This window comes from Plectropomus leopardus, chromosome 2 (genome assembly GCF_008729295.1).
Source record: "Plectropomus leopardus isolate mb chromosome 2, YSFRI_Pleo_2.0, whole genome shotgun sequence".
Taxonomy (NCBI): domain Eukaryota; kingdom Metazoa; phylum Chordata; class Actinopteri; order Perciformes; family Serranidae; genus Plectropomus; species Plectropomus leopardus.
The window spans coordinates 24,428,001-24,671,793 of NC_056464.1; the positions used below are offsets into that span (position 1 = coordinate 24,428,001).

At 39.0% G+C, this 243,793-nt stretch overlaps 12 protein-coding genes and 2 long non-coding RNA genes across 22 annotated transcripts; 9 read left to right on the top strand and 5 right to left on the bottom strand.

Annotated features, from left to right (window-relative positions):
• Positions 1 to 2,712: 2,712 nt before the first annotated feature.
• sp7 (Sp7 transcription factor) lies at positions 2,713 to 7,053 on the top strand. Its single transcript, XM_042505903.1, has 2 exons — positions 2,713 to 2,803; positions 4,362 to 7,053. The coding sequence occupies exons 1-2, from the start codon at positions 2,768 to 2,770 to the stop codon at positions 5,712 to 5,714; spliced, it is 1,389 nt and encodes a 462-aa protein (XP_042361837.1). The 5' UTR covers positions 2,713 to 2,767; the 3' UTR covers positions 5,715 to 7,053.
• Positions 7,054 to 17,072: 10,019 nt separating this feature from the next.
• On the top strand, positions 17,073 to 21,248 carry tarbp2 (TAR (HIV) RNA binding protein 2). The gene is made up of 7 exons (XM_042505907.1): positions 17,073 to 17,269; positions 18,313 to 18,627; positions 18,831 to 18,900; positions 19,043 to 19,160; positions 19,598 to 19,725; positions 19,999 to 20,194; positions 20,564 to 21,248. The coding sequence occupies exons 1-7, from the start codon at positions 17,217 to 17,219 to the stop codon at positions 20,719 to 20,721; spliced, it is 1,038 nt and encodes a 345-aa protein (XP_042361841.1). The 5' UTR covers positions 17,073 to 17,216; the 3' UTR covers positions 20,722 to 21,248.
• On the bottom strand, positions 18,584 to 20,073 carry LOC121957367. Its single transcript, XR_006106765.1, has 3 exons — positions 19,987 to 20,073; positions 18,794 to 19,131; positions 18,584 to 18,614 (listed from the first exon to the last, which is right to left on the bottom strand). It is a non-coding gene; the product is annotated as an uncharacterized LOC121957367 (long non-coding RNA).
• A 444-nt stretch (positions 21,249 to 21,692) lies between the features above and the next one.
• tespa1 (thymocyte expressed, positive selection associated 1) lies at positions 21,693 to 34,408 on the bottom strand. Its single transcript, XM_042505891.1, has 12 exons — positions 34,171 to 34,408; positions 32,623 to 32,810; positions 31,055 to 31,097; positions 30,097 to 30,137; positions 28,960 to 29,013; positions 27,895 to 27,934; positions 27,339 to 27,386; positions 27,032 to 27,127; positions 26,087 to 26,295; positions 24,836 to 25,959; positions 24,050 to 24,119; positions 21,693 to 23,265 (listed from the first exon to the last, which is right to left on the bottom strand). The coding sequence occupies exons 2-12, from the start codon at positions 32,765 to 32,767 to the stop codon at positions 23,174 to 23,176; spliced, it is 1,962 nt and encodes a 653-aa protein (XP_042361825.1). The 5' UTR covers positions 32,768 to 32,810; positions 34,171 to 34,408; the 3' UTR covers positions 21,693 to 23,173.
• Positions 34,409 to 38,024: 3,616 nt separating this feature from the next.
• sp1 (sp1 transcription factor) lies at positions 38,025 to 49,636 on the top strand. 3 transcript variants are annotated; one of them, XM_042505862.1, is made up of 6 exons: positions 38,025 to 38,105; positions 38,697 to 38,770; positions 41,742 to 43,152; positions 45,489 to 45,630; positions 46,582 to 46,775; positions 47,661 to 49,636. In XM_042505862.1, exons 1-6 carry the CDS (start codon positions 38,099 to 38,101, stop codon positions 47,963 to 47,965), a joined length of 2,133 nt encoding a protein of 710 aa, XP_042361796.1. In that variant the 5' UTR covers positions 38,025 to 38,098; the 3' UTR covers positions 47,966 to 49,636. The 3 variants fall into 3 exon arrangements, with proteins under 3 accessions (XP_042361796.1, XP_042361806.1, XP_042361814.1); XM_042505872.1 differs by having other exon boundaries at positions 46,585 to 46,775; XM_042505880.1 differs by lacking the exon at positions 38,025 to 38,105 and adding an exon at positions 38,381 to 38,454.
• Positions 49,637 to 49,682: 46 nt separating this feature from the next.
• On the bottom strand, positions 49,683 to 53,927 carry LOC121957335 (cell division cycle-associated protein 7-like). The gene is made up of 9 exons (XM_042505906.1): positions 53,871 to 53,927; positions 53,651 to 53,779; positions 52,972 to 53,343; positions 52,268 to 52,363; positions 51,787 to 51,936; positions 51,377 to 51,520; positions 50,766 to 50,915; positions 50,037 to 50,173; positions 49,683 to 49,838 (listed from the first exon to the last, which is right to left on the bottom strand). The coding sequence occupies exons 1-9, from the start codon at positions 53,871 to 53,873 to the stop codon at positions 49,793 to 49,795; spliced, it is 1,227 nt and encodes a 408-aa protein (XP_042361840.1). The 5' UTR covers positions 53,874 to 53,927; the 3' UTR covers positions 49,683 to 49,792.
• A 1,653-nt stretch (positions 53,928 to 55,580) lies between these two features.
• LOC121959441 (anti-Muellerian hormone type-2 receptor-like) lies at positions 55,581 to 62,292 on the top strand. The gene is made up of 11 exons (XM_042508715.1): positions 55,581 to 55,619; positions 56,387 to 56,578; positions 56,747 to 56,908; positions 57,891 to 57,986; positions 58,732 to 58,835; positions 58,953 to 59,174; positions 60,046 to 60,160; positions 60,523 to 60,680; positions 60,817 to 60,973; positions 61,895 to 62,031; positions 62,176 to 62,292. Exons 1-11 carry the CDS (start codon positions 55,583 to 55,585, stop codon positions 62,290 to 62,292), a joined length of 1,497 nt encoding a protein of 498 aa, XP_042364649.1. The 5' UTR covers positions 55,581 to 55,582.
• Positions 62,293 to 63,367: 1,075 nt separating this feature from the next.
• prr13 (proline rich 13) lies at positions 63,368 to 67,622 on the top strand. The gene is made up of 4 exons (XM_042505956.1): positions 63,368 to 63,526; positions 65,488 to 65,540; positions 65,643 to 66,136; positions 66,856 to 67,622. Exons 2-4 carry the CDS (start codon positions 65,525 to 65,527, stop codon positions 66,907 to 66,909), a joined length of 564 nt encoding a protein of 187 aa, XP_042361890.1. The 5' UTR covers positions 63,368 to 63,526; positions 65,488 to 65,524; the 3' UTR covers positions 66,910 to 67,622.
• A 674-nt stretch (positions 67,623 to 68,296) lies between these two features.
• Positions 68,297 to 84,392, top strand: LOC121957373 (poly(rC)-binding protein 2). 4 transcript variants are annotated; one of them, XM_042505917.1, is made up of 13 exons: positions 68,297 to 68,471; positions 70,599 to 70,721; positions 71,763 to 71,786; positions 71,889 to 71,921; positions 72,063 to 72,179; positions 72,281 to 72,412; positions 73,092 to 73,220; positions 74,333 to 74,407; positions 75,807 to 75,848; positions 78,104 to 78,203; positions 79,592 to 79,644; positions 80,555 to 80,724; positions 83,112 to 84,392. In XM_042505917.1, the coding sequence occupies exons 2-13, from the start codon at positions 70,653 to 70,655 to the stop codon at positions 83,146 to 83,148; spliced, it is 981 nt and encodes a 326-aa protein (XP_042361851.1). In that variant the 5' UTR covers positions 68,297 to 68,471; positions 70,599 to 70,652; the 3' UTR covers positions 83,149 to 84,392. The 4 variants fall into 4 exon arrangements, with proteins under 4 accessions (XP_042361851.1, XP_042361860.1, XP_042361867.1 ...); XM_042505926.1 differs by having other exon boundaries at positions 78,131 to 78,203; XM_042505933.1 differs by lacking the exon at positions 75,807 to 75,848.
• A 2,990-nt stretch (positions 84,393 to 87,382) lies between these two features.
• LOC121951036 (mitogen-activated protein kinase kinase kinase 12-like) lies at positions 87,383 to 119,951 on the bottom strand. 2 transcript variants are annotated; one of them, XM_042497224.1, is made up of 14 exons: positions 107,504 to 107,763; positions 104,261 to 104,796; positions 101,029 to 101,212; positions 100,709 to 100,900; positions 99,355 to 99,513; positions 97,275 to 97,433; positions 96,297 to 96,405; positions 94,125 to 94,234; positions 93,404 to 93,520; positions 92,741 to 92,878; positions 89,721 to 90,432; positions 89,228 to 89,295; positions 88,595 to 88,895; positions 87,383 to 87,622 (listed from the first exon to the last, which is right to left on the bottom strand). In XM_042497224.1, the coding sequence occupies exons 2-14, from the start codon at positions 104,754 to 104,756 to the stop codon at positions 87,536 to 87,538; spliced, it is 2,832 nt and encodes a 943-aa protein (XP_042353158.1). In that variant the 5' UTR covers positions 104,757 to 104,796; positions 107,504 to 107,763; the 3' UTR covers positions 87,383 to 87,535. The 2 variants fall into 2 exon arrangements, with proteins under 2 accessions (XP_042353158.1, XP_042353148.1); XM_042497214.1 differs by lacking the exons at positions 87,383 to 87,622; positions 88,595 to 88,895; positions 107,504 to 107,763 and adding an exon at positions 119,922 to 119,951 and having other exon boundaries at positions 89,200 to 89,295.
• Positions 119,952 to 121,406: 1,455 nt separating this feature from the next.
• myg1 (myg1 exonuclease) lies at positions 121,407 to 158,014 on the top strand. Its single transcript, XM_042505977.1, has 7 exons — positions 121,407 to 121,722; positions 125,015 to 125,119; positions 141,397 to 141,556; positions 143,252 to 143,401; positions 146,801 to 146,923; positions 147,588 to 147,769; positions 157,450 to 158,014. Exons 1-7 carry the CDS (start codon positions 121,439 to 121,441, stop codon positions 157,634 to 157,636), a joined length of 1,191 nt encoding a protein of 396 aa, XP_042361911.1. The 5' UTR covers positions 121,407 to 121,438; the 3' UTR covers positions 157,637 to 158,014.
• Positions 158,015 to 162,126: 4,112 nt separating this feature from the next.
• Positions 162,127 to 166,566, top strand: LOC121957401 (leucine-rich repeat-containing protein 3-like). The gene is given in 3 exon segments (XM_042505966.1): positions 162,127 to 162,310; positions 164,646 to 164,748; positions 164,751 to 166,566. Coding segments are annotated over 2 exon segments (858 nt in total). The 5' UTR covers positions 162,127 to 162,310; positions 164,646 to 164,718; the 3' UTR covers positions 165,579 to 166,566.
• A 3,489-nt stretch (positions 166,567 to 170,055) lies between these two features.
• On the bottom strand, positions 170,056 to 235,099 carry col2a1b (collagen, type II, alpha 1b). Of its 2 annotated transcripts, XM_042506001.1 has the most exons (54): positions 234,806 to 235,099; positions 230,860 to 231,069; positions 229,106 to 229,122; positions 228,666 to 228,698; positions 226,649 to 226,681; positions 226,356 to 226,409; positions 223,968 to 224,069; positions 222,088 to 222,165; positions 219,900 to 219,944; positions 217,900 to 217,953; positions 216,421 to 216,474; positions 214,510 to 214,563; positions 213,432 to 213,485; positions 213,295 to 213,348; positions 213,035 to 213,079; positions 212,866 to 212,919; positions 211,680 to 211,724; positions 211,445 to 211,498; positions 205,601 to 205,699; positions 205,225 to 205,269; positions 204,170 to 204,268; positions 203,922 to 203,975; positions 203,120 to 203,227; positions 202,609 to 202,662; positions 200,426 to 200,524; positions 198,274 to 198,327; positions 196,917 to 197,015; positions 196,530 to 196,583; positions 195,457 to 195,510; positions 194,957 to 195,010; positions 194,673 to 194,726; positions 193,978 to 194,022; positions 193,791 to 193,889; positions 191,248 to 191,355; positions 191,094 to 191,147; positions 190,840 to 190,893; positions 189,824 to 189,877; positions 189,494 to 189,547; positions 184,595 to 184,702; positions 184,188 to 184,241; positions 184,014 to 184,067; positions 182,661 to 182,822; positions 180,679 to 180,786; positions 177,860 to 177,967; positions 177,526 to 177,579; positions 176,875 to 176,982; positions 176,165 to 176,218; positions 175,517 to 175,624; positions 175,041 to 175,094; positions 174,821 to 174,928; positions 173,365 to 173,653; positions 172,880 to 173,067; positions 171,682 to 171,924; positions 170,056 to 171,462 (listed from the first exon to the last, which is right to left on the bottom strand). In XM_042506001.1, exons 1-54 carry the CDS (start codon positions 234,894 to 234,896, stop codon positions 171,316 to 171,318), a joined length of 4,473 nt encoding a protein of 1,490 aa, XP_042361935.1. In that variant the 5' UTR covers positions 234,897 to 235,099; the 3' UTR covers positions 170,056 to 171,315. The 2 variants fall into 2 exon arrangements, with proteins under 2 accessions (XP_042361935.1, XP_042361944.1); XM_042506010.1 differs by lacking the exon at positions 230,860 to 231,069.
• LOC121957440 lies at positions 186,019 to 193,841 on the top strand. 2 transcript variants are annotated; one of them, XR_006106776.1, is made up of 4 exons: positions 186,019 to 186,352; positions 189,496 to 189,590; positions 189,826 to 189,879; positions 193,778 to 193,841. It is a non-coding gene; the product is annotated as an uncharacterized LOC121957440 (long non-coding RNA). The 2 variants fall into 2 exon arrangements; XR_006106777.1 differs by lacking the exon at positions 193,778 to 193,841 and adding an exon at positions 192,355 to 192,402.
• Positions 235,100 to 243,793: the final 8,694 nt, after the last annotated feature.

Below are 243,793 nucleotides of genomic sequence, written 5' to 3' on the forward strand. Positions count from 1 at the left end.
AAAATGATATTTTTAATTCAGCAATCATGTGCCATTTGCTGCATTCAAAGGGTCTTGGGCTAATGAGCTAGCAACACTACAAAAACCTGCAGCTACTAATACAACTGATAGCTGTCATATGGACAATAACTATCCATACGAAACGTATAATCAGCCCTGGGGGAACATAATCGTTCCCACCCAACGCCCCGAGGTTCATCAAGCCTGCAGTGCCTACTGTACCTACCAAAAAATCCAAACCGCACAAGCAGAAAATAGTAAATAGAGCAGAGAAAGCTTTTTGAAGAGGCAGTTAAAAGCTTAACGCATTTCTTTAATTATAGATCTCACTTGCTCTCTTTTGAAGAGAACTGTAAATGGGAACACGCCAAAGTTTTAGATTACTACAAGTCTTATAAAATGAGGAAAAGCGGTCCGTTGCGACCACTTTTGCTGCAGTTTAGGAGCTTTATACCTCCCCTCTCATTTCACTTAAATGTAAAACATAAAGCATTAATGAACGCTAAGAAGAAAAGGAACACTTCACTTAAAGGTTTACACCAGTAACGCACCATGTGTCAAATGAGAGGGGAGGGAAATGCTAACAAAGTGTGAAAAGATGCCACGGATAGCACATGTAGATAGATAGATAGATAGATATCTAGATAGATAGATATCTAGATAGATAGATAGATAGATATGTTGTAATCTCTTTGTGACACTTAGCCCTCAGTTTCACATGAAGTTAATAGGTTTATATGAGTGCGAGCACAGTTGTGTAGGAGTGTGACACAGTGTAAACGGCTGCATGTAGCGGCCTTTGTTCTTATACTCACACCCCTTCTGGAATAAGAAAATAAAGGGATGAAGGTCAGTTGGAGAGCAGACTGCCAAATATAGCCGCTGTGTTCATGTGAGGGCCAGACTCTCCAGAACGACAAGCCCAGCTCTGACCATGCCCTGTAATTGAGGAGAAAATAAGGACAGAAATTATATGTTTATTTTTGACAACAATTTTAATCTTCTGTGCTCTCCTTCAGAAAACGAGACGCCCACAAAAAGGCGTTGAGAATCCGTCTCACCCGGGACTGAAAGTTGAGTTTCAATACATGAAATTCTAAAATGCTTTTTACCGAATGAGCCTGACATACACAACATGTTACATCTATTGAAATGTATCAAAACAGTTAAATAAATGAGACTACCTCAAAAATGTGAAATAAAAGATGATTTTTTTCACTAAATACAATTTTATTTTCATATTTGTCTTTTTAAAATACTACTTTTCTGTCAAAAGATGATGCTTTTTGTGGGTTCACTGTGACACTGGTGTTACAGCATGTGGTAATAAAGTTGTTTTAAATGAATGCATTTTATGGCCAGATTTTTAAATGTAGCTTATATAAACTTGTTTGTTTTTACTATGATGTGTATTAACATTTGATATATCTAAATTTATGCAATACAAAAATGTGTCAGACAGTAAAAAAGAACAACTTTGGGGATATAATTATATAGATATATACGTTCTTTTTTACATAATAAAAAATAATACATGAATAAATCTCTGAATATTCTGTTATTTGAGTAACTTAAAGTACTGCAAATATTCAGTAACAGTTATGATTCTTATCATGATGTTAAAATGTTTTATATTAAGTTTTACAGGCAAAGAGACCTCTGCCATTAGCTTATATGGGGTCTGGGGACATGATACATCTTAAATTGGGGAGTCAGCAAAATAAGGCCAATGCCTATTTTCATATTTTCCTCTGAAAGATTTTTATCCCATACACGAAAATCAATAATGACAGAAAGTTATTTGGACGATTTTGAAATACCACTTTGCAACCACCTCTGGCAAGACTTTAAAATTTTTACAGTTACAAACTTTTTGTGAGCTTTCCTCTCTCATTTCTCCCTCTTTTCATCAAACGTCTTACTATAGGAAACAATCTTTGCGAGTCTTTTCCCCCATCCTGAATTCACCATTTGAATTCATTTTATTTGATGTGATAATCTCTTCTTTATTTTATGTAATGACTTGATCCTTTCCTGCTCCGCTTGTCTCTGTAGTTCAGTCTCTTTAACCATCACAGTTAATGTCTAAAAAGGCAGTTAACTGCATTTAAGAATATTGGAAACAGAGAGAGGGTTGAAACCAAAATAATAAAATCTGGGCTGGAAACCACAGACTCAGTCAGCTTAATTTTTTTTATTTATGTGGTGCAGGCCGAGGCTACATGTTCTTTTGTTATTCTTCTTCTCTCAGGAGGACAGAGCTTTGCTTGGTGTTTCACTTCTTATTTTCAATGCTCCTATAGTAATGTGTCTAACAGCATGAACACATTTCACAGCATGTCTAAATCTGTTATCCGGCAAGATAATTCTCTGTGAGATGATGTTAAACCGTAGTCTTTCCCCTCAGACTCCACTGGACTAATCCCAGTGGAAAAAATAATGCCAGTGAAACTGAAATAATGTCCACATGGTGATTGATGAGTAACCCATTCATGCATTTATCTTGAAAAATGATTCGACACTCTCTGTTTGGGGAGGTGGGATGTCCTCTTTCTGTCCACCAATCTCCATCCAGTTCCTTCCATCTCTGGGTTTTTATTGCCTCTTAGCGAGTCTTCAAAGAGCCCATAGCCTATAATTAGGGGGCGGGCTCCCCATGCCTCAAAACACTTCCCCGCGAGTGCCCAACTTCTTCCAAACTGTCCCGGGACTCCGAGCTGCGCTTCTCCCGCTCCCCTCAGCTTCCTTAGGATTTTGTTTCTCAGGGATGGCCGCATCTATTCTGGAGGTAGGGAATGTAATTGTAAGTAGATTTTTTTCTTCTTCTTTTTTTCTTTGATACAGACTCAACTTTCATGATGTGAATGCTGTTGAAATCCCAGCTAGAATTTATATTAAAGTCACGCAGTTATAAGTTGAACCTAACCTAGTTTGGTTTGAAGGCAATTAACTTCTGAAAAATTACATATGATTGATTTTAAATCTTGGACATGACAAGGTAATAAGAATTATAATGTGAGTTTTAATGGTAGGTGATTTAAAGCAACTTAAGGGTGAGCTGCTGAAAGAGTATGGCTCACATTTTAATCTCTGTTCATTTTGTGTCAGCCTAGGATATACATTTCCTCTACGTTCCAGGCACAATCTCTGTCCATGAGAAACTTATAAAGATAATTTAATAACAAGTTCTCTCACACGGCCATGAAAAGCTGTGCAGTTGTCAGTGGATGGTGCAAGAAGCTAAGAGCACATTCAGGATTGGAGGAGCAGTAAAAGTCTATGAAACATTATTAACCTGAAAACTAGGCTGACTTCAGGGTTTGTTGGAAGAGAAGGAGATAACAACTGATCACCTCTGAACGGAGTGTCCATCTGAATGGAAAGATCACATTTCTTATCATGTATTAAATATATGATAATATTCTTTAAACATGTATTCAAAGTTATAGGTGAAGATTAAAAAGAGATGCAATGCACCTAGACTGAAAAAGATAAGTTTGGAACATATTTAATCCCCATAGGGCCATCACAAAAGTCTCGTTTAAGTCACAGCAGGTATCATGCAATTCAAAGTGCAATACCATTAGCAAAAAAAACCCCAAAACTCTGAAGGGCTGTAGAAATATAGAATTTTTTCTATTAGTTATATCCATGTGTAGCATGTGTGGTAGCTGTTTCGTTACCTGCCACATGGAAAAGAGACATGCTAGGAAAAGGAGTATTACATCTACTATTTTTTCATGTAAAGTAAATACTTGGACGGTGAGTTTCAGTCAGATATAATCGACATGTTTATGCTTACTAGAAGGGTGAATTAAGACTGTAAATGTTATTAAATCTGTAAAAACAAAATTAAACAGAAGAATGGTGAGACTGTGTAACACAATGTACCATTAACTTGTCTTCAGTGCCATGGTGACCACTTGAGAAGAAAATCATGTTTGACAAACTCTGTGTCTGCTATGAATGAGACACAGTTTCAGTTAATAATACAGCGCTTACACATATTTACACTATGTATGTTTATGTATGTTGGAGACCGTGAAGACAGGTGGAAAAAGTTAAAAGCAAACATGAATGCAAAATTAAGAATAGCATGTAGAGAGTGGTTTAAGTGAAACAAAAGACTAAGGGAATTCCTCCTTTGCTGAGCAGAGCAGAACCTTCACAAGCATAAACATTCACTGCTTCAAATTGCCCTGACCACTTTGAAAACGGAGAGAGCAGGAAAAGCCAGCGGTGGCAGTCTGACATAAGTTTTTTATTAGAGTTGACACTGACAGCAGCAGCAGCAGCAGCAGCAAGAAGCCATTTCCTGCAGACAGACAGTCTCATTTTCTCCCTTGTCTCCTCCTCCCCAGGAAGACACACGCTATGGCTCCAGTCCTCTGGCTATGTTAACTGCTACCTGTAACAAGTTTGGCAGCACAAGCCCCGTCAGGGATTCAGCTACACCCGGTAAGACCGGCAACGCTACTCCAGTAAAGAAGCCCTACATCATGACCTCTGACCTTCAGACAGCTAAGAACGGGCGAACCGCAGACGGCAGTGGCCTGGCGGACTCCTACACTGGCTCCTTCACCACAGCTGGAGGAGGAGGTGGTGGTGGCGGGCTCCTTACCCCTACTGGAAGCCCCCCTCCTTCAGCCGGAGGCTACACTACAGAATATAACCCCTTCTCCCACTCCTTCCAGACCTCCATCTCCCAGGACCCGTCTCTTTTAGTGTCTAAGGCCCACGCTACGGCCGACTGCCTCACCAGCGTCTATACCTCGCTGGATATGACACATCCCTACGGCTCCTGGTATAAAGCCGGTATCCACCCTGGCATTACTGCTGCTCCGGCGAATGCCACGTCCTCCTGGTGGGATGTCCACCCCAACTCCAACTGGCTTTCATCAACCCAGCCTCAAGCAGACGGAGGTCTCCAGGCCTCCCTGCAGCCCGTGGCTCCCCAGGCCTCTCTTAGCCCACAGCTACCCAGTTACAGCACCGACTTTACACCACTCAACCCAGCTCCTTACCCTTCTGTGGGACTGGGCTCCTCCTCACACCTCCTCCAGCCCTCGCAGCACATGCTGCCCCAGGACATGTACAAGCCCAAGCCTGTGCAGAGTGCAGGGCTGATTGAGAGCCCCATGGGCCTGAAGCCTGCCAGGGGATCAGGGGGCTACAGCGGAGGGGGTGCACCCACCAGGTCCTCATGTGACTGCCCTAACTGCCAGGAGCTTGAGCGGCTGGGCGCCTCGGCTGCATCCTTGAGGAAGAAGCCCGTCCACAGCTGCCACATCCCGGGCTGTGGGAAAGTTTACGGCAAGGCCTCCCACCTCAAAGCCCACCTGCGCTGGCACACTGGTGAGCGGCCCTTTGTTTGCAACTGGCTGTTCTGCGGGAAGCGTTTCACCCGCTCGGACGAACTGGAGAGGCACGTGCGCACCCACACGCGGGAGAAGAAGTTCACCTGTCTACTGTGCAACAAGCGTTTCACACGCAGCGATCACCTCTCCAAGCACCAGAAGACCCATGCGGATTCTGCAATGCAGGGGAAAGCGGTAGCTGTGGAGGGAGAGACAGATCCTCGGAGCGAGGAGACCACAGAGCTCAACACCAGCGCTGTACCCACCAATGCTGTCACTGACCAAATCACCAACGGAGATGAGAAGACAGGCACGCCTAATGGAGTGGAGAACAGCAGTGGACTGTTGGAGATCTGACTTCATTAAGTCTTCTATCCAGTAGTAAACCAAAACATGGTGGGTTTGATCTTTATGGTGGAAAAATTCACCTTTTAAATAAGAAAAGACAGCATTTTGTTTCAAGATACACAAAGGATATCAGACCATGTCTGAAAAGACTTGATATGATAAATGACTGAGCATGTTGCAGGTAGCAATCACTTCATTATCTGTGGACCACACACAAGCCAACACAAGAAACTTAAGCCTGCAAACACACACCAATGCACAAATGTACGCAGGCAGCGACTAATGCACACATAAATATGAGCAACCGAGCCATGATGTACATGGAAACAAATACAGCATGCGCATGTGCACATACACAAGCACAGAAAAAACTGTGAGCAAATGTGCAAGCATATAGAATTCATACACGCACACACACACAAGCAAGTAAACACACTCAAGCACACATTTTCTGCCTTTCAAATGAGACAAACCACTGGGGAAATTTAATCTGCGAAAGCAGAAGGAAAAGAGCTCTGAAGCCGCAAAAGGAAAGTAGTTTTAGATGGAGACTTATGGTTAGGATGGTGGAGTTGATGGAGCATTGCATGCCTAAAGAAAAATCTGATTTACAGCTGTACTTTGATACTTATTCATTATTCTTGAAACAATCAATGGACAGTCTTACTTACTGCTTCTTGTTGCCAAAGACGTCTTGATGTAAAAGGTTTTGCATTTTACTTTTGTTTGCTTCTTGTATGTCTAATTTAATTTCATATTTACATAAATAATCTAATTTATGTCTTAAATTATACACATGGAAGATTATCTTGCACCCTGCAGGAAATATAATGCCTACATAAACGCAAGATGGTTCAAGCTGGCCAAAATGAAAAGAAAATGCATTAAATTAAGTTTTTTTTCCTATTTATTAGTTATAAGGAGGAGTTTGGGGTTTATGTTTTAAAGATTTATTTATAGATCCTGAAGTTAGATGTGCGTGTAAACTATTTCAGTATACTCTTTGAATTGTGAAGTCTTCCACACCTGGCAAAGTAATGATTAATAAGGGCTCCTACTTGTTTGTACATACTATATATGTACAACAATATATAGATATTGTTAGGTGTGTTATTTTTGTACTTTTTATGTATTTTCTATATTTCGTGTAACTTTCCACAATGAAAAAGGTCTTTATGTTGCATCACTATACACATAAGAGCTTAATTTGTTCATAATTTTGCTCATTGTAGAACTGAACTACCACTGTTTTCGGCATTGTGAAATGACTATAAGATACTGTAAATAGTGATAAAGTAAAAACTTTGTAAAGGTACACAAGTTGTAAAAGTTGTGGTGTGAAATCATGACAATTTTGGTGCTTTCAAAAGTAAAGAAAATTTCGAAATTATGTTTTTTTGCTGGATTTATTTGTATTAAAATGTGCTTTAAAATGTTTTAAAAAATTTTTTTTAAAAAAAGGAAAAAAAGGGGGGGGGGGGGTCATTCCTCCACACCTCATCCCCTCCTCTCCTCACTTACTGTCATTCTTTTCATATCTTACTATATTTCCATCTCACTATGGCCAACCAAATACTTTCATTATCTTTTGCAGCACAAACAAAGCCGTCCACTGAAGTGAAGTCTTAACTCCGCACAATGACCCCCTTTCAGAGAGCCACTGTAGTTACACTCAAGACAATTACTCCACTCTCCAGCTTGAGAGGGGTAATTACTGAGAGCGATGCTCCAGCAGAGTCAGGAGAGAGGAGAAGAGGGGATTAGGACAGGGGAGCTGTGGTTGTATTGTTTATGGAGGGAGGCGGTCAAACAAAGGACCCCAATTAAGGAAGGATGCGGGACGAAAGACGTGATGTGGAGATACCTGAGGTTAAGCTGGGCCTCAAGAATATTTCACAGTGTGTCAAAAATCCTCCAATCTGAGACTGTGCTGCCACTGTAGATTTCTCGCATTTGTGGGAGAGTTTTAGTCACAACACTTGCGTGTCTTTCTGTCCAGGCAGGTCAGTCGGGTTATATTGCAGACTAATAAAAATACTTGAGGTGGGTGGACTTTCTGCTCTGTATTAAAAGAGCCTCAGGAAAGGCTAAATGAAGACTACAACAGATGTATTTTGTGCTAGAATGGCGTCACACAAATAATTACTCAAAGAGTTCACCTTTATAATGTGTTAGGTGGTGAACAGGTGAGACAGGCTAAAACAGGTGACAAGCACATAAAACAATTTCAGAAATATGTTAAAATAATTGCTCCCAAGTAAACTATGCAATATTGCTTTTCCTAAAAGAAAAAAAAATGCAATGGTTAACAAAACTTTTTATATAAAGTAAAGAGTTTCATCGCAGACAAAATTGAAGACCTGAGCAACTAGAACCCCCCTGAAGCTACCAACTCTCCTGTTGTTACATTTACACTTCCCAGGCTGCATGGTTCCAATTTAGGGCTTCTAATGAGCTGTAGTTGAGGTCAATTTATATAAAATGTCCCGGGGCCGACTCTGTCATCAGGGACCGACATGTTTATGGTGGTCTGAAGTGGGCGCACGGTCGAGTCCACAACATAAAAGGCAAACAGGGGGAATGGGGTATGGGTAGGGTGTGTCAGGCCAGTGAGTGAGGATGGGGAGGTTAAGAAGACGGTCAGTGGCTTTTAAAAACCTCTGCAGCTACTGGTATTTTCTGCCTTTTTTTTAAAAAAAAACCACAGCAGTGGCAGTGGTGGCATACTGTAGCCTTAACTTTATTTTTACTTCTTTTATTTAGAAAGCCAGGAAACATTAAGTGTTGCTTCAAATACGGTCATAAAAAGGAAAATATACATGCATTGACACGTAGGGGCAAAAGAGGAAACTGGACAATCAGTTCCATATGGTTTGCCCACCCATGCCCCTGTACTCCATTTACAGAGACAAATCACTGCAATACACGCAGACTTGTTAGGACCAAAAAGGTTATTCCAGAGGATCCCAGACACACCAGTTAAAGCCATCACACAGCCCATTTCCGACCTAACTAACACGCAGACACAGTTTTAAAACATCCACTCAAGCAATGTTTGGTTTAGCCATAAGACTTACATAAACTTAATGAGCTACTCCTGGGAATTTAAGTCTCTGAGCTGTTTAAAATGAGAGAACGGGTCATCATGATGTGTTGATGAAAATGCTAATGAATCCCCTTTTCCTGTTATTATCTGGTCCTAACTGATTAGTCAAGTAAAACAATGGGACTATGCTGTGACATAGCCACAGGCACTGGGAGTGCAGGGTGGCGGGGGGATTTGTGGGAGGCAGGACAAAAGCACAGGTGTCTGGAGGGTGGGGGGGGCGAGGGGGGGCAGCACGCCCAGAAGCTCAGCAGTCAGGCCATAAGTAAAAACAAGATAAGGATTTTCAGTAAAGGGGAAAGGTAAAGTGACCTGAGTGAATCAAAACATGACCTAAAGAGAAGGAGAGGTCAGGCTGAATAAGACAGGAGTTGAAGAGGAAAACATAACAGATAAGAGAGGGCAAGAGGTAAAAAGGTCAGGTTATCATGCAGATGTACTTTATGTCTACTTTGCTTATCATTTTTAGCCACCATTTACAGGGAAGGAAAGGAACCACATTACACAAAAGTTCTTCTCTAAACAGACTCTGCACATGTATTCAGAAAATGTAGGCGATGGGACAAGATTTTGATGTTGGAAGAGTTCTGGTTTACGTTTGTAGTCCACATAGCACTGACTAATCATGTTTGAACAGCAGATAAACAGTCCGTGTGAAGAGGCTGAACACAACGGCTGAAATGCAATCATGAAACCAGGGTCCAAGGGAAGCTGCTCAGCCTTGCAACCAATTTTCCCAGTGGCCTCTTGCGATATTATAGAAAAAAAAAAAAACTCCTCCCGTGCGGTCCAAAAAGCATTTTTTTACTTAGGCCACCATTAGAAAAAGATAGGTCTGTAAAACTGTTGAGAGGGCACCTCGAACTGCAAAAAAGTTAATTATGAACCTTTCTATTCTAAATTTCTGAGCCATGGTGGCTTTATATTTCCAAAACTTCAGCACAAGCTGGGATAAGTGTTTTAAAAAAAAATATTTGATGTCATCAGTAAGTGTACTTTTTGGTCTTTAAATTTTCCTTTCAGAAACAGAAATGGAAAAAAAATATTTTGATTTTCATTTCAAAATCCAAAAATGGGAAATAAAAAGCAAGCCATTTTTGGTTGTTGGGGTCAGAAGTGGAAAATACAGAATAGAAATGCCACTTAATTTTCTTTTTCTCTTGTCAAAAATATAAAATAAAATATAATACCTAAAAAACAAAGATGAAAAGAACAGTTGTTATTGTTGTTATAATTAGCACCGTAATGGCTTTGGAACCATATTCTGACATTATGTTAGACTTGACAAAACAAGGTTTATCATCTACAGAAATCTCTGTGTGTTGGTCACGAGTATGGGGAAGTAAGAGGTTTGTCAGGTTGTGTCAGGAAATTCTACACTGAAAATAGATTTCCTTTTATTTTTTGAATAGTACAAAAAGAAAATTTGCACCCTCAAAGCTGCAAATTTCACCATTTTTGGATTGGAGAAAAAGACAGCTATGTGGAATTTATATGTATATATTCTATTAAATTATATCTATATTTAGGTATATTCCATTTCTGACCCCCAAAACTAAAAGTGTCTTGTTTTTAGTATTTGTTTTGGTTTTTTTTTTTTCATTTCTGTGTCTGAAAGGAAAGGAAAAAAAGTCCTAAAAGTATACTGACCATCATCACAAAGTAAAGTCTTTGAGGCGAGTGGGAACTCGCAGGCGAAGCCAGAGACACTACTGCGCATATTCAGTGGGCTACATACCTTGGAACTAACCTCGGGAGCTAGAGAACTTTTTTTGGCATATATTCCATTGGAACAGATAGGGGCCATTTCTGGTCCGGTAGCTCGGTATTATTAAAATCTATGCTTGGAACCCATCGACTATTGTGTGACGAAAAGTGAGCTTTATATTAGTTTTTTAAAATTTTATCTTCATTTATATGTAGATATCTGCTGACAGAGAATATGGTGCTCCATTTGCGCTGGTAAGTCAGAATTTCTGAGTTTCCAGATGAAATTTTTACAGGAGTACCCCCCTGAAGTCGTAGGAACCTCACCAACCCTGACCTCAAAATCTAACCAGGCGCCTTCGTGCATCAACAGTAATTAAAGCTGTAGTAATATACTGTTTCTTAACACTTCTATGTTATTTGTGTCTCATTTAATCAGTCATACACACAGTTCTTTCCAACTTCTACCTGTGGACATGTTGCTAATACAGCTTAATGCATTGTTATAATATTGCTAAACCTGGCAAATCTGACCTGAACTAGTATTGTTAAAAAAAAAAATCTTGTTCCTACTTGTTGTACTAGAACGCAATCAACTCAAGTGTGATGTCATTTCACCCTCTGACCTCTGACTTCCAAGGTAAGTGGAACACAACATGCAAAGAGGAGGAAGACTTGGCAAAAAGTAAAATAAATGTGCTTAAGTGCTTTTCTTCATGTATGCAGTAAACACAGGACACATGAGTTTGAATCCAGCTGATGCAACAGTCTTATTTCTTGCAGCACTGCTTCCTATCTTTCCTAACTTAGTCATCATTACGCTGGTGATGGAGGTTAGACCACCCTCTCACTTTTGACAGAACAAACAGCGGCATGTGTGGCTTGCATCATCAAACTCAGAGTGCTTTTCATACTTCCAACTCTAATCACACAATGCTGCAGCTCTCTCTAGCCCAGAAGTGCCTTTAAAGTTTAAAGGGAGTCCTCCCTTGCTGCCCGATGCTCCAAATGCGGCACTAAATGAGGCCATTTTGTTTATAGGAACTGTGGGAGGGTTGTGGGTGACTCTGTGCCCCTTTAAAAAGATAATATGCTTCCCATTTAATGGCCTCCGGATGACAAATTGCTTCCAGGGGAAAATTAAGTTAAGAAAATTGCATGTGTGACACGTAAAGACATATCCACTCTACTTAAGATGGTTGACATCTATAATTCAATTATACGCAGTAGTAGGTGCAGTTAGGACTTTTTGGATGACCACATTTGCCCATAAGGCATGAATAAAGTACACTTTGGCTCTTCTTCTGTGATTACATGAATTTCTTGTAATGTTATGTACTTTTACTAATTGTTACAAATTATTAATTGTATATACAGATTTCAGAATTATGGTCATATGCAAGGATCTATAGTGAGAATATAGTAAGGCTGGCTGGCTTCATTTTGACAACAATGGAAGTTTTTTGTTTAATTGACAAGATGAATATTTTTTGGAGATGTTTGGAAAAACACTTGATGCTAATTATATCCTAATACCCTTTCAAACATCTCGAGGGCCCATAAACTGTACTTTCCTTTTGAAAATGCTTACTATCTTGATGGCATGATGGTATTCTGACTGACATACAGCCCAAACCATTCTTGTTTGCTTTTTTCAAGCCACTAAATACTTCCTTGGAACATTTTAAATGATGGGATTTGGGAGAGACAGTGCAGAAATGAGATGCAAAAACACAAAACGCCCTGGAGAAAAGGTAGAAAAAACACAACCAGATAGATCTGCCGCTAAAAGTACAGCAGTAAGTGAGAAAAGAGAAGGCGGCCAAGTAGCAAATGAATCTGGATTTGGATCAACTGAATGAGGAAACTGAAGAAGGAAAAAGAGGAAGGAGGGAGAGGAGAGAGAGACAGTAGGGAGAGGGAGAGAGAGTCAAAATGCAGAAAGAGAACTGAGTGATTTGGGTTGGAAGCAGGAGCAGGGAGCCAGGGTTGGCAGGGTTTTGGTGGAGGAGTGTGGTGGTTCAGAAGTCCTCCAGCGCGAGGCGCCAGTGTGTCCGGCGGGGGCCCTGACCATGAGCTGCCTCACCCCCCCAGAGCCACGGCCACAAACCCCCTCTCCCCCTTCACCACCAGCACCGCCACCCATCCAACCCAAAACCCACTGGCAGGCAGCGCTTCACTGAAGCTGCTGCTGCTGCTGCATGTTTATTTAATATTCTGAAGAAATTGAAATATCTTTGTGGCTTTAACACACATACATACACAATTACATATCACTCACACACACACTCTCTCTCTCACACACACACACACGCATGTACACGTTCACACACATTACCACCACAAAATATAAATAAATAAAGTAGAGTAATAACGTTCTCTTGATCTGTGGCCAAGAATAGAGTTGGAGAAAATCTTTTTCAAATGGTGTTTTCAGAAGCGTAGAGGGAGGAGCGTGAATGTCTGACACTGTGTGTTGCCTGAGCGGGCGGCATGTCTCAGACTGACTCCCACAGAGGAGAGAGAGCTTTACCAAAAGTGGCTGACAAACAAGAAATAGTTCCCATGTGACAGGAACGGAGGAACTTTGAAAACAGTCAAATGTTTAAATGCGCTGGTAGATTAAAACATCGTCTCCATCATACATGGACGGTGTTGATTCTATAAAAACCCCTTCATATGTAAAGCGATTTAGCAACTCCGAGTGTGTGGTCTGTGAATGAGAACATGTATATGAAGTGTTTGTGAAGTGCTAAATGAATGAATGTGCATGCCAGTCTTTTTCTGGGTGCGTTTATCCATGCATGGTTGCTCACACACACACACACACACACGCACACATCCATAATGAGTCTCTGATCATTACAAAGCAATTCCTTCAGACAGAAATCCCTTAAACAGCCTTGGTTTTTGGGCTTCATGCTATCCCCCTTCTGTCTCCTCTCTCCTCAACAGCCACCAACCACTGCTGCTGCCAAAAATAACACAGGAGCGCCACTCGAACCCGCGCCTCACCACAGCACAGCTTGGCCGCAAGAGAAGGGATCAAAACACACACAAAAAAGGAAACACATCATATTGTGGAAGGAGGGAAAAAGAGCATTCATACCACTCCATGCTTGAAGATATCTACTGATGATTTTGGCAACCAAAGAACCACACATAATGCACCAGGCCAAGACTGGGAGAAGGAAAGTGTGTTGTGTGTGTCAGTGTGTGCATACATTTTGGATGTACTGCGATTGCTAAGGCGATATTCATTTCTGATCTCATTCAGTCAGTGATTCAACCACAAGCTCAATAAAAACACTTATATTATCACGTTAAAGGTCAATAAATTTGGGATTTCAACTGACAAATGAAGGCACGGTGAACAAGGCAAATTAACTCTGAAAGTATGAATAATGAGCAGAAGGGGTATATCTTCAGGTCACAGATCAATCTTGGTGCTTTGATTGTAGGTTTGGGAGTTCAAATGGGAGACAACTTTACTCATTGTCATGGCCGGTTCACTCTGTGTTGCACTTGGCAAAACGTGCCTGTCCACACTGACACGCTGATGCCAGTGAATGAAGCCATCAGAATCCTAGCTCTATTTCAACAGTGGCCAGCAGGGGTTTTACGGGCAAACCATCATGAGATTAATTGTCGCGCCACAGAAATAAAGGAAGTGATGGAAAGGTGGAAAATGTACTGAAATATGTTATGGAAGTGCTGCTTTATTGGTTGGGTAGGAGGTTCTGAACTTGTGGGTCCAAAGGATTTTAAGGGTCTGACTCTGCACGACTCCTCTGGGTATATCACCCACCAATGCAAAGGGCTCCAAACTAAGCAAAGAAAATCCAACAAAATTAGAGTTGTCTGACTGTAATCTTATCCTATAATTAATTTCATTACCATAAGTTTTTGCTTGACTACATTACGAATAAATGCAATAATACTGCCCCTTCACACACAACACACAATAAAGGGTTAAATTTGGCTATGTGGTGAGGGTTAGATAGGGTTTTTAATCATTTCAATAGATTCTTATTTGTCTATTCTTATTTCATTGTGTTGCATTTTGTTTTTAGACTTGCAATGCACTGCTTTAATTTGTAAATGAGTGTTGATTTTCTTTTTTGTACCTTTAATTGTCTTATTTATTTTTATTGTATTATCATCTGTACTCTATTTATCAGAGTAGGGGTGGGTGACTTATTTTATTTAATATTATTCAAATAATACAAAACACAACAATTTAAAGTTGAATGCCCCCCCTCAAACTCTAAGCCAAATAAAAAAAAATAACCTCTCCTCAGAGCTCAAAACAACTTGTGAAGTGTTTGGCACCATTCCTTTCCCTCTAATTAGCAACGAATAGTCCCTTAATATTAATTTTCCCCCTGTGAAACACCTTGTATTTTTGTTTTGAAGGTTGCTGTATACATACAATTTGTTGTTAATAGTTATTTTAGGGATAATTATCTTTGAGATTAGTCTAGGTATAAACCTTTTCTTGTTGCTGCACGATGATCAGTCTCCTAAACTTATGAAATGTCCTATGTGTTTGTGTTAGTCCACAGCGGAGACGGCAGGTGCCAGGCAGTCCAAGGGCCCAAAGTACTATCAAAACCCCGACAAAGAGGCTTGTCAGATGAACAGATCAGTGACTGACTGTCGCCCTCTTCTGATTCATTTTAGTACTAACAAATTATTCCACAGAAAGCTAGACTGCAATGAAAGTTGTCGGGCCAAACAAATCGCTGTGCATTTGTTAGCCTGTAATTAAGAGAACCGTCCAGTTCAAGCAGCTACTTCACGCAGAAAACATTATAAACTGTAGGATATTTACTGTCTCGCATGCAGGACAAAATGAGGCAGAAACAGCTAACATTTACTCAGGTACAGTTGGTACTGGCACTTACTTGATACTTCCATTTTGTGGTACTTTTGCATGCAGTGTAGTTGTCTTGACAGCTAAACGGCTGGCTGACATAGGCAAGCTGCAAAAATACAAACACACACACACACACACACACACACACACACACACACACACACAGAGAGAGAGAGAGAGAGGGAGAGAGATTTCATTTTTCAGATTTCCTTTTTCCACCATGGAAAAACGTTTGTTTAATTTTAACCGACAATTCAGCAGCTTCTGCATTGAAATTAATAATTTTAAAACCGTGAACGGGGATCATTTACCAAAATTAAGTTTCATGTTGGCGCTGTGTTTAAGATAAATGCCTTGATGTTCATTTCAAAAGGTAGGAAATGTCAACGGTACGTGTATTACGACTTTACTTAGGGACTGTTGGTTATTTATGAGATAGGATGGAGTAGTGCAAACAGGAGGAGGCATATCGAATTTTTTTAAGCACTTGGGAGGGTATTATATTTTAGTTTGTTGTTTTGACTTAGGGTGGTGGGTGGTATACAACTTTAAATGCTTGTATTCATTTTACTGCCGAGGTTTTGGAATGCCTGTTTTGTTTTTTAAAAAATCGCCAAAATTACATAACTTTTTTTTAAAAAAAAATATTGGCTGGAAACTGTAAAAACAGAAATAATTGTTAGATTTTCACATTTTCCGACGGTCCTGAACACATCATGTGGGGCAAATGGTTCCATCAGAAAAAACATAACCAAATCTAAGCTTAAAATAGTGATATTTTACAACAATCACTTTGGTCTCATTTAACATTTTTGGCATGAATAAATCTTTTGCACTACATAACCAGCATGCACAACATGAGTGAGTTTTTTTCAACCCCAGGATTTCATTCAACTTTTAACTTTAAAACATCAAAGGGGATGTTCTTGAAAACCTTACAACAAAATCATGACAAGAAGAAAGAAATATCTGTAGTTTCAGGAAGAGTTTTAAAAAAACAAGCTATATCCCATCGACCCCCTACCGACTTCCATATGATACATCCATGTCCTCTCCTCTGTTAAATAAAGAACAGTAAAGCTAGCTTGCTAGCTACCGTTAGCTAGCTGCAAAACGAAACTTTGTTTGTTTTGTTTTTGTTTTTGCTTATTTAGTTTTTTCCTGTTAATGTCTCAGCTCCTGTGCTGACAATAATAATTTTGAAGAATGTATCTTTTCCCAATAACAAGTTTCCTGTTGGTAGTTTTTACGTAAAATAACGCTGATGTCATGGTAACTTTAACGGAAAGGTACCGCAGCCAGTTAATGTTAGCTAGGTATGTGCAATATACATTGACTTAGTTCTACTTTTTGCTCAATTGTAAACGGACAGCTTTTACTCTTGACGACATATTTGTATTATATTCTGTCACAACAAACTACAGCTTCCAGTCTGCTGAGTGTGAACGACTTTTCACCTGTTTCTGTTGTAAAGTACCTGTAGCATGGACCTGTACCCCTATGGATGTACTGTAGTGAAATCGCCCCGTCCATGAAACACTCGGCACTACTCGGTGTTTTCCGGTGTCCAAGCCGAACAACCGAAGCGCCCACGGACCAATCACAATTCAAGTTTCGCGGGATTCTATCCTACGTCATCTCTGTGCTGCAAACAGTACCCCGCTGCAGTCTGTCGGAGCGGAGGGGGTTTCATCTGCTCTTCACAAGTCCTTGCTTCTTCATCTGTCAGAGAAAATACCGTCTAATGAAAACAAGTGTCTGTTCTGGTGGGGGGATTAACCATCCGATACCGATCAGCTCTGTCTGCGTGAAATAGGGAATGAACGACGAGACAGGATCGGACAGCTGGAAGAGAAACTCCGGGTGCTCCAGGTGTGAAGCTGCGCAGAAGCTAAGCTAACATAGCATAGCGGCTAACCAGGGGCCATTCAGATATATAGATCCATTTGATTCATCGATTTTAATAGCGTCTGCCTACACAAAGCTGCTGGTTTTAACTCAAACACCCCAACATTTTGTTGACATAAACTGAGCTAGCTTCAAAGTAAGCTGCCAGATGTATGACTGAAAGAGATCCACATGGCAATATGAGTTTATGCCATTGATTCACCTCCCATATAGACATGCATGATACATTTATATCATTAATTAATCACAATTGATAACTGATAGTGATTCTATCGAGAGACAATGCTATTTATTGCATACAACCCGGGTTACATCAACAATAACTTTATTTATATGGCACTGTTAAACACTGCAATTACTGTAAACAGTCCCCTATCATGAAGAAGCACAACCTGTAAGCTATTGATTATATGAGCCTAGCTTTAACTTGAAAAAAAATATGCTAGTAAAGTACAGTAGTGCACATTTTGTGTGTGTGTTTTTTTTAAGTAGAAATATCCCAAGAGCATGAATTGGCACCTCTATAGTTACTTTCATCTAAAATTAGTCCTTATGATTCATAGTCATGCAGATGTGACTATTTATTTTTTTGCAGAAATTTTAAAGTTGACTGCCAAAATTTCCTTTGCCACAATATAAAGGAGATAAGGAGAATTTTAGTTTATGGTTACTTGTACATTAAGTTTTGAACACAAGTAAGCTGGGCATTGTTTCTGGATAGACTGCAATGTTAATGCATTTTGGGAAGGAACTGTGTTACAATGAGTGGTGACTTGGATGTCTCGAATCTTTTGTACTCTGGTTGAAGGAATCTTTAATTAGGCTAGCCTCAGGTTAGTGCACTAAGGATAGCATTCGATAGAAAGAATGAAAAAAAGTTTTTAGCTTGAGAACACATTTCTGAATTGTGTTTCATGAAAGGTATAAATGACACCATTTTCTAGAGCCCTCTGTGAAAGGCAATCAGTAGTTGCTTCTTTCTCATGCTGAATCTTTCTTTTATTTAGTATTGAGCAAATGCTGGCTGTGAATCCCGGAAAGACGCCCATCAGTCTGCTGCAGGAGTATGGAACGCGGATAGGCAAAACCCCAGTGTATGACCTGCTGAAGGCCGAGGGACAGGCCCACCAGCCCAACTTCACGTTCCGCGTCTCCGTTGGAGAGATCAGCTGCACCGGCCAAGGGCCAAGCAAGAAGGCAGCCAAGCACAAAGCAGCCGAGGCTGCTCTGAAGATGCTCAAGGGAGGTCTCGGAGGTCCCGCCGGAGTTGGTGTTGGAGTAGACGGGTTTATTGGGGTTGATGTGTCTACTGATGGAGACAGGTCAGCTCATTATTTTGTTTTTTCATTTATTTAAAGCTAAATTGATTCATAGACAGCCACATTGTGGCGCCAACATCAACTGATGTTAGGCAATATAACATCTCAGTGTGCTCTGTACTAAGCACAGAACAAATGTGATATAGAGGTCTTAGTGTGGTTTCATTACTTCCTCTTCTGCTTGTTTTATCTCATCTTCTGTGCAGCTCCCAGTCAGAGATGAAGACCTCAGGCAGTTCTCAGCAGTCTGAATGTAACCCTGTAGGAGCTCTGCAGGTGAATAAACAAACTCCTAAAGTTTCAAGTTTTATTTTGCTGTTGGACTGTTTTGTCAGTCCTTTGCACTGTGAACAATATCTGCATAGCTCATAGTTGCATGCTGTTTATTTTTGTAAGTATTTGTGCACATCTCTGCCAGGAATTGGTGGTACAGAAAGGATGGCGTTTGCCAGAGTACACAGTCACCCAGGAGTCTGGTCCAGCACATCGCAAAGAGTTCACCATGACCTGCAGAGTCGAGAGATTTGTGGAAATTGGTAAAATGCACAATATTTCTTGTTGGATATTGTTTTGTGTGTATTGACAGATTTTGTCTTATAGATCAAATCCATGTTTTGACGATATTTAGATTTTTGTTAACATACTACACGTACCATGAAGTTGTTCGCCAGTGATAAAAACATTTAAGCCCCAATGCTACTAATGATAGAAAACAGCTCATTGAAATTGAGGAAAATCAAACATTCTGTCTTTTACATGTCTGCTGAGTAATTTCTCGCCTTCACTGACTTATTTTCACAACACACTATTAGCAGGTCTCAGGCACAGTGTAGAGATACAAGATATAGTTTAGGCTAGCTAAATTAGAGGGCGCTTGTGCTTATCATAGTCTCACTCATGAATATCAGTAACCCAGTCTCATTATCTATCAGAGGTCTTGTGCAAAATTACTCAATCTCCTGTTCCTCTCTAGGAAGTGGGACATCCAAGAAACTAGCAAAGAGAAACGCAGCAGCTAAGATGTTATCACGTATACACGACGTCCCAGTCGACCTCAGGACCAGCAACGATGCTGACGCCGAAGAAGACACATTCAACATGGTGAGAAACGGACAGAAATAAACTTTCTGTGTGCACCAGTTCACAAAGCTCATGACTGCCCTTCGTGCTATATTATTTGGCACATTGCGGGAAAGGATGCACACCACTGCATCACATGCAAATATTGTATTTGCATTGCATAGAGCTTCATGAAATCATATGCGGAATAACATAAGCTATGCATGCCATCACCCCTTTTCTTACTGATTAATCTTGCTGACAGATAATATTGTTTATTGATTGATAATAACATCTTCTTACCTGCACACACAGCACATGGGGAGCAGAGCTGAGACGGGCAAAAGTAAAGGCTTCAGCTGCACGTGGGACTCTCTACGTAACTCCGCTGGAGAGAAGATCCTCCAGCTCCGCAGCCACCCTCTGGGCATGCCCACTGACTCCAACTTCTGCTCTTTGCTGAGTGACCTGTCTGTGGAGCAGCGCTTTGATGTCAGTTACCTGGATCTAGGTGATTAAATGACAATTACATTCACTTCTGCTGAGCACCACAGTGTAACTACAGTGGCCTTAAGAGGAGCTGAAAGATTGAAAGGAAATATGTCAATTGACATGACTGACTACATTTCAGCATGCATAAACCGCTGCATTAAGCACATGTTAAATTGATCATGGCAGAGTATTTTACATAATTCAAAATGTGTCTGTAGGGGGCGTCGGGTGGCTCAGTAGATAAAGCAGGCACCACATAAATGAAGGCAATGTCCTTGCCGCAGCAGCCACGGGTTCGATTCCAGGTCTTCCCCTCTCTCTCCCCCTTTCATGCTATCAATCTGTTTCTGTAGGGGTACTGAAACATTTTTGTTCTTTCTCATTTCAGAGGAGCGCAGTCTGAGCGGCCTGTGCCAGTGTCTAGTGGAGCTGTCCACACAGCCAATCACAGTGTGCCACGGCTTTGCTCCGAGCATCGACGCCGCTCGAGCCAATGCAGCCCACAATGCACTTCAGTACCTCAAAATCATGGCCGGGGGGAAGTGATGCCATCCTCCTCCTCATAGACTCGAACTCGCCACAACAAAATGCCAGGATCAATTTTCTCTTTGGACAACGGAGGCACTTTTGTGATGAGTTCAAATAACGTGAATTACCTCAAATTTGGAAATGGAGACTCTTTCTGTCCCCAAATTAATCCCGGAGCCTTTTATTATTTTTGTCACATCGATCTCTTATTTTGCCAATGAAGATTTTGTTGCCCAAAAACTCCTTTATCACCCTCATGGACATTTTTTAAAATCCATTTTTTTTTTAGAAAATTCCATTTGCTCAGCACCCATATGCAGCACTGTATATCCTTAAAATCTACAGTTTAAAATGTTGTATCTCAAATAGTGTATGGTGCTCTTCTTGCAGCGAGTTCCCAAATAATTGCAGACAAATTGTGATGCAACAAAAAGCCAAAGGGGTTTGTTGAAATTGGGCTATGGAAGTGCCAGATATTGGTGCTTCATTGAATCCCCATCGCATGGATGGACGGAAGAAAAGATTACCAGCCATGTGCCGAAAGGTGGAGAGAAAAGGACTCTGCTGAAAAGATATCAGATGATAATTATTTTAAAGACTTCCCTGTTTTCAGATGAGCTTGTATAAGAATGTTTTTGTTGTTTATTAATTTGAACCCTAAAAACTCAAACTGTTTGTTTCTTTAATGCTGTTATGTTGAATTGTGGACATTTTCCCCTTATTTTAAAACTGAGTTTATGATTACTGTCAGTTGAAATTCACCTTGTTGGATTTGTTTACCATTATGAACTAAAATAAGGTTCATTTTGGAAATTGAACTTTTTCAATAATGTTACTCTATGGCATCTCAAAGTAAAAATGGTGACAGAGATCAGACTGAAATTATCATATGATGAATTATCCTTGTAATTTGTGCAGTTTTGCGCCTTTATAGACTTCGTTACAAGGCACATGTTGATGACTTTCAGAGCAGTAAGCAAGAAATGAACTCATACCATGTGTATTTTTATTGTAATTTAAAAAATATTATCCAACATTACTATAGAATTTAAATCCGACTCATTGGTCTGATAACTCCTTAAAGTGCAAACAACACTGTGAAGTGTAATTATCACAGCATTAAAATGTACAAGACTTCCTTTAGCACAGTCTTTGCATTAGGAGCAAATCCCATTTCAGTGTAAGACAAATATCAGTTAATGATAAGGGTTAAAGAGGAAACAGTACTCTGAGTATTCTTAAAAACCACTATTTTCATGTCTTTCGACTTTCAATATCATAGACCAGAAAAACGAACCCACCACATATTCTTATTTGGAGTTTCTATGTATTGTTTATGCTTATTTTCCCCAGTATTCGTTCATTTAAAATTTGATCCCCTGTGAATTATTTTGCTAATCAATGTGACTATGATTTCTGTAATGATGTTTAAAAATGGATGATTTTCCAGATTATATTCTCCAACTACTTGCTGTGTCTTGGTGTAAGGATTCATTACCTCCCACCTTACTGCATTTACATAAAAACTGCCTTGCGCTCAGCTGCAGTAAGTGAACAGTTTGCACAACTTAAAAAGACAATTCCCTTTGCACAATGCAGGCTGACCAAGTTTCTGTTGTGTTTGATGTTAACCTCATTCTCTGAAAAAGCAGATCTGCATCTTGTTTTCTGCTCGTTTAAATAGGGAACTTCTAAACACCATTAACATCAGTGTCAGCATCAGTACATTTGAGAGGGACCTTTTTGTTGTGGTAGTCAAAAAAGTTCCCCAGTGTTAGAGAAAACACAATGTGAGCTCTGTGTGAAATTGACTTTGTTTCCAATAAAACATTTTTGTACATTTTACTGCCATATGTTGTAATAACTTGAACATGCTTGGATTACCATTTAAATAAAATATGGTCCACACAGTATTTATTAAGGTCTTTGAACCTCATCAGTTTTCCTGTTAAATCACTTATTTACAATCTTCTGTATTACGTATGAGCACTGGGGAGACACCTAATGCTTTGCATAGCAGGAACTTTTTTTATTGGGGGAAAAAAGCTTCCAAAGTTTCTGAAAGTTTCACATGTGACCAAATCTCTTGCAATACCATGATATCTTAAAGGAGCTATTCACCACTAAATCAAAAATACATGTTTTAACTCTTGCTTTTTATCAGTCTAGATTTTTGGGAATTTGATTTCTGGAAAGAGACATTGCTGTTGAGTTTTTCAAAAGCAAACATCTCTACAGCTGATATGTCCAGCACTCTGCAACCAACACCAAAACAAGCTAGATTGATAAACAGCACTACAGGTAAGAGGTTAAAACATGTCATTTTGATTTTGGGGTGAACTGTCCTTTCAATCTTAAAGGCCTGTTTGACTAGAGGACTCTTGCTTGGTCACTAAATTCTTTTGTGTAGTAAAAACTCTGGGCAAGAAAACGCTACAATTTAATGTTTACATAGAGTTATGGTTTTCTGTCATCTGCTATGTATGTGTGATGAGTGACTGACTTCTTCATCCGCGTAGCCACTGCTGTCTGACTGCACACTGTCACCCCGCACCACCTCACCTGCACAAGGACACAAACACAGTCAAGCAACAACTCCACGCACAGTAGACCACTTCAGAAATACAGCTGCAGTCTGGCCTGAATACACACACAAAGACACACGCAGTATGTTCTTGGTGACTAACACATCTGCATGGTGACGTGTTTATGCACGGTCACACATACAAGCTTTTCTATATAAACCTGTATAAACTATTCACTGGTGATGTCTGACCCCATTATGAGACCTTACCTACAGTGAGCCCAAATTTAAATATTTGAGTTTTACCAGAAATTTTGTGCACACCCAAATCTGTTGGTCCATTTTGACAAACACACTTGTGTAAACTGGTACAGTGTAAACTGGAAACAGCCTTTCCTTTACACCTCACAGCCATCTGTGAAAGCTGTTTTTTTCTTGTGAATGGGGTAAACATCTGCCAATATGTACATAAGAAACATTAACTGAAAATACGACAGGTTATGTTCCTGTAAGGTAAAACTGCCAAACAGTATGACAGTGTCATACATGCACTACCATTGCTGCCCTCTATTCATTCATTTATTTCTTACTTTTTACTTTTGATGTAAGTTTTTTAATGTCTTTTTATTCGTATTGAGAGAGGCCAAACAGAGTTTCATTGTACATTTGTATAATGAGAATAAAAATTCAACATAACAAAGATTCATCATCATCATCATCATCATCATCAAATTGTGCCAAAGCAGCAGCTGTAACTACGACTACTGATCTGTGTTCATGTTAAAAAAAAAGGCCACTCACACAAAGAAAATGTAATTATACCTTTGTATTGAAGATTTCTGGACAACGGGGAGGTTGTTGTTCCAAAATCTTCCTCTCCTGCACTATGCACCTACAGAGACAACAGAATGCAGTATATATTATTATTATATTGATTTATTTTATTGACGCCACACCAAAGAGCCATGCACGATGTGCCAGAACCAAACACCATGCACTGAGAATGATAGTTTAAACTGGACAATATTCACATAAAATCTCCTGCTTTTTTTGCTTAATCTTTTCATGATGTAAAAGGGCTCTTTTGTTAGACTTTGTTATTAATATCATAATATTTATGGGGGCAGCTGTGGCTCAGGGGGTTACAGCGGGTCATCTTTTCATCAAAGGCTGGCAGTTTGATCCCCAGCTCCTCAACTCTGCATATCAAAGTATCTTTGGGCAAGAACCTGAAAACCAAATTGTGTGTGTGTGGATGTTTACCTAATGAGCAGGGGGCCCCGTGTATGATAGTCTCAGCCAATAGTGTATGAATGGGCAGTGTTAAAGTGGTCAGAAAATTAGAAACAAGCGAGTCTATTTTCCATTTATCATGAACATGGATTAATTATTCGTGATTATCAAGTATGTAATTACCATGCTATGTAGAGTCAACTTAGAAAATGTTTGTTCTACGTTCGCAAAATCAGTCTAATCCTTGCTTATGTGATCTATTATTTACAAATGGAGCTGCATAAGTAAAATGCTACATATAATTTATCTGGACAAATTTGTAACTTTTCATGTTAATGCAGCAATTGATAGTTAAAAAAACTGTATTTACTGTACCTCCTCCAGCTCAAAGGAGTTAACCTGTTGCAGGTTATTGGAGTCATGGCTCTGATGCGTCAGTGGATTCAGGTACCGGCTTTTCCCCCCGTTTAATGACTCCTCACAGGTCTGGATGGCTGTGACAGTTGAAGTATGACAGGAGGAGCCGTCATCCCCATCCCAGCCGGTCACAGTGATGCAGCACTGGGTGTAGCTACGACTGGGGGACAGGACAGGAAGTGATCTGGATGCTTCCAGCTGTGTAGCATCAGGCTCAAAGACAGCAGTTTGTATATCAGGGTCATGTGATCCAGCAGGACTGGATCTATGTATGCTTTCTGCCTCAGAGGAGAGAGAAGGTAAAGTGTTTTGTGTTTTTGGGCTATGAGTGTGTAGACAGCAGAAAGGCGCCTGGTGCACACTCTCCACTATCTGCGGGCAGATTAGATCATACGTAACCTTGGTAACTGGTTTCAGATCAGCAGTCCTTGTGTCACTTTGCATTAAAAGAAACTCATGATGAGTTTCTATCACAGTTTCTCCTGATAATGATGATGCTAGCGATGTTCTTACACAGTGAGTACTGTTGTCAACGTCTCCATGTTTGACACCGTTTTCATCAGCGTTATCAGTTTGTTTGCTGCCCTGCATCTCCTCATGACAGATCTTATCTCCACTTTGGAGAATTTCTGTGCCAGCCACTGTCTGCTGCGTTTGCTCTTCTTTCTCATTCTTACACAGTTCATCACCATCTGCAAGCAGCCCAAGATCCACAGCTGAACTATTCCCATCACAATCCCCCAAATCCAGTTTCTTGGTCTTGACTTTCTCCAGGACGACATCTACAAACTCAGGGAGGCTCGGCCTTTTACTGGGCGAGGGCTGTGGAGAGGTGGAGTCTGAGCCACGAGGAGAGCCTGTGTAGAGACACATCTTGGAGACGGTGTCCTTCAGCCTCTCCACTGGGGAGCGAGGCTCGCTGCGGATGCTGCTCCTGAAGCGTTCCATCCTCTCCACGGGAGATGAGGAAAAGGTAAACTCTGGCGTGGCAAGTTTCTGTAGAGGAGTGCGGGACACATGAGAGTAGAGGGAGTAGAATGCGTTGGCCATAGCTGTGAGCACTTGAACTTGTCTGAAACGACCTGCAGAATGAATAAAATGTGAATTAAGACAAGTAATATAGATCTAATTCGCTACATCCCAGATTTATTTCCCCCTTATTACACATCGAACAATGTTACCCACGGAAGAAAGATAACGTGGTCTTACTAGCAAGAGAGAGGCTGGGGTCTTCCTCTCGTATCCGCCGTAGCTGTGAGTCCAGGAAGAGGCGGAAGTTGATGCCCTGACTCATGGAGGGGAAGGTGAAGAAGCGGGGAGGGATGCGGACTGTGACCTGGGGCTCATCGCAGCCAAAACCCAGCTCATACAGCGTCTCCTCAGCATCCTCCGAACACATCTGCAGGACCTCGGATATACTGATATGTATGTGAAAAAAAGGGGAAATAAAATGAGTTTTTTTTTCATGTTAAAGGAATATTTCACCCAAAAAAGACCATTTTTATACCAGTCATGCCATGTTACCTTGATTTCATGAGTGAATATGATTTATTGTTTGATTGAGGACCATGTTTAACAATGGCAAAACATCCATTTACAAACTCTCACACGACTTGTGCTGTACAATCCAAGTGTCATTTATCCAGTTGTATCCTCATTGCTTCCCAAACACATGCCTTCGGCCAAAACTTAATATTTGTTATTAACTTAATGACTCAATTTGCTGCCATTTTGTGTGGAGCTAATGCAAGAAAAGCAATGTTTCTTCCTGAATTCAAGATGACTGATATACAAATGGACATTTTTTGGGGTGAAGTTTTCCTTTAAAGGATTTTCCGTAACGCTCTTTGTAGCAATTTTGTGTTTTTTGGTTTAATAAATACAACTGATGCATGTGTAATGAGATTAGTTACAAATTCTTTCACAAAATAATGGAACAACCAATAAATACAAATTAAAACAATAAATAAAAAATGGGAGGAAAATAGGATTAAATACTCTCAAATAGCATTAATATATAAAGGCCTTTTTTTCAGGTAAAAACAGACCAGAAAAATAGGCTTTGGGAGGAAGGCCAATCTGAAAAGCTGCAAATTGTTAATCAGCTTTTTCAGGAGCGTTATCTTCCTTTGGAAAGCATCATAAAGCTTTTACCTTGATCTACTATTACAGGTGGAGGAGGAGAGGCAGCTGGAGGCCATGCTGTGGCCCAAGCTCATTGTCGGCAGGCATAGTCCCTGACGAGGGGTACTGTGGACAAGACGTGACGAGTTATTCTGACTTACATATTAATGTAGAAGATACATACAGTAATCTTTAGTATTGATCTTCGGAATAAAGCAAAACCTATAGTTCAGTTATTATAGCTCATTCTTTTAAATTAGATCAAACTTTTCTCATTTGTACAATTTTTCATTTCTGATCAGTTCATTTTAAGCAAAGAATGAAGTTGTCCACTGACCTGGTGAGTCTGCTGCGACCTTGTTGGGAGAGAGGATGGTGTGCGAGGCTTCATGGTCAGTGAGGAATAGAAGAAAAATAACAACAGAACATTTCTTGATTTAGTAAATTCAAGAAAACCTCACTTATTCAAATATTCTTCCAAAACTAAAAAAGCCTTGAGCTAGCTTAGTGATAAATTAGTTCTAACTTATTAACACCTCTGAATCATTTCAATAGAAACAGCCTCAGTATGCACAGGTGTAACCATGAGCTAAGAATACCAGTGAAAAGACTGGGCTGGATTCAGGTGTGATGGGGAGTCAAATTAAATATATTTTTTGGCTGGAAGTGCAGCTCAATATGCCTCGGACTAAAACTCAACAAAGACATTTAATGTCTCTCCTAAGGAATCTGTGTTCTTCTGTGAAGACAGGAAATTGAGTTGAAAATACAGTCAGTATAATGCTTAAAGCTACATGATTTCATTTTAACTAATATTATAAGTTTAACAGCACCGCATTCCTCATTTCTTGTTTCATTGTTACTGCAACTGTAACAGATCAGTTGTGACTCACCCGGCTCCAGATGAAATCTCTCCACCATTGAACAAAGAAGCTGGAAAAGAAAAGGATTTCAGAATGAAAGAGGAATATATGATATGTTGATAACATTAGCACCATGCAGGCTTTTCTTTGACTAAGAAAACCTATATGAAAACAAATGCTGCACAAATATTCTCTTATTTCATCTACACTGAGTTCATACTCAGAGATAGTAAAACAACAGTGTTGATGCTGAAAACCTGTGTAGGCTTACTTTTTTTTTTCACACAGAAAACTGATGAGGAATCAATAAGGGAATCAAAGAACTGGACTGATAAACAGAAGCAATAATGGCATTGGTCTCAATAAAATCGTATAAATTTCTACCCTAATCTGTTTGTTAATGTCGAAACATTTCGATTACACTTTAAGTCAAACACTCGTTATCATTAGGCAGAATGTGGACAGATGCTGTCATACAGCTGCTGGAGTAATGAATAAGTTATACTGTACCAGGATGTCACTTAAGGATGAATTTGATGTTCCAATTGATGTTACAAATGGTATCATGTTACAGATATTTTATTTACCAAAAGACATATCTTACACTTAAATGTTGAAATTTTTGTCATTATGCAGTTCTTTCACCCTGCTGTTACATCTAAAGACATTAGTCTTACCACTTGATTGGTAAACTATGTTTGATGTTTCGACCTAAAACAACTGTAATTTCTTCTTTTTATCCAATTTAAATACTGTATGTGTCAGTGTGGTTACATTTCATATAGAAACAAGCAATCTTTTATGCATGATTAACTGTTGAGAAGGAAGTTTTTTCCCCATCACTTCCCCTTCTCAGAAAATATCCTCCTCCTTGGCAGAGGGACAGTCATACTGCGTAACACTGGACATTTCTCTGACTTGTTACAACTAACATGCAGAAGTGGGTCAGTCTTTGTCATCTGGCTGTGTCAGCACTATTACACACAGAACAAAGCTTCAGCATAGAATTAAAAACATATTCGTGTACACGTCAATTTCCTATTTCCTGCTCTGTTAGTCTCCATTGTGTGTGTGTGTGTGTGTGTGTGCACTTACCATCAGCACCGAGACTCAGCTCATCATCGAAGTTGCTGCCTCTCAGCACAGACTCTGAAGAAAATACATGCAGTCCATAAATTAAGTCATTTCACATGAAGTTGCATGTTTATCTTAATTTTGTGAAATGATTAACCAAAGAACGGACAAATTCCTGTTTTTAAATCTTACTGGTATGTGTCATTAGTGTGCAGTAATGGAAAGAAAGTAAATTTGCTGAAGTACTTGCATTTCCATTTAATGTTACTTTTTACTTCTACTCCACAACAATTCCAAGGGAATTATTGTACTTGTCACTCCACTTTATTAATTGGAAAGCTTTAGTTTCTTTTCTTCATTTTTTATTTCTAAGGGACAATGCACAGTGAGCAACATCAATGTAAATGAGCCAAAAGGCTATTTTTTGTCCTGCGGCTTGCTGTGCGATTGGCCATATAGAGCAACAAACATAACATGTACGTTTACAGTACAAGTCAAACTACTCAACAGTATAGAAAACAAAAAAATTAGCTCCACCTATATTCGCTACAACGGTCCTCCTAATATTCCGAAATATAACGTTCAATAGTATAACACTGACATTCTTTATATAGTACTTTACGTCTGATACTTTAAGTACACTTTGCTGATAAAACTTTATACTTTTTCAACATGTTATTGGAGCATGTTCCAGGACAACACCATCAACGTCACTGAGGACGTCAGTGAACTCACAGGGTCTACAGTTTTAATTCATAAAAACACACCTGTACCCAAAACTCCAGTTAAATCATACCACAACCAGTAACCATCAAATAACCAGGAGTTATACGACTTCATGTGACCACTATAGGCTCAACTGATCAATTAATTGATTTTCTACTTAGGTGATGTTTTTTTAATGCAGAACTTTTATTTTTTACTGTAATAGATATAATATTTATATATTGCAGCAATTCTACTTTTCCCGAAGTAAGGGACCTGGATCTTTGTCCCCCCACTGCTGGTGTGCATGGAGACAGAGTTTGACATAACAGAAAACTGTTAACACATTTGAGCTGATTTGCATTTACAACTTGCAACTGTAAATACATCAAGCGAGTCACAGGTTTAGTAAATGGCTTATTGCTATTCATGACTGTTGCAGCTCATACTCACCAAAACTCAGCTGACCAGTCTTCTGTGAGCTGGACTCCGACCTGTAAGATATATACCGATATTTAATGTACACACACAGTGTCATTTGCATGCTTCTTTTACCAAATAAGTCATTGTGTTTGCATAGATGGCAGATAGCAGCCTAGCTCCAGCGCACGCTTGTGCTAATCAGCTCTCAGCAGGCTGCTGATGACGTTTGTCAACTTCCTTCTGTAGAAATGCTCACATGCTGAGCAGCATTAAGGTCAACACCTCCAAACTGGTGTGGTCATTTTCATGTCGAGTTCTCAGAATGTATTACCAGTTACGCCACTCCTTTCTACTGTTAGGACCCATTTAGATGCAAACTGTATGGAGTACATCACTGACAGTGCAACTTCCTCCTTAGTGACTGATATAAGAGACATTAAATAATTGCTCTGTGTGCTGACCTCTTTCCTTCAATCAGTTTCATAGCAGGAAGAAGGAATTGTTATTTCCTTCTTGTTATGTAATAATCTTACTCAAAACCACAGGGACATTTTGAAAAAGTCAAAGGGCTCAAAGTTTTGTGCTTTAGTTGGTGAAACAGCCTCAAGACAGATGACCTGCTGGAGTGTTTGTAACCAAAAAATGTTGTCTGCATCATGTCGTGGCAGAGAAAAACATCTGATGTGTCATTCAGCACTGGCAGATCTCCGTTCAGAACACTCTAACATTATGGTTTTAAAGAGCTAAAATAGGTTCTTTATTTTCCAATTGAGCTCTAGAAATACATCATCTAAGGCTATTGTGGTGAAAACAATGCCGTGGCGACCGCACCACGCCGTCTTCCTGGAACATCTGACCTCAGAGAGTTTCCACTTTCAACTTCACTGTTTGTCAGAGCAGTTTCCAACGACTGACACCTTGTCCTTCAGAGCCTGCACTCAAAAAATGTCATCTTTCAAAAAAGAAGTAGTATAGTGAGCTGACTCACCCACAACTCAGGAGCCAGTTCTCAATCGTTCCTGTGAAGCATCCTGTGGAAATCACACATGCACAACCCTTCACTTTATGAGTACTCCTCGTTGATTAACAACTCTTTTACTCTACTTCACTGTTTTTAACAAACATGCATATTGTAGATATTAACTTTGGACATATTCTGTTATCAAAAAAAGTGGAACCTCTGATTACACTGAAGTTATTATGTTGATTTGCTATTTCAAATAGAAGTCGTCCAAGTTTTTATATGAATCCCTTTTTGGTTCAGGCCATTTTCTTTGTATTTTATGTAACCGTAATAACAGAAATTATGCTGACTGCAAACTTAGAACACAAAATCTCCCACTGCTTTCCCTGTGACAAATGCATATTCATCGAAACTGCACAGGATAACCCAGTCAAGTAATTGGATTATTTTTATTCCAAGAGGTGGGACCAAGTCATTATTTTGCCACAAGTCAATCACAAGTCCTAAATGAGTCATAATGTACTCTTCACCAAATGTAGTGCCATTTCAAAGGTCCAGTGTGCAGGATTTAGGAGCATCTGTTGGCAGAAATTACATTTAACATTCATAACTATGTTGTCATTAGTTTATAACCACCTGAATATGAGAATTGTTGTGTTTTCGTTACGTTAGAATGAGCTGATAGAAAACGGTTCCAAACACTGGCTCTAGATGTGGCCATACATGTTTTCGGATTAGCCACTGTGGTTCTTCTATGCACTTGAAACATTGGTGAAGTTTCAGATGTGCGGCCTTCAACACTTGAATCCACTAAAGTATACATACTGGATCTTTAACAACAAAGTAATAATATATTACATTTACAAAAAATATGAATGCTTTTAAAAACAAAATTAGTTAGTTAAAACAAGTATGAATGAACTTTATCACAGGGAGAAAAATTATTGCTGACATTGCACTTTTATAACATATAGCACCATTAATCAGTAAAAATGGAAAAATGTCTTCAACTTTCTCTTCCCAAAGTTGCAAGACGTTTTCTGTTAGAATATAATTTCTTTAAAGTTATACTGTATTTTGTTGCATGTTTTGTGTGTAAATGAAACAAAAAGAGAATAAACAAAATAGAGACTGATTGATTCTTGAAACGTTTTTAAACAATGTACTTCTTAATCTTTCAGCTTGTGTGAAGGTATTAAGTATTTTCAAGTCAGAAGGCTCAAGCCCAAGTTATGCCATTAAAGTTAAGTTGCAAGTCTTTTTTGTTTTTGTCAAGTTGAGTCTAAAGTCATAACATTTGTTACTTGAGTCTGACCCCAGTCCAAGTCATGTGATTCGGGTCCACACCTCTGCTTATTTCATTGTGATCCTCTTTCCAGAAAGACAACAATAGCAATACGGGTCAGAGATTACTACAGTACCCTGTACCATCACATACATACAGAGCAGGACAAAAGAAAATAAACATAGATATCGCTTCATCTTTAGGTCTATTTATGCAAAACATCAAACTTGCACAGGCTGTGGGCATCTGCAAACTCACTTCAACTACTGGACAGATCCCTTTTACGCTCGCCTAAGTTTGGACTCACCTTCAGGAAAGACATCATCATCTGCGATAGAAGCAGAGGGGAGGCTGCACAGCGGTCCCTCCAGGTCCTGCTCCTCCAGAGTGGGCCATTGCCGGCTGCTGTTGATCCAGGCTCGCCGCCTCACCGTGGACGACGGGCTCTCCATCGCCTCAGTTCACAGACAGTCGGGGGACATGGTGGAAATGAAGCTACAGAGACATAGATACAGGACAATATGTTTTAGATTTTCCACTGATGTTTGGTTTAAAAGGCTCAGACTGATCATTTTTCACACTGAAGTCCAGAATATTCAGTTTTGTGCCAGTTTTCTTTATCAGTAAAGCAACACGATACTTCCTCACAGGATGTATTTCTTCGTATTCTTTGGCATGTTGCCTTTGAAACAGTAGACTGTGTGACACTGAAACTCTCAACAAAATAAAAACATTATTTCACATTAGAAGCCATCATCACTACTGTAGAGGAATTACTCCATTTCTGCTTTGAAATGAATAATCCTCCTTCTAAAAACACTACTAAGCAGTTAGTGAATCACAAACACCTTTTCAAACAAATTTATTTCTGTCTGGGCTCCAACTAACAATTATGATTTATTTTTGCTGAGTTGTAGTTTGATCTTGGTTAATCAGTTTGCTTATTGATGTATGAAATGTCAAAAAATGTTGAAAAATGTTGAACAGTGTTTCCCTAAGCCCAAAATGACTTCTTGTCCATAATCTAAAAATATTCGGTTTACTGTCGCAGAGGAGTAAAGAAAAAATGAAAATTTTCCTGAAAAAATGATTCAAACTGAATAATCGATTACCATGTGATTTAATAATTGACAGCTCATATAATAATCGTTGCAACTTGGATTACTGTGGATGACACCAGAAAAGTGAAACAAGAGCTACTATCCGCCAAATATAATTCTAATCATAATATAATCCAAACTATATCAGATAATATAAAAATTAGGGTAAAATTGAATATTATTTCTTCAGGACACAAACAACAAATATCTGTATGTTCTATAAGTGCATGAAAACCCAAGTGCCATAAAATGTCTGAGTTTGTGTAAATAAAGTTTATATAAAAGAAGATATGTAGGTACAGTAAATTATGTAAGGAACATAACGTAAAGGAAGGCCAATATAGAAACACAGGGAGACACATCACCCCTTCAAATCCATTTAAAGTTAAACTTGCTGAGGATTATTGTAATATAACTTTGTTTAAAATTGAGCCTGTGTGAATGTCACACCAGCCACCAGGTTAGTCCAGAAAAATCTGATTATGCAAATAAAAAAACATGCATTAAATACAGAATATAATATTTTACAATGGTTTTGACTTTAAAGGTAATACTGATTTTTGAAAATATGGAAGTGTCACAGTTTGTGGTAGGCTATTTTGATTAATGCCACCCAAAAAGAGGGTCTTCTCCACAACCAGCGTTGAAAATGTGTCTTTAATAAATAAATTATTTAATAAATAGTTAAATTAATCAGTCTTACTTAAAGTTTAAAATTAGCGCACAAAGTTTTAAGAGCAGAGAGGCAGCTTTACCTTGTTGGACGCAGGTTTCAGTTCTGTCGGTGGCGCTCTTTCTCGCGCTTCCTGTTGTCGCAGCAGTTTGAGGAGATATCTGTCACTGATCTGCAGCCTTCAGCAAACTCGCAAAAATGCATCCAGCCCGCTCTGCTTTTCACTCATCACCAACGATGACGAGGATGTGGTAGTTTCTCCTGCTCTGGGTCAGCTGGGCTGCATGATCCTCGCAGGGGATGGAGTCTGAGCAGACTGGAGGAAGTGACTTTGCATCTCGTCTCAAATGCAACAGTTGAATCAGCGTGGGGCGCAGCTGTGACACATCCTGCACAAACAGACAGTCGGAACAGTGTTTTGAAGAAATGTCAAAGGTAACAGCTGACTGTGCAGCAGAAGTGATTGCAATCGATACAACAGCCCAAACCTGGGCCAGTTCATAACAACATGGACTTCAGTCTAGCCTTTTCATTAACAACGCAATAACATTTACAGCTGCACTTTTGAATACTGTAAGATCCCGTTATCAGTGAATTATTAACATGTACAGATGACTTTCTACGTGTCATTAATTATCTATTAGAAAGTGAGAAATCCTCCAGTATCCTAATTGTTTTTTAATATTTATATATGTCTGCTTGATGGATTATTAATATAACAAACTCTATTGACACCTCATGGCCATCAATGGTTTTATTTATGACTCAAACTGGAAATTCCCTCAAACAAAGGAAAGACAGGCATTAACTTTTCTTGCGAAAGAGAAGCCATTACATATTTTTTAATAAAAGCTGTTGTGTATTTAGATCAGCTTCTTTAGTAGAGGTAAAACACGAACATTTACTAAAAAAAAAAAGTACAGAAACTTAAGGAAGGTGGTGGGAAGTAAGTGCATTTACTCAAGTACTGTGCTCAAGTGCATTTTTAAGATATTTTTTATTTTTTATTTATTTATAATTAAATTATTTTTTGCTATTTTATAATTCTACATCATTATTAGACCTTTTACTCTGCTATAGGGCTTAACACATTTTGACATGTCACAGTAAGAAGTGCATAGGTGTGAATAATAAAATGAACAATCACTTAATTCAGTTTAGCCGCTTCAGTTTCAGTGTCTTGTGCATGCTGCTGCCATGGCTTACTGGGGCACTTATATACAGAGTGCTATAATATATGGCAACAACACAGCAGGCATTCTTGCTCTCTTGCTGTTATGAACCACACCATTTTCAATATACCTTGTAACTTTGTCTTTATTTGCTCTTGCATGGTTTGTATTCTTTTTTTATTTATCTATACTTATAATGCTATTCCAGTTGTGAGCCTATATAGGATTGCATCTTTTTGGGCCTATTAGTTTATGCCTGCTTATGTATTTCTGTCATTGTTTTGCAGCACCTGAATTCTCTCTCTGGGGATCAGTGATTGAGGGAATATGAGCTGGTCAAACAGAGAGAGAAACAGGCACAGTATATGCTTATGATGCAAAATAGGTAAGTTGCTTTGACAGTGTGACTTAGTTTTCTGTATTTTCCAGTATTTTTATATATATATCATTCTGAAAGGGGGTAGGATTTGATAAGTACAATGAGTTTTTTTCTTGCTTACAGTATATTTAAATTTTATCCTCTTAATTTATTTGCTAACTAACTAAGGCTTATCTTATTATGTTGCATGATGACCTACATTATGCTCATAGCACTGTACTTTTACTTTAGTAAAGTCTGAAATGTAGGCCTACTTTACCTTGTTAAAAACTATTTAGATTGTGATATTGCTACCTATACTTAAGTGAAGGATGTATGTACGTCTTGCACTGCTAAAAGGAGTTAGTGCATGATACCCTGCAGCCAGATGCTGCACTGACTGATAAACCTGATCGGGTGTGTGTCAGTGTGAAGACGGGGCTGGACCAGTTTGAGTGCAGTTGGGTGGATGCAGGTTTGTCCAGAGGACGGACTCCACCCTCTGTCCTGTTTACATGGGCACATGTGCTGCTTCACTGACAGCCCCCTCGCACATCCCAATAATAAAAGCCCTCCCACAAGCGAGCCATTTTCTCCTCCCAGCGCGGTTACAGCCAGTGTTTGAGTGTGATGGGGTCTCTGCTCCTCCACCCTGACCGACTCCTCCCGCCTCCTTGCTGTTTCCCAGCCCACAGGGCGCCACCAGGGAGTGGCCAGCGGCCACGGAGGCAAGACTTAAATACCCAGTGCGCCTTCCTCCTTCCCCACCTCCGTGTTCAAAACTGAAGAAGAGCCGTGGGATCTTTACACTGCTGAATGATGAGACCGCAACACAGCGGGAGTGAGGGGAGATATCACTTTTTATTTAAACATAGTTACTCATGGCGCCATTTAAGCGGAAAACAGATAACCCAACGTCAATCATACTCAGAAGTACAACCTACCTTGCTTAGTCCCACCCAATTCTCCGCCTTTGGGCCAATGACATTGGCTGGCCGATTCTCGTTGGCACAGACGACGTTTGCCATTGGAGGAAAGCAGCAATCCTTCAGAAGTAGCTCCAACAGGGGTGCGCTTCTTTTACTTATTTGCCACAGTGCGGTAGTACAGTAAACATGTCCCAAGAGACACATTTAGACAGGGTGCCATGCCTTTTCTCAGTTACTGAGTGCAATACGGTTAATGTATGCGGTTTGATATTTTAACTGCGCGAGGTTTGCATTAATTGGTAGTGGAATGTGGAATTAAAAAAAAAAAGCTCCATTAAAGGAGCTAATTAAAAGTAAGTCTTTTGGGAAAGGGTCCTTTTAACAACAAAAATCTATTAATTTATTTAACTATATTGGCTGATTTCTACACCTATATTTACATTTATTAAGGGCCTAATTTATTAATTTTATAGGCACATTAATGTTGCTTGAATGGCATTCTCATATTTGTGTGAGGGTCTCACGAATATATATAGTAAAAAAAAGATAGTCCACTTATTTTTTAACTACGTTGGAAAATTCTCCTTGGAACAAAACCCTATTAATTCAGACTAAATTAAGTTTAATATACATATTTATTGCCTTATTTCTTCATTTCAGGACTTATTTCATAGGCACATTTATTTAGTTACTTAGTTACAAGTTATTCATTGATTAAAAGGCATTCTTCCTTTCTATAAACAGTTTTATAAACATCCCATAAATATGTGAAATAAAATACTCTAATAAAGAATTTAATAAAAGACCATATAGTTTTCAACTGTGTGTTCGGTATGTCATTTAAACAGTTTTTGATAAATTATGTGATCGATTTCTTTGTTTTGTTTTATTTTGGGTTTTTTATTTATTTATTTATTTTTTAATAAAACTGAGGTTGGGATCTTTCCTTAAAAAAATAAAACACCATTTCACCTTCATACGCACGTACGTTTTTTTTTAAATATCACAAAACGAACTTTATAAATAGAACAGTCATGTGATTCAATGAACAATCGTTTATATGGTAGACCAAGCATAATTGCAAAACATGTGCTTTATTGATTTAATTTAAATATATAGGCCAGAATACAGCTTTACATGTGGAATTTCATTTATTTATTATTTTTAAAATACATGTATTATAGCAACAGAATGAAACTCGCATTCTATTTCCATGGTAACCATCTTCCATTTCGAAACTTTGTTTAAAAAAATAAATCAATACAAAGCCCTGAGACTGACCATTATACGATTTGAATAGTTGAACGTGTATGTTTTTATATAAAGTGCTGGGGGGAAAAAAAAGACTTTTAATTACAAAATTTACAACATGAACCTAATGTCTCATTTTTGTCAATGTCCGTGCTCGGCGAAGGCACCAGGCTACACAGGTCCCTAAATCGAGCGCACCCGTCTTTCTCCTTCATAGGGGGAGCTCGTCAAGTTTGTGTGAAGTTGTGAAAAGTTGTCAACCCGAAAAAAGAGCAGAGAAACTCCTCCCGTCTTCAAATTATGAGCAGTAAGTGAACTTTTTAAACTCAGTGGCATGTTGCGAGCGAAGCATAACGCAAACAGTCAGACATAGAATCAAAGAACAACGTTTTAAATGTTTAAATGTCGTCAGTGTGATACATCGTACTGTTTTCCAGCAGTTAAAAAGTGAGCAACTACTTAACTGCTAATTGTCGGTACTTAGCTAACTGTGTAACAGTAACTTCTGTACTTAATTGGCAACAACGTCACATGCTTACACAACAATTTAACTTGATCAAATCCACGTGAGCTAGCTGAGGTATATTTAGTGGTAAAGTTGAAACTAAGTCGTCGCTTTCGCTAACTCTTGGTGGTTTTTCTCAACATTACTGGTGGTGAGTTGATGTTAGCTTGTTAGCTAACAGGCTAGCTGGCCCTTTGGAGCACTTGTGGCATGGATTTCTTTGCACTTCTTCCTTGAATTGGTTCACATTTCCTAAAGTTAAGTTATGTTTGTGAGGTCGACCATGCGTGTGCTGTGTAGGTGTTCCCCATTGTTTAATGTAACTCAGTTTCATGGTGTTGTGTTGCTGATGTAGCTACTTTTAAAGTGATCTTACTAACTCTTCTTCCGCAGATCAGCAGCAGGGTGAAATGGCCGCTGCGGAGAGCGGTGGGAGCTACAGTCAAAAGCGAAACACAAACTCACAAGTAGGTGTACTTTCGCTGTTTGCGTAAATCAGATGACTCTCAGAATAGAAATAGTGCTCCCCACTTTATCCTAAGTGCCAGTGTTTGTTCACTCCGGGTTAGTTTGTTTGACTCTGCCGCACATCTCTGTCGGGACTCCGGGTTGTTGATTTTTGTCTCCGGAGCACATGTCACCGGGGTGGGGAATGGGCAGGTAAATTTCGCCCACACGGGGTGTTCCCGTCAAACCCCGGCACTTCATGTGCATTTCGCTCGGCCCATTTGGCTGGCCTTGGAGGGGGTGGCTAGAAGAGTGTGTCAGTTTATAGGGCAAAATAAAAGTGTGGGAGGGAGATGGGTGGGTTTGGGGGGAGGGGAAGTCGAGCCCGCCGCTGCTTTGGAAAAAAATGCGGTCCCTCCCATCCTCTCCCACCCTGTTTCCCCTCGGGCTTCTTACTGCAGCCCCACTCTCTGAGAGGTGCAGGGCACAGGACCTGCATGACAAACAAACAAACAAACAAACAAAAAAAAAAAACAGGTTTAATGTATAGGAATACATTACTAGTTTGGCATGCACAAAGCCAGCAAACTGACAATCTCTGTTTTTTCATATTTTATTTTTACAACATCATTCAGCCTTTTAGACTTAGACTTAGACTTAGACGACTTTATTGATCCCCGGAGGGAAATTTAGTTGTCACAGCAGCTTGGCACGTAAGACATGCAGAGACATACATAAAAAAATAAGAAGAATAATAGAAGATAGAAATAGACATAAATATATAAAAATAGAATAAATAGAATGCTGAGGTAGTGCAAAAGAGTACTGAGGTAGTGCAAATGCAGTGGTAAGGTGCAATCTGATGATGGTAAGGATACACATGAGCATAGTAATGATGACAGCAGAATAAGGGGAATATGTAGAGGTGTACATATAATACTAATAATGGTAATAACATCAGTTTGAAGACATCGCACACATAATAGTAGTGATAGTATTAATAATAGTAGTAATAATAGTAGTAATAATATCCATAATATTAATATTAATAATAGTATCAGCATCATGACATTAGCACTTGACATTTTTTATGTCTGATGGCTAATGTTATGTATAATATAATATAATTATAATGATAGAATAATAATAATGATATATATATATAGTGATGTATAATATAATAGATTTATAATACAATGCAGGCGACGATCCGATGTTATATATTGTACATATATATATACATGATATGCATACACACATACTGCAGTCTGTACTGTTTGGATGTGGAGTGGACAGAGTTTAGTCCAGTTCAGTGACAGTGACCACAGGTCTGACAGAGGTGGATGTGTTGAACAGTCTGATGGCAACAGTCCGACCTTTTGGCTCTTAATGTTTTAAATCACTTCTTAAAGCACTCTTTTTAGCACTCTTTTTTTTTTCTTTTTCTTGTCTTGTCAGGTCCGTTTGTAATTATTTTATGGTAACATGTAGCTTGTTTTTATTACTTCTGCAATTATCCTGCTTTATTTGTTCTATTTATTTTTCATCCTGATGTTTTATTGTAAATCAGGATTAAGTTTGCTTGTAAAAGTACTCTTATAATTAATATTATTAAACTTCATATTTATTGTTTTTCCAGTTAAAAGTCAGTCCTTAGATGAAAGGTCGGTTTTTCCAAAGAGGTTCATAGAGTGTCCTTAACAATGTCCATCCACTGTCCTGGACTTGGAGGGTCATATTTCAGGCAGCTCCTAGTTCTAAAAGTTATTATTAGTGTCACTATATTGGTGTTATTTCCCTTAGTATATTAATTAATAGTGCCTCAGTTAATTTCATATGAGAGGACATTTTTACAGCTTTATATATTTCTTCTTGCAGCAGCATTAAAGGTTCAGTGTGTAGGATTTTGTGGCATCTAGAGGTGATGTTGCATTACTGAAACCCCTCCTGTGTGCCAATCATGTTAGGGCCCTGACACACCAAGCCCACAGTCGGCCGTCGGTCAATATAAGAGCGTAGGTGAGCGTCTGTCTCTGTAGTTTTTGCAGTGTGTCCTGCATCTGTTGGCATTAGTTGGCCCATATTGGCCTTTTCCTTGGCCAATTCAGCACATTGAATCTTTGTCGGAGATTGCGGAGCCCGTCTGTGAATTAAAACACTTTGACCGGCAGTTCATCTTAGCGCACGAGAAGAGAGACTGAAGTGAATAAAGAAGGAAGCAAACAACTTAGGTCTAGAGTGAACAGTATTGAAACAAACATGTTATATTTAGATGGGGACTTTCATGAGATTGAAACAAATTGTTATATTTAGATGGGGATTTTTTTTTTTAGCCATTGAAGCAGAAAAGCTTAATTTTTTTGTGTTATTATTCGCTAGCGCACAGTAAATGTAATTTGTTCTTTCATCATCAGGTTGTGTTGTTGATGTGCTGACTGGATAACTAGAACCTTGTATCTGTCCTCTTTCTATTATTTCCTGTGGCACAGGTGTAGAAGGAACGTCATGGTTAGGTGTTGGCTGTTGTTTTTGCAGTGTTTTTATGAGTAACTTTTTGGCGGAGACAGAGGCAGCATGAGGCCACAAAAATCTGCCCTTGTCGCAACTAGTTTTTTTGATGTCAGTTTGGTGTGTCTCGGCCTCAAGAGAATAACACTGGCCGACACGAAAACGTGAATGGCCCTATGAAGAGCCAGTGTTTTGTTTGCCCATTCTGGGCTATTGTAGAACAATATGGGGGACTTCAAGGAAGGGGACCTTCGCTGTATGTAGATGTAAAAGTCTCATTTTAAGGTCGCGAAAACACAACAATTTTCCTATTTTCAGGTCATTATAAACTAATGAAAACATAGTTATGAATATTATGTACCATTCTGTCAGTAGCTGCCCCTAAAACCTACGTCCTGGACCCTTTATATGTATGTTAGATAGTAGCAATTATTTTAACTATGTAAATTAATTCTCATTTACTTTCATGTATTCTCCTTCCAGGACTCACAGCAGCCATCTCCCCTCGCCTTGTTGGCAGCCACATGCAGTCGAATTGACACCCCAGGAGAAAACGATTCACCTGCAGACCAACAACAACAAAACCAGCAGCAACAGTTGGACCTAAACCAGGGTGTTTTCACCTCCAGTGCCAACGGCTGGCAGGTCGTCCCTCTTAGCATCCAAGCAACCTCAGGCACCAACACCATCACCACCGACTCCTCGGGGGTGATGGCAGGGGGAGACATAGGCAAGAGCAGACAGGTGCTGTCACCATCAGCAGCTGTGGTTAGTACTCAGGGACAGCAGCAGCAGCAGCAGCAGCCACAGCAGTATGTGATAGCTCAGGCACCATCGATGCAGGGTCAGCAGGTGCTTACCACCATATCAGGCATGATGCCAAACATCCAGTACCAGGTTATTCCCCAGTTTCAGACAGTAGACGGCCAGCCGCTGCAGCTGGCACACACTCAGCAGGATTCGGCTGTACCTGCCGCTGCAGGAGCAGGGCAGCAGTTCCAGATCGTGTCATCTTCTAACGGCCAGCAGATCATAGCTACGACCAACAGAGCCGGTGCTGCAGGAAACATCATAACAATGCCCAGTCTCCTTCAGGGTGCCATCCCCATACAAAATATAAGCCTAGGCAATGGCATGTTGCAAAACCAGCCACAATTCCTGGCAAATATGCCCGTGTCCCTCAATGGAAACATCACTTTGTTGCCTGTCAGCACTGGAGCGAGCGGCGGGGGAGATGCAAACAGTGGTGGGGACACAGGGGCAAACCAGCTCATACAGCAGCAGCAACAACCAGTGTCCAGCGGCGCAGGTTTTATGACAACTGCGTCCACTGTCACCACGCAGGCCACCTCTACTTATGGAATGGCACAAACACAGAACAGCAATGGAGTCACATTCCAGCAGAACGCAGCGTCTTCTCTGGGTGTCCCAATACAGCCAGACAACAGAGACGGTCAGCAGCCACAGCAGATCCTCATCCAGCCTCAGCAGGTTATCCAAGGTGGAACACCCCTCCAGACCATCCAGGCCGGAACCGTTACGGCCGCTGGGGGTCAGGTGTTTGCAACTCCTACGCTCAGCCAGGAAGGGCTTCAAAATCTCCAGATTATGCCAAACACAGGCCCCATCCTCCTGCGCACTGTGGGCCCCAATGGCCAGGTGAGCTGGCAGACCATTCAGATCCAGAGTCCAGCAGGACCACAGATCACGCTGGCCCCAATGCAGTCTCTGCCCCAACTTGGTCAGGCTCCGGGCGCCGCTGCAGCTGGAGGAGTGTCTGTCAACACAGTGCAGATCCCAGGAATCCAGACCATAAATCTCAACACGCTCGGAAGCTCTGGGCTCCAGATGCACCAGCTGCAGACTGTTCCCATCACCATCGCCAGTTCAGCAGGTCAGTCACTAGTGTGCTCTCCAAAGATAATTGAAATTCAGCATACACAAATGTTTTCCTAATAATTCAAAAAGTAAGCTTCATGAACACAGAGAGTATTGAATTAATAGTAGTTGTGTTTCAGTTTGAGCTGTTAGTGACTCAGGAGAACCCAGTGGCCCCTCAGTGAAGGAGAACTTTATTGGTATTAAATTATGCAATCCTCATGCAGTACTGTATTCATATTTCTGAGCTGAATTAGTTTATAATAATAATGATAAACTTTATTTATATAAAACTTGTCACAATAAATGCACCACAATTTCTTTATAGTAAGGTCATTGTTAGCACTGAGTACTTCACACAGAAATAGACAGAATTAACATAAAACAGTCCAACAAGGCGATTCAAGATAAAGGACATTTAAATACAATTAGAAATACATGACAAGCATAGAAAATAGAATACGTCATCATAAAACAGTCAAATCACAAATAAGGTTGCAGTGGTTTGAATTTGATTGTGTACATTTACTCATTTAGAGGGGAAAAAAACACTGCTAGAAGGAGGATCTCACCTTTATCTTAGCCATTTTCCAAAGGGAGACTTTTTACATATACTTTTTTAAAAATGGTTTCAAATATAGTAGTAAAATGTTTGTTCAACCACAAAAAAATCCTTCTGTTTTCATTTCATGATAATAATTCTTATACTGTGATAATTATTATTTTCTGTGAAGGTTATCATACCAAGAACATCTCATACTGTTGCAGCTTTAATCATAAATAATAAAATCAAGTAAAATAAAACTTTTTAAAATAATTGCAGGAAAGTGAGCTAGTTAAAAGCTAAAGTGAAATATGATTTTAGCTTTCTTTTAGAAATATATAGCAAACTGGCTTCCATAATTTCTGTAGGTAGAGTGTTCCATAGCTTTGGTACCTTGACTATATAAATCCAAGTTGTTGTTGCGGTTGTTATTATTTTTATTATCATTATTATTATCAGTGTAGCTTGGTCCAAGCCCATTTAGGGGCTTTGACTTTGCCATTCCTTTTAGACATCTTCAAATCAAAGTAACAGTGGCTGAAATGGACTTTTTGATTGTGTTTACCTGTTGTTATTTTAGGCAGAACAAGTAACCACCAACTATCATAGTACACAGCCGGTTTTCAATAGTAAACTAACCTGGCAGTTGAGCTGAGTAAATATGTTGAATAAGGTTTACTTGCTGTATTGACCTTTTTACCCAGACTAAAATGCATAGTATCTCGTGTCTCTGGATTTGATCTCTTTTGCTCTTTGTGTGTGAAGTGCACTACACCAGTTTAACCAGTTCTGCTGGTCCAGTGTTCTCCTGAGCTCTTTACTGCACTCTATGTGTTGTTTTCTTGCTGCAGTTTCTTTCTTTTCTTGGTGACGCTGCATCGACTCAGACGATGATCACATTATAGTTCTTCATTTGAAGGTCAGCCACAACTTCTGTGTCACTGAAAGGGTGTAACTCGACCTCTCCCACCTTATTAGCAGCCGCTATCATGTCGAAACCCTTCTCATGAACTGTTATTGGCAACCCTTCACATTATGTTCATATTTAAATGCTTGCAGGCAACATATGTGAGGAATCAGTGGGTTTTGATTAAAGTAAGCAATTTGCTCAGTTATCCTTATTATGAAATCATGCACTTCCCATCAGCTATTTACTGTATGTATTAGGCTGTTAGTTTCCAGCAGCACTGAATGGTGGATTTTACTACACATTAGTGTCTGTGCTGACTCTACAAATGTTTACTTAAGTATGGTAGTTAAAGCCTGCAGGGCTCAGACTCATCTGGTGTTTAAGTGTTTGTACATGTCCATGTGTTACCCATGTATTAGTCATTTTCAAATATTTTGTCTAACTGGTATTTACACTGCTAGAAAAACTTTTCTGAACACTCTGGGTTTAATATTGTTGTTTGAATCTTAAGTGTTGTATAAAACTATTGTAAATCTCCTAAACAAGGACATATCAGAAATCAAAAAGTGAAAATCTGTCATGGGAAATGAATAGCTGCAGATCTTATCAGGAATAGGAAATGAAGTAGGGGCTTGCACAAATTTTTAACAAACATACTGATAACTTTATAAATCTGTCAATGCACCTTACCTTTTTTTAATTACAGTAATCAAGGCGGGGAGAATTGGGGTGAATGGGGTGGATTTTCTAATAGGAAAGGTTGCAGAAAGACTCATTGTGTATTTGACGTAGTTTTAGTTTCTTCTAAACTTAATCGATAAAATGTGTTTATCTTGAGGAGCTCTTAAACCATTGTTATAAATAATCTAACGTGAGTATTTCTATTCCATCTCTACAGGAGATCAGGGGTTACAGACAGCAGGAGACAGTTTGGATGACAGTACAGCTTTGGATGATGAGGATATCAGCCCACAACCTCAAGGACGACGTAACCGCAGGGAAGCGTGTACCTGCCCCTTCTGCAAGGATGGAGAAGGACGGTATGTCATTGTGCCACTGTTAGTTGCACAGTCTAATATAATCCATACAACGACTGTGATGTAAGTTATACAGTCGTAAATCATCATTGGTCGTCATTAGTTGTGTAAAGATGGATATTGTGGAACTTTAAGTGTGTGTGAGTGTTTATTGTGCTTATTTAAAATGGGACATAATATAATATAATATAATAATGTTTTTCAGGAAGTCACGTCTTTTGTCATGTCATTATTATTACGTCCGCCCAAGGAGGTTATGTTTCGTTTTAGTTTGTCTGTTAGCCAAAAAAAAAACCAGAAAAACAACTGGCCTAATTTTAATGAAACTTGAAAAGCCAATTCCAATGACGGTGCACAGGAATACAAGGATACAAAGTTGAAAGTATGTATGGTATAGTATAAAGTATCACTTTCATTAACATTGCAAGATAGGGCTTTCTCCGAGTACTCTCTGAGTCTTTTGTTATGATATACCTTTATTTGTACTGTTAGTTGTTAGTGTGGAAGATAAACCATAAGGTTGCCTTCTCATTAAAGAGTTGTAATGTTAACACTTAAAGGAAAAGCACACTTCAGCAGAACCATTTGTCAGAGCTACAAAAATAAAAGTTGTGATAAACTGTGTTTTTTCTGAAGAGCATCTCCAGTCCTTTTTAAAAAGTGATTCTGCAATACTGCTGCAAAGAAGATCCACCAATATGCCAGCTGTAGTTTTTCACACTGTGCTGGCATAATGCTGCCCCAGTGTGTAATTTTAAGATAGCAATTTGGTGTTCCAGAAACAGGAGGCGCCAAGTATCACACACACACACCTGTCCTGCTAGCTCTCCCATGAAACAGGAGCTTCAGAGAAACACAGCATTTCTGTTTTAGCTGATTGTATTTATCCTCTGAAAATCGTATGGAAAAATCAGTAACCCTCCAACTCTGATTTCTTTGGTTTTTAACATCAAGCAGTGATCCAACTAAAAAGAAGCAGCACATTTGTCACATCTCTGGCTGTGGGAAGATCTACGGCAAGACGTCCCACCTGAGAGCTCACCTGCGTTGGCACACAGGAGAACGGCCCTTCGTCTGCAGCTGGTCTTTCTGTGGCAAACGATTCACACGTTCAGATGAACTCCAGCGTCACAAGAGGACGCACACAGGTGAGGATTTAATTTGGTGTATTTGACATTATGAGAAGGACATTAGATCAAATGTCAAAGATGACCGTAAAGTCCAAAGACTTTGATGTAAAGATAGTAAAGGATAAGTCTGCGCACATGTCAACATTTGTTTCTTGACAACATAGCTTTCCAGGGAATCCATTTTTCTGTAGCAGGATAAATAATGGATTGGTAGATCAAAAGATAATTAATTTACAACTATAATGACAATTAGTTTCTTTTAGGTTGATTATTTGATGCTGTTTTTGTCTTCGATCATATTGAATTGAATTGAATATTACTGGTTTTGGACAAACCAAGCAACTTGAATATGTGCAGTTTATGTAATATGGGGCTTTAGAAAAAAAAATCTGACATTTTATGGGCCAAAAGAATAATCAAAATGATTATCAACACATTAATTAATAGTGAAAACAGTTGATAGCTGCTGCTTTAGGGTTACTTATCCTATTGAATCTTGCATATCATCATCATATCTTCATACTTTGCATATGTTTATTTTCTCCTGATAAAGAGAGTATTCTGCATTGTGCCCAACTACTGATTTTAGAGGGGAAAGATTCTCTGATAACTGTAAGGTCAGCCAATAAAGTGAATTTTTGAGCTGGACTGAAACTAGACATTTTCTGTGTGGATCGTGCACCAATATGACTTTGCAAAGGTACTCAGAGGGCTGCTTTCTTAAAAAAAATAAATAAATAACTAAGAGTATTTAACATTATTATTCACTTTTCTTCACTGCAGTACAGTGCATTTATCCTTCATAAATTGACATTTTCGAACACATAGCCATCAGTCTGTTGATTCTGCTCATACCAGCTGCTGCTATTTTTATAGCGATTTTAATATCTCCCTCCTTTTCAGGTGAGAAAAGGTTTGCCTGCCCCGAGTGTCCCAAACGCTTCATGCGCAGCGATCACCTCTCCAAGCACATCAAGACCCACTTGAACAAGAAGGCAGTCAACACCAGCAGCAGCACCACAGTCTCTACCGACGCCGCTTCCCCTACAGCAGGATCGAAAGTCAGCACAGGAGCAGTGTCAGCCAGCGACCAGCACACCATCGTCTCCATGGAAACCTTATCTGCAGAGAGCTTAGCTCGATTAGCCAGCAGCGGGATCAACATGATGCAGGTGGACCTTCACCAACTTAACGGCAACAGCTACTGAGGACGGCGGGGGAGCAGGAAGACGAGCCTTGGTGGATGATGCATTCAGACATTTAAAGGTTAAAAAGGGCATGTCTAACTGCAGACGCAGAACCTCACAAGGGCGTCAGACGGGAGAGGTGGTCACAGATGCTACACAACAGACACTATTATCTCCATCATGTATTTAGACACCTGTGTCATAGAGGGGTCAGAGTTGGACTGAAGCGTTAGATTAGAGAAATCATCATGAACTTTTATTCCCCCTGAATGGCTCGACGCTAACGTTTGTCCCACATGAAGACTCAATCTTACACGCTGGTGGGATTGCAATAACACACACAGACCGGCACTCTCGGTGTTGCATTGGTAGCTAGTAATATCCTCTCTACATGCTTCTTTAGTAAAGAGATGACACTACTAAGTTAGTTTCTCACCCTTGTTTCAGGGCTGGGAGCTTCGCTACATGTCCTTCACCTCAGGTGTTTCCCGCCCTCTCGGACTGGGCTGCCCCTCTAACTATTAGCCCCTTAATAGTAAACTCAACCCTTAAACTGAAATTATAACAATCTTGGGCAGCAAATATTTGGTTCTCACACGTCTGGTTGCAGTTTTAGGGGAACCTGTTCACATACTAACAATCCCAGTATGATAGGAATAATATGAAAAGTATATTAGGGTGAGGCGGGCTGGAAAACGCAAGGTCACGACCAGATCAGAGCCAGAAGCACTAATCAGTGTGAGGACGTCTGTGTGTCAGGGCACTGACATCCTGAGAATTAACTCTTTAACCTTTTATGTAGGTACACACATTCAAGCCATCATGCTTTGATATGTTTATCATAGCAAAAACATTTTGATTTTTTTTTATGTACATATATATTTTTGGTAATGTAAGGGCTACAGGAATTCTTAGCGTAGGCAGGATCATCTTACATTATTGCAAGAGATTGCCTTTCAGTTGTATGAACCTCTCATGCACAATCAATCTTAATCTTATGTTATTACTTTTATATATATATATGTAGATTAAATGTTTAAATTTAAGAGCCTTTCTGTCATAGAATAATGTATTCTATACAGTCCAGATCTTCTCAGTACTTTTTTTCCTCTGCTATCTTTGCCTTGCAGTCACTTCAGTTTTTGTTTTCTTTCGGTGGAAAAGCGTTTCTTGTTTAGTCATATCTGGTCAGAGTAAAATATTGTGTAAGGATGTCCAGACAGCATAAATATGTAAGCTCAAAACCAAAGGTTCATACTCATTTTATAAGCAAAACTAGGAAATCTTTCTTTGGTCTGGGAACTTTCTAATAATTTTTACTCTTGTAATGCATATGTTAAAGTTCTAACTGGAAAAAATCCAGCTCGAGGCAGGCACCGGACACATATCCCTTTGTTGTCCAAATAAATAAGTTGCAAAATGTACTAAGGGTCAACGTTTTTTCTGAAAAGTCGCTTCTAGCCACTATTGAAATCTTTTTCTTTGCTTCGGAATTCTGCTTTATTTGCAAAAGATAACTTGTATAATGTCAGTAAATGTGTTTAAAAGCTCTCCGTTGAAACTGTATAGACAAAGTTCATCGGACAACAAGTGCTCTTATTTTTTCACCCCGTTTTAAATAAGGGATTTTACATTGTGTGTATACAACTACTGCAAATGCCAACAGCTGGATTAAAATTAAGATTCAATGTACTTTGTCTCTTTTCCTTGCAAACATTTCTCAAACAACAACCATTTGTTTAAAAAATACTTTATTCATATAAAATCACAGATTGATTAAAACAGACTAAAATCTGGAACAAGCAGGAACTAAAACATTTGGAGCAAATACGCCATCTAGCGTTGAGCTCACATCTCCACATCATGATCCTCATTCTTCAGTTTGTTACGGAGGCTGTGAGGAGAGAAAAAACACAGATGTTGTATCAGTTCTAACACACACTGTCACTCATTAAAGGTGAATAACGAGCATTATACTACAGTTATGGAGGTTTTTTTTAACTTTGTTGGACCTACACAACCTCCATGCTCAAATTGGTGTTTTTCATTTAAAAAAGGGACAACATTAATTTGTTGTGGGATAGTTTCCCACCTGCTGAGGTAGGAGTGGACGTCAGAGAAGCCGTGGTACTGGGCGAGGGGGAACAGGATGCCAGTCGGACAGCGGCCCTCACGCTGGCGACAAAAGCTGCAGTTGCAAATGCCACGACAGCGAGGGCACTTCCACTCCTGAGGAGATAACCAACGTGATTACACAGTAAAGTGAATCTGAGAAAGACGAGTAAAATACACAATCCAAAATATTAAACAAAACAGTCTTTAACTTTACAGTACAAGTACTACTACTATGAGCTTTGCTTGTCAATACACATGTTGAGCTACCACAGGGTACAAAAGTTGACGGCAACCTACATTAACTTAAATATATATATAGATCATTGCATGCCAGAAAACAAAGTCAGAAGAAGTTATGAGGCTCACATTGTGCCCCAGTAATGTAAGTGTGATCGAAAGGATGGAAAAGTTATATTTCGACTGATGTAAATACAATAAGTCACGTCATGCGTATTAAGGCCTGAGTGTGAAAATGCAAAATTGTCACCCATAAGATCCAATCTTCAGGCAAATGTCAATGTGTTAATAACAGCAACATCTGTATTATATTCTGCCCTTTAATCTCTCTGTATATGCATTTGTTACATAAAATCCGCCTCAAATGCAGGCCTGAACACTTACTAACATTAAATAGTGAAACAATGCTAAATTAATCTTTTGTGCATCTCCACAGGTGAAGAGAGTGTCAGTGTGTCAGCAGTCTGACCGGATCAAGCAGCGCCTTCTTGACATCCTCTCCGTATCTGTTCCTCAGACACGGCCCGCAGAACTGACCCTGAATCCCTCGACAGTCCTCACTGCGGCAGCATGTCTTGGTGTCAACAGTTTTCTGACGGCACTGATGACACGTGGAGCCCTGAAAATACACAAAGAAACCTCAATGAGAGACAGTGGACAGGTGCGTTGACATTATATAACAGTTTTTGCATATTCTGTTAATTTTAGGATTCAGTAATGGAGAGATTGTCCCCTGGTGGTGACCCAGTGGCCCTGCCAGTTTTTCCTAGAATATCAGGACTCTGAACCAAAGCTGCAAAGTGATTTTGTGGTTTCTGATCACCTTTTAATATATAATTTCTATATATCTCACTACATAAAGAGCTGCAGATTAGGGTGGTGCTAGTGAGGGGAGGGGCCGTGTGCCTGCCTGTCTGCAGCGGTGCTCTTTGTGCAGTTGTGCGTCAATGATGAGGACAAGACGGCACAATACTGTTGCAAATGATTATCTTATCCAGTACTAATTTTTAGAATCGATTTCTATCTGAGTATCAGTTTTTTGACAACACTACTGCAGATAGAGTGCAGCTGAGAACTCACTGTGACTCTGTTGTAGACTTTATCGGTCATGTTATCTGCGACCAGCTGAATCTCGTCCTCTGTGATATCCTCCACAGGACGGATATGATGAGGTTTGGACTGATTAGGTCGTGGGGTGCCACGACGCTGTGGGGCTCGGCGTACCTGGAGCACAAAGACAAAGATAATGATTATTTAATTGGAGGTTTTGCACAGAAACTGACACGTTACAGAATAGGTTAGCTGAACAGACCTACAAAAGGACGAATACACGGTTACCTTTGACCATCATACAGGACATATTACAAATATAAAATGGATAATGAAATTAGAAAGTTACAACACACTGATAGACATGTAAAGAATCGTGTTTTAACTCTCATTAACATGAACCATTTTTCAACTGGGCCTTGATAAATGATAGAGCTGACCTCCAGCAGCTCCTCCTCCAAGCTGAGCTCCAGCTCTTCCTCCTTTGGGGCTGAAAGATCCTCAACTCCCCCCATAGAGCGGGTCTGTCTGCGAGACGCTCGCTCTGGGTTCCTCCTGGACTCTCCAGCTGCACCAGATCGAGGTGGACGCTGCAGGTGATTGTAGTTAAAATGGCCTCAGTACATACTTAAAGTCTATTTAAAAATAATTGGTGGACGCCCTTTTTCATTTGATTTCTACTGTCACTTAGCTTAAACTAAACAAGACTACTTCTAAAATGTTGTTTCTCTTGTAATACGTGCTTGTACTTTGCACCTTTTAAATTGTAAATCTTTTATCGATGTATTTTTATAGCCCTGTAAAGCACATTGAATTGCCCTGGATTACAAAGAAAATCGCCTCATCTTGCCTTCATATAAAAGCTTAACACTTACATAAACTCACTGGTGATTGAGATATTTTTTAGATTATTTTACTCACAGAGCTCCTCTCTTTTGCCTTTTGATTGCCTGCTTGTTTTTTCAACATCCCCGCGCCTCCAGGCATCTTCTGCAGGTCTGCCATCAGCTGAGCCAGCTATTAGAAAACAGGGAGGATATAAAGGATTAGAGACATGACAGATAAACATTCATTATATTCAACTCAGTTTAGCAGGCATCATTTTTTTAGCACTTGAGACTAAAGTTTTTTGTTTTTTTCTTTTGTCATGTAAAATCTAAAATTGACATTCACGGCTCAAGTCAAAGTCATGTGCCCTGCAACTCTTACTTTTATCACCTAGATACATAGATAGATAAATAACTTGTTCTCAAAGAGCGGACAAGACGACAAAACACAAGGTGCATACAAAGCACAGACAAGTAAGAAAAAATGCATGTCACAAATACGTAAGACATACAGAGTGAATACACAAGAGACAAAAAAATGGATTGGTATACGACACCAAAGACTAAAATTCAATAATATGAATAAATATAATAATAATAATAATAAAAATAGATCTATGAAAACAATAGCTCTCTTTGCAGTAATATTTACAGATAGTCTGGAGCTTTATTTTGTGTTGGAAATTCAATATTCTTGGGCACTTGTTCAGGAACCACAGCTTTGTTTACACTCTGTTACATCTGCCTGTCAGTTTCCAAACATTTCTACACTATGACGGCCCTGTGCTGCTGCTTTACCATTGCTTTGTTGGCCTTGATGTTCTGTTCTCTCTTGGCCAGGAAAGAAAGTGATACATTTTCTTCTGAATCAGATCCAGGCTCTTTTGAAGGAGATGACTGAGCCACCGCTGTGTCTTCATCATCAAATCTCACATGTCTCCTCTTCCTTCCCTGACTGGTCTTCCCTGCCCTCTTCACATCTCTCTTTGTCTCCTCTTCTTCCTCCTCCTCTTCATCATCAGTGGACTGCTGGGTGGAGGTTGTGGAGCGGAGGGCCACTCTCAGCCTGAAGGTTTGGGCTCGAGAAGACGGTTTAGACGTGGCTTCCTGCTTCTTGGAGGAAAGGTCAGGCTGAGCTTCATCTTCATCTTCATCTTCCAAATCTGATTTCTGATGGACGTACATGGATGTGATTTTTCATTAAGTTATTATACATCTTTGCCACCTCAGTTTGCACAGTAATATTAATCTCTTATAGTCAAAATTTGATGTTTTAGCTGGTGATCTCGTTTGTTTCTAAGATTCAACCGTTTCTGTCACAACGTATGTTACAGCAGGATCTAAAAAGCTAAATCCGTCAGCTGCATTTATGCACACATTAACAAATCCATGCAGGATAATATTATTTGTTTCAAAAGCGTTGTAATAACAAAACATCTGGCAACATGAAGGTCCTAAATTAACCCAAATGACTGACCTTGTTGCAGTGGTCGCTGATTTCACTGTCGGAAAAGCCGTAAAATGTTCGCTCATTTTCAGAGTCCTCTGCAAAAACATCGGCTAAGGCTAGCTGTTTGGTGATGGCGTTCATTCCTAAAACCCCCACCTGAATAAAAAAAGATACAACAAACGTAACCCGAGAATATTTGAAAACAATATATTAAGCCTGATAATCACGAAATAATAACTTGCTTTACCATTTTGTTCTCTGTATTTGCTGCCCACTAAGGTTAGCTTCTGAAGTTTAGCTACCCGCCCCAGCACAGGTACGTCCATTTAATCTGATTGAAGGGGTGTGTGTTTTGAAGCTCAGGGCAGCACGGAGTCACAGAATGAGCTTCGGATGGTGATGCTTTTTAAACTCCGCCCCTACGGGGTGAACTGAAAATTAAAACATGCAGTCTGGCGAGATACAAACAGTGCCAGAGTTGCCCGGTAATTTTTTAAATGTAGGCTAACATTATGGTATTGTTTGTGGTCTCACGCTTTAAAGAGTGAGTATAAGTAAGTAAGTAAGTAAATAAATACATAAGTGTTTTGTTTGAGTCTTAGCAGAGATAAATTTGTGTTTGCATCAGTTTAAAAGGGAAGCAGTACCACGACGTCCATCTCCGTCAAAAAGTGGGTGAAAAGTACTAGTGCTTAATGTAAGTATGACATTTTAAGTCACAATTTATCTTTTTTTCATTTGTAGTGACAAGACAAACAGCTGTAGTAATACTAACATGCCCACAATGCAAGTATTATATTTACCATGTTCACAATCTTAGTTTAGCATATTAGCATACTAACAAAACACAAAAGATCAGTTTGTTTGTTGACTTTTTTAACCAAATTTACAGTTAACTGGAAATAATTATTGAGCCAAAAAGTTATATGGGGTTTAATATATGTTACAGGACATAAGGACAGAAAGTCCAAGGAAAACGTAGCTGTTTTCAGCCATGCTTTCATAAACTACACGCTGGTGGTGTCACACAGATGGATTACTGAATGAGCCTACTGGGCACAGGCCCAAGGGCCCAATATGTCAGGGCCTCACTTTGGACTTGCAAAACGCCATTCAAATTAACACATATTGGTCAGAAAGACACTCAAAATGACTACAAAGAGATCCAAACAGACCACAAGCGATGCAAGGGAACCCCAAAGAGACATAAACAAAGACACAATAATTTTAAAGTCACACAATACTACCTCAAGGAGATACATAATGACCACAAAGGGACACAACATCACAAAAAGATGCATGACAAATACAAAAAGATGTAAATCCACTACATCTTTTTTATACAAACTGATTCAGTGGGTTTTCCAACTTATAAGTTGCACTTTAATGCTGATGGAGATGTAATCTGTTTTGTGGGTATTTGATCATGAACAAAAATGTTGTAGGTTACATTTGATAAAAAATGATCCTGATGATCCAAATATATAGTTTATTGTGATTTAAAAGTCATAACTTTAGTATCTCTTGATTTTGATTTTGTAAATGCTGGTTATAGTCTAGAATCTTGCAATTTTGACTGAGTATTTTTTTATTTTCTTTTTAATACATAAGATATTCTGTTCTTTTCATGGCGATACTGGGCTTCAATTTATTTTTTAGAGGCTAGAATAAAATGAGGTCGAAAATGTTACTTGATGTTATGACTGAACTCCCAGTGAGGTTGTTTGAATCCGCTTCTTTAGGTTCATTTGGAGCCCTAAAGCACTGAGTCAGAACAGCGCACTTGAGTGCAGATGATATTCCTCAACAGTGGGAGAAGAGTATGTTGATAAACGTCCTGTATATGTTGCACATGCAGGTGTGTGTCAGTGGGAGTGATGCTGGGAAACGTGGGAAACTTCTCTCACATTCCCAGGACTGATAAACCCTCCCTGCTTGGCCGGTCCTGGCTCAGTGACCATGACCCTGCAACAGTGGTGGCTGATTTTGACTGTAGGTGAGTGAACTTTTTTTTTCTCCATCTTTTGGTTAGTTTGAGTTTAGCTGAAAACATAATTGTAAATGTAAGATTGTAAATCTCAACAAAAATCATAAATTGTGTGAATGTGCGACATAACAACATAACATAACAACCTGTCAAAATAGTATTGTGTGTGGGTGGGTGGGTGACACAAGTAACAGCAGGAAGCGTAATATCAAAAGCAAAAGTACTCATTATGCAGAATGGTCTATTTCAGAATAATATTTATTAAATTATTGGATTATGATCATTGATGCATTACTGTGTTTATCACTTTAATGTTGCAGCTTCTAAAGATGGAGATAATTTTAATTACTTTATATACACTAAACTTGTGAATTACTCCATTTATCTTATTTTAAACTCTGATAGTACATCAAATTGTTTTTGTTGATTAATAAATATGTCACTAGTGTGCATCAAAAAGCATCAAGATAACGTCCTCAAATCCTAGAAACGCCCCTGGTGCCAACCCCTGTACAAACCAGATTTAAATCATGAAGGAGAGATGTGGTTATGAACATGTCTTCCCCCTTTGAATATTATTTTTTCCTATAATTAATGCTGATTGCGACCAGTGTGAGCCCTATAACCACAGCACCAATGAAATGTTTCTGGAGAGAGTGTGTCTTTAGTGGATCATATCACCTGCTTCAACAAGTAGCAGGGAAACACTTGAGGCAAGTCATTTTTGTCCAATTAAACTACATTTACAGCAGTTTTTTTGTCTTTCTTCTTCCCAGAATGCATCTTTACTTGCATCTCAAGTCAGACTTTTCCTCAGAAGAGACAATGTGCATTTCAGGTGACTCCTCAGAACAAAAAATACACAACAGCTGGCAATGTGAGCGGGTCAGTGCAGCTCTGTGAACATGCCAAATGCTGCGTGGGTTATTTTCTGATTGTCAATGGTCAGCCAGAGGTTGACCTTCTTGGTAAGAAACCGTAGTAAAACCAGTATCTCTGGACTTGTCTGTATGGTCTTAATTCTGTTCTTGTACCATTATATGAGTCACACACGTTTGTAGTTCAGATTTTGATCTACTCAAGTGTAATTGATTTTTTGTAAACTGTCCATTGTGTTACCTATTTTTCTGTTGTAGCCTGTGATATGGCTGAGAAGTCTTGCCCAGATGCAACCTGCGAGGCGAGAACACACAACAGTCGACTCATTAAATGTGTGTGCCACACGGACCTCTGCAACAGCAACATCACATGGACCCCAGAGTCAGAAGAGCCTCGACCCACCTGCTCTCATTCTGTAGGTATGATGATACTAAGATTGCTACCTACTTACTGAGTGTCAATTGCAACCAACATAGTGATAAAATAAGATGTGGATATTAGGGATGATGACAGCTCAAACAATGCACATGTCAATATCAGTTATCGGCCAAATTTGTTGTTTTTATATTGGTGTGCTGGATATGGCAAAAAAATCCAATATTGTGCATCCCCGGTAAATAATATACATATTTTATGAGTCTGGACAGACATTGATGTAAACCACAACTTGACTGGTTGATGGAAGCATGCTATGACAAGGTGATTCTAGTTTTTTCATATGCTAAGTTCAAGTAATTAGGAAGTATATGAAGTAATAAATACACCTGAATGATTTACAAGGAGAGTTATTTATTATTTACAAATAAAATTAACGTACACTATTTGTTTCCCTCTTAGGTAAGATCATTATGTATGTATGTATGTGTATATATATATATATATATATATATATATATATATATATATATATATATATAATATATGTATATAAAATTAATGAATATGATATACATTGAAAACCATTGTATTTTGTGTCTCCATCTGCTGGTGGGTCATCAAAACAAGAGTATGCATAATATAATGTTAACTCTACTACAGAAGAGACTTAACAATCAGTAAAATTTAGATGGGGGGGGGGGGGGGGGTGCACATGTCAATATCAGTTATCGGCCAAATTTGTTGTTTTTATATTGGTGTGCTGGATATGGCAAAAAAATCCAATATTGTGCATCCCCGGTAAAAATAATATACATATTTTATGAGTCTGGACAGACATTGATGTAAACCACAACTTGACTGGTTGATGGAAGCACGCTATGACAAGGTGATTCTAGTTTTTCATATGCTAAGTTCAAGTAATTAGGAAGTATATGAAGTAATAAATACACCTGAATGATTTACAAGGAGAGTTATTTATTATTTACAAATAAAATTAATGTACACTATTTGTTTCCCTCTTAGGTAAGATCATGAAAGCGGCTATAATAACTCTGACTGGAGTTTTGCTGTGCCTCACCATTGTTGCTGTCAAAAGGAGAAACCTATTTAAAAACACAAGTAAGATCCTTCTTGTTTTTTTTTAACATCAAGATAGAAATACTAAAATTACAGTAATTGTTTTCGCGTGAATATGAGTTTAACTTTTTAATTAAATTAATTTGACTGTCCTGATTGGAGTATGCATTACTGCAGCACTTCCTGTCATAGTGACCAATGACACAATATAAGGGAAGTATTTTAGCAGAAAGTGGGAGTTAAACAAAAATAAATCAAATGCCTTCACAGTGAGTTAACTGATTGTTGCAGGTGTTGACTAAGCATGCACACAGAGGTTTATTGTTCTGATTCCTCAGATGTAGATAACAAACTTCATCCAAGAGTGCTCCCACATTTTCGTTCATCCTGGGAAAAATGGAGTTCATATTTCACTTTCACTGGTTTAGAAGTGGACTCAGATCAGACAGGCTGTATAGCTGTTGCCCTAATAACCTCTCTGTTTCACAAAGGATTAGAGAAAACTTTTCGTCACCTGTATTTCCGCATTTTCTAAACTCAGATTCAGGTCTCATGATGTCTTGGTTTGACCTTGTATCTTTTTCATTCTCTCTGCCAGACTGACCTTGTGTTTATCTCTGCTGCAACACTCCCTTTTGCCTCTGTCCTTTGTTATTCTTCAATCAGATTTCTGTCTTTTCTGTGGCTTTTCAGTCGAGCTAGTTTAAAATCGATAGTGACTTTGTTGCCAGATTACCTTCAACGAGTGTGTATTCATTATCAGACCCGTCTACTTTCATTATTTTAGAGGAGAATCCACCTCTCCTTGATGATTACAGCGTCTCACCACTCTGCTCCTGCCAAACAATGAAAACCTCTGAGATTGACGTTTCTGACATTGAGCTGCAGCAGGTGAGCTCAGCTATCACATGGATTTTCACTGTACAATCAGCTGTGTGCAAAATATTGATCAATAATACAGTTATGTTGTTCTACCCATATTTTACCTGTATAAACCTTTTTTTTCAGATTGTGGGCCATGGTCATTTTGCAACTGTTTGGCAGGGGAAATATCAGGGATCCATGGTAGCTGTGAAAGTTTTCCCTGAAGGTTGGAAACATCCATTTACTGTAGAGAAGGAGGTCTATGAGCTCCCACTAATGAAGCATGCTGGGATTGTCCACTTCCTGGGCACTGGCAGGACACCGGTTGGAGGCAGTTGGCTCATTGTGCTGCACTTTGCAGAACATGTGAGTGGCTACCAGCCGTTAAAATATCTGATGCTTAAAAGCAACTGAATTGTGATAAATGTTACATTTAACCACCAATGAATACTTAAAGCAGCTATGATCAATAGTTCTATAATAACAAACACTTGACGATGTGAAAACAGAGTGAAAGTCGCACATTTTGCTGTTGCATTCACATTTGTCCCAACAGCTTTGCTGACCTGCTGTCCGGAAATATACTAAAAGAAAGCATTTCTGCAAGAAGCTTTTCACCAAAAAGAATATCTTTGGATATTTGGATTTAATTCCCTCGAATCACCAACATTTTGATCAGAAACTCTATGTAATTTCATTACAGATTTTTTTTCTCAGTGACTCTAACAGGGGAGATTTACTTTTTTTTTTGTAATTAAATCATGTAATGCTGTTACATGTGACTACTTATTCCCTAACGCAGTTAGAGACTCTACTCTGTGAACATAGAGGAGCATTTCACAGCTATAAAGCCACGTATTTGACTAAGAATTTGGTACGCATTAAAAAAGGGGAATATTAGACATTTATCCAACAGGTGGACAAAATGAAGACTCCAAATGAATAATAATAATGTTGCTCTATTTCGGCTCAATGTGGAAATAAGCAACTGCTTGCAGCACTTGGTTGCTACCTTTTTTATAAAACTATGATCTCACCTGAATGCAGTGGGTCCTCCACATAAACGTCCCAAATACATAAAAGAAAAATACACCACCACACACTGAGAGTGGGCCATAAGCGATGAATGTGAGGAATTATTTCTGTAGGAGTCTACATTTTTTTAGGAAAATCCTGCATGATATATTTTTAATGTTTACAATCTTGGACAATAACAGCTGGCGTCCTTTTATTTCAGGGTTCTCTCCACTCCTATCTGTGTAAACACACCACCAACTGGACGATGTCACTGAAGCTGTGCCAGTCTTTATCGCAGGGACTTTCCTATCTCCACTCTGACGTTCAGAGACACGGTAGCAGCCAGAGTATCACTGTGAATAAATGTGTGTGTGCATGTCCTCGTTGTACTTTACCAATGTTGAAATTCATGCATGTACTATCATGTGGGTCTGTGTGCAAATTGCGGATAAGATATCAGACATAATTATTTAGAGTTTGATTAAACTGCATTTATCTATCAGAATTAAATACAGTAAGATGAGTATTATTCAAGTGATATCTGATGTTCAAAAAGCATACAGCTGCATAAAAACAGTTCATATATTATAGGGATTCATTTCCAGCCACTGGGAAGCTGATATGCTTAATGAATGAAGTGTGAGTATTTCTTGTTTTTAACAAGTCAGAATCTTCTCATTATTGTCGTTTCTTGTAGATGTGCATAAACCCCCTGTGGCCCACAGAGACTTGAGCAGCTCCAACGTGCTCGTGAGAGCAGATGGTACCTGCGTCCTGTGTGATTTTGGATGCTCAACCATCCTGCGTTCCTGTTCAGGACATCGCTGCTGGCGGAGCCACGCAATAAACATGGAGGTGAGATTCAGGTGGAGCCATAACTTACTGTTTAATTCATATTACAGCGTAATCATGAAGTGAATGGCTAAAATAATTCAGAGAGACAACATCAGATGCATAGAAACAACCAGTTCACGCTACTCTCCATCTGCAGGGTCATGCTCAGTTGGGCACGCTGCGTTACATGTCCCCTGAGATCCTGGAAGGCTCAGTAAACCTGAGCAGCAGCTGGTGTCTCATGCAGGCGGACATCTATGCTTTGGGGCTGCTGCTGTGGGAAATCTGGATGTGCTGCTCTGATTTATTTGAAGGTAAAGTCAGACAATCATGAAAAGCCATTAGTAAAACAGATGGGTGTTCAATTTCCTCCTTCTTTAAAACTGCTGCTGTAATCCACAGAAATTCTTCATTTAGATTGAACCATTCTGAAATTTGTTCGTCATTTATTTGGCGTCATTCACCAATTGTTCTTAAGAAGAAATTTCCTCTTAAAACCCAGTTATGCAGTTTTCATAAAGATTCTGACATTTTTCAATGTTTTCCTATTTGGGATTTGTTCAGTACCTGCAGAAGTACCTTCACTTCAGAACGATTAAAGTTTTTAACGTTTGGAGTCTAGGGCTTAGAGTTGCTTTTTTGGCAATCTGACTTTTCTGAGTTTGTTTCTCATTACCCTGTTATGAGGAATGACAGTGTTTACCTATGCTGATTTAGGATCAACTGGCACATGTTTTCATGTCATGAGGACAAGGGTATGCATCATCGTTAGATTACATGTTTCCTTTTGATGAAGACACAGTGGTATTGAAACTTTAGTCTGTTTGCACAATAAAGGCTGTAAAGTGATCAGTGTGCTCCAGCCCTTTTCTTCTCCTTTGGAAAGTCTCTGTCCTCAAGCTGAGAAGCACCTGATTTGACCTCATGCTGCTGGATGATGTGCAGGGAACCTTGTTTCCTACACCTTTACTTTTTTCAAGACCATTCTCACAAAAAAATCTCAAGGATATTTTTTGGTGAATGAGGCGCATAGTACTTTAGAAAAAGAGATATTTAATATGATGGATTTTTCATCTTAAAAACGCCACATGTCATATTTATAAATACAACCTACTAAACATCATCAGTCACTGCTGTGAGATTGTCATAATCTGGATATGCTTTACCTACATACTGTACAGAGTGCTGAGGTGCTGCATGGATGTCAAAATGAATGCATTTGTCTCCATCTGCAGGCGGTATTGCTCCACAGCATCTGCTGCCTTATGAATCTGAGTTGGGAGGCGATGTCACACTGGACAGCCTGATCCAGCACGTGTGTCACATGGAAAAGAGACCCTCCATACCTAAACACTGGAAACTGCTACCACAGGTACACAGGTGCTTCTTCCCAGAACATATTGTTTTTTGTATTGGCTCGGTAGAAATAAGGATAAATGTACTGGATAACTCATGAAAATATTGTTTTTTGTGAATTAAATGTGTCCCTGTATTGATACATTTTCTCAACTTTCAGGGCTCTGTGCTGCAGGAGCTCCTGACAGACTGTTGGGACTGTGACCCAGATGCCCGACTGACTGCTCGGTGTGTTTTGGACAGATTAGTTTCTCTGCAGTCTTGTGTCTCTCCATGACTTTTTGACCCTTTTGGTTGATTTGTTGTAATCTACATACAAAGCATTTCCACATTTATTTTTCTGTCAATACTGTGACACACTCTTGTCAAAAATACTGATTTATGGATACATATTGATGTGGAATATCGGAAACGGTTTAGATACAAATTTTCTGCAGTATTGATACACTGTTACCAGCTGTGCTTCCTCACTCTCTTTTATTGTTAATGTTTTCTACAGTCATTCTGCTGTTTTCTGATACTAACCAAGAAAAGAAAAGTCATCACTGTCATGTTACAGTCTTGTAATATATGTATGTATATGTGATGTGTGTGTGTGCACATGTGTATATATATATATATATATATATATATATATATATATTTTTAACCCTCAATGTCAGTTTTTTCCTCGTATTGAAAATTATATCGAATATTGATATTTTTTAGGGTATTGAATAGAAGTTTGGAAATTCCAAGCTAAACACTACTACTGTTTAGCTTTTCAGTATAATATATCTTGTATGTATGTATATGTACATTATATATTATATCATCATTTTTAACCTTTTGAATTGTACACTTAGCCCCTTGTTATAGTATGTTTTCTTCTTCATCTTGACTGGACAGTTTCCATTCCTCTCTTTCTTTCTGTGCTTTTAATAGCATGGACATGTTAGAATGTCTTCTGTAAAAAAAAAAATCTTTTGATATTTATAAACAAAAATAATAAATGTCCTATATAAATAAAGATTAATGTACATTGATTGGTTTGATCATACAGGTGGATTTTTAAAAAAAAAAAAATTTGTTAGTGTCGTTTTCAGAAAGATTCAATTTATTAAAGATGCAGAAAGCACTGTATGTCTGGCCATTTGTATAACTGTTGACGCATGACAAAATGGAATTGTGTCACAATGAACTGTGAGTCACTGATTTCATGTCAGGTGTGTGTGTGTGTGTGTGTCATGGGTGAACTCTCACCTGGCTACTCCCTTTTCCATACTACTCAAAATAGTTTGGAGGGAACATCATCATTTTCATTATCATCATCTTTTGTACTGTAGAAACACGTAGATCATCTTTTTATCCAAAGCTTGCTGGACTTTTGCCATTACGTAAATAACGTGCGTAGTCAACAACGGGCGTGGCTTCCTGATGCTTTTTTTTTTTTTTTGCAGCTCAATGCGGAAGAAAAACAGGAAGCTCAAAATTCCTGATAAACTTAATCGGACTAGAGGCAAGTTTCTACGGTAAGACTGTGACATTGGCAAACAGCGAGTACAAGTGGTGTGTGGGGGACAAAATAGCTAGAAACTACAACAATTAGATGATTTGGACCTATTGTTTGTGGTTTCTGTCATATCATACCTGTAATGTGGAGTTAAATGGAGAAAGTGTTGGGAAAGTACTGCTCCTTGTTGAGGCACCAGGCTACGATTTATGGCACGTCATGTACTAACTGCGATAGGTGCATTTATGTAATGAAAGGTGTCTGAAAGTTACGAAATAGGTGTTTTTGTTATGGAATTATTTTGTTTAATCAATAATAATGCTAATAATAATAACTTTATTTATATAACACCTTTAAAACGGAGTTGACCGAGTGCTTTGACAAAAAAAGGCAAAGCAGAGGCTAGAAGGATTAATTGCAGTGGCAACATACGAGCCAAATGATAATGCAGAGCTAAGGGAAGGCAAAATTTAAAGTAGAATTAAAAAGGAGAAACAATTGCAAAACAAAAATAACAACAACCCATACCATTAAGAGTAAATACAGTTCATAGAATATTAGCAGTAAACACAGAAATAATAGTACTCATTAATAATAGTATTAAACACGATTGAGAAAAAGAATAAATTAAAAGACAAACAAAAAATAGATGAATTAAAGTAGATAAAGTAGACGACATCACATAAAAGCAAGTCTATTAAATGGGTTTTAAGAAGTGTTTTAAGAGAAGTCACTGTCACTGAGGTAGTTGTAATAAAGCTTAAAACAAATAAGTAAGCAAAATTTTCGCAAGAGTAGCTTCATTGCATGACTGTTGTATAGGGCTGTATTAGTTTTAAGTATAGCCAATCAACTGACAACTGACTGCATATGTTTATAATTTCAAGCAATGAAATCCCAATTTAGAGCAAATGTAAAACTCAACACAGTACAGAAGTTATGACCAATGTTTGGGAGTAGTGATCTACATGTAATTAAACTCCCAATTTAACTGCATTTTGCAGTAGCTTTCTGGTAGTTCAACTATATTAATATTTTCATAGGGATTCATGTCTTTAAATAACATTTGCCTTTTTTTGCGTAGTTAACCACTGAAACTACAAGCACATTTTGGTCACAAAAAGAAATGGAATTATTTATTATTTTTATTTCACAATTGCTACTCTACTGTAACCCCTTGGAACTGCCCTTGATCTCAGTTAGTCATAAGTATTGATTATTGCAATTTATTAACCACTGTTAAGAGTAGCATGCTATTTTAGCAGTTAGCTGCTTGGTGCAAACCCCCAACTGGACTCTTGTTTATGAAAGGCAGGTGTCTCATTGATGGACATTGTGTACAAAACTAAAGCTGAACAACTTGGTATTTTAATTTTTAATTTAAGTGTAACCTGTGAACAAGCAGGCATTTTTGACTTTTTGTGTGTAATATTTTAATATGATTTCGTATCATATGTAAGCTACATCATCAATTTTATGATTTTTTTTTTTTTTTTACAATGTAGTTTGAACAACTTTAGTAGCTTAAAGTAGCATTAGTAAAACAATCTTGATTTCTCTCTATGGTAGCTTTGCTCTTGTTAAACTTCTTCCAGTTTTAAGTAATTGTTAGCTTGCAAAGTTATGTTTTCAAAGTAGCAGTAGTTTCATAAAATTCATGTTGGATATATACAGGATGATTGTAATCACATTTTCTGTACAGAATTGTTTGTTGTTTAATTGATTAAAGTGAGCATTGGCTGCTTTTCTACGGTTTAGATGTTGTAAATCTTGTTGTACAAAATAATTAATTCTTTATTTTGTCTATATGATAAAATAAGACAAAAGAGAAAGAAAATATAAGAACCTTTAGTCAAATAGGTTTACATACTAAATTAAATGATACGATATAGTGCAGTTATAGTCCTAATAACAGTTGCTTTTTAGATTTAATGTAGTTTTACTTGAATATTCACATTTGCTTTCTCTTTGTTTCTTCAGGATTTCCTGTGAGTCCTGAAGTGTCAGATCAAAAAACATGTGGCCAAATCAAGGTGGGAATCATACAAAACCAGCAATTATTTTGTCATAGACCTGTTTTATAATAAATATGTTCTAAGGACTAAAGTGCGTAAACGTGCCTTTATATCTATCAGGTCCTCCCCCTCCAGTGGGTCCACCAAACCCTGCCTTCCCACCTGGCTACAACCCTGCATATCCTGCTGTGCCTCCATCAGGGATCTTCCCCCAACCTCCACATCCAGCGTACCCGGCTGGGGGGTACCCAGCTGGGGGTTACCCGGCTGGCATGAACCCAGCCATGGTACCAAATGCTCCTCCAGGGGCGATGCCTTACAGACCTCCAGGACCTCATGCTTATCCTATGGCTCCAGGTGGATATCCAGCAGTCCCTCCTGCAGGTGTTTTCCCAGGTCCATACCCGCACTCCCCAAAGGGCCATAAAGGCCACAAAGGTCACAAAAAAGATCACCACAAAGGTCATTATCCAGGAGGGTTAAATCCCATGGCTGGAGCATGTGCTGGAGGATTGGCTGGAATGGGAGTGGGGTTGGTCGGACATAAAGCCCACAAAAAGATGAAGAAGATGAAGAAGTTGAAGAAAGCACATAAGGTGCACAAACACGGGAAGGTGAGATTAAGTTTAAAGATGCATTACGAAAGAGTTTTTCAAATGGCTTTTCCTGTAGGTGAGGGATTAATGCCAATACCGATTAACAAGATGAAACTTGAAACTGCCTACGCCCCTCAGCCCCAGGCCTTCAACTTCATAATAATTCAGTGCTGCAAACACACACACTATCACCAAACATTGTAAATGCAGTCATGACTCTACTAGTGCAAAGTGCAGCTGAGGAGACACAATCAACATGGTTTATGTTCTACTTGGTGAGGAATATTGATTATTATCATTAAGATGGATTATATTACCGTGGAACATCAAAACAAACAATAGCAAGTTACAAGACTGCATTATGAAACATGATGATGGTTATGAGCACAGACAAAACACTTGATTATAAATAGTACTAATGGAAGGTAATTTGTTCTCAACACCATTTGTGGTAATTAATGTTATAAGCACAGACTGTTTTCAGCGTTGATTATTCTGTGGACTCTCACTCAGTTGAATAGTCACGTAATGTTTGGTTTATAAAATGTTAGAATATATGAAAAACATGCCCATCACAGGGTCCTGTGGCCCAATTTGACATCTACAAAATGCTCATTTTTTCTCTATTTTGCCTTTGTGAAATGCATCTTAAATAAAACAGTCGCTGTTTTTGTTTTAAACTATAATTCAAAATGTATTAATATGAATACATATATTCTTTCTGTGTTTCTTCTCAGTCCTCCAGCAGCAGCAGCAGTAGCAGCAGCAGCAGTAGCAGTGACGAAGAATGAGGTGACCAGTTCAAGACGAGGCTTTCACTGAAATGTTGCTTTGCAAAAGGGCAACCTGACTTAAAAAATAAACACACTAAGGTCATACTTATCACTTTTAACAGGATGTAAAAATGAAAAATACAGAGTATTATTGTATCTTGCATGTGCAATTGATACTAAAAAATGCATTTTAACTGTACATGTGAACATATTCACAGCATTTGTCTGTATTTGCATTCCGTTATGTGTTGAATTTCTTTTTTTTAATTTTGGTTTGTTTGTTTTTGTTGTTTATGACAAACGTTCCATAGTTACAGTTTCTGTTCAACAGTGTAATACAGTACAAACTAATATACTAGTGTACAAACATGGACATAATTTGAAGAGGGACTGCAATGATTTAAAAAAAAGTAGATTAAACACTGCAATTTGGTGAATGAACATATGTAAATTATATGTTATTTTCTTTTCTGGGAAGGTGGAGAATGATGGCTTATGAATGTCTTTATTTAAGACTATTCATTTTTTTCTTGTAATTTTATATTTACTACTACAAAAGACAGAAAGGGGCAGAAAATGTTTTTTCTGCATAGCTATACTAATCATAATTATATTTAAAGACTCTTCAATTAATCCTGCTCAATAAATATATTTAAATGAAAACTCTTTTTTTGTTAACAAAATGACCTTGTACAAAACATTAAGTAAACAATAAAAGCACATGTGAAAGATATGAGTGACATAATTATATATGAAGAGTATAAATTACTGTATTCAATGACGATTACATAAAAACAAACCAAAAAATACAGACAAAAAAAGTATATTTATTCAGAGGATTTGTGCAAAAGAATTACACGTACTTGGTATAAGCTGTGATTTTAGAGGAGCCTTCAGTCCTACGAGTAAATCGAAAAAAATAGTAATTTCCTGCTTTTGAATATGAAAATTGAGCATTTATAAATGAAAAGTAAGATGCGTGTGTCGTCCCCAATATAACTGAAGTAATAAACCGAGTTGCAATACACTTTACGCCCACTAGTGTCCCTATAAACAAGTATTTTATTGAAGTTGTAAATATGAACATATTAGAAACACTGATAAAGCAAACATCTATCTGATAAGTAATGTTTAAAAACACGTACAAAAAAACATGGATCATCCGTTATTTTCAGCAAGACACTCCTCATTGCGACGTTTTACACCAATGCATCATTTTTTTTAATTTATTTTATTTTGCGCAATAACTTATTTTTTAATGAAATCCTTTCATTCCCCTGCCATATTTTAGCATAATGTCCCACCAATGCGCTACTACATCTTTTTTTTCATACTCGTGATTTGGGGGCATTCTGTGGTCAAACTCAGGTTGGGGGTTTGGGTTGGGTGAAAGGGGAAAGTTCAGAGGTTATAATTTTGTTGTCTTTGTGTAAAGGAGTGGAGCTCGATCTCACATCACTCTTCCCTCTTCCCCGAGTCCTTTCTGAACTCTCCCCCGGGTTTCTACCCTCCCGAACCTCTCCCCTTCTACCCTTACAACCCCAACCCTCCCCCCGGCCACGTATCAGCACACGAATCAGGTGAGTTTTATTGAGATGTTTGGTGTTTTTATAATTTTTTGTTATGATCAGAAGTATAGCGGAAAGAAATCGCGCCCAACAGCTAGCGGCTGCTTGTCCAGCATGCTAACAGGCCGCGCGACGATGAGCACGCACACTCTCCGTACGGAATGATTCGGCTAGCTTAGCTTAGCTTAGCGAGCCATCGATAAGTTTGACTTTAAATGTTGCTTTACGAAATTTTGCCTGCCGTTTAGCGCCTGCATTTAACCAAAAGACGACACAACTACCACGCCGCGAAGGCTGCCGATATTTGGTCAGCTATTAAGAACGTTGATTTATTAAGCTAACTAGCTAGCTTTGCTAAGTAGCGCACGCATGCTCCATTCATTTTCCCAGTACGGAGAGCTACCAACGTGCTAAATGGCTAACAGACTTACAAGAAGCGTTAATAGTTAATGGACTTACTTTAAACTGAACAACACACCCAAAGTAAGCATTTAAATACATGCTTATCACACGGAACACACTTGTGGGTGTATTTTGCGATATCACGGTCTAACTGTTGTAGCGAGTGAGTAATTATACGCACATTTGTTGATAAACTTGATTCATCGCTAATGATGAAGACGTCGTTAGCATGCGAGCCATATGTTTTTCAGTTAGCATGGACATGGATTCAGTGCTAATTTACTAGTTTGGAGTCGGATAACTTGGGTTAAAGCAGCAGCGAGATCTTTGGAAATAAATGCACCCAACGAGCAGCGTGTAGTTGGCTCAGTGAAAGTGAGTCCTGAGCCATTTTTTTTAATGATTCATCGTAGTACGCATCTGTTTTCATGAGCATTAATGTTAGCATGAGCTGTGATACAGATTACTCATATTGCTTTTTAAGGGGTTAATTAAGTAGAAATATGTCTATTGGACACTAATTATGACCTTAACATACTTGCATATTTGTCGGTTATTTTTACACCTTTATCTGAAGTATGTTACAAGGTCCATTGGGATTTAACAGAATCACTTATTTTGACAAAATTGAGTTAGGCAGTTGCTTGGCGAACTAGGTAAATGGGCCTTTAAATACTGTGTGTGACCATATAGTAACGTTATATCCATTTGTAGCAGGAGTATGGTGAGGACGGAAGTTTTTCTAGTGCAAATGGGCAGAATGTGCACATTTTAAGAAATATGAAACCCCAATAGGTAAGAACACTGCATTAGCCAATACTAGGATGTGGTTGAAGTGTAGTATTAACTCACTGTGGGTGTGAGTGTTACTATACATTTATACTGATGAGAAATACTCTGTAATTGTCATATTGTTGATGTGTAAGTCAGTGTTAGGAGGCCACTTTTACACATGGTACTAGAGGCACATGCCTCACTTTTGTTGTCCCTGATGTACATAAATGTTAAGTGTTTTTTTTCCTAGGGTCGTAAAGTATAGTTGACTTAATTGATTTGTAGGTAAAATTAACAACAATCAGTTAATTTCTAAATTATTTTTAAACATAAAAACTTATTTCAAACAGTATCAAATGTGCTTTTTTTCGCAATCAAAGCTCACAGCAACATTTTGCATATACTTTGACAACATAAAATTTTATGGCCTAACAATTGAACAGTTAAAATCCACACGTTCAATTATATTCTTAATGAGCGATGAATTGGTTGTTGATAAAGTGTTGTCATCCCTAGTTTTTTCTTTTATCTCTCTCTCTCTTTTTTTTTTTTTTTTTTTTTACTGAGGTTGCAGTTTACTGGTTTCAAAGTATATTTGTTTGGAAATTGGCAGTTATTATACTGTGTACATCTGCTTTTTAAAGAAACATTTGAATCTCACCTTTTTTATTCTCAGAAGGGGGACATGCTTCATGTATATCAATTTAAAAGAAGTTTCAAGTTCCAGTTGTAATAGAAAGTTAGTTAAATCTTCAAAAAATCTTCTGTTTTCATTCTTTTATGGGTCATTGTAACTGATAATAAAAGTTTTCAAATACTATGATATCGTGACACAGTGGTATTTTCTGAGAATGTAATCATACTGTTAAAATGTCATGCCGTCGTAGCCCTACCGTGTTACAATTCAGTTTTGTAACATGATCATTCTTGTTACATAATGCCTTCTCTGCTATGTCCCTTTAGATCCATCTCGGTGACCAAAGACCCCAGTTCTGTACGGACTCCCAGATTGCAGTTATGGACTCCGGTGTGATTGAAGGAGGCCTCAATGTCACCCTTACCATTAGGCTGCTCATGCATGGCAAGGTGAGGTCACCCATCAGCTGCTTGTGTCGGAACTGTAATAGTCTATGACATTATATTTATGGAAATGAAGCTCCCTGGGGATATATAAAGGGCATGGACTATGTGATGAGTAAGGGTATTGACTCGGTGACGGGATCCTGTATCACAAAGAAAAGTGGATTGGTGCTCTGGCGAGCTTTTATATTGGAGACCATGTTTGCCTCATGCATAAATGTGCGTTCGCTTTGGTAAAATATTAGTATGTTCCTTTGCTACTGTTAAGTTATTGCAGAAATAAGGGCTGTTTTACTCAGAGCAGAGTTAAACTCATTGCCCTCGCCTGCATTCCTCTCTGAATAATCACAAAGCAGCTTGAAAGATCAAATTATAATACAAGCTGCCATGTCTGCCTTGTTCACTTTGTAAAAATCTACAACCAGGAGGCGTGACACTGCAATTGCCGTTGTCACTAATCCATCTGGCTTTCACGATGGCAGCATAGCTACACACTTGTTGCATCTTTGAGTCCCAATGTGTCTGGTTGTTGTTTTGTGGCTTAAAAAGCTGAGATGCCACATAGCAAGAAGCGGCTGCTCAAAATCTGACCCCGATATATTATCTTACACTGCAGACATACCAAAATGTGATATATCCAAAAAATGTTCCTTCAAAAGCTTTGCTAGCTCATAGCATCCTAAAAGAGGCCCCAGCACTAGCTAGGCATCAGCAGTCTTCAGATTTTGTGTGCTTGACTGCATCCTGGATCTGACTCTGGTCGACAGCACCATCTTGAGTCTGTGTGGGATTAGACAAAAATAAAAACTGCCTGTGGTAGAGAGCTGGGGAATTCATTGTGGATCAAGCTGTTTGAGTGTTTCCAGTGCATACAATGACAACAGCTCTTCTTATCCAAGTGTGGGAGAGACATATAGCCTTATTTATTGGAGTTTTTTCATTGCCTGGTGAACTAGGTCAGCTGTTACTGGAGAGTTGGTAAACAATGACAGGTGTAAAAGGGTAATTAATCAGCCTAATGAAATGGTTTCTCTTTTTCTATTTTAGGAAGTTGGAAGTATTATTGGAAAGGTGAGCTGCTGTTTGGTCAATTTGATATTTTTGATTGTCTATCATTATTTGAAGATGTGTTGTTTGCGTCAAATGAGTCTGACATTGATTCTCTGCTAATAGAAAGGTGAATCTGTGAAGAAGATGAGAGAAGAGGTGAGGTCCTTTCTTATTTCTTTTTTCTGGTTACGGTTAAGTACAGCAGGACATAATGTTATACGGTCGCTAAGAGGCCATGGTTGTTTGTCTGAAGTCTTCGAAATATTCTTTTAAATTTGTGCTTTCCTCTGTCTATAGAGCGGGGCTCGCATCAACATCTCTGAGGGCAATTGTCCTGAGAGGATCATTACTTTGGCAGGTCCAACCACCGCCATCTTTAAAGCATTCTCCATGATCATTGAAAAGCTGGAAGAGGTAGGTCACTATTTTTCTGCTGACTAATGGATTCACAGGTCAGCAGCAACCACTCCCAAAACACAAACTAGATTAACCTTCGTCTCTGTGTCTTTTTCAAGGACATAAGCAGCTCAATGACAAACAGCACAGCTACCAGCAAGCCTCCAGTGACCCTACGCATTGTGGTCCCTGCCAGCCAGTGTGGCTCCCTCATCGGGAAAGGTGGCTGCAAGATCAAGGAAATTCGAGAGGTATGCATAGAAAAGAGCATGTAATGCAAAACCTATGAAGCAAAATAATGCAAGCTCAAATCTCCTCAACATTAGCTGACTATCGCCTCTTTCAGCGTTTCTGCAGATCCTTAAAGAGTCTGAAAAGGCATTGAATTCATTAATCTAAATATTAGGGCTTTATTGGTATAAAACTGACTCTTTCAAAAGTCTTAATAATGCTCAGACATGGGAAGTATGATTAAATGAATCATTTTTTCTGACGTTGCATTGTAAAATCTCACAATAATTGGTGACATCTTTTTGTTTTGTGAAATAATTCACGAATTCCTTTTCTTAAACTCTTCATTATGGAAATCCAAATAGTGGAATCTCACATGCAGATTAAAAAAGAAAGAATTGCCCAGAAATGTCTACCTATGTTGGTAAATTAATATAATATAATATAATATGTTTATCGTCTTCCATATGTTCCAGTCTAAAAAGGGTTCTTTTTTTTCAACATTTTTTCACTGGACAAAAAAGTAATGTTTCATGTTACAATAAACATTTTGGCAAAATAAAATTGCCCTTGAATTTTACTTTAATGGAAAATTGGTCTTATGAAGCCTGTCTTAACCTGTGGAATTTAGCACATCATCCTCTGATACACAGCCGGTCTTGAATTCCCATCTCATTTCACTCTGTTTGTGTTTTCCAGTCAACTGGTGCTCAGGTACAAGTGGCAGGAGACATGCTCCCCAACTCCACAGAGCGAGCCATCACCATCGCTGGTACTCCCCAGTCGATAATTGAGTGTGTGAAGCAGATCTGTGTGGTCATGCTTGAGGTAAGTGGACTCGTGAAAGTGATGAAGCAAATGAAGTGGCAGCTGTTGACCTGTAAATTAATGATGTGGAATGGTGTGATCACTGGGTTTTTGGCTGCTGTGTGTTGGATTTGGATCAGAGATGTGTGGCGCTGATACACTGGATTGCAACAGTAATGTTTTACAGATATTTTAAAATCACGACAGGGCAATGAGCTGAATATTATAGATAATTATAACACGGGCCATATATTCATAATCCTAAAGTATTGCGTTGTCAAATATCTTTAAATAGCTTCACTGATTATGCGTCTGCGCCAGCGATAGCTGAGGCCAGAGGCAGTATGCTTTTGGGTTGTCCGTCTGGGACGTTCTTCTGAACGTTATATGTCAAGAACACCTCAAGGAAATTTCTTTAAATTTGACGCAAACATTCACTTGGACTCAAAGAAGAGCTGATTAGATTTTGGTGGTCATAGGTTACAGGTCAAGGTCCCTATGACCTCATCAGTCTCATTCTTGTGAACGCAATATCTCAAGAACACCATAGTAGAATTTCTTCAAATTTGGCACAGACCTTCAAGTGAGCTCAAGGACAAACTAATATGATTTTGGTGGTCAAGGGTCACTGTCATGGTGACCTTGATTTGTCTCATTCTTTTGAAAGCGATATCTCAAGAACACCGTGAGGGAATTTATTTAAATTTGCCACAAACATCCACTTGGACTCAAGAATGAACTAATCAGAATCTGTTGCTTGAAAGTCAAAGGTCAAGGTCACAGCGACATCATAAAACATGTTATTGGCTATAACTCAAGAATTTGGAGTTCCAACCTTGAAACTGTGTTGATTGTAAAGATCCTCTGTGCTGCTGTGGGGGAGATGTGAGTGTAGCATCGATTTTTTTCACAGGTTCTGTGTGTGTACATGAAATGCATAAAAAAAAACAGGGTTCGATTCCATGTAATCATTAAAGCTGATTCTGAAGTACAGTTACTGCTAGTACAAGCGGTGGCTACATTTCTAATTTAAAAACCTAAATCTAAAACTATTTTAAAATTTCTCTACACCTGTATGATAACATGTACATGTAATAATGTAATCACACATGCACCTTCTTTGTCTTCTCCAGTCTCCCCCTAAGGGGGTCACTATCCCCTACCGACCCAAGCCTTCAGGATCCCCTGTCATCTTCGCAGGCGGACAGGTGCGTACGACACAGAGAGCCTCTTTTTTTATTGATGATGTAAGGGGGTGTTTATTATGGCTGGGTGACACTCTCAATTGTTTTGGTGTTGTTGTTCTTTGTTGAGTTGCCTCTTAGCAAAATGCTCCGAGAGAATTTAAGCTCCCTATGGCAAGCGGTGATGCAGTGTATATATCTAAGGCTTTTATTGTGAAGGAACAAAAGCAGTTAGGCTGTAATGTGCTGCTGTTGGCAATATTAGACGTTTAGACTATGTAGTTTCTATGTTTTTATAATGTTACCGCCACAAGTATAGGCACAACTCATAACCTTCGGCTATATTTATTTCGGACATACTACACACCAAAATAAAACCTCTTTCCTCTCAAACCTGTCTCTTCAACTTGTCACAGTCTGTCACCAGGGCACGGTGTGAGAACGCTGCAGTGTGTCTCTGAGGCTGCGTTGTCTGCATCGAGTTTTAAAAAGTGTAACCACACTTGTGACTGTTTTCAGTTCGTCATTGCCGTGCCTCACTGTGACTTGAATGAGCTGCAGGGGTGACTTAGTGTCTCTCTTTCACTCTGTACTTGCTCTCTCACTATGATTAGCTCTCAGGTACCAACATTTGGCACAGATTAATTTAATGTTAATTGGCACTCGGTAGCACAGACGTAAATTGGTCGGTACCCGTAAAACTAGAAAGTTCTGTACCAAATCCTAGTATTTATTGCTTCAATTTTCAGTGTTAGATGCGTAGTTATGCATAATATTATATATATGGAATTCTTAGTGTTGGATGAAAAGCTCTCAATATATATAACACAAAGTAATAAACTTTTGATACTTGCATATGATTGGGCAAGATCATAATAGTCAGGAGCAGCTTTGTAAGGGATTTCAGTTTAGAAATCAGCTGCAACCAGAGCTGCTTATGCTAATTGTTTCAAGAGAGGATCAACAACTTACGAAGTCCATAAAACATTTTTCCAAGAGGCAGTTTGTTAAAGGGCCTTCTGTCTGTGCGTTTCCCCGAAACTTGTTTTGTTTCAAGCATTAGGTTTCAGAAGATTTTCGGCCTGTTTCCCGCTATTGTTGTTGCTTTCTGTTGCTTGTTGGCTTAACATTACACGGTCTTTAAACTTACTAAATTCCTATTTTAAAAATCTTTTGTAAAAGAATATCTCTCCTTCCAGTTTTCCTTAATTCCACTATGTCTCTAAAGATTTCTCTTTTCCCAGAAATGTGGAGACTTTGGACAAGACGTGTGTTGATAGTCTTAAACGATATTAGTTCAGGCTTTGATGTGTTTGAGTCTTGAGGTATTTATATATTAGGAGAGATGTAGCTGGTGAGGTACCTTGACCGAAATCAAAATCAGATGTGAGGCCTATGATAGCTTTGTTTTCATTTGTTTCAGGCATATGCCGTACAAGGACAGCACGCGATCCCACAGCCAGATGTAAGTGCAGTAGACATTTTTACATGACCCCCCCTCACCCCCACCACTCCCATCCATAATTACAACTGTCCTCTTCCAAAATGTGCATACCGCCCGCCCACCCACGCCTCGTTTTACAGCCCATAACTGTAGCTAAACTTGCCCCTAATTTTATTTCTGACCTACTATTATCAGATTTTGTAACCATTTAGAGAGCAGCAGTGTTAGTACTTCATGTTTGTATGATTTCTCCGTTGACTCTGTCAGTTGTTAATTAAACTGACATTTGTTGTTTGTGTTTGTCCAGACTCTCCACTGTTCCATGCACAATTATCTGTTCCTGCTGCTCACTCTTGTCTGTTTTTTTCCCCCCTTTTTTTTTCTGTCCCGTTTTACATGCCTCATTCATTAGTCTGTCCCATATAGATATGTTGGGCTTTTCTCCCCCCCTCTTCATTAACCCTTCATAATTACTTTGTGCTCTGCTTACTAAATTAATCTTTCTCTCTCTTTTTTAATGAGCTTTAGATGTTCCATCAGGAGCATTGGATGTGATAGAGCATTTATTATTAGTCTTACTTGCCTCTGAATATTGGCAACAGAGCAAAGCAGTACAAGTCAGATATAACGTAACACATGACAACATTTATTTAGTTTAGTATGATTATGTTAATGTAATTAGTTTGTCATTGTTTAGGGCAGTTTTTGATTGTTAAGATCAGAATTTGTTGATAAGAGCCACAGAAACTGGTCGCCTCTTCCTTAAATGGACAGTTCACCCTAAACTTAAAGATATAAATTTTTTTCTCTTACCTGTAGAGCTATTTTTTAAGAATGTTTTGGAATAAGTAGCAAAGTGTTTGAGATATTGTCTATAGAGATGTCTGCCCTCGCCTCAATGTAATGGAACCAGAGGACACTCGGCTTGTGGTGCTTAAAGCGCCAAAAAAACATTTTAAAAACTCAATAGTAATGTCTTTCTAGAAATCATCATCGGGTTCCTCAAGGTAATCCACTGACTTTGTTGTGAGCATTTTCATGTAGGAAGTATTTTTGTTCTACTGAACTACACCTGCCAGCTGTATCATCGTGCAGAAGGAAATGTGCATCCACTTATGAAGAGAGACTCGTGCTTGTGACTGAGCGAGATAAAAACATCAATGGAGTCCCTCTCTGCGGAGCTGTGATGTTAACATAGTGGTGCTAGGTAACTGACTAGTAGATCAGGGATGTCAACCTTAATTTAGTTCATGGACCACATTCAGCCCAATTTGATCTCAAGTGAGTCTGATATGCAATACCATTGCATTATAACTCACTAATAATAACAACTTCAAATGTTTCCCTTTCTTTTAGTGTAGAGAAATGATTAGTGAAAACAACAATCCATTTAAACACAGATGAACAGCTTGAGATATCTTAGGGACAAAAGGGCAATTTCCACTTTGTCTTAGTTTTTCCACATTCATTCAGTTTACTGCTCACACTCACACTGTGAGTTCACACTTAAGTTCGACAGTAAGTATTATTTCAGAGAACTGTATTCTGGTCAGGGTGAAAATTCCCCTGAAACAGTATTTTATATGAAGTAGGCCTAGACTGAGACTGCTCACAACAAGGTCTGTGGATTATCTTGTGTAGCCGGGTCATAATTATTGAAAAGAGACATCGCCGTTTACTTTTCCAACTTTTTTTTGCACTTTTGAGTTCCACAAGCCGATCGCCATCTAGTTCCATATTATTGGACAGAAGGCACACATCTTTCAGGGCGATATCTCCAACAATCTCCAAAACAATCCAGACTGATAAAAAGCACTACAGGTAAGAGGAAAAATGTGAACTTTTGATTTTGGGGTTAAATCATCCCTTACAGCTATAATTGCGGTAACTTCTAAAGTGTGACGTTAAGTTGAGATTGTCATGTTTGGGTCTTGTATTGGTGATGATTAGGATGTCACCTACATGTTGGATGATCCCTGTCTTGTGTATTGTGACTTTGCCCTGACCCTGAAGACTGCGAGAAATCATTACCAAGAGATGCAGCCTGGAGGAATACCTATGGGGTACCCTGCATAGACAAGTCCATAAATCACACTAATTATCACCTGTGTAAAGCTTTGTGAAAGGATAAGAGATGTGCACACCACAGTGTTTCATGTGGAGGCTCTTTGTGTAGCTGTCTGTACTGACTGTGATTTGTTTTGTTCTGTTCTTCCCTCTTCCTGTGTTTTCCATTTCCTCCATTTCTCTCCCTGCCTTCTCTCTCACTCTCACAGTCTTCCTCTGCTGCTATCTCTCCACAGCTCACCAAGCTTCACCAACTGGCTATGCAGCAGAGCCCCTTCCCCATCGCACCAAGCAACCAGGGATTTACTGGTAGGGAGCACAGGAAGACGCATGTGCTTTAAATGCAAAATGCTGCCATGTCAGCACCAAAAGTCAAGATTTATTGGAAGGGCAGCAACATCATATAGGATGTATTGGTCCCTAAAACACAGATTTGACATAAGAAGAACTCGGAATTAATAATGTGTCATTTTAGGTCAGGGTTCCCTCAGATCATTAAAAAGGCTTAAAAGGCATTTAAATTCATTAATCTAAAAATGAGGCCTTAATTGGTATTAAATTGACCTTAATTAACCTTTCATAAATCTTAAAAATGCTTAAGACATGCAATGTAGGATTTTGTGAATTGTTTTTTTCTGATGTTTCAAACTTAAATGTCACAATAAATAATGTTTTTTGTTAAATAATTTGATAAATTATTGTTCCTAAACCTGTCATTAATGCAGAGTAAAAAAACTGTAAATTGCCAAAAAAATCATAGAGAAATGCCAGATAACTTAAACCAACTAAAAGTTGCTTTTATTTTGATATATTAATTGTATTCCATTTGTCTCACTCAAAGAGGTTGTTTTGGGTTGTTTTTTTGCCAACATTTGACACAAATAATCCAACTTTTTCTATCTTACCAAAGACACATCATGTTTTATGTCACACTAAACATTTGGGCAAAGTAAAAGTGTCCTTCAAGTTTGATTATTAGAAAGTTGGTCTCAAAATTAATTCCAAGTGGCATTAAAAAAAGACTTAAAAACTCTTGAATCTAACTTTCCTTAAGCTGCAGGAACCCTGTTTTCAGGCAGAAAAATAGAAACCTGCTGTACACAGGAAAGCAACCCAATACAAACATTTAGAAATAGAGTTTTTTGATACTGCCTCAGAAGCATTCAGCTGTGGATTTTTGAGACTTGTCTGTCCCATTGACATGTAATATATTATAATGTAATCCATGACAAATACTCCTCGAACAACACACAAAATTTGGTGGGTGGGTGGGTGGGGGGATACATCTTAGTCTTTAAGTTTCAACAAAGTTTGAATTGATGAACACAGAAAGAGTGCATGCCTCACTGACATACATTGAACATGAGTGCCTTATCGATCACAAATATAACACCTTGCAACAACATTTCTAAGTGTTGTGTTCACTGTCTGATATAGAGATATTACTGAACCTGATTACTCAGTGTACAGCTAAGCTGTACCTGGGGCTTCAGAATAAATCTTTAAGTCCCGTGTTTGAATTTAAGGGGGTGGGTTAACCTCAGTTCCTTCTGGATTAGTTACTTAAAAATTTATATTCACTTATTATTAAGTTCTACATATTTCACATTACCTCTAGATAGATTTTTTACATTTGGACATATTGTTTTGCTTATTTAATAATTTTTGGTTATAATTTTCTTGTTGTTTGTTTCCAGGGATAGATGCCTCTGCTCAAACCAGTTCCCATGAGATGACCATTCCAAATGATGTAAGTGCTCCAAGAAGTCGATTGTTATTTGTTAAACTTTTCATAGTTTATACATGTTTCTTCATCCACAATTCATTCAGCTAAAGAAAACTGCATCTTAATGTTTACCATGCTGTTTGACTGGAATTAAAACCACAAAAAAAGATGTATAACTGCTGTTGTGTATAAAAAGGTAAATTCATTCCAGATTGATTGATTTATCGGCTGAATCCTGTTGCTTCCCTCATTATGCTACATTGTGAATAACAAATTTGCGTTAAAATCAGCAGGAGGAGAGCCATTTAACGTTAGCTGCTCGTTGTTAGCAACTGGTGCAGGTTGCATTACATTACATTTATGATGTTTTCACACTCTGTTCAGTAAAAATGAGTCGTGGCCAAAGGTAAATTATAACTTTATCGTATGCATTCTAAAAGCAATCTTTTAAAATGCATTTTTTGGTGAGAAACTTAGAATAAATACAGTTGTTTGAAGGATATACTTTTTGATGTTTTCACAGCATTTTAAATGGATATTAGAGGGATAATTATGATATATATTATATAGTAGACAGACCTTTGAAACAGTTATTTTTAATAAAGTTCTTTTCATATGAAAGTTTATATCAGTGGTTGTATTATAAATGTATACAACTGAATTTATATTAATTCAAAGTTATTGTAATGAAGAGCAAAATTACTTAAAAATAGTTGTTATTCTTCCTTATAAAGGTTTCTTTGTTTCCTTGGCACAAAAGGGGGAATAAATAACAAAAACAACAACAACAAAACATTGGTATTGGCCCAGAATTTCACAGCCAGTGCGTCCCTAGTTCAAGCATGTTACTTTTACTAGAGACATTTGTTTATTATGTTGTTCAGGATCTAGTACTCATGATGTAACTTAGCATTGTTGCTCTTCTCCCCTGCAGCTTATTGGGTGCATCATCGGCCGCCAGGGAGCCAAGATCAACGAGATCAGGCAAATGTCGGGTGCCCAGATCAAGATTGCGAATCCAGTGGATGGATCGACTGACCGCCAGGTCACCATCACAGGCTCGCCCGCAAGCATCAGTCTGGCGGAGTACCTCATCAACGCCAGGTGAGATGATCTGTTATAGACCACGTTAGCTCCCAACTGGTGATTCATTCAGCCACAGGTTTAGCTGGGCTACGTTTAGTTTCACTTTACAGAAAATTATTTGTCTGCGTCAGCTCAGCTTGTTTAAATTTGAGTCTATAAATGTTGAAGAAAAATTAATTTACTTCAGTCTACTTGATCAGATTTCTACTGATGTACCAATACTACAGTAATTCATGAAGAATAAAATAGTTTATGTAGTTCATTATATGCAAAGTCATAACGGGCCTACCTGCTGCTACTTTTTAGTTTATTTTTTGGCTAATCGTCAATGGTGTTGCTAGCTTTCTGTCAATCTGCACTTGTGCTTTTTCCCTTTTTCTACCCTTCACTTGGCTCCACGTCGATCTATCACCAGAGATGTGATTTCTTTTTATTTTTTTTTGATTGACACATTGATTTCTAATGAAGCTTTTTGTCTTGTGTTTTGATCACATCCCTGAGTGATTCCTCCACACACCTCCCTCACCCCTCCTCCTTCCCCCTAACCCCCCGACCCTCGCCCATTGCTCACCAGCCTGCCCTGTGACCCATCCCGACTGTGTTGTCCCTCTCTCCTTGTCTCTCTTTCTACAGTGTAGAGTCCTCTAAACCTCCTCCCTCCTCCTCCTCCTTGAACCCTGAACAGACCAGCCTGTGCCCTCCCTCCACCTCTACTACTACTACTACCACTACTACTACTTCTACCACCACCTCCTCTGCTGCTATCTCTTCCTCCTCCTCCTCTTCCTCCTGTGTGGTGCCCCCCTCAGCCTCCATCCCTCTGTCCTTGTTGGCTCCAGGGCCGCCTCCTCCCTCCTCTTCCTCCTCCTCTTCCTCCTCCACTGATTCCCTGCTCCCCAGCTCTCCTGCCTGTGTGTCAAGTCTCCTCAGTCTCAAGCCCCTCCCTCTCCTGGCCCTCCATGTTGTCAGCGGGGCCAGTAACCCCGCACACCCAATACCCACTGAGCCCAAAATCGCCCCCGAGCTGAGCTCCAAGTCTAAAAGGCGAAGGCTCTCCCCTTACTAACGAAGGAAACATAAGTCATCTATTACTAAAGTACTGACAAAGCTCTTTGTTGTCTGTACCTGCACTTGCTTTTGTATCTGGCTGTGCCACGCCATGCTTATTACACAAACAAATGCACACAGTGTTAAACAGCCAGACAGGTGGTTGCTGCCATATTTATAAAATAGATCTCTGTAGCTTGATTTGGCCTGTCTCTTAAAGAAATGACATGTTGAGTGCATTATATTTTTAAACGACTTTGAACTTTGCATGGACGGTAAATTATTTCACGGTTTTAATGAAGCATTTTTCTCTTTGTGTAAGCTCTGCTCAGGTAGCGGCTCTCTTTAAGATGTCACATTGTATTTATGGGAATAGTTTTATTGTAGTGAATTTTAAGTGACTATTGTTGGCTGTTATAATGGAGAGTATATATGTGTCATGATGATTTTCTTTTAGCTTGTATAAGAAGCAATTGTAATTCCAAGTAAATCTGCCCTCAGGTATCAAAGGCACCCAATCACCGTTTATTTAGATCATTCTACGGATGTGAAAAATACAAAAACATACAACCAGTTTAGCATCATTTTAAAGGAACAGTTCTTTGGAAATGCATATTCGCTTTCTTGTTGAGTTAGATAAGAAGACGAACACTACTCATTTGTCTGTATGTTTAATATGTAGCGAGAGCCAGCAGCCACTTTGTTTAGCTCAGCACAGAGATGGGAAAACGGCTCACCTGGCTCTGTTGAAAGGTTACAAAATCTGATTACCAGGAGCTCCAAAGATCAGTAATCAACACATTCTTGTTTGTGTAATCTGTATAAAAACAAAGGGTAAAAACGACACATTGTGGGGGTTTTATCGGGGTAATGTGTCAGAGTATTTCCTGGCCAGGGGTTTGGGAACTCTTGCTTTAGAGATGCTGGTAGTCAGAACTTGATATCACTGGGGAGAGCCATGCTACCTGTTTCCACCTGTTTCAATTTCTTTATGCTAAGCTAACCGGCTGCTATTAACCCCCTCTGTTCTCTGCAAGAATAGGAATAAGAGTCTTTCTCAAATGCTGCAACTTTGAAATGGATCCATTAAACCACAAAACCATCAGTTTGAGATGTGACTCCAAACAGCTGGTTGAGAGGAGTAGATATTCATGAGAGGAGCAGCCAAACTGAACAAATGATCATTTATTCATATCCGAGCATACATTACCTTCAGTGAATTTATTAATAAATCTCCTTATCTAGCATTTTATTCTGATAATGTAATGTACAGTTAATACATGTATCCTGTCTGTCTGATTGCATGCCTTATTCTCTCTCCCTCCCTGGTCTCCGGGTGTCTCTGTCTGTCTCTCCAGGCTTTCCTCTGAGGCCACAGGACTGGCAGCCAACTGATAAGACACTGCATCTGCACTAAATCTCACTTTTATATCATCGGCCACCATAAAGCAGTCAATGCAACTATCCAACTTAAGAGTTTATATATTATGCTGCCTCTTCCTCATTTGAAATCATGTCAACCGCCACTGATTTGATCCGCTGAGTTCATTATTTATTTCCTTTGTTTTTGGTTTTAGTCGAAGAAAATAAAGCAAACGATTAGGTTTTTAATTCCCTTTTTTGAGTCGAGTTAGAGGTTTTAATGATTTGTTATTAGACTCTTTTTTTTATTTTATGGATCCCTCGCTCTTTTCCCTTTTTTTCTTTCCTTGCCATCACCGATGAGTAGAGTTGGAAAACTCTGAATAGGCATATAGATTTAGTTCTGTACAGTCAGTTTTTTTCTTTAAAAAGAAAAAGACAAAAAAGGAAAAATTTAAAAAAGTATCAAAAATAAGAATAGAGTGACTGTTTTATTCTGTTTATATATACACGCTCTCCCTCTTTTCCTCACCCAGTTCCACAAAAGTCGGTCTTTCCATTTTATGTCCATACTCACTTGCTTTAAATATTTACAGCATTCTCCCCCTTTGTCACCTTTTCATTTTGAAGTGCTTGTAACATGGATTACACTCGTGTCACTGAGGAGAAAACGTAGCTGTACAACGCACTGTCACCGATTTATATTTGGTTACAAATGTTCTAACGCTCACGATTAAATTTATCCAGATAAGTTAAAAATGTGTATGACAACGCATGTCACTTTTCCCCTCCTCTACATGTCATTCCTGTTTTTCCCCGCTCCTCGTCCTGAGATCATGTGTTGATATTTTGCTGGGATGGGAGGTTTTTGGGGGATTTGGGCTTGGCTCTAGGGATCAGAAGCAGAGGGTTCTCCTCGCTTTTTTTGTAAAGACTGATATATACTAAAAAAAAAATGTTGGAATATTTGTTTTAAACGGAGGAAATATTTTTTTTTAAACTACCAAAGGGGGATTGACTCCTGGACACTGACTGATCTGTCTGTTAAATGTGATGAGGCTGAAATCATTGAAGCTCTGGAACTAGACAAAGAAAGGAGTTGTGAGTTAACACTAGTTTCCTGCTCTTTGCTTTGCTCAAGTCAAGAAAATTATTTTATTTTTTATTTGCAGGAAAAGAAAAAAAAAACTTTTGTGCACGTTTTTTGAGACTGTAGACCTGGGTGCCACAACATTGTTTAAAAAATACAGAAATAAAGATGTGAAATGCTCAAACCACAACTTCTCCTGAGTTTTGTCACCGTCAGCAACGGAACACACAAGCTGAGATTTTACAAGTTGGATTTTATTTTTTAAATTGTTTCTTAAATATATTTATTGTACAGTTAAAATAATATAAAAAGCAAACGTTTCAGTTTATACAGGGTTGTTTCAATCGGCATCATTGGGGAAACGCAAGTACCTCCACATTCGAGACACTAGAGGGCAGTAGTTTGGCTTTTTGGCAACATTTGATCCTGCAGGAGGATTTCTAGCTTTAAATGTTGGGGCACAATCTGTTAAAAATGCTCTACAAATTGAGGGTTTCACACCAGATAAACAAAAAACAGAAGCTGCCATTTCTAGCTTATTGAGTGGGACCTGATCAGTCACTGATTAATGGAACAGGATGAAATGTGCTGTTGTACAGTCAGAGTGAACCACATTTGCGTAAGAAGGCATGTCAAGGGACACGAGTACATCAAAACCAGAGTTTTCTGTATTATACTGTCAGTTATGGAGGAGCCCTTACACATTAACGGAGAATTGCCATCTGTTGGATGGAGTTTCACCTGGTGAGGACAATTGCAGAGGGGACGAAGGGACCACGTTATCGACTTTCAAAGACTCACCATCTGAAATAATCCTCATGTTGTAACAGACCTCATTTTTGGGTGTACACAGATTTTATGAGACGGTTGAAAACTACTAAATTGGGGTCCAAATTTTTCAGCATTATCGAGTAAGCCAAAAAGTGCGTTGCAGTGAAGATCACCTAAACTGAGATCAAATCATGATCAAGACCAGAGAGTTGAGACTGAGTGAAGACCAGTGCAAGTCCTTCACTGTAGAACACACTCACGATAAGATGTGTAACACGCAAACCACAGGCACTCCTCCAATTGACCTGAAATATCCACATTCCCATAAACACAGACAGAAAACAAATTGTGGTTCCTTTTCATTTGTCTCTTTTATTGCCAAAGTATATATCAATAGGCACTGCAGAAGAGAATTTTATGTGTGGACATCTTTCTCTTTTATTATGAGCAGATGCAGCAAACACCGAGGAGCTGAAACTTGTCCCCATAGTTGTGGTCTTGACTGATAATGAAATAAAACCCTGACTCCTCTTAGCTTACATGACTTTTTGAAGGTCTCGTCTCAGACCTGACGACATTTTTACTCAGTCTTGTTTCAGTCTCAGACAAAGAGGACTCTGGATTTTATGTCAAGGACACAACTGTGGAGATATTACTTCCTGTTAAATTAATTTCAGCTCCTTAGTGTTTGTATTTGTTTGCTCATAGAAAAAAAGAAAATCCTCACATGCAAAATTCCCCTCTGCAATGTCTTTTGATAATTTTATAAGAATTATTCATGGAACACTAATACATACAGCATGGCAATAAAAGAGGTGAATAAAGAGAAATCTTAATTTGTTTTTTTGTCACTGTTTTTGTGGTAATGTGGATCTTTCACAGAAATTTAAAGAGGGCCTATGTTTTTTTTATCATGCAGTGTCGAACTGGTCTGGTTTTGGTCTTGACTTGGTCTCAGCTTCTCAAAGTCTTGGTCTTGTCTTGGTCTCGGTTAAGCTAGTCTTGACAACAGCAATACCTCCAGACCAGGACAATGTGATCTAGGACATGAAGGGGCCTTTTAAAAGCGGTCTTGAGTACTCCAACACTGAGCTGAAGTTATTTTTGTCACGCTCTGCCAAAGACAATCCTGTGTTTGCTTTGTGATTTACTTTCTAAAACAACACAATCAAAAGGATTTTGACCAAATGAGCCACATTTCCCGAAAAGATCAAAACTCTAATCCCCTTCTCAGTCCTGGTGCACTGCACTCACAATATGGCCATCAGCCTGGCAGAGCTGTGAGAGTAAAAATTTAATGGAATTTTTCCCAGTTATTCCAAAATCTATTCTGGTGTTTTGTGTCCCTGCCATCCAAAAACCTTCATTCATTATCTGCCAGAAATCTGCAGACTAACTTTTTTTTGCATTTGTTGGCGTGGATTTAATTTCAGTTTGATCTGAGTCACAAACAGTGACCAATAGTCTACCCATACTTCATCACAGGCATGCTTTTCTGATGCTATATACAACCCCAGATGCTCAGAGAGGGATTTCTTAACTGGTATTGCATTATAATACAGTAAACACTGCAATACGTATTTAAAAAAAGCCCATCTGCCCTGAATGAACTCAGCTGTTGTTCTTTTGACCTGCGACAAGACAGGACGTACTGTACCAGAGCAGACATATTGCTTCTTTGTTCACATGTTCCTCTTTTGTGTGTTTCGATGCTCAGACATGAACAGCAGCTACAGTACATTCTACTACCAAAAGCTTTTTTTTTTTTCAAAGTTCAAACAGAGTAGCGCCACCTAATTAGAAACATCAGCACCTTTAAATTATACAATCTCACATTTTTAAAAATTTGTTCATTTTCCAACATCACATATTTACATTGATATTAAAACACAGGAGTAGAAAATGGAAACGTAATCCATGACACAAATATAAATAAAAAATGTAAACTTTTTTTTAAGAATGTTGATGAATTCACTGTAAAACAACAATAAATAAGTCAGTGCATAATGTTTTTAGAGGAAATCATACGATGAACACGAGGAAATGATTTTATAAATTAAGTGCAAGCAGCAACATCAATGACAGTCCTGGTGATGTTGACATTAAAAACATGAAAATATAATGACGCCCTGATAGGTTCTGACATGTTTTCATATGACACGATGGGAAATAACATGACATATTTTCATAACGGAGATAAAAATACAAACGGACATGGAAGATAACGAGACATTATTAGACCGTTGTGTTGATTGCCTCTTTGAAGGAGGCCTCTGTCATTGAGGTGTTTTTGCAAAGCTGATCCCGGGCCAGTTGCTATGGCGGCTGCAGCTCTGTCAGCTCGGCTATTGCCCCAGTTCAGTTTGACATCACTGTGATGCATTTATCTCAAATGAAATGGGATTTTCTGTCTGTTTTGTTCTGGGATTTGAGAACACTCCCGGAACACAAAACACAAGAATTTGTTTTGTATTCCTGCTTGTGATGTCAGGCCTCTCTGTAATTCCTGTTTGTCTTTTGGAACGGGCAGGAGATTGAGTGGGTTGAGGTGTCAGATTTTCACCAGTTGGCTGGAGGCTGGCTGGGTTCTGCACTGCCTGAGTGGTCCAGCTCTGCACTGTCACAGTCCGAGTCATCATACAGGCCCTGGTGTGAAGGAGAACAAACTCTTTACCGTTGACTACATAAGCACATAGATTATTTAAAAGGCCAAGAGGGCACAGGCCCAATGGCCCACAGTGTCAGGAGCTTCTCTGGCCCTCATTTGCAAAATGTCACTCAAATTACTAACCAGGAAGGGACTAAAAATGACTTCAAGGATACACAAAAAGACTACAAAGAGATGCAAAGAGACACAAAATAACAAAAAAACAAGACAACCACAAATATACACATGACTACAGTCTCAAAACAACCAAAAAGAGATGTGTAATGACCACAAAAATATATAAACAACCACAGACATATCATGACTAAACAGCCACAAAGAGACATAGTGACTAAAAAATACAAAACAACCACAAAGAGACATATAGTGACTAAAAAGAGACACAAAAGACCACAAAGAGATGCAAAGGAACAGCAGAAACACAAAATAACTAAAACAAAAAGGTATAACAACCACAAAGAAACACATAATGTCTACAAAAAGACCCAAACCAACCACAGAGACAAAAAATGACCACAATGAGACACGAAAAGACCACAAAGAGACACAGAATGACTGCAAAGATATACAAATTATAACATAAATAATCACATAAAAATACCACATGCAAAGGAATTGCAGAGACACAAAATAAATTTAAAAAAAACCCACAAAGATACACAAAACGACCACAACAGATACTAAATTACCTCAAAGACACTAAAACACAAAAAGGTACATAACGAATAAAGAAAGATGCAAAACAACAACAAAAAAGAGGCAAAACCACCACAATGTCTGTGTGTCTCGGGCACGTGGTGGGTCCTTTTACATATCTATGGCCAGGGGTCCATTGTCTCATAATGTGCCCGTTCATAAGAAGATTCTAACCTATTATCTTAATATCTGTTAGCAATATCTATATCAGTCCACATCACACATTCTCCTTTCATTCCCTCTCTGCCGCCTACCTCATAATTATGGTCGTTACTAGCGAGCTGAGTCTTGACTTGTCGGAGAATAGCTTCCTTCTCAGACAGCCCGTCGGAGCCCAGCTGGGTCGGGTCAGACGGGTCAGCAGGAATCTCCGAGCCCTGAGACAGAAGGTCGTCGCTCTTGTCGTCCAGACGCTCGTCAGTGTTGGTGCTGACCACGTCTGGTGTCCCGCTATGGGAGTGGTCGGTGGTATTCCCCTCCTCTCCATCTGAGACGGACAAGTTCTCTGAGCTGAAGGTGGACAGGGACTGGCACTTGCTCATGCTCACGGGACGCCTGAGTGGAAATGCAATAGAAAAAAAAAAGTTAACAGATACAGTTTATTGAAAAACATTCTCTATTTTTATTTTATATATTATTACTGCATTTCTAAGTACTTTACAGTACAGAAAAATATTCAGTGAGAAAGGATGGTTGATAGATAACATAGATCCGCATACATATTCAAACTCAGCATGCTACAATGTGAATTCCACTGGGCATGTTAATGTTAAAATGTAATAGCGTTAGGGAGGTAAACACGTGAACTGTGTTGTATGGATGCACAGATGGAGATATTAAAACAGTAAGTCTTCAATAATTTAATTCAGTGTCCTTAAAAGTCTTACCGTCTCCTTGGCAACTCCACCTCACTGTCCACTTCTCCCTCCTCTTCCTCTGACGACACTCCGCGTCTCTGCACAGAAAATCAAAAGCATGTATGAAACCCCTGTGATATTCACTTTCAGTGCCCACTAACTACCCTCAATCCTGCCAATACTCCTGAGCCATCAGTAAGATTTGACCCCGATGACACTCTGGGTACAAACTGAACATGGTGTCACTTTCAGAAGCCAAAGTGACCAAGGTTTTCGGATGACTGAATCACCAATGTCATGGTAACAAAAATCACAACAAATTTCAGGTGATTTTACACTAATGAAGACATCGCTTTGAATATTACATTACACTTCTGCCAATCGATGCCCTATAATCCTACACACTGGACCCTTAATTTTTGCTCCCTTATCAGGCATAAATCAATATAAATTCATGAAATTGGGCCAAATTTAACGATTTTTTGCCTCACTGTGTCCTTGGACAGTGCTGCTGAGGTCTCACCTGACTGCGTGTGACTGCTGCCCGATAGAGCAGCGCTGCAGGAGTGAGGCGCTGACTTCTGGGTGAGCGTGTGATCACAGGCCCGTCCTCCTTCTCCTCACCCTCGTGGGAAACACGGGGATTCCCAAGCACAGACGCCCTCCCTGCCGCCGCACCCCTGCCGCACGGTGAGTCAGGGCTACTCGAGAACGGAATCGAAGCTGCATCTTCGCTGGGCGTGTCACTGCGTGGAGGTGTTTCTGCCAGGTCATCAGTCCCCACACCCACATCCTGCCCCTCATCCGGCCCTCCAGTCCTTCTACTCTCCCCCAGCCCAGCTGAGGCGCTCTGGCTTCCCGCTCTGTCTAAACCGGGCCTGGCCTGCCCCTTTCTCCGGCCTTCAGCCTCCAAGGTGGTTGAAATGAGATCTGGGCTGGAAGAGTACATTTTCTTGAGCAGCAGGTCGTGCTGCAGGCCCCTGAGGGCCGCACTGGGGTCTAGATGCTGCTTGCTGCTGGGAACAGATGAGGTGGCATTGACCATGGCTAATGAAGAGGAGAGAGTGGCCTTCAGCTGAGCCAAGTCCCCACTGCTGCCTTTCCCAGCCTTCCTGTAGCGGGGTTTTCCTCTCCGTGAGCGGCCAGGGGAGGTAGAGCCCTTGTTTGGTATCGTGACCTGGGTCATAGAAGAGTCCAGTTTGGGGAGGATGACCTCTGACTTTAGTAAGTCTGGCCTGGAAAGGACAGGGACACCATTAATTACAAACAGGGGTAAAGGATAAACTTTTGGCTATTCATTTACAAAATCAAGTGGACTGGATGGTAAAACCAGGAAATGTAAATGGGCCAGACATTTTCAACAGCCCCTTTCAAAGTGTTTTTTTAATTTTATCTTTGGCGATGACAAATTTTAAACAAATGCAAATGAAAGTAGTAAAAATGGCAATGTTTACTGCTTCACTTCTTAAATAAAAATACTTTAAGTCACATATCTGACCAAGGCACATCACAAAGTTCAGAAGCAGAATAAAAAAAAGAGCTATAGATGCTATTAATGCACAGAACCATAAAAAGTGTGAACAACAGTAACCAATAAAACAATCTGTCTCTTTCTCTAGCAGTATCCCCTCCTCTCCCACAAACACAGACACCTCAAGGTCAAGAATAAGACAGATTTTTGACTATTTGACAGCAGCCTCGAAGCTTTGAAAAACTTCAAAGGGTGGTTGGAACTGCATCACATGAGAAAACTGTTGAAAACTGTGAAAGATATGACTGACGTGTGGCTGCGCCAACCCAGAACATCCTGCCCGATTGGGACTGTGCATGTTTAGTTCAACAGAGATGAGAAGAAAGTGAGATAGTTCACTTGTAGGCTACTTCCAGACACTTTGTCATTTACATAGCCTATTGTGTCATACCTATACATCGGGTTTATGTATACTGGGCCACTTAGAGGTTGCGTCTGGTCGAGGCGTGGCCTGTGGGTTGTCAATTGAATAGGTCTGCTTTAAATGTACTCATTGCTTGATAGAGGTTCTGCTTGTCAATTCTTCGCCATATAAATTGAAGGATAAGTCTGGTGATATTCTGTCTTTTGTTGTTGTCAACAAATTCCCTAAATTAAAACTTTACAACTCCTGTACCCTGTATGTGGCATTTAGCCCTGAGCCCCTTGATTCCTACTGAAGATGTAAGTCTTTAAAATGGGGATAAATATGTACATTCAGTTTTAAAAAAGATTAAATACTTTAGTAAAACAGCTGGCTTTGTAGTTTTTAGCAAACATGATGAAAACAGGAGTAAACTGTGTTTTGGTCACCTTCCTGAGGTCATGTTTTTCCCATGTTCAATTCCATTCTTCAGTCATGCTTACTGTTTCCTGCTTTACTTTGTCACTCACATCTCCTCTCGTTTCTGATCATTTCACTTCCTGCCCTTGTCTGCTCCGCCCCGATTAGTTTCACCTGTCCTTCACTTGTTCTGCAGTCTGCTCACATGTTCTCACTCCCCCAGTTAGAGTCTCCCTACTTATACCTGCCAAGTATCTTTGTTTTTTGTCAGTTCTTCTCATTGCTTCTCATTGAGTTTTGTTTCTTTTTTTTGTGCCTGCCTGCTTCACCTGCCTGACTTTGGGAATGTAAGTCTTTCGAAAGAAATCTTTGAATTTGTCCAGCTGTCTCTTTTGTTGTCTGCAGTTGGGTCCTTGCCTGCTACCTGCTTTCCAAGACCTTGACAGTATTTGATGGAGACAATTTTAAGCTGCATATCTGGTGCACTCGTGAGCACCCAGTTCAACAGTGTGCTGATAATAGTTTCTGCAGTGGAAGTCTACATGGCACAAAAAATAATTAATAACCAAACATGGTTCAGGGTTTCCACACATTTTCATGTAAAAAAATTAAACCCTATTGAAACATAATTCCAGCTATGAATGGAGAAATGTATGTGATAATAAAAAAATGTTGTCAAACATTGATGCATATTAGGGCTATGTTCAGTTGACAGCTACAGAAAATAAATTGTAATATGTCGCATTACATAGAAGGTTATCTCAGAAAATTAATATAACATTCTCATTATTAGCAACAAAATCCCATGATACTTCCAAAACGTTCAGTGTTTGTTTTTTTTAATTAATTCCTTGACTTTTCCAGGCCTGCAAATTGTTTTGGGAAATGCCATGACTTTTCCATGACTGTGGGAACCCTGTTGTTTACGCAGGAAATACTTGTTAGTAGGATCAGTGTATTGCAGTTGTTGGACTATCAATGGCATTGGTAATATAATGTAAAAGATACAATAAAATAAAATAAGAATATCATCAGAGTTTTCTTTTAACATAGCCTTGATGTGCACATATTATTAAAGATAAGATACTAAAAACTTTAATAATAATAAAACTTTTTTCATCCGGAGGGAAATTGCTTTGCAGCAGCTGCAATACAAAGTGGAAAGAGTGCAAAAATACTTTACATTCAAGGGCAACTTGATCAAACCACCTACAGATAAATGCATCAGATTTAAATAACTCCGGCTCACCTCTTGCTGTGTGAGGGCAGCTTCTGAGGTACGTTGCGTTTCTTCATGAGTTTCTCCATGGAGTTGGAGGAGGCCGACTGTCTGGAGCTGTGGTGCTTGAAGCAGCCTGGGTACTTCTTGTCCAGTGACTGCTCCCTCCTGATGTTTAAACAAAGCCAATAGTCACTTAATGGATGTCAGTGGATACTAAGCGTGGCATAAGACAGTTACATGACTTAGTTACATGCAGTGGTCCTGTGTGACTGGGTGTAAAGGCCCCTCACTTCATATTACCTTCCATGCTATTTCATTACAAAAACATAGCTTAACTATTGTTGATGGATAAAGCTATTAGTACAAATGATTTGAATAATTACAGCCCTGGTTTTCATATTGTAACTCTGCAATACATTGTACACTCAGTAGGAAATGACTTAGTTTGGCTGGACTTGTTGAAGGCATTTTAGTGGTTTTGCAAAGAGAAACTGGGAAAATGTCCAGATGTGCAAAAGGCATACGTATGAAAACAAGTATATTGTGTTTTATGTTTTCTGCTAATTCAGATTACTTTGTTGTGCAGTGTCAAAAGCCATTTAATTCTCTTCAATTCAATGTCGTTAAGCAATAAAACATAACTTCCAAGGGGGTTTATCGATGCTGTAAATCAATGGCGAATTTTCATACTTGTGCAGTTCTTTCTCTTTGATTTCCAGCTGCAGCATGATGGCATTGAGCTCCATGTAAAGATTGTTGGCTCTCTCCAGTTTCCTCTCGTAGTGCTCTCGGATGTCCAGCGCATGTCTATGTATGAGCAGAGGGACAAGAACTTTAATACATTTATCTACTACTAATATAATTGCACGCATTTCTAAATAGTTAGCTTCTATAGTATAGTAACCTTATATCTTTGTCAGATGTGAAACAAATTTTTATGGAAGCCAAGAGAGACCGTCCTCACAATAATTAAAAAGAAAATGCTGTTATCTCCAGATCACAAGTCAACTGTTTCGCTATCTCGAGATAATGGGTTAGTTATTTTGTTATCTCAAGAAAACAAGCTTTGTTATCACGTAATAACAAAATAATCAACCTGTTATCACAAGAAAACTAAAGGCTGTTTTATTTCATTATCTTGAGAAAATTAGCTTTGTTATCTCTAATAAAATAAAAAAAAACTTCTTTGTTTTCTTGTGATAATGGGTTCATTATATCTTTGTCACAAGATAACAAAGCTAGTTTTCTCAAGATAATGAAATTATTAGCTTTTGATCTCAAGATAATGGCATTAAAAAAATCATTGGAGGTATGCCTGTTTTTGGCTTCCATAATCTTCTATGCATGTCTTAATTTGTATTTCAAAATGTTCATCCTCTTTGTGTGTCCATGTTACAATTTCTTTGCTAACCTTAATTCTTCTCTGCGTCGTTTGATCAGCTCCTCATCCAGCCTGTGAAGACACGTCCCCTCAGACTTGATCTTCTCAAAGTGGTGTCTTACCTCGTCCCTCCACTCCGCCTGGTAAGACACATAAAACACATCCATCAGGGCAGATATTAAGGACTCACAGTACCTGAGTATTCAAGTACAAGAAAAAAATAAGGTACTGATGCTGAAAAGCAAAAGAGTGTCTGTGCTAAAGAGGGTCCAGATAGTTTTTAAACTACAAGTGTCTTCTTCATCTTCTAATATTAAAGGAATTCCTTCTGGGCGCGCCTGTGCATTTAAATTTCTCAAGTGGAGCTCATAAACACATGCCTATTTTATAGCAAAATGCATCTGTTTGGAAGTACTGAGCATATGACTGGATAAATGAGAATGAGAGTTTTTCCACAGGATGTTTTGATACAGCTTTGCTGTTGTTAAACCTGAAGCCTTGTAACTCATCAAGAATGTTTAATTTGATTCTCTAGTCACTGTGGAGGCTACAATCAGTGCTTCTAGTTCCAATATTGATCAATACTTTCTCTGTAGCTGTCTGATACAGCAGGAGACCAGGCAGGTACCTGCTTCATTATGTCCAGAATTTCAGATTTTGCAGCACGTTCTTTCTCTTTGATTTTAATTACTGTGTTGTGCTATAGTTGTGTGCTTGGAAAACGCTGCCATTCCTGTGTTTTCCATTGGGATAATAAAGCACGACTGGACTTCATTTCAGTAATTATATCAACGACAAATGATATCAATATTGAGAATAAACTTCACTGAACCTTGATCTTGTAAAAAAGCTCTTAATTTGAGAGTGACTGAGGGTTTGTGAGTATCACTGAATCAGAACCCATTAAGCTGTCAGATGATGATCAATACACCAAGAGCGAACTCAACATGAACTGACATGACATGAGCACAAAAAAAAGATGCAGCGTGGGCATTTTCTTGTACACAGCGGAGCGTGACAGCTGTTATCTGATACCTGTCATATCAAAGGACAAAGGAAGTCTGATAGATGAGCGTGTGCATGTGCATGCATGTGCGTGCACCACATGTGTGTGTATTTCTGTCTGTATGAGTGATGCTCTTCTTATTAAGCTAATGGACTCTTGTGCGCACTCTTCTATTCCTCCAGTCCCCTCTTTCTCCTCTCTCTTTGCTCTCTGCGCCCTACCATTAAAGCAATCAATACACTCCAGTAGCAAATACTTCTTTCTAACGTCACAAGAAAAATCCATTACGGGGCAGAGAGGAGAGAAACCGGGGATCGTTGCAGCAGAGGGGGAAGGGGAACTGGGAGAAAAAAAGGATCAAGGATAAGTGGAGAGAGTGAAAGAGGTTTGTATTTTGCATCATGAGATAGAAGAGAAGGAGGAGGCGGTGGGTTGCTGTGAAGAGGAAATGAAATCTTATTCATTTTGTGTGTTTGTGTGCACGAGTGTGTCTAACAATTATACATGCTTGAGTTATAAATTGATCCGCGGTTCTGCATGGCTGAGTAAAGACAAATCTTCCACACAATTATACTGTCCTTCATCTGTCTGGGTCCGAAGCGGTCATACGTATTTGTCATTGCGTCCTCCCTCCACCCCCCACTCTATCACAGGCACACCCACCTTCTCCATCAGACAGACTTTCTCCATCACGTTTTTATATGATGGAGGTTGACAAAGGTCTCACACGTGACAGGGAACAAAGACCAAGAAACCAATAATATGTTGTGACTGAAAGGACAGGTATTATTAGTGGGCTCCCAAGAGGCCAGGGGCCCCGAGTGCAGCTGCACTGCCTGTAGTCACTGCAGCAGACTGGAAACAAATGGCAGTGGGCTGACAACAAAATGACTATTAGGGATACTGTCTGCTGTTAACAGACATGCAGAGCTTGTGTGAACCTTATCTGATGTCTATTTATTTATATTTAATAGAGAAAGGAAACTGTGACCTTGTTCTCAGCTATTTTCCCTTAATTATACATCTGCAGTGTCTAACCACCGTTGTGAATTAAGTGGTTTTTTATTTCATCCTCCTTTTCGATCTCCGCCTTTCTCTGTAATATCTAAACTGTCTATCTAAAACTTTAATTAAATCAGATTTTACCCATCATAGCTTCTGAGTTGGGAATGCTGGCAGAGATAAAGGAAGCTTACCTGAGACTGAAAGTAGGTTTCTTGTGGAGTCGATAAGATATCTGCTGAGGCGATGTCCAGATGCAGGAGAATCTGACGGAAGGAGGGCCTGTTTCTCGGTTTGCAGTTCCTGTGGACAGTTGCAACAAATGTTTTGTTAGAGATGCAAGAAAATAGGGCTTTTTTTTACATTAGAAAGCTTCTATTGAGGTTTTTGAACGTAGAAATAGAATGAGAGTAGAACAGATATTCTCACGCAAATGAGAGTTAAAGGATGGACAGAGCATTTTTATGTGCACTCTTGCCAGTGCTGCCACTGTAGTGAGCGAACTTCTGTATAAACCTCTGCATATACAAACCGACTTGCAACAAGTCATGGACTGAAGTGAGGTTTTGCAATAATGACCAAACGAGCAGGGAAGTAGGTTTCAAATACACGGTCTGTTACTTTTTTATTACTACTGTAACTGTTATGTCCCTGCTTATTGTTGCCATGAATTAAACATTTGTTGAAACGTAAACTGAAACTGTAGCTGGATTTTTTAAAATTTTGATTTTGATGAGTTTGAATTAAGTATGTTTTACAATGAGCCAATGTTAGTCTTAGTTTGGTGAAAGAGAGAAACTTGTCTGAGTGTGCAGTTGTATTTTTTTTATTTAATAAGGAATATAGGTGTAAGAATAGTCCAAATAAAAGTTCTCAAACTAATGAGCGTGGCACCCTTTACACCCTAACAACTCACAATACTCACCATTTTGTTTTGTACCTTTTTCTCTGTTATTATTAGATCCCTTTTTAATATATAATATATATATGTATATATATATATATATATTTCTTCTCATTCCCCAGACTGCTTTCACTCTGCTAGTCTTTTTAAAGTTTCTAACTTAATTACTTTCCTCTTAGTGCTGATGCTGCAACTTTATTTCCCATATCATTTCTCTTTCCCTTCATCTCCCTCTGCCTTCTGCCTCCTTCCTCCTCCGGTCACTCACCAGCATTGCCTCAGGAGCAGTTTGAAGCTGTCTGGACAGCTGTCAGGTACAGGCAGATGCAGACTGTTGTTGCCCACTCCCCAGATGATAGCGGAGGAGTCAACATCCTTATAGGGCACCTCTCCTGTCAGCATCTCCCACAGCACGACACCGAACGACCTGCAGAGAGATGTGGAATATATTACTGTCAGACACGTTGAAAAAGATGTGAACTGAACTGAAAAAAAGGATGCATGATATACTTTAGCTTTATGGAAATAAATCTTGAGATTTAAATGACCAAAAGGTTTATCTGATCGATACTTAATCACTGTAAAAAGCCTTTGTTGCTAACGCCGTGTGGGCAGTCTTCAGTAGTGTAAAGAGAGAGTTCACCCGCAAAATCAAAAATACATACTATTACTCTTACAAGTAATATTGTTTATCAGTCTGGACTGGTGTGGTGTGAGTTGCAGTGTTAAAGATATCAGCCATAGAGATGTTTGCCTTCTCTCCAATGTAATCGAACTAAATGGCACTGAGCTTGTGGTGCTCATAGCACTGAAAAAAATAGTTTGAAAAACTGAACATCAATGTTGCGGTCTCATGTAGGAAATATTTTCTCTCTACTGAACCAAACTAACCAACTGCGAGGAAGAATATGCATTTTTGATCTGATTTAAAGTGTCATTTAGGTTTAATCAGGTTTGTACTACAAATTTAGTCACAGTAACGTACAGTGTATTGCTGATGTTTTTATGTTTTTTTTAAATAAATGTATGCCCCAATGAATCCATCACAGCTCCAAAAAATGCAGTAGTTGTTGACAAATGAACCTAAAACATGTTGCTTTATTCCACTACAGTTTAGTGTTTCATTGATGAGCTCCAGCTTTATCTTCGCTGTTGGGGGAGCAGGACTGTGGACCCGTGGGAAGTGTAACTATGGAAAGTCTGTTGTTGATTGGTGACTCTCTGGGTTGCCGTGGTGCCCATATACAGTATCCGTGCAGCATTGAGGAGGTGTGTGAGCTTGTGTTTACATCTATATTTTTAGAGTCTCTCTATCCCCTTGTTTATGATTTGTGAAACAAGAAGAGAGAGTCGATTTCAGGGCAAAACGTGTGTTGTTTTTTTTACCTCCAGGTTAAATATTAGCTGATAGATGATGGATTACAACTGTGTTATTAATTTATTTCTATACAGTATAATATCATTTCGTAATGTTTAACAATTTAGTGTCTCAAAGTAGCAAAACTACGATAAACAAATATGCCAACAAAACTCTTAATTTTATTAGTTAACCTTGGTGGCACACTGCTGCAGGCAGTTGCCTTTACAGGAATAAATATAGGTAATTGAATTAAAGTTAAAAAGGGTTACATTTTACGTATGTAGTTGAATCCATCTTAAAATATATTTGTTAGATTTTGCCTGTTGCTGTATTAGTATAGTCTTTATATAATATAATCAGACAGGAAAATGAGCTGTCAAGTCTTTCAGCAAAAAACAAAAAACATACAACATACTTCACTAAAGCCTTTTCTTCTCTCACTATTTTTGTGGACTACTACATAATTTACATACATTTAAACAAAACTGTAGAGTATACACGCATGCTTTGCTCTCTTTCCACATGAAAAGCTTTCTAATCCTATTTTCACTTCTCTGCTAATGCACTGCTGGCCCGGGGCCAAACCATCCGCAGGCTGAGAAGGTTATTGCAGCCTCTCCTGAGCACTGCAGCATCTGGCAAATCAATTATTAAATTAGCCGGCGTTCCTTTCAGGACGGAGAGGAAGAGTGATGGAGGGATGAAGGATGGGAGAGAGGTGGGAGGGGGGATATACTGAGGGAGATCAGGGCTTAACACAGGGCAACCCATCAGATATGGCCGAGGCCCTATAGAATTTCATGTAATGAGATATTGTACATAATACTCAATAGATTTTCTGGAAATAGGATCCTGTGCTCTGTACTGTAGTAGGCTATAACTAATGAGATTCTATGTTGATTCAATGACAGATAAGACAAATCATAAGGGAAGACTGCAAATGTTCACCAGTGCAAAAGAACAGCATAAAAAGGGTTATGACACCTACCAAATATCCACTTTCTCTGAGACGGGTTCATTGCGTATGACCTCAGGAGCCATCCAGGCCACCGTACCAGCAAAGGACATCTTGGTGCTTTTGTCACTGAGCTCCTTAGATGTGCCGAAATCAGAAATCTTCACTGCATCATCATAAGTGATCAGCATGCTGGAATGAAATATTGGACACCAAGTTCATATTTGAGATCATCTTAGTGAAAATAAACATTAAAAAAAACAGCTAATTTAAATCGGCTGTAATCAAACATTTATTAAATATTATATATATACATTATTATGCATATTAATTTTTTTTAAAATCACTGGGTCAGTCAGTGACATGCCTCCACTTCATGTTTTGTTGAAACATGACCAGTTGTTTGGCAGTCAAGGCCTTGCAGAGTTAGAAATAATCATAGCATTAATCTTGGCATCTAAATTAAGCCAATCGGTGCATCTTTGCAAAGCTGTGGTTCCGAACTTGGGTTCAGGATAAATCATCCCTTTTACTAGAAGAAATGTTGGCATTGTACCTTTCTGTAAACCATGGATATGTTATATTTGTGCAGTGTTATATACCAAACACGCTAAAACTCAACATTTCAATAATGCTGTGCTTACTGTGTGGTTAGATTTAAGGCATTAAAAAGAGAGATGTATTTTGGATTATATAATATGTGGTCTGGGGGGGGGGGGGCCACAAAACCGGAGGGGACGGCAGTGTCTCTTTAAAAAACAACTGGTTTTTTTGCGCCTAAAGAGACACTCAAAACACAGTGACAGGTCAGCATACAGCATAGACTCGCTAAATCACAACCAGTTTACTTGCTTGTTGGTCCTGAGCAGAGGTCTGCAGCTTGGCAGGTTTCTCACCAAGATGAAAAAGTCAGCTTATATATTGCATCATTTGAAAATGTTGAAATGACACGTATGAAACGTGCAAATGTATTTATGTGCAACATTTTCTCATAGCAACTGGGCAGGAAAAATAACTGCGTTCATTTAAATAAAACTGCAGGAAATCAATAGTTATGATGCTTGTCTATCGACTTGAACAGGATGTCTGAGTGTATTGTGAAGCTGCGAAATGTGATTGGCTCGTGGCGTTTGAGGGTGGGGCTTAGTCATAGGTCAATGTCAACCTGCAGCCCTCTGGTGCCTGTCATACCCAGTCTCTCGCCTCCCTTCTTGTCAGTTTCCAGTTATCCTGTATTAAAGGCAAAAGGCCCTAAAAAATAATCTTAAAAAGTTTTCAAATTTACCAAACTAGTTAGTTAGACCTAAACTTTAATGATAGCTATTTAGTGACCTGTCTGCTTTATCATTATCACTTATACTTGATATACTGGATTTACAAAACTCACTTTGGTGATTTGAGGTCTCTGTGGATGATCTTGTGGAGGTGAAGATAGTTCATGCCCCCTGCGATGCCCATGGCCCAGTCCATGAGCAGGGATGGCTGAATCTTCCTGCCAGCTCTCAGCACTTCGTACAGCTGTCCCTGGGCACAGTACTCCATGATGATGCAGTAACACGGAGCCTGGGTACAAATACCTCTGAGGGTGCAGAGAACAGATTAGAGTTGTTAAAACGTTAGAAGTCATATAATGTATAAACGTGTCATTTTAGTGGGATTCTCTGCACATCTTGTTATCTAATAACCAAGCTGATCATTCCTACTGACTTGAACGTGATGATGTTGGGATGTTTGAGCTTGCGCAGGTGCTTGATGTCCGTCTCTTTGATGTTCCGCACTTTCTTTACAGCCACTTCCTGTCCGTGCAGTTTGCCCAGAAAGACGGCGCCCTGAGCTCCGCTGCCCACCCACTGCAGGTCAGATATCTCCTCAAACGGGACCTCCCACGCCTCTGAAATGGGGAAAAAAAGATGGAGGCAAAGTAGTCTGTGAGTTTATCAGTGTCAGTTATGGACATATAATAGAGTGATGTCATATTAACCTGAAATGATTGAAAATTGTTTTCACCAATCTGGATGAGGACACTAAGCTGCTGATGTTACTTAACTAAACACCAGACAGCTATTCATCACCACACTGATGAGTAATAGAAATATCCTTCATGTTCTTAAATTTGACCCACTTTGATGATTCATATTGCTTTATTACACATGTTACCCCTTCACGAGACTACATGAGTTATTTTGAAGTCAGTTTCTACATTCTTAGCTTGGCATTTTGGTAAATTCTCTTATTTGCTTTTTTGCCGAGACTTATATAAGGAGATCGATCGCACTCTCATGTCTGTCCATTCTATGTGAAGCTAACAGCTGGTTAGCTTAGAAATACTGACTGCAAACAGAAGGAAACGGCCAGCCGAGTGCTATCCAAAGCCGTCCGGTGTGCTCATCAATGTGCTCGTCTTTCTGATGATTGTGTGTTGACTTGTTGGCTAGTCGTAGTGTGTCAGCTGGACTGCTGTTTTGTTTTTGTCTTTCAATACTTAATGTCTTTATTGGCTGTTCTCATACGCTGTTTGTAGGTTTACCTACAAAAAAAAATGATGTTCCAGAGTTTTGTATAGAATTCACAGAATCATGAGCAGGTGTTTCATGGCTGCGATCATATTTCCAGGTGCTGACAGGAGTTAAGAAGGAAGTATTATAAAGAATGAAAATCCGCATAAGGAGGCATGTTGGGGTGGTAGATATGTCAAACAAATACACAACTTTCCCCCAGAAGAGCTGGCAAGTTGTGTGTGTAACCAAATGAATTTTGAGTTATTTAAAAGGTATGTCATCACCACGTTTCTTTTCCTAAACCTAACCTACGTGACTATATATTAAGTATGTAACAGGTAGACATCCAACCTTGTTTCTTTTCCAAAACCTAATCTTCATAACTTTATTTGTCTAAACCTAACCTACTTAACTTTTCTAGCCCAAGTATATAGTGTCAATGACCAACCATTTTTTCCCCCCTAAACCTAACATACGTTACTCAATGTTAAGTATGTGACATGCAATTTGTTATGCGCTAATTCTTTAGGTGGTATACAAACTGTTGTATGAGGATATTGCTTTATTTAATTTCTTATTCATTTTTGTTTGCATATATGATATAAGACCCCCTTGAAAATCAGATGGTTGATCTCTTTATCATAATGAATACATTTGTATCATCAAAAGCTTACTCTAATAAATCAAGACCAAAAAAAGACAACACTTTACAGCAAAAAGCCTGTGTGTAAAGCTAAAGCTATCAGCAGGGAGGAAACAGCACAGAAGAGAATTAAACCTGTAACAGTAAAAACCTGTTGTAAGCCACAGCTCTTCACAGTCAACACAGAGCCCGAGTTGATACATTTTTTGGTTGTTGAACCTCACCTTCACCTAAGACTCTGAGTGTGCAGGCAGACAGACAGGGAGCTCTAATCTCCTGTGGGTAATTCTCCCTCAGCCTCCTAAATCCTGCTTAGTGCCATTGTGGGGCTGACGCGAAACAGGGGTCCAACGCTCAGGAAGGGGGGCGGAAGAAGGAGGGATTTGAGAGCCTAATGTGGATGGAAGCTCTGATTGTGTGTGTGAGAAGAAAAAAGAGGGGAGAGGGATTCCCCACGGGTCGGCAGGGGTCCATGTTGGCCAAAGACAGACTGTTAATGCACAGAAAATATACCGCCTGCTTTGCTGCTGTTCTTAACTGCCGAAAAGAAGATCTGCAAGCATTTGTCATATTAATAAGGATGTTATGAATGATTAATGCTCTCTAGTAATAGACTGAGGACTTTGTGTCTAATGAGACCCTTTAAATGTCCCACAGAAGAGACACAAGGCCACACCTGATACACCAATATATCACCAGGTCTGCTTTGTTTGATTTGAAAAATTGAGGACATTCAGAGTGACACCAAGGACCCCACAGTCCTTCACAATCAATAAAGGACAGACAATTTTCCTGCTTTCTATTGTGCTGCATTGTACCTTTCAATCAAAGCTCAAGAATTGAGTATTGTGATATGGCAGGCAGGCATTCAGTTGCAGTACCCCTATTTATGTCACTTTTATAATATCCGTTTTGCTCTCCTCAGTGTGTGTGTGTGTGACTCCTTGTGATGCTGCTCGGCGGAGGGGAGCAGCAAGGTGCAGATGGGCTGGGAGTGATAACAGCACAGGATGAAAAGGAGAGGAAAGGAGACAATGAGAGATGGAAGGAGGAGGGGAGGCGGAGGGGAGATGTGGAAGTCAAACGGGTGATAAAATATCAGGAGGCTATAAAGACAAGGAGACGTATAAATCTGCCACCTTCACGCCTGATGTGAATTTATTCTATCAAGTTTATTTTTGGCACCTTATCTTAACTTTATGTGTTTGTGTCAGGGCGATATTAAGTGTTTTGTGGATGTGTTTCCATGTGCGTGCAGTCATCCTCTGGGCCCCCATATGTGTGTGTGTCAGGTTTGCGTTAATAGAGATGAGAGGCGCAGGGTCAGAGCGTGGCCATGCATAATTCATGGAGCAGATTTGGCAGAGGAGTCCCGGGGGAGCTCTGCGCTATTGTAGTGGCTGCAGACATAAACAACACAGCGTCACAGGGAGCTAGTTTCACTGGAGGGGGGGTGGTGGGGAAAAGGTGGGGTGGGCACAAGCAGGGGAAGGGATGGAGGGGGAGAAATATCTGGGGAAAATAAGCCCTTTGCAGCTTTGATAGAGTCTCTCTCTCTGGCTGCAGCTCTTTCACGTCAAGGAAAGTGTTTGTTTACAACATGGCCTTTGTGGGAGTCATTTTTTTCTAGCAACTGTTTAATGTAATTAAAGTGGGGGATACAATCATTTAATTTGCATATCAAAGCTTCACACTGGAATTAAATGGGAGTTGGTGCTTGCTGTTATTGGAAAACTATAAGCAGCCATTAATGTCAGTGTGTGTGTGTTTGTTTCCACTGAAATGGATTTTGACCTACCGTCAAGGCCGTGTTTGTGCTCTGTGGAGTAAGCTTTGCCAATCATAGTCCAGACAGGCCGCAGACACCCAAACAACCCCTCCAGAAAACCTCCTCCCCCTCCGGTAGACTGGCACTGTAGCCTGGCGTCATCCGCCTGGCTCCTGACCGCACTGCTGTCCATCTCCTGCCCCTCTCCCTCTGTCCTTCCGGGACTCCCGTCATGCTCGTGGAGCTTCAGGACGCTGTTGGCAAAGTGCTCCTGTTGTTCCTCGCCTGGTGTCTGGTTGTGCCCGGCAGTCTGTCCCTCTCCTCTTCCTCCACCCCCAGGCTCGACGGCACCTCCGGTGTCTATGGAGAGGACGTTGCGGAGGACGCACTGGGTCGGGGTCAGGTCCATTTCCGGGGTGCAGGGTGTTTCGGCATCGAGGCGGCGGAAGGATGGAGGATCAGAGAGGGGTGTGTTGAAGCCGGAGAGAGAGGGAGATGGGGCACGAGGTTCATGAATAAGCGCCATTAGGGCCTTTGGTCAGCAGAAGAAGTCGAGAACTGTGAGCCTTAACGGGAGAGAGAGGAGAGAAAAGAGGAGGAAATCTGTTATAAATCAAATTTAATATCCTTCTCTAACCCTCTGAGAGTCATGACAGATGGTTCAGCTAAATATTGAGTTTATCGGAGAGTGCCACCTCCGGAAAATGATTATTTAGGCCTCCTATAAGTAGGACCTTGAGCTATCGTAAGTGGCAGAGGATCTCAGTGAAGTGACTACCCAAAACAGCAGCTCTGAGCCATGCAGCTGTGGACTATCTGTAAATTCAGGCAGACAAGAAGGCACAGCCCCCTACAGCTGTGATCAATATCAAAGAAATGCACATTCATAGTTTCTATGCTCCTCAGGCTCCAGTCAGTGTTTTGTATGAGTGCTTTGCAGCTTTCCAGGGATTTTTGGACTGTGCAAAACAGTGAGTGCGTTTACATAGGCACGAATAACCCGTTTTTAATTGGATTACTGGAGTATCCCATGTATGTGTTTGAGCACGTAAACACCATATTTTGAATATGCTAGCTTGAGTACTCCAAAAGAAACCAGGATATATGGCGAATACAAATAATACAATAATCACTGTGCGCATGTAAACACCATATCCCAAATATGATCGTAACAGGGATAAGCTTCGAAATCAGGTCATCAATAACAATGTAATCTCACTCAGTGAAAAATATGCAGTTTGTTAAAATGTTCATCATCAGCATAGAGGAGAAATACCTAGAGACAAAGATCACATATAAATCAAAACATTAATTGTTTTGAGCATTTTTCAAAAGCAGAACCAAACTGGCCACCAATGTTGTAGGACGTTGATATTTGGTTGAATTTAGATTGTGACGTCTGGTGAAAAAAAGTCAATGTCAGCAGGTCTAATCCTAACAATATGAAGTAGAATACTGATGACAGATGATGTTACTATTTTGTTGTCTTTAGCTTGTGTTGTTAAATAACGAAAATCCAACATCTTCCAAACAACTAATGCGAGTGACATAGAATAACATTTGGTTGAAAACTATGAAAACCAAGAACCCAATGTCTGCAAAACATCATAATGTTAACGTCCACACAATGTGAAATTATAGCATTTAATGCATTTAAAATCTCATCTACATGATTTTCATTCCAACCAAAATTTAACACTTTTTCAAGGTAAAAGTCTAACGTCTTTGACTTCATATTGACACCCAGTGCCAGTTGGGAAGTATAATTAATTGCCTTCAATTTGTAACATGAAATGCAGGTGAGGATGAGATTACAGTGGTTGTCACTGCATGTACCTTGCGAAAAGATCAATGGCATTAACTTATGAGTCATGATGTCTGATCTCTGAAAATATCAAATCAATACTAAAATGTGAACCATGATTCAGGATGTGTGGATAAAGGACAAAAGAGCAGCCTGTCTGGACCATAAATCATAGAAAGCCTCAGTTCAGTAACTCTACCTTTAATGAAATGCACAGCAAATAATATCAGACCCCCCTCTCTCTATAAGCCAACCTGACAAGCTCACTTAGATGCCTCAGCATTGCAGCACATCAATTAGTAATTTCCTTATAATTCACAGAATATTACTTTGGGTTTAGCATGTTAATGATTGACAGACCTTTAAAGTCAGAACGGGGCCACAGCTGGTTATTTACATCCTGCTGGAGCAACATCACCAGTGTATTAAAACGAATGAGATCAAATGATGTCTGTGTAATAACGAGAGAAATCTGCAAGCCTCCTCAAAGCTTGTCATTTCTCCAAGGACAACAGCATCTACACGCTCAGCGGAGAATGAAAATGCATTATTTCTTGTCAGGGCCTTTTTAAGTGATCCTCTCCTTCTCTGCCAACTCTGACAAGCACAATTGTGAGGTGACAGGTTTCACCTGCTTTGTAAAAATAATGATATGGATCAAAACCCTTAACAGCAGCAGCATCATTGTGTTGTTGTGTGGGATAGGAGGCAAAACAAACATGTGTTTTGCTGTCAGAAAATCACATTGTCCTGGATCAGTTTTCAGATTTGAGGGGAATTTCAAGTGAGCTGATCTTAAATTTGTTGTCCGTATTATGTGTTAGTGTGAAGCTTATTTTGTCAAATTACTAAATGTATTATTGACCACCATACTGTGACACTTACAAGTAATGTGCCTTGAATCTGATATATTAGCTATCAGCCTTGACACCACAACCTATAGCAGTGTATAACCATCTATAATTCATAAAATATGCAGAGAAATCATGTAGATAGTCGAAAACAAGACAGCTTAGAGAATGCATCAACCAAAGCCATTATAATTTTCTGCACAGAGAGAAACCAAACCACTGAGACACATCTGGTGTCTGAAAAATCTGGAATAATCATTCACATCCGACTGATCCTGCCTGCTAATAGTCCTCTCACTTGATTTATTTCGAGGTGTCAGCTGCGGGAGCTGCAGGAGCAGCTACGCTCTGTTACAGGCCAGTGCATTGTGGATGTGTCGGAGGGGTTTCTTGTGCGCATCATCGCACCTCCTGCTGCGGCTAAGATCCCCGGTGCACCGGTGGAGCATCACTGACAACACTCAAGTAGCAGTCAAAACACACGATTGCTGTTTATATTTGAATAATAAAATGACAGAGGGGTTATTTAGGGCTAAAATCCGCGGACGATCTTGTTTCTCCATGCTTGTACCTGCCTATCATGCCGACTGAATGCTGCCAATGTAAAACGTTTCCTACCTCAGTGCCGACATCTGAAGTCCATCGCTGGCTGCAATTTTTATTCCACTTAATAGTTTAGGATTGATTTTTCATAACAATCGTATAATAATTCGTCCTTTCTGGGCTGGTGGTTATAATCAGCATCCACTCCTCCTCATCCTCCTCTCTGCATCCGCTGCTGTCTCTCCGCCCTGGATGACTGGATCTTCTCCCAGCAGTGAGCAGTAAACACATCTACAGCTCCGCTCCTTTGCTCCGCTTGTTTTCTTGCTACTACACCTCCTCCTCCTTTTCCATTCTCCTCTGAGGATGCGATCTGCGCACACTCAGGAATTTATACGGCCTGTCTCACCTATAGTAAACACTGCTGTGGAGGAGAGGAGGATGGGAGGGAGTGATGCAGAGTCCTCCTATCAGCGGAGAAACGCGCCGTGACGAGCTCAGTCCGGTGAGACGCGGGACAGCCGCAGGTAGAAGTGGTTTGTGAGCGCGTGAGGCTGCAGGGGGGTCAGCCGGTGCGTGAGGTGATCAAAATGATGTCATCCCCAAAGCATGCCGCATTTGACTGGACAGCGCCGTGTAAATCCCTTCAAACCCTATTAACGCCGGCTCTATCGAGTGTAATTGGTGCATAATCTGTGAGCAACTCCTCCGTCTGCCACCGAGGGGACATAAAGGAAAGAAGGACACGGCAGGTCGTTGTTTTGATTTTTTTTTTATCATTATCCTCTCCAATCTCTACTGACCCATTTCTCTCAGAGAGGGAGAGTAGTGGGACAGCACTGGGCCTAAATGGGACCTTCCCCAGGCGTGATTAGTTCCCCTCAGCGACTTTAATTAACCTGAATGAAATATTATATCACACTCATTTAAACAACTGTCATATTTCAGCGCAAATCTCGCAAATCTCATTTTGTGTTTGAAAATACGACCAGGTCCTCAATTTCATGGGTTCCTGTTTAAATATAACTATTATTCCAGGTGTTATTTCCAAGGTCATGGGATCCATTGTACATGGGATTTTTATTATCGTTTCATGCACAAAACTAAGCAACCATGGACTCATAACACACCAAAAAGTCATCAAAACCACATTCAGAATGCAGCATGCAATTTCAAGCAAAACTAGATGACAAAAAGTCCCATTGTTTTTTTAAAAAAAAGAAAAATCAAATTTTTAGACCTATTTTTTTTCTAACTGACAATAACTGTACTGCGTCATAGTAGAGAAATCAGAATAAATATCCATTAAATAAGCAATTATTGCTTTCTTTTCAGGGCTTTTAAAGCTAAACTTGTGCACTTAAACACATCAAATCTAAACAACTGTTACACTTTGAGCTTTGTTGAGCAGTTTCACAGGAAATGGACATTAAATCATCATGCTAAGCTCTAAGCAGTACCAGGGGTACTGTTTATTGAAGATAAACACAATATTTAAAGGAACAGTGTGTAGGATTTAGCGGGATTTAGTGGCAGATTGCAACCAGCTGAAACTTCTCCTGGTTAGAATTCCATATGTGTTCTTTGTCTAGGAAGCTTTTACTGGGCAGCAAAATTTCTGCAGAGGTTTCTTCCCCTCCAAAACAAACAGACCTGATGATTTAAACTGGATACAAACACTGAATTATGCAGTTTCACATTAAAATATTAGTGTTCGTCTTACACTGCTCTTTGTGGAGTGGCTGCTAACAACAGTTGCCGATGTGAAAACGTGTTTGGCCCTGTCCCAGTGTTTGGTTTGTCTGTTCTGGGCTACTTTAGAAACAAGGTGGTGTAACATGACAGATTCCTTAAATGAGGGCCTGCTCCCTATGTAGAAATTTACAGCTCATTGTAAGGTAACAAAAACCCGACAATTCTTATTTTCAGGTGATTATACACTATAAAAAAAACCTATTGCATTAAATTCTATTTCTGCAAAGGAGTTCCCCTAAATCCTACACACTGGACCTTTAAAATAATGAAATATTTATATCATGTTGATAATACACATGATTTTATCGTCCATTAATATTGTGTCTCTCCAGTTCTCTACACTTGTATGTTGAGAGTAATTTACAAGTAAAAGATGAATTTGACTGATAACATTAAAAAAAGATTCTACAGATATTGCGATAATATAATTATCTTAAACTCTTTTGACTGTGATAATCATGTATTGGAAATCCAATATTGTGCTAGCCCTAATATGTCCATCTTAAAAGAGAACAGGACTCACTCACTCCTCCCAAACCACACAGCTCACACATTCGAGTCAGAGAAATCCTGAATGGTTGCCAGAATAACTCTGTAGGCCAACTGGGAGATCATGAAATCAGTGTAAACACAGCAGAATCCTCCAAGAGTCAAACTATTTGGCCGACACGGGGGAAGATGTGCGTTTGTGGAACAGCTGGGGATCCCATGTCTGAGCTGCGTATTTACTGTGACAGTCATAATGGTTGTAGTTACATGACCCTTTTTGAGTGCTAAATCCAAATCCAGCCCTTATCTCCCAGATTAAGCTCGTGTTGGGCTTAAACCCTAACGATGACCTCATCGCGCTGCTTGCAGACAGTGGGGGAAACCCCAACCAGTGCACAGAGCAACCATGTGAGACTGATAAAGCTGCACAGTGCACAATAATTCAGTTCCTCCTCTCCTCTGAGCTCTATGAAATCCAGATAAAAAAATATTGTTTGATACCTATGCTAAAAAATTGGCTGCTTCTGTTTTCGTTTATTCATCTTTTGAGTCACTCTCCACCTCCTGCCTCCACATGAAGCTTTGCCAAATGATTTTTTTCTAAGTGCTTTGTATTCTCTTTCTCTCTGTGTTGAGTGATACAGACGCACCACGAGACATTTTTCATAACTACAATTTCAGACCCACCAAGGGAAAACAAAGAGCAACAGCAGAATAATAATGGGCCTGTTTCATAAGGTAATTAAATGTTTAGCGGCCTTTCATGCAACATATAGTACAACCATCACAGTGGGGCACTGTCAGAGAACTGTTGCATTTCTAAAAATGATTTCTGAACATTTGCATTTTAATTTCACACACATTATCTTCAAGTTCCCAAATGAATATTCGAAGAAGCCAAAAATGTGGTTTATAAATGTTTAACGTTGGTTTTAATATCACATGAAATAGAAATAGTGCACTTTAATCATTCTTGCTTTTTTGTGCCATCCATATCTAGAATTCTGTCTTAAGGCGGTCTGAATGAAGCAGCACGTCCTCTGTGCTATTTCTATCTTTTTCTTAAAACTTTCTTCATAATTTATTTATCGGTACATGTACTTGCAGGATGGCTCCTGGTCGGGGATGTTCAGTCCTCTGAGGGTCTGTGCTGCTGCCTCTGATGTCCACCGACACACAGCTTCTGCTTGTGTTGTGGTTACTCCAGCAGAAACAAGCACAGAATGAATGCCGCAGGGTATCATTCCTTATCAGATAAAAACCTCAAATCTACAAAGTGACAGCTTTTTTAGAGAACATTTTCAGTGGAGCTCCCACTGATTTTGAAAGATTGCACAGTGGATTCAGAAAGAGCTCATCTCATGTTATTGCATACATGCAAAGACCGTCTTATAATATAAGAGAAAATGCAGACCATTAGAGCTATGAAGCTTAAGTCCTTGTCTACCAATATTCAGATATTTGTGAATGAGTTCTATGTCACTAAAAATGTTTTTTTTTAATTTTTTATTTCCGGATACTGTGTATCCATAGCCCTTTATACACAAAGATCATGGTATAGGGCCACTTGGAAGTCCCCTGTTCATGCTGCTTTTGCATTTTTATGCAGAACCAAACAGCAGGTCTGAAATTTAGGTCCAGTGTGTGATTTTTGATAGCATGCCAGCATCACAGAAGCATATGAGGTGTGACGAATGTGACATTTAACACAACAGCGTCGGCCTCTAGACATGTAACATGCACATCTGCAGTGCTTTCTTAACAATAACAATGGCATAATTTGGCAATAACAATCATTTACTGCCCCTGTCATATGGCTTACTCTCTGAGCTGATCTCATCCTCAGCTCAGAGTAAGGAGCCGCTCCCCTCCTTCATTTTTTTTTTACCTAATTTGTGGACTTTTTTAGTTTATGTTCTTTTTTGAGTTAGCCACTAACCTCTGCTGGCTGCTTTTAAAATTTCCCATGGTGAGTATCACAAATAACACATTGTCAAAAGGTCACATTTGTCCCGTCCATGGTTCTGTACTGCTGGCTGTCCCATTTACACCGATGTCTATTCGGTGCTGTTACTACCTATGCTGCAGGCTTGAAGGCGAGACAACTCTGCTCTGAACAGCAAGGTGGCGGGCACTCTAAAAGGAACTTGTGTGGACATGGAATTAAGCATTTGGGAAATGATAATCTCGTTTTATTAATTCATGCATGTCAATTGTTGCTCGATGTAATGAGCTAGAAACACCACCAACTATGGCAGACCACTGGTTTGTTCACTGTTCGGACTCATGATTACTTTAAACTTAAACTTACTGCTGCAACACATCATGGATAAATGAAGCCGTCAGTTGTGCCCAGCATTATTGGGTCCGCCATGAAATTCTGATTTTGGATTAGACCCAGTCGAATTATTCAAGAGACGATTTTAAGAGTGGGATTCTTGTCAATGAGTATTTGAAGGAAAACTTCAGCATGTCCAGGACATCACTTCTATCTTTAAATGAGTTCCTCTGTCTTTTTATCAAAGGAGAATCAACAGTGATGAGATCTCCACTCATCATTTTGAAAAATGTAACATTAGCCTGTACTCTTTACTACCCTTGCAACAAATGGGGACTGCAAAAGACAACTAATGCTAGCAAGCATTTTAATTTTTTCTTGCATTTTATATTGTAAAATGAAGGTCAAGTGGACAGATTTTTTTTTTAAACCATGGGGGAAAATGTTTTTCAAATTATCCGTGTACCTGTGGACAGGACCTTAATCCGACTACTGAGGTAATGACTGTACAGCATGTACTGAATGGCTGATGTGAAATGCTGCATTGTTTGGCAACACGCCTCATAATCTGTAGGAGGGAATTAACAGAAGCCTGCAGTGAAGGATGTCAAGAGGAATGCTGTGTGTGCATGTGTGTATACATGCCTTTGACTGTGAGTGTACGGTATGTTGTGAAAGGCTCGGTGCCAAATGGTCACAGATTGTCTCAGTCCGGTAACGAGGGGAAGGGGATAGAGTGTGTGTATGTGTTCAGGGGATGAGGGGGAGGGCAGCTCCTGGCTCTTTGGAGAGCCTATTTATGGATCCTCGTCAAGAGCCCCTTGTGTTACTCATTGTCACTTTCACTCACACGCTGCTGAATAGGTGGCCAATCATCAAATCCACTCAAATCTGTTCCTGAAGGGAAAGTGTACAAAAGAGGCAAAGATAATTGGCACTCTGCTCCAACATCATATTGACTGAAAGCTAACAGCAGAATACCAGAGATATGTTGCATATTTCTGATGAAAGACGCAGTACGTGTGTCCTGTATCTGTGGGCTTCTGTATGTCTGTGTGTATATACAGGACGGAGTGATCCCATCCTGTCTGTCGGGGGGAGGCTGATATTTGACGGTGTTGTCATCAATCAGGTTGCCACTACTTTTGGCCCACTGATGGGATTCATTAAGATTGGCGCCAACCAGTATTGGTGGGCGGGTAAAGCGGGGTGGGGGGGGGGTGGGGATTCTCCATTTCAGCACGATGATCTCACCTCCTGTCTACAGCTCAGGAAGAAGAGTTTTCATTCATAAAGTTCATCCATTCACACATGCACGCATGATCAGGCGCATGCACACACATACACAACCGATGTATCTCCCAACGGGATGCTGAGGAAACAGTTGAGCCAATGAGGCAATGTTCAGGTGAGATCATCACCGGACGCCAAGGTTCTTCTTTCCGTTTAAAAACTCTATAAAGGATGTTTTACGCCTTGAATCATTCAACCGTGCCTGCATTACAGCACCGCATACTCAAGAGCGAAAAGATAACGTCATGATAGAAAACTGACAGAAAACTTGTTGGATACGCATTAAACAAATTTGTGTATCTTTAGTTATATATGTGCACATTTACAACGTCTCTGAATTTGCCAGCATTAACTGATTTTCTAGCCCAGTCGGGGGCAATCGAAAAAAAACTGGGCACAAAACACTATTATCAGCTTTTAAGTTGGTGGAGTGAGCTTGTTAGCAGTTTCAACATCCAGCAAACACTGAACAATATCAGCATTGATTTGGAGTCGTAACTGTGGCCAAATATATACTCTCATTTTAACTTTATTTTGGTTTCCACCAACTCCTGAGGGAAATATACGGCTCCTAGGCTGCTAAATGCTCCGTGATGTTCTATGGCTGCATTTTGGCAAGAATCCAGTGATACAATACATATCACAATACAAGGGTTACAATTTGATATTTTTTGATGAATTTCAATTTAAAAAAAATCTAATTTTAGCAAAACTGTCAGTGCTAACGGTGTGCCGTTTATGCCTGTGTCATAGGCCTGTGTTCTTTGTGTTGACACTAGCAGCATGTTGTTATGTTGGAGTGGAATCTAACACAGCACAAAATGAACCACTGCCACAAATCTTTGCTTGTATACTTTTAATTAAAAGCCATTCCAATAATTTTTGAAATTCGAAACAGCATCGCAAATATCGTGATAGTCAAGTATATCTATACTTTTTTACACCACTACTATTTTCACCAGTTAGTCACTCAATGCCTGGACACAACAAATCGACATCAAAGAACCAGTCCCCGCCAAAAAAGTTGCACTTGAATGCATCACAAAGACTACAACCAACGACACATACATTCTCCAACTGCGTTAGTGGAAATAACTCTCTCTATCAGCAGGAAGAGGTATTTTGTAAAAAAGGGGAAAACAGACAATTGACGGGTTGGATTCAAGATGATGGATAGCCAGTTAGCAGAACACAACATTGAAAAAACAAATGATATTTACTGTGCACTGAACTGAACTGCTAATCAACGTGATTTCAGTCACTGACAGGCTTTGCCATCCTCAACAGGAATCAACATGCTGGATCAGCCAAAGAAAAGCCAACAAGGGCTGCCTAATGCCAACGTTGTAGGACACACCACCAAAACCAAGGCAGCAGACGCTCACCAAAAGCTTGACAATGACCACAGGTAACCATTAACTTGGTTTGTCAGGGCCCTTTAGTTTGTAGTTTGGTGCTGAGCAGTACAGTACGGCAGATTTTTAGAGCTTTTTGCAAAAGCTGCCTGCTGCAGCTGAAAATTACATTAATGAGAATGGTGAGAGTGAACCAAACTGGCAAATTTGAGGACCAGAACATCAAAACAGCTGAAAGTAGATCTAAAACTCTGTAGAGCTGAGGAAAACAAAACCATTTTACAAACAAGCAGTCAGGCGATTTGTTGTTAATTTTTACAATTTTTGACTGGTGCTGCTTTCCACCCTCTTGTTAACAATTACAAGATGAGTCCCAGACAACATAAAGAACCATATTGACTCATCCCGTTGTGCTCTAACATATGCAAATCCAACATTTAGATCAAGCACTGCTTTGATCTTCCAGGGAGATTAGCAATGCGTCTGATTTCCCTTTGAAACCTCTGAGGGGCGAGCAGCCAGCCAGGCAGCCTGCTGTGGGGAGCCTCTGGCAGCGGTCCGGTCAGGAGAGGGTTAATAACAATAAAGGGGAGGTTGGAGAAGCCTTCCTGAAAGTCACATGGTTTGTGCCGGGAAGCGGGGGTGGAGGAGCAGAGGGAGGGAGGGGAGGAGAGGTGGGGACGAGGCGGGGGAGGAGTCTGGAGCATGTTGCCGTAGAAACAGAATCCTCAGTTGGCCGGTGTGAAGTCAGAGGCGTAATATTAGGCGGTGACTGCAGTTAGATGCTGCTGGTGGTGTGAGTTGGGTGGATGGGTGGGGAGGGGAGTTTGGGAGGGGGGTGACTCACATTGGAGGATGCACTCTGCATTCTAATGGTTGGACCCACATGTGGACGCACACACACACAAACACACACACACACACCTTCATCAACTACATCACCCACTGTCCCTTCCTCATGTTAGATCTCCCAGTTCTCTCCACCATCTCCTACTGTACAGCATGGCTCAGCATTATACCACACCACCCTACTTCACAACATATAATTAATTCATTATGCCAGTGGAAGATCCATTAGCGATTGTCTCGATTGCCTCACTTGCATGTGTTGATAAAGGCCATCTATTAGAGAGAACCAAATGCTGAGACCGGCTAGTAAACTATAGCCATGTAATTGGTGACAGTATAATTGCACAGCACACGTAGCAATTAAAGCAATAATATGTGTAAACCACGCTCAAGATTATCATTGGATTAACTACACTTCCCAAATGCCCTTGAGTGTAGACGCTCACCAGCTGTTACAGGGGAAGTGTTTATAATTATGCGGATGATTTTTTAGGGCTGTTGTTTTGAGGGTCTTTTCTTTTGGCTGCAGGGGGATCAGTTTGTATCTCATTAGATCTGTTGTGAGGAAGTCCTGTCTATGTTAATGAACTTTTTCTCTCAGGATGGGGGGGGTGAGAAAACAGAATTGCTAAACAGATATCCTACTGAAATGCACAAACGTAAATCGTAACAATAAAAAATATCTGAGATTTGTGAGGCCTCAGGGTCAACGAAGGTTATTCATTATAACAACCAACGCACTTTGTGTTGAGAATGAGAAGACCAAAATACCTAAAATCCACTATGTTCATTGCTTTTTTGAGGCAAAAAATTGTGAAGTGAAGAGTCAGTCATAAATGGCAGCATAAAACAGTCATAAAGAGGTTTCTTAAGTACTAATTTCAAAAGTATTTGCATCTTTCTACTGCATAGACAGACTAGTTTTATGGAAAAATCATCTTGACTAAACATGAGGAATCTGTGTTTAGGTTTTTATGCATCACATATCTGGAACAAGCTCTCTAAAACTGCACTTCTGCTGCAAATCTCAATTCCTTTAAACCAAGGCTAAAAACTTTTCTGTTGCTCGCTGCCTTTTATTGAGTCAAATATTTATTCATTTCTTACACTGCACTGCAACTTTTGTATTTCATACATGTCTCAGTATATTTTAGCTTGTTTTTATTTTCTATTCTCTTGCTCTTGAATGGTATTTATACTTGTATTTAAATGTTATTTTATGTGTTTTATTGTACTTTGTCTCTTGCCTTGCCTTGTCGCCAAAATGTGCAATATAATAAACTTATGTAATTTATGCAAACCATATATCTATTATTTCCCCTAATACTGTAATATAACATGCAGAGATAATTAAAGTAAATCATTAGTGATGAGGTAGCAGAGGCTGGAATCATTTTGTTGTTTTATGATCATGAATTATTAATGTCACAATGTAAAGGTAATTTGGAAGAATAAAAAATTACATCCTCCTGTGACAATTTTTTTTTTTTTACTGTAGGGGAGACTTAGTTATGTCAACTGATTTAACCTCTAAAACAATAAAAACACAAGATTTCTCTTATTTCATGTAATTATTTGCATAATCAATACCCAGCGATAAGGAACAAATCCACTGCTTAGGCACTATGAGAGGCTTTGAATATTGTATGAAAATAAAAAAAGGCTTTATGTGTACAAATATTTCCTCACAAAAAAAGATAACTGTCATATATTTGTTTTCCAGTTCACTATCTGACATCCCAAATAAAGACAACATACTTTCTGCTGTTCAAAGCAGCCACTGCGGAGAATGTGATGTAAACTCGCCCTATAGCAAAGAATTGACTTTTTCATTGAACGCTGCTTTGCTCTTCCTTTTAAGGAAAGCCAGGGCAGGCTCATTTCCCATCATCGCTGCATGTAAAACTGGAAGCAGCAGGGAAAATCACAGGCACTCTGACGTTTTCTCGGCCACCACCCACAGCTGTATCTCATGGTTCGGGCCGAGCCAATCAGAGGAAGGCTGGCTGTCTTGTACAGTGCTGGCTGGTCAGCGATGAAGGAGGCTGGCCGATGAGCACCTTCAGGCTTGTTTATTTCAGTTTGCATCTGACTGTGACTCATTCAATTTTTGGGAAGAGGGGCCAGCTACTGTACCCCCTAAGGCAAATCAAAAGTAACTGGATATGTCTTGATTTTTATGATCAGTTCAACCAAAAAGTTGAAGGATTTCTAGTCACCTAAAGACAAAACAGAGATAGCTCTATTCTATATTAAAAAACATCAGTGTATAAATAAATGTTATTAATCACTAGTTGTAAATTAGTTGCCATCTTAAAAAATGGTCTTCCTTTATTTTTGATTTGATACCACTGAAATTCTAATCTTAAATCAATGCGTTCTTTTCTTATAACCCCTCACTTTTATTTTATCATTGATCTTAAATTCTATGTCTGTCTCTCTATTAGTCAGCTGCGGATGTCCAGCAATGTTCTGTCAACACACTCACTCTAAAGATGAGATGATCTCTCACTCATTTGCCTAATATATTCAGAATAATAAGAGGTAGTGGCATTGTTGGTCTAAATTTGTATTCTGGAAGAATACCAGTTACCAATTATACAGAGTTATGCAAATTACCCACTTGACTGGATCACATATTAGCTGTATTAAGAGTCATTAATTCAGCTGTATTAAAGAGGCCAATTATCATGTGTTACAAAACTATGATGGACATGATGTGACATTTAGAATGAGAGGAAAGGCTTTTGTTGCCTCAAAAACTGCTCCCACACTACCTATGTGTTTTCATCAGCAGAAAAGTACCAGACAGTACTCACTGCGTTCTCAGGACCTCTTTATGCTCTCGGTCCCCAATGCTTGGACAGAAATTGGGAAAAGGGCTTTTGGGTATTTTGCACCCTTAGCCTGGAATTTGTTGCAGATTGGCTTGAAACTCTGGGAGCTGGTGTCATTAAATGTTTTCAAATCCAAAATTAAAGACTTAGATGCAGATTCTATAGGATGTCAATGTTTTTTTAGTTTGCCTGGTTGTACAACTGACACACTAGTTCTCTTTAAATGCAAATTTTAGTGCTTGTGATTTGTATTTTGTCTCACTCTGTGTCTCTGTCTGCAACTTTCTTTCCTCACTACTGACTGTCTTGGCCAGGTCTCCCTTGGAAAGAGATTCTTAATCTCAATGGGACCAACGTCCTTAAATAAAGGTTAAATAAGTAAAATAATTTTTTTTTAAAAAACCAAGAAGCTAACATCAGAGAAACATCCATAAAGCAACACCAGCAGGAGAGTTCAGCCTGTTGTATTAGTGCAGTGCGCTGTCCATGGTGCTGATCAGGGCTATTTGCCTAAAATGTGCTTATGGATGGGACTAATGAGATGTTGAAAATGGTGGGAGGTTGGAATTAATTGTTTGACACTAGTTTTTAGTATGCCTCTAATGTTATAATGCAATCATTCTGAGAAAACAGAGAAAATAAAATGTATTTTTTTCTGAAACTAAAATGAAGCTTTTTAGAAGATACTGCAATAAAGTGGCATTTTCTTGATATTTCATGACTTGATCATTGATTCAATAAACACTTTGAGTTTTTACAAGACTAAACAACTTGAACCACATCTACAATACACTGTGGCCATCACACACATTATTAAAAAAGACCACCAAACCTTTTAAAACAAAATATAACAAAGGGTGTAGCTGCTTAAGTTTGCACTAATTATGGGCTCACAATTCCACATTTTTAGGCTTATTATAGTATTTATTATCTTATAAGATGGTTCATTTATTACAGGTTAGGCTATATTTTGCTTTAATTTTGTGTCTAAGTCATGTGATCCTATATTGTTTGCCCTTGTTTTAATGTATTGTTATGTATTTGGGTGTATATATATATATAGACCTAAGACAAATTGCCTTAAAATAAGGTTCATCTTATCTTATCTTTTCTCATCTTATCTGTGATTTGTTAAGGCTGTAAATGCTATTCTTATGCTATTATAAGAAGTAGATGAGCCGTCAGAAACCCCACACTGTCGCCCACTCCGGAATATGGAAGCCCCCTCTCAGATCAATGTTTATCGATTTCATTAAGCTAAAATAAAGAGTTGTCAACGTGCCTGAAGAGCTGCTGATATGTGACCAAGGTCGAGCAGCTCAGCAGAGTGACTGACCTACAGCGCCACCTGGCTGTTTCAAATATCACCCACAAAGCACCAAATATTCACGACTAGATTTACTGATTCAAATATGCGGCGTTAAAAGACCCCCTATTGTCCCAAAAAATACAAATTGAATCCCTAGAACACACCAGGCCTGTTTATCATTATAGTTGATGCAATGTGTGCACACAGTATCAGATTGATGCATTAACAGTGAGCAGGCTTCCCACCATCGGAGGGATGAAACCTGCCCTGCAGGAAACAGATTCTGTAATCACATTTAATATGCAGTGTATTTATTTAAAAGAAATACCTTTAGCAGGCTCGGCGATGAATGCTGCGACACGCTGGGCTGTTTGGTTTCCACTGGTGGGTACGTTGAAATAAAAAAAAGACAGAACAGTTTTCCGTTGATAGCCGTGGTGTCTGTTTTCTTCAGCCTGACTACTACTGAGGTCCCATCTGGCTAATTACCTTGTCAATAATCTTGAAGGTAATACCGCGAGAACGAGAGTTGCGCCTAACTCTCCTTAATTAAGCCAAACCAATTCTAACATAGTCGTACTGATTGCATACCTTGCACATGTATATAGATCTATCTAGTTATTTAATCTATTTTTTCTATTTTTATTATTTTGAATAGTGAGTTGATTGGTTCTCCTCGTCCATAACATTTCATTGCATTGCTGACTGTGTGTTAACTTGCATATGACAAATAAACGAATCTGAAATTAGCTGTAACAACAACAACAACAACAACAACAACAACAACAATAATAATAACAATAACAATAACAATAACAATAATAATAATAAAGTTTTCAACACGAGATTTTGACGCAAACCCGCTAAATTAGCTGGTAGTAGTAGTAGTGGGAGGAGGAGTAGGAGTTGTAGTAGTAATAAGAAAGAGAAGAAGAAGAAGAAGAAGAAGAAGAAGAAGAAGATAGGAAAATAGTAGTAGTAGTAGTAGTAGTAGTAGAAGTAGCAGTGGTAGAATAGAATAAAAATAAAAATATCCGCTTCAGTAGTGCATATTTTCAAACAAATATGCAGTTATTTTAACAAACAAATTACAAGCGGGTACCTGGAGCCTTTGGGTACCTGAGGGCCTGGGGCAATTGCCAAATTTGCTCAGTAAGTAGTGTAGCCAAATATCAGCACTGATATTAGTTATCCGTGATTTTAGCACAAGTACTTTAATAATGGTATCTTTAGTCTGGACCACCAAAATCAACCTGCTACAATCAACATTTAAACACGGTAAAATCAGCAACTCAGCACTCATCTGTTTACTATTTCATGTGGAAAGTCTGCAACAACAAAGTCAATGCAACAACCACAACTCTCCATGTTTTGTTTTTTTTGTTTTTTTTTTTTTAGATTATAAACTAAACAAATATTTACAATAGTTACATAACTACAACTATCCTCTTTCAACTAAAAGAAATAAAGGACAATAAAAATAAATAAATAAATAAATAAATAAATAAAATAAAATTCTCCAAGTATGAAGCCGAAGGTTTTAAGTTTTTTTTTTTTACTGCCTTCAGCGCCCCCTGCTGTATGTCAGCGTACAAGCGCATTCTGATAAACGAACGGCGAATTATTATATTATATAAATAATAATAATAATAATTTATATATAACATTTCGTGCTCCATTTTACTTTAATAACATTACTATTATCATTTACGAAATTAAGAAATGTGATTAAAAAAACCCCAAAACTATTTCCCGGGTTTCTTCGATCCACAAAACAGTCGCACCATATCCGGTCCGGCTGTCAAATCTCTCCGTCACCGGCACGTCTCGTGTAGTCGTGTTTGAATGTGGCGTGCGTGCATCACAGCGCTAAAACGAACTAAATTTACGTCACAAATAAACTTAATTAAACCAGAAAGTGTTTTGCGACAGCTAAGTTCACGAGCTAACTGCCGTGGTTTGGACGTTTCTCGCTCAGCAGCACTGAGATTCATGTCGAGTGAACCGAAGAGGCTCCGCACTGAAAACATGACCGTCAAAAAAATCGGGACTCACAATGGAAGTTTTCACTGTGATGAAGTTTTAGCCTGTTTCTTCCTCAGACAGCTGCCTGAGTACAAGGTGGGTTCGTGATGCTGCTATAAAGGGCCACACAGCGATCATGCGACTTTGTGTTGTTCCCCAAATGCTGCTGTTTCAGTGCAGTTTGTGTCGTTACAACTTAAATTTAAGTATGTTGATAAAACGGCGTTTCTTCGGTTTTTTTTCTTCTGCATTCACTGAATATTGCGTTGACTGAATTTTGGATACGTTTTTATTTTATGTTTCTGTCACATAAGCCATGTCATGTTGTAACACTCCACATGGGGGTGGTGCTGTACAGATAATGGAGCTCATTGCAGTCTAATATAATATAATACTGTGGGTCAAAGAGGAAATAAGGTTTTCAAGCACCCAAAAATTTGAAAAAAAAAAGTGGATTTCGCCTTTTTTTTTTCTTTTTCTTTCTTTTTTTTTTTTTTTTTTTTTTTACTGTACATTGTAATCAAGTTTCCCTCGGATCCTAAAACGTCTTAAAATGCATTGAATTCATCCATGTAATAGTAAAGCCTTTATTGGTATTAAATTGACTTAAATTAATCTTTCTTAAGTCTTAAAAATGTCCAGGAAGTAGTATTATATTTTTCTGACGTTGCACATTCTCAAATAATTGGTAACATCTATTTTTTTTGTGAAATAATTTAATTAATTACTTTTCTTAAACTCATCCTGATGGAAGTCTAAGCACTGGAATCCCACATGCAGAGTGAGGAACACAAATCGCACAGAAATCCAGCCAGAAATAACAGATATTTCCCATTTCTGTTTGTAAAACTAAGAAAAATGATAAACATTTGGGCAGAATGAAATTGTCCCTCTTCGATTTTGGCTATTAGAAAGTTGGTCTTAAATTGTAATCTGAGTGGCATGTATGATGTGCAATTTTAGTAATTTTTTTTTTTTTAGTTGAAATATTAGATGTTTTTAACATGATTTACACAAAAACACCCCCCGCTCTAAAATGTCATTCACTGTAACATCTTATATCCAAAGAAATCACGTGAGGTTTACTAATAATTACATCAATTTTTAATTGTAATTTGATTTCTTGAAAGCTCACCAACATCATAACAAACACTGGATTTTATCTGTCAACAAAAGGTTTTATAAGAAATTGGATTTTATTTAAAATGCCATTAATGGTTTTTTTTTTATTTTTTATTATTATTTATAGTTGATTTGCTCACTTACTGATTGATGCAATTTTAATAATTTTGTGTAAACATAAGTATTTTTTTGTCATTACATAAATATTTGTGTTACACAGAATGCCTTTTATTAGAAGTGCACCATAATTGTCATTATTGCATTATTATTGGTATGTCTGTATCATTAATGACCAAGATTATAATTATTATTATTGTCTTTATATTCCACCAACAAGCCAATTGGAATCAAATAAAGCACTGGTACATTATTTTGTGTTATGATGCAGAGTTTGCATATATATATTAATTCAACTATAATCATATATTTTACATTTTAGAAAAAAGAAAATGCCATAGCAAAAGGTCAGTGAAATAAAGCTAAAACATTACACTTCACAGCCACTATAAACAAATTCACACATTTCCTTTAGGTGTATAATGACTTATAATCTAAACGTGCCTTAATGTTGTAATGAGAAATTACAACGGCAGTTTAGCATGACCAAGACTTTCCCGCATTTTATCTACGGCACAATCCCTGCCCCAGATGTAAACAAAGTTGCAGATATCTGTTACAGGATATATCATTTCATGTAATTATATTGATTGCCGTTTATTGGCTACTGTATATGTTAATATAGTCAATTTTCTGGACGCTGAATTGAGAAATTGTTGAGTTAGTCTAGCAAAATAAATACCAGACTAACGGGTATCATTTATAAAAAACATTTATAAATGCAGTATTGTCATAAAGCAGCTTGATTCATTGATTTGCAACATAGCCCATGTAGAACCAAATTAGAGAGCACACAAAGTGTAAAAAATGTGACAAAACCTCTACTGACAAGTAGATGGGAAACCTTACACCACTAGACAACAACACAATTTGAAAAAACTACAATATTGTTTTTTTCTGATACTGTTATAAGTTAGTCCACATCAATAATGTAAAAGCAGTATCATGTTTTGATGAGTGAGAAGCAGATATGTTTATTAAAAACTCCTCTTAATCACATAATGTGAACTACTAGACAATTTTCCCCTTCAAAAAATTTGTCACTTACAACATTGATGTTTAATAAGCTAGTATAATCCAGACAATAATTCAGACACCAATTTTATTATTATTTAAGAAAAGAAAAATTAAATGATTAAAACTCCCATTTAGTCAATGTCTACACAGTGTTGCATGACAATATCCTTTAAGATCAATTTTTCCAGTCCAGCACAGCATCACTCACCCCAGATCGCTACAGAACAACAGCGGTGCAGTTGGGCTCCAAACATTTTTGAAAGCCGTTTGTCTTTGGGTCATCTGCAGTCTACTTAGTGTTAAGAATAAATAAGTTTAAAACTGCAATTTGTCTGTCCATATTAAGTTAATCTGATATTCTCTGAGCATGTTCAGTAGCACCAACCCTGACCTTACTCTCTATGTCTTGTTAAGTCTGCAGAATAGCTTTGCTAAAGCAACATGCCTTTGAAATCCAGTTTATGAAAGTCATTATTGTGCACTTGACACTGAAACAGGAACACGTTCCTCTTGAAATCTGCACAGATTTTAATGCCGAGCTTCAAATGTCTTTCACCAATGACTGCCGATTTCCTCTTTTCTTATTGTTCTGTCGCTCAGAGGGATCTTTGTCTCTTTCTGCTCTTTCAGTTGTCAGTCTCTTTGAACCTTTGTACAGCGATTTGTTCTACATGTACAATTCAAACCTTTCATACAAAACCCATGAATTTGTCAAGAGGTCCATCTGTAACCTAAAAGCTTCGAAAGACCGTTCAGAAATACAGGAGTAGTCCTCTCAGCCATCTGACTGTTCGGTACAGTGAAGCTTGATTGGGTACAGACGGTGCCCAATCACGCTTTTGAGGCAGGCAATTTCAAACTTTGGGACGTTAGTGTATGTGAGCAAAAAAATTACAGACTGTGCCCATAAGAGCTCAAAACCTTCCACAGTCCTGCTTCCAGTTGGTCCAATTAGGGTCACACTCTTTATAATAATCAGTTTTGGCAGAATTTGGCTATTTGATAGAAAAGGTTAGAAAACTTAAATGAGGCCTATAGATAAAGTCCAGATGTCATTTCTTTCCTGAAAATCTATGAGATGCTTGATTATAGAAGATTGCAGATCTAACAAACTTTCTATTCATTGCACAGGATGCCGAGATCTATTCGGACCAGGGACCCCACACAGCTGGCAGAGTGCGACATCGTTGTAGACGTTGGAGGAGAGTTTGACCCAAAGAGGCATCGCTATGACCATCATCAGAGGTACAACTTTTGGCAGTTAACCGCTGTAAAGACATGAAGTTTATTACGTTTTTGGTTTCAGTAGATGTTTGGATTTTTATTCACTAAGTCTGGGGCAAGTATGAATATTTATTGTTCATCACTTCATGGCAATCATTGTGGGTATATTTTAATATGGCAAATTATTATACAGTGTTTCTTTTTTAAATCGGTGCTAAATTAATACTTTAGAAACCATAAATTACTTAGTTTCTCACAGAGTAATTTAGTGAGATGTTTTATGCCTGCTGAAAATGAGAGTTCAGGTTTGACTTTAAATTACCATGGAGTCCAGTGTGGTGGACTTCAGCCAACGAACTTGATGTTTTATCTTTACATGAACAGATTTTGTAATACATGCATAAATCACTGTTGGACCATGGAGTGTTTTTTCTGCTCTCTGATCACTCAGGATTTATGTGAAGGTAAAATAAATGCACACCGTGTTTTTAGTGATTCTAAAACTATCAGACATTGTGAAATATGCCTCTTTCACGTCGATCATTTTGACACGTCACAGCTGCAAAGCACAGGGGTAACAGATATTAATGATGGATGACTCATTCATTCAGATTTGTCAGTAAGCCATGTCACAGAGCCAGCTGCCGCAACTACTCCAACAAATTACACCTGAGCTTTTCCTGCTTTAACCTGTTGTGTATCTGCTGTGAGAAATCCCAGCTGTCTTGGTGTTCATTAGCGATATTATTGGCCAATATTAGCTTAGTGCAAATATATCTGCATTGGCTGTAGCTGAAACAGTCGTGTAATTGGTTTGTGGATCAGTGAAAAAATTAGGTGGAAAACTATTTTGATAATTGATTTGATTGTGTAAGTTAATTTTCAAGCAGAAAAATATAATTTGCAAATATGGGGATTTGTTGCTTTTCATTGTATTATCATTTTAAACTCGATATCTATTATCTTTGATTGTGGACATTTGATGAGACTTTGGGGATTTTTTAAAAAACAAAGGCAGATTAATCTGTAATGAGTATAGTCTTTTGTTGTGGCCTAAAATCAGCTTATAAAACAGATTTTTCATCGATATCGTCTGTGATTCCTGGGAGCATCTGGTTTACAAGATAAATCAAATGTATCATTTGAAATGAGACTTCTCAAACCCTTTAACAGTCACAGTAAGAAATGCTGTTTCAAAAAATGATACGACATTATAGACCATAGAGTATGTTAACAAAATGCATCCATTTATTCAGAAAAAAAACAACATTTTCTTTGTACAATGTGTTTAAAAAGAGCAAAAAGTGGTTGTAATATAATCGAATTCTGGGGTTAAAAGTAACATCATATAATAAACATCTAATAATAAATAAGAAAAAATAAGTAGGTGCAAATAAAAATAAATCCCAGTCGAAAAAATTTGTGAGGAATTACAAAAAAATTGCAATATAATATAATGAAAATCAAAAAAATACAATTCACTTAATACAATAAACAAATGAACAAACAAACAAACAAAAAAAAAATAAATAAATTCACTTAAGTACTGAGTATCAAAAAACTATGATAATATATGGTATAAAAAAACAATAATAAGTTCAGTATGAAAAATAGAACTGAATACAATTACAGTATGATTATAATAACAAAATCTAAAACCTCCAGTCCAGGTTAATGGGCAGGGCTGATGTTGCCGTGACATCACAAATGATGTCACCAGTCCAGGTTAATGGGCAGGGCTGATGTGCCGTGACATCACAAATGATGTGACATCACAAATGATGTGACATCACAAATGATGTCACCAGTCAGGTTAATGGGCAGGGCTGATGTGCCGTGACATCATGAATGATGTCACCAGTCCAGCTTCATAGGCAAGACTTATGTGCCGTGACATCATGTATGATGTCACCAGTCAAGGTATTTGGGCAGGGGTTTATGGCTTGTGACATCACCAATGATGTCACCATCTGTTTCAGAGAGTTTATGAATAGAACCCCTGGTCTGCGTTCAGATCATCGTTCCCTCCAGTCTCTGGAGGGAGTGTTGCTGGACTGCTCTGATGCCCGGGGCCCAGCCGCTGGCAGCGCCTTGCTTCATGCTACATGTTGCGGGCCAGCTGTTTCGCGTAGGGGCTCGGACAAGCCAGAAGTGTCCGAGCCCGCAGCGCAAGCGCGAAACTGACTGAGACTGCGCCAGGCTGACCTTGTGGAGACCAGAGAACCAAGCGGGTGGGTGGGTTGGGTGGCAAAGAAACAAACACATCAGTCACCATGGACGGTTACATAGTGGACGTCGGAGGAGCTGTTTACATCCAGCCATTAGCCGAAAATCACTGCAATGTATCAACAGCAGGTGACGAAGACTGACGGAGGTTAAACTGAGTCACTTAATGATACCTTCAAGCTCCATTCAGTTAAAATGAGCACTAAGCGAAAGTCAAGTTCTCACGATGTGTTCAATGCGACCCTGTAAAGATTTAGGTTTTTGGCGAAAAACAATCAATAATAAACAAATCAATAATACTGGCATTCACCGTATAAGTGGCAAATAATTTCTTTTTCTTAATTACAAGACAGATTTTTCATCAGTATCGTCTGTGATTCCTGGAGCATCTGGTTTACAAGATAAATCAAATGTATCATTTGAAATGAGACTTCTCAAAACCCTTTAACAGTCACAGTAAAGAAATGCTGTTTCAAAAAATGATACAACATTATAGACCATAGAGTATGTTAACAAAATGCATCCATTTATTCGGAAAAAAAACAACATTTTCTTTGTATAATGTGTTTAAAAAGAGCAAAAGTGGTTGTAATATAATAGAATTCTGGGGTTAAAGAAACATCATATAATAAAACATCTAATAATAAATAAGAAAAAATAAGTAGGTGCAAATAAAAATAAATCCAGTCGAAAAAATTTGTGAGGGAATTACAAAAAAATTGCAATATAATATAATGAAAATCAAAAAATGCAATTCACTCAATACAATAAACAAATGAACAAACAAACAAACAAAAAAAATAAAATAAATTCACTTAAGTACTGAGTATCAAAAAAACTATGATAATAATATATGGTATAAAAAAACCAATAATAAGTTCAGTATGAAAAATAGAACTGAATACAATTACAGTATGATTATAATAACAAAATCTAAAAACCTCCAGTCCAGGTTAATGGGCAGGGCTGATGTGCCGTGACATCACAAATGATGTCACTAGTCCAGCTTCATGGGCAAGACTTATGTGCCGTGACATCACGAATGATGTCAGCAGTCCAGCTTCATGGGCAAGATTTATGTGCCGTGACATCATGAATGATGTCAGCAGTCAAGGCAGGGATTATGCCTTGTGACATCACCAATGATGTCACCATCTGTTTCAGAGAGTTTATGAATAGAACCCCTGGTCTGCGTTCAGATCATCGTTCCCTCCAGTCTCTGGAGGGAGTGTTGCTGGACTGCTCTGATGCCCGGGGCCCAGCCGCTGGCAGCGCCTTGCTTCATGCTACATGTTGCGGGCCAGCTGTTTCGCGTAGGGCTCGGACAAGCCAGAAGTGTGTCCGAGCCCGCAGCGCAAGCGCGAAACTGACTGAGACTGCGCCAGGCTGACCTTGTGGAGACCAGAGAACCAAAGCGGGTGGGGTTTTAGGGTGGCAAAGAAACAAAACACATCAGTCACCATGGACGGTTACATAGTGGACGTCGGAGGAGCTGTTTACATCCAGCCATTAGCCGAAAATCACTGCAATGTATCAACAGCTGGTGACGAAGACTGACGGAGGTTAAACTGAGTCACTTAATGATACCTTCAAGCTCCATTCAGTTAAAATGAGCACTAAGCGAAAGTCAAGTTCTCATGATGTGTTCAATGCGACCCTGTAAGATTTAGGTTTTGGCGAAAAACAATCAATAATAAACAAATCAATAATACTGGCATTCACCGTATAAGTGGCAAATAATTTCTTTTTCTTAATTACAAGACAGATTTTTCATCAATATCGTCTGTGATTCCTGGAGCATCTGGTTTACAAGATAAATCAAATGTATCAGTGTAAACGAGACTTCTCAAACCCTTTAACAGTCACAGTAAGAAATGCTGTTTCAAAAAATGATACAACATTATAGACCATAGAGTATGTTAACAAAATGCATCCATTTATTCAGAAAAAAAAAACAACATTTTCTTTGTATAATGTGTTTAAAAAGAGCAAAAGTGGTTGTAATATAATAGAATTCTGGGGTTAAAGTAACATCATATAATAAACATCTAATAATAAATAAGAAAAAAATAAGTAGGTGCAAATAAAAATAATCCAGTCGAAAAAAATTTGTGAGGAATTACAAAAAAATGCAATATAATATAATGAAAATCAAAAAATACAATTCACTCAATACAATAAACAAATGAACAAACAACAAACAAACAAAATAAAAAATAAATTCACTTAAGTACTGAGTATCAAAAACTATGATAACATATGGTATAAAAAACCAATAATAAGTTCAGTATGAAAAATAGAACTGAATACAATTACAGTATGATTATAATAACAAAATCTAAAACCTCCAGTCCAGGTTAATGGGCAGGGCTGATGTGCCGTGACATCACGAATGATGTCACCAGTCCAGGTTAATGGGCAAGACTTATGTGCCGTGACATCACGAATTATGTCAGCAGTCCAGCTTCATGGGCAAGACTTATGTGCCGTGACATCATGAATGATGTCACCAGTCAAGGCAGGGATTATGCCTTGTGACATCACAATGATGTCACACCATCTGTTTCAGAGAGTTTATGAATAGAACCCCTGGTCTGCGTTCAGATCATCGTTCCCTCCAGTCTCTGGAGGGAGTGTTGCTGGACTGCTCTGATGCCGGGGCCCAGCCGCTGGCAGCGCCTTGCTTCATGCTACATGTTGCGGGCCAGCTGTTTCGCGTAGGGCTCGGACAAGCCAGAAGTGTCCGAGCCCGCAGCGCAAGCGCGAAAACTGACTGAGACTGCGCCAGGCTGACCTTGTGGAGACCAGAGAACCAAGCGGGTGGGTGGGTGGCAAAGAAACAAACACATCAGTCACCATGGACGGTTACATAGTGGACGTCGGAGGAGCTGTTTACATCCAGCCATTAGCCGAAAATCAAGTGCAATGTATCAACAGCCGGTGACGAAGACTGACGGAGGTTAAACTGAGTCACTTAATGATACCTTCAAGCTCCATTCAGTTAAAATGAGCACTAAGCGAAAGTCAAGTTCTCATGATGTGTTCAATGCGACCCTGTAAGATTTAGGTTTTGGCGAAAAAACAATCAATAATAAACAAATCAATAATACTGGCATTCACCGTATAAGTGGCAATAATTTCTTTTTCTTAATTACAAGACAGATTTTTCATCGATATCGTCTGTGATTCCTGGGAGCATCTGGTTTACAAGATAAAATCAAATGTATCAGTGTAAATGAGACTTCTCAAACCCTTTAACAGTCACAGTAACAAATGCTGTTTCAAAAAATGATACGACATTATAGACCATAGAGTATGTTAACAAAATGCATCCATTATTCAGAAAAAAAAACAACATTTTCTTTGTACAATGTGTTTAAAAGAGCAAAAGTGGTTGTAATATAATCGAATTCTGGGGTTAAAGTAACATCATATAATAAACATCTAATAATAAATAAGAAAAAATAAGTAGGTGCAAATAAAAATAAATCCAGTCGAAAAAAATTTGTGAGGAATTACAAAAAAATTGCAATATAATATAATGAAAATCAAAAAATACAATTCACTCAATACAATAAACAAATGAACAAACAAACAAACAAAAAAAATAAAAATAAATTCACTTAAGTACTGAGTATCAAAAACTATGATAATATATGGTATAAAAAACCAATAATAAGTTCAGTATGAAAAATAGAACTGAATACAATTACAGTATGATTATAATAACAAAATCTAAAACCTCCAGTCCAGGTTAATGGGCAGGGCTGATGTGCCGTGACATCACAATGATGTCACCAGTCCAGGTTAATGGGCAGGGCTGATGTGCCGTGACATCACAATGATGTCACCAGTCCAGGTTAATGGGCAGGGCTGATGTGCCGTGACATCACAAATGATGTCACCAGTCCAGCTTCATGGGCAAGACTTATGTGCCGTGACATCACAAATGATGTCAGCAGTCAAGGCAGGGATTATGCCTTGTGACATCACCAATGATGTCACCATCTGTTTCAGAGAGTTTATGAATAGAACCCCTGGTCTGCGTTCAGATCATCGTTCCCTCCAGTCTCTGGAGGGAGTGTTGCTGGACTGCTCTGATGCCCGGGGCCCAGCCGCTGGCAGCGCCTTGCTTCATGCTACATGTTGCGGGCCAGCTGTTTCGCGTAGGGCTCGGACAAGCCAGAAGTGTCCGAGCCCGCAGCGCAAGCGCGAAAACTGACTGAGACTGCGCCAGGCTGACCTTGTGGAGACCAGAGAACCAAGCGGGTGGGTGGGTGGCAAAGAAACAAACACATCAGTCACCATGGACGGTTACATAGTGGACGTCGGAGGAGCTGTTTACATCCAGCCATTAGCCGAAAATCAAGTGCAATGTATCAACAGCCGGTGACGAAGACTGACGGAGGTTAAACTGAGTCACTTAATGATACCTTCAACCTCCATTCAGTTAAAATGAGCACTAAGCGAAAGTCAAGTTCTCATGATGTGTTCAATGCGACCCTGTAAGATTTAGGTTTTGGCGAAAAACAATCAATAATAAACAAATCAATAATACTGGCATTCACCGTATAAGTGGCAAATAATTTCTTTTTCTTAATTACAAGACAGATTTTTCATCAATATCGTCTGTGATTCCTGGGAGCATCTGGTTTACAAGATAAATCAAATGTATCATTTGAAATGAGACTTCTCAAACCCTTTAACAGTCACAGTAAGAAATGCTGTTTCAAAAAATGATACAACATTATAGACCATAGAGTATGTTAACAAAATGCATCCATTTATTCGGAAAAAAAAACAACATTTTCTTTGTATAATGTGTTTAAAAAGAGCAAAAGTGGTTGTAATATAATCGAATTCTGGGGTTAAAGTAACATCATATAATAAACATCTAATAATAAATAAGAAAAAAATAAGTAGGTGCAAATAAAAATAAATCCAGTCGAAAAAATTTGTGAGGAATTACAAAAAAATTGCAATATAATAATGAAAATCAAAAAATACAATTCACTCAATACAATAAAAAATGAACAAACAAACAAACAAAAAAATAAAAAAATAAATTCACTTAAGTACTGAGTATCAAAAACAATGATAATATATGGTATAAAAAACCAATAATAAGTTCAGTATGAAAAATAGAACTGAATACAATTACAGTATGATTATAATAACAAAATCTAAAACCTCCAGTCCAGGTTAATGGGCAGGGCTGATGTGCCGTGACATCACAAATGATGTCACCAGTCCAGGTTAATGGGCAGGGCTGATGTGCCGTGACATCACGAATGATGTCAGCAGTCCAGCTTCATGGGCAAGACTTATGTGCCATGACATCATGAATGATGTCACCAGTCAAGGCAGGGATTATGCCTTGTGACATCACCAATGATGTCACCATCTGTTTCAGAGAGTTTATGAATAGAACCCCTGGTCTGCGTTCAGATCATCGTTCCCTCCAGTCTCTGGAGGGAGTGTTGCTGGACTGCTCTGATGCCCGGGGCCCAGCCGCTGGCAGCGCCTTGCTTCATGCTACATGTTGCGGGCCAGCTGTTTCGCGTAGGGCTCGGACAAGCCAGAAGTGTCCCGAGCCCGCAGCGCAAGCGCGAAACTGACTGAGACTGCGCCAGGCTGACCTTGTGGAGACCAGAGAACCAAGCGGGTGGGTGGGTGGCAAAGAAACAAAACATCAGTCACCATGGACGGTTACATAGTGGACGTCGGAGGAGCTGTTTACATCCAGCCACTAGCCGAAAAATCACTGCAATGTGTCAACAGCTGGTGACGAAGACTGACGGAGGTTAAACTGAGTTACTTAATGATACCTTCAAGCTCCATTCAGTTAAAATGAGCACTAAGCGAAAGTCAAGTTCTCATGATGTGTTCAATGCGACCCTGTAAGATTTAGGTTTTGGCGAAAAACAATCAATAATAAACAAAATCAATAATACTGGCATTCACCGTATAAGTGGCAAATAATTTCATTTTCATAATTACAAGACAGATTTTTCATCGATATCGTCTGTGATTCCTGGGAGCATCTGGTTTACAAGATAAATCAAATGTATCAGTGTAAACGAGACTTCTCAAACCCTTTAACAGTCACAGTAAGAAATGCTGTTTCAAAAAATGATACGACATTATAGACCATAGAGTAAGTTAACAAAATGCATCCATTTATTCAGAAAAAAAAAACAACATTTTCTTTGTATAATGTGTTTAAAAAGAGCAAAAGTGGTTGTAATATAATCGAATTCTGGGGTTTTAAAGTAACATCATATAATAAACATCTAATAATAAATAAGAAAAAATAAGTAGGTGCAAATAAAAATAAATCCAGTCAAAAAAATTTGTGAGGAATTACAAAAAAATTGCAATATAATAATAAAATGAAAATCAAAAAATACAATTCACTCAATACAGTAAACAAATGAACAAACAAACAAAAAAATAAAAAAATAAATTCACTTAAGTACTGAGTATCAAAAACTATGATAACATATGGTATAAAAAACCAATAATAAGTTCAGTATGAAAAATAGAACTGAATACAATTACAGTATGATTATATTATGATTATAATTAATAACAAAATAACAAAATCTAAAACCTCCAGTCGCCGCCTTCCTCTTATTTAAATATATATATCCTATATATAAATATATATAAATATATAGAGGGGAGGCGGTGAGCTTCACCTCTGCCGCCTTCCTCTCATTTAAACGAACGGGCGAGTTGCAAGGAATTAAAAATTACTTGGACAGGACCTTTCACAGATAACACCACCCTTCCCCCAAAAAATCACAAGGTGCTTAATATGAAAAACAAAAGAGACAGATAGCAAAATTACACAGCACAGGGCTGACAAGTTCAAACAAAGCAGCAGCAAATAAGATGAGACAAACAAACAACAGGTTATTAGCATTTTGGACAGGCTAAACAAAGGTTGTCTGAATAAAAAGGGGTCCTTATCAAAACCATTACTGATATAATATATTGACACAAAAAAGGCTATGGGTCCATATATTTTTCTTTTTAATTTTATAAAATCTCTAATATTAATATCAGTGTCCGCCTAAAAGTCCAGTGTCAGTCAGGCTCTGTTTTGTTTTCACAGGTGAGAAGAATTGGCAAAAATCTATTAAGCTGTAAATGTTGTGAGGCCAGTGTGTTCACGAGGTATCGATGTACACATTAACCTTTAAAGACCTCGCTTTAAGTTTTAATCTTGTTATTTCCCCTCTCATGGCTTCTTGAACTCAAACAGGATTTCGGACCTGTTGCTCTTTTTTTGTTGTTGTCCAGAAATCAAAGTTTAAAGAATCATATCCACATTATCTGAAGTGGAAGGATGAGAGTTTATTTCTCTGTGGCTTCTCGTTCTGACATCCTTGAATAGTGTTGGACCCTGAAGGAAGACGCTCTGTTTATTGCTGAATTTCCTGCCAAAATTCCGTCCGAATGATTTCATTCACTCAAAGTCTCATCACGTTGAGTAATCAGCCAATTCCAGATGTCTTGTCAGCTTAATGTGCTGATGATAATCAGTGATAGCTTTTATGACCACGGTGATAAAGATATGCCAGGGCTCTCTTCCTGGCAGGTGGTTAGTGATAATTAGTGCTCTTTCAATTGAATGCCCCCCTGCTGCTGGTTCACGAGGCACAGAGGCTGCCACAACACTGTCAGGGGCCGCAGGAGAATGTGGCTGTCACTCACATGCACAAGATGGGATGTACTGAAAGTGGGCTCGGGTGCTGGAGGAAGTTCGAGAACAATTAAGAGTCCTCATTTTAATTTAAGAACAGTGACAGTGCACAGATGAAGTTGACAGTAATATCAGCACATCACAGTGAGAACTGCAAGAGCCTGCCTTGAATTTAAACCATATAAAGGGGGTTCAACATTTTAGGGAATATGCTTATTTACTTTTTTGTTGATAATTATATTAAAAAAAACTGATGCTACTAGCAGATCTGTTTGATATGAAGCTGTGGCCAGTAGCTGGTCAGGTTAGTATTTATAGACAGGAAACTTCTGTCCAAAAGCAACTAAATCTGCCCTACCAGCACCTTCATGGCTCACTGAACAACATGTTCAGTTTACACTGCATAAAATCCAGTTAAACAGAAAAACAGAAAATGTGTCAGGAGAGGTCAAGAAGCCAGAAGCTTATGCAAACAGACCCCCCCCCCCCCCCCCAAAAAAAATGAACAAAAAATAAACAATAACCCCTAAATTGAAAAAGTAACTGGTCATTAAACATGATCATAAATAAATGAAAAACAACAAAAACCAGGAAGTACATAGGATGCAATACAAAGTGTTAAGTAAAGAAGAAATATTTATACATATGTATGTCCAGAAATAACTAAACATTGTGAATTAACTGTAATGATAATTTACTTTTAATTTCTGATGACAATGAGCTCCAAAACCAAACCATTATGTCAAAAACCAAAGAGTAAAAACACCATTTCGCCATTATTCTCACTGACTAGAGGCTTGTTGTCACCGTGAAGTTGCCGAGCAACCAACCAAGACTCCAGCACAATGACTGTATCTAAAGATAAACATTACAGCTCTTCAAAAGTGAAGCAAAAAATCTTGATCACCTCCCAGTGGCAGGCTGCAGTATAGATCATAAAGTAAAAAAAAATCAAAGCACAAACCAAATACATTTTTCCCAACAATTGTTTCTGTCAGGTTGTGTTGTTCATATCACACTGCTGTATGTTAAAGATTTGTTTTTCTCTGATAAGTTTAGTTTAATTTAGTTATTTCTTGTTTTAAAAGGGCATTTTGATGTTGTGATTGACAGCTGTGTGTGTCAGTCAGTGTTGGGTCAGCAGGTTGTGTGGGTGGGAATAATGGATGTATAAAAAGAACTGGACACAGCTTTGGAGGCAAACCTCTGGTCATTACTATGAAATCTGCTCATTGCCACATTAAGCTGAAAAAGTTTGACCCTCAGACCCAGACTCTGACTCCAAAAGACAACAGTGCAAGATGGCAGGGAATATTTTGGCTTCATTTTTGTACTGTGGCAGAAAGTCATGAGGGGTCATCCATCTTTATAAACCATCTATGCCACAGGAAGTCACTGCGACCATTCAGGAAAAAGTCCCCGCAAAACAAGAAGTAGTCCTTCAGACAAAACCAAGCTAGCCGTCTCCAGTCTTTATGCCAAGAAAAGCCCAAAATGTTGAACTGTTCCTTTAAAAACAGTTTCAAAGACAGTTAATAAGGAATAATTTCTTGTCTTTAATCCAAACTTTGGAAAAGACTATTTAGTTAATGTGATTACCAATGATTTCCCCTCAGACTCAAACCTGAAGACAAAAAAAGAGGAATGTGAGAAACTGTAGCTATGGAAAACTTTTATCTTTGACATTTCTTATAAGTTCCTTAAGCAGGGAAGAGGCTGTAAGAGTCGGAGGCATGAGAAATGTTCTCCAAATACTGACTGAAGGTTAATAAAGCACAACGGATTAGATCTGGTAGAGACTGTGTGTGAGGTCGCTCACAGTAGAAACTGCACTCACTGCTCCCACTCAGGGAAAAAAATAAAGCAAGCAAACACATTTTTGCAACAATGATGAATGTGGTCAGCATTTTGCAGTAGCTCCACCAGCAGAGAAATGTAATAGCTAAACACCTTTGTGTTGTGACATCATTCAAGTTTCTTTCACTGGCTGTGGAGTCATCATTTCCTTGTATTCACCAAAACTGCATAACGCATGATAACATGGTCTCAGTAACGGAAAAATGAGTAGAGGAGGTTTCTTTGAACTTTGCTTCCATTTATTTATATGGTTCATGACCATAATGACATGGTATGGAGCACAAAACATATAATAATAACAAAAAAACAATACAAAGCCATAGGGCAGGGCATGGTCAAAATACAACAAATATTGATTTAACAACAAATATTACTATTATTATTAGAGAATATAGAAAAAATAAAATCAGAGGAAAATGATCTTTAGTAGTATTTTTTTGCATTTTGACAAGACAGAGTCAATGAGGAGAAAAGTCAACTCCCCTCACTTCTGCTCATTACCAGCCATTTCAGTTCGCACGAATGCAGCCACCTCTTCCAAGTTTGTGCTGTTTCCTCTTCTGCACAGATGAAGTTTTCTGCACAATCTCTTGAAAGTCCTTATACGTATCACCAAACTGTGTTTATGCGCTATAAGAGAAATAATTTCTTTGTTTCCAAAACTGATTCTGAAGAACAATTTCCCCAATCTATCTACACAAGGCATTTTGTAGAGGTTTGTTTAATTTATTCACTGAAGTTCAACTGAAATGTCAAGTTTATTCTGGACATTTAGACATAATTCTCTCAGTGCAAAAAAAGAAATCCTTCCCCTTTATATCCCTTTCACTAATACTGAAAGTTCCACTTAGTCCTTGACTTTTTGACATTATTCTGGTAATGCAAAATAAAAAAAGAACTTTCTCCTCTCATTTCTTCCCCTTATGCCTGGCTCAAGTACTTTTACTTACACTATTCTTTACATTTTTTTCTTGGTGATCAACACATACTCTGTTTATCATTTGTATCAATAATTTACATCCTATATCTGACTTAAAATTTGTACACAGTAAAAAGGAATACAGGGATTGTCTTAAAACTTCGACTTTAATCTGGAAAGATTTCGATTTTCTTCCCATAATGCAAGAACAAACAATATTGAATGCTCTGTTCTCCACTTTTTGACGTTATTCTGGTAATGCAACAAAAAAAAAGAACTTCCACATGTCAGTTTTCCTCTTATGCCTGGCCCTAATAGTCCTCCATACACATAAATCCATTAAATGAATGTGGCATTAAAGTTTTCTCTTGGTGATCAACACATATACTGTATATGATGTATCATTTGTAACAATAAATTACATCTTATATTTAATGCAACGTGTGTACACAGTAAAAATGAATACATTGATAATTCCTCTCCTAAAAATCTAATACGGAAGGATCGATGCCAACCCCAGTCTTATAGCACTGGCTTACAAATATTAAATTGTTCTCAAATCTTACTAATCCTGCGAAAAGAAGGGGTTAAATCAGCAGAGAGTCAGAGACATTACAGTTTCTGAAGTGTCGCTATAAAGTCATGTAGTCGTCTCTACAGTCCTGAGGGTCACAGTCAGATCTAACTGAATTAGAAAGGAGCGTTCCTCGACCTTTGCTTGTTTACAACCAGAAGGAAAACAGCAGTAGTCAGAGAGGCATAGATGGACAAAATGTTCTCAATGAATGAAATAAACACAGACCAAGGTCATTATGACAGGAGCGATGAGTTAAAGCTGAAGAGCCCATCTTGTCACATTATTTTGATTAAAAAAAAAAGTCGACTTTAAAGCTTATGTAAGCCCAAACTGCTCTGCCACAGGAACTCTCTCTCTGCAAGAAAATTTTCCCATCACTTATGGGACTTTTGTGCTCAGAATGATGGGAAATTACTGACCAGTTACAACAGTCTTTTCATAAGGTGCTTGAATATCTCTTCTGAGGCGTCAAGTAGGGGACAGATTCATGCAGCATCATTTTGTGCACACAGGATGCAATAAAGCCATTCTTTCTAATAAGCGTAAGGATGTGGTGCAGCTGGTGCAGTACGGGAATCGTAGTCAGTAATACTCAATTCTTGCCAAAATCATCCCAGCTCTTGGTTTTATCCCCCACTTTACCTTGATTTCGTCCTATGTGGTAAATGCTAGTTTGCCATCTTTGACTTCACACCAGTCGTTTGAGGAACTCTCCTTGGTGTGCTGGAAATTTTCTTCAGCCATTCTCCGTTTCAATCTATCATTTTCCTCTCGCTCATTCACTTCCATCTCCTGATAATCAGCATAGAAATGCCTCAGCTTGGCCAATTAGTCCTTTAATGGCTGTGATTACCCCCTGCTTCCCTAGCATGTCACTCATTCATTTGACGGTCTGTTTTCCGCTGTGCTGCAGCCCAAGCATCCTAATTAAGCCTGAATTAAATGACCAGCGGTGGCTGGGTGCTGGAGCCCACCCATCTCAGCACGTGGCTGAGGAGAGACCTCCGGTGGTTTTTCTTCGCGTGTTCTCACGCCAGAGCACGCTTTCTCTCGCTCTCTCTCTGGTCAATGCAAACACGCTCTCTGAAGCTGAAGAGCATTTATGGATTCAAGTCCCCTTTTATTGACAATGAAGAAAGAAACAGAGAGAGCTGCACTTGGTCAAGTCAATAAGTGATAGTTCAAAAATAAGGCTCTCTTCAAGCATTGGGCAAGTAGTCACATAAGAATTAAAAACAATGGCTGTCCAGCTTACGTAATCTAGAAATCGATGGTATACATTTGCAGTCTGAAACTCTGATTCTAAGTAAAAATGCATTATTTTTTAATCAATTAATAAAGGATTTTTACTCCAAATCGGACTGTACCACAGACTCCTACATCAAGTAAGCTGTACAGTCATTGTGCAGATCATGTGCCTTTTATTGATATCTGATTGACATCCCATAATATAAGTTGAATGGTCTGTTTATAAGCAGAACACTGATGTTAAACCTTTTGAAACCTGGATTGACATTACTTTTCTTGTGCTGCAATAAGATGTCTTTCAAAAGTATATAAACCTCTGAGCTCTGAGCAGATTGGTTTAATCTCTTTAAAAAAATGGAAAAAAGGCAATGAGCGACTTGGCAAGAAATGAACTACAAATTGCAAGATTTAGTAGATTTAGAATTTCTATTTTTTAAAGCTAGCGAATAAATGTTTAACAATTTTTATAATCATTATTTTAAAGGCTTTTTGTAGCTTTTCACCAATTTCTTGCTATATTTTGGGTCATTTCTTGTTAAATTGCTCATTGCCTTCTTCTCTCGATTTTCTCAGATTTCAAAAGATTAATGTCCTGAGCTTTGGCTTTAGTATTGACTGGTTAGATATTGTCTGCCTATAGACTATGTAGTGTTTCTTACTTTTTACTACAAGCTCTTTTACATTTCCTTTAAATGTTAGCGACATGGTAGTCAGTACTGCTATAACACCTGGCAAACAAGTGATCACTTAAGCTCATAATTTGATTTAATTAAAAAATTACATAAGCAAAGCAACTCTTCTAATTCTCTTCACTGCTAAATCTGTTAAGGAGGCAATAGATTTTTGATTATTTCCATTCTTGATTAAATGTTATGTCTATAAAATGTGAAAAACGTAGTTTAAGAGTAGTTTAAAATATCAATCAGAGTTTCCCTACTTATGAAAACTTATGTTTTCAAATTTCTTTTTGTGTCGGACCAGCAAGCCGTAAGCCAAAGATATTCAGTTTACAACAAAAATATGGCATTTAAATAATTAATAAGGTACTACACCCATTTTCAGAATACATTTATGTTATTCCTGTGGACAGTCCAAAAATATTAGTTAAGAAGAACAACACTTGCAAATCTAAAAACTAGAGTGCTAAAACTCCAATTTTGACCTTGTGTCACATAAAGTCTAGAGCTGCTCCGTAGACAGTGAGTGGTGAAAGATGTTCTAGATGACACTGGGAATGATCTGAGTATATGGGCACATTTTCCATTTCAGAACTGAGAAGACCTAAATAGAATAAAGCTCATTTGGGTATAAAAAAAACACAAAAGCAGACTCCCATTCATTGTCTATGAAGCAACAACAGACTCACATGTTTCAGACTTCTGTGGTTGTTGGCTTAGACAGAGACAGTAGCTCATCTTCACAAATAATAATTGAACTTTACAAGGCCCTGGCAATAACATATTGGAATTCTTTATTTAGGATGTTTTCCCTTTTAAAATCAATCATTTGAAAAAAAAAGTCACTAGATAATTTGATAGTAAAAAAAGATTTATTAGTTATAGCCCTCATTTAGTTTGAGTCAGATAAACCACTTAATATTGAGCAATATTGGCTGACATTGTACATACTGTACAAGCTCTGGGCAGTTTTTTAATACAATGACCATTTTCACCCACTGTGAATAGAATATTGTCTTCCTGTTAAAAGGCAATTTCTATTTCTGTTGCAGTCGGCTAACATAATGTCTTGTCTTTGTTCAGGACCTTTGCGGAGAATTTCCACAGTCTGTGTCCAGAGAAGCCATGGGTGACCAAGCTCAGCTCAGCCGGTCTGGTCTACCTACACTTTGGTCGTCAGCTGCTGGCCCAGCTGACGCAGCTGAAGGAGGGCGACAAGCAGCTGGAGGTGCTCTTTGACAAGGTGAGAGGAGGAAGATAACTGATTTATAGCCGGCAGTGGATTAGCGACCATTGTGTTTTATTCACAGCACACTGGAGACAGATGCTTCCCCTCGCCGCCTTCGCATCAAAAACAAATATAGGGGGAACATATTGGTGGAAATTGAATATTATATCCATTACTATGTTTTCATTATTTATAAACACCTGCAAATAAAAATTGCTACGTTTTAATTATGTTAGAATAGGCCTTTTATATCTACCTACAGTTGCGTTCTCACATTGGCCGCCATAGCTCTCCTACACACTTCACACATGGGAGAAGTTTCAGTCCTCGACCTTTTGGCTAGATTCCACTTAATCCTACACACTGGACCTTTTAAGCTGCAGTCGGTGATAATAAAAGTCACCTTTTTTCATTTTTGCTGAAGTTCAAGAGAAAGATGATCTGTGAAAAAAAAATCTTTTAAAAATATTTCAAATTTTATATTTTTTAATGCAGCTGCCAAGTCTGTGTTAGAGACTCCTCAGCTCTGAGTGGCTGTTTATCGTAAACTACAGTAGATTTTAACAAATGGTATTAGAGGCAAGAGGAGGAGGAGGTGGAGGGACATTATTTTTTTTCACAGACTCTCTGTCTCATATAATACTGAGTGCATGTGGTGACAGTTCAGTAAATATGACCAAAGATGTTTTTCTGAAAGTTATTAACTGTAGCTCCAAGTAAAAGTAGTAAGTCATAGAGTAGAAATACACTCATTCAAAAAAAAAAGTACAATATTTCTTCTTGAGATGTAATGGAGTAGAAGTATAAAGTAGTCGAAAATGGAAATACTCTATAAAACTACAAGTACTTGAACATCATACTTAAATACTGTACTTGAGTAGAATAAATGCACTCATTTACATTCACTGCTGGTCCCTGTGTGCAGAACACGGAGATTATTTATCATGAAAGTTTAGTTTGTGACATTTAGCCTTTGTCACACAGTTTGCAGTAGAGTGTATTAAAAAAAGATGCAGACAGGATGTGGCGAAGTTCCTCTGCCAGGCCACAGCACACAAAACATTATGATGGCCAGGCACATTAATCCAGCCGAATCATAGGTCACCATAAATATTAGCACCATTAACTCATATTATCATTTGCCTTTTGAAGTGACAGTTTGTTTAAGCCCCATGTAATCCTTTTACTCACAGCTGGGGCTTTATTTATTTTATGATGTTGCATGTCTTGTCCTCAGCCAGTTTAGATAAACTGAATCTCTATCTGTGCCCCAAAACTTAGTTCCACTTGTAAGCCACTTGCAAAGTGTCAGCTGTTTGGTGATTGGCCTTCCGATGTACTGAGGAGTCGGCTTTTCAGCCCTAAATATGTCTCTACTTCTCTGCTCCTCTTCTACATCTTTCTGGAGGTTTGCCATTGAACTGTAAAATAGAAGCAATTTGTCTCTTCCTTTTGGTTTAACGACCGAGCTGTGCACTTTAGCCCTCAGTAACTGCCCACACACTGTGACCAAATGGATTTCAATCAGAATAATGTAATCCCAGTACATTGCTCTCTCCTGAAAGTCCCGTCTTCCTTAACTTCTCTGGCTTGAAAAAGGGACAGTCAATTCTTCCTTTTTAAAATTAGCATAAACATAAAACAGCCATTCCCCATGTCATTACAGTTTCCTAACCTCTCGTTCCACGTGTCTCTTTCAATTCCTTGCAGATGTATGAGAACTTCGTGGAGGAAGTGGATGCTGTAGACAACGGCATTTCACAGTGTGATGGGGAGGCCCGCTACTCTGTCTCCACCACGCTGAGCGCACGTGTCGGCCACCTGAACCCACGCTGGAACAGCAAGAGTCAGGACACTGAGGTGAGGAATTGCACGAGTGTGAATGTGTACTTGTACTTAGCACACAGACTGTTCTGATGCAGCATTTTTATCATATGTCTTTTAAACTTAAGGTCACGGGTTACATTTAATGTGTCTGTGATGTCAGATTATATAAGAAGATATGAGAGTGCCTGTAGTTTTAATTTTAAAGCCACATGACTTTACAAGGAATGAAACATCAAAAATGCCCCTCAGTTTGCGGATATTGCCTATTTCCTTTGGATTTTAGGATTACAGGGTAAGTGGATAGATTTAGTCGAGGGAGTTAATGTTGATGAATATACCAAGTGAATGTCTCTGCATCATTGCAAGACATTTCATTAGAGGGAGGTGTGAGAATGTGTGAAAACTGTGTTCACAAGAATAAATCAGGTTTCCCTCGCTATGGTATACATCAAGATTTCCTCAATAACAGTGGGATACTGAACAGCAGCAGGTTTTATGACCATCAAAGGCTCTGCTCTGTGGATACAATAAATGTGTTTTATAATCGCCTCCATCCTACAGTACGACTTGAGGACAGTATTTCGCTGGGTAAATTATTATATCTGTTTAAGGGGGAAAAAAACGACATAACTCTGTAATGCTAAACAAATTCTTTAATGGTTGCCAGATTATTCAAAGGACTTAAACAGGCGTAATGCCTTTTTTCTCTTTTGCTCTACTCAGATCAGAGTTGACATTTAGCATCCAAAGAGGGGATTTTTAGCTACAAGACACATTGAATCCAAGGTGATAACATGTTAAATTAAGGAACACAAATTTCTAAGGCGCCACAACAACTGTGTTTATTATCAATTATTATGGTGATTAGTTTCACAATTATTTGTTTAGTTAATTAAAAAAAAATGTAAAAGAAGAGCAACAAATCATTGGTTTGGGAAAGATTGACATTTGGCATTATTGCTCAAAGAATTACTAATTATTAATTAATTTATCATAGTAGTTGCTCATTATTTTTTGTAAATTGACCAGTCACTTGATCCCCTTATTGTTTGTTGAAGCCCCATTATATCCAACATGATCCCAGACAGACAACAACAAAAAACAGAAAGTTAAAGGGACAAGTTCACCCTCATATCAAAAATACATATTTTTACTTTTTGGGTGTGAGTTGCTGAGTTTTGGCGATATTGGCATTTACATTCTCTCTAATATAATGGCACTGGATGGCTTGTGGCCAAATCTCCAAAAAATATGTTTGAAAAACTCAACAGAAATGTCTCTTTCCAGAAATCATGGCCTAGTTACTTAAGATAATCCACGGACCTTGTTGTGAGCAGTTTTATGTAGGAACTATTTTCTGTCTACCGAATTACACCCACCAACCTGCACAGAAGGAAGCATGCACCTATTCATGGATGAAATGCTCATGCAAGATCAAAACGTTAATGGAATCTAACTCACAACAAGGTCTGTGGACTATCTTGAGTAACCAGGTCATGATTTCTGGAAAGAGACGTTACCGTTGAGTTTATCAAATGTCTTTTTTTTGGCGAGTGCCATCTAGTTCCGTATATATTGGAGAGAAGGCAGACATCTCTGCTTCCAATATCTCCAACACTCGAAAACTCACACAGAAACAATCTAGATGGATAAACAGCACTACAGGTATAATGAAAAAAATTATATATTCTTGAGTTTGAGGTGAGCTGTTAAGTTGAACAACAAAGAAGTCTTTAAAACCAAAATTACACCAGTCATCAACAGAAAACATCAGCTCAAGGAAACTTTGTTGTTGATGACTCAGTACCTTGTCTATTGTCACATGGATGAGACCTTTACCTGAAGTCTTTGTTTGACATCTTCATATTGATAGTAAAAAAAGGGCTTTTTTGTCACATCATTAATTATAATCACACACAAAGGACAACCTGCAGTGAAACAAAAATGCAAGATAGATAAGAGCAGGCAACAGTGAACAAGTGCAAGGCAGCTCAGTCAGTTTTCAGAGCTGTGCAGAAACAACAGAGACCCAGAAATGGCAGAAAAGCCGAGTGTGACTGTTCTGTCATTAGTGCGGGAGGGGAATGCCTGCTGGGAGCCAGCACCTGTTTCCTGCATGATGATACCTGCAGTCTAGCTTTCTATACATGGTAACCATTTTTTTCCATCATTGGGGCTGTCTCTGTGGAGTAGCTGGCCTATTGCATTTCAATTCACATGATTGTGATTCTTGGCTTGGCACTTTTCCTCCCAGTCCCCCACGAACTCACACCGCAAGGCAAGATAGCTCAGAGGCATCAGAAAAAAAGGAGAAAGGCTTTTTATAGAAAACTGTTTTAAAGGTAGACTGGCCCGGTGAACTCTCCACAGTGGCTGTATGTGATAATTGAACAACTTAATGGATTTTCATCCTTTCCATCCACGACTGTTAAAATTCAGGGACACCTCCACAATGAGATGCATGCAGATCAGACGTCTGCCTGACAAACTGTGCGTGTCTGTGTGTGCATGTGTTTGTGATAGCATATGTTTGTGTCTGTCTTTCTTTCTCATGCTCTCTTGAGTTTCTGCTCACGAGACTATGAGAGAATGAGGTCAGACTGAGTTTTCTGCAGGACATGACAGGAGGCAGATGTGGCAGGGCTGCAAGGAGATGTTTGGTTTATCTGGCACACAGTCTCACTTTAAGTATTTGACATGAAACTGTACTGAAATACAGAGGTGGATGAACTAAAATTAGCAGTTTTTATTCATTAAATTCACTTATTAGGTCAAGTCTGTAGTCAGAAAGACTGAACTTGTATTTGAGTTTTTTGATAGGAAGGATGCAATTTAACAAATTTCCAGTTGAGAGTATGAGACCGATGTACATAGAGTTTATCAATTCAAATCTTATAGATCTACAGTGTTATTAAAATATTGAGTTTCGAACATTATAAAACCACACTACAATACAAACATGGAAGGCACAATGAAAATACTCATACTGCAATACACATACTACAGGACATATACCACAATATATATGTACATCAAAACATATACCACATCACACAAGTTGCAATACACATACCACAATACATATGCTGAAATACACATGCCAAAATACACCAATACATTTCAAATAATACACTGAAGCTGCACTGAAAAAACGTTTCAGTGCAATTTGCTAAGAGTGCGTACAGCTCTGGTTTGCTTTAAACCGGCACTTGACCTTTGTTGTGAAAGATTTTAAGTCTTGAATCAATTCGGTTTCAGTTGGTAATGTGTTCCAGAGTTCATAGAGCCCTCTATAGAAAAAGCTGTTTGTCCAAATTTAGATTTACAATACAGTATTTTGCACTCGCCTTCTTGCTTCAAAGATACAGTATTAATATCTCATTCTTCCACTTAATTTGATGCATGTACTGTATGTGTGAACTTTTTTATCAGGAGGGTTTCAGAAAGGCTATGAAGATGGTTGGGGAGGAGTTTCTGGACCGTCTGGAGTACTACCAGTCCTCCTGGTTGCCGGCTCGTGCGGTGGTGGAGGAAGCTGTAAATGGGAGGCATCAGGTACAAGACTGTCAAATTTATTTTTGTCCTTTTAAACATTGTAAATTGGCACGTATAGGTCCCGAATAAAGATATTTCTGAAGCTGTCATAATTGATTGTCCATCATTCATGTAACCTTATTTTTAAAGACTGCGAGCAGTAAAGTAGTTCAGTACTTCACCCACAAAATCATCATGTGTACATCAGGTGTTCACCTTGTGTTAAATTGAATTTGTGAGGTCTGCGTTTATTAACTGCAAAATAAACAGTTTACAAACTCTGTTGCAGAGTAATTCAAGTCTCATTTATACATTATACATTTAAACCTTACTATTTAAAACATAAACATACATAATTTAACAGATTTTTCATAAATGGTCTCACACACGGACGAGTCGTGCATCTGGACAAGTGCGTAAAGTCTGCTCAGTGTACACAGGCAGAGTTCAAACGCACACACTTGCCCAGGTGCAGCATGTATACACACTCTAACAGGAAGTACAAATGGACCCATTTATATTGTTTATGTCAAATTTCAATTGATCTGTAAAGCATTAAATATAATATTTGTCATTTTTTTTCTAAGAAATCCTACATTACACAGAAGACTGCTGCTGTGGCTCTGCTGTCTTTTATCTTGCACATTAGTAAAACACAATTTTACGTTTCTCGTCTCATTTCCAGGTAGATCCCAGTGGGGAGGTGGTGTTGTTCTCCCAGGGCGGGTGTCCCTGGAAGGAGCATCTGTTTACCCTGGAGAAGGAGCTCAAGGTGGAGACGCCAATCAAGTTTGTCCTTTACGCCGACCAGAATGGACAGTGGAGGGTCCAGTGCGTCCCCGCTGGACTCAACACCTTCCAGAACAGGTATTTTAATTCTTTTTCTAAATACATAAATACAAGTGCGACTTCACCTGAAGGTTATTTTTAGATAGATTTAATTAAAGGTTATTTAAATGGCATTTCTGCTTCGTGAGGTACAACTGATCTGATATGATATCATGTACGAAGGGAGCAGCTCGCATGAGTTACCTTGGCATAAATTAAACATGCAGAACTCGCAGGACTGCTGTGAGACTGACTCACACACAAGAAGTTCTCCAGACGGGATTTTTGTTGTACGTTCGTGGAAAAGACAGTGACAGGCACAGCTCCACAAGCGCAGCTTCACAGTCTCCCAGACGTGTTGGAATGAGTTGAGCTCTGGTGATGGAGACGAATCGTGATGTATGATTTAGCTTTCATGCTTATCGGGCCATTTGACAACTGCTCACGGAGGATTGACATGTCGTCCTGTGAGAGATCAACTCCTGCTTGGATAGAAACGCTTGTTTGTAGGATGAGGATGATCCTTTAGTTTAAGCAGGGGTTTTGTTCTCACATTTCTCTCTGAGGAGTTGAAAGGATGTAAACACTCAACACCTCAACAGAGACACCTGAGCCCTTTTTCCATACCCGCCCCTCTCACTCAGGTGTTTGTCTTTTTCTAATGTGTATTACAGCCTTCTCTCCAAATACAGCAAGCAGTCAGATATACAACGCCAGCTTTTTGGGCAATTTGACACTTTTATTTACAACCTCTTACTTACCAATGCTGCAGATTTTTCTGAGGCTGAATTTTAATGAATGAGAGATTCATGCTTTATTGAGCAGCGGAGTCTCTTCAATTAAATATTCACCATTTACCACTCATGATCCTCTCATAATGTGCGTGATTTGGGCCACTTAAAAGTTACTCACCTTTGAGTCTTTTTAATCCCATCTAATCTTTCAATAAGAGCTTGAAAAAAAGTCAGAAATTGGATGTGCCAGAGTTCTCAAGTTAAACAAAGATTTTTTTGTTGACAAAGAAGAAAGGTCACGTTGAATCCCTCTCTTTGACTACTTACAATCAAATCAGCAATGTTGGTGTAGTTAAGAGTCAGGCCACCATTTTAACAGCCAGTTTGTCACAAATTTACCCATGATTCCTTACTGAACCAACACTAATACCGCATTTCATTTGCATGGTACGGCACGACTCAACTTGACTTGCTCTTTTTTGGTTTTCCATTAACAAAAGTTGCACGTGCTATCTGGGACTTTTTTTGGCACCACCTCAATTGAGGTTCCAACTGAGCTGAGCTGATACTAAAAAGGTGGCTTTAAAACACTGCAGATTTCTGATTGGTCAGAGAGAAATGTCACTTGTGTGACATGGGACATCCTGCATAAACCTGCCATTTTCAAACTGTCAAGCTACTGTCAATGGCGAGTTTTTAAGTCACTCGATTTTAAGTCACAGATTTAAGAAATTGGAAGCTGGCAAAACTTCGCAGTATACTATGCATACTATGAAAACTTACAGTGACGCCGCTATTATGATTAAAAAAAACTGGTCCCCATGTTTATTTTTTCGTACTCTGGATGACCGCTTTGGAACCGCTTTGCTGCCAGTTGAGTTTTTCAGTCAGTGGAGGACATAAATCCAGTTCTCAGATCACTGCACCATCTATCTGTGTCAAAGTATTGAATAAAAAACACTTTTACTTGTTTATGAAGCACTAAATTGATCATGGAAAAAATAGCTATGTTTTCTGGTTCTCCAGAAATCTCAGTTCTTCTGGGACTGGTCTGCTCATAAAACAAGTAGAGCAACATTTAGTTTTTATTCATCAGAAATCCAAAACAAACATCCTGAATATTGGAGTTCTGCTTCAACTCTAATTGCTGTTAAAGTAATGTGTTTGCTGTTACTTTAATTAACATTTTATTTATTTCTGATACTTTTATTTTCTTGTATGTTTTCCTTCCTTTCATGAATTGCTCATTAATTTTTTTCTTCTCATGGACTTTTAAACTCATAAAGCATATAAACCCTTATACCCTTATACATATAAATAAATCTTTCCTCGCCTTGTGCACCAGTCCCTGCTGCTGTTGTTGTGGCGCATCTCTGAATCTTTTAGCAATAATGAGGTCCCTCAAACCCTCAAGCCTGACACTTAAGCAAAAGATGCCTCCATCCATGCTCATTAAGTCACATTAGCATTCTTGTCTTGCCTCTCTGTACATAATGACAGTGATGACAGGACAAAGACCCTCTGTGTGAATTTGTCAGATGGCTAACACCTCTGAAGTCTGTGCTTGTACCTCTTGAGGGGAATTGTTTATGTGAGAAGCCTCTTACACTCCAACCCACAACTCTGCTCTAATAACGTCATCAGCATACCCTCTGGAGTACCATCGTTGGTGTGTTGTTTGACTGCTTCTCAGCATACAGCACACATTATGAATGTATGACCGAGGAAATGTGCCACGGGCTTATTCTGTATCTTCTGTGGAGATACTTGCTTTATCGCATTGTAATCCACAAAAGACATTTTCAGTTTTATCTTTCACTGACTCAACACTGCATTTGGTACAGAAAATCTGTCCAACTGTTATGTTGCTTTCTTGACTTATGCTGTTTGATATTTATCTCTGCTTTTCAAAAAGGTAGCAGTGAGTCTTCACCATGTGCACTGATGTGGAAGAATATTAGTAGTGAGTAGAGATGAACATCATTTTCATCCAATGGTAGCTGGTTAAAATAACAGAAACCACTGACAGCACATTAGATCAGCTGTAGCTACCTAATGAAGTATGACTTCATGAAATATCCCTATTTTTAGTATAGATTTGTTTTCCTGACAAAAGTTCACTGCTCATGATGTATTAGAGGACTGTCAGAAATGTGAAAATCTGATGCCATAAAATCAGATTTAATAGTTTCTGGCTGTAATAAATTGTGTAATTTTGGTATTTTCTGCAAAGAAAATATGATTTCAAGTCTGCTGGCAGATTTTGTGATTCAGGGGTGTTTAATATAAAATATAACCATTTAAAATTCTACTCCGCTCCCCTAAGCCAAAAGGTCCCTCCTCAGTGCTGAAAAAAAATATTTGATATGCCTTTTCTGTTTTGTACCACCTTCTCCCCTTTCATAAATAACGAACAGTCCCTGAAGTTACACAGTTAACTTGTCAGAGATCGTTGGTGTAGTTTGCCCACTTTGGATGGAGATTAGGCTGGTGGATTAGGCGGCAGCAATGGCTGGTATTTCTCTAACAAAGCAGGACGACACAGTGGGTTCCCTCACTTCTCAAACACAAATCTCTGTGACCTTTTTGTTTCTTTCGTTAACATCTTTTTTTTTTAAATTTATTTACTCAGTGACAGAATTGCATACTTCTCACCGCTGTCTGATGAAGTCGCAGACTCAGTTTTCTGTGTGTGTGGTTATGTCCAAGCTGTATGAATCATAGGAAATTGAAATGTTCTCTATTTCACCTCCATCTTTGCTTGCGCTGAGCGTACAGTGCCCTCTCACCTCTTTCACTCGTGTAACTAATTATAAAAGAACCTGCAAACTTTTTGTATGCAGCGTGCTCAGCAGTCGTTCAGGGTTGTTTTTAATTAATTGGGTTTACACAAAATAAAATTAAATAGAACCGCATTGTCTGACATCGTCACTCTTATTTGTTATTTCCCCCGGAGCACAAATCATTCAGCTTTCAATCACTCTTTTTTGTGGGTGGGTAATTATTGCGATTTATATAATATCTGTTAATCCCAACCCCACATCTGGGTGATTTTAGGGACCGAATTTCATTCACCTAGAATGCAAAATGACCCAGAGGGAAAATGTAGTAGAAAATGTAGGTTTATTAATAAGTGTCAACGAGAAAATAATTATTTCTACAGCAGTGACATTTTCTATATAATTTCCACTTACTGGATTCAAGGCGTTTTCTGTTTGTAGAAATTCCCCTGAGCAAACGTTTTTTATGAAAATCAATTAGGAAATGAGAGTAAATTAAGTCTGAAATTTGTCTAACCTATATCAAACTTATGCATTGAAACTCTAACTTATAACACTCATTTTGTGCTCAGTATTATGCTTTATGTACTAACCTCTGTGACAAATGCATTTCGATTCCTTTGACTACTTCAGAATAAAAGTCACCATGTGTTTTATCAGTGACAGGAAGAGTTTGATTTGCATTAGCTGTAAATTAACACAGCTCTGATACACCATTAGGAGAGTGAACAGTGATCAAAAAGACAGAGATTAAAAATTGTCCCTTCATGCGGCACATTCTTGTGAATGGGATACGTCAAGGACGCCTCGAGAAATTTCTTCAAAAATGACACAAACATTCACTTGGATTCAACAATGAGCTGATTTGAATTTGGTATTGAACAGTTAAGGTCACTGTGGCCTTGCATCCATCTCATTATTGTGAATGAAATATCTGAAGATGGCCTGGAGGTACTTTCCTCAAATTTGGCACAAATGTCCACCTGGACTCAAGAATGACCTGATTATAATCTGGTGGTCAAAGGTCATGGTGACCTCATAAAACATGTTTTTGTGTCCAGCTTGAAACTGTAGTGATTGTGTAGATCTGTGCTGTCGGGGGGAAGTTGTGTGTGACGCGTCCATGTTTTGACAGACGTGGATGTAAACTGTAAGTGCAACTTGACTGATGCACTGAGACATACAACCGTGTGGCGGTATATCTATTTATATCTAAAATGTTACAGATTGTAACTTTAATGTTTTCATTCTGATTCCCCACAGAGTTACTCTATTACTGCTGCTTCTTTCTGTGCTTTTTTTTTACTTGTGGCATCTATTTAAGGTTTTTCAATCCATCCTACATTGCTCTCCCTGAGGTTTCTCCCTTTTTTCGTTTTGTCGAATTTTCCTTCACCAAATCAATTATAGTTGTTGTACATATTTTACAGATTGTAAAGCCCTCTGAGATAAATGTGTGATTTAGGTTTCTATAGATCAAACTGACTTTGCAGATGTGATATCTCTTATAATCTTCACGCTAAGCTTAAGACCTCAGTATCACAGCAGTCGGTCTCTAAGCCACAGATCCACCTGACCACCGTGTTCTTTAGTTGTAACCTGTGACAGTATGTGCTCTTGTGCTTTTATCTCGGGTTTGACTCGTCTCATTATTGATACACAGTGGGTCGCCCAAAGACCCAGGAGGAGGGTGGAATAGCTTTTTGATTGTACTCTTGATCTGACCAGTGGCTGCTCCATTACATGCTTTCTATTTCCATCTCTTTCCACGAGGTTCGCTCACCCTCCCATTAGTGATTCTCTTCCGCCTCTCTCTCTTATGTACAGTATTTCTGTCTCGAGTCCCATAATCACCCTCTTCCATTTTCCCATCTGTCTTGCTCTCTCCCCATTAATCCTATTTCTACCCCGTCATCCATCCTGTCTCACCTTTCAAACCTCCCCTGCCCCTGCGCCAGACTTTTTTCCACTCCGCTGCAGAATCTCATCAGGCGGCAGCTCTTTCAACCAAAAAGACAGGCACCTGCTTAGAGTGGCAGAGCACTTCAAAGATTTAATTTAATGCAAACACGGCGGTTGGTGCGGAGCTACACGGGAACAATGGCTTGTGAGATGGATAAAACAACATAGCTCCAGATGGCTCTTTCTCTGGGTGGCCTTTTTCCTCCCAGTGGGCATGTGCCGACTCTGCGAAAAGGGTGTTGCTATCACCTGTGTCCCTGACCCTGCACCTGAGGGGAGGGAAAGGTCTATTTTTATCAGCATCACATTGCTAAGGAAATGTGAGCCGGGAGGAGGAAGATAGGAGTGGAAGCAGTCCTTCCGCTGAGATGTTCTGTATAAGATAATACTGTAGGCTGACAGCAATTTGAGCCTAACCAGAACATATAACTCTATTTCTGGACAAACACACTGGCTGCTGTCACACTTATCTGCTGTGCCTCCTATTATTGCTGTAGCTAATGTTTATTTGGTGATTTTTTAATTATCTTCCCCCCCTTCCACTTGTTTGGCCTATTAAATGTCCAGAAATAGTAAAAATTGCCAATTACTATTACTATGTAAATATCTTAATTTATTTATTTATCTATTTTTTTTTTACAGAAAATATACTGACAGTACTTACAATAATAGTAACTGCCCATGTGGATGAACAATACAGAGTAATTGTATTTCTTTCCCCCTACTTTCAGTTTTTTTTCCTTTGGTAAAACAAATACATGTACACTTTAACATACATATACACACATTTATCTGCCCATCCCACACTCTGTATGTAACCATCACTTTTTCTGTTCACTATTAAATGTCCTACAGGCAGTCCTAAAGCTAAAGATATTCAGTTAAGTATCACATGAATGAAACACAAAAAGCAAATCTTCCCAAATAAGAAGCTGGAGCTAGAAAATGTTTCCTGAAATAAATAAAATGATTTGTCGATTATCATTAAATGACAGATGGTGAAAAATGTCCACCACTATTTCTAAAAGCCGATTTTGACATTTATATTTCTGACAAATGGATGTTTAATAAACTATGACATGAGAAGGAGACAATGAGCAAATCTTCACAAATAACCTGAAAGTTAAAAAAGGTTGCTGGTAAAAAATGAATTTAAAATGTTTGTTGATTATCAAAATAGTTTTTGTCAATTGACTCACCAATGAAATCTGTGTGATGTCATATATTAAAAATGGATAAAATGCCATCATGTTTCTGACTTGAAGAAGTGGAAAAAATGAAAATTTAGTGAGGAAGAGCTTAAATTGGGATAATTTCTCTTCAAAACCAGCAAAATTAGGCATTTATCAGTCCTCTTTGGCCCTGTAGTGATGTCACATGGCTTAATCACAGGTTGGCCCATGTACAAAGGAGACTTACTATGCTTTTTCTTATTTTTGTCATATAAGAAAAAGCATAGTAAGTCATATCATAATCTTACCATGACAGATATTTATAATAAATGTGGCCAAAGTTTCAAATAATAAGGTACGTGTATATAATAGTAATTCCTGTGGGCAAAAACCTTAGGCTTCAGACTGTTGTAAATATTCTGTTTCCAATGCTCCATGCAGCTACATGTTAACATCTAGGAAAAATGTCATCTAAGTTGCTGATTTTTTTATTTCTCCCCAATTTTGGATTTTTGCCTGAACATTTACAGCTGTATTAAAAAGATTTTATAGTTATATTTTTATTAAAGCAAGTTCCGCTATACACAGTCAGTGTACACGGCTGAAGGCGCACTGTTAGCTGCAAAACGTGTAATCTTGGTTTTGAATGTTGTTAATTTCAACCTGACTTTGGACCATACTCCCAGGGGAACATGTCCTTTTGGGTTTAGAAGCTTTTAATAGTGATTTTTTAACGATAGAAAACGCTGCTATACTTTGTTACAGTCATTTCCCGGCTGAAATGATGGTGCAGAGATGCGGAAGACCTGTAAGTTTAGACGCTGACCAATCAGAAAAGATTGGGCTTTTTCAGAAGGGGGGGATACATGTCAGACGGAGGGTAAACACAGGTATTCCAGCACAACCATGTTTTAATAGAAACCAAAAATACAAGTACGTACCTGAAAGTGAGTAACGGGTCCTCTTTAAAGGATGTTTAATGTGTGAAGTGTGAAAAATCTGTATTTCAAAGATGATGTCCGTGAACTGTGAGTCAGCAGGCTGAAGGAGGATTCAGCACCTCTCCATAAATGCAAGTGTCTTTTGTTGTTGGAGGAAGACTAAACAGAAAGTCTAAGCTCTATAAAGACATGCAGTTAATATTTTATATTTCAATGACCCGTTATCTCCAGTGTGTCAAATCATGAATAATTTTTTTGTTAATTAAATAACTAATTCCCAGTATCTGTTGTGTTATGGTATAGGAAGGGTCTTGAGAGGTTAAATTACTAATTGTGTGGAGTTTTTTTTTTAGACCTGTCTTCGCTCATCTTTAGAATCAGAGCTTCCTGGCCTGTCATAACAACAAGTCTTGTCTCCCCTCCTCCTCCTCCTCCTCCTCTAATTATCATCCCTGTTGACCTTTCCTCATGAGCTTGTTTTCCAGCCGTACTGTGGAGCTATCGATTGGTTGTTTCATTTTACAGGGATTAGGGGTTTGCTATGCTTTTCTCCCCAGGTCGCCCTATGAGGGTCTTAATAGGCACATGATTGTGTAGACATGAGATAATAACATTGGGAGTAGACTTGTGAAGCTCCTCACTCTCTAAGTGTTACAATTTTAGAGGATGTTATTCACAATGGCAGTAATATTTAAAAGGAAGTGGAAAGTCTGTAAAATGAACCCTTAAAAATCGAGAACTAGAGGAAACATTTCTCAAAATGCAGCCGTGCTTGACAACCGTATGTCACTTTATTTCTGACAGGTTAGACTGTACACACTCCATGATTCATTGAGCATGTGACAGAGAAGAAGAGGCGCCTGAGGTTGGCATGACTTAAAAAAACTGATACTTTTAACAGGTTTAGCCAGTTTGTTCAGGCATTTATTTTAGAAGCAGTGAAAGGGCAAGAGGTGAAGTGATGAATCAGAATAAAACCAGAATCACGGCTGAATATGTCAACACTTTTTAAGAAGAACAGTGGTGAGGTAATAGGACATAATAACCCCATCAAGGCAAGAATGACACAAAAGCACATACACACAAAAGAGAAGTGGTAATGCGTTTTAAATGACGTGCCAGGCTGAAGATAGAAGTGTGTGCCACATGCAGTGGGGGGTAAATGAGCTGCTCTACATTTTTATGAATTTTCAGCCACCGTACGTTACACGCAGAGACACTTTGTCGAGGTCAGCTTGTGAACCCTCGCAGAGCCAATCTTTTCCCCACTTTGTTAGATTGCCTGTTGACTCCACTGCTATTGTATGGCTTTCCGACCACAGTGCCGATCTGTGATTTTCCACATTACTGGAGAAGAATCGAGTTGATTTGTATTGGTCTGTCTTCTAGAGCTGATTGTAGCGGTGCTGTGTGTGTGTGTGACAGGTCATGCAGTTTACCTTAAATGGCAGCGGTTCACTTTGGGTCTTCCTCATCATGAAATCTGAAATGACCAGAACAAAATTGTTTGTGCAAAACAACACTGAAATAAATAATACAAGTGAAATTTCATCATTGATTATTTTGCAGTTGTTTTTCAAGCGATTAATAAAATGTCATAAAATAGTGCAATTTCTAAATCTCATTTTTTCAGGACTGAAAATGTTAAGGTATTAGTAAAATCCTTGAAAGTTTTGGAAAAATCATGGAATCTTATTGGGTTTAATGGCATTGATTTTAACAGACATCTTTCATTGATAATCACTGTAATTTAGCATGACGGCAAATTCATTTTCTGTAGCTTTCTGTAATGTATTCTCTGATACAAAGATATTCATTTTACTATCACACATAAAAAGAAGAGAAGCAAATCTTCATTAAATGTCTGTTTGCTTAAGAAGTGACTCATTGGCTGGAGTCAAATGTTTAAATGTTGCATTATTACTTACTTACTTACTTTATTCTGTTCTTTTACCAATATTTGGTTGACATTATTCAACAGTCCAGAACTGTGTTTTGGAGTTGATGTTTTCCTGGTTGTGCAGAAATGTACAGTACAGTGTGTTTTGCCAAAGTATCAACAGGAAGTGACTATCGGACCACACAGTGTCCATCTGTAAGCCATCCTGCCCCTCTGTCCTCCTGTCGCAGGCTGTCCCTGCTAGAGGAGTGGCGCGGCGTTCGCGATGAAGCACTGTCGGAGCTCAGCGGGATCGAGGGCTGCGTCTTCGTCCACGCCTCAGGCTTTATTGGCGGGAACAAGAGCAAGGAAGGAGCCCTGGAGATGGCCCGGAGGACGCTGCAGGCCGCCGCTCACTCCACAAATGGAAGCAGCTGAGGGGTCAGAGAGGGAAGCCAACAGCACATTTTGTTCTCGGGGGTCAGTCTTTAGAGAGAATAACGAGGATTAAAATCTTAGTTTGTTGTCTTGCCGCTTGTCCGTCCCAGTCAGGGCTAATGTTGTTTTGCTCTGCCTGCCCAGGAGGTGGATGGTATAGAAATAGCAGCCAGATAACCTTGGACCACTTCCCTAAATTTCTATATTCCAACACAGGCTCCTCCTGAATCATAATGTTGAGTCATGTTCCTCTAAATCTCCCTGTTCTCATAAATGTGGGTCTGTTTTGTTAATTTGTAATGAAATACTATTTGGATTACACTCTGTAACCATTTAATCAGGTTAAATCCAGCATTAAAGTGACTGTTGTTTTTCCAATTCTGTTCGCCTCTCTCTTTTTTCCCCGTCAAGGAAATCAGCCTGGCCGATCCTACTCCGACATCTTCAAAGTGGGTGAATACCACGGCCTTACCTTTCAAGGGTCGATTTTCATATAGACACCTGGCCAGTGGTTCACCCTTTCATTTCCAGCATGCTGACATTAACTGTGCCACTACAAAGAGATGCAGAGGCTACTTCCGGAGGCTGCCAGATCAAAGCGTCAATAATGAGGCCTGATTAATTCGAAGAAATTAAATTTCCGAACACCACAAAGAGGTGCTTCTTATGGCAGTCATGTCGTGACAAGGTTACCGGCACTGGGACGCGCTGTACAGTCAATTTCCCTGTAATAAAGTCGGGGGGGATGTGCCTTGAATTTTCTCATGAATACTCCAGATTTTCTTCCCTTCCTTATCTCTCTACCTGTTACTCTCACCTTATTGCATTCTCCACGAGGCTGCCCTTCTGCTGCTCTTGCCCTGCGCAACATATTGCTCTATAATTTCATTGCTGTGCATTTTATTCCCATTTATGCCAGAGTCATCGTGCAGATGTCACACGAGTGAAAAAATAATTCATGAATTGCTGCTTTCAGGGTCTCTGCTTCTTTCCTTTTCCCCTGTTCGTTGTGTTCAGTGGTGCGGACTGTGCATCTTTCTTTGATACTTTTAATTGAAACGGAGCATCTTGTCATGTTCTGAGTAGATCCTGCTCAGAAATACAAATATTTTACTTAGATGGCCATAACAGCAAAGCTCTTAATGTATCATCTAATTTCTATCTATCTATATCTCAAGTTTCAGCTGCTGACTTATTGTTTTCCTTTTAGCTGAGAGTGCATTGACTATTTTTAAAAGCTTTGGAAAGCTGCACGTGCGTCTTACATCTTGTTTTCCACACTACCTCTGCTTCACATGCACACTCGCACACATCTTAGTGTTATTACTCTGCTCTCCAATGTGCTGGGCCTGAGCCAAGGTCTCAATCCAATCTATACACATTTGTGACAGCCTTTTACATTCACATGGTCTGTATTATAATCTCTGTTTGTGGAGATGCAGAAGATAAACCTTTTTCCCATCCTTCGCCTCACATAAAGACAGCGAAGGTGCATTCACTATAGCGTTGTAATTGCAGACACTTTGAGAGAAACATGAGATAGAAAGCAGTATCCTTATATCTATTGATTTGAGTCACCACTTTACCCTTGCATGCACAATTTGAGACTTATTCATGATCAAGTGCACTTGCCTGATTGCTGGGCTCAGAAAATCACAAGATCCTCTGACTGTATTTTAAAATTCAAAGTGCTCTCACAAACCTTCTGCATTTATTTGTTAGTTTTAGCCTATGCTGTTTCTTTCCCCCTGCATTACTGGACAAACCTGCCAGCACCGAGTCATTTACTGTCCCCTGAATTACCAACAAAGCAACATTTTTTGTAATACTTTGTTTTGTCAGCAGGGGTGTTTTTTTTTCTGTTGTGGTTTCTAACGACACAGCAGCAGACCAAACCTTTGTGCTGCTTCTCGGTCGTAAGCAGTTTTAGACATCTCTAGCCCTGGCAAGTCCCAGTTGGCCACGCTGTGGAAAAATGGCTGCTAAGAGTCTCAGCAGAACACCTGCCCCCAGCCTGACCTGTTGTCAGTGGATTCAGTCCCAAGAGAATGACAGGCTAGTTACAAGAAATGCTCCTCAGCTTTTTTACCTCTCTCTCCCACACCCTCCTGCATTCTTGGCAGCAAGGACACCTTCTCTGGTTTTTGCTTTTTTCATGACATAGATAATAGCCAAAATCATAACCATGCCTGCACTCTGTGTCTTGGAGGAGTCTGTTTTGCCACCGGCTGTCAGATCTTTTCCGCTTGCCTCTCTCTATTTACCAATTTGTGCAAGGTTCATTCACTCTTCCCCTCGGAGGACTGCAGCCAAACCAGATGATGCCAAACGGCTTTACTTCTCTGAGGTCAGGATTTCCAGTACTGTTCACATTGTCAACATCACCATCAACAAACCGCTCCGAGGCATGTACATCTTTTAGAACTACTTCTTCTGAGAACATCCCAAATAGACACTACATAACCAATTCCCTCGACTATTTTTTTCCCCCCATTTCCTTGCCACAAATTCATGCCATTCATTCTCAGCACAGGGACCCGCGTAGTTGGGTGAATTTTTCTCTCTGTCATCATGTGCTGTCTTATTGCGCACCGCTTTGTTTTGTATCTGAAAAAAACACAAAACTCAGCTTGTCTGCTGCCCTGTCTCTGGCAACTAGAGAGACAATCACTCGTCAAAGGCAAAACATTTTCAAAAATTTGCTCCTCATTATACTTGCAGGATTTTGTATTGCATTTGTTGGGAGCGGAAATGTCATAGTTTTGAGCAGGTTTGATGGGAGCAGGGCAGGCTGGAGAGGCAGAGGAGGAATACAAGGTGCCATCGTGGCTGTCAGACACGTCTTCTCCCCCCCTGAGGGCTCTTCTGGAGAGCAGCAGATATTTCTTTCCCCTTATGGTAAAAGAAAGAGCAGGGCACTCATTCTAAATCTCCATGAATATCATTTTTCTACACAATATGTGTCACTTGTGTCACTGTGTATGTTTTTGTTATTTATATGGAAATGTTTGACCCTGGTACTGGTCCTCAAGGTTTCCTCGTGTCATGTGGTCGGACGCATGTGTTTGTATGCCTGTAGTAGTTTCTTTGTTGGGGAGTAACTAGTTACAGTACATGCAACAGAGTGACATAGTTAAATCACACAATTCATGTAATTGTAATATTGTAGTATGCTTGATGTAGAATATGACATTAAACCTGTTGCTTTGCAGGAATGCCTATATTTGGCATAGCATATTTACGGGCATATTTCAGTGTTATTGCCCAGTTTAAAGGTCCAGTGTTAAGTGTTTAGGGCATCTATTGGCAGAAATTGAATATAATATTCATAACTGTTTCTATGAGTTTATTATCACTTAAAAAATTAAAACTTGTGTTTTCATTGCCTTAGTATGAGATGTTCATATCCAACGGAGCAGGTTTTCTGTTGGATCCATTTGGCCAATAACAATCTGGAAGTCTAGAAGAGCTGCACAATTGAATCATTTTATCAGTGCCGATCATGCGTGTGATTTTATACACAACTTTTTTGGCTTCATGCGCCACTGAGAAACTTTCATACGAGTCCACCATGTTCTATGGTAGCCCAAAATGCAAAAATCAAGCACTGGCTCTCGATTGGGTCATTCACATTTTCGGGTCAGCCATTGTAGTTTTCCTGCACGTTTGGCACGTACAGGAAACGTTCAGTTCCTCAACTTTACCACTAGATGATACAAATTCCAACACACTACACATTGAAAATGTTAGGAAGTAATTAAAAAGTAATTAAATGTAATAAGTAACATTACTTTAATAAAGTAGGTAAGGCATTTAACTAGTAATCTGTTACATATACATTTAAAATGCTACCTCCAACACTGAGTGGCATTATCTCAATGTTCAAGTCAATCTTTATTTTTAATGTGATATTTATCACTGTGATTTGAGGTCTGTACACAGTGATATAGGTAAAAAAAAATCTTTATTGACCTCTGATACTAGGCCTGAAAGAATAAGACATGGGTTATAGAAGGAGGCACACCTTCCCTTTAATGTTTTCTTTAAGCGTTATCACTCCGTATTTATTCCTGTTTGTCTTACTATGACAGCTGCACATGGAAAAGAATATTTTTCCATAACCTTACACATAGTGCAGATGAGGTTTCATATTTCAGGTAAAAAACGGTAGTTATTATGTACAGCGTAAATGTCTCCTCACCTGTACCCGCCTGGGATTCAATCAAATTTTGTCGGAAGAGAAGACTGTGACAATTGAATTACACCTATAGCTAATTCAGTTAATATCTCATATGGAGGTATAACCAATGTCTTCTCAGAAATCCGAGAGACTGATGCCATGTGTGAGGACAGCAAGGACTTACGGTGACACACCTCACGTTTGTCTCTTACACACGCGCGCGCAAATGCACACGCGCACTCTGGCGGGGGGAGAGTTGCCCCATATCTGTGTTGCTATAACTACCCTCTGTTACGACAGGCAGTGATGAAGCCGTCTGCAGGCAAACCAAACCCATCCGCGGCTGATGCTTCTCACTGAGTTTGTGTGCTGAAGGAGAGAGAGCTGTCCTGTCTGCTGTCGGGAGACATCCGAGAAAAAACTGCAAACGGAGTGTAAAAGAAAATTCACAACCGTTTCCTGGATCTCAAACTTCACAAGAAACCCTACCACAGGTAAGTTTTATGTATTTATGTCCGTTTATAAAACCAGTAACAAGGCTATATTTTTGCTATAATAATGTGTCTGAGGTGATAATTATTGACTATATTGTCGCTGCACTTAGTTTTAAAAGATCATTTTTCCTTTTATTTGCAACAACTTTTTAAAGCAACCTAACGAGGCGAACAGCAGGAAAGCTTTAAACATGTTGCAAACTTCATTTTTTTTTGTAATTCAAAAGTTGCAAAACACGATTGATGTCTGCTCGCTTGCACAAGAGTAAAATTTGTTTTACTGGGGTTTTATTACCTTGCAACAGTCCAGTTGACATGTTTCCCCCGTTAATGCAGCCTAATAGTCTAAATGAAACTAATTCGGAAATGTTATGACTTTAGTGCAGGTTAATCTGATAAAAGTAAGGTATGATACTGAAGATGAACTCAGACCCAGAAAGCATCGAGTCTCTGTTTTTTTCTAATTTAAATGATGCCCTCTGTAATTTGAGTAATAAGGACTTTAAAATAATTGGAAGCTGAAGCTGTAACACACGTGTGCCATCTGTATTTGCTTTGAGAGTCCCTCTCCGTCCCCTGTCTTTCAGTCTTTCTCATTCCCATTCACATTTATGCAGCAGATAATTATTTTCTTAATTGGGGATTTGCATGCATCTGTATTCTGGATGTTAATAACGGGGCAGTTTATGAGCAGTGAACTAATTATCTGCTCACATAAGACAAACTGGACGAGTTGATCGACATCACAAAGCTGTCAGTACATAGTGTAGTGTAATGTTTTGGGGGGGTTTTGGAGGGGTGGGGTGGGGCACACATCCTCTTCAATGTTTAGATGCATTTGTCCCCCCAAGTAAAACATAAAATCAGATTTGATTCTGACAAAATGAAAAACATTTGCACCATAAAATTGATACAGACAAGACAAAATTAGGGGCAGAAATGCAAGAAATTATGTGTTTGAAACCTGATTCAATGTCAGTTTCCTTTTGCTACGTTCAGATGCCTTTCATAATCTGTTTGACCCTTAGAAACCTGAGCAAATTGGTGTGATTTCCTTTGAAAACATTTGGAAAAGGTAATGAACAACTGGACAAGAAATGTCCCATGAATTGCAAGAAATTAGGAAAAAAAGGTAAAAAAAAAAAAAAAAGTTTTAGAAAAAGAAGGGAAAATGAGTTTTAAAAGAATAACCAATCTTGTTTCTTTTTACTTATTATTTGCCTATTTTTGGGCCATGTCTTGGTAAGTTGCTCTTTGCCTTCTCCCATCAAAATGTTCTGGCAGAGAGGACCCCAGGCCTACACATATGAAACAGGGTTTCATAGGGAGAGGGTACACATATGAAACAGGGTTTCATATGTGTACCCTCTCAAAATTTCAACAAAACTTGCAGTCTTGTGTCAGTCAATCATCCAGTCACTTTTAGACATGTCAGCCAAAATCCAGGCCACTGTTAATATATGCTGTCTGTACAGGATAATAGAGCCACATGATGGTGTTGATACTATTATAAAGACAGGGAGACAGCAGAAAGTGCTTGACATTTAAAAGGATGTTTAAATATAAAAGAAGTCAGACATGTGAGCCTGATCAGCTCTATAGCTGAACACACATAACCCATGTAATGTATTCTCCAGTGGCTTTGTCCACGGGAGTCTAGTCAGATTGCTTTTCTTTTTTAAAACTTTCACTTCCTCGCTGCAAGTGCACTGAGCAAATGCTAATACCAGACCACTGCTGGCTTATTTTTTTTCTTCAGCTCTGTCACTTATTGATACCGTGGGACACAGGCAGGATTGATGTTCTCGCTGTTAATAGTGTAGCAGGCAATACTTGGGGCTATCGATCCCACCCCCTTTTCTATCCTCTGTCCCTACAATGCGCTCCATCTCCACCCATGGAATATGATTAAAGGGCTATGGCATCATGGGGAAATAAATAGAGTGGCTAAATGAGATGAACACGTATTGATGAGTGTAGTGTGATGCTTTTCTGCTGGTTTTGAATTGGAGATGCACAAAAAACACAGCAGGAGGGAGGGAGGAATCCAGATAATGACTCATGTCCTTTTAAATGCAGGAAGAGCTGTTTCAACCTCATTAGATGAATTTAACTGTCATTACTGCTGGTGAATAACAAAGGATGTGCGGAAATGGTTGACCTCTTAGTGTCTCTCCATGCAGGAAAACTCTCTCTTCACCTGCTGACCTTTTTCTCCTCCTCCTCAATATCATAATCTCACCTGTCAGTACTTTGATTGCATGTGTTTGAAGGGTTTGTAAAAAGAGAGAGCTTCATCTTTTCCACACTGACCCTTTTTCTCTCAATCTGTCAGTTCCTCCTGGTGTGTGTGTGTGTGTGTGTGTGTGATTGGGACCTGGTGTGTGTCAGCGTGCTATGGTGAGGCGATGTGCACAGGCTGGCGTGAGGAGAGATGTATACCAGCGTCAGTGGAGGAAGACGGAGAGGTAAAGGAGCTGATCTTCATTCATGGCTGCATGTCTCGCTCTTACTCTCGGTTCTGTGGGGCCAAGTGTCCCCTCAGTGCCCGGAGAGCTGCCACTGCGCCTGGGACACGGCCACGGTGCTGTGCTCTGACGCCGGGCTGCGAGAGATCCCAGAGGGGATACCACCAGAAACTGTGTCCCTTCACCTGGATCGCAACTACATCCGGAACATCCCCGAGAGTGCCTTCAGTGACCTGGTCCACCTGCGTGACCTGTACCTGTCCCACAACCGCATCGATTCGCTCGCCTCGGGGGCCCTGCGGCACCTGGGGCCCGAGCTACGCCTGCTGGACCTCTCACACAACCAGCTGAGGCAGGCCAGCAGGGAGGAGTTCGGCACCACTCGCGCAAAGACACGCCTCTACCATAACCCCTGGCACTGTGACTGCGCCCTCCAGGAGCTGATGGAGACTCTGAACCTGGAGCCTGAGACAGTGAATGGGATTGTGTGTGAGAGCTCTGTGAGGGGGGTCGGCGAGGGCAGCAGGTGGGAGGACCCAGGGTCGCAGGGCGAGCACGCAGGTCAACCACTGGTCAAACTGTTGGATTCTGGGGTGAATTTCTGCAGCCTCCAGCGGAAAACCACTGATGTAGCGATGCTGGTGACAATGTTTGTGTGGTTCTTCATGGTCATCGTGTATGTGGTGTACTATGTGAGGCAGAACCAGGCCGAGGCCCGCAGGCATTTGGAGTACCTGAAAAGTTTACCCAGCCCGCGCAAGACCCCCACAGAGACAGACACTCTGAGCACTGGTTTCTGAACTCCTGCTCAGCTGCAGTTTTGATGGAATTAGAAGCAAATAGTGTTTTTTTTTTTTGGAGAGCGACTGATAAACTTCAAAATGCTGTGTGGAGTTACTGGAAAATGCTGATCCAGAGGAAATTAACCCTTTACAGATGACTTTTGTGATTACATTTGTTAAAACTGAGCCCCACTTTCTTTATATTTCTTTACCTTTTGCATTTTTTTCAATTTAAAGTTCCAGTGTGTTGGGTTTAGGGGGTTATATTGAAATTGAACTTGATATAAGAATGTTTTCTGTACTGTACCTGAAAATGAGAATTGTGCTTTTGTTACCTTTGAATGAGGTCTTTATATCCACAAAGGGAGCAGGCCCTCATCCATTCGATGTGTTTGAGACACCTGGATGCAGCATAGGGGGTCCTAATTATACCTACAAAAGTTGCATAGTGGTGCATGATATAAAAAAAAAAAGCTCTATTTCCACGGTATGAAATTAACCGAATCTTCTACATTGTGAGGCCCATAGTAAGGGTATTAAAGATGTATGGTGGCCGTGTGCAGCCAAATATGACTGAGCAGCAAATTTGCAATTTGGTGTTCCACTGAATTGAATGAGGATAAAATGATTTAATCTTGCAGCTCTTCTAGACTTTCATATGTTATTGGACCAAATAGATCAAATCCTGATAGTGTAATGAATTGTTTTTCAGGGGTTTGAGATTCAAAAAAAGTGTACCTATTGATTTTGAGACATCTCTTTCACATTGTAAATCTATGTGGAAAAGCTTTTGGGGCCAAACGGTATCACAGTGTAATTCCACTATATAAAACTGGCTTTTAAGCCTGGCGCTGTTTCTGGTGTTTTGCCTTGTCCATGGAATCTACCATGTTGCACCGCCATGTTTCTACAGTAGCCCAAATGGACAAACCAAACACTGGCCCTAGATAGGAGTCATTCGTGTTTACACGTCAGCAAAGTTAGCAGCCCCTCCATGACAAAGAGTGCTGGAAAAACATTGCTTTTTTTAAATGTGAAACTGCTTTATTCTTTGTTTATACCCCTTTAAATCACTGGGTCCTTTTGTTTTGGAGAGAAAGAGACATTTGTGGACAATTTGGCTCCCTGTAAAAACCTCCTGAACAACTAACACAGAAGGAATTTTACCTGGAGGAGTTTCAGCTGGTTGCAATCTGGAATCCTCACTGCTAAATGCCACTAAATCTTACACACTGTTCCTTTACTGAACAAAATGTGTTTACTTATTATACACTAAGAAAAGACTGGAAACTGAAAAAAGGAGCAGAAGATGAAAGAATGAAGTAAGACTGTGGAAAAGGACTTTGAACTATTATAACCTTCAATCACCCTCTGTACTCCCTCTCTCCGTCTCTATTCTTCTTTCTCCATGCCCCATACTGCGGTCTTTTATCTTTCATTAAGCTCTAATTAGGAGTCTTTGACCAACTGACCCTTAATGAAAACTCGAAAGCCACTAATCAGCTGGAGTGTGTGCATCAGGTCGGAAAGGGAGAGAGTACAAACTCAAATTTGTGTCTTCATCTAATTGCTTGTTTTTGCATGTGAGTGTGTGAGTGTGGATTTTTTTTTTTTTGCATTGGTACGGGCCATTTTTTCTTTGATAACACTGATTTTTCATGGATGCTATTTAAGCCTGACTCAATCCATGGTCACTAAGCCAGTGGTTTTGCTGCCAGTAGAGAACTGCCGGTCTAAATTTAGTCCTCTCAGGAAGCCATTAGAGCTGCAGGTGAACGGTTTTGTCTCCAAGCTGCAGCAATCAGCACTAAAATATCTGGATAGCTTGTCACTGTTTGCTACAGAGACATTTCAGCCAGATTTAGGAATGGATCGTTGTCAAAAAATAGATTAGTATAGCCATTTATCCCGAGAGAAGCTGTTAGTTTAGCTTTAATTAATCTCTTGAGTCCTGCTTTCAGTCCTCTCGACACTGATTGCTGTGTACAAATTGTCCCGTCTCCCATTTTCCACATAGGCTTTATCATAATTGATTTCTTTTCAAGCCACCATAAAAAAATAAGCAAAAACACTCTGATAATAAATGGAATCATTTTCTCAGTTTGTGTATTTAACGCTTGCAGTGGTAGAATTAATGTAATTTGTGACGTGTATAGCTACTGAACATACACTGAATATGGAACGAAACAGTGGCCTTTTCAATTTCTCTTCATATTATGTTTTTAGCAATGTTAGCAGCTTGGCTCTATCAGGATGGTAATGTAAGTCAGTTAGTCAACACCTATTGGATGGATTATGATGAAATTTGGTACACGTGTTAATGTTCCACTCTGGAATAAGTATAATGACTTTTGTTATCACGTTTTTTTCGACTGTAGCATCATCAGAGTTTGTCGTCCAGTACTTGCAAAACTAATGACATTCCTATCAGCCTCAACTGTACTGTGTGTTTAGTGCTAATTAGCAAATTTTAGCATGCTAACACTCTAAAATACTTTGTAAACATTATACTTGCTAAACATCTGCATGTTAGCATTGTCACTGTGAGCATGTTAGCATGCTGACATTAGCATTTAGCTGAAAGCACCACTGTGCCTGTAAAAGTAGCGTCACAGGGGCGCTAGCATGGACTCTTACTCTGGATTAACCCTTTGAAACCCGAGCAGACTGGCTTGGTTTTTTACACAAACATGAAAAGAAAGTGATGAGCAATTATTAGGAAATTACCTGAAAATTACCCAAAAAAGGGGGGAAAGCAAACAATTAAACAAGGAACTGAAAAAAATGTTTAAAAACAAAAATAATTCCACAACATAATTGTAAATGTATACTTATAATGACTGTAAATACAGTTTTCTGGACTTTCCCCCTAGCTTTTTTAAATTTTATTTTTAAATAATATTTTTCTAAATCTACTAATATCTTGTAATTTGCAGAATATTTCTTGCCAGCCTGGTCATTGCCTTTTTCCAAGGTTGTCAAAAAAATACAAACCAATTTGCCCAGGCTTCGAAGGTTTAAATATCTGCGAAAGGCATCTGAATGCAGCACAAAAAAGTGATGTTCATCCAGGTTTCAAAGGTTTTAAGTGTACAGTTACAGCCCTCCAAGTGTCCCTAGATGTAATAAAACATTACTGTGCCCCATTTTGTCTAAGAGTTGAGTTTGAAAAGTGGAGCTGAGGCGAAACCTAAAATAAGTCAACTTTCTGTGTAGTGTAACGTGCTAACTGTTGGTGTATTTTGTAATTTACAGGGAAAGGCTGAAGTTTATGTTGTTCAGGATGTTGTTCAGGATGAAGATATACTGTGAATTAGAGTTAGAATCAATTAAACTTTGACTAGAACAATGTTAATGTTGTTATATCTGGTCCGTGTTTAAAGTTGGTAGACTGCAGGCTAAAAGACTGGAAATTAGAAGTTGGATATTTTTTTCTGTCTGTGTGGATAAACTTGTGAAACACTGTTGGTGTAACTTTACATATTCAGAGTATTTCCTGAATGTTAACCTGTCTGTCACAAATCATACAATTTCCCAAAATACATCTTTAATACAGTCTTTAACCCACTTTGACTTGTTGAGTAACAATGATGCTGAAACTCAAGAACCAAGCATGCCCTCTGTGTGTAGATATTTCTGTGGGGACTTTTTTCTTTTTATTGTTGATGTTTCTGCCCCAGTGATGTTTTTTCTCCTGTTTGTTTGCCAATAATTATTCAAACAAGGATAAAGTCATAACTCAGAAACCATTACATTAAATTAATTAAATGAATGACCTATCCAAGTAATTTTAAGAAAAAGAACAAATACTTAAAAATAAAAGAAACATTGCTCTACTTTGTTCATAGAAATGCTTCTACCTTTTATTGCTACTGTAGGATGAAAATAGGCAAAAAGATGAAGAAAAGTAAAAGAAGTACAGGAAGACATCATCATGATCATGGTCGGCAGTGTTTCCTATTTCTACTCTACCATGCGTTAAACTAAATGAAATGATTGGAAAAAAAAAATATTTTACATATATAAAAGTACATGATGTGAACTTTTACCACCTCCACCTTCTTTGTTTTTTTTTTTTTTTTTCACAAATTGCCAGCAAAATCAAAAAAGACCCCCTGCGTTCATTCATCTCAACTGCCTTTTCTTAAATTCTGAGGTGTTTCTCCCCCTGGAAATATAATCCACCACAAAATCACACAGTGGCGGCAGGGCACAGTGAGATGTTTAGCTGTGACTTTTTTTATTTATTTTTCTCAAAAGAAATTTCCTTGGGGAAGAGTCCAAACCCCTGACTGCTCTAGATACTTCAACACCAGGGAGAACAAAAACAGGACATAAATAAAAAGCAAGTTCAGCCTGTTCCTTGGTTTTGTCTTTTATTTCCAATTTACATTAATTAAAACGTAACAAAAACAAGTCATGATCATAATAATAATATAATAATGCTATTATTATTAGGAATAGGGGGATTATTAATAATAAAAAATATACACAACCTCACTCAAACGAGCCCTCTGCGCTGGCTGCAGAACTGGAGCAACAAAAAGTCAAACACTGGATCTCTTCAAGTGTGTGTGAGTGAGAGTGAGAGTGTGTGCGCCGAGGCAGAGGGCACGCCCTGTGTGAGGGGACTGATGAGAGGAAGTAGAGAGGGATGGGGGTCAAAGGTCACAGCAAATGGGGGCGGGGGCAGCAGACTGGGCTTTCATGACCGAGCTTCTATCAGTCATTTTGATATGAAAATAGAGGGTTTTGCGTAAAAAGCTTCAGGGGGAGAAGGCCTCAGTTTGATTTGTGACGTTTTCTTTTTAGTTTGAGGTAGCTTTAAAATATCAAAACAAAACTTAAAGAAAAAATAAATTTAACGTACCTCCAAATTGGACATGCCATGATTTAAAAAAAAAAAAAATCATCATAGGCACATTTGTGGGGACGAAGCAGGAGGTTGGGGACATTTATCACCCTGAAATCCAAAAAGGGCAAAATGCTCTCTCTGAGAAACTGTATATATATGTATACACACATATACATATATATACATATATACAGGTCACTACATATGAGTATCTGGTTGTTTAAAAAATACAGACTGTTTTACAACAATAGCACCATTGACTTTTATTATAATACACAGTAACTTTTCAATACACACTGTGGTGGTAGAAATAGGAACACCTGCACTTTCTATGTCGCTAGATTTTTGGTTTCAAAGAGATATGTATGCTTTAGTGGAAAGTGGAGTGATGGGGGTTATTAGTAAAGAGGAGGAAGTAGGAGAGGAAGTTGGTGGATATTTCATAAAATATGTGTAAGTGGGTTTTTTATCACTTAGCAACAAACTGGCACACCTGGGACCCAAACCTAAACAATAAATAAATAACACCAACACATTTTTCTCTCTCTAGTTCCCTGGCATGTTCCCGTGCTCTCCTCATACTTCCTCCGTCTTGTTCATAGGGTGGCGGGGTTGCTGTTCACCCAGGGTGAAGTGGGGGCTTTGGGGAATCCATAAGAGGGGGAGGGGGCGATGCTGGATGGATCACAGATGACAGTTGCTGGTGCCATTCAGTGCAGATATCCTACGGAGTTCGACTTGGAAAAAGCACTTTTTTACTTAGAAAAAAAGTCCCATTTTAAAAAAAGTGTCTTGATTTTTTCTCTCTCTCTCCTCCTTTTTCTGAAGTGTGCTCCTCTTTTCATTTCATTTCTTGCAAATTTCCACTTCTTCGTTCTCTTCTGTTTGATCCCTCGTTCTTTACAAGAAGCAGACCGCTCCGACTTCCACTCCGAACTCCTGGTCTGCTCCACCAATATCCATGGGGGCAATGTCTACAATGGGCAGACGAGAGGTCTTCTGCGATCTGTATTCGATCACTGTCTTGCCCCACTGTCCCGTATGTTTCTGTGCAGAGTGAAACACACAAACGTTACACGACCTTCTACATTCTCCAAAATTACACAGAATTAATTGGCTTGTTGAGCTCAATGGACACCAGAGAGTAAGAGAGACAACAATGAACCAGTTTTAATTTCATCGTATCGTGTTCTGACATGCATCTGATTTAGCACATGTATGTGTATGTACATGAGATAATGTGTGCACGTGTTGAATCTTTCTTACCGTGCAGCCGTCCTCCATCACGCTGTAAGTGAAGCGGCTGTTGCCCTCGGCTCTGATCTCCACATCGTTGGAGCCCTGCAGCAGCACGGCCTTCTTCAGGTTGCCCGTTGAGGCGTCCATGTAGGCCACGCTGTTCTTACAGTGGTAGGTGAGGTTCTGAGAAGCCTCGGTGGACAGCAGTCTCAGGAAAGTCATCTGAATGGCAGCAGTGTTGGGCGCCAGGGTGTCATCACCATAGCTGAACTGCAATGTGCCACACGTGAAGAAGAGGAAGTTAGGAGAACAGTTAATGTCTGTTATTGTGGCTGTTGTGTGCTGTTTAGTTATTTGAACTGTTATAGATTCCTTGATGAGTAAAACCGAGTAAACCAACGAGTAAAAAATTGTTTTTTTTAACTTTTTTTTTTTTTTATGAGCAGGGTCACAGGGGCTAAAGCTGATACCAACACACATTGGGTAAAAGGCCAATAATCAAAATCATCATCAATATATTTCCTGATTTCTTTTTAAGAAAAAGACTTGAGCTGTATTTCCAATAAAATGCCTAATGTCAATAGTCAAGACCTTTGCAAATCAAACTCTGTATTTTTGTCTAAAACTGTTGCACATTTAAAAATAGATATCACTAGTGTCAGCAGTTTAAAGACACCTGCAGAGACCAGGTAATCGGGTGCCAATCATGTTTGCACACTATTCACATTTTGTTATTAAAGTTTTTGAAATAGAGTTGATATGCTGCATTGCATTCGTCCCGTTCAGGATCAGTTGGATCACAGAAATTTGTGACCTTTTGAATGTGTGATTTCAGTGTTGTTAGCAGCGTATCAAACTGGACCACTAACATCATGAAACAGTCACCTGGAAAGGATGGCAATAATTCTGAAACTCCTTTATCAGCAGATAAAACTCTCTCCTTGCTCTGGATGCCTTTTCAGAATTGGATGCATACAATATAGGACCACAGGATCGCTTTTACTGCTTGACGACTCCATTTTGTCAAATATTGCAAATTTTACAATGAAAAGAACAATACAACGGATCGGACTCGGTGTGCAAAGTTTCTGGGCGTAACTATTTTTATCAGATGGCCGATGAAAAAAACAAAAGAGAAAAAGAACACATACGAATAATACAGACTTGGTGTGCACATGTTTCAGACTGTTTGAAGTTAAAAAATGAAAGCCATGGTGCCACTTACATGGAATCCTCCGTTCATTGTCTCTCCAAACCAGACGTGTTTGCGGTCCTTGCTCTTGCTGGACCACCAGTTCTTGCGAGGGATGCTGGCAGGTTTGGGCTTGACGCAGGACTCTCCGGTCTCCATGTTGCAGAAAACCTTAATAGCATCGATGGTGCAGCCCTGATTGGGATCAATCCAGTACTCTCCTACAGGAAGAAAAAACACAAACTAATAAGCTTCAAATTAAACCCTTTTTATGGCCGCATAAACAGCTGATAATCATTGAAAATCTTATTATGTAATGTTAAGAAATATTGTGTAATTCTGATATCTCAAAAACAGAATCTGAATCAGCCACATCCAAACTCTCCAGACAACATAAACTATATTTAACACAAATAATGACCTCACCAAACTTAAGCTGCCAACATAAAATGTCACCTAACTTCAGCCTACTTCATCATCTCATCCCAATTTAACCAATTCTCCTTGGTGTCACTCACCGCTCTTCCAGTCAGGATGGCAGAGTTTGAGGTCTCTGCAGGTGCGGGCTGGGTTCTTCTTGGATCCCTCGGGGCTGCGGATGTTCTCGATCTGGTTGTTGAGAGATTTGAGAGTGGCGTCGACCTCAGCGTCATGCTGACGGAGGTTTCCGGAAGCCTGGTCGGCCCTCATGTACCTGAGAGGATCGGGGGACTTTTCAGTCTGACCCAGACCAGCGAAGGCAGACATGTCAATGCCGGGGCCGGGGGGACCGGGAGGACCGGGGGGTCCGGGGTTTCCAGGGGGACCCTGAGAGGAAAAGAGGAAAGATGAAAGATTGTAGTCTCATTTCTTGCTCATAAATGGAGAAATACTCTGTCTTCTACAGTCAGACTAGAAAAATCCCTCATCTCCCACAGTGATTTCAGGAAATGCTGCAATCTGTTCTGCAATCTGTTCTCTTGTCTGGGACTTCACTATTGGTTTCAACAACAAGCACTTCACAAACAAGCTCGAGTGATGCCAACTAGAGTCCTTGCTACATCTTTTTAAAATGACCTAAGTGATTTTTCTTCCCTTCCATGTTCATGTTTCCATTTGAATATGACTTTTTTAAATTGCCGTAATTTTTAACACAAGTTTAAATTAAATTTGAGCTCAAATTAATGACCTTGCTATGTAAATACGCATTAGAAGTGAAAATATGCTTTGTCCAAGTAAACAAAATGATGTTGATGCAAAATAAATAGTAGAGGTAGAACAACACTGTGCTTGCCACTCTGCTCATGTGTTTTAACCACCTTCAGTGCTACTGTCCAAACTTTGAACAGTGCAGTTTGCTTCGTAAGTATTCCTGGTTACTTGCTTTAACCGCCATTTTGTAACATTCTCAAGCCATTTATCGTAAAACTTGCACTTGCTATTACATAAGCCTTGTTAGTCCTCCCCTGCTCCTCAATTTTTTCCAGCCAATCAGCTCCCTACCTTTTCTCCTGCCTCATCATCTTATTCCCCTCACCTGAGCTTCGCCGCACCTTTTCTCCACCTGCACTTCATCCCCTCGTCAGTCTAGTATATATTTAAGTCCTGGTGTTCAGTTCAGTCTTTGTTGGATCCTTGATTCACTGGTGTGATGTTCAGTTGGTGTTTCTTTCGATTAGAGAGTGATCTTTTTGAGTTCCTGCCGTGTCCTGTTTGGGTCCATCTGCTCCACATTACATGATGCTCAAGATGATCTGAAGTGTTGTGAATTTTGCAGAGTCAAACTCGTACTGTTTCACAGACTCTCAACATAGTTTTGAATTTTTTAATTCGTAATTAGTCAGGCTCATGTAACATATGTGCAACATACTGAGCACAATGTAGAGTTGTAACCAACAAACAAAAAACACTGTTCAAGTCACACATACTGGCTGAAATGTATTTTTAGCCTGTTTTCAGTGGAAAATCAATGTAACAGCTCTTGTGGGTACTCACAGCGGGACCGGTCTCTCCACTGCGACCTCGAGGTCCGGGGGGTCCAATAGGTCCTGGCAGACCGTTTCCTCCATCCTTTCCAGCAGGGCCAACAGGGCCAGGTGGTCCCTATACACACAGAAGGGGGAAAACTCTTGATGTTAAGCATCAAAGACAGTCTTTGAATTCAAAGTATTCCAAATGTTTTATTGCAACCAAGTATTTTGGCATTAGCACTCACTCTCTGTCCAGAGGGTCCAGCAGGTCCAGTAGCACCCTGGTCTCCAGCTTGACCCTAAACAGATTATTACAGTCACACATCAGGGCCTCTGCAGTCTGAAGTCAAATTTTAGACTTTTTAAATCCTTGTCATTATTTCGTAGACTGCAATTCCATAGTGTCATAGCCGATTCACAGTCATACTAACCAAAGTATGAAACCTGTGGCGACAATATGACGTAGAATCATTTTTACTAAATACCTTTTTTTTTTAAATTACTTCCCAGCAGTATATACCAATAATTTCTAATGATATAATTAATGAAATTCATGCAACCTGGATCTGGATAAGTGCCGTAAAATGCAAGCATCCTGATACATACTGGGATGATGACAAGAAAAGGATCCAGTAAAGCTAAAACAAGGATTATTTAAGTAATTTGACCAGTCTTACACAGATGTCTGGAGGCAGATTGTTTTGCATTCAGTCAGTCTTACCGGAGGTCCAGGCAGACCCTGCAGACCAGTGAAGCCTCTGTGTCCCTTCTGTCCTCGCTCACCACCCTCTCCAGCCTCACCCTTGTCACCGCGGGGTCCTTGGGGTCCCTGAGAACAAGTGGACAACAACATAACTTGAAGAACTTATAATCATTTCCCAAGGATTAGTTTTTCTGTTGCATTAGAACAAAGGGCTTTCTACACATTTGCCATTTCAAAATTCCACATTTTTCCAGACTCAACTAGACTACTTGGTTAATTTGTCATACCGTATTTGACATCTGAGTACTAATAACTAGATGCTTATATTGTGGCCATTCAGTCCACACTCCTACACAGTTAGTCAGGTAAAAGTTTACTGTCAAACATCTTGGCTCAAAAAGGAAGTTATAAAACACTTGTTGGGGCAGAACTGTTTTACAGGCTGTGACAAACTCTTCTTTGTGTTGTTCTTATTCTGTACTTTTACGATCTGTGCAGAAACCCTGAAAACAGCATGATTTTAGCAATTCTGTCGTAGAAAAGACAGGCTGACTTTCAGGGTTTTATATCACTTTTGCAATGGATACACCAATTCTGTTTTCACTTTTGTTCTATAATAATCCTGTGCATGTTCAGATTAGAAGGAAAAAAAAGAAAGATACATACAGGCATTCCTCTGGCTCCAGCAGGTCCTGGAGGTCCAGCAGGTCCTTGTGCACCCTGTGAGAAAAAAACAAAGGAAGGTGGTCATGTTACAGTACAAACCCTAATTACTGAAGAACGGCTTTGAACAGACAGATCCCATTTACTGTCATGTATACTGTATGTTTAAATGATTTGTAAATGCTTATGGATTGCTACCATAATTTCCTGTGTTTTCTTTTAGGTTTTTTTTTTTTTTTTTTTTTTTTTTTTTTTTTACATTTTTCAAGTCAGTGTAAATATACTTTATTTCTAGTGTGTGATCATCTGCCGCTATCACTCAGTCAGCACTGTTATGACTTAAGAACAGAGTGCAACTTTCTAACACTTCAAATATGTCTTCTAAAATAAGACACATTTGCACTGAGGTGCATTTAAAGATTAAATAATGTTAAATCAGTATAAAATCTCTGCGGCTATACACTGAATACATTTTTTGTATATGAGAAAAGTAAACACAGAGATTATTTCTTCACTTCAACCACAGGTCAGTTAATCAAGGATAAAACACTTGAGACGTCTTCCTCTGTACTTCAGCTTTTTCCAGCAGGTGAAAAACCTAATCTTCTCAATGATGCTGCTATTTCAACAGGAAAAAACAAACTTCACTCTTGAAAAGAGACGTCACTGTTTTTAAAAAAGATTATGTCACAAGTGTTAGAGTTATTACTCACAGCCTCTCCTCTGTCACCCTGCTTGCCAGTGGGACCAACTGGGCCAGCAGCACCGGGAGCGCCCGGAGCACCAGGAGCACCAGCAGGACCAGTGTTACCGCGATCACCCTGCGGCACAGAGAACACAGCAGCAGACAGGTTTAGAAATTGAAAGGTTGAGATAATAATAGTAATAATATTGTGTGGAGAATATTAATGTCCTTTGTGTGTACACAGTTACTCAGTATGATTTCAGATGCATGAAGAACATGAAAAAAATGTTGATTGGGTATTTAAATAAAAAGGTTAATGATACCGTGTTCCACATTTTACAGGCAGTTTTAGATGCGGGACTCCTGATTGGCTTGGCTCATAAATAATACTAATATTCAACCGATGTGGGGAAATTAGGCGAAACACACTAAGTGGAAACCCTCCTGCTGCAGGTTTACATAATTTGAAATAGCTGGCGTTGTCAGCCAGTTGAATTACAGATCTATTCCTGTCACTAATGCAATTCAAATTTCACCACATTTGCAACACATAAGAGCATAATTCCTATCCTCAGCAACAGCTCATTTGAAAACTAACAACACAGAGCAGGAACAGCATCCTCCAACACAGAGGTTTTGATCTAGTGTGTCTTATGTGGCATAATTGTGTTTCTCTCACCTTGATTCCAGTAGCGCCATCTCTACCAGGAGGTCCATCAGATCCAGGGTTGCCCTGTCACATGACAATATTGAGTGTTAATAGCTTCTACCTCCACCAAGCCAGCTGTCCTATTGAATACCGATTAGCTGCATAATGAACCCTGCTCCAGCAAAACACATTAATAATAAGGTGTAAACACAATGCAAATGTATACGTGATGCAAATAGCAGCAAATTTTAATCGACTTGGCTTCAAGGACAATATTCTGGATTTCAGTCATAGGACATAAACAGACTAAATACAATGTGGCAGATATGAATCACGCAATGCTGTGTGTTGCCAATGCTGTTACCTCTCTGCCAGGCTCTCCTGCAGGTCCAGTGAGTCCAGGTGGTCCGACAGGTCCAGGGGGTCCGCGGTCTCCACTGCCACCAGGAGCTCCCTGCTTTCCAGGCTCACCCTGAGAGGAGAGGAGAGACCTCAGTACCACATATATGCTAAATTTGTTAAATCATAAGACATCACAAGTTAAAGGTGCATTAAGTAAGATCTGGACATAATTTTAGTTTAAAACATTGAAAAAGAACAAACAAACCCTATAAACACAGTGTGAAGAAGTAACACCTTTGATGTTATGTCCAAGATGCCTATGTATTGAATTGCAGAGATATCCACTGCTAAGCAGCCAGGGACGCACTGTCCCTTCTGTTATAATACATCCTGGCCTGAGAGGCGATAGTGAGTCACTGTCGCCTCTATTGTGTCACAGGAGATGATGAGGAAGTTGAGCTGGCCAGAGCACAAGGTCAATGGATACAGCACAGAAGTTACAGTCTCAGTGAAGTAATAAGTGTGTAAAAAACACAGTGATGGCAGAAGCTCAGAAAAGAAAATGACCGTTATCCCATCACAAACAGCTCCCGGAAGAAGCAATGCTCCACAGCAAAGACAAGAAGCGATGAAAGAGGAAGCAAAAGTAGAGTAAATATTGGTGTAGCTTTGTAACACTGGAGACAGCTCTTGGACAGTAAAAATATTTAGTTTGATGCTGAACTCTTTTTGATTGGTAAGTAGCATCTAACATTGGCTATTTACTGAAACATATCTTTAGTGTAACTAATGACAACACGGTTTGCGATAAACTTTTCAAATGGTGTGATGTGACTGTTTTCTTGTTACAGTGGCGTTGCTAAAACTGAGCTATAAAGTAAACCATACACAAACGCCACACATGAAGATCATAAGATAGCAGCCTGATTTTGACTGGCTATATTCCTGCTTCGCTGTCAGTTATGAGTTGCCTTTATTTATGACTGGTGACTGTAAATTGTGGTTGTATGGACACAGTAATAGACTGACATTTAACGGATGAAAAACTGCCCCACATTCGGTTGGACTGGCTTACATAATGCACCTTTAACCAGAGATACAACTCCTGATGTAACTCATCCACTCAGATGGAGATAAGGACTAAGGATGTGCACGATTAGTCCACTAGTGGTGATGTATAGTGATGTTGTGTTGGTCCAGTCAGGTGTTGGAAAGTTTCATGTTGACGTCTTAATGAAGGAGAAAACCATCAATTATCTCTTACACAGCTCATCTGAAATGCTAATTTCTCCATGACCAAGCCAGATGACAAGCAGTGACCTGAAAATTGATTGCTAAACTTCTTTATAGAACATGGCACAAATTTTTTCCTCAATTGAGAAACAGTGGTATGAGGTGAAAACTGTGAGCACCCGCTGCCTTCAGAGGGACCAAACTTGCAGAAAACAACAAAACAAAACATAAACTTTATCTGCAGTTGAAATGTTTGCTATTAAAAGCATGTTCTCTGCTTGAAACATCCTGGGTGTGTTTTGGCACTTCTGTCTTGGCATCCCTTTCATGCGTATTGATGAATAATTAACGGTAAGGACATGCCCACTGAGATGCTGTAAGTCAGGGACATGGCTTGTGTCACATATCAAATAGAGCGAGATGTGAGCAGGGGAGGCTTCTTGTCACATGTCACACTGTACATCAAATGGCGTCAGTTCACCAGGAGAAAAGTCCTGGCTGCTCTCATGCGAGACGTGATGCGACTGTGATCCATTTAGGCCACGGCAGACTGACAGTCCACAGTCCGTCTCTTTCAACTCTTGTGCTAAACATTAGGCTTTGTGCTATTAGGGTAGATTCATGTATTTAGTAAACAGCCTCTCTTGTTTTTTAAGGTTAGTAGTTGGCAGTATGTCACTCATAGCAGTTGAAAGAGAGATCCAATGTTTAGTAATCCTCTCTTCAACCTATAAACACTGCAGTGAGAGTTATAGTGCTTAGCTCCAGCACTGAAACACTTAGCTGATTGACAGGCACTTTGTAAATATGGGCTGCACAAAAAAAATGGTTTTTTTTTTATATTGGGAAAGACTGTGATATTGCACTTTTTTAATTAGCTAAAAGAGTGTTTCAGTAGCACTGCGATCAAAAATAGAAAAAAAAAAAATTTAAAAATCGAACTGAACACAAAAAGTTTTTTGTGTTCAGTTCAATGCTAAATTTGTTCAATGAAAGATTGTTAGAAAAAAAAAAAATTTTTTAATTCAACAAGCAATTTGTTGTGTTTTAGCATGATGTTTAAAGCAGCGGAAATGCAGAACTGACAGCATTTTGATATGTTTATCACAAGTAATATTGTTATTGCAATATTAAATAATGTTTAATGTCGCATGTTTTCCTCATATCGTGCAGCCCAAAAATTGACAACAATTTTGATCATCATATAGTCCTTTATCAATATTTTTGAATTTTATTCTTTCAATTGTGAGAACTGACTGCTTTTCTCCATTTGACTGCATTATATTATTGTGTTGATCTGCGGCTAACTGTTATGTTCAGCACCATTTAATCTGCCAGTTATATTCTCAGTTAACTGGGTGAGTATTTGAACCATTAAATGTCAAAGTGGCAGCAAGGAAGCAATGCACGTAAAAAGGCAAGCAAAGAGACACACGTGTTTTCTCCAGCTGCAATTAGTTACGAAGAAACAATCACATAAGACAAATATAGTCAGAAAGAACACTTAATCAATAGGCTCTGAGGTCATTAGGTGATGAAAATAACTGTAGGTTGCTGCTCTGATTTGCACATTAATCTATTTGATGAAGCAAAAAGGATGTAACTTACAGAAGGTCCAGGCAGACCAGGGAAACCTCTCTCACCACGCTGTCCGGGCAGACCAACGATACCGCGCTGACCAGCCAAACCCTGAGGACCTGAAGGACCAAGAGGACCCTGAGAGGAGAAGAAGGAAAATTAATGTGTGGTAATTGTATCAACAGTAAGATAATTTGCTATTTTTTCCCCACACATGAAACAATCTTTAAATTATAGACTGTATACACTTATACTATGGAGAATACTATGCTTTTTGGGTCAATTCTGATTCTCTCTGGTGGACTGTGTTGAACTGTAACAGTGACACAACAGTTTCTAAACAACCTCTCATTAATACATCACCTCTTTGGCATTTCTATAGTGAATTGTCTTTTTACTGACATAGATGCCGTATCCAATTCACCTGAAAGAAATCTATTATACAATGATATATTCTGAATAGACACAGTTTTTATTACACCACAATTTCTTTTTTCTTTTTCTTTTATGTAATTTTACCACTTTGTTTACACAAGGCATTTTTAGAGGCAGCCATCTGTGCAAATGCTATTGGTTTGACCTATTTTTAAAAGTTTAACTAAATCTTGAATCGTCAAGTTTTTTTCTTTAAATGGTATTTCGCTTTTTTTCGCGGAATTTTGATTTTATTCTTGAAATGAACAAAAAAAACTTCCTCCTCTAATTTTTTTTTTTCACGTGGATGGTGTTAACGGTCTGAAGACTTTCGTTCCTTTTTACATCGCAAGGATTTTTTTTAGCCAATTGCACAACAGTATCCAACACAAGAGGGCAACTATCTCCAGGAGGAATAGTGTGACATTTTTGGAAACATGCTTATTCACTCAATGCCACTCTCATGTCTGTACGTAAAGATGAAGCAACAATCAGCAGTTGGTTGGCTTAGCTTGTACCTACCAGCACCTCTAAAGCTCATTAACACGTTGTATTCTGCTCATTTAATTCATAAACACGTTTAAGTTTGAAAATTATAATTTATGGTTTTAAGGGGGTTATCTGCCGGATTACTTCTTGATCAGAAGCAGTGACTTCCAGAGGCCGACATTTGCTGACATGTATTTGAGAGTGCAAAGCTATCCAACTTTAAGATTGCTCCAGTAAGTTTTATCTGTGGTCTGTTCTTTCTTTTGTGTTATTACGCTTCATTCATTCTGTTTCTCTACTTGATTTATATCTCATGTCATTTTCTCCACCTGAGATCTTCACAACAACACAAATCAATCTCTCCATCACTTCATCCACACTGTGACAGAGTCTGCCACATGTCCTGTGGTGCAACAGTAAAAGCTCCCTTAACCCATGCTCACTATAAATGCTAAGTGACAGCTGAGATCTAATCATTCAGCTGACAAACACTTTGATGTGTTGATAAATGGTTCAAGATTTCATATATGTCATCTATAGATGGGAAGAGCGTCACCTCCGCAGCTATCTCTATGTGTGAGTGTGCAATCATCTGTGATGTGTCATTATCTTGACCGGCACTCGTCACACTTTTATGAGGGGCATGTGTGTGTGTATGTGTATAGCATGGCAAGGTAAAAGCTTGGGGTCCTGTCATTAGTCTGTCACTGAGCCTGTGCTGCCCCGTGCTGTCATATGTCTTGGTCTGCTATTAGAGTCTGTGATGGACACTGACAGCTCTGTGTATTAATGGAGAGTGTGTTCGGCTGCTGTCCATTACTGATGAAATTGGCTCTTTCGGCTGACAGGGCTACGTAAAAGTCGACAGAAATGTAGAAAACAAACACATTTAACATTTTTTTTCTCTCCATAATGGACACCTGTGTTCACCTTGACTTGCTCAAGGAGATGTGCTGTCTGGAGAGGATGAGAGAGCGTGGCTAAACATGTGGGTGCTCTAGGGATTGGAGTGGCATTTCAGGTGTCACAAGGTCAAGAAGTTATAGCTTTATGTAAAAGCCCAGAAGTGTCTTAAGCATAGGAATATGATAAAGGTATGACAAACTCACAGGGGGACCATCCTCTCCTGCATCTCCCTTCTCTCCAGAAGGGCCAGCAGGACCGCGGAGCCCAGCGTCACCCTGTCTGCCTGGGGGTCCACCATCTCCCCTCACACCCTTGGGTCCATCTTTACCAGGAGGGCCGGCAGGACCAGCAGGTCCAGGATTACCCTACAACATGTGAGAAGGATGACTTAAGATACACGAAATGAAGTGACAGTGAAATAACATGACATTGTAATACAGATAAAGTCTGTGGTGTACACAGGTTTTGGAGCAGCATATGTCTTCTCACAGACGTCCCTGCTTATTCCAGCGAGACTATGCCAAGCCACGTTCTGCACAAGTTACAAGTAATTAAGTAAGTAAAGCTTTATTTATACAGCAATAAAACATGCAATTTCAAAGCGCTTCACATACACAATGAATTAATTAATTAAGTTTCAATAAATCAACAGCGTGACTTCACAGTAAAAGAGTTTGAGTATTAGACTGGCCTGCCTGCAGTGCTTTTGTTTGATGTAATAATTATGGTTAAATTCATATATGTTGAAAATGTATCTGAAAATTGAATAAATAAAATTCGAAATATGAGATATTAATATATAAAACATTTTCAGATAACTTTTAATAACACATATTTCATATTAGCAGTCAACAGCTGCCACTGTGTCAGACATACTGTTTCGGTGGTGTGAAGGTGTTGAAACTGTGTGAATAAATGTTGCACAGGTGCAAATTAAAAAGGAGTCTTAAGTGACAGTAAGTCAGGTGGCATTAAGAAAACATTCCTGTATCTGCTCTGCTGCACCTTGCTTGTTAAAACATAAATGAAGCACATTTAACTTAACACATACACAATTTAATATGGAGAATGAATAATAATTATACTGTCTCTACAGTGGATACCAAAGACTGAATTTGGTTTGTTTTTTAAGTCTATGTAAAAATATGTCCGACTGCAAAAACAACAAACAATTTGAAAAAAAAAAACCCAATAAGATATGTGATATAAAATGACTATACTCACACTGTACTTGCATCATCTGCTATCTGGATTTTATCCACTCATATTGTCAAATCGTGTTATATACTTAACTTGTACAAGTTTAACTACATTGTGTGCCTTTTTATCTTAATGATGTTTGTCTTAACCATTGTACACATTGTATCTTTAGATCATATTTCTTTTTATTATTTTAGGATGACATCAGGCACTATCTCAATGTGGATTAATGTACATTATCCCTTCTCAAATAGATAAATTACCCCACAAAAAACAAAAACCAACAATATCAGCATCTTATGGATATTATTTGTATGGTTATGGACCCAGCCAAGTGCATATAGTTGTGGACTTACATTGGGACCTGGGGGTCCAACTCGTCCAGCAGCTCCAGGGAAACCAGTGGCACCCTAAAAGAGAAAGATTAAGTTACAAAAAAACAGAAATAATGTGACAAAATGTGTATATTCTACTGTGAATCAAAAGTAAAACACTGCTGAAGATAAAGATATTTTCAAAAGGCCACTTACAGGAGGTCCCTGAGCACCACGAGCACCTTTAGGTCCAGAAACACCAGTAGGACCCTAGAACAGAAAACATACTGTACATGACTGTCTGACATATATTTTATGTTTTATGAATAACTAATATTAAATGCTTGTTTGAATCTGTTTGGTTTTGAGTGGGGTTTGTCTGCTTCAGTTGCTTTTTATTAAGTTTTCCTTTTGACTTGATGTTTATCCCACCTCAAGGAATTTTCTGTCAGTTTCAGCATAGATAAAACATTTCTTCTCTGATTGTCAGTAAGTGTCTGCCTTCTTGTTGCATAATGTTTTAAATAGAAAAATTCACAAGGTCGGAAACATCCACCACTTTGGTGTTAACCCTCATTGTTTAGGATTCAAGCAAAGTCCATAAAAAAAACAAAAACACCCACTGCAGGTCCAGGGGCACCAGAGGGTCCTTGGGGTCCAGGGGCACCAGCGTCACCCTTCTGTCCAGATTCTCCCTGCTCTCCCTTAGTGCCTGGCTGACCGTCAGCACCCTGAAATAAAAAGGCAAAACAGGTGAACGAATGAAATACGTCAATCTGTGATTTTACAGATGTTTACGTGATGCTTCTTGATTTCATCAAATAAATTTGGTTAAATGGGCACTCCACTGACTTCACACATAAAGGTCAGTTTAATTCTTTGAAACCTGGAGCAACATCACTTTGTGTGTGCTGCTTTCAGATGCCTTTCACAAGTACTCAAAACTTTGAATCCTGAGCAAATTGGTGTGACCTCTTTCAAAAATGTAAAAAAAAGTCGAGGAGCAACTTGGTAAGATATGTTCCACAAACTGCACGAAATTTGTTAATTTAGGGTAATCATTTTTTGAAAAGCTATGGAAAAATGTCTGTAGAAAAAAAGAGAAAACGCTAGGGAAAAAAATGTATTTATAATAATAATATTACATGTTTGAAATTATGTTACAGAATTATTAAAAGTTCTTTGAGCACTTTTGAATACATTTTGTTTGCCTTGTTTTTTTTGTCAACTTATTTTCTTTTTTTGTGGTTTTGTTTACCAACTAAAACCCATTTATAAACTCTTTTATGTGATGTCATCTTTTTATTATTTTTCATCTATTTTACCTATTTTATTTGTTTAATTTCTTTAATTTCCTTTTATTTATCATATTATTACTTTTGTTGTTTTATGATGTGTCTGGTCTATTCGTTTGTACTTTTTTAAATTGACATTTTGCGTCCTGCATCTTGCCTTATTTGTACTCTTGTTTTAATTTTTCCAACTCTTCCCTAGTTTAGATTGTTTGGCTTTTTGTTGTTACATTGCCTTCTCTGTATCCCAAATTTACTTTTGCTTTGTGTGTCAAAGCACAAACAAAGTTATTATTATTATTATTATTATTGTTATTATTATTATTATTATTATTATTATTATTATTATTATTAGTAGTAGTAGTAGTAGCAGTAGTAGTAGTAGTAGTAGTAGTAGTAGTAGTAGTAGTAGAAATAGTAGTGGTAGTACTAGTAGTAACAGGTAATTTTCTTGTGCTTTTTACTAATTTTCTTAATAGTTTTTGGTTCATTTGTTCCTTTCTTGCTCATTGTTTGCATGCTGTTGTTTTTTTCATATGTATTTCTGTTTACAAAAACACAATATTTCTTTAAATATGGGCTGGCTCTATGATTACTGGTGTGTAATAACTTTAATGTTGATATATTTCTAGTTTTTGGAAGATGTTGACATGTCCTATGTTTTGAGAAGCTCTTGAACGTCTCCGGCCCTTGTTCTTGTGTGTACATTGGGTGGCAGGTTTGTTATGAGCCACTCAGTGCCGATCAGAGGTGTGAACATCTTGACCTACTCGGCCTCTTTGACAGGGCGGGACTAAGAAAAGAGGAAAAACAAAGTGAAGAAAGCGGATGTGAAGTCAAAGGAGCTAGTCTTAAGTTCAGTACAGTCTGTTATTTTACTTTTTCCTATCAAGTAAAGATCCAGTGTTTTTTCACATTAGTGTGTAATCTATAGCAGGGAGAAAGAGCGTGTTATGGAGCCGTTTTCAGTGAGTTATTGTCTTAATTTGGCGCAAACGGCCTAGCCAGGTGTTGCTATTTGGCCATTGCCCTGCTTAGCTGGTAGGAGAGACTCCATGCGGGAAATCCCTTTTGTCACCGAGTTTCTGAGTGAGTATGGACAACGAAATCTGTAAAAATATGAACATTAATGCTTAAAAGCTCGGAGATTCATTGTTTTATACATTTCTGGGTAGTGTGCGTCAGACGCCGCCGCCACATGCTGCTGCAGCAGACGTGTTTAGGTCTGGCCGCTGCGTGCTGGAGGAGACCACGGAGGTTTTCAGTAGGTCAGAGCATCAGGACGCTTTTCTTTTTTCAAAAAACATTAAAAACGGTACATACAGTAAGATAACAGTCTCAGAAAATATCACGGTTTCACGATATTAAAGAATTATTTTATCAGTATCACTCAGAATGACCCTTAAAGGAAAGAAAACAAGCGTTACTTTTGGTTGAACAAATGTTTAATCACTATAATTAAGAATTGAAGCCATTTTTAATAGAAGTAGGCTTTAAATGTAAAATCCTCCCTTTTAACAATAACTAAAGTAAGTGTTCGATTTTACATCCAGTTGCATTTTTTTTCAATATTGTAGGTAAGCTAATGCACATGGTATGATAATCAATATATATTTTAAGATAATAGGAAAAACGATGAACACACACAGGGTTTGACCTAATTATTTTAGAAGTAGGAAAAAAATGTTTTAAGGTATGCATCTTGAGCTGGTTTTGGTATATGAGGGCAATTTCTTTAAAAAAATGTATAAATCTAGAGTCTTGCTAAAATAATAAGGAAAATTAATTATATACTGTTTATTCTTGGAGAAATTTGGATTGTTTAATATTAATAACAAATTCGATTCTTTTGGTGAAATGCCAAAATGTCTTCAGAGGTCCATCTGAAAATCAGTCTAGATGATAGTCACATGTGCACATTGAAAAAATAAGCGTGCTAAAGTTTCTACCATGTTGTTAGAGAAGGTGCATTTGGCATCCATGTCAAGAATGTATCTTTAAATAACAAAATTTACAGGATAGCATTTGTGTATAATTTAAAATGCTTTTCTTAAATTCTTAGGATGGGTTTCAGATCAACCACTTTCTAAGATAAAGGAACAGTGATTACAGACAATATATTTCTTGAGGATTTCAATGAGCTCATACAAGCGTGCTAACACTGTGGTGCCACAAACTGAAATGTATTATAAAAAATGTGGGTACTTTTATTTTTGCTTTATTTTAGTGGGTCACCAGTGAGGCTTAAAGGTGTGGTTCACAATATTTCCATGTTTATTTCATCAAATCTATGTGGTCTAAAATTTATTTGTGTTCTAAAATATGTGTCAAAGTGGCAAACTCCAGGTTTTAGCTTAGTTAAGTGTAAATGTGAGTTCTGAGCTCACAATAACAGTAAAGCTACATTAGGCTAACCACTCCTTTCTGCACACTAGTCGAGAGTCACATGCTCTTATTTGTTAGTTACAGTGGATATATTTTATTTTATATTTCATGAGACCTTCACCAATTCACCTCCCATGTGAAGATATTCTCCCATTATATTAATGTTAACATGCATGATAATTCAGTGATAAATTTTAAATTGAGTAGGTGGGCTACATGTCCTCTGTGTCTCTGGAAAAATGCTTTTTACTGACTTTAATGTAGAGGAAAATATACTCAAAAACTGAGTTTTCCTTCACTTTTCTGTCTTTCATGATTTTTCTTTCACACAAAACTTGACTGAGATTGAAGTGAGTGAGACAGAGGTGTGATCCCTTATTTCAAAATATTAAACAAGAGCTGCTGATGTTTTATATAGCACTCGTGTCTGTTTTCAGTCTGTGTGTTGATGAGCCGTGATGTTACAGTCTGTGAGCTGTGAACCAAAAATGACATAGACACCTTGTCTTGTTATTCATACTGATATAAATTCAATAATTAATCATAGGGCAACCAAGAGAGAGAAAAAGTGTGATGAATTGGGTTGTCACAAAGCTATTGAGGGAAATCTGTTTGAAAGGATGCAGCTTATTAAAAACATTCATGTGATGTCTGCCTGGAGTTTCTGAGAGGATCTAAACGGATGAGTGATGTGAAGACTTCAGACTGTCTACACACTAATTTCTCTCTGCAGAATAAATACACTGAGGTAGATGAGAGACGTGTCAAGATACAAAATGATTCACAGAGGCCTGAAACAGAAGTAAAGACTATTAGATAACCAAGTGATACCAGGTAATAATAGACAGGTTTGAAATAAACGCTGTCATGATGTCGTCTCTTGCTCGTGACTCTTGGTGGAACAAAATAATCCATTTACGCAGGAGTCTCACTTTGCAGGTAACGATACACAAGGCGAGCGCTTGTATCAGTTTTTTTTAGAAAGACAATACAATAATATTGCAACTTTAATTGTTTATCATCAAGATGTTGAGATTGTTTTGTATATCTAATGTGCTTTAATCAGATACTTTAATCGTATTCATTTACAATATTGGATAAGCTAATAACGACTGCGCTTAATATCTTACTTACTAACTTAGTGTCACAAGTTTTACTGTGCAACATTTTGTGTTTTTAGATTCAATTCACACTACGTATACTGAGTGTTATTCAGCTTCATTTTAGAAGTCAAGCCACTGGTTTGATGCTATTTCTCAGTCCTGTTCTTCACATAGTTCGTTTCAGATCATGAAAGATGAGGTGTTATAAATTTACACTCTTTAAATGATGAGTCCCATTCCATCATAAGTAACAGCTGTTCCTCTTTTTGATTTTATATTATTTTTACACTGTATTTATGGTATTTTAATATGTTGCTATTTTGCACAGCTGTAAGGCTTTTTGATCTCAATGGGACATCCTGATAAAATCTAAAATAAATAAAACTCCCAAAACCAACGCTTTGTGTTGGTAGTTGGACTGAACCACCAACCCAAAGTATCTGTATTTGATGACCTGGATATGAGACTCAAAAATCAGCCGTCTTTGTCCAGAGTTAAAAACAGCACTTTAAACTGTGAGTAATAGTAAATATGACCGAATGGCGTTCTAGGAAGAGAACTACAGTAAAACTTGTTTTAAAAACTTAAATCATTTTTTAAAACATGCTAACATGTCCAGACCCAGAACAGGACCACACGGCCACAGACTACATGTGCTGACATTTAGTTAAAGGCCCTGGAGTCCATGTTTTTCAGATTTCTGCAGAGCTAAGTGCTGGTTGGTGTTATTGATGTTACTTACAGGAGGTCCAGCAAATCCAGCAGGCCCAGGAGGTCCAGTCTCACCCCTGTCACCCTGAGGAGGAAGAGGAAGAAAGAGAGGCAACACACATTCAGAGGTTAGTCAGGCTGCAATGTTGACTGAAAGTGTGAGAAATGGGTTAAAAACATATACAGTGATTATTTTATACTCATAATGTATAATCTTACAAAATGATTTGCTCTGAAGAAAAAAACTACTACTGAGTGATGTTTATTTATTGTATATCTCACTTCAATTTTTTTTTTTTTACATTGACAGTGCCATCCTGTTTTTAGGAATGAATAACTCGAGTTAAACTGTGACACTTACAGGAGCGCCGCGGGTACCAGGAGCTCCAGAAGGACCAGCAGGACCAGATTCACCCTGTAAGAAAACACAGTAACATCAGCAACACACACAGATTCAGACAGATATGCAGTTAACTTCAGGGGTCATACTTGAGGTGCTTGAAGTCCTTGAATTTGGCTCTCAGAATTGTTAGTACGTAAATACTTTGAAAATTAGACATTTTATTACTTGGTCCTTGAAAAGTACAGCTATTACTGGCTATTTACTGGCTGGTAAACGCTGGAAAATAATCAGCTCAAGGATGTTTCGTTAGCCTGCAAAAACACTCACACCAGACTTATCTAGTTGTCTGAAATTAGTTATTTATGGTTTTAAAGTATCAGATATTGAGCTTTTTAAAAAATAATGATCAGTAATTGTGTGCTCGTAAATTACACTTTAAACATTAAGGCAAAAATTGCTGGAGAAATGCAGGTTTGTGAATGTGAAGAAATTATTTGTTGTAAAAAAAAAAAAAAGAATATATAGATGAAATTTCGTGCACAAACTATATCAGTGAAGAGAATTCACAATCACCGGGTGTGTTTTTGAGAACATGCGAGTTTGGGATTAAAGGAGTAGCTGAGTAATCGATGCTCCATGCTCTGCTCTTGAGATTTCCCTGCTTTTTTGTCCTTTGCCAATCACACAGCTGAAAAATTCTAACAAGTTAATTTATAGTAAGTTAATATTAGCCTGTGGTATCATGTGTTTGCTCCATTTATGAGCACTGGTTTGTATGTTTGTATAGCTCTCTTGCATCAGATGGTTGTGGAAAAAACATTTTTATGTCGATAATAAAACTGAGTGCTTGAAAAATTACTAGAAAGTCCTTGAATCTTGAATCCCTCTATCTGTATGAACGCTGCAACTTGTATTGTAGTGGGACATTTAAATTCAACTCAACGCCAAGTTTAATGAAAAACTTCAGGGGGAAATATTATAGTGAAAACTTGCCAGTAACTACAGTAAATAATGATTAAAATGATATGACTCACCTTCTCACCGTTGGGACCAGCAGGACCAGGAGGCCCAATGGGACCAGTGAGACCCTGGAAACAGCAAAAGAGTGTAAAGAATTGAAAAAGTTTGGCATGAGAGTTTTGTTTAGAAATAATTTTTCCCAAAATAACATTTTTTTTTGTCAGACCAAAAGAAATTGAGGATTTAAAGGGTTGAACATTTATGATGCAATACACGAGAGGAGCTTCTGCCTCACTGAGAAATTATTGCTTAACACAATAACACTCACTCTGCCACCATCTTTGCCAGGAGCACCTTCAGGTCCTTTCTCTCCGATGTCACCCTGAGGGAGTATAAACACGAGTCAGTCACCTGACAGGAGTTTAGGCACACATGCAACTTAAAGTTTAAATATTCAGTCGTTAGTTGCCATTATGGCTTACTCTGTCTCCTTTGGGTCCAGGGATGCCAGCAGCTCCTCTCTCTCCGGGCATACCCTGCAGGCCGGGGGGTCCCTGAGCTCCACCAGCACCAGCAGGTCCAGTGGCTCCCTATTGTGGAGCAGGAATAAATGAATATGCACCGACAGCAGACACGAAAGTTAATTAAGGGTGTTGTCACAGGTTGAGGGGGCATAGGTGTATATTTTTACGCAGAGGACGCTTCCCCCTCATTATTTCCAATGTAAGTTTGTCTCGCCCAATAAAAGATGACAGTGACAGAGGACTTTTATTTGAACAAAATGTAAGATATTTACACAGTAACTGGATGTAGAAAAGGCACAAATTGGTGCATAAAAATTCCCCTGAATGCAGGAAATTAAGTATTAAGTATACTCAAAACTTTCTGGTATAGGACCTACGTGCCTATGATAAAACTTGCGAGAGAAGGCTTGTACTTATTCAACAATAGACCCTGGCCATCTTTGTTTCGACATGCTCTGTTCAGCAAAGGGCTGAATGAAAATAACCAAAAACAGTTCAGTTTAGTATTATTCACCTGACACAGGTTGTTCAGTTTTTGGAATAATATAACCTTTTGCCATCTTTGCAGACAGAATTTAATTATTTAAGTGCATAAAAATCAACTTCATTAGTTAAACAATAAAAATATCTCTATTCCCACATGTTCCATTTGATTTGATTCTGACACTGAATTCTGCATTTTGAGTAGATAATTTTTTAATCATAACAAATCCAAGGTAAAGGAGGGAAATGCAGACTTTGATTTTTTTTAAGTGGCTCCAGCGGGCCCACTCCTGGTCAGAAGTCGTCAGGCTTATCAGCAGTGTTTTCCACTGCAGCCTCAGACTGGAGATCAGACACACAAACACCAGCTCAGCTGCATATCTGCACTCATTAAGCTGTAACCACGGGGCATGTTGGCTCTCAATATATTCACACCGAAGGGGGCAAATGTACACTTTGTTTCTTGCAACAAATCACTCTGCATCTTTCTCAGAATGGAGCTCCTCATACTGTCTGCTCCTCCGTCACCATCATGTCGACTATAATCCTCATCCTCTCTGTCTGCTCCTGTCTGACCTTCAGGGAAGAAAACCTGAACTGGGATTAAAATCTGACCAGATAACAGACCAAAAGTGAGAATTTCAGACGCTTTGAGCTCTTCCTTCACTCACAGTGCAGTTGGGACGACTGACTGCAGCGACTGGAATTTGTTGATGGCTGATAAGCAAGTGACTGTCTGGCTTGATTCAAAATACACTTACCTGCCAGCAGTTTAATAATGTAGAAAAGACCTTATTTCTTTTTAAAATATTAGCATTTTATGAATTGCCTAAATGTAGTATTTGAATGTAGGTAATGAGAAATTACCATATTTTTTTATATATTTATTGACGTTTTGTTCTGTTCTTTTTTTAAATTTATTGATGTTTGCCATACTTTAGTTTATTTCTAATATTATGTTTGTGTTTTGTTATGCATCAACACGCCAAAACAAATTCCTTGTATGTGAAAACGTACTTGGCAATAAATTGGCCGGATCCTGACTGTCTGTCTTGAAGCGTGCAAATCCTTACTACAGTAATAATGCAGTCCTCTGTTGAAATTTTAAATATACTGCACAAGGTTTCTAGAGTGTTTTTCATTTGGGGTGAGACCTTTCTCCTTAAAGAAATACTGTCTCACAACCAATCCTATAAAATGTTTTGCTTCATTTTTTCCTGTATTTTTGGTGTGTAAGCTTCTATGAACACACTGCTTGTGCAATAGAGTCAGTTAGTTGTCAGCTCTCAAGTAATGGCCAACTAATTTGATCTTTACAGAGTCATTTTTTTTTAAAATAAAGCCCCAGTTCTCTGATCCTAGCTTCTTAATTGTGAATATTTGTTGGTTCTTTACTCCTCTGTGATAGTAAAATGAATATCTTTTGGTTGTGGACACAACAAGACATTTGAGGATGCCATCTTTGGCTTTAGGGAACACTGATCAACATTTTTCAACAGTTTCTCAATTTTTATAGGTCAGACAGTCTGTTAATTAAGTAAAATAATCAAAAGATTTAACTGAAAATAACTGTTAGTTGCAACCCTCATGTATAATGACCGTGCCAGTTTCTAAGTTCTGAATTTTCTGAGAGGTTTCTTACTTTTAGATTAGTCATCTAGTCTAAGTCTAAGTTTCTGTATAAGCATCAGGGGAAATATTTGTTAAGAACATCCCTAATGTAAATGTTCAGGAAAACTGATCAGAGGATCTATTTTATACAGCGGTCCCCATATAGACTTCCATTACTCTGTCATCTACTGACTAAAAATCATTAGACAAGACGTATCAGGATCTGGGTGGCTTACCACATTAAATAAACATTTTTTTGGGGTGAAAACACTAAATGTGGTCAACACAGCTCAACTCACAAATATCTGAGGTGATGATAGTTTGATCACATGCTCACATTATTGCTGCTGCTCCTCAGGCGGTAACTTTTCATAATTTGATGCTTTCTGACCAGATGTTGGACTCACCTTGGGTCCGTCAGTTCCAGGAGTTCCTGGCAGACCTCGAGGACCCTGCAGACCCTGAGGGCCGGCAGCTCCTCTCTCTCCGGGGAAACCACGCTCTCCCTGAAAGGCGACGCAGCAACAATCAACTGCATGTCCGACAATGAGTGAGTCAAACAACAATGAGGTTAACTACAGACTGTCAACTTACTCTGGGTCCAGTAGCACCAGCAGCTCCAGCCTCTCCAGGGACACCCTGAAAGAAAAGTGACATTTGCAGGATCAGTATATGAAAAGTCAAGCCGTGTGTCTTTAAACAAGGAACTACTACAGTTTGTACTAGTGATAGACTGAGGTAGAGTCTTGATCCTGTTACAGCAGCTGACTCAAAATTATGAGTGACACATATTATCAGGATATGTTACGTATAAAAGCAAATACTAAGGTGAACATGGACCTTGTTATAAACAGCTCTATGTCACACTTTTCATTCACAGTGATACAGAAATGATGTGAACGATAAGACGACTGTAAAAATACATAACGGCTATTTAATACCAAGATGTTCCTACAGTACGAAATAACATTGGAGGCAGCAAATATGGTAAAAAAAAGCAACTAATTTTATTTTTTTTAATTAATCTTTTATTTTATTTAAGTCTTAATTTTCTCAAACACAACTTGACAATAATGTTAAAGCTCTTGTGGGTGTCATAGTGCTGCAGGAGCAAAACAACATACAATACACAGCTGCTCCAAAGGAAACACATCAACAATGATACAATAAGGATTTTCACTGAGTTTAATGGACTATATTTAATTTTAATTTCTTTTTTTCTCTAAACTATGTTAAAAAAAAAGACTAATAAATTTACCTTGTATATTTCACCAAGAAAGTGCACTCACCTGGTCTCCAGGCTTTCCTCCCTCACCAGGGGGGCCAGGAGGTCCAGGCAGACCCTGAGCACAGGACACAAACAAAAAAGATGTTAGCAAAAACAAACGCTGAGTCTGAAATAAACAAAAATTGTTACAAATTTGTGTACAATGAATCAGCATGTGGGTCATCATAATATTTATATACTATGAGAAATCATAGTACACTCACGGCCATAATTAGAGAAACAGCTGCATTCATATCTAAACTCTAACAGGTCATTACAGGTCAAGGTTCGGGCAGGTAGACTCACCTGGAAACCTGAGGGACCGGGCTGTCCTTGCTCTCCTCTCTCTCCAGCAGGACCCTAAAGAAATAATCCATAATCTATAGTCACGATCAACTTCTGTCATACGTTAAATGTCAGGAATGTCATGATTTATGTGTTTAAGGTGGTGGTTACTTTGGCATTTATGTATCTGATATCACTAAACATCAAGGTGATCATTCAGAACGTTTTACATATTGCAGTTTTTTTTTTCAGGTTAAACCAGCTTTATTTTCTTCAGTGCACTGAAACGCACACTTAAAGACCAGCTGAATGCCTGTGCGTCAGTGATGCCATCTTACAATGTCCAGACATTTATGTCAAGGACTTTCTTTTTTTTTTTTCTCCAAAGAGAACTATCGTCGAGGCAGTCTGCGAAATAGAGATACCGAAGGTGGCTTCTAAATGCAGACGGTGAAAAGGCGTGAAGATAATATCAGTGTTGAAGCTATATGGAGTGGGATGGGGGAGGTAGAGATACGTACGGCAGGGCCAGGGGGTCCAGCAGGGCCGGTTTCTCCATCTTTGCCAGGCAGACCCTGAGGCGTGGAAGGAAGAGAGGGAGGAGGGAGGGAGACGCAGGAAGGAGGAAAAACAAATAGATGGATATCAACAGTTAAGCCAAAGGTGATGCTATAAAGTAGATAGACATCTGATAGCTATAATTGAGCTTTTCAGCGTGCTTCTTATGTGGAAGCTGAACCACAGAAATAACAGGATCAGTGAGTCACAGTAACCAGAGAGTACAAAACTACCTGCAGAAAAAGGTTCACTTTCATCTGTTTAATTATAATACTCATGTCTGCAGTTGTTGAATGTATGTATACTTAAGTACAAAGTTAAGGTACTTGCATTTTACTTGACTATTCATGTCACTTTATACTTACTCCACTACATTTCAGAGGAAAATACTGTAGTCTTTACTTCACTGCATTTATCTGATAGCTTGAGTCACATTTTTGCATAAAAATATAAGAAGAGTTTTTTAACATCATATGTTATAAAGTACAAGTTTATTCAAGTACCGCTGAAACAATTAATTGATTAATCAATTAGCTGATTAAAAGAAAATTAATTGCCAACTATTGTGTGGGTAATTTTTTTTTATTTAATATGATTGTGTTTTGGGGGTGTTTTTCTGTTTTTGTGATAAGTTTGAGTTTCTACTAACTTTTTTCGATTTCCTTTTTGATTTTGTATTTTTTGTAAATATTTTTTGTTTTCTTGTTTCCTTTTTTGTTTTAGGTTTTTCTGTATTGGGTACTTGTGTACTTAAAGTACATTTTTCTGATTATACTTACTTAACATTTTTAATGCAGGACTTTACTTGTAACAGAGTATTTTTACACTGTGGTATAGTAAAGGGAATACTTCTTCGACCTCTGCATGTCCGAAAACATGGTCTAACAGCTACTCTTATTTTTCTTAAATATTGTTTTCTTTTAATTGTATAGTCCATAAAAGCCATTTGTTATGTTCTATACCGGATTAATTCATGATTTATATGAATATGTATATTTTGAGATCCATCTGAAAGCAGAAAAGGGAAACAGCTTACTCTGAGACCAGGAGCTCCACCCAGTCCTTTCTCTCCAGACTTGCCGGGCTCACCCTAATCACAACAGAAACAAAATGCAACCGTTAGTCACAGACTCGCTGCTGATTTGCTTGGTCATGCATCTATTTCGAGAGGAGATGGGGTGACTGTGAGGGTGCACATCAAATGGCATGAAATTGTTCGGCAGTACTCCAGGTGTTGAACATACGAACGAGTTTCTATTCTCAATTTAGGGACTTATTTTTTTTAGAAAAGAATAAAACAATCAAAACAGCAAGCAAGTTCAACTGGCCCAAAATGTATTATGATGAAACAGGTGAACTATGTCTCTAACTAGATAACGCCTTTATCTTGATCACAAAATTTTCTTTTTATAAAAATACTCACAGTTGCGCCCTTGGGACCAGGGAATCCCATCACACCAGGCTGTCCGCGGGCTCCCTGAGGGCCGGGAGGTCCTGGACGACCGTCCTCACCAGCAGCTCCCTGGTCAAATAAAGTAATGTCATTTATTTACAGAGCACGTTTTAAGTGGAAATAGGCATGTTTTTACTTTGAATTATCAATATGTACTAAATGTTGACTACGCATGTCATGCTAGCTTCTCCACAAGGGTGCTGAATAATTCTCAAAAGTCAGGCTCAGTTTTGGTGAGGGGAAAACAACATGGTTATTTCATAGGGGTTCCTCCCCTTTTCAGACGTGCCCACTTTATGCTGGTCCTATGCAGTCATTTGATTCCCTATAAAGACAATCTGGTAAGAATTGCTTTACCTTGTCAATATGGACTTAAAAGCTGTTTTGAAATTCAAAGTAATTGCATTGAAAATATGATTTAAAAAAATACAATTAAACTATTAACTAAAAATCTGGGATTAATCGCAATTTAAAAACATCATTTGGCAGCACTAGTAATAAGTAGAATATAGCGTTAGAAATCGTGTGGTCATGATAACATATGTGCAGTTGTAAAAATATGAGTCCGATATGTGATAAGGGACAGTGATGGAAAATACTAAATCACACTTGGATATAGACGGGTAGTTGGGTGATTAGGAGTGGAGTCTGACAGAGAAATGTCCAACATGGCCCCAGTGTACGCAATAGTTACCCAATTTGTTGAAATGTCTATTGCTCACCAATTATCTCACCAATATCATGGGTCCTTGAAAATCTTTCAAAATTTTGTCCATGAAAATGTGTGGGATCCCTGGCAAATCAGTGTTTTAAGTTTAACAACAAAAATGTATGAATGGCAACAGCTACATGAGTCTACATGAGGAGCCAATCCATCGAAAATAATTCAGAGGTTTCATTAAAGAGATTTGGTGTAAACAATTTTAAAAGGCTTTCAAATCAGATTGGAAATGCTGACAAATAGGAGCACATTGAAGTGGAGACAAATCTACACTCAATCTACAGTGTTTGAGACTTGGTCACTCTAAAAAAACGAGACGCAATGCTTATTTGAAACTCAAACACCGCTGGGGATGAGCCTGGTGGATAATGGTCGGATAAATTTCCTTCAATTCAATTTGATGAAACCACTTATGAGTCATTACGTGATGAGAGCACATTTGATAAAATTACAAGTCTCCCCCTGATTGTTCCGTGTGTAAAATTTTAAAAAGCTCCCAATGCTGAACGAGGATACATGCTGAGTGTGGAAACACACTGTGTGATTATTTTTATTGATTCACAAAGACACATCACAGGCATTACAACAGAAAAAATGTGCACTCACAGAAGGTCCAACTTTGCCTTGAGGACCAGCATCACCGGGGCGTCCAGTCAGACCCTGTCGGAGAGGGAGAACAGAAACATTCAATATCCACAGTTATCACACCTCTATGAAGACACGCAGAAGAAAGGGGGGAACATATGGCACCATGGGAGACTGAATTTACACCTCTGATTGGCCCAGTGTGCCACAAGCAACTGTTCCAACGCCTACTGATGGAAATCTAAAATATGAATGAGATCATATTTAAGGCCGCTGACGTAAATGGGCTCGTTCCACTACAGGCATGTCGTTCAGACTTCCTCTGTGATGATTGCACATGTATATAACGACCACTTATGTTGCTGTTATGAAATGAAATCCCTCCAGGACAAAGTACAAATGCTGTCATATTAAAACCATGTATCTCCAAAATTGGTGACTAACAGATTAAAGGGTAATTCCACTGAATTTACACCTAAAGTTAAGATTATTCCTCACTGAGTGTACAACACACACACACACACACACACACACGGAAACAGCTATATAATGTTTTCTGTAGCTCTGGAGAAGCTTAGTCAAGTCTCAGTCTCATAGTTTTCTCAGCTTGAATTTAAAGATTTCTCCACCTATTTTAAATATCAAAGTCTGTTTACAAGTCTTAGGGAGTGCTACTGCATATGTTTAAAAAAAGAAAAGGTAGTGGCAGAAAGGCTGAAAAATGAACTTGTGTCACTTGAGTCAGTGTCAGTTGGGTCTGAAGACTACAAATTTGGAAATGAAACAATTCTGGGGGTGTAAAGTGAGTTTGCTAGTCCGCTCCTCATCACTGAAGCTAGAGGCCTGATGTTATTCTGTCTGCTAATGGCATTTTCACCTAAATCCCATCTCATTACACCTAAATCTCTGACCAAACTGTCTGTAGATGAGTTGCAGCATGAGTAATGTAGCAAGTTTAACAAGGAAAAGGAATGTGCTGAAAAAAAACAAACAAACCCAAAACTGTCCACCGTGAGTCAAACAATGTCATGTTGCAAAGCTAAATTGGCTTATACTCTTAAGAGAGAGCGTAGACTGCCACCTGGATCTTGAGGTTCTTTATCAGGCAGCTACAATTTAATGGAAAAATTAAATCAGTTGCATTGTTTTATGTAGGATCCAGTGTTTGTTGGAACAAGGGACTAAATCTAGATAGATAAAGATATTTGGGCCTCTGAGGATTCAATTCTAACTCTTTTTCTGAATCTCTTCCTTTTTACTTCACTGGCCACCCCTTTAATTGTTCATTTCTGAGTTAAGGAATGTTCTTATTAATTAAATTAAAATGAACTTAATTAAAAGCTTAAAGACTACTTTCCTTGAAACAGCCTTCAACTGGGCTCCCGGGAGGTCGGCTTATCTTGGAAGCCAATTTCGTATTGGCTAAACAGTGTGATTACATCTGTCACGTGATGTCATGTAGCCCAAAAAGACCTTCCCGTGGCTAAAGAATTGTCAGTAAATCAGTGGATACATTTTTTTGAGGGTCACAAACCCAGCAAGATGATTTGTTTCACTATTGAAATTTGATCCGTATGGTCTGATAACATTTGGAAAAGTCTAGAGGAGCCACATGATTTAATCACTTTATCCCCATTCCAGTTAGTGATGTGTGAGACCAGAAGTAGCGGGCTCGGCTAGTGGAAGTCTCCAGTATGACTGGTCACACAGTGCGGAGGCAGTTTTGCTTATCTGGGTCATTTTATACATGGCAGTTGAATTTTTTGGCTTCATGTGCCAATGAAGAATTGAACGAGGCCCTGCTTCCAGTGCAGTTCATGTCTTGAACACATGAAATTAGACTTTATGGGGATACATGGTTCTCACAGAGCAGCAACGGTTTGGTCAAGCTGAGAATTAAAGTACAACAATAGTTGGGTTTGATGAGGACTGGCTCAGATCTACAGCTAGATAGTGATTTATTACAACAGAATGGATGACATTGTATTGTTTTCACCTGTATAATAATAATAATAAACAAATTAAAACAAAGTTAAAAAAGTGTGTTTAAAATGTTAAGATTAGTTATAGGAATTTATCCGAAAATCTTTGATTATTCTGCATGTTTTGAAGCACATTTCTGTTGATCATCAACAGCCAGATCTGATGTACTAAAAATAAGTAAAGTGCTTACTCTGGCACCGGGCAGACCAGGCTCTCCAGGGCGGCCAGGGTCACCATTGGCACCCTTGGGGCCACTGGCTCCAGAAGGTCCACGCTCACCAGGGGCACCCTGTGTTCGGAGGGAGAGGAAAATAAAATAGTCACTTAGGAGGCGACACTTCAGTTCTCAAACCACAGGGGAAACAGGTTTCTATTTTAACAGTGCTGAGGAGTTTCATTGACCTGCTGGAGATGAGAGGATTAAAGCCTGACAGATTCATTTGGTGCAAAGGAAATTGTGTGAGGAAGATAAGTTAAATGAGATGCTGGCTTTGGTGATATGGGACACGCAGGTCACTGGTGCATGTTGGGGTCCTGAGCTATGCTGCCATCTTGTGGCCAAAAGGTGGAGTTACATGTATCACTGCTGCCTGGAACTGAGCTTCAGCTGAAGTGATGAAGAAGTGGGCTGATGAATTTTACTCTTTGTCCTTCACTGATAATATTTTTCATCATGTAGTTCGTTTACTTGTTAGTAAAGGGTGTTGATTTGAGTTCAGTGTGAACCTTGAAGAGTCATGTTATTACACGCCTTGTTGAACTTATATTATCAAAACTTTGTGCAGTTTAGCTTGATTTGAGTTCATTAGGTGAATAATTATTATCCAGAGATCAATGGGGACAACTAAGTCAACAAAAAGCTCTATGAAATCTTTTGTCAAAGTGATGTTGTTTGTTTTTTTTGCCCTTAAGTAACTTGAATAATGTCTTTTTCTTTTTAGTAATTCTCAAACTTTTTGTTCTAAATGTTTAACTTACCAGTATAAAATTGATGTCCACCTCAAATTGTGCTTTTAAATGCTAAATATCTATGGAAACACAGTCTCCCTCTTTGTAAATAAATTTGCCTCTGAAAGCCATTTTCCTTAACCTCTTAGGTGAAAAAAAACTATATGTCAGTGACACATTATGTTGGGAGCATTAAGAGCATTTTTAAAATGCAGTTTTTCATTCACCAATACAAAAAATAAATGCATTTCATCACAGAGGCTTTAACCAGCCTCATAAGGTGAACTGACACACTGGCAAGATACATATGAACAATTTTTTTAATCAAATGATTTGTGGTGGTTCAAACAGAATTGATATGAATTTAAATTGTATGGAAATACACTTGTAAAGCTCATTCGTTCATCATAAAAAATACTGTACATTATATAAGCTATAACTGGCACAACTCATAATTTCTAGCTGTATCAGAAATGCTTCTATGAACTCAAGTATGTCTTAAAATCTTGTCTGCACCTTAAAAAAACAGGGCTTTGTCAACTTCTTGTCTCAAATGTTTTCTTTTAACAACTAATACTAGATATTAACTACATGAGAGTCGATAGAATTGTCACTACTGCTTGCACTTTAAAGTTGCCTTAAGGTGGAAATGTTCAGTTTTTGGGGACTTCTTGACCAGTTTGTTAAAATGGTGAGTTGGTCACATGCTGGGGATCAGCTGCAACTGATAAAAAGAAAAATTCCACCCTATTCTACAAAAGGCTCAATTCCTGCTGAGCCTTAAAGCTGTGTAAATGTGGATTCATTTTCTGGAAAAGAGGGGGAACCTACAGTCCTGAATAGCGGCCAGTTTGAAGCCCAGAGAGTGACGACTCTGCTCTTTAAAGTGCTTCAGCAGAATTATGTCTTTTCTCAAATTCTGCAAAGACTTAACATTGTAAGATGGATTTGTAGGTTGTGACTACACTTAAGTCCTGGAAAAGTGACTTCCTTATCTTCTCCATGGTTAGATTTGAAGGTTATGGAGTGAAATTGAATTACAATTTATGGTGACGTGATATTTAAGCAGTATGAGTTTTACAGCATGTGACAACATTGTGATTGGGTGATACAGAAATGTTATTCTCTCACTGCAGCAGTCAGAAATAGATACAAAAACAACAATAACAACAAGAGTATTGGAAAAAGGCTCTGTTAACAGCCAGTTCCAAATGCAATATGCAGCAGATGGGAGTGTGTTAATTGTCTGTTTCACAGATTTACACCCGTGACTATTGACGCATCCGCTGCATACATCCCCTTATCTTATTCTTCCTCTGCCAGGTCTGTTTCCTCTGAATACGTTCGTGTTTATTTTCTCTCTCAGAGCAGATTCTCTGTTCCAGCATTCCTCTCAGGAGCAAGTGTAACTGTGATGATACTCACTTTGGGACCAGCCAGACCGTCTTGACCAGGGAAACCGCGGTTACCGGGGGCTCCCTACAGAACACAGAGCCACAGTCAAGGTTATGATTATAACAACAATATCCAAGTCTCTGAATCTCATTGTTGTGGTGCTTAAAACACATTCCCAGGTGATGACCAGCAAAATAAGGTTCATTAAAAATCTTGTTTTATTAAAATTAAAATTTGATTTGAATTATCCTTATTAAAAATGTAGAAACAGCTTTACTCTCTCCAGTACGTTCTCCAAATGTGTAATATACACACCTATGAAGTCATGGATTCAACAGAGCAGAAAACATTCATGTACAAATTTTGTGGGTCAAAAACTTAATAAATGGGGCCATTCCATGTGTATGTTAAAAGATCTACAACATTCAATTAACACCTGTTAACCTACTGATCGAGCTGCTTTGGCAAAGTGTTGCCAAGCAGCATACATTTACCTAAGCTATAAAATAACTTATTTTTAAGCAGTTATTTTCGGACTTACTCTCTCTCCAGGAGGTCCAAGTGGTCCAGCAGCACCAGGCTCACCCCTGGGTCCTCTCTTGCCTTCCTCTCCTTGTGGGCCAGGAGCTCCCTGAACACCAGCTGGTCCCTGGAAAACACATCCGCAACACACCGCGTTATTACAGAGAGAAAGACATCCAACAAATAAAGATATTAAATATAAGGTAAGAACTATAATAACAGCTTAATGTATATTACTACTTTCACAACAAAGGTACAAAGTGCTTTACAATAAGAACAAACATGAAGTTGTCCAACTTACAAAACAGGATAATTTTTTTTAAAAATTAAATAATTAAAACCATCAGTTAAGAAAAAGCCAAATAAAAAGTGAGTTTTAAAAAGAGTGACTATTTGTAACTATTGTATGCTCAAACATTAGCACAAGGAAACCTATTTCAGGAAGAAAAGCTCATTACCTTCTATATTAATGACTTATTTTCTGGCTGGATATAGTGTTTAGAGTGGATATCAGCGTTTAGATTTAGCTGAATAGTTGCCTGACACTGTAGTTTATTTTACTTTGCTCCGCTCCAATCTTAAGACCTCGGCAGAACCAGTATGTTGGCATACTGGTTTTGTCTTAAAAGTATGTTCAAGTGGGTTGGCATATCAGAGTTGTCTTAAAATGACTGTATATGGATATGTTGGTCCCTATTGATTGATTCAGAAAAATTCAGTTAAAAAGGAGACAGTGTCAGACTGAAGATGGAAAGTAACGATTGAACAGTTCTGTCTGATGTCAGACCAGATGAACAAGTGAAAAATCAGGGAATACTCACAATTTCTCCTTTGGGTCCAGCCTCTCCCTTGAACCCTGGGATACCTGGGTCTCCCTGAACAATAATGGATAGACAGACAAAAGAGAGAGAGAGAAAGAGGTTGTTATCTTGTTCTCTGTGCCATGTTATTATTTGGAGTAATCAATTAGCAGCAGATTGCAAACTGGTACTGAACTTGGACCTAAAACATTTCCGCTCAGCTCCAATTAAAGGGGCTATCTGTGGTTAATGGATGATTCAGTACATACAGATGTTCCTTTGGGCCCGAGAGGTCCAGTTGCTCCCTGAGGCCCAGGAGGCCCACGAGGTCCAGGGAAACCAGGAGCACCAGCGATACCAGGAGCACCCTGCAGAGGAAGAGACATGATGTCAGAAATGTACTTTTACTGGTATAAACACGAACATACTGGCCCATTGTTTGTGGACTGGTCTAAATTCAGCCTTATAGAAGCATCAGTGACACCTGTGGCTATAGTACAACTAAACTCAAACTGATGTTTGACTTATGTAGTGAAGAGGACTCACATTTTTTCAAGATGCAATAGAAAGCTTAATGGAAAAAAAAAATATAATTGGATTGCCTCTGATTCTAGCTGTCGAGTTTTTCATAACTTATGTGCCAGCCCAGTTTTGCCAAGAGTCTATAGTTTATTGATCTGAAATGTGTTGAGATTTCAAATACTGTACAATATACCTGGCCTTCTGTATTTTTAAAAGTTACTGTATTAGACATACAACTTTTGCAAACAGCACTTTTTATGTTGAGAGCATGAAGGGCTTTCCATGGAGAGCATAAAAGAAATAACAAATGTCAAATGAAATAAATTTACAAATCATCCAAAAGGCAGAACAAGTTGAACTATAACAATAAACTTCAAAATCAGGTAGTTGCATCAAGGAGCTGTTTTATGTAAGAAAAAATGAACTGTCAGGCAAAAAGGCAAGTCTGTAAAAATGTGTCGTAGGACAGGAATGAAAAGCCAAGCCAGTGTCTGGCAAACAAATACTAACTGGAAGTTACATTTGATTCCTTATTTAGGAGAAAACAGTAAAATTTTGAAATGGATTCTAAAAGAAATTGGTAACCAGTGTAGGAAGGCTAAAAATTTTGTGATGTGCAAAGACATTTGGTCTTTGTCAGACATGTTTGTGTTATGTCCAAAGTGTAGCTCACTGTCAAATATAACACCCAGTGGCAGTGCCCTTAATATCTGAGATAAGGGAAACCAAGCAGCTGCTCTGGGCCACTGATGAGCGCAACTGAGCAGATTGAAATACAGACAAACGAGAGTATTAAACTCACAGCTGATCCTTTGGCTCCGGGGATACCATCAGTACCAGGGTTTCCCTGTGCAGAAAAAGAGACAAAGCAAGTTAACGCACTTTCATCATCATAACTAGCTCAGTTCAGCTCTAATTCAGTTAATGATCTGAGAGTGATTGATCGACAGTGTTAAAAAAATGTCATCAACAGCCTTTTTACAGATCAACAAATAATACTTAGCATGGTTGGGTATGTTAAAAAGTGTTGTTAAAAACGAATTATGGTTGTTTACAAGACCATTGAATGGCTTCAAAACATGTGTTTCATGAAATTTAGATGCCAACAAGTGTGTCTTTTTAAGTGAGGTTCTGCTAAAGGTTCTCCCTTTTAAATCTGTGTGTACTGCATCACTTACAGAAGCGCCAGAGGGTCCGGGTGATCCGGGGGTGCCAGACTCTCCACGGGGTCCCTGAGCACCCTCAGGTCCGCGAGCACCAGTAGGACCGGCTTCTCCCTGGTTAGCAAAAGAGAAAAAAAACAAGCGAGATGACAATTAATTACCACATGTGTAAACATCTTGGTAAGTTTAAGTACATAGTAATTGGTAATCAGATAAAACAAAACAGAGAAATCCTACAGAAAACAAACTTAAACTGAATTTATTTTTTATGGCATATGTACACAGCCCTAAAAGTAGGAATACACCAAGGTATTGCAAATGTGTATTTCAAATGACAACTTAAAGTGTTTAAAGAAGAAAATTTAAAGAAAATTTACATTTAAAGATGAAAATTGTAAAAAAAACCCCAAAAAACAAACAAACATGATTTCTTAGTAAGACCTAGTATCTATAATCGAAAAACAATAAAATTGTTGCAAGACATAAATCACAGAGAATCTGAACAGATAGATGTGAAAACTGGGTATAAATTCAAAGATCTCTTATATTATAAAAAAGTGAAGAGCAGCCTGAGAATAACAAACTTAAACTCTGAATTAGCTCACTTTGGCTGTATAGTGGGTACTTTTCTGTTTACTCTTTAAGTAGGCTACATTTTGCTAAATATTATGTACTTTTAAAGGTATTGTCCAGTATATATGAGATGGGAGGGGGTGGTGCATGTTAGATATTTTTGTAAGCGCTAGGAAGGATTTTGTGTTTCTTTATTTTGGCTTAGGGGAGGGACATACAACTTTCATGACAGTATGTTGTATTAGTTTTTACTGCAGAGTTTTAAAGGAAACATGCATTTTTTTCATCGCCCAATATACACCATATATCAGAAACTGCAGTAACAGAAATTATCGTTGACAGCTTCTGTACATTATTCCATGTCTCATTTAAAATTTGGTGAAAAATAAACCAGCAAGCACAAGAGTGAAAAACATTTTTTTTCAACATGGTTTTGTCTTAAACTTTAAATTTCTAATGTTAAAAGTAACATCAATGATAAAATACGGATATGTTTTAAAGTCAAATAACTGTTGATGGTGGAGGGCAGCTCATGCTCATTTTCACAAGGCACTCAGGGAGGCTCAAGGAAAAATATTTGTAGCTTGGAGGAGTGTCAAAAAACAAAAAAAAAAAAATAAACAAACAAAACAAAAAAACACACACTAAAACCACGTCCTCCACTGACAAATAAAGAACAGTCCCTAAAGTAGCTTAAGGTTTTAAATTCTCTTTACTTGCAACACATTGATTTAAAATTGTGATATATACAAAAAGATCGGAGTGCTTTTTTTTTTTTTTTTTAAAAAACAAACCATCCCCGTCAGTTTATTAACAGGAAATACTCATCAATCAATTTCCTGCTGCGATCACGACACGGCACACGCACGTTTGCGATCAAACGTTACCTGAAATGCCGCTTCAAGCAGGTAAAGGTGAGGGGGACACACATACCGACAGGTCAACAAACTAAGACACCACACCGACTTAAACGTTACTGCAAACCGAGTTTTCCTGTTTGTTTACAGCTCGGGGACGATCCAACTTTGACCAGATGACTTCCTCTTCATTGAGATCTCTACTTCACTTCACCAAACTGCGTAAGTACATTTTCTGCTTCCTATAACATTAAACGCAGAGCTCATGAGTGGATGGCTGTTTTGCTGGAGTTTGAGTGTTTGTGTGTATGTTATTGCTCTGTTTTGGGTTGCTGCTGGTTGCTAATTTCTGGCCTTGCTTGGCTCCTTGTTGTTGTTTGCTGTGTGCGTGGTGAAGCTGTCATGCTGTTTGTTGTCAGTGATGATATGTGTTGGTTTGTTGCATGTTTCCTCCTTGTTGTTGTTGTTGTTTTGAGGAGTTAGACATCGCACTGTTGTCTTACACAGCCCATCACTCACAGGCCTGATTATTCTCTGTGTAGTGGCTTAACACGTAACTACATGTCTTGTGTCGCATAAATACTTTTCTTCACACTCCTCATTTATAAAGCAGAGATACAATAGTCTATATTTCAACTCTAAAGAGTTTTATTTAACATCTTGCTTTATTTCTCTTAACATATTTATCGCATTTGAAATGTGTTGTTTTTGCGCTGCTGTTGCACTCATCGCTTTAAGCTGTTTTGTCATCTGCTGTTTCATAATAAGAAATTACCTGCTACCAAGTGTATGTTAATAAGTGTCTCCTTCTTAGCCTGCTGATGAATTTAGCTCCATCTATGACACAAAATATATAAACTCTCTACATACATATCAAATAATAATTGGTGAATAGGCTGCTTAAAATTAATTTATAAATTGCAAGTTGCCTGGCTTAATTTAACAAAAAACAAAACAGGATACAAACCATAACTCAGAAACAGATTTTTAGAGTTCAATGCTGATGAAATAGTAGCAATTAAAGGTTCAGTTGATTCTAATCCAATACACAAAATAAATACAGCTTATATCGCAGAGATGCTCACCTTTCTTTTCCCTGTGCCTCTTTCTCAAGAAAACAGGAGGCCAGAGACCAGATAGAAAACAAACATTAATCATTATTTTCTAAAAATAATTTTCGGGGCCCCTGCCAAGGGCTTGAGGGATCCTCACTGGCCCCCTATTTTAGTAAAAAAAGCTCTATTTTAATGCTACTTTATGCACTCTAGCATCTTTTTTACATTCAAAGTACAAAAAATATGAATAAGTGAATTCAATCAAATCAATGTGAAATTGAAAACGGTCGGGCTCGGTTTGGCTCTGTGTTATTTCTCCTCAGTCAGCCAGCTGTTGTGTATGCTTTAAAAAAAAAAGACACAAATTGGCACTGACACACAACACTATGCTAGCTAATCTTTATGCCACAGAGCTACACCATAACAGTAATGAAATTTAAATAATATTGGAGATATTATTGTAGCTTGTAAAGCAGCACTGACAGGAGGGATAGATTTTATCAGGTGTTGAATTTGAATGTTAAAAACTTTTCTCCAGATTTAAAGACTACACCTTTAAGTGGACAAAATACTGTAATGACTGTCTTTTCAATGCTGCCACAAAGTTTCTTCTCCAGAGCCAGGTGCATAATGTCTTGCAGACCTTCTGGTTAAGTAGCCTATAAAAATAAGACTTGGACCATTCAGAGGTCGATAATTCAAGTCCCGGCCTCCCTGTGGACAGTAGCCAGACGTTTTGGTGTGCAGCTTTTTCAGTATGTCGGTGAATGGAATTCCTGTGCTATTAGACTTCACAGACTCAGTAGTATGACATAGGAGTGTTTGCAAAAGTGGTGATGTAGTCATTGAATTGTTCATTTCCCTAAGCACACTGTCCGTGCCTGTGTTTTACTGGCTCAGAAGCTAAGGTGAAATGTGGGTCAGAGAAAGGACGTCTATTGTTTTATGGAAAGTTGTGAAAAATATTTGTTGCATTTTAAAGTTCATAGCTTGGTTTTTATAAATAATACAATGCAGAGACTAACTGGAGCTTGGTAAAAGCGGTCTCAGTTAGATTATAGTATTATATGTATTAAAGAGGGAGATGTATCTTATTGGTGTGAAAAGTGAAACTGGTGTGGAATTGCCTCAAATCTGCTTTATTTTTAGTGGCCAGCAGGATGTGACTCAACTGATTGCAAAAATGAGCCTGACTGCATCTAAGCGCAAAAATGACCCTACTTTTCACATGATTTATTACCTCAGAAAACACTTTCCTAAAGAGTTTATGGTCTCACTAGTTTCAAGTCTTTTACAATACAACATGATGCTCATTTTGTGAAATTATGGTCCCATATAGAGTGAAATAGACAATAAAGCAGGGTATGCCTCCAGGGCATGGCTACTATGTTGCTAGCTTGGTGGTGTCCCTTTCTTTCCCAGTAAGATCCCCCCATTGCTCCTCCACAGCTCTCATTTTAATATGGTCAAGAAAACAAGATAGTGACAGCTAAAATGCCTAACTTGATACTTGATACTTCATACTGGTAGTCCACAAACCAATCTGGGGTTAAGATTAGCTCAAACCAAAAGATTTTTAAATTCTTAACTGAAGTTAACAAATTGAGAGACTCCATACTGAACAAAGTTTAGTGATTAATTTAAGAGTTTTATTCTTACAGTGTGTTGACAGCAACTATTCTAACTAACCAAAACAAATTCTCTATATTGACTGCTAATTGAGTCACTTGTCTTGTTGTTTAGCAAAATTTTTCACTTGAAATACACATTAACAATACCTTGGTGTATTCCTACTATTAGGGTTGTGTATATATGCCATAAAAAATAAATTCAGTTAAAGTTTGTTTTCTGTAGGATTTCTCGTAGTCAAGCAGTTATTAAAATTGAAGCACAGACGGTACTCATTTATCGAGGACTGATGTGAATAGCCATTGTATGTGTGTGTGTGTGTGTGTGTGTGTGTGTGTGTGTGTGTGTGTGTGTGTGTGTTTTAAGTTGCAGTACCCATTAATGACACATCTTGTCAGACACTTGGATAAAAACAGAGATGGCTTAAATGCTAGCTGGATTTAACACGAAGGGACAGCCCAGTTTAAATAGGAGCTCTCTATTTTTGCTGCAAATTATGACTCGCTTGTTCTCGGGGTTTCCCCTTCACAATGGGATAATTAATAGGTTCAATATTTACAATATCAAATCTGTGTGGCCAGGATGGACTTTTAAACAGATTGGGGATGTAAAAAAATCCTTAAACGAGCCTCACGCCACAGGACAATCTGGCATGACAATCTTGGGACTCATAAAAAAATTGGGGCTTCGCCCAGAATCAGCTTGATTCTTGTCTCTTCAGCTTGTATTTTTTCTGTTCAGGAGCAGGGTTTATTCAGTTTAAGTTCAGATAAGTGTTGTTTTTGTCTTGCTAGCTTTTTACTGTGTTAGTCTTGAGTCCTGTTTATACGGCAAAGCCTTGCTCATAATGTCCAGAGAGAAAAAAAGACTGAAACGAGGCTGTACTTCATGAGCTCTCAGGCTCCTGAAGGTAGAACACAATAACGTTATATGAGAGTTTTAATAGCCTCACCATGGGACACTTCCTTGAATATTATAAAGTCACACAAAGACGCACATTCACACACGAGTTCACAGGCTCTCCTGCAGACAAACTTAAAGCGTTTATAGATGTAAGTTGATACGACACAGAAACACACACACAGATGCACATTTTCACATCTTGAGCGTAGCTTGCTTTGATTACTTCAAGGGAAACTCCTGGATTTTGTAAAGAGATACTCTATTTGTAATTCCTATAAGATTTCCCAAAGTATCAAGGGGCCTGCAGAAGAAAGCAAACCACCAGCTCTGGGCCCTCGAGCACAGAGCTGAGCCTGTCTGCCAGCGCAGGAGGAATAAATCAGATGCAAAGCAGAGAGAGAAAGAAGAAAAAGACAGTAAGAGGGGAGTGAGAGAGGGAGAGTAACACTTTAAAACCCCCCTCCTCCCTAATTTTCCACACAGATGGAAGCTTAAAGCACTTTTCAATGCAGAGCAGCCGTCTCAGATTTCACTTAAGCATTTCAACTAGTCCCCATAAAAATCCTCCCTGAGCTATGCGCCGCCATTTTCTGAGATATTAACTTTTTTGATTGGATTCAGGGAAGTCCGATTATAACCACACAGAATTCACAACACTCCAGTTTTGCACCTGATATACACACATTTATTTATTTATTTTGTAGAGAAAAAGAAGTAAGTAGTAAAGTACGAAGGTGGTTAGTTTTCTTATAGAAAGAAAGGGACAGATACAGACAGGTACTGAGCCTCATGAACAGAAAACAAACCACAACAAAAGCGAAGATGAGGAGAGGGTGACTTACCTTTGAACCAGGAGAGCCAGGGAAACCTGGAGCTCCAGAGGGACCGACGGGGCCCTAGAGAGAGGGAAAAACAGGCTGTCAGCTCAGCTATTAATAACTGACACATCCAGGTGTAGAGAGTACTATTGTACTGCACAGAGTGTTGTGTGTGAAGATGTGAGGATGGATTTTATACACGGTATTTCTCACTTAATCTCAAAGGATGAAAATTAAATGAGACTGAAATTATACTTACTGGGGGACCAGCAGGACCGGGCAAACCATCATTTCCACGGGCGCCCTGAAATAAAGACATTATCAGCTCATGGCCCCTAATTTCAGACCACTGTTACAGGAAAGTACATTTTTACACCTGACGTACTGAGCTTAAATCCTCTGAATTACAGCACAATTGTTATAAAAGACAACCAAAGTGAAGTGATCCTCAATCAGGGGCTTGGGGACCTCCAGGGGTTGTCAAGGGAGTTCAAGGGGGTCCCCAGAAAAATAGCTAATAGTTTATGTTCACTGTTTTATTTATTATAGAAGTAAGACCAATGTCAGTAAGAGTCCTAAGCAGGATTAGTAGTGGTAGCATTAGTTGAACTAGTACCAGTACCAGTACCCGGTACCTTTCTGTGGTACTTTGTAATACCAACATTGTAATTTCTGAACAAGCTGAAGGGGTGATGTAGTAGACTATAATGCAGTTCTGCTCTTCTGAACTTTTCTAATCACTGATAGAGCTTATCTCCTGTCTCTGTCAGTTTGCTTATTTGCGTGTGTGAGAATATGTGTGTCTTGTAGTGATACTAGGCTATTGCTAAAATAATATAAAAAAATAATAATAATTAGACCAGATGATGTAAATATCGCAGCAGCCCAGTGCTGCTGCAATAGTTTTGGCTTGTTGGAAAGCCTACAGAGCAGCTTTGTCACTTTGGGGTGATGCTGTCTTGGCTTGAACCCGGCGGCTCTGTGGAGCTCTGTGGCAGGGCTCGGAGCTCACTGAATGGTTTTTAGGCTTCAGGTCACTTTTTGGCACTTCTGCTTACTGTCTGGACCCAGCATACTAACCAAGATGCCCTCTCATATCAAAGTTTGGCAGTAATGGATTAATGTGAATTGGTATTTAGTCAGTACCCTTAAAAATACCAAGTAGGGTACCCAACCCTTGGCCTACTCATTATAGTGACTATTCTGCTCATAGGTTTTACTTACTCCGCGGGTATTTCCTCAACTGTAGTTGACATCTGCAGAATGGTGGTCTTAATTATAAATAACAATCTAAATCTGTTAAGATCAAAGTCCCTAAAGTGTCATCCAATCAAATGATGGTCAGTGAACTAATGTGGGTCCTTGACAGGAACAAGGTGGAGGGCCACTGATCTAATCTATCTGTTGTGAATCAGATATGTTTTAGATAAAAAGCTGACACTCACAGCGACCCCACTGGGTCCAGGACGGCCTCTCTCGCCAGGCAAACCACGAGGTCCCTGTGTAGGTCAGGGAGAGGAGAAAAAACCTTAACAATCAGTTAACCATTATAATGGACACTATATTTGTACACCTTTTACGTTTTGATGTGTTACGGTGTGTAGAATTACACACCATTGGTCCAGGAGCGCCATTCTCTCCGGGAGCACCAGCCTCACCCTAAAGACAGGAGGGAATATTTTAATGAGTTATCTTTGCAACAACTACTCTTCCTGAACTCAATGAGAAATCATCTCAGACCAACTGATACTGATATTGTTGTATTTTGATAAACCCTCTCTACTTGGGTCAACACAAACATACGCAAACAGTGGGGTGGACGGTGCCTTAATTAACCAGAAAACAGTGGGTACACACACAGAATAAAATCCTACCTTAGACCCAACAGCTCCAGTCTCTCCCTTTGCACCATCAAGACCTGGATAGCCCTAAATGAGAGAGCAGAGAGTTAGGAAAACAATTAACAACCAACACATTTTCCTAAAAATCATTAACAGAAGAGCGAACTCACTCTGTGTCCCTTGATGCCAGGGAGACCAGGAGTTCCTGGGAATCCACGAGCTCCCTATGATGCAAGTAGGAGAGACGATGCAGGAGATTAATATACACTCAGAACACAATGAGACGTTCAGTGACTGCTGTTTTAATGTCCAATCAAGATGTCCCATTATGGTTTGAGTGGTTCCAAAATGGAAGTTGTGCTCTTCCTGAGCATCCTAGCAACATCAAAATACGATCAAATAATAAACTGACATTGACTGAGACAGGATTCAGACTGTGGTCCTCTGGGGGAATGCTCTGTGCTTTATCCATTCATGCACCCCAACTTTCTAAGGGAAATTTGCCACGAATTACACCGTGTCACCTGACTTTCTGCTGAGAACCCCTGAAGGCTGCTCCTCCCATCTGGGATCAAAAACAGTTTGGATAAAGACGTTTGGCTCTAACAAAGACCACAGGCTTAAAACAATGACACAGGAATGTAATTTACATGTAGAATAATATTTTGTTTTCTCCACTGATTGGGAACCAGCACCACAGAAAACAGGATAGACCCCCCCCCACACATAAGTTAATTAAGTTTTAATAAATTTCAAAGCAGTTATGTCCATCAGATTTTCAATTAAAATGCACTTTTAAGGTCCCATACTCTGACTAATATTGGCCTCATGGGATCTTCAGACCAAAAAGAAAAGTGCTCTGATTCTTAACTTAAGATGGTCCATCTGCAAATCATAACAAAATTATCAGTAAAGTAATTTACAGATATAAACTCTCTAATCACAGTATAGAAAGACTCAGTCTATACAGAGGTCATTCATGTCTGTCAGTTATGAAAGCTGCTTTACTGTATAATAGACGTAAAAGTGCTCTGGCAGTTTGAGTTGATATTTGTTATTTTGAAGTGGCAGCATCACTATAACTGCATGTGATGTCCATTTTAGAAAAAGTCCAGCCTGTTATCAGGCTTGTTGCTGGCCGCCAGAGAGACAAACAAAACTCTCAGTAAAAAAAGTCAGACTATCTTTAGTAAACAGCTCAGCGCTTTAAAAACAATCAGAATCAATCAACAGCCTGTGAAATCTCACCTGAGGTCCAGGAGGTCCACGGTCACCTGATTTTCCTGCTTTGCCAGCCTCACCCTAAAACAGAAACAGAATATTATTAAAAATAACCAATTTCGCCTTTCTGGGCAGAATTTCACAAAGTATTAAAAAGCATACTCAATACTGATCTGTCCTTGCAATTTTCTACACTTTGCTGATGCTGATTTTCAGGCAAAGTGCCCTGATAAATATATGTTTGGTATTTTGATTTTCACTCACAAAAAAGGTGCTGGTTACTTTCTGAATCCCTCATGAGTGGGGATATGAGAATACATGAGTGGATGGATAAAGTAAATTTTATTTATGTAATGGAAAAGATTACTTTCTGCCTTTGCCCTCAGAAAAATGTGTTCTTTGGGCTCTAAACCAGGTGGGTGAAAGTCATATGACTGTTACAGCCAGATTTTGTGGAGGTATGACATAAATGACTCTATTGAGTTGTTTTATTCTGACTGCTATTCTACTTTTTTTCTTAAGTCTCCTCCTGACATATTTTACAGAGCTTTTATATGAAACACTTTGTCTCTCAAAAATTGTACAAAGTTCTTGAATTTTGGAAAATCTGATCAGCAGGGGGAATTTAGCTGTGTCCATTAACTGCTGTCTGAAAAAAAGTGACAAAAAACAATTCCTAACTTTCTTGTAGGGTGTCTGTTTTAATAGACAAAATTCAGTACAGTAGATTTACAGTAGTTGATGTGATGCTGACAGTGTGCGCTCCTAGTGGACACACTGTGTCATGTCATGTCTGCTGCCATCATGTGGCGAAATTTAGGAATTACATTTTGAAGTCTGCTCTCTGTGTCCGATAACTACCAGTAAACGTGCCAATCGGCTTTAGAATTAGAAGCAAAGAGAAATTAATACAAAAGATGTTAAAGATCCATCCAGTAATGCACCACTAGTGCTGTGTTTATTCACAATAACCAGATACAAAAGTAATTAGGCAAGGCCGTTTCTATGTGGGATTGATAAAGTCTGCTAAGCAATATATAATCTACACTAGGTACACAATGCAGTATTTTCTTAAAAAATAATACTCACACAGAAGTAATCTCTCACAATCATCACTTGTGACCTACTAGAATTATGTTGCGGTGTATTTATCTGCACAGATTCTGTATTTCTTATTATTTCGCCGTGTTTGGGACGTTCTGAGCGCAGCACGCAAGTGAAGTGCAGACTTTAAAGAAAGGAGGCTAAAAAAGGCCAGACCATAGGCAGCATGTATCAAAGAGGACACTAATAAAATTGTAGTCACTGTGCCAGAATATTTACATATTTGCATATTTTAAAAGCCCTGATATTTAAAGGCTGCAATTTTATGCTAAAAAAAGACCAAAAGATGTTGCAAATAAAATTCAGAACTAAAGGCCAGGAAATGTCAGAGCAGTCAGAGAAGTGAGCTAGAATAATTCAGTTGTTCAGTTGAGCAATATTTTTACATGAGGAGCTAATAGACGGCAACAAGACTATACACTATACTCTTAATAATAAAAAACAACTAATAACAACCAATAAACAAAATAAAAATATAATCATGTAAATAGAAAAATTAAACATCTCCTCAAGGATTAATAAGATATATCTTCTTAAGTAGATGAATATGTCTCAAAAGATCAAGAATGGGAAACAAATTCTCAGTGTAGATCACCTACAGAATGATAATCACAGTATTTCTCTAGGTAGAGTCAGAAAACACCACAAGAGCATTTATTTCTCCATTTTTTTAAAGATAAATTTAGAGCACAATCATCAAAGATGTCAATATCGTATTAATCCCAGAATAGATGATATGGGGACAGTAGCTAATCTTCACTGTCAGAGTTGTCAGAGTTTCTGCTTGTTGTGAATATATTTCCAGTGTTATGAGGTTGTGACAGGCGCACTTACATCATCTCCGGGTTTTCCAGAAGGTCCAGGGGGGCCACGGGGACCCATGGGGCCCTATTAGTAAAGAGAAAACAAGCAAAGGTGAGACACAAAATCCCATTCATGACCAACAGAGGGCAACGTTACACAGTTTAGACTCATTATTCTTAGCATGTGGGGACAACTCCTGCTCTCTTTCACTTTGCACTCGCCCTTTGTTAAACTTGCTCACATAAAGTGCCACTACTGGTGCATTTACTACTGTTAATCAAAAACAGATATGACACATTAATCAAAATATTGTTATCTTGCTAATATGATACACACTTTGCTTTCTTATTAACTTGATCATCTGTTTGTATAAAGTCACATAAAATAAATTTACACTCCTAAACAGTAATGAGGGTATTAAGATTCTTGATGACAATATTTTCAGTAAGCAGATAAATCAGCAGGTTTTATAGGCAAGATAAGAGGGAACAAATACTTTATCAAAAATCTTTAGTGCAAAGTTCAGATATTTCCGTCTTTCTCTCTGCCAGTTTCAAATCTGTCTTTTTCTAAGCAAACAAATACTTCTAATTGCTAATGTTGATGAAAACACTGGCCTGCAACACTATAAGGGAGGTCATATCGAGAATACCAGTCTGATTTAGCCAATTAAAAGGATATTGTTGGGTTTTCTGCTCTTGTGATTTCAAAGGCTAATATCAGCTCTCTTCACCAACACTTCTCTGACCCCTCTACAACTGTCAGGTTATTTTCTGGAAAAAGGCTTGATTTTAATCATACATAATGATGTACTGGAACGCTTTAAAAAGAGCAGGCACCTCAGAGGCTGCATAACTCCACAGGAGCAGATTAACACAGCAGTGACCCTGCATTGTCTACCTGCTGAGGGGACGGGAAGAGCAGGGGAGGGTGGGTATGATCTCTGGAAGCTTCTCTAGGGATTGAGTCAAGATAGAGGGCAGAGCCAGGCCAGCAAAAGGGAGAAAATCAAAAGTAAGACTTGTAAGAAGAACAGAAAATGAAAAGTAAATAAAATAAGTTCGGTCTTCTGTCAGAGATGAGTTTTTTGATGGTTCAGGGAAATATAATAGAGCAGGGGAGGTACAGTCAACATCAGAAAGTGTGAGAAGAAAGTTAAAGACAGTCATGAGAAAAATGCAAGTTTGTTCCCCACAAAGCAGTGACTACAACAATTAGATGTCAGTTTTGAGTTTGAGACGTGAGCATTGACTGAAGCAGGTTGTAAATGTTGAAACTGAAGGAGCTGTCTGGTCAAATAAAGAAGGATGTAGAAGTTTGTGGTGAGCAATGAAAGGTTAGAAACTGTGAAGTGACTGTGGAGATTTAGTTAAGCTACAATGAGGCAGTGAGTGGCTGAAGTTTCCACTTGAAGAGGGAAAGAAAAGAGGTTTATAGGCTATAGAGCAAGTATTTATAATAAACCATGTGGCGAGGACTGAGAGGACTGGTACTCTGTGGGATACTCACAGACTGTCCGGGCTCTCCAGCCTCTCCTGGGTTGCCTTGGAAACCTTGTGGGCCCTGCGATGTAGAAAGAAGAGAGAAGCTGTTTTACGACGGCTAAACTTCTTATATGCCTGAGAAGAGGCTACACTAAAAAAACAAATACTGCGAATGTACCAAAGCTGAAAAATTAGTCTATTAATCACTAAGTGGGTCACTATTTTGATAACTAAATAAGTATTTAAATCTCTTTTATTTAAAGGGGACCTGTTGTGCTCATTTTCAGGTTCATTTTTACTAAAACATGTTTACATGCTTTAATATTAAAAAAAAACACAGTTTTCTTCATAGGCTGCTGTCTATGCTGGAACACTTGTATTCAACCTCTATCTGAAACAAACCATTTTAGGGGCTGTCTCTTTAAGCCCCACTCCTGAAAAAGCCCAGTCTGCTCTGACTGGTCAGCTTTTTGGCGTCTTCTCTGCATCTCTGCACCATCATTGCAGCCGAGGAGTGACTGTAATGGTGTAGCTACTAAAACAAAATCTTAACAATTGGACATGTTTCAGCAGGAATATGATCCAAAATTGCTGAGAAAATAATAACATCCGCAACCAAGACCATATGTTTTCCTGATGTTAGTCTGTAGCAGCATGTAGCAGTGTGCCTGGAGCAGACGAACTTTTATCCGTCACTAGCTGATGTCAGCTTGTCTTGAAAGCAGAAATAACGGTGGCTAGGTGGTATTGAGAAAATTAAATATCACAATATTTTTGACCTAATTCCTTGCTATCAATAATGTAAAGTTGATTGTTGATTTTTTCACAAAATATTTATTTAATCAGATTTTGAAAAATGACCATCAATAATGTGGATGTAATGAATAAGTGGGTAAAAGCAAATAATAGAACAGCTAGAACAGCCTGTTAATTTCAGAAAATGACATCACTCTACTGTAATTCAATATATCAGTATAATAACAATATATTGCCCAACTTTAAATCATTACTCAGAACTTTGGCCACATTTAATATGAACACCTGACATTATAACATTTTACATATGAGAGAACATCAGAAAAAGCATAACAGGTCCCCTTTAAGTAAAAATATATATATACATCAGTCAAGAATCAAGAATACATCAGTTCCAGCCACTCAGATTTTTTGCTGGTTTTCTTCATCCTCTATCATATGACAGCAAAATAAATCGTAAGTTGTGGCTATAAATCTTACTTGTAATGACAGCTGTTAGTGTTTACATATACCTGAGGCAGTACGAAGTAAAACAGCACCAATTAATACAAAAGTACTTGGTTATACTTTAAACGATATCTCTGTTGGTTTTTCTACATTTCTCGCTGCAGCTACTCAGAATTACACTACTTCCCTACAAATTTCATGTCATCTCCTTTGAGAAAGTCTACCCTGTTTGAATCCGTTCTAAAAGCAGTCAAAGGCGTCCAAGCAGAAAATACGTCTCTCCAAATGTGTGCTCCGAGTGATTAAACCGTCAAGTTGAGGCACGTCAGCTGGCATCGCCTACAACTTAATAGCTTTACTCGGGAGGCTGGGAGGGCTCAAAGGGCTACAGGTAGATCCTGGTTGCGGGCAAGAGCAGGAAAAGGCAGTTTGTGTATGTATGTGTGTGTGTGTGTGTGTGTGTGTAAGCCCAGTAGGCTCTGTGAAAGGTAAATTGTCAGGTGCTCTACAGTCTGCCCGGGCAGAGGAAAAAGCCCCACAGCCTGCAGCTGTGTCAGACGCTCGCAGTTAAAACAAGGCTGTGTGTAAACACTTATCTCTGACAGCCTGTGGTATGCTCACCCTGTTGGGGTTTTCAAAGTCACCGGTCATTTTGGGGTCATAATTGTTACTGAATACACTCGGGGGGAAATAGACAATGTGGAGTATGTAAGATCATTACAATTAAAAGATTTAGCTCGGCCTGTCTGTGGCCAAACACAGGATCAAGTCTACAGGTGCACCCGGTTTGTGTGTTGTCTAGGTTGCGCAGGAGGTACTTACAGGTGATCCGGTGGGGCCAGGTGGTCCTCTGGGACCCATAGGGCCCTGAGGGGGAGGAAAGAGACAAGAGACACAACATCAAGCTAATGACATAATCACATCCTACACCAAAACACACATTTAATCCACACAAACACATAAAACAGACATGTGCACAGTTTGTTTTACATTTTGCATGTGGGATTATATCGGGAAAAAGACGAGTTTTGTCCAATTTAATACTATGAGAAGCCATAAAAGAAAATCACCTGCTTTGGCCTGAAGCAACACAAAACTCAACTGCTTGACTTGTCAAATCCATAAATCGTTTAAAAATTCCTCAGCTGCATTCAGACTTTCTCTCACTCTGTCTGTTTTCACTGTCAAAGCTCCCTCCCCCCTCCTCTTCCTTTCAGCTCTTTTTCCCACCTGTGCGTGTTTCTATAGTTCAGAGGTCACCAGTGGTAGCGCTGTACTTTTCAGAGAAGTGTTTGAACTCTACATGACTTTTTACACTTTGACTTGGAATGAAAAACAACATAAAACTGAGCTGTTTCAGAAATTTCATCATCCCTAAATTTTAGACTTCAGGCATCAAAACAGGAGGACTACGCACTGACTGAACCGTCCTCTGTATCTGGCTGAAGTCACACGCCAAAGTAATTCTTACTTCAACTTCATGCATGGCTGCTCAACAAGAGAAAATAACATTCTGTGGAAGTGATGAGCCAAATCCTCATAGCTTTTTCTCTCTGTCTGCCTTTTTTATCTCACACACACATACACAAAGAAAATCAGCTGTTCAAGAAAAGATAGGACTGAAAAAACACTGTGATGCAGATTATGTGTGACAGCTTTTCCTCTTGGATGAAAACATATTTCTTTCAGTTGGCTTGCTTTTATAAATCCACTTCTTGAGCATTGTGGTTACACTTTAAAAAGTCAGGGATGGCAGCCAAAGAAAACATCACGGCGCGGCACAGTGGTCCTCAGAAACGAATGAAAGTCACCTTTCAGTGGGTGTGGGAAGCCTTTAACCACGGCGGGTAGAAACATATCAATGGGGCTCTATATCTTCAGGTCCTTTGAATGTGTGTTTAAGAGTGCTTATGTGTGTGTGTTTGCATACATTTCAGTAGGAGCGTTGTTTGTTTGGTATGTACGGATATGAGTAGGCGTATATGGGGTTACAAGCTTGACTTGTGATTGAACATCAGTTAAGTTTGTTCATTCAAAGCCCCCCCCCTAAAATGCCAAAGTAAGTAAGTAGGCCGGCTTCAAAAGGACCCAGTATTGTGCTGAGCTCCCAGACAGACATGTGGAAGGACGGTCAGTATAAGTGAAGCCACACAAACTGCTGCTAGCTGTGGGGAGCTGGACCCCCCCCCCCACACACACACACACTCCCTCTCCCCATTTCCCCCATTTTTGGCTTCTCAAACCTCTGCTGGGCTGAGACTCTGCCAAGCTCCTCTGTGGCTCGCTGAACCAAAATAGCTCCCAGTGTGCTCCTCAAGCTGTCTCGGGCAGGCTGCCATGCCAGCTAACCAGCAGCAGCGGTTTTTCATGGGCTTGAAATATAATGATGATCAATGGCTGTTTCCTTAGTTTATAGAATTACTTGTCTGTACTCCGTGTGAGGTGTTTATTTTCCATCAGGACCCAGAACTTTGCAGTTTCTTGTCTCCGATACTGAGGGGGGGGGGGTGACTTCTTATCTTATAATTTTCCCTTGAAATAGTTAACAAAGGAGGGAAGAAAAACAAAGGTGTTGCTACAAATCCCTGGGATATGTCTTGAATTTGTTCCTTGTTTCCTTCCATCACTGATGATTGTATATCCTACATGTGTCTCCTCTTCTGGTGAAGAACGTTGATGATATCCGTCTCATAGTTTTCATATTTGATAACCATCTGATGCTTCTCTGGTTCATTTACGGAAGTTGTTCGTGTCCTCCAGTGAGTTAAATGTGCAGGATTGGCCACACTCACACAAAAAAAACATTTAAAAAAAACCCCAAAAAAACCAAAAAAAGATGCCTCAGAACGGCCGATGTGTGCCAACACAGATCTTTCACCTTGGTATTCAGGTCTACTAATTTCTCCTTTCTCCTGGGACTCCAAGACTGTAGCATCCAGGCAGGGCATAATCAGCTCACTGTAAAAAAATAACATGGAATTGGCAGCAGGCCTGATCACTGCTCGCTCACCATTGGTCCTTGCATCACACCCATCTGCGCGCCGCCAGCCTTCTCGTCGAAACCACCAGCCATCTGAGCAGCAAAGTTCTGGAAAAAGCAAAAGGAAAGAGATCATTAAGATTTTAATCAAGATTGTTTCGGTGTTTTTATATACATGTAAGATTTTAACTCTGGAACCACCAGTGGTTGCTGTACCTAGAGCTGCCAACAGGTAAAATTAACCCTCTATTAGAAGGCATGGATTTTCAAGATGCTAAAGGATAAAAAGATTAACATGTAACTGACAATAAAAGGTTAATTAATTCATCATTCTACAACACAGGGTTATATAATGAAATGCTATAGTTGTAGTCCATTTATACTACTTACAAAATGACAATATGATAATGAAAAATAATCTAATGAAAAACTTGCATTTAAGAAGTCCAATGCCTGATGTACGTCCATAAATCTATTTCTCTTGTCCATTGTGAAGATTAGCCTATGACTTACGCTGCTGCTCTATTATGCACTGTAGTAGATAAAAGATGTTGTCTTTGCAACGAAGAATCGTTAACTAAAAGTGCAAAATTATAAGTGAAAAAAAATCACAACGAGTACAAAAATGACTGCATTCTCTCTCTATTTATATATCTGTATTCTAGGGCTGCACTTTTAAAGTCAGAAATTCGAATGGTCAGTTTGAGACCCCAGGTCATCTGAGATAGCATCAAGCTGTGCAGTGTTGTCTATTTTTTTGCTAGTCAGCATGCTGAGCAGTGTTTCTGGGTTCCCAGATTTTCTTAACTTTCTCGCTACTCTTTAGAGCTGTGGACTTGCAGGCAGCGGCACAGAGGAAGAGAAAGAGAGACCTTCTGCTTGAAAGTGGGGAATTTGCAGCTCACAGCAGTTTAATAAGATATGGTGTCTGGCTTTTATTTGATAAATAATGTTGGCAAAAAAATTACGTTGTGCATTTACAACCTGTCATTAGAGCTGTTAGCTTATAAACATAAACATGCTGCAGTCACACTGAATGTCCTTTGAAGCCTGTTTAAACTTTAAAACTTTGAAAAGAAAACAAAACAAATACTTATATTGAACAGCCAAATATGATTCGACTGGCATAAATCTGAGTCGGGTACAGCACTAATCTATTCGCTTTATCTTGACAATTTTTAACAATATGAGGTGCAACATAACAATTTTCTAAGGAAAACTGATGGACCTGAATATTTTATTAAAAGAAAATTAAATATAAAAAAAACAGCCGCTGAAATTTTTTAACCACTGATGGCTCTAGTCAACTTAAAGGTGAGCATTGTTTTACTGTCTATGGCGCAGAATTAAAATATGTATCTCGGAAGCCAAATGTTCTGTCATTTATTTGCACAGTATGGAGGATGCTGTGTCACTTTGGCAGCAGCGGGGATTAGCTTTTAATAGATTGCGAGCAGCAGAGCTTATTATGTGAATCCTGATACAGACAGAGGAGAGACAGAGGGCATGTGAACAGTTTTCATCTCTCTCCTTCACAAAGAGTTTCCTTGTTTCTCCCCTAAAAAAAGCTCCCCCCTCCCCAAGTCTATCATGCTACCTCCTGCCCTTCCACCTCCCCTCCCCTCAATCCACCTCCTCCCTCCTTTTCTCCTACAAAGAATGAGAGGCATTCGATCTATTCTCCCTCTCTGCATCTACTCGCCGTTGTCTTTCTGCCTCCTCCCCAACACCAGCAATTCCCCTCATCTTTTGTGCTCTTGGATTCTTTGCTCGCTCCATTTTCCCATTCTCTCTGCTTATTCCACCCAGTCAAAGTGAACCCATTCTTGGCCTTGCATCAGTGTTCAACCTGTCAGCTCCGATATCTGCAGTGAATGCTAACCCACCCCTACTTGTCATGGAATACTTACTCCACCAAGGCCAGGGGGTCCATTGGGTCCTGGAGGTCCAGGGGGGCCAGGGTTTCCGGGGGTGCCAGGCTCACCATCTCTGCCGCGGGGACCAGGGCTTCCCTGAAGTCGATAGATAATATTAAACTCCATAAAAATCCATTAAAAGGAAAGAATATGACCCAGAGTTAGGTCACAGCGAACCCTTGTCATTTGCAGTGACTCATACCAAATCTACAAATCTGATTCTTATTTGTATTCTGAAATGGCCAAATGATGCTCTTAAAGGAATACTTGACCTGCAAAATGGTCATTTGTACATCAGTTAGTCACTGCATGTTACGGACGATTCCAGAAGAAAAAAATATTTTATCTGTATCCCTCCATGGTGAATAAAGAATCCGAAAACAGACAAAATGAACGATGAATTGGAGTAAAAGGGGCTGCATTTAACAACAGAAAAGTCTGTAAAAACTCCTGTTTACAAATTTTCACAGGACTTAGGCAGTTTAATCCAAGTCTCATTTACCCAGTCGTAGTTCAGTACTTTCCAAAAACATGCATTTTTGCTAAACTCTGTATCTTTCTTAATATACAATATTACACGTCTGCCTGTGAGTAGCGGACCTGAGCGCAAGCATGTGTATGAGATCTACTTGAAACACATGCGTTTGCCCAGGCACAGTACTCCTCTGTGCATGAGACTTTTTGTACTGATGTGTTTTAAATCAGAATGTTATATAATAATGCATGCAGAAGTTCTGAGCATAAGTCTGGAGAAATGAGACTCGAAATATATTACACATGAAAGTGTGCAAATGGATGTTTTGATATAGTTTTGCTGTTGTTAAATGCACACCCCAGTGACTTCAATTCCTCAAGTGGATTCTCTGTTTTCTGTGGAGGCATGCAAGTAAGTTTTCTGCACAAATTAAAGGTAACACACGGAGAATAATTGATATAGAAAATGGTCATTTTGCAGGTAAGAAAAACTCAAATCCATATGTCATTTGATCCATAAAATGTGAGAAAAATATACAAAAGAATGACAATTTCTTGTCCAAGTCCAAGTTGGCATATTTAAATGTCTTGTTTTGTCCAAACAAAACCAGTCCAAAACAAAAATTCAGTTTATAGAAAACAAAACAACAATAAAGCTGATTAAGTTGATTTTTGTAATTTTTGTCTTAAAAGTGACACAGTGACACAAGTCACTAAATAGTTGTTAATACATTTTGTATTGATCAATTTGTTGATTAATACCATAATTTAATGTGCTTTTTGACATCTAAGACTAAAAATTTGATATGAAATGCAAATTTAAATTACCAGTGAGGAGAATTCATCACCTTTTCTTGTTTTATTAACTTTTAAGCACACCGAGCCAAAATACCTGTGACTTTCTAAGCATATATGAGTACAGGAAAGTGTTAAATAATAATCATAACCAGTCACCATTGATTAATTTCAGGCCTTTGTGAAAAAAATCCTGAATTGAGAAGTGCTTTGGATAAATCATTACACAGTAGCTGGCAGTCAACTCACCACTGGACTGCATTTGTCAGATCTAGTAGACAGAAGCCTTATGCTTAATTTAACCTTGTTCAAGCTGTGCTGATGGTCTACAGGAGTGAACTCGACTACACCTGACCAGCTGATACAAACAGAGATCCATCATTACTGAACTTTGTCTTTGAATTGAACCAAACCAGACATTTAAAGGTAAAAATACTCACAAAATAGCTATAATACTTGCACCACTGCCAAATATACAACCCAAAACAAGATACAGAGGTTGTAGAGCATGCTGATGACTTATCAGACCAGATCAGACTGCCTGGCATACCTCTGTGCATGTAGTGACAAATTACCCTGCAAGGGGATCCTGTGCAAAGAATGTGCTGAACACCTAAAAAGCTGCTTAACCTCTGCTCGCCAAAACTGAGTACGCCTTGTGCTCAAATCTGCATAAACAAGATAACTACAAGATATAAACTCCTAGCCTGTGGCCATTATCACATCCAAGAGTTGTTACATTAATGCAATGATCAAAGACTGGCGAGTGTGGCGATGCAGATTTCCCACACTGACTGACTTGAGGCCTCAGAGAGAAGCGGAGGGTTTACATTATGAGTCTCCGACAGTCCCACATCTGTTAAACAACCCAGACCACACAGCCTAATGGAGACGACACATGACTAGTGAGACTGAGCTGCTCAATGAAAGACTACTATTCTGCAGTCCTTCATGCTGCAGACACACCATCCACCCACCTCACCCCCTAAAGACATAGAGCTATCATATTCAGCAGGAAATACTGTGCCACTAAAGGGAGCACAGTGTGGGTCCTGTTTGTGGCGTGAAAATGACAAGACGAGGGGGAGTGAAATTTTTATTTTTCAAACTGACCTTCTCTCCTTTATCTCCTCTTGATCCGCGGGGTCCTTGCTCTCCTGGTGGGCCCTGGTGGACACGAGGCAGTGAAGTAGTCAGTAACTTCAGGTGTTATCTCAAACAGCTGTGAGCTCTGCTACTGTTATGTCAGATCAGATCCCATTTCCTTTCACTGCAGCTGCCAGTTTTATTTAATGTGGTTACTCTACTGTAAATGCTGTCTCTTTCCATCTTGAGTTATTTGTGCATGAAGCGAACTGTTGGAGCTTTCAAAGGAAAAGTGTATAAATGCAGAAACTGGTGCATACCATTGGGCCAGCTGGTCCTCTTGGTCCTACAACCTGGTCAAGCAAAAAGAAAGAAAATATAAGATGTTAAATCTCTGACATTATGTAAATGTTGCATATTTAGACGTGTTGGGCAAACTCTTTAAATTTCCTCCCACTCCTGAAGCTTGCATTCACCAGATGTATTTGCACACGTGAGGTTTTGCTCTCTTTGCACACGGAGGGAAAACATTATCTTCTACCCCATCAGAGCAGCCTTGTTAATTGCTGATCTCTTCGGGCAAAGCATTATAAGAAACATACAATAAACAATGCCTTCTTATTTTCTGCTGTGAACTTGTATTCCCTCAGAGGGGTAAAGCAGTTCCAGGTGCAGCTCTGCAGCAGCAGCAGGGAGTTTACTTGCTGTCTTCACTGGCCTATGGGGCTCTTTATGGAGGATTGTATGGAGGCCTTATTGTGCTTGGCTGTCTTCCTGACGTGTGGGCTAACAGACTCGCCTCCTCTCCCTCTAACTCAGCCTTCTTTCTTTCTCACTTAGACTGATGGTATTGATGCTTTGAATTATTCAGTTATTTCTATAATTACTAAAAACTATTCGTATACATTCACAGATGGGGATAATATGCCGCCAGCAGTGGTGGAATGCGACAAAGTGAATTTCCTCAAGTACAACTTTGAAGTACTTTACTTGAGTATTTTCATTTCATGCTACTTTACTCTTCTACTCCACAACATTTTAGGGCGAAATATGGTACTTTGTACTCCAGTATTGGGGGTGTACCTATAGTTGTTCCAATACAGATACCGGTATTTAAAATACCTCCGATACTGCCTAAAATGTTGGATTGGGTATTGACGAGTACACAAGTCTATGCATATCAACTTTAAAGTAGTTTCAGACCTGGATAAATAAAATGATTTCTGATAAATAGTGTAAAGTTAGCGATTAGCAATTTGTCAATATTTTTCACTGTATAAAAGAAAGCTCTATGGCATCTCTTCTCTGTATGTATTTGCTCATATTGTACAAAGGTTTTAACCTGCCATAAAACAATAATGGCATTTCATATTCAGACAGGATTAATAGTATACGGCAGTTTTGTTTGTTTTTTTTTTTGTTTTTTGATGCAATGGTATCTGATTGGTATTTGGCATGTGCTGATATGCAAGTTCAGGTATTGGAATTGGTATTGAGAAGTAAAAAATGCTATTGACACAACAACTCTAGGTATAACCCTAAATTGATCTGGTTCGATATATTGATTCAACAGTCAGTGATCAATCATCCATACAAAGTGATACACCCTCATTTCGATATTCCCATGCCATGCAACGTGTGTCACCATTTCTATCGAAAGCACATCGACTCTCTAAACATTCAAACAGAGCCAAGCAGACAATGGTGAGCAGCCAAGAAAAAGACACTGAGGATGTAAACTGATATTGTTCATATCGGTCACAGGCCCTTGACTCGAATCAAATAGAAATCATGTTGTTGCAGATTTTGTGATATCAGCATATTTTGTATCGTTGTAATAATAATTACAATAATTAATCATCATCATAATCATAATAATTGCATAATATCTAATAGATTAACAATAACATGGTCCATTTTTTGTAATAAATACTTTTACCTTAAATCATTCAAGCACATTTTCCCAATAATACATACTTTTATGTAAGTGACATTTTCAGTGCAGGACTTTTACTTGTCATAATGTATTTTTACAGAGCAGTATTTCTACATTTTAATTTAACATAAAGAAGGAGAGTCCAAAGAACGATTGTTTAGTCTCATTCCCAGGTCGTCAAATACCAACTCGGCTTGGTATTCAGACCGAACCAACAACTCAACGCTTTGATATTTGACAATCTGGGAGTAAGACTCAACAATCAACTGTTGTTTGACCAGAATTGCCTACTCCACCTTTAAGTAAAGAATCTAATACTTCCTCCACCACTGGCTACCTCAGCTTTTAACCTCCAAAGCATTCACAAATGAACATTTATTGTTGTGTGGTGTCTTACTTACATCGGTAATGTCTCCAGGTTCACCTTTCTGACCCTGGTTTCAAAAAGATAAAGCATAAAAACATCAGGATTATAGAAAGATTACAAAAAGATTTTCCAGCATTTTTCAGTTATGTCTTTTCTCACACTTGCTTTACAACCCTGCCTCTAAGAGACCATCAGGAATGCACAGGGGGAATTTTGAGGAAACAGTTAAATTATGGAAATAAGTGTCCCCTACGGTATCATTAGAAACATAAATATGGCACACACAGTGTTGAGGAGGAAATAACAATTATCCAACTGGCGAAGCTCTATCATATCAAAGTCTCATCTAAATCCATAAACTACAGAGAGAACTGCAGCACTGATACATGTCTGGGACCAATACAAATTTAATTGCAGGTGTTCAAATGAAACACACATGCAGACAGAGCATATTAATATTCTGCAGTGTCTCACCTTGGCTCCAGGTGCTCCTGTTATGTGGTCAAGCAAGTTAAAGGGGAAAAAAAGGATCACAGTTAGCATAATGAAGAACACAAACAATTCACGAGCGTACAGTATTTCACAGAAATCCAGAAAGTCTTAACACACTGATGGCCAATTGTACTTTCTTAAACTACTCTAACGACCACAACCAATTCATATTTGTGGCACCCAAAGAGCCCATCAGGATGGGAAGTGTTTGTTGAATCACCATCTTAAGCAAAGCAGAAGCAAAGCGGCTGCAAGTAAAAGTGAACAATAGGAAGCAAATAACTATAGTAGCCAATTTCACTACATTAAATCTGTGAGGCAATGGTTGCATTTTTGTTTTTCATGTTTCAAAGCATTTTAATAAGCACTGTTAAGTAGCATTACTGATAATTTAATTTGCATCTTTTTTTTCGATAAGGCTGGGTATTGTTGAGAACTAAAGTGTATTTTTTTTTAATGCTAATGCAGATACTCTACCAACTTTAAAGTACTGATAAGAGTTTTTCTACAAGCTTATAAAAACAAAAGAATCTGAACTTTTCAAACATTAAATGTTTAAATTCAAGTAGCTGTACAAAATCGTCATATAAAGTAGTCTAAAGTCTGGGTCTTCAACAGAGGGTCTGTGACCCCTTGGGGGTCCTCAGCCAAATTACTGTTTAATAATTTAATGTAAGTTTAAATTTATTTTATTTAAAAAAATAAAATGGGTCTAAAAATACTAAACATGAATCCAATATATTATTAGGGAAGATAAAAGGGGCCCTATTCAAAAAAAAACACTACACAACATTAATGATAAGTCCTTGTGCAATCACGTGAACTAGTTAACGCAAAAGATGACGAAGATCCCTGATCGAAAATCTGTCAAATGTTGACTTGAGTCAGTCACAAAATGCGTGAACAAGATCATATCTGACAGATGTTACGCTGCTATCTTTTGGCACTTGACAAAGGTTGATAGTCCGTAGTTCATTTCTATCATTACAAAAAAAGTATTGATAGTATCAATAGCCAGTCCTTTTTTTAGGTGGTTGACAACTTAAAATAAGGCCATATGTGTTACATATGTCATAAGCACTTAATTTTGCCTTAAATGGAAGATAAGCATTTTATAAAGCATTTTAATTCACAAGCATGCATTGCAAACAGCGACACTTCGGATTTCACAGATGCTCCTCAACTGTCTGTGTTTATATTTCCAAAGCTGACCAGAGAGCTCCTTGTTTACCAGGAGAAAGTGGCCGTTTTAAAATGTGGTGAATATTTCCTTCAAAGAGTCTCAGTAGAGTGTCACAGTCTTTGTTGCCATCAGATCTGCAGAAATCCTTCGAGAGGATATAGAGTAGAAATGTGAGGCCGTGTCTGCTTGACTGAGGTATTTCCTTAATGACTCCCACATGTTTTCATGATACTCAGGGAAGAAGAGAGTATTCAAACAAGATGGGGCCAAGGTGAGCCAGCTATGGAAAAATGACGGTGAGGTAGCATACCACTGAAATCTGCTCAGATATGTCACTGTTGTCGTTTATTTTGTATCATTTGTTTACTTTGGCGACAGAAAACTGTATTCAAATCAAAGGCTGACATGAAGCCTGATTTAAAGTGTTAAATAGTTGATAGTCAACCTTTGATTAATACAAATTTGCCCATGTGTCGTTTTCTCCCCAAAATAAACAACATGATCTCGTACAGTAATTTATTTATGAAGAGGTGTGAGATAAATAAATTACGACCAATGGGTGGAGACTGGTCAGCTGCGCAGATGGGGCAACACTCTCCGAATGGGATTTCAGGTTTGGGGCAGTCTTTAAGCTCCTCGCAGACAATTTCATCACACAGGACGGTTCCAGTGTCACACACACAGATGCGACAAGGCTCTGGTTTCCATACGTCCTTGTCGCTATAGCGCTGTCCATCTTGTAGACAGGTAAAATCATCGTCCTCTGTGTGTGAGGTCAGAGTGAGGGACACACAGAGGCCGGACAGGTGGATGATGGAAAGAAAAAGGACATTAGGCATCAGATGGATAGCAGTCACTGCAATGTGTTACTCAAAAACATCAACTACTGTATTTACTCCATGTCATCATGTGTCTTTGAGATATAAAGCAAATGAAGTTGTGTTTCGGTCCTAAACACATGCAGAGTGCATCAACAGGTGGATACTTTAGAGTGCTTAAACTCAAGTTAAATTGTAGTAAATAATAAATAAATGAAATAGTAATCCCAAAACAGAATCTTAATAATAATTTGATTAGATATTTTACTGAGCTGGTTAGGATGGGTAGGTGGCAACAACTTGAATTATAATAATCTAATAAACCAGACCAGGGGCCAGTTTTATGCAGCCTGGCACCTTATTTACAGTCAAAGTACAGAAAAGGAAAAAATCCCATCAGTGTAAAGTAGAAAATGGCCACCTGGCACCCTATTGCGGGCCAGATTTGGCCCACAGGCCATAACTTGAGTATCACAGATCTACTGCTTTAATGTGGATGGCAAATCTATTATTAAAAAATCCTCTGGGGTGTTACAGTGGTCTTGGAGAACCTATGTTAGGACTTCAACCCACTTTTATTTTTGATTATTCTGCTTATTTTTTTCTTGATTTATCGATGAATCATTTTATCCATAAAATATCTGAAAATAATGAAGAATACATGTTATAATATCTCACAGCCAAATATGATGTATTTATGTTGCTTGTTTTGTAAAGAAAGATTCTAACAGTCCAAAATAAAAGGACATTAACTTAACTATATAAATGACAAAGAAAAGCATCAAAGCATCAAGCATCGAGACACTGGAGAGGTTAGAACCAGCAAATATTTGCTGTTTTTGCTTGAAAAATTAATAAAATAATCAATTTCTTCTCAAAATAGTTGCAGGGTAATGTTTTGTTGACTGACCAATTGATTGATGGACTAATCGTTGTAGCTCTAGTCTACATAAACCACAACTTCCAGCTGTTGAAACTTTGTTGCATGTCACCCCCTCTCTTCCCTCCACATGTTCTGTGCTCTAAACTATACACATAAAGGCTAAAAAGTCCCTAAAGTCATTTTAAAATGACTTAAAAATATTGTGCCATCACTCCTTTTTTCAATCACCAACAGTGAGTCCAGTTATTAAATTAATACACAAGCATGCAACCTCTCAAACGGTCTCGGGGTGGCAGTGTAACACCACAGAACCACAGTGCAGCTGCAGGAAACCTCCAGTAACTTCACAAGAGCTTGAGAGATCTAAATTCCTCGACAAGTTAAATATAGGGCCAGTTTACATTGCGGGAGACTCCCTAATTTGCAGCAAAGGAGACAGACTTTGCATTCAGTACATGAAAACTGTTTGGATTTTTTTTTTTTCAGACCACAGCTTGGCAAAGAGAGCTGAGCTGAACGTGATGGAGGTGGAGCTTGTTTCAATACAGGTACTGTACTTGCTCTAAATCACACCACTCAAGAGAATTTTAACAATGAACTCAGTAATTAGCCATATTCCTGCTCATTTTCCAGTCTGACAGCTTCCTTAAAAAGTCAACAGAAGGCCAAACAGTTGCTCAAAGAAATTCACTGATTGGAGCCACTGAACCTGCACCGAGGGGTGAAAGTGGTCGACGCACCAAGAGAAAGGCCTCAGGGTTCAGACAGCCGAGAGTGTGAGGGGAGCAGGAAGCAAGTACAGTAGCTATATTTACCTTTGAGCACTGCTTAAGTCTAGGTAACCTGACGGACCTCAGCAGCAATGAAAGAGGTCTTTCTGGAAGGGGACAGAGTGGGCAATTCACAAACTATTGCCTTGTATAAACATGGGGGCTCATTTTAAACCCCATCTGGAAGCCATAGCTGTGTCAGATGCCAATTCAAATGCGTCAGAGAAAATAAAAATGCTCAGCTTTCACGCACATACCTTGCGGGTTTTGACATTTAGTTTTACGGGCCGGGATGCTCTGTCAAAAGACTGCACCTGTCCTTTCATTGGCTCAAATATGAAAGATTCTCCTGATTGTCTGAGACAAGGGCTCCTCTGTGCACTGCAGAGCTGATAGAAAGCTGGCTTTTCGTCACTGAGGATAATTTGTAAGTCTCCTCTCTCCCATGTGTTGGCAGCCATACTGTTTTCCAGAGGAGTAAAATGAACAATGAAAATGGTAAAGTGAACCCAGGTGTACTCCGAGGACAGTGGAGTCAACTCTGTTTTCACTGTATTTATTCACTGACAGGCCCTCAATGTCTTCTACACTTGTCAGACTGACTTTATGGCCTTCTCTCCTACATGAATGCTCAGTCAGTGGCCTCAGAATTGAGAGTTAAAGAGCTGACCCCTGTCCCCTCTGAGTGACTTGGGGCCATTGAGCCTGCTGTGCTGAGGTTACAATCAGACCTCTTTACCACTTCAGCATTCCCTACTTAGCACAGATGAAAGAAGGGCATTATATCAAGGAGATACTATAGGTACAAGCATAACCTGCAACTTGACTGTTTTATTTTTTTTTCTCTTATTTGAAAATACCTCTTTTCTTTACTCAAAAACTTTGACTTGTTGAAGTCTGCACTCCTCGGAGTTACAATAACAAAGTCCTTTATATTTTTCCAATCACCTATCTCTGGCACCTAGCCTCTGTCTCTGGGCTGACTGTCACAGCTTATGGGTAATCTTTTGCGCAGATGGAAATCCTGAAATCATATGGAACATTATTCCTGGCTCCAATCTGCTGGCGTACATTCATTCTCAAATGTCTCCTGTGCATACTAAAATCAATAATGATGAGGATTAATCCCACTCCGATTTTATTCCCCAAAAAATAACTCCAGGAGTAAGTCTGCAGGTATGAGGAGTTATATAAGGGTTCTTTGACTCTAAATAGAGTGAATATTAAAATAGTCACTTTGAAAACACTTTATTATGGTTATTAGTCCCTTTCCACCCCGACAAGCCAGGATCTGCCTGGATGCCCTCTGACAGCAATGGAATGTGAACACTTTTCACCCAAGGCCCCTGAGCCTGACCACCTTTCACTTTTTGGCTGTCCCCTCCCCCTCGCACCCTCTATATTAAGTGAATCTGCAGCTAAAAGGAGAGCCTGTCAAGGCCTCTGAAGCACCCACAGGTGTCCCGCAGCTTAACCTAAGAAAGAAGGGGGAAGCAGGGTAAAGCACTTGGCTTCAGTGGAGGGGATCAAAATCTGAATCTCGTGGTTTTGCTTTCCAAAATGTCCAATATAACGAAAATGATAAATAACTGCTGCAACAACAAATAACTCAAATTAAAAAATAAAAAAACTCCCAAGAAGCAAGAAAACAAACAGCTCCTGCTCTGTGCGCCTTATTTTGCGTAAAATTGCCACATCCCTTCATCCACTGCATCCCCTTTACGCACCTCACAACTCTGATTTTGAGTTTTATCACATCCTGCAGGTACAGTAAGATCAGCACTTAGTAGACAGAGGGTCCACAGCTATCAACAATCAGATAAAGTTTAATACAACTGAGTATCCAAACTCTCAAACTTTCTGTGCGTAAAAGTTGCGATATAACCAAATCACTCAAATCACCAAAAAAGTCTCCTCGAGGCTCAGGTGCCGCGCGCAAATATAAACCTGCTGCACAAAAACTCTCTATGCACCTTTTGATAACTTTCATCAGTACAGCTCTTATGGAGAAATGAAACGGGCACTTACGGTCGTCCTCTTGACATCTCACAACGGCTAATAGACACACTTGGGTTGCTACAAGTAGCAGTACAGTCCTGGAATCCATAAAGCTGAACATGTCTAAATATTAGACATGCAGGGCCCGTGAGGGAAAAATAAAGGTGCGAAATTATCGGTGGCTTCTCTCAGTATTTAGTGTGTGTGTGTCCCCAGTTACAAAAGCCGAACCATCGACATTCACAGTTCCCAAAAACCGATGGTGGGGGAATCCAGCGGCAGGACCCGGACCTGCAGCAGAAAGTCAGCACCGACCGCTTCGGGTCAGACGCTGTAGTTTTATGTCCCCGTTGCCTTCAATGAATCTTCGTATATTCCCAAATATCAGGCCGGCCCCTTGCCCCCCGCCAGGCTGAAATCTGAGCCCCGTTTCCCTCCCATTCTGTCTCCCAGGTTCCATTATTCCAGTCCCAGACCACTCCTTTCTCCACGTGCTGCTACTGAACCCAAAAACTGAATACTCCCCCCTCCTAAGTTTGGTGCCATCCCTCTTTCTCCCCCGCCTTATTCATCGAAAGCACAGCGATGTCAGAATCACCTCGTTCCGCTAATTGAAAGTGCGTCTTCGGTCTGTGACCTGTGTGCAATAAATAACCTGTTGCAAGGTGTTATATTCTAATAAGTGCTACTGGACAGAAATAACTAACAAACAAAAAAACATCAGAAACTGTCAAGTTTAACAAGGGTACGACCAAGTGGTGATTGTGTACATCAGGCAGTGTTCAAATAGAAAATACAAAAATAAAATACAAAAATGCACAAGTACCACAGAGACATAATGTCACTATAAGTCATGTAATATCAGACACAAACAAAATGTTAAAATGTTTATGTGGGAGATTTAAACAAGAGAGAAGGGGAGAATGAGCTGATTATACCACTATAGTTCTTTATAAGGGTATAATTAATACATGAATGAATTACTCATAGTTTGCTAAATGATAAAAATGAAAAAAGAAGTAGTGGACAAAGTGCACAACTCTTACTATTGGCAAAGTACAAATACTCCTTGTTACTTGAGTTAATGTTCTGGAGTACTTTCTTTTTTTAAGTACTTAAGAACTCAAGGTACAAAAATCTAGAGACATTGTTTTATATTGTAACAATGCATTTACAGATCATGATGACTATAAAACAACAAACTGAATGCACTGACTTTTTTGTAGAACTGGCATGAGGAAACGCTTGTTGAATACGCTGTAAAGCCTGTGAAATGCCCACAGAAACCCAAACTGACCAAAGGACCACTCTGTCATTTTAATTTTTTGAAGGACAAAATTTACCTTAAGCTGCTTACTAAAGTTAGATGGCAAAATGTTGTAGGTCACGAAGTTTTAGGGTGGTAAACCTGGCAATCATTTACTATATATGCAAATCAATCTTCATTTCAGAAACTTCAAACATGGACTTTAAGTTTGGCCATGCTAACCAAATACAACCACCTGCTGATCACCTCTGTTCTCTGCCTGTCTCTACTGATGAGCTGCCCACTGAAAGGTCCATGTGCAAGGTAGAGGTACAGGAACACCACTTCAACAAACAAACATGCAAACTTGCATGATCACAGCTTATGGACTTCTACATTTTAGAAAGAAAAAAAAGCCTCAGATAACTTACTGATGGACACTAACAAATGTACTTTGTTACTGTCCATCACTGGAAAAATGTTGTTCTGAAGAGCCACCACTCAATATTACAACACGCTATGAGCATTTTCAGTCCATGTGGTTACTACACACTTGATGCTCCATCAATTTATGAAAGATAACTTATAGTTATGATAAGTTATTCATATATTATTAACAGCTGGTCAAGCTGTAAAACAGGTTAAGATGTACTCCCTGCACCTGTGATAAGCCCCTCAATGAACAAGCAGTTTATTTGGAAGCAAACTTCATAATTTCTTGTCACACTTAGTCACCAATATTGAGCCACAGGAGCTCATAACATTCTGAATAATAGAGTTCAGAGCTGCAGCCATGAGTCATTTAATCGATTCATCAATTGAAAGAAATTGTTCACTTTGTGCGTTTCTGCAAGCCATGGATATGTTGCATTTGTGCATCTCGAACGTATCATATCAGTGTTTCTAAAGTGATGTATATGAGCTGATTTTGTCATTTGGAGGTGGCGGGGATGGTGGGTGGTGTGACGCTGAGGTGAGACGGCTGCCAAGCTGCAGACCACTGTTCAAGATCAACAAACAAACAACAAACAAAAAAAACAGTTGCATTTTAGTGACCTTTCTCAAGGTTTGCTCCGCTGTTTGTGGCACTGGACCTGAGTGTTTCTTTTTTACTGACACATCGCAGCATTTCCCAGCAGCATTTGAGCCACCGAACATGGGTGTCATCAGCCAAAACTTGATCTTTTCTGAACCATAACCAAGTAGATTTTGTGCCTAAACCTAGCCACACCTTCACCGCAGAGCTCTTGAGAAATGATGAGTTTAAACACATCTGCTACAGTGTATAAATGTAACTTATCTTTGATTTGCAGAAACATTTTTTTCCCGACAATTTGGTTGTACAAAAAAGTGAGAATTTGACGCTTTTTTGTCATGTACAATCATCAGTGAAATACTTTTTGGTTTTGACTGCTGATTCGACAAAACAAGCAAAAATCGGTCACTTTGAGCTCATGTAAATTGGAGGATTTTTGACATCCTGTGGACTAAATTATTAATCGGTCAATCAAGAAGATCATCACAACAGCTTGAGTGTATAAAGCTGAGCATAAAGGAGGAATTTGATCTAATGGTTGGTACAGTGGCATTCCTGAGACAACTGTGGGAAAAGAGGGAATGACCCGGGCTGAGGTCGAGGGCATGCAGCATGCAGGCTGTCACACAGCACTGACTAGATTATCAAATTTTCCTGACATGGCGATGGACATATATGACAACTGGAGTAATGTTGAGGGAACAGATGGACTGTTACATCTATTCAGGACTCAAACAATATGCCTCCCTTTTACAAGAGAGAAAACTTTGAAAGAATGAAGATTAAATGGTTGGTTCAGTAAATGTATGTCTGGTTAACTTCCTCACCTCCATTAAAGAGCCGCACACAGTCACTTCCTTGTGCTGTGAGACCATCATGGGCTGTTTCCCACGCAGACACTCCCAAACAGGTCTAGAATCATCAGTTTTCTCTCAGTATCATTTTGGTTTTAGGACAGAACTAATTTAAAGAGATGCTGCCTTTTATGTCTTCGTGTCTTTATTTCACGTTTCCATAGCAGTCAGGTTATGTTATGGCTTTGGTGTCAGATCACACAACCTTTCAGAACTCCAAGTTTCTCAAACTGTCTGCAGGCTGCTCACATTCCCACACACTGATTTTCGATCAAACAAATGATTCCAACAGTGTCGTTTGACCTGCTCTGTGTAGCTGCTACTTCTTCATTTCTGTGTCTCGCAGGCTGATAATGGGCAGGAAAGAGTAGGTGTGAAAAACTGGAGTAAAAGGCAGGTAGTTAAATGAACTTTATGCCAAGTCCACTTATCCATTGCATAATATCATCCAGTCACTGAAGTCAAACAATCACTAAAAGAGGTTTTATGCAGTTTATTATTGTTGGGTGTGTTTATTAATCTAGTCTAAAACACTGTTTAGAATAAAAGACAGTGAGCAGCTGTGTTTTATTGGTACTGCACAAAATTAGAGGGAGGGATTTTTATTAGAAGGATTTTATTTTGTTAAATTGTCAGTTTTTCACTATTTTTAAACTCTACTGTGTGAATGTTAAAGGACTACAGCTGTAGACCAGTGGGATAAAGTGCATGACAAGTGACAACACAAGTGAAAAATATTTTCTACAACCTATGTATTGTTGGTGTCACTGCTGGTTGACTTTGCCTGTAATAGGTGTGTGAAGTGACCTCTCTCAGAATAGGTCAGCTTTGGACTAACATTCACCACAAAAACAAGCCCAGTTGCATTGTATTGTGTTTCTGAAAACTGTGGGTATGTTGCGTTTATACATTTTAACAGATATAATATCAACATTTCTAAAATGACAAAGTATATAAGCTGACTGTCTTTGGGGTATGGAGGAATGGTGAATGGCGTGACATCTTGGCGTGACTGCTGCAAAGCTGCAGATAACTGTTCCAACAAACAACTCCAGTTGTTGTTTGGTGACCCTTTGTGACATATTTGCCGGTGTTTTTTTTACTGAACAAGGGTGTTTTGAGTAGTACATTGTGAAGTTCTCCACTTGGTGGCACTAAACCTGGCTATTTTTCACCAACAAATTGTGGTGTTTCCAAGCAGCTATTGAGCCAAGCAACCCGACTACTCTTCACCAAAACATTGCAGTGATTCCCAGCAGCATTTGAGCCACAGAACTTGGCTTTGTTTAACCAACACATTGTGCCGTTTCCCTGGCCATTTTAGCCACTGAACCTGGCTGTTTCTCACTGACCCGACCCTGCTCTCCCAACGGCTTTTGTGCCACCAAATGTGGGTGTTTTAAGGCTAAAATGCTCTTTTCTTAAACATAACTAAGTGGTTTTTATGTCTAAACCTAAGCACATATTAACCCCAGCATTGCTGAGAAACATCAAGTTTGGCCCATGTGCTGTTGTCCTTTACAAAATAATATGGTGGTTTGCAGAAATGTACAATGTGAACATTTTTTCTGGTGATTGGATTGCTAAACATGATGTCCACAAGAGTGGTTGTAAAATGATTTGTGAGGACATCCATATTCCCATGCAGCTTTAGCCATAATTCAAGATTTATGTTATAAATTAGAGTTATAATCATACTTCAACCAAAAATCACAGTAGTGCTAACTCTAACGAGAGTTGTCAAGCTATGTTGCTGTTCAAGTGCAGTACTTGAGTAAATACTCTCCACCACTGATTGTCATCCTTCTTATGAAAACAACACTTCCTGTAAATTTAAGGAGCAGCATCAACAACCCTTCTCTATATTCTCTTTAATATGATAATATCCAGGACCACTCCTGTTCACAGAGGGAACACATGGCCAAACCAAACAGCCTTGATCTTCCCATTAGACCTCTGCTGAGCCCATAGTTTGTGCAGGAACGACACTCTTGTCCCTGCTCTAACCCTGACACATGGAGCTGAGGTTATAAATCACAGCAACTAACTGAGTGCTCTTGCCATGAAGAGCCACTTGTACTCTATCGCTACAACTCTGCCTATTTATAAATGGCAAGGGACAGTTTGGTTGCATCATTGAGGCAGGCTCCTCACCCCTCTGCAGGTTGTGACCTGTGAGCTTTGACCTCTGACCCCTCCCACACTTTATTGGAAACCGGAGCAGCTGGTGCATCCAGAGTGTGCAGCATTGGTGCTATTCTCTACCGCTCGGCCCTTAAAAGAAAACTGTGGTTATCTGGCGGGTCAGTGAATCATACTGCATGTTAGCTTGTTTGTGGTCATTTATTGGGTCCAGGTTCAAGTGGAATAACGACCGATTGCTGATCAGTGTAATAACCCGTTGTAAACACCTGCAAACAAGCTCACTGACACCTGCAGGTAGACATCTGCAAGTTTTAACAGTTGTGGATAAATTGTGCAGTGTAAAAGTTTTCAACTGAAATACACCACTAGCTATGAGTCAAATGTGGTCAAAAGTGAAGCTGAGTCATATTTAATTTTGGCCTTTCACTTCTAAAAACATTTAAATGTGTTTGTTTTACATAACTTTCCCTTTGAGTTTTCATGTAATTCCTGATCTCTAACCTTGTACAATTTTGTACAGCAAAAAAAATTGTACAGCATTGTAATTTTGCATAGCTTCAGACATTTTCTGCAAGAAAATTGTATGTCTGTCTATGTATAGCGCAGCTTCAAGCAAATTATGATTGTTTTCCTTTTGTGATCTTGTGGCATGCCCATAAACCCTGCACAACCCAGGGATCAAAGGCTTTGGATCACTCAGCTACTAATTATCTATTCATAGGCTAGAGACCTAAAATCAGTTGTAGTTTCTTGTTTTCTTATTGCTGGTAGTAACTGGTAGTAACTGGCAGTGCAGCTACTTCGGGTAGTGCCTTGTCAAAAGTGAAACCAATGAAACAGTATTGTTAGACGGGAGTGCATATGCTGCTTTATGGCCTTAGTGTATGAATGTGTGAGATGTTGTGAGGTGTTCTGCTGTATGTGTGTATGATCTCTGACAGTGAGCAGCCCACAAATGTTTTTACCCTCTGAAGTGACACCCTCTGACCCCATCCCATTTCTTATTTTACCGCTACCCTTTGTTTTTGAGTGCCTTTTGCCCCTTGGAACAATCTTGCAGGGGGTCAGTGTTGAAATTTGAAATGGGACGACCCTTCAAGACCCTGATACATCATCAGTAGTTGCATTTGGCTTCATGTGCGACTGAGCAACTTTTATAGGAATAAACAGGTCCCCACCTCCAACACTGGATCCAGTTATATGTATGGTTTCTTTCTTTTTCTTCTTTCTATCCCTACCTTGTATCCCAACAAGAAACGGGACACCTATCCAGACGTGAATGTGCAAAGCTGAGGGGGAAGGCTGAGTGGTTGAGGCAAGAAGTGTATTGGGTTTGAGCCCAAGTCTGTTGGAAGCTTTGTAACTTTGTGCTTCTCATCTCCATGTCTGTGAGAGTTCAGGGATGGTTTAAGTATTAAAGTTCGCTGTCAATGAATCAAGACAAGACTTTGCTTTGTTTCAGACCTGCAAACCTCAATTATGTCTGCAGAGGAGATGGGCTGCAGTGTCCTGTGGCTGGATTTTGATTACTTCTTCAAAGCGTCTCTGTGCTAAACTGACAGACGTGTCTCCCTCCAGCAGGGTGAGGGGTTAAGGGTGACAGAGTCCCTGATGCTTAAAAGAGAATAAGAAAATAAACATTGGCACTTGAGGTATCAAATGTGTGTCATGCAAGAACCAGAGCCTCAGAGATTAGTTACGATTACTGCCAACATGAGGAAAGGAAAAATCACTCTTTTAACAACTTCTCTATAAGATTTAAAGTTCAGACTTTTTTATCAGACACTTTTAATACATTTAGGAATGTATAATTTGCAATATCTAGGGATGTTTAGTCTAGTAATAAGTTACAGACAAATAACAAAGAACAAAAGTACAAAATCAAAATATACAACTCCAAAACAAGTAATATAAAACACAAAAACAACAAGAAGAAATTTACTATAATGAAGGACTAAAAAGTAAGTCAATATATGCTATAAGTGACCCATAAAAACAAGACCATTTAAACGACCAGATAAGATGCACCCTGATGTACAGCAGTGCTTTGAAATGGCCTCGAGGAAGCAGTGAGTGCAGCTTTAAGTTATTCTGCAGAAGATTCCACATACACAGAGCTGCATACATAAAGGCTCTTTTTGCCAAAATTGATTCAAACCCTGGGTATAGACAATAAAAATAATAGTTCTGTCAATGGAGAGCAAAGCTATTTTCATTTTTTTGCTTAATGTAGATTGAATAATTTGCAATTGCTAGTGATGTTTAGTCTGTGAATTTATGATGTGGTGACAAATTACAGCTGCAGGAAGTTCACTCTGCTGTGCCTCTGCAATTCACACTGAAGACCTGCGACTTGAAAGAGGCAGAAAATTATGGGAAGAGTCGGTGAATATAGGTCTGTAGTTGTTTAGGAATGAAGTCTGTCTGGAAAGATAATCAGAGAGTATGGGGGGAAAAGAAGAGAGAGAGAAAGAAAAGAGAAGGGGGAGCAGACAGAGAAGGGAGTTTCAGAAAAATAGAAAAAGAGGGAGAGAGAGTGAGAGGTGAGGTGGGTGGGAAAGATGGAATGCAGGAGCGAGGGAGGGGACAGCTGAAAGAGGAGGAGAGGGTGGGATGCCGCGAGTGGGAAGGAGATTGATGATGGAGAGAGAGAGAGAGAGAGAGTGAGGTGCACACAGCAGGCAGAGCTTTAACTGAGGCCATGTGAGCTCGCCACTGAAATAACAAAAGCCATGACGTCACCAGCTGGGGTGGATGTGAAAGAACGCACTGTCAGGCTACCTATAGCCAGAATAACATTACTTCCATTAGCCTCGTTTTTGCTACGGGGCCAAATGGGGATAGCCACAGTTCACTACCCACACTGACTCACATTGTTTAGTTTTCCCATAAATTTCAGTCAGTGGTCCAAAATTCCCAAATATTACTTCTCTTTAACATTAAGGCTGGAAATATTCTGCATACTTTGTATTGTTAATAAATTCCATGAAAAGAGAAAAAATAAAAATGTCTCAGAATACTTTTAAGCTTTCCTAACCTTGGTGCAGCCACAAAGCCTGTCACTTCTACTGAAGACGTAAAGCTTTAAAAACAGGTCACACTTACTGTATGTGGTTTCAGTCAGAGCTGAAATGACTAGCTGATCGAAAATGAATCTGCAGTCTTTTCAAGCAAAAATGCCAAAAATTCACTGCTTCCAGACGCTCACACGTAAATATTTTCTGGTTGTCTCTGCATATGTTTGAGTTGTAGACTGTTTATTGGACAAACCAGACATTTGAAGATCCTGGAAGACCCTGTTATATTCAAACTGTTTAGATCTTGCTCTCCAAACAAGCCTGCTGTCAAGTCGTGGTGCAGAAATTTATTTGTGTCTGTCCAAAGACTGTTGTCCAGTGGCATGCCCAGACTTTTTTTTTTTTTACAAGGGTGGCCCAAGTGGGGCAATGACTGATGCAGGGGTGGCATGGAGTATGAGTGCTGCTGTGGGCACACACATAGGAAAAGCTTTAATTTACCATTTTTGTCTCCACTCCCCATACCTATTTTAATTACAAACATTGCAGTGTTCCTGTTTATGGTTTAGTTTAAAAGATAAATAGACCTTCCTTTAAAAAAGAAACTGTTCCTTAAAAAGTAAATAGTACAATTTATTTGCAAAATTTGTCAGGCTAGATACTACTCTGCCACATTACTGCCACTCAGGCAGATAGCCAATCATTATAGGGTGGAACCTG

Coding starts and splice junctions, on each gene's coding strand:
- sp7 (XM_042505903.1), top strand. CDS start 2,768: ATGGCCGCATCTATTCTGGAGGTAGGGAATGTAATT. Junction 2,804..4,361: donor TGGAGGTAGGGAATGTAATT/GTAAGTAGATTT, acceptor CCTCCTCCCCAG/GAAGACACACGCTATGGCTC.
- tarbp2 (XM_042505907.1), top strand. CDS start 17,217: ATGAACGACGAGACAGGATCGGACAGCTGGAAGAGAAACTCCGGGTGC. Junction 17,270..18,312: donor AGAAACTCCGGGTGCTCCAG/GTGTGAAGCTGC, acceptor TCTTTTATTTAG/TATTGAGCAAATGCTGGCTG. Junction 18,901..19,042: donor ACCCTGTAGGAGCTCTGCAG/GTGAATAAACAA, acceptor CATCTCTGCCAG/GAATTGGTGGTACAGAAAGG.
- tespa1 (XM_042505891.1), bottom strand. CDS start 32,767: ATGGAGAGCCCGTCGTCCACGGTGAGGCGGCGAGCCTGGATCAACAGC. Junction 30,138..31,054: donor AACTGGCTCCTGAGTTGTGG/GTGAGTCAGCTC, acceptor TATATCTTACAG/GTCGGAGTCCAGCTCACAGA. Junction 27,128..27,338: donor GGTCGCAGCAGACTCACCAG/GTCAGTGGACAA, acceptor TCTTGTCCACAG/TACCCCTCGTCAGGGACTAT.
- sp1 (XM_042505862.1), top strand. Junction 43,153..45,488: donor CACCATCGCCAGTTCAGCAG/GTCAGTCACTAG, acceptor CCATCTCTACAG/GAGATCAGGGGTTACAGACA. Junction 45,631..46,581: donor TGCAAGGATGGAGAAGGACG/GTATGTCATTGT, acceptor TTTAACATCAAG/CAGTGATCCAACTAAAAAGA.
- LOC121957335 (XM_042505906.1), bottom strand. Junction 53,344..53,650: donor TCAGCGACCACTGCAACAAG/GTCAGTCATTTG, acceptor TACGTCCATCAG/AAATCAGATTTGGAAGATGA. Junction 50,916..51,376: donor AAGTCTACAACAGAGTCACA/GTGAGTTCTCAG, acceptor GTGTATTTTCAG/GGCTCCACGTGTCATCAGTG.
- LOC121959441 (XM_042508715.1), top strand. CDS start 55,583: ATGACCCTGCAACAGTGGTGGCTGATTTTGACTGTAG. Junction 56,909..57,890: donor CACCTGCTCTCATTCTGTAG/GTATGATGATAC, acceptor TTTCCCTCTTAG/GTAAGATCATGAAAGCGGCT. Junction 59,175..60,045: donor TGCTGCACTTTGCAGAACAT/GTGAGTGGCTAC, acceptor CTTTTATTTCAG/GGTTCTCTCCACTCCTATCT.
- prr13 (XM_042505956.1), top strand. Junction 66,137..66,855: donor AGGTGCACAAACACGGGAAG/GTGAGATTAAGT, acceptor GTTTCTTCTCAG/TCCTCCAGCAGCAGCAGCAG.
- LOC121957373 (XM_042505917.1), top strand. CDS start 70,653: ATGGACTCCGGTGTGATTGAAGGAGGCCTCAATGTCACCCTTACCATT. Junction 70,722..71,762: donor GGCTGCTCATGCATGGCAAG/GTGAGGTCACCC, acceptor TTTCTATTTTAG/GAAGTTGGAAGTATTATTGG. Junction 73,221..74,332: donor TCTGTGTGGTCATGCTTGAG/GTAAGTGGACTC, acceptor TGTCTTCTCCAG/TCTCCCCCTAAGGGGGTCAC.
- LOC121951036 (XM_042497224.1), bottom strand. CDS start 104,756: ATGGCGCTTATTCATGAACCTCGTGCCCCATCTCCCTCTCTCTCCGGC. Junction 99,514..100,708: donor AGAGACCTCAAATCACCAAA/GTGAGTTTTGTA, acceptor ATTTCATTCCAG/CATGCTGATCACTTATGATG. Junction 88,896..89,227: donor GTGGAGTTGCCAAGGAGACG/GTAAGACTTTTA, acceptor ATTTCCACTCAG/GCGTCCCGTGAGCATGAGCA.
- myg1 (XM_042505977.1), top strand. CDS start 121,439: ATGTGGCGTGCGTGCATCACAGCGCTAAAACGAACTAAATTTACGTCA. Junction 125,120..141,396: donor CGCTATGACCATCATCAGAG/GTACAACTTTTG, acceptor GTCTTTGTTCAG/GACCTTTGCGGAGAATTTCC. Junction 141,557..143,251: donor TGGAGGTGCTCTTTGACAAG/GTGAGAGGAGGA, acceptor AATTCCTTGCAG/ATGTATGAGAACTTCGTGGA.
- col2a1b (XM_042506001.1), bottom strand. CDS start 234,896: ATGTTCAGCTTTATGGATTCCAGGACTGTACTGCTACTTGTAGCAACC. Junction 222,166..223,967: donor GACCCCCTGGCCTTGGTGGA/GTAAGTATTCCA, acceptor TGCTTTTTCCAG/AACTTTGCTGCTCAGATGGC. Junction 196,584..196,916: donor CTGGTCCCAAGGGCGCAACT/GTGAGTATTTTT, acceptor TGTTGTGATTAG/GGTGAGCCCGGCAAGTCTGG.